Source organism: Halichoerus grypus, chromosome 10, assembly GCF_964656455.1.
Source record: "Halichoerus grypus chromosome 10, mHalGry1.hap1.1, whole genome shotgun sequence".
NCBI lineage: Eukaryota > Metazoa > Chordata > Mammalia > Carnivora > Phocidae > Halichoerus > Halichoerus grypus.
In genome coordinates this window covers 51,634,829-51,874,108 of record NC_135721.1, presented here as the reverse complement: position 1 = coordinate 51,874,108, position 239,280 = coordinate 51,634,829, and the positions used below count along the sequence as shown (strand labels likewise).

General features: G+C 41.5%; 2 protein-coding genes, 1 non-coding gene and 1 pseudogene across 17 annotated transcripts; 2 read left to right on the top strand and 2 right to left on the bottom strand.

Annotated features, from left to right (window-relative positions):
- Positions 1–4,036: 4,036 nt before the first annotated feature.
- Positions 4,037–31,995, bottom strand: NFU1 (NFU1 iron-sulfur cluster scaffold). Of its 4 annotated transcripts, none has more exons than XR_013441749.1 (9): positions 31,733–31,995; positions 28,904–29,004; positions 25,610–25,745; positions 20,641–20,707; positions 16,166–16,280; positions 12,361–12,421; positions 10,691–10,865; positions 5,872–8,442; positions 4,037–4,480 (listed from the first exon to the last, which is right to left on the bottom strand). XR_013441749.1 is itself a non-coding variant. In XM_036088486.2 (8 exons), exons 1-8 carry the CDS (start codon positions 31,792–31,794, stop codon positions 8,398–8,400), a joined length of 762 nt encoding a protein of 253 aa, XP_035944379.1. In that variant the 5' UTR covers positions 31,795–31,995; the 3' UTR covers positions 4,037–8,397. The 4 variants fall into 4 exon arrangements, 2 of the variants coding, with proteins under 2 accessions (XP_035944379.1, XP_077912580.1); XR_013441750.1 differs by having other exon boundaries at positions 5,959–8,442; XM_036088486.2 differs by having other exon boundaries at positions 4,037–8,442.
- LOC118533514 (U6 spliceosomal RNA) lies at positions 14,643–14,749 on the top strand. The gene has a single exon (XR_004916267.1). It is a non-coding gene; the product is annotated as a U6 spliceosomal RNA (small nuclear RNA).
- Positions 31,996–45,349: 13,354 nt separating the features above from the next.
- Positions 45,350–214,296, bottom strand: AAK1 (AP2 associated kinase 1). Of its 11 annotated transcripts, none has more exons than XM_036088216.2 (22): positions 214,090–214,287; positions 213,404–213,804; positions 135,552–135,670; positions 118,076–118,184; positions 116,453–116,595; positions 107,166–107,287; positions 105,733–105,814; positions 105,099–105,231; positions 101,571–101,674; positions 99,549–99,628; positions 95,243–95,397; positions 93,988–94,298; positions 90,433–90,684; positions 85,749–85,981; positions 84,275–84,432; positions 82,088–82,192; positions 75,807–75,902; positions 65,134–65,235; positions 64,023–64,124; positions 62,524–62,634; positions 60,753–60,863; positions 58,125–59,845 (listed from the first exon to the last, which is right to left on the bottom strand). In XM_036088216.2, the coding sequence occupies exons 2-22, from the start codon at positions 213,564–213,566 to the stop codon at positions 59,751–59,753; spliced, it is 2,886 nt and encodes a 961-aa protein (XP_035944109.2). In that variant the 5' UTR covers positions 213,567–213,804; positions 214,090–214,287; the 3' UTR covers positions 58,125–59,750. The 11 variants fall into 11 exon arrangements, with proteins under 11 accessions (XP_077912571.1, XP_077912572.1, XP_077912573.1 ...); XM_036088227.2 differs by having other exon boundaries at positions 85,749–85,978; positions 214,090–214,286; XM_036088244.2 differs by lacking the exon at positions 90,433–90,684 and having other exon boundaries at positions 214,090–214,285.
- Positions 214,297–214,566: 270 nt separating this feature from the next.
- On the top strand, positions 214,567–219,307 carry LOC118533262 (centrin-2 pseudogene; annotated as a pseudogene). Its single transcript, XR_013441747.1, has 3 exons — positions 214,567–214,598; positions 215,283–215,388; positions 218,267–219,307. The product of XR_013441747.1 is annotated as a centrin-2 pseudogene (transcript).
- Positions 219,308–239,280: the final 19,973 nt, after the last annotated feature.

The following is a 239,280-nucleotide window of genomic DNA, read 5'->3' as shown; positions in this document are numbered from 1 at the left end:
ATAAAAACTTGATTGGCATACAGAACATGGCATGGACTTCTGACCCTAGTTATCTGGGCTTACCTCACACGATTGCTGTCTTCCTACCCCACCTTCCAGCCCTTTACACTCCAACAATGCTACACCGTTTCCCTACTGCGCCAACATTCTCAAATATTTTGTACACATTAGTTACTTTTCGTGGAATCCCCACCCCATTGGGGAAAACCTATTTTTTTCTCCGTAGACAGACTTAAGGACATGGATTAAGCTCTCATTCTTTGACCTGCCCCCTTTAAATCAATATACTTCTGACATTGTGTGTGTGTGTGTGTGTGTGTATTTCCCTCCTAGGCTGTTTCTTGAGGCTAGAACAAGCCTTTGCATACCTAACACCTAGTATAAACCCTAGCACAAAATAACGGATCAAAATGTTTTCGTGGCACCTGGCTGGCTCAGTCAGTGAAGCATGCGACTCTTGATCTCAAGGTCATGGGTTTGAGCCCCACATGGGGGGTAGAGAGTACTACTAATTAAAAGAATTTTATTAGTACTACTAATATAAAAGAATAAAATATTTTTTAAAAAGTTTTTGAAGGAGTGAAAAAAGCCATATTATCTTAGTGGAATTGACCTCCTATGACTGGTTATATGATCAAGTGAACGAAGGAAGGGCTTTTCAGATTTTCTTAGAGGGAAAAAATAAATGCCTTTTTATTACTTGCCTCAAAGAGAGGCTAGAAAAATGTTACATTTAACTAATAGAAGTATTTATCACCTAAGAGCCCTTTAATATTTCAGGCCCTTAAGCCCCTAAATGACCCCAGAGCAAAGTTAAAAAAACAGTGAGCTGTTTGTTAATAGACAACACATCTCTTAATTCAAGAGGCAAGAGACTGTGAATGTACATCTTGGCCTCAGAACCCTCATCTAAGAGTTTCTAGTAAGACTGCAGTGATATTGCCAAGGAGTCAAGGTAACAAAGAGAGGAGAAAAGCAAGGGGTTCAATGGTATTTTTGTTTGAGCGTGAGAACTTTGGTGCTACTGCTGACACTTTCTTTATGGCATCATCAGGTTTGCTAGCAGTGCACAAAGGTGTTGTTCAAACATTGGAATCACACTTTGACTCCTTGGTGATTATAGTTAATAATACTGTGGGTTCCATATTTTTTTAGATATACCAACTAGAAGCCCGATGGCCTTCTGCCCAGCAGGATGTATGGCAAGGAGGAGGTTGAGAGAAACTTTGAAAGTCAATATTTTCCCAACCCAATGCAACAAAGAGCCCTTTATAACTATGCTCCAGTCAAGACACTAATATGAAAGAATTCTGTTTGTCTGACCCCCATCTCTATAGAGCTTTGCCTTAGCTGGACCTTTGGGAATAGGGGCTGGAGAATAAAATAAATGATCTGTAAAGGAAAGGGGACATCTGGGTCTAATTCAAACATCTGAAGAAATGGAAAGGATTTTCTCTCCTCATCAAAAGTTCTGAACTAACTAAGCTTTAAAAAAAAAAAAAAGGAATGATGGTAAGGATGGTGTCATCATCTCTTTAAGTCCATTTCTCTGTTCATAGATTTGTCCTGTTAAACCTGATGGCTCTCAGTCTCCTCCATGCCATACAGCCTGATGGGCAGAAGGCCATTAGGGTTTCCAGCTGCCATTTCTAAAAAAAAGGAACTGTAATTAAAATAGCTTTATAAAATTTTTAAATGGGGGGCAGGGGGATGGCACCTGGGTGCCTCAGTCAGTTGAGCCTCAGACTCTTGGTTTCGGCTCAGGTTGTGATCTCATGGGTCGTGGGATCAAGCCCCATGTGGGACTCCCCACTCATGGGGTAGTCTACTTAAAGATTCTCTCCCACTGGGGCGCCTGGGTGGCTCAGTCGTTAAGCATCTGCCTTCGGCTCAGGTCATGATCCCAGAGTTCTGGGATTGAGCCCCGCATCGGGCTCCCTGCTCAGTGGGAAGCCTGCTTCTCCCTCTCCCACTCCCCCTGCTTGTGTTCCCCCTCTCGCTCTGTCTCTCTCTGTCAAATAAATAAAATCTTTAAAAAAAAAAAAAAGATTCTCTCCCACTGCCCCTCGCCCCACTTGGGTGTGCACCGCACACACTCTTTCTGTCTCTCTCAAATAAATGGATAGAATCTTAAAAAAAAAAAAAGATTTTTAAATGTCCTCATGTTTGTGATTTTTGTTATCCCTTACCTGAATTCCAATAACAAATAGCAATAAAATTATTATAATAAAAAATGCCTAGATACAAACTTCCAGTTACAGGTCTGGGGAATGTAATGAACAGGATGGTAACTATAGTTAATAATACTTCATTGTATATTTGAAAGTTGCTAAGAGAGTAGATCTTAAAAAGTTTTTATCATAAGAAAAAAATTGTAACTATGTTTGGTGATGAGTGTAAACAAGACTTATTGTGCTGATTGTTATGCAATATATACATATACCCCATCATTCTGTTGTACACCTGAAACTAATATATGTCCGTTATATTTCAATTAAAAAAAGAAAGGCCTGTGCGTAACAAGAATATGGGGAGCAGGGATACAAATGTCCCAATTTTTAGGGAGTCTTGTGGAGAAATGTACCCCAGTGGGCAGAGAAGATGGTGGTAAGTATCAAAGGAAGAAGAAACAGATGGAGCTACTAAGGCCTATGAGATGGAAGAAATGAACACAAGAATAAAAGGCACCAGTCAGGGCCTCAGCAAGACCCCTTCAGTGAACCCCTCTGGTTCTACCACCATCCCCATTCATCCTATACACCTTCACACCAAAATGACCTTTCAAAAACACAAATCTGATTGTTTCTCCCTGCTTCCAATTCAGTGGGTACCCTTCAGCTGCAGGATTAAGTCCAGACTCCTATGTACACACACACAGTTACCCAGGATTTCATTCCTGCCGGTTCTATCAGCATCATTTCCCACTACTCTACTCAAGCAAGCATCTTATGGTCTAGCTATATTGAACTAGTTCCCTAAGAATGGACTACGATGCTTTTTCATCTTTGCATGTGCTCTTTTTTGAAAGGGAGCATTAAAAAGGTAACCCTATGTTAAATAGGGCATGACTATAGAGAACTAATCACAAAATGGGATTAGAAGGGGACCACAAAGTTCCTTTGTCCAAAATTACCTCCACTCCTTACCTATCACATTGCCTAAACTCTTATCTGTATTTCTATATTTGAGGCAGAGCACCTTGCCTTCCCCCAGGAGGTCTACAGTAAGTCATTATCTTCTATTAACACTTTACAGTGACACTACATATAGAGTTAATTTTCATTTGGATACCAGGTATGAAAAGGTCACTGAGGAAATGAGAGTTTTGATGCGGATGAAGTTGATTCTGAAATCAGAAAGAAGGCAGATCTGGACAGATCACCTTGGTTGATGACACTGGTCAAAAAAGGGACAACATAAGGGCATGTGGAATTGAGTATGATAATGCAGAAAGAAGTGGCCAAGATATGGAAGAAGGAATCAGAAATAAGTCGATGATAAAAGCAAACTCTGCCCTCTATAATGGTTAATTTTATATATCAACTTGGCTGAGCCACAGTGCCCAGATATTTGGTCAAACACTATTCTGGATGTTAGTGTACTTTGGATGAGATTAATATTTAAACCAGTGGACTTTGAGTAAAGCAGATTGCTCTTTATAATGCAGGTGGGCCTCACGCAATCAGTTGAAGACCTGAATAGAACACAAGACTGACCTCCCTGGAGCAAGAAGGAATTAGGCAGCAGTCAGCCTTTGGACTTCAACTGCAACATTGGCTCTTCCCTTGTGTCCAGTCTGACAGTCCACCCTGAAGATTTCAGACTTGCCAGCCTCCATAATTACATGAGCCAATTCCTTGAAATAAATACTTAGAGAGATAAATAGATAGATACAATTCATTTTGTTTCTCTGGAGAACTTTAATACATCTACTTAATGTTGATCTTACTGATTTTCTCAATGTTGAATATATGAATTTGTTTTAAATTTCTAAAGGATAGAGCTTTTAATGACAAAGAATAGAAATCCACTCAAAGTAGCTAAAGAGGGGATTTATTGGCTAATGTCATTGGAAAGGACAGGGGTACAGCTTCAGGCACACCTGTATCCAGGGACACAAACGGTATTGTCAGAACTCCCTTTGATTCTCCCTCCCTGACCTTATGCACAGGGAAATGACCCTCAAACACCTCTCAATCACATCTTTATAGTTTGCAGTCCAAGGGGAGAGAGGCTATTCCTACATCCTCACTTTTCATATTCTAGGCAAGGATTCGGATGGGTCCAATGCAGACTCCTATGCCCCACTCATTCGTGTGGCAGAAGGCAGGACACTGTGATTAGACAATTCGACCAGCACCACATGGAGTCACCAGAGGCACACAGAGCCAACAAGAGAGCCAGCAAGTTCCCCCAGCACCACGTAGACTCCTTTTCCTCAAAGGAAAGGGGAAGGTGTTGCTAAAAAATGAAGGGACACCTGGAAGACACAAACAAAAGATGCCCACTACATCAGATGAACACAGCCTTGACTGCCCCACCAGGAAACCTCAAGCTTAGGAACAAAGGATGCGGACTCCCACTAGAATTAGGATATTCCCCTATATTCCTCTCTGCGGTGCCTCCAACTTTTCCCAGTAGGCAGAACCTGGGGCAGAGTTTTCTAGCTCTGCTAGAAGGAAACTCACTCTACTGCCTAGAAATTGTCCACAAATAGGAAACCATGAGATTAACTGGTCCTATCTACTATTTCTGTTCTGTAGGATGTGATCAGAGCTGGAATGAAAGCAGACCACTCATGGAGCTGCCTAGAGTTGAAAGATCACTAGAAATGTAAGGTGACAGGAAAAAAAAAAACAAAACTATTTCTTAGTTTCTTTCAGGTGATACAAAGGCATTTCTGCATAGCCTACAAGAACCCTGTCAAGATTGCATAGATAACTCTGTTGTGGGGAAATGGAGTATAAAGCTGGGTTTTCCCAAAAAGATAAAAATTCCCACTGGACTGAAGAGCAGCTAGCTTCCTACTGCTGGAAAAAGGGTGGTGGTGGGGGGGGGAAGGACACATATGCGCATACCACTGCTTTGGCTCATTAGAGTCAGGAGCAAATAAAAGATGGAAGACTTTGGCCCACTAGAAAGCAGCACCTATGAAGGCAAGGAAGGCTCTCCCCCATCAGGTAAGAATACTCAGGAGGGGTATGTGGGTCTAATCCCCTTAAGACAAAATATAGGGTCTGCAGCCAGAATGCCAGGGTTCATATTCCTGGCTTTTCCACTGAAGTTGTATGGCAATGGAAAATGTACTTCTCCCTGTGCCTCATGGGGACAGTAACAGTTACCGATCTCATAGGGTTAAATGACTTCATAAATGTAAGGTGCTTATAATAGTGTTTGTCACATAGTGAATGCCAATGAAAGTTTGCTATTTTTAAATATTTTACTCCTTGTCATTCTGGATAGCGCTTTATCCTAATTCTCATTAGCAAAAAATCCTCCAAGTGTTTGGCTGACTCTTGGCCAATAATCTTAGTTTCAAATGTCCCATGTTTATAAAGGGTTTTCCAATAATACTTGCAAGATTTTATACATTTTGGGGGACTAATTTTTGTTTTTACCAAACACAACTTAATGTGAATGATTACTTCCCTTTTTTGTGGACCGTATAGGAGAAAATAAAGTATAATTTAAAAATTCAAAAGTAAAAACTTTTACCTGATTAAACTACACCTTCTAAATTAACTTTTGATCAAAAAAGTGGCTCAATTAATTTAAAAATATATTGTGTTCATTTTAAGATTGGTATTTGGCACCATCTGCCACAAATAAAAAAAGCAGTAAAATTAATGTACCAACTCCTCCATGATTTACCAAGGCTCTTTGTTAGAAGGCAATCAGCTTCAAGTGACAGTACCCGCCAACAGTAGTTGTTCAAAACAAGGAAACCTCTTATCTCACATGATACTCTGAAAATGGGTGGTTCCCGGGCTAGCTCAAAAGTCAATAATGTCCTCAAGGATCCAGGCCTTGTTTCCTTCTTCTTTGCCATTCTCAGTGGACTGGCTTTTCATCATGATTTCAAGTTGACTGTCCTAGCCTTGACATTAAGTTTTCATTCTACAGCATACCAAACAGGAAAGAAAAGAATCGAGGGGAAAAGAGCCCTCTTTACATAGATTAACTCTCTCTCTTAATCAGGGAAGAAAATCTTTTAAAAACACTCCAGTAGACCCTCTCTTCTAGCTCGTTGGCCAGAGCTGGGTCATATGTCCACACCTAAACTAATGACTGGCAAAGAGAAAAGGAGTTAAAATGACTGGTTGAGATTAGTTATAATTAATCCCCTGAGGTGGGATCTACCTTCCCTGGTCACATCACAAATGATAATTGACAGGGCACCTGGGTGGCTCAGTTGGTTAAGTGTCTGCCTTCAGCTCAGGTCATGATCCCAGGGTCCTGGGATTGAGCCCCACATAGGGCTTCCAGATTGGTAGGGAGTCTGATTCTCCCTCTGCCACTCCCCCTGCTTGTGTTCTCTCTCAAAAAAATAAAATCTTTAAAAAAAGAAAAAAAAAGAAATGATATTTGAAAGGGCCTCCACCACTAGATTCTGTAGCACTCTGTTCAGCCCACTGTTTGCTTCTGTACCATTTCCAGGGAAGGACTTTCACTTTACACTCAGGCCATACTTCGCTTCTTGCGGTTCCCAAATACATTTCACAGCTTCCAGATTCTGTTTACACTGCTCTGTATGTCTAGGAAGCTCTTCCCCACCTTTCCTCCTGTTCCTCATGGCTGCTCCCTTTTGCAGAAAATCTTCCCAATACCTTGGCCTCTCAGTTCCACGATTTCCTTTCCTCCAAGAATCTAATTCACTCCCCACTTCAGCCACTTATTTCATGGCCATACCCAAGACTTGTCATTAACTCTATCTCCTCGTCTCAATTTCCTGTAGCTTCTTAAGGGCAGGTTAATGTGTCTAGTCTACAAAGCAATTCCCAGAGTCTGACCTGAATTCATCTATAATAGCTCAGGGAACAAATTCTCCAACCCCACTGTCTGGTTCTATGAACCAAAGGACAAACATATAAACTTTAAATCCCAGCATTCACAAATCCTGGAGTTCTTCCTGTTTCCATCGCTATCTTTTTTTTTTTTTTTAGATTTTATTTATTTGAGAGGGAGAGCAGAGTGAGAGAGAGAGAGAGCATGCACAGAAACAGGGGTGAGGGGTAGAGGGAGAGGGACAAGTAGACTCTACGCTGAGCAGGGAACCCAGTTTGGGGCTCGATCCCAGGACCCTGAGATCATGACCTGAGCTGAAGGCAGACGCTTAACCCACTGAGCCACCCAGGTGCCCCTCCAACCCTATCTTAATATCGATACTTTTGGGAACCAGAATTCCAGAAATACAATGTACCACTGCTATTTCCCTCTTATCATGATATTGTCTGTGAACTACTGTCTCTGAATATTATAGAAAATGAGAGAGAAAATATGTTGGGTATCTGAAAAAGCAGTACCTCTATGGTAGAAAGATAACTGACCAAATTTCTGGCATGGCACGGATTATAAATCTCTGAGTCGGGAGAAGCCAGTGGAAGAAGAACCAAAGCAGTTTCTCATCTTTTTTTTTTTTAGAGATTCTGCTTCAAAAAATAAAGCCTGAGCATACTAAGGCAGCTTTTCCCTCAATTCAGCCTGCTGTGTTTTCTACCAATGGAAATTCTGTCTACATTCTGGAACTTGGTTCTTTTATTAGTTTTCAGCATTATGACTACTTTTTTGGGGGAAGGGGGAGAGAGGGAGAGGGAGAGAGAAAATCTTAAGCAGGCTCCACACCCAGTGCAGAGCCCAAAGTGGGGCTCGTTCTGACAACCCTCAGATGATGAGTTGAGCCGAAATCAAAAGTCAGACACTTAATCTAGTGAGCCACCCAGGCACCCCTAACCAGATACCATTTTTAAGCCAGAAATGGTTTCGTTTTTTTTAACAAGATAAAAATCCAGTAAAGATAGTTTCAAATATTTCACAAAAAGCTAAGCCATTTTAGAGTATTTTTATAAGCATTCTCCTCATTTACTTCTGTATAAAAAAAGTAAATAAATTAAATGAGGGAAAATGAACTGCTTCACACATTATGCAAAGAAGGAACCATGAGAAATAAAGAACAAACATTAAAATATCCCTGGATAAAATCCACGTGTACAGAAGATGATTCAGGATGTTATAAATAACTCATATGAGGTAAAGCAAACATTGCAATGTTTATATATCAGTCTCCAAAAAAGGGGCATATTTTATTAATCCTCAAGTTCCTTAGCAGATTAATAATAAAAGCTTGGTATATATTATCAATAAGTCCAACTGCTGGGCCCAAAGAAAATTCTAATTATTTTAAGGTGAGTTTGCTTCTTTTTCATCTGATTCATCATCCATAACCTAAAACCAAGAAAAAAAAAAGAATTTAAGGATTAAGAAAAAGATTAGAAATTGCTATTTTCCTGATTATACCATTACTTGCTTACCTGAAATACTCTACTCTATAATAATGCATGTCAATCCAGTAAGGCCAAGTCTATCAACAGCCCCCAAAACACAAGTTTGTCTCATAATCTGGTATCATAACAACATAAAAGCAAATTTAATATTGCAAATTAATTAAGCATTGGTCTCTTTTTCTTGTCCCAAAAAAATTTTCCAGTACCAGAGTCTCAGCTGGACACTGACTATAACAATTAATTAATTGGTATTTCCTAGCCACAAGACTAATATGATTAACTCTTTTTTTTTCCAAAAACATTCTATTTACTTAAATATATTCTTAGGAGCTACACCAAACTATTATAAAAATATATATTAGAAAAATGAATCCCTAAAAAAAGTAAAGAAAATATCATACTAGCAACTAATTATTTTGGTCTTACTCAGATAAAAATTCATTTTAAACCTTAGAAAAATGTGAGGACCTTCATTTCTAATAAGTTAAATTATTAGAAAAATACTAATGAATACCTGATTTAAAAATGAAAAGATTAATCTTTTTTTTAATGATTTTTTTATTTGAAAAAGAAAGCATGTGTGTGGAGGGGTGAGGGGGTTGGGGGAGGGGCAGAGGGAGAGAATCTCAAGCAGACTCCCAGCTGAGCATGGAGCCCATGCCAGGCTCGATCTTATGACACCAAGATCAGACTTGAGCCAAAACCAAGAGTCGGACGTGTAACCAACTACACCACCCAGGTGCCCCAAGATTAGTATCTTTTCATGAGTTAATATATTACTCAGAAAATAAAGAATTGTCCTTCGGAGAGGGAAAAAGTTATATAAACTCATGAATTTTTTTTTTCAACATACCTACTACAATTAAACACCAATTCAAGTTTATAACCTGACTACCAATTCATCACCCCACCCTGGACAAGTGAACAAATGTTCCTTTGTCAATCCACCAAAGTGTCAAGTAATGCAATTCTTTAAAGAGGCATATAAGGCATAGAGAAGATTATGAAACAAAAATAAGTTTGTTTCTTTAAATCTGGAAGAATTTGGTTCTGATCTGAGACTATCATGGAAAAATAATTCTCCCATATTTTCTCTTTCGAGTTGAGTAAAAATAGATATTTCCTTCTAAGGAATTGATATTTTTATAATTAATCTCAGCAACATACAATCCAAAGAATTTTGTCAATCAATTCCTATTTTAGGCAGAATATTCCTAAATTTGGAAACATTCTTCCAAATACTTATTTAATACAAAGAATGTACACAACATGTACAACACACAGGGCTAAGTGTTGGAGAGGAACACAAAGACCTGGATATGATGACAAGTCTCTCAAGGAACTTACCCATAAACATAAATCTGAAACAGACACACTGAAAGAGGCTTTGGACCGAAGCAGAGCCTAAGTCCACGGAGAAGACCAATAAGGCTTTCAAAGAGAAGATGCCATGTATTGTACCGAAAGGACAGATTTTAGTACTACCCAGAAATGAGTGGTTCTCAAAGGAGCTGAGGAGATGCCCTCGCCCTAAAGGCACAGAATGATCTGAAGAGTTTTTTCAAATTTCTCATTTCCATACATTCTTTTTTCCTCCTTGATAATCTCCTTCCATAAGGCCAAGCCTCTTGGTTGAGAATTGCTGCAGTGAAGGTCACTATTTACTGCTGAGATGGATCTGTGCTATATTCCTGAGGTACCTTGGGGCAGAAAAAATGCTGCTATCAGGCTAGAACTCCGCTCAGTACTCTGTCTTACTGTACAACAAAGTATGATTTCTCGATGAGTTTCTTGCCTGGATGAGTATGATGCAGTGGAGCTCTTCCACTGAGGACTTCCAACTCTCATCTATGAAATTCATGTTTTGAATCCCCTTTTCATAATTTTTCTACAATCAGAGCAGCAGTATGACCTCTGAGTCTCCATTTCCTTATGTACAAAATGGGAACAACTTACTCAATACTGTGTTGTGAGAAGATTAAAGGAGTAATGTTTGTAAGAAGGCCCGGCAAATAGTAGGTATTCATAACACTAAAGTGGATTCTCAAATAAGGAGTCTTCAAGTCTGATAATAATTGTAACACTGAGATCCAGCCCCTGAAGAATATGTCAGGTCATGAATTTCTTCTTTTTATCCCCAAATACTGAGTTTAATATTGAATCTCAACTGTCATATAATATCGGCATACCTGTTCTACACCCTCTACTTCTGGAATATAAAATTGCAGCATGTTCTGAATTCCATTTTTCAGAGTAATGATTGAACTGGGGCAGCTGGTACAAGAACCTTGGAGTTTCAGCTGTACAATGCCATCTTCAAAGCCTTTATAGATAACGTCTCCTCCATCTTCCTGCACAGTTGGCCTGTGGTCACAGAATATTTGTTATGTATGTAAAAGAACTGAAGTTTCCATCAAAAATATTTAAAACAACTCAGGGCTTAGATTTATATTGGTAAAATTCACAAAGTTAGAGCTACTTATACAATAGAGAACGAGAAATGTAGCTAGTCTCATTTGTAACTTTTTAAAAAATTTCAGATAAAATGCCAAAATTCATTCATACAAATATTTGCTTCACTTATTATATTTAATCTTGCTTATTAATAATCTTTTTAGGGATTTAAGATCTCAAATGTCCTAATAATTACAGCAATTACCTAAGATAATACCCATTTCTTTTGAATGAACAGAGACCGACTAATATGACACATGCTGGCTTTTTTTTTTCCCAGATAAACTTCGCATCGAAATATAACATTAATACAGAAAAATGCACAAATCACGTATGATCAATTAAATGAATTTTTACAAAGTGAACACACATTTGTCCCAGGCCAAGACACAAAGCTAGCACCCCAGAAGTCCCCCTTGTGCCTCCTGGCAACCAAAGGTAACCATTTCCTAATTGCTATTACCATTGATTAGTTCTGCCTGTTTTGTAACTTTATAATTTATAAATATAAATTCCATTTAAAAAACGTATAGCATTTACTCTTTTGTACTTGGCTTATTTTGCTCTTTATGAGATTCTTCCACATCATCACATAGTGTTCCATTAAGTGAAAATGCCAGAATTTATCCCTGTTGTTGTGGATGGACTTTTGGGTTAAAATCAGATTTTGGCTTTTACAAACAGTGCAGCTATGGAGATTCTTGCAGATGTCTTTTGGTATATATATATATGACTATTGGAAATACACCTGAGCATGGAATTGCTGGATCATGAATGTACATATATTCACATTTAGTAGATACAAACAGTTGCCCTCTGCCCAGGTTCTCATACTCTAGCCTCACACCAAAATCAGCAAAATGACCCATGGGAAGGCTTCATGAGCTTCCCTCCTCTATAGGATCTTGTGTGCTTTGGCAGCTCTCTACTGTTTACAAACAAACAAAAAATTCATTGTATTTTATTGTATTTCTGGGAGTTCTCACCAGGACCATTGGTCTGCTACAAGCAAAAGTGGAAGCCTGTGGTTCTCCACTCATTTAAATTTATTCTTTATGGGCAATAGCCTGAAAAAAAGTACTTCTCTTCTCACAATCTACCCAAACACTGTTTAACTCATTTTTTCATTTTAAGAAATTTGGTATTATAACAATATCAAACCTAGACAGTGTCTGTGAAAGATGAACTCCTTCACTATGTTTAGACAGACTGTCTTAAAATTTTGAGTGAATATACAGAATGTACAGGCTTTAAATTCAACTGCCATGGTTACCTATTATGGCTTACATTCACTTCTACTTATTTATTCGAGCTTTTTTTCCTCACAGACAACTAAAAGTATACTGCTATAATGAAAGTTGCCTCTGCAGTATATTTGATTTTGGGCAGAATGATGAGCACATACCGTATTCTAGTATCTAACAATTCCTTAATCATTGCCACAACTTCATCATCTTCTTCAGATCCTAGAAACAATTACAAATAAAATAAATCAACGGTAGAAATTTTATATCCATGCAAATACAAGTATTAAAACAGGATGATTTTAACTTAATGTCTCATTAAAAAAATAATAAAAGCATAGAACATGGAACTTGGTATGGTGATATAAGGGAAATGGAAATGATAGTTGGGAAGATGGAAAGATCATTCGATTCTCTGAAGAAAAACTTTTTTTTTTTTAAAGATTTATTTGAGGGAGGGAGAGAGAAGGTGCGCATGCGCGGGACAGAGGGGCAGAGGAAGAGGGAAAGAGAGTCTCAAGCAGACTCCGCACTGACTGCGGAGCCCAACGTTGGGCTCAATCCCATGACACTGAGATCACAACCTGAGCCGAGGCCAAGAGTCTGTTGCTCAACTAACTGTGCCACTCAGGCACCCCTTGATTCTCTGAAGAAAAATTAAGGAGCACTGGTCAACTCAACACTTGGCAATAAAGGTGAGTAACTGACATAACTTGATCTACTAATGATGTCAGGGTTTGAATTTTTTTGGTTTGTAAACTTTCATCATCCTCGAGGATTGAGAAACGGTAGAGAAAAAGAATTGCCTGGATTCTGATGGAAAGTGTGAGACACAAAGGCACACCTATTTTGTAAGTTAACTTACATTTTTAATTTTTCAATTTAGTGGTTTTCAAAATGACAACCATACTAAATATAGATATAAGCCTTATGGAAATTTTCAAAATGTTAAAAAATCAGCTTTTTCATTTTGTGTCATTTTTGTTTTTCTTTTACTTTATACGGTTATATACTGATCTTCATCAATACCTTTTTTATGGGTTTAAAAATTTTTTTGAGAAATTTACCTTTAGGAAAACTAAAAATACAGATAATTCAAATTATACTATAATACGTACTAGAGTTCTGACAACAATGTAACAATTATCAATATTAAATTATATTAACTTTGAGTCTTTTTTAATAAAAGAAATAAAATATAATAAAATTAAAATCTCTTATGTCAAGACACCTGGGTGGCTCAGTCAGTTGAGCACTGGACTCTTGGTTTCAGCTCAAGTCATGATCTCATGGGTCATGAGATCGAGCCCACATCAGGCTCCACACTCAGCAAGGAGTCTGCCTGAAAGATTCTCTCCCTCTGCCCCTCCCCACACATGTGAGTGTGCATGCTCTCACTCTAAAATAAATAAACAAATCTTTAAAAAAAATTCTCTTATGCCAGCAAACCTAAGTTCCATTCCCCACTATCATTCCATAAACAACCACTATCATAGTTTAGCATATATCTTTCTAGTACATTTGCATTAAATTTACATGTGCAAATTTACAGAGATAACATACACACACTGTTCTATATCTTTTTTCTATTTAATATATCTAAAAGGCCTTTCCATATCAGCATATATAGATATGCCTCAATTTTTAAAATAGGTACACAGTAATTGTATGGATTTTTTTTTTCATTTAGCTAATTTGTCAATTATTTCAGTTGTTTCCAGTTTGTTACTCTTTCTAACAATCTGAAGCATACATGCTTCTGTGTACTTTTGCAACATCTGAGATATTTCTCACATATCTACATATCTATGAGATAAATTCCTAGTGGTGGGGTATTTAGGTCAACAGGCTTGTGTATTTTTTACTCTGGGGAGGTGTAGTCAAGTGGCTCTACAAACATTCTGTCAATTTTATGTATATACCCACCAAGAACAAATATAATTGAGATATTATTTCAAGTTTGCATAAATAGTATATATGTAAAAGTATATAAATAAATGTACCCTTCAATTTTCCTTAATCAGTTGGTATTTTCTTTTATATCTTTTCAAATTGGTATCTCCAAATCTAGTTCATTCTTTTTAACTGCTGATATATTTTAAAAATATTTCAATGAACATGCTTCATGTATTGTTTTGTGTACATTTACAGGACTCATTGAGGGTATATATCTAGAAGTGGAATTGTTCATCTAAAGACTATACAAATTTTTGTGTGTACATGTATATGTACATGTAAACACACATGACAATATCGTTATGATACTAGGGGAAAGAAAAACTTCATCAACAACAAATTGTAATAGTCACAGCTAATACTAAGCTCCATATGCAGTGACTCTTCCAAGTGCTTTATACAAAGTAACTTATTCAAACGGTACAAAAAGCACAAACCACAAAGGAAAGGATGAATATATGTGACTACATGAAAAAGAAAAATGTCTGTGCTTGCTTCAACAGCATAAATACTAAAACTGGAATGAAACAGAGAAGATTAACATGGCCTCTGAGAAAAGTTTACATGCAAATTCGTGAAAATTTAAAAAACTGGAAAAAGAAAAATTTCTAAATGACAAAAATCCTAAACATAGTGAGAAGATAAGGAATGGTTAGGGAGAAGTTCTTTGCAATGAATATACCTAACAAAGGATTAATACCCAGAATATTTTTCAAAAACCTGCTAAAGTCAATACTAAAAAAAAAAAAAAAAAAAAATGTATATATATATATATATATATATATACAGCTCAATTTTTAAACAATGGGTAAAGATTATGAACAGGAAATTTACTGACAAGAAAAATAATGACCAGTAAACATATGAAAACCTTCAGTCTCAGTGCTAATCAAGGAACTGCAATTAAAACAGGGTACCATTTATACTTAACATACTGGTTTTAAAAAAAAAGTAAAAAACACCAAGTGATGATAAAGATATAAGAAAGTTCAAATTCTTATATCCTGCTAATCTGCATGTAAATTAAAACAATTTACAATACAGCAATTCTGTTTTTAGGAATATACCCTAAAGAAATTCTCCACATACCCACAGAGACTTGTACAAGGATGCCCACTGTAGCAATGTTTGTAATAGAAATGAGCACAAACAATTCACTTGACCATAAGGAACAAATTCACTCACTGTAGTTTATTCATGTAACAATACTATCTAGCACTTAAATAAACTAGAATGACATTTTTTTCAAAATGGTTGTATTTCAAAATATTATGCTCAGTGAAAAATGGCAAGTTGCATATAACACACATTATTTAAAGTTTAAAAAACCAATACCATATATTCCCCGCAGAGACTTACATGCGTAGTAAAAGTTTAAAAACAAACCAGGTTTACATACATCTCTGGAAATAGAAAGGGGAAAGCAGTGGATGGAGGTTGTGAGGTCTTGGCTGTATCTTTAATGTTCTATTTAAAAAGGGTCTCGGGGGCTTGGGTGGCTCAGTCCGTTAAAGCGTCTGCCTTCGGCTCTGGTCACGATCCTGGAGTCCTGGGACTGAGTCCCACATCGGGCTCCCTTTAGCAGGGAGTCTGCTTCTCCCTCTGCCCTTCACCCTGCTCGTGATCTCTCTCACTCACTCTCTCTCTCTCAAGTAAATAAAATCTTAAAAAAAAATAAAAATGGGTCTCAGGCAATTACCACAAAAAATTAACATCTGTTAAATCTGAGAGGAGAGCAAATTGGTATACATCATATTATTTTCTGTATGTCTGAAAATTTTTATAATTGAAAAACATCAGTTTTGTATAATATATTCAATTTATGCACAACTTTTCAAAAATGATGAATAAAACTAGTATATGTGAAGTCTTGTTCCCTCTGGAATTGGTTCCAGATCTAAACAATGATAAAAATCTATATTATCATGACCTCCAAAATCAAGACAAATGCGAAGAAAGTAGAAAAGTTTTTTTTTAATTAAAATAAATATTAACTATCCAACACAGTACCTGCTTCTCCTGAAGATGTTTCCTCAGTAACTAAGGGTAAGCCAGAAGCAAAGAAATCCATGATTGTTGCATAAATATCTGGTTTCAGTAAATTCCAGTCTAACTCTTCACTTTCCTGTAAATATTTAAAGGAAAATGCTACATTTCTAATCAAGAGCAAAGACTAATACAAAATAATACTTTGTATCTTTTAAGAATCTTTTCCTATATATATCCTATACTGTGTAACAACAGCACTCACTTATGGAGAAGACCTGTCAATTCCAGTCCTTAACGGATGTGGTTTATAAGGACTTTGGAAGATATAATCTTAGAACATTCCTCATACATTCATCCATTCATTCATCAAACTTATGTTAAATGCACCATGCCTTGTACAGGGGCTACCACAATGATTAAAAGATACTTTTTCATGAGGTGAAGAGAGTTAAAACACTGAGTGAATTCAGTGAAAATGATAAAGAGACTTCCCATTCCTTTAAAGAAAATAGGATAGAGTTGCTTGATCAAATATACAGGATATCCCACAAGATTCCAAAAAATTCACCTCATATATTACTTAAGAGTACTAAAGAAATCCAATGACACAACTGTAGAACCAAAACATGTAACATGTCTATCTATGGTGGTAGTGCTAGAAGACTTGTGGACCTCCAACAAGCTTGGTATCCTTAAGAAAGAATCCATACCTATGTCACCTCTATGTCTGGCCAACTAGTTGATTCCATCAAAAAAAGGCACAATTACTAAATACCTAAATAGTATTAATATCCAAAAAGAGAAAGGGAACATGTTTTCTTTTAGTTTTATATATATATATATATATTTAAAGATTTTACTTATTTGACAGAGAGAGAAAGAGAGCATAAGCAGGGGGAGTGGCAGGCAGAGGCAGAGGGAGAAGCAGGCTCCCCGCAGAGCAGGAGGAGCCCGATGTGGGACTCGATCCCAGGACCCCAGGATCATGACCTGAGCCGGAGGCAGTCGCTTAACCGACTGAGCCATCCAGGGGCCCCTCTTTAAGTTTTTTAAAGGAGAGCTCTTTAGGAGGAAAGACTATTAGATGTAGTCCATTTAGACTCTCAGGAGGCTGTTAGCTAGTGGCTATGCTTAAATACTATTAAAAAATGAGTCTACATAAATAAAAGGGGCTATTTTTGTCATGGATTAAGAACCAATCTAGGGGCGCCTGGGTCGCTCAGTTGGTTGAGCATCTGCCTCTTGATTTCAGCTCAGGTCATGATCTCAGGGTCCTGGGATCGAGCCCCACATCAGGCTCCTTGCTCAGCATGGAGTCCCTGCTTGAGACTCTCTCTCTCTGCTTGCACGCACTCTCTCTAATAAATTAAAATCTTTAAAAAAAAACAAATTTAGACATGGTATACAGAAGACAAGATAAATGGGCACTGCTATGGATACAAGAGCAAAACTAGTGAGTTGCCTTAGTGACTGGGAATGGGAACTGGCTCTGGATAACATTTTAATAACTTATTTGGAAGATGGATCAGAGGGCTACTTCAGATCTTCAGTAAATAGTGGGCTCTACTGAGTAGGGAAATATTGGTAATAAAAAAAGAAAAATATTCTGAAGTTGTCTGAATGAGAAAAAAAGGCAGTACATAAGTTTCAAATACATTTACTCATTTAGAAAAAAATAACATGGGTGCTTGGCTGGCTCAGTCAGTACAGCATCTGACTCTTGATCTTGGGGTTGTGAGTTCAAACCCCACGTTGGGCGTAGAGCTTACTTAAAAAAAATATTGGAATTATCAAAGTTATTTCAAAGAATAGAAAACTATCCTTGGGGTGCCTGGGTGGCTCATTCGTTAAGCATCTGCTTTTGGCTCAGGTCATGATCCCAGGGTCCTGGGATCGAGCCCCACATCAGGCTCCCTGCCCTGCAGGAAGCCTGCTTTTCCCTCTCCTACTCCCCCTGCTTGTGTTCCCTCTCTCACTGTGTCTCTCTCTGTCAAATAAATAAATAAAATCTTAAAAAAAAAAAAAAGGAAAGAAAATTATCCTTACTCTGCAAAAGAAATAAATTATTCACTTTAAATAAATAAATAACAAATTATGCATAAGGAAGTCTCTGAATCATCAATTACAAATCAGAAAAGGAAATAGGCAATAGGTGAAGATATCAGGTAGATGAGATAGTCCATAAGAAAGGTAACTGAAAGGGGCACCTGGGTGGCTCAGTCATTAAACATCTGCCTTCAGCTCAGGTCATGATCCCAGGGTCCTGGGATTGAGCCCCGCATCGGGCTCCCTGCTCTGCAGGAAGCCTGCTTCTCCCTCTCCCACTCCCCCCCTGCTTGTGTTCCCTCTCTCGCTGTGTCTCTGTAAATAAATAAAGTCTTTAAAAAAAAAAAAAGGTAACTGAAAGAAAACAAATCTACTATTCTGCCTATTAAATTTCAATACATGCCCTAATTTAAATTATTACTTATTAGTTATGTCACTTCACTTAAGAAAAAATAGTGGGGCTGGAGAAATTCCAAAAAGAGTAATTAAATTACGAATGAGAAAGGAAATGAAAGATGACTTACCAAAATCAAAGAAAAAAACAACTCTGTGAGATATAATCACATTTTCATCTAAAAAAAATTTTTATATGCCATAGGCTGTATATAAAAGGACTAAAAAAAGAACTTGTTAAAATAAATACATAATTTGCCATTTGTAAAATGAAGACAAGAATACCTAGTTTAAATAATTAAATTAGGTAATATATGTAAAGCACTTCTGCTATGTAAATGCCATACCAGACACGCTGGAAATATTAAACAAGAGCAGATCCTCCCCCCACCCTCAAAAAATATCAAAGAAAGCAAACTGAAGAAAACCAAAGATATATCAGATGTCTCTAAACTGGTAAACATGAGGGATCGGTCAGCATGGGTTTACTCACCACAATCCTTTTGGCAGAAACCCCTTAAAGCCTGAAAATTCAGTCTATGAAATTGTTTCCTTCTATAAAAATTTCTTGAAGTGCACACTATGTGCTAGGCATCGTTCTAGGTGAACCTAGTAAGTCGGGCAATCCCTAGCTTTATGGAGTGTACATTCCAATGTAGGAAAGACACATAATAAAAATAAACCAAAAAAAAAAAAAAAAGTGACTAAGTGATAAGTGCAATGAAGACAATAAACAGGGTAATGAGCTCCTGGAGGGACAGCCACTTCAACCGATATGGGCAAGAAAGGGCTTTGTGAGAATTTAGAGCCAATAACACTTTAAACAACAGGAAAAAAACTTCTACAATTGGTATATCTGCAAGAACAACTATGGCCACCAGGAATGCCACCACAGAGGAAAACTAATTCTCCTCCACACACAGATAGCTACAAGAGCATATTGGACTTTTGTAACAGGTCACTAACCCAGTCCACTTTTATCAGTCCTATCAGTGCATCAAGAACTCAGAGTAATCCTTTCAAATTGCTTAAGAGAATTACATGAAAACTTTGGATTTTTTTTTTTTAAGATTTTATTTATACATTTGAGAAAGAAAGAGTGAGTGAGCGAGCGAGAGAGCACAAGCTGGAGGAGGGGTAGAGGGGGAGGGAGAAGCAGGCTCCCTGCTGAGCACAGAGCCTGACACAGAGCTTGATCCCAGGACCCTGGGATCAGGACCTGAGCCAAAGGCAGCCGCTTAACCAACTGAGCCACCCAGGTGCCCCGAAAACTTTGGATTTTGACATAATATTGAACAAGTGATCAAGTTCAGTGTATACGTATCAATTAACAGACCTAAAAGTATACATAGTTCAAATTTAAACAGTTCATTTCTAGTTAATCTAGTAGACTTAAAAATGAAACCGCCTTTCCTAGCAGATATGAGGTGTTGGAATGGGTAACATAGATCAACTTTCTGACATTTAGAGGTTAACCAAGTGCTGCAGAACGACACAGTCCCCTGCTCTTATCTGTGAAGTTCTGAAGTATTTCAGCAGATGGGCCATGATGAAAGAGCCCCCTTTAAAGGAGATTTATATTCATCTGTTGGTCAAATACATAAGCATATAGTTTGATTATTTGTTTGCTTTTCTTTTTACTCTATCATTTTAAATTAAGAACTAGTAAAAATATCAAAACCACCAATAAAGTCTCAATTATGAAAGAAAAAAAAAGAATTAGTAAAAATAACACTTGGAGCCTAAATTCTAGTTCTGCCCAGGTTGAGTCGTGGCCCTGCTGTAGGGCAGATACATAACCCTGGACACAATCCTGCACTTAAGCCTCTGAAGCTCAAGTTTTTCTCTTCTGAAAAATGAGGGATTTGGACTATAGTTAATTTCAACTTGAAAATTCTATTTAATAACTAACTTGAGAAATGTGAAAAGTAAACTTAGAGATTTTTAATAACAATATGTATAAAATATATCAAAAAAGGAAATTCTAGAAAGGGATGTTGGACTCGGAAAAAAACTAAAAGAACTTCATACATTATTTTACATAATCCTATGTTTACCTTTGTAACAGTGATGAAATCTGGTCCAAAAAAGACACTTTTTACTCCTTCAATTCTAAATAACTGCCTGTGAATAAATAAGAAATAAGAGATAATAAAATGCATTATTACAGAAAAGTTTAAACATATACAAAGGTGGACAGAAAAGTAAAAGAACCTTTACATACCCATCACCAGCATCAACAATTCATGGCCAACAATGATCAACTCATGGCCAATCTTGTTTCTTCCTCTTACCCTACGATCTAGCAATCCCACTCAGGTATTTACCTAAGAGAATTGAAAACATGCTCCACAAAGATGTGTCCATGAATCTTTACAGCAGCTTTATTTATAAAAGCCAAAAAGAATATCTGGAAATGCCCATCAACTAGTGAATAACTGAACAGACCGTGTGTACCCGTACAATGCAGGGCTACTCAACAATAAAAAAAGAATAAACTAACGGTACATGCAAAAACAAGGAGGACTCTCAAAAGCATTATGCTAAATGAAAGAAGCCAAACACAAAAGACTATATGGGGGCATTTATATGAAACCCTAAAAATGTAAAACTGTGGTGGCAGAAAGCTCAATAGTTACCAGGGTGATAGGTGTGTTAACTAACTTTGCTGTGGTAAGCATTTTGTAAAGCATATGTATATCAAATCAGCACACTGTATACCTTAAACTTATATAATGTTTTACATCAGTTATATCTCAACAAAGTTGGAATTCATTGCCATGAAACAAAACAGTTACCGGGGTATGGAGGTGAAGCAAGAAGACTGAATGCAAAGAGAAATGAGGGATTTCTGCAGTAATAAAAATGTTCTGTATTTTTATTTTAGTGGTGGTTACTGTACATATTTATCAAAATATATACAGTATTTGTAGATGTATTTATCATATTTATCATGTATATATTTATCTGTCTATATTTATCAAAACTGTATATATTTATCAAAACTCTGCACTATACACTTAAAATTGGTGAATTTCATTTCATGTACATTATACCTCAACTAATTTTTAAAATCCTCTAAGAGGAGGAGGGGAGGATTATAATTTGAAAAGCCCCTACAAGGGATTTAGAAATGCATCTTCCTTTCCCAATCACTGATACATGTACCATGTACCAGAGCAATTTCCTTTTTCCCTCACCCCTTTTTAGGAATAAAAGCTGACATACTCCAAAAAAGGTTTACCTCTTCTTTGTCTATCATTGCATGAGTGTTATCGGAATTACTATTTTGAAATTATTTAGGAATTTGTCTGAAACGATGTCATCTGGGTCCTCTAATTCAATATTAAATTTACAAGAAGTTACAAGGTACTTGGTTGCATAATATGATCCAATAAACCCAAGCACAGACCTATAAGTAGGTCCCTTGATTGGCTCTGTGCATCTGTACTGTTAGCAAAGCTTTTTTCTTCAAATGAAAGGACCATGCAAAAGAATCAACCTGATCTTTGGGTCATGTCATGGGGACTGCTTTAGGCAAGAGTTCACAGGTTCTGTGCTTTAAGAAGGAAAACGCTGAAAAGGAGTTTCAAACATTATTATACATGCTTTGCCATTTAGGTTACTTTCCTCGGGACAATTTCAACTTCTACAATGTCCAAAATAAAATAGGATATCCAGCATTGAACATATACCCCAAACACAGTCTGACTTATTCAGAATACAAAGACTGTTACCTCTATTGAGCTAGATACTGTGACTCTGTTGAAGTTTGACTGATTTTGAGTACTGCAACATATCCAACATAATGAACTAAGAAGTCAGATTCTTCCATCCCACAGCTGAGCTATTCATTTTAAACATTTAAATAATAAAATAAATTTTAAACATTTAAATAAATTAATATTTATTCCTGTTAGATTTTACCTTACTTGCTTTAAACTATCATGTCGGCCTAATGAAACCTTTAAACATTTCTCTGAATTTTGCCATCTAACATAGAAGCAATTCCTCCCATCTGGAAACTGATAATCTTATCATCATTAATGTGTCGCAGATAAAGTATTGAATAAATATGCCAACTACAGAGATATTACAGATACTACAGAGCCCTTGTGTATGTCACTAGAGACAGATTTACACTCTGCTTAATTTTTTCTGTCTTGTCCAGAAGGATGGTAAGAAATAGGTCAAATGCCTCTCTGAAGTAAGATACACTACTGTTCATTCAATTACTCATTCATTCAACAAATTTTTGAAAACTCACTGAATATTGACACCGTACTAAGCACTAGAGATACAATGATGAGCAAGACAGACAGGTTTCTGTTTTCAGGAAGCTTTACATTCTAGCTTACAGTAAAAACATTCTCTGTTAAAACAACAAAAACAAGATTAGTTTTGCTTGACTGAAGATAATAAATTCTATGAATCCAGGAAATAAGCTACTTTCAAAAGACTAATTTGAAAAGGGCTTTTGCCAACTAAACATCTGACAGAAATAATCTCCAACTCATCTGTAACTGAACAGTCTTTTTTATTTTTATATTCTTTTAAATACAAAATACATAAATTCATTCTTTTTTTTTTTTTTTTTAAGATTTTTTATTTATTTATCTGAGAGAGAGAATGGGAGACAGAGAGCACGAGAGGGGGAGGATCAGAGGGAGAAGCAGACTCCCCACCGAGCAGGGAGTCCGATGCGGGACTCGATCCCGGTACTCCAGGATCATGACCTGAGCCGAAGGCAGTTGCTTAACCAACTGAGCCACCCAGGCGCCCCCATAAATTCATTCTTGATGTAAACATTTCAAACTATTCATATAAGTGAAAATGCCTCTTGACCACCCCTCCCCCAAATCCACTGTTATCGGTTGGGTGTACATTCTTCCAGACCTTTATGTTAGTGTTTTTTTGTTTTATGTTTTTTGTTTTTATATAGATAATCATATTGTACTCAGTGTTCTACAACATACTTTCTTCAATTAACAGTCTTTTATTTTTTTCTAAAAGGGGGAGAGAAAGAGAAGGGGGTGGAGGGACAGAGGGAGAGAGAGGGAGAATCTTTTTTTTTTTTTAAGATTTTATTTATTTATTTGACAGAGAGAGAGACAGCGAGAACAGGAGCACAAGAAGGGGGAGTGGGAGAGGGAGAAGCAGGCCTCCTGCCGAGCAGGGAGCCTGCCGAGGGGCTTGATCCCAGGACCCCGGGACCGTGACCTGAGCTGAAGGCAGACGCTTAACGACTGAGCCACCCAGGCGCCTGGGAGAGAGCATTTTAAGCAGGTTCCACACCCACTGCAGAGCCTGATGCAGGGCTCAATCTCACAACCCTGAGATCATGACCTGAGCGGAAATCAAGAGTCGGACGCTTAACCGACTGAGCCACCCAGGAGCCCCAAAAGTGTGTCGTAGAGGTCAGTCTATGACAGTAAATGAGGGTTATCCTCAACCTTTTTTAATATCTAAGACTATGGACAAAGTTTATTGAACTCTTCCTACTGATGAGTATTTAGGTTGTTTCCAACTTGTTACCACTACCAACAAGGCTTGTATCACCTTGTATATGTATGTGGATGTTCTGTAAGGCAGTGTTTTTCAACTCCACTAGTAGCTTGTAAAATCAATTAGGTATTGACCTGGATTTTTATCTAATATAATAAAACAGAATAGAATAAAGAGAATTAGAAAGGAAATAAGTATGTTTTACACAGGGTCAAAACTGTCCCATTGAATACGTGTGCATGTATCTATCTATCTACCTATGTGTGTGTATGAACTGGGTTGTAATATAAAAGGTTTCTTACTGCAGCCTATAAAAAAAAAGTATGAAAAACAAATGCTCTAAGGCATACTGTGAGAAGTGGCATGTGTAGGTCAAAGGAAATGTGCATTTTTATTAATGAGAAATTTAAAAAGGGGCATTTGGGTGGCTCGGTCAGTTAAGCGGGCAACTCTTGATCTCAGCTTAGGTCTCAATCTCCGGGTCCTGAGTTCAAGCCCCACACTGGGCTCCATGTTAGACGTGGAGCCTACTAAAAAAGAAAAAAAAAAATTAAATTAAAAAATTAAAAAAAACATTCCTGCAATAAGTGTATTATTTCTCGCTCTTCTAAGTGTGACACATAAAACAGCTGTGTGTATAGAAGTAGTTATCTAAGCTTTACTTTCTAAATACCCCTGGCAATCAGCGTCAAGCTTAGGTTACCAAAAATTTAAACTGATGTAGACTGACTCTAATACTTCTTATTATAAATAATTTCTCTAGCTATCATTACAAAGAAATTCATTCCAGGGGCGCCTGGGTGGCTCAGTCATTGGGCGTCTGCCTTCGGCTCCGGTCATGATCCCAGGGTCCTGGGATCAAGCCCTGCATCGGGCTCCCTGCTCAGCGGGAAGCCTGCTTCTCCCTCTCCCACTCCCCCTGCTTGTGTTTCCTCTCTCACTGTGTCTCTCTCTGTCAAATAAATAAAATCTTTAAAAAAAAAAAAAAATTCATTCCAATAATTTTGTTTGTCCTATATCATGACATATATCTAACATGTCTTTAGTGAATTTAAAAATTGTCTCTGACTTGTTTTTTAAAAATCATGCCAAATCTAATAACTATTATTATTTATGGTTCTGAGTGGAGTATTTTAGAAACTGCTCCATTTTGGCACATCGAAAAAAATTCAACTATCCTTAAGAAAAAAATGAACAAGTTTTCACTGTTTTTTATAAATAGTTTTAAAGATTTAGAATGGAAATTTATCCTATTTTCATTTTGATGAATTTTTTTTAAAGTAAAAATATAAAGTCTTCTTTAGTCCTGCCATAGATCTCTCAAATACATTACTTTTCAGGACAAGGGTTTCCTGATATCAACTGTTATTTTTCTTTTATCTCTTACCTGAAAAGAAAGCATTCTTTACATTGAAAACAGTGCAATGCACATAAAAATGCAATCATTAAACGAGGCTGCCTTACCCCCAAAGTCAGTTATTTATGTTTCTTGGTAAAAGCAAATGAGAAATAGTAATATACCTAGCCAGAGGGGAGCGAAATGCTGCAGCTGGTGTGGGAAAATCCATGGTCCTTGTCTCAAGAACTGGTTTTCCTGGAATAAACTTTAAACTGTTGGGATTGGGGGTATCTTGTGTTTGAATAAACATGTGTCTCACTGAAAGAGAAAAAAGAAGAAAGAATGTTATTCCAGAAAAACAGCAGTTAAGCTTATGGACTATGAAGTGCTCATTTTCAAAGAAACAAGATGTAAGAAAAAAGAAAATAAGGCTTTGTTGCTCAAGCTGATGAAATAATTTTTAAAGACAACAAAAAAGGGGCACCTGGGTGGCTCAGTTGGTTCAGCATCTGCCTTTGGCTCAGGTCATGATCCCAGGGTCCTGGGATCAAGTCCTGCATAAGCAGGGAGCCTGCTTCTCTCTCTCCCTCTGCCCCTCCCACCCTGCTCATGCTCTCTCTCTCATGCTCTCTCTCTCTCTCAAATAAAATCTTAAAAAAATAAAATAGTTATACCTCCAACAAATAAATTCCTCTGAAAAATCTATGTTACATGGGAACAAGTTTTCAGATGGAACATTAAAGGAAGGCCTGCCACCAATTTCTGTAAATATAAAGACAACAAGGTTCTTTTAACCTTGGATATGACCAATCATTTCTTGAAGCCTTTCTTAATAATTTATTGGTAATCAAAATCTCCACACACATTAAGCACTCTACCACAGTATTTGAAGAATTAAATCTGGCATTTTTCTACTCAGTCCATTTCTGTAAAACTATATATGCAGAAAGAAAAGGTTTTTTTTTTTTAAATGTTTTATTTATTTATTCATGAGAGTCAGAGAGAGAGAGAGGCAGAGGCAGAGGGAGAAGCAAGCCCCCCGCCCAGCAGGGAGCCCGACGCGGGACTCGATCCCAGGACCCCAGGATCATGACCCGAGCCAAAGGCAGACGCTCAACCATCTGAGCCACCCAGGCGCCCAAGAAAAGGTTTTAGAAATACTTGAAGGTAAAAACTGTAAATGTGGGGTGTCTGGCTGGCTCAGTGGGAAGAGCATGCAACTTTTGATCTCAGGGTCGTGAGTTCGAGCCCCACGTTGGGTGTAGAGATTACTAAAAAAGATAAATAAAAACTTAAAAACTACAAGTACAAAAAAAATTGAAAGCATAATCTCTATATATTGTCTGAAGTAGAAAATATATGACATCACAACATAAACTTTCTCTTTTGACAATGAACAAAGCTATTTCAAAATAGTAATTTGACTAGGTATTAACAAAATCATTTCAATTATAGTCTAAGCTGGGCTTAATTAGGTATTTCAGAAATGACGCCCAGGTCCATCATCCAGAAAGATGCCCCTGAAAGTGTCATAAGGGTTATAACAAAATAGAATGATCTAAAATAATTTTTCCCATTATGCTTGGTACTAATAAGTAATAGATTAATAGGGAGGCAGAAGCTTCCCCCAAAATATACATTAATGGTCCTTAAAGTCAATATCAAAGACTAAGATCAGTGGGTTTCCAATTTGAAAAACCTGATGACCACATGATTCCATACCACAGTATTTAAAAGTCCAATTAAAGTAGCTTAACATGCTAACTCAGTATTTATGCCTAAATTTTTATTCTGTGATTCAAGGCGCCAGGCAAGGTTTTCCTCTTTTTGCCCCGGTATACAGAAGAGGTAAGGTCTTGATCCAACTCATGTGGTTAGCCAGAGTCAGCCAGCTACCAGAATATGGCCACAAAGTGTTCAGTGTAGTGATGGAAATGGGAGAGGGCCCAAGAGCTGAATCCAAACTCTTATATATAGATCCATAAGCACACACAGGCAGACATTTACACACAGACACACAGAGATAGCTCTCAAGGTTCCCTAGCCACAGGACACTGGTCACATTTCAATAATTTTCAAATCCTATCTTCATACCTACTTCCAATATTAATGAAAATAAAAGCGTGTAACATCAACAAAATCGTCAACAAAGCCCGTAACTAATTAATTTGGACCCCCAAAAAAGAAAAACTACATTGAAAGTACTATTTTCTAATGCTTGGACAAAAGCTAGAAATTTACTGATTTTAGGTATATTCTTTTTTTTATTTTTATTTTTATTTTTTTAAGATTTTACTTATTTATTCCAGAGAGAGAGAGCGAGAGCGAGCACGAGCAGGGGAGGGGCAGAGGAAGAGGGAGAAGCAGACTCCCTGCTGAGTAGAGAGCCCAATGGGGGGCTCAATCCCAGGACCCCGGGATCATGACCTGAGGTGAAGGCAGACGCTTAACCAACTGAGCCACCCAGGTGCCCTTTTTAGGTGTATTCTTAATAAAATAAGGAAGGCAGCAGCTTAAAATACTTATGATTTTTTGAAACAAACCTATTTGTAACTTCTTTTTGTAATATTTTCATTTGAGAAATCATTTGAGCAATGTTCCAGAAGATGTGTTATTCAAAATACTGAGATTTCATAGATCTATTGGACGCTATACTCGGGAGAGAGAGAGAGAGAGAGAGCACACACGAGCAAGCACGTGCAAGTGGGGGAGGGGCAGACTCCCCGCTGAGTGAGGTGCCCAATGATGTGGGGCTCATGGGGCTTGATCCCAGGACCCTGGAGATCACGACCTGAGCTGAAACCAAGAGTCAGATGTTCAAACTGAGCCACCCAGGTACCCCTGTGCTGCAGATTCTTGAAATCTAATGCCAATATTTGTAAGCAAATAATTATAGTAAATGTTATGTTATGACACAGAAAAATGCTATGTTCTTTTTATACCCCTGAACAGAAAATATACAAATTCTTGGGACACCTGGGTGGCTCAATCGGTTAAGCATCCGCCTTCGGCTCAGGTCATGATCCTGGGGTCCTGGGACCAAGTCCTGCATCGAGCTCCCTGCTCCGCGGGAAGCCTGCTTCTCCCTCTCCCTCTGCCTGCCACTCTGCCTACTTGTGCTCTCTCTCTCTCTCTCTCTCTGTCAAATAAATAAATAATCTTTAAAAAAAAAAGAAAATACAAATTCTTATCTTTTATGATCCACCAAACTGTATTTAAGCACAGTTTCAATAGCTTCTGAAACATAATTTGTTCTAAAAGGTGAAATTTTGGGGTGCCTGGGTGGCTCAGTTGGTTAAGTGACTGCCTTTGGCTCAGGTCATGATCCTGGAGTCCTGGGATTGAGTCCCACATGGCGGGGGGGGGTCCCTGCTCAGTGGGGAGTCTGCTTCTCCCTCTGACCCTCCCCCCTCTCATGTGCTCTCTAATAAAATCTTTTTTAAAAAATTAAAAAAAAATAAAAGGTGAAATTTTACCTGTGTTATATAAGGTTGCAGGCAGTAGGAAAAGTGGTCTTTGTACGAACTGATGCAGAAGCTGTTTCTTAATGATGTATGGATTCATCATAGGACAGAATCTACATTTAAAAACAAATAAAAATGACATTTCAAGAGATAATCTTTTAAGCTCAGTTTCTACTTCATATATATATATATATGCATATATATGTGTGTGTATACATATATATAATAATGAAAACAACAAAGCTTAATTTCATTCTCCATCCACATTATGTCCATTTCCTTAGGCAAGCAATATCTGCAAACAATTTAAAAACAAGAGCTCAATGGGCGCCTGGGTGGCTTAAGCAACTGCCTTCAGCTCAGGTCATGGTCCCAGGGTCCTGGTACTGAGTCCCACATCAGGCTCCCTGCTCGGCAGGGAGCCTGCTTCTCCCTCTCCCACTACCCCCTGCTTGTATTCCCTCTCTCACCGTGTCTCTTTCTGTCAAATAAATAAATAAAATCTTTAAAAAAAAAAAAAACAAGAGCTCAAGTGGAAATTTATAGCCTTGATAACCGAGTGTACCAGTGTAAGAAACAGAAATACAACTAAATTTGTGATTTACAACCTGGATTCCCAGACTCTTAGCTATGCATGAAGGATGCAAAGAACTACCAACTGTTTCTTTTCTTCTTTTTAAATTTTAAAAAAACTAGGTAATAGAGTCACACAGTTCAAAATTCGAAGGGAACAAAATTAAATACTGTGAAGTCCCTCCTTTTTCTGTCTCTACCACCATGTCTCCCTGGTAAGAGAGAACCAATACTACCTGTTTTTTGTGTGTGTGTGTTTTTTAAGATTTTTTATTTATTTATTTGACAGAGACAGAGACAGCGAGAGAGGGAACACAAGCAGGGGGAGTGGGAGAGGGACAAGCAGGCTTCCTGCTGAGCAGGGAGCCTGACGCAGGGCTCGATCCCAGGATCCTGGGATCATGACCTGAGCTGAAGGCAGACGCTTAACGACTGAGCCACCCAGGCGCCCCAATACTACCTGTTTTGAAAGGTATTTCAATACTTCAAAAAGTCTAATAGAAAGTGTACTATTCCCCCTCCAACCTGCTAAAGAAGCCAACAATCTATATATGCTTTTTGATTGGAAACCTCTTAAGCCAGTGTTTGTAACTTTGGTTATTTCACTGTAATAGAGAAGTACTGATTGGCTATTTTTTTCATGGGCTTTGACAAATTAAAAATGACGGGAGAAGGGAAAAATAAATATTATTAGAAGAGGAAAAAAAACTTCAGTAGTGAAAAATTTTAGAAATCGGATGCAAGTTACTTTAAAATCCAGGTTACTTTTTGTTTGTTTGTTTTTTAAGTAGGCTCCACACCCAGCATGGAGCCCAATGCTGGGCTTGAACTCAGGACCCTGAGATCAAGACCTGAGCTGAGATCAAGAGCCAGATACTTAACCAACTGAGCCACCCAGGCACCCTAAAATCCAGTTTACTTTAAAATATATTGCTACCATTACAATTCTCATTTTGCATAAGTTGCTGAAGAATTTTAAATATATGTATGATCACTTAAAAAAACTTTCTCTGATTACTTTTATCTGCAAACTCACTAAGGAAAAGGAGCATCTTCATTTCTGTGACCCTCAGCAGCTAGGATGGCCTCAGTTCCTCATCTCAAAGAATATTCACAGCTACCTCAAAGATTGGGCCAAAGAGGGACCCAGATACTCCATGTAAAGTGCTTAAATCAGTGCCAAGCACTTGTACCAAATGTTAGCTACCATTATTATGATGTGATAGGTGCCCAATAATGAATTACTGAATGAAGTTTAAGGTTTGGGGTGAAAACGTTTTTATCTATAGCTCACTGCCTAAATCTTGACTACACTGGAATATGGAAATACAATGACCAGTATTCTTGTCCCTTCAGCCCAGGGAAAAAGCAACAGAATGGATGAATACGGTGAGAGATGGGTTTAACGTGACAAAACCGTAAAGGTTAATAGTAAAATTATTCCAGTAAGACATCTATCCAAACATAACAGAGGGGGCCAGGAGGTGACTAACAAAAAAATCCTCCAGCAAACTTAATGCATTTACACTTCAAGGGCATCATTAACACTAAAACTCTTTAATATTCACTAGGTGAAACCTTGTTAGGCCCTGTTGTTCTTTTGTTCCAGAAGCAAAATCAAGGTACTACACCTACTTAAGTCATCATTCCTTTTCACCTAACCAACGTTGTGGACAGATGTCACTGGGAGGTCAAACTCAAAGGCAGGTTGCACAGAAGGGGAAAAAAACAAGAGAAGAGAGTGGGTTTAGGTGATAGGGAGGAAATCTAGGGGTCTGGATTCTCATCAGAGTTCCACCACTTAGAAGCTGTGTGACCTCATACAGGTCACGTCCCCTTTCTGGGCCTACTGGGAAAATGAGGAAATGAGATGAGGTACCCACTCCCATTCCGTAGACATTCTGATTTGTGTTTAAAAAGCAGAGGGAGGGAATGCACGTGATAGAAGGGCTGGAGGGGCCACACGATTTTAAAAACAGCTCCTCCGTGTTGTCTCTGCAGCCTGTCTTTGCGGGCCTCCCCACCGTAGGCACTCAGGCGCCGGGTTTCGGAGCCTGGGACGGGGCGCTGCAGATCCCGCCCGAACTGGGGGCGCAGAGCCGCCTCATGGATAGCCGCCCACCGCAGGACGAAATCCCCAACGGCGGGGACCGGGGGGACCCAGAGGCTCGGTCAGGGGTATTCTCCCCGCCCCAACGGTGCGGGGGTGACGACCGCTCTGCTAAGCCCAGCGGCACCCCCGTGCGGAGCTCCTAGCTCGTCACCTACCGCCTACGCAGCCCCGCGGCAGCAGCCGCAGCTCCCCAGCCCAGCCGGGCCGCCGCTGCCATCTTAGTCCCAGGGCGCCGCAGTGGGGCGGCTCTCCCCCTTCGCCGAGCGGCGGAAGCCCCGCGCAGGCGCAGGCGCTGGCAGGCCGGGAGCAGGACAGGCTCCGCGGAGAGCGTACCCTGCCGGCCGCGGGCGGCGCGGCTATACGGACGAGCCGGAGAAGCTGGGCCACGGCTGCCGACCCCCTTCGCCCACCTACACAGTAAGCCTGCGCCGGGGCGGGGAGAAGTCCCGGAGACGCTTGCGCAGGCGCCCTCGGTAAGGCACGCGGCACTGGGCACGCACGCGGAGCCCGGCGTCACCCTTCCTTCTTGATGGGTGCTGTGCTCACAGGGACGGAGGCCTGCAGGTGGAATGCTGTTTCCCACCCCTAAGCCGGCCACAGGGCCGCTCGGAGGCTCCTGCTCCCCCTCCGGGCCCGGCTCAATGGCGGCCTCAAAAGACTCCCTGGAGCATCCCCTTGGAAGAGTTCTGGCCTTTTCCAGCAAGATGCCTGCCCTTCTACCATGGGGCTGAGGTAGATCTGTCTCATCCTTCTGTTAGGCTGGGCTTAGAGAGCCTGTCATCTTGGACCGAGCCCCACGGAGCACTCACCTACTGCGGTGCTGCCCTTTGCTGTATAAGCATGAGTGTTTGACTAGTTTCCAGCGCAAAGTACAAAAGCCCCTTAACTACTCTCCCAGAACTTTTCTGGAGTATTCCGCTTTCTCTAGGACAACGGTTCTCAAGATGTGGACTGGGGGGCAGCAACAGATGGGAACACATTGGAAAGGCAAATTAGCAGGGCCCGCCTTAAACCTACTGAATCAGTCTCTGAAGATGGGGTCTAGTAATTGGTTTTGGGTGGTTTTTCTTTTTTAAGATTTTATTTATTTGACAGAAAGAGACACAGCGAGAGAGGGAACACAAGCAGGGGGAGTGGGAGAGAGAGAAGCAGGCTTCCCGCAGAGCAGGGGTCCCAGGACCCTGGGCCCATGACCTGAGGCGAAGGCAGACGCTTAACGACTGAGCCACCCAGGCGCCCCTGGTTTTGGTTTTTAAAAAAATTTTTTTTCAAGATTTAATTTATATATTTGAGAGAGCGGGAGCACGAGCAGGATGAGGGGCAGAGAGAGAAACAGACAGCCCGCTGAGCAAGGAGCCCAAACCCAACTGGATCCCAGGACTCTGGGATCATGATCTGAACTGAAGGTAGACGCTTAACTGACGGAGCCACCTAGGCGCCCCTAGTAATAATTTTAATTTAATTTAATTTTAAATTTAATTTAAGGTTTTAATACCACCTCCAGCTAATATTTGAAAACCACTGCTCTAGAAGGTAAGCACAGTACTGGTTTTGGACTAACACACCTGTTGTACAGATTGGAGCCACACCGAGATAACCCTGGTGGTTTCTGCGGCCCAGAGAAGTGTCTAAGGGGGTTGGGGGGTCGCTGCAGACCTGCCGCACGTGTGGGCTTGGACACTGAGCAGGCCATGGTTCCTGAGTGCAGGTTACGTTCTGGAAGCTCTTGCTTCAGAGCCAAATGTCATAAAAAGGGTTTTAATCTTTTATACACTTTTTTAAAAAAATTTATTTATTTGACAGAGAGCGAGCACAAGCAGATGGAGAGGGAGAAGCAGGCTCCCGGCTGAGCAAGGAGCCCAATGTGGGACTCGATCCCGGGACTCTGGGAATCACCACCCGAGCCAAAGGCAGATGCTTAACCAACTGAGCCACCCAGGCGTCCCTCTTTGAAACACCTTTAATCTTTAGTTTTTCACCTCGCATTCCTCAAACCACTGAAACCGCTTCTCGTGTCCCAGATTATTTCCCACTTCAGGGCCTTTGCATAAATTGCTCCCCTTGTGAGGAATGCCTTCCCCCCCACCCGCTCTTTTTTTTCCCTTTCTCCCTCTTTTTTTCTTGAATCGCTTGTATTAATTCCCTTAGGTCTGACTATAAGGTAGAGATATTCTCCCTAAATATCCTACCTTTTGTGACACCTCCTTTCATCCCCACCCAAATAGTCTCCTTCATTATTCTCTTTCAATATACCCTCCCCTTTTCCTTCATAGTGCATTATCTCAAGTAAAATTACAGATTTGGGTATTAATTTTTCTAATGATCCATTCCCTCCCATATCCTAAGACTTACAAGGGGCATGTCTGTTTCTTTACTCTTGTACCCCAGCACCTACTGTAATACCCGGCACATAGTAGGTGCTCAACAAGAATGTAGTCACCTCAACCCTTTTGTCAAATCCGGTACACTCGTTCATTCTGTCTGATGACCGTGCGGACAGCAGAAAGAGAGGGCCTGGCCTCATTCACACCTTAGCTGGTGCTATGCTGAGGCAGGGTAAAGCATCTCATGGAGAAGACTGTGGCCACTGGCACATGAAACTGGGCACAGCAGCCGGGTGGACAACTCAGAAACAGATGTGAAACAGCCTTCATCTTTTCCCCAAATATACTAGAGGGAGGGTGACTCTTTTAGGAAAAGGTAAAACTACTACTTGAGATATCTGGATCTTTCTATTTACGCCCCACTTCTTCCTCTCTGTCTCTACACCACGCATGTACACACACATACACACACACACACACACTCATTCATTCACCATGATAACTGATAGACAACTGATATTTTCCCCAATACCATTTCAATAAGATGTCAGCTCTGTTTTAACTGTTGGCTAAGAAGATTACCAGACCATATGACATGGACCAAAAAATCATTTATTTACTCATTCACCATTTATTCAATAACTATTTTTTAATAATGAAATCTTTCCATTTGCACTGATGTGGATGGAGCTAGGGAGTATTATGCTAAGTGAAATAAGTCAGAGAAAGACAAATACCATATGATTTCACTCATATGTGGAATTTAAGAAACAAAACAAGCTCAGATCAAAAATAAGAGAAATCAGGAAGTAGACGCTTAATTATAGAGAACAAACTGATGGTTACCAGAGGGGAGGTGGGTGAGGGGTTAGGTGTAATAGGTGATGGGGATCAAGGAGTGCACTTGTGATGAGCACTGGGTGAGGTATGGAAGTGCTGAATCACTGTATTGTACACCTGAAACTAATATAACACTATATGTTAACTAGAATTAAAATAAAAACTTTAAAAAATGATTTAAAAATAACTATCTTTTAATTAATTTTCTTTTTTTTTTTTTTTTTTTTTTTTTTTTTTTTTTAAAGATTTTATTTATTTATTTGAGAGAGAGAGAATGAGAGAGAGCACATGAGAGGGGGGAGGGTCAGAGGGAGCAGACTCCCTGCCGAGCAGGGAGCCTGACGCGGGACTCGATCCAGGGACTCCAGGATCATGACCTGAGCCGAAGGCAGTCGCTTAACCAACTGAGCCACCCAGGCGCCCTCTTTTAATTAATTTTCAAAATTCATGTGTAGTTAACACACAGTGTTACGTTAGTTTCAGGTGTACAATGTGATTCAGCAATTCTGTACATTACTCAGCGCTCACCAAGATGAGTGTACTCTTAATCCCCTTCACCTATTTTACCCATCCCCCACCCACCTCCCCTCTGGCAACCACTAGTTTGTTCTCTATAATTAGGAGTCTGTTTTTTTGTCTCTTTTTCCCTTGTTCATTTGTTTTCTTTCAATAACTATTGAGTGCTTTCCTGATAGCATGGTGCCAGGCACTCTGCTTTGTCTTAGGGATTGAGGCAGACAATGCTAGACACCTTCCAGTGTTCACTTTCCCCTTCTTTACTAACCAATGCTGACTTTGCTCAGGTGGCAATGTGTTCAGTCTAAAAATAAGAAATTAGCCTAAAAATAAGAATTATTATTCTCCTAGCCTCTCGCTCATCTACGGCTTGTCATGTGGCACAGTTCCATTCAGTAAGACAAATGTGGAAGACGGCCAGAACTGTCCGGGAAGGTTTTGCTTTCCCGCTCTTGGCGCGGGCCCTTCTTCCTGCTTGCGTGGGGGCGGGAATGCTGGAGTCAAGGCAGCCACGCTTCAGCCATGACATCCCTGAGGCAATGAGCCAACAACCACCAGCAACCACCCTCTTCCAGACTACCTGTGGCACGAGAAAAAAGATCAGCCACGGTCTTGCTGATGCCACGGGTTAATCAGGTTTCCCATTACTCACGAATGATCAAAATCCCTGATACGAGGATCTAAAGATGAACAAAACAATTCGTGCTCTCAGGGAGCTCCTAGAGGAGAGATGTTGTAAGTCAATGAAGGCAGCCCCAGGGGACAGCATGCTCCACAGGGGCTATGTCGAGGGCCCACTGGTGGCAGGTGGGAGAAGTGAATGAGGACTTAGGGGTGAGAGGAGAGCCCGAGGAAGGCTTCACATAAGAGGAAAGTCTTGTGTTGAGTGTTTAAAGAAAAAGAAGCGTTAAGATGTTCCAGCAATGGCTGGAACTGGACCACCAGCACCAACCCTGGTTCTGCTGCTCACTCGGTGGTCTCACTGGATGTGAACTGCATGCCAGCACGCAAATTTATCTTCTTCTTCTTTTTTTTTTTTTTTTAATTTATCTTCTTCTTGATCTTGTGCCCAGTGCCTGGCATTTAAGAGAGGCTCAAAATATACTTGCTGAATTGAAACCTCTCTGAAATCCCATAGAACTGGGCACCTTCTACCATATTTTATTTCACGATTATGCTAATTATTCCGTCATTTACCCCCTCTAGAAAGCGTACAGCACAAGGGTGCCTCCACTGGTAGCTGAGGTATCTCGCATGCCTAGAACAGTGCCTGGCACACAGTAAGTGCTCAATAAATACTTGTTGAAGCAATGAGCCCTAAGTGTTCTCATCTGTAAAAGGTAGACAACAATATCTATCAAGGGTGCCTGGGTGGCTCAGTCGGTTAAGCATCTGACTTCAGCTTGGGTCATGATCTCAGGGTCCTGGGACTGTGTTGGGCCCCTTGCTCAGCAGGGAGCCTGCTTCTCCCTCTTGCTCTGCCCCTCTCCCCTGCTGCACTCTGTCTCTCAAATAAATAAAATCTTTAAAAAAATATATCTATCAAAAAGGGTTGAGTGGATTAGGGAAAAATGCATTTCAAGTGCTTTGCACTGAACTTGTCACGTGGGTAGCTATAATGATGTTTTTGTCTTCTCCTGTAAAACTTGGAGACCCATTCCTGACACATCGACGAGCAGCAACACCTGAGGTCAGCAGCTGAGTCTGTTCTTCTTAGAACTGAGACAGGTTTGAGCATTTCTGTGGCAGTTTGAGCCCCCAGGAAGGGGGCTTGAAACCAAAGTGACCCACAAAATAAGAGGGCTGTTTTGTTAAAACATCCCAGACTGGGTGAGCCCTGAGCCCTGGGTCCTGCCGCTTTAGTAGCAGGCTGCAGCAGCCCCTGTCGGGACAGGAGAGGTGGGAGGATGCGGCACCGTGGGTGCCTTGGCCTTCTGGGGCTGATTCGGCAGCAAGTGGCAGAGCAGTTGAAGCAAATATGTAAATGAGAGCAGAACAGAATCTGTTCCAAGCACATGTGATGCCAGGAATAGCTGGGAAGAGATGCAGGTCACTGGAGTTTCTACAGAGAACGTGTGCACAGACAAACATTGTACTGTGACCCTGTTTTTCCCGAGAGATCGGTTAAGGTCTCAAGAAATGTTAAACAAGTGACAACAGAGATCATGCCTTCTAATTATCTAATTACATACGGCTCTCTCCACACTCTATTTGGTTTGTTGCTTAAGAGAAAAAAAATCTGTTCCTCTTTCTTAAAAATTCTGGAATAAACATTTTAAACACAAATGTCCCCGGGCACCTGGGTTGCACAGTCAGTTAAGCGTCCAGCTCATGGTTTTGGCTCAGGTCATGATCTCAGGAGCGTGAGATCGAGCCCCTTGTAGGGCTCCACGCTGAGTGTGGAGTCTGCTTAAGACTCTGTCTCCCTCTCCCTCTGCCCCTCCCCTCTGTGCTCTCTCTCTCTCGCTCGCTCTCTAAAATAAATAAATCTTTTAAAAATAAAAGCAAAAGGCCCTACTATAGTATTTCCCCAAATCACTCTGCAAGCCTTGGAACTCCTCTGCTATTTTATGCTCAAAGGCTTATACCAACAACCACCAAATCCTTGGCTTCCTTCATCCCACGGCACCAGTCTGCTTTCGCCTCGGAAGTCAGGAAGGAGTCCTTAGGTTTGAGCTCTAAGAGGAGGCCGTGGGCTCACTTGGGTTTGTTGTTTGTGTATGTAGCCATAGGAACATTGCCTCTGGCCCTGCAGGTTGTGGCCCCTACGACCGTAGCGGCCACGGTAACCCAGGCTGCAGTGTGGACCATGACCCCTGAGGTTGTACCATATCATAGCCCTGTGTCACAGGGTACGCTCTGGAATTTTTCCTGTGGTTTTAGTGTTTTGGATAAAGCTTCAAAGGCAGACTTCGGTGATAAGGGCTCCAACATTTTAAAGTGATTAGAGACAACCCTGTAAGCTTCCTAAAAGATGCAGAAAAATGGAGACCACCCCCTCAACCCATCCTGGCTATATAAGACATACCAACTGGAAATCCTGTTTTAAGGCCCCAGGGTGCTTGCTACGAGGACTGTGCTGTCTCACCCTGTGGGGCAGGCTTCCTGAGCTATAGGAACTCTGGGTCTGCCTCCCCAGTTACTGGGGTAAAACATGGGGAGGGAGTCCTTGGAGTGTCCCCAGGAGTTTGGGGGTGAAGCCTAAAGATAGGAGGCCGACCGAAGCATCCCACAATGGTATAGCAAAGAGGGAAGGAATTGGGGACGAGCTTGCACTGGTGGCATGTGGAGGGACAAGGATGCAAGACTTTCCCATGTAACAAGGAGATGCTGCAGAAGCGAGCCAGGCTGAACTGTTCTGGAGGGCTCCTGCTCACCAGGGTCCCCAGGAGGGCAAGGGGCTCCAGCTTGCCAAGTGGGGTATATCACCAGCAGCAGAATGGGAGGAGAGTGGGTTGCAGGAGTGAGTTAGAACAGGGGTCACCAAACTTATCTGTAAAGGGCCAGAGAGTAAATATGTTAGTCTTCCCAACCATATGGTCTCTGTCACAACTACTCTACCCTGCCATGATAGAGCAAAAGCGGCCGTGGGCAGTACACACGTATATGGGGGTACCTGTGTCCCAATACAACCTTACTTATGGACACTACCATGTTCATTTCATATAATTTCATGTCATGAATATTCTGGGTTTTTTTCCAGCATGGAAAAGTGGAAAAACCATTCTTCTCCGTGGCTTGGATTTGTCCCATGGCTCGTTGTTTGTCAACCCCCCGAGCTAGAGGGTGTAACACCCTGAACAGGAACAGTGCAGAAAGCCACAGGCAGCCCCAGCCAAGGAAGAGGACTGCTGTATGCACCCTGATCCCATTGCCCCTCCTCCTGCCCCAACCTGCAGGAGGCTGGTCCCTGAGCCCAACCTAGGGAAAGGAGGGAAGCTCTGAGGCAGATGTGAGATGGAAGTTGTGAAGACTTAGCTGGATTTTTTTAATACTTGAGAGTACTTGGGAAAGTAACCAGAAAGCGATGAGATCTGCAGGAATTTCATCAAGGAGTGAGGCAGGAAGATCACAAGGATCACATTTAAGCCCTTTCCTGAACTCTTACCTTACTGAACTCAGTCTATTTAAAACACTAGCTGCAGAGGCACTTGAGTGGCTCAGTCGGTTAAGCGTCCACCTTTGGCTTGAGTCATGATCCCAGGGTCCCGGGATCAAGTCCCACGTCTGGCTCCCAGAGCCTGTTTCTCCCTCTCCCTCTGCCACTCCCCCTGCTTGTGCTCTTTCTCTCAAATAAATAAGTAAAAATCTTTTACAAAACAGTTTGCAAATATTTTAACAATTCCCTTTATTAGCTACTCCAAACTTAACGCCTTGCGTCCTCATTCTTAGCAGATTTTACTTTGCAGAGAAAAATATGGAGGACTTGGTGGTGGCAGTGGCAGCAATGGGCTTTCTAATGGGTCAGAACCCAGACTCACACACTCACCTCTTCCTGCTGAAGGCATCCACAATACACTGCTGAAGAGCTTGGCTTTGTTTTCTTTTCTTTTGAACTGCCTTATCCACCTGAAAGCAGAGCCTCCCAAAGAATCCATTAGTTATAAATCAGTCCCCTCTCCAGGAATTTAGCAACCAGGAAAGACTGACTCCTAGCACTGGGAAGGAGAATTTGGCTCAGGAATAAGCAATCACCTAAACAGACATTTTCACAAAACTGTCATTATCTATTCCCCATTTATCTTTTCCTAAAAGTCATTTGTTTTCCTACGGTGCCCTTCTCCCCACTCCCTTCTTATTAAGATGGTATATAAACCCAAATTCTAACTGCCTCCTTGAGTCATATTTTTCTGTGAACTCCCGTGTAAGTATGTGAATAAAAATATTTTTCTTTTATTAATCTGTCTTTTTGGCAGTTTAATTTGCAGGCCCCTAGGAAAATAACTGGAGAGTGCAGAGGAAAAGTTTTCCCTCCTTGACACTGCATTAATCTTACCGGAGCAGAAGAGGCATCTTCCTTACCCAAAGCCATTAACTTCATTTGTGTTCTGGATCCACCCCACTCCTTACTCCTCTTGCCATTCCTTAGGGACTTTGCCCAGCTTATTATTTTTTAAGCAAACTTTTTATTCTAAAGTACTATTAGGTTTACAGAAAAGTTGCAAAGACAGTGCACACTGTTTCTATGTATCCCTTAACCAGTGTCCCCTGCTGATAGCATCTTCCATTACCATTATACATGTGCCAAAACTAAGGAACCAATGTTACTATTTATTACAGCTAAGGAGCCAACATTAAGCAAACTCCACAGTTTATTTGGATTTCACTACTTTTTCTCTAATACTTTTTTTCTGCACCAGGATCCTATCCGGATATATTACACTAACTTGTCGTATCTCCTAGCATCTTTTGGCCTGTACCAGTTTCTCAGACTTCCCTTGTTTTTAATGCCTTTAACAGTTTTGAAGAGTGCTGGTCAAGTATTTTGTAGAATGTCCCTCAATTGGGATTTGTATGATGTTATTCTCTTGGTTAGACTGGGATTACTGGGTTTTGGAGAGGAGGACCATGGAGGTAATGTACCCTTCTCATCACATCATATTAAGGGTACATATTATCGAGATATCACTGTTGATGTTAACCTTGATCATCTGGGTGAGGTGGTAGTGGTTAGGTTTTTCCACTGTAAAGTTACTCTTTCCATCTCCCCTTCCCACACACTATTTTTTGGAAGCACAGCCAACTTTCAAAGTATGTGGAATTAAGCTCTACTTTGGAGGCAGGAAACCTACATAAATTCATTGAAATTCTTCTATGTGAGAGATATATCTTGTCTTCCCTATTTATTTTTTCAATCACTTTTATATCAGTATGGGCTGTGGGGTATTTATATTTTGTTATAATCTAATATTATGTTATTTATTTTGTTGATCACATTGTTCCAGCTTTGAACACTGGCAGTTCTTTCAGACTGGTGCCTGTGCCCCTGTGGGTTTTTTTTTCCCCCCAGCACTTCTTTACTCTCTAGCAGTACAAGATACTCCTAGTTCACCTTATGTATTTCCTGCCCTCAGCCATTTCTCCATGAAGGCCTGGTTCCTTTCATTTAGAAACCAAGATCTGGGTCCTGGGTGTGCTTGCTATCCATTTACTTTTCTCTCTCTTATTCCTTCATCTTCATCTGCCCCTGCCCTACAGATCGTTTCTCCTTAGCTGCTAAGGTACAACCATATTCAAGTACTTCCCCCATTCACCCTTCTCCATCCATGTCCCCCACTGGCAAACTCCCTAGCTCTCCTTTCATTTCCATTCAAGCTCATGGCATGGTCAATTTTTTTTTTTAAGATTGAGAGAGAGCACAAGTAGGGGGGGCGGCAGGCAGAGGGAGAAGCAGGTTCCCAGCTGAGCAGGGATCCTGGGATCATGACCTGAGCCAGAGGCAGACGCTTAACCGACTGAGTGTCCCATGGCATGGTCACATTTTATATGAACTTGCAAGTGTTACATGGGAGATTAATAAAGTGTAACCAGTCTCAGGGCTGGCACAAAAGGGTGAATGCAAACGATAGCACCCTGTGGGAGCTGGAGCTTCTAAGTTTGGCTCTCCCTACAAGGAAGACAGAGCTAAGTCACTGCAGGTGAGTCCGTCCACATTTGCAGAAGGCTCTGCTTCCTGCATCTACCTCAGTGGGAGTGATGCTTCCCTGAGAGCAGGCCAAGTCACAGACAAGGAAGATTGCACTCTTGGTTAATGATAACTTGAAACAGAAAAAGCACAGGAACTTCACGTTGTAGAATGAGGTGGGGCATATATTTAAAGATAGATGAACCAGATCTTAGATAAATCTTAGAAAAAGGAGGCAACTTTGATTTTTACTCATGTATATTATACCAGAACTCTTTGGATGCCTGGATCTTCTTTGAACACCATTACCAGCTTGAACTCAGACCTGAACTCAGCCCTTTACCAATTCTCCCTGAATGATGGATGTCAAAACTCATTAAAGCTCAAATATTACTGTTATTTTCTCAAATCTGGAGAGGAAATAAGTAGGCAGGTTCTCTCCCACACTATGGATTATAAGATTCTTAGGTATAATTCATTTCTCCCCAAGACTTTTCTTTGCGTATGTATGTACTTTGTGTACTTTTAAATTTTAATTCCAGTATAATTAATATACAATGTTATATTAGTTTCAGGTGTACAATATAGTGATTCAGTAATTCTATACATTACTCAGTGCTCATCAAGGTAAGTGTACTCTTAATCCCTTTCACCTAGTTCACCCCTCCCCCACCTACATTTCCCCTGGTAACCACCAGTTAATTTTCTATAGTTAAGAGTCTGGGTTTTTTTGTTTGTTGTTTCCAAGACTTTGCTCTTTAATTTGTTATGTTAATGCTGGTCTCTTAAGGGATTTTTTTGTTTGTTTTTTAAAGACTGAATACTGGGGGCGCCTGGGTGGCTGAGTCAGTTGGGTGGCTGAGTCAGTTAGGCGTCTGCCTTCCGCTCAGGTCATGATCTCAGGGTTCTGGAATCGAGCCCCACATAGGGCTCTCTGCCCAGCAGGGAGCCTGCTTCTCCTCTCCCTCTGCCTGCCATTCTGCCTGCTTGTGCTTGCCCTCTCTCTCTCTGTCAAATTAAGTAAGTAAGTAAATAAATAAATAAAATCTTAAAAAAAAAAAAGGACTGAATACTGATGCAGGTCATATTCAGATAACGTATTTTAGGAGCTCACAGTAAAGTTTACAATAGGGAGCTCTGTGGTTTTCTTGGCTCAGTCCATACAGGCCCGCTGTCTTTTATTATTTCATTTATGTCTCCATGTAACATATAGAATGGAAAGTAGGTCTCAGGAAGTAACAATGCTGGCATTGGAAACCAACCAACCAGCCAACCAACCAACCAATCAAACGTTGTTCTTTGAAACTTAAAAACACAAAACTAGGCTTGGTACTGTAAAAGGCACTTACGGAACCCTTCAATCCCAAGAAGATCTGACTTAAGAAATAATACAAAATATAAACCATTTACTTTTATTAGGTCCATTTTAATAAAGTGTGTAAGAGTTTACAACTCAAAACAATTATTCATAAAAACTATCAGATACATAAGATAGATCACACGGAGAGTGCAATAACATAAATCCAATAGTCTGCAAATAGGAGGTATCACAAAAACTGTTAAGATTGACTTTATAAATGTCTTTTTCCCTTCCTTTCCCATGTTCACAGCCCTTGAGATTGTGTGCACATACTGTTTCCTGGGGTCTGATGACCTCAGTATTCCTTACAGCTGGGTCGACTTCCTCAGTCAACTCAAAATGTTTTGTCGGTAGAGTTCACCTCTTCTCCATGGAATGAGCATGGTCCTTGGCCTTTATTTGGTTTCTGTGCCCTAACAAATGACATCAAACACTCTCTCTTTCAAAGGAACATCTTGCAGGCCTTGTGCTGTTCTGGTCACTACTGCCAGTCCACCACCACACGTGAGCCAGGGGTTCAGGCCAAGTTTCATCCTTGTGGATGAGAAGAGCATGCTTACTATGGAAACAGGCTAAGGCAATGGATGATTTTTCCCCACTTTTATCTAAAACAACTCCAGTCCTTTGAGTTGTTGGCAAATGGGACTGAATTCACTCAAGCCAACTACCTACTGTCACCACTTGATATTCTTTGCATGCCTTCCTAAGGAGGTCTTAACACCATGGCAGAAAGCATGAGGACACACACACACACACACACACACACACACACACACACACCCCTCTCCATTCACAATCCTCAAATGGGAGTCTTTGGTAGACTCAGAGAATACAACTGTTTTGCCATTTCAGAGTGAAAAGGCTACATTGTCTTCTCTCCCTCCCAAAGTCTCACTTTATAACTGACATTGTTAAAAACCATTTCTGCAAAACAAAAACAAAAAAACCAAAAACCATTTCTGCAATTCCTTGCCAAAAGGAATCAAACAGATCCCTTCAACACGCATATACAGTTCTATCATAACGCAATGCAGATAACATTGACTTGATTTCAAGAACAAAACATTACCATAAACTCGAAACAGTGTCACCCATATTGAGACTGCTGGGAAGTAGCTCCGACTAAATTTCTTTTTTTTTTTTTAAGATTTTATTTATTTGACAGAGAGAGACACAGTGAGAGAGGGAATACAAGCAGGGGGGAGTGGGAGAGGGAGAAGCAGGCTTCCCGCCGAGCAGGGAGCCTGATGTGGGGCTCGATCCCTGGGATCATGACCCGAGCTGAAGGCAGACGCTTAACGACTGAGCCACCCAGGCGCCCCGCTCGGACTAAATTTCTTACAGAATTACAAGTTCTGGGATTACTGGACTGGAGCCACCAGTGTGCTGGTTAACTGCCATTTTTACAAGCTATTCCAGAGTCCCTTCACATCTAAACCCCTGCATTCTGGGGTACATAGGGCCTGTATTAGATCATGGTGGAGAGATGCTTTTGGGTTGTGTCTCCAGAGTAGGCTGGACTTCTGCCAACCTTCCTTCGTCTGTTCTTCTAGTCCATAAGAAATGGGAAAGGTGGGCCATTTCATTCTTATTTGGAATTATTCCAGTGTGGTGAGATTATCATAGGTTAGGCTGAAACTTAGGAAGAAACTGTTTATGATAACAAAGGCACAGAAAAATTGACATATCATTCAGTCATACCTCTCATCATCCACTTATTAGTATGGCTGTAGCAGGGGAATGTTAAGTGAGGAAATGCAGTCAAATGCTCTACCCCTGAGCTATACCCCCTTGTTAAGTGAGGAAATGAAGTGGGAACAGGAACAAGGAAGGTGACCCAGGAAGACTTGCAGGAGTAGAGAAGAAGCAGGAAAGAGCTGAGTCTGGTAGTGTTTTAGAGATGGGATGTTGGAGACCACACACGAGGCCTGTTTCCTAATAAAGGTCAAGGTACAAATGAGGCAGGGAGGACCAGGAAGTGAGAGAGCAAAGTCGCACCTGGGGAAGCCAGACACTGCCAGTGTGGGTTCTTACATCTAAGCTGAGGCATCTAGTTGTTTTCAGCAACCTAGAGGACTTATCCTGTAGCAAAAGAACACAGAAACAATTCCCAACCAGATACTACTTTTTTTATTTCCAAGCATCTTGAAATCTTTAAGTGAACTTGACAAGTTTGCAAGTGTTCTGATGGTTTAAAAAAACAAAACAAGTAGTTGTTGACAAAGGCATTGAAAAACGAAGAATTTAAATTACATGATTCCATTTAAAATCCTCATGTTTACTCCATCAGGCAGGATTGGAGGATTAGAACCCAGGGGTGACTCTGGGCATTTTACAAAGTGCTTCTACCTCCTTAGAAGCTGCGGTCTTTCCAGTGGCTCTCCTATGTACCTTTTATCAAAATGATCTGAGTTCCAAATTTCTCAGGTAAAACTGCATCTATGCGACCAGCAGCCATTCCAAAGTTGACTGGCATGTGTTCTCCAATTTCAGTTCCAAAGACACAGCAGAGAATAACATTTTTCTTTATTAAAGGCACCCAAGTGACTCCATTTTAAGTTGCACCCTTCCGTCTGGAGAATGAGTTGGATCTCACCCTTCTGCAGTTTCCTATAAAAATTCCTATTTGATAAAATGCATACATATTAAATGACCTATGTTCTGATGATTTTTCTTTATCAGCATGATTGAATTTGTACTGTCAGAGCACTCTGGTGATTACATTTAAGTAAAACTGAAATCTGCTACTTTACGAGTCAGTGAAATGTCCACCAAATGGTTTAAAACACTGATGTGCATGTACTCTAAAACTTACTAAATAAATAATGGGCCAAAAGATGCTGGTATTTTTTCTCGAAAGTTTCAAGAAATGTTGGTTGCCAGATTAAACTCAGACCTAACGTGGGCACGTGAACATGTACACACATCTACACATATGAAATTTTCAACTCAATAATGATTGAGCCCAAAATGAAATTGAATTTATGACCTAGATTCCCTTAGGTCCTGCCCAGCATCTGCTTCTGCATCAAGTTTTGTTCATTCCATCTTCCAATCTAACAAGAACTGGGAGCTAATGGGCCGTATGTGAGCTATGATAAATATATGGTAAATATTCAGGTAAATATTTTCCACCACACATAATATAACTTCATTAATTCAACAGTGCCTGTTAGTCATTTAATACAGATTCTTTAAAAGAGTTCATCAGTGCATGTTGTGGTTCAATGCTTTGTATCTAAATATATTCCGGCTCATTGCGCTCCACTGAAATGAAGTCACAAGTTCTTGCATTCCCTATCAGATGTGTAAAGCAAATAACACATAAAACTAAAAGGTGTAGCATTTTGTTGACTATATATCTTTTCTCTTTAATGTTAACTTGTTGCAGTATAGTTGTTGGAAACATGCATTTGCTACTAATTCAAAGCACCCTGAGCACTCCTAATTCCCTTAACACTAAATTTTCTAGAATTCCAGATTCAGAATGGCCTCCGGGAAGAATATTTTATCTTTAAATGATGCATTTACCCTATATGATCCAAAGATCAGTGCAGAATTTACTAATCATTAGCTAATAATTAATGTAATATAGTCAAAAATTTTCATGCATCACTCAGTAAGAACACAAGTAATTTGCATGTGTTTACGTTCACTTCCTATTCAAAGAATGTATTTAGAGTCTCCACCCATCATAGGTCTCCAGTGAGAATAAAAAAGGGTTACAAGCCCATGCTTGACAAATGATTCAACGGTGTGCTAAAATCACTATGATTTTGATTTTACCTCAAGGGCTAAAATGGCTACTTGATTATGAAGAAGTGATTAAATAACCAAAGGAAAGACATTTTGCAGGGCTATTACGGAGGTAATCCTGAGTATTTGGAAGAGTGAATGAGAATGACCTTCCACTTGAAGAGTTCCTGACTTGGGATGAGAACTCTCCCTGAATATTCCTATCCTCTTAGCTCCTGCCTTGGAGGGTTTTACTTGATAATGGCCAAGGGAAGAGGCTGGGGTGCAAAGTTCCATATGCCTTAGCCCAAACTGTTTATTCAACTGGAAAGATGATTTTGCATCCACTGTTACACACAAAAAAATCAGAAATAATCACGGGGAGAAAAGCAAACTCTTAGAAGGAACATTTCATATTCACCAAAGTGAAAGACTGGCATGGTTGAAACCTCAGTTGTAAAACCATTGCCAATAGCCCTGATCCAGTGCCAGTTATTTATCCTTTAACCTGGACGTCTGAAATAGGTGGAGACCAAACTAGAAAATGTCTTGAAAAGTTGCTGTTCATATTCTATCCCTAAGATTCCTGAATTTCAAATTCAAAGAGTATGACACCTAATCAACTGCAATAGAGTTTGGCATTCAGGCTTGATTCTTGGATGAATTTCCAATTCTTAAATCATTAATCTGGTTTGGTAAGCAACTCTCCCAACTTTTCTAGCTAATGGAGACATCACTGACATCGATTACAAGTCACTGGAAGCCTTCAGGTTGAAACATGGTGCAGCAGCTCTTTCCATTAAATTGAACTTTCTCAGCAGAGATCTTCCCATTGAGACACAAGTTTCACCTTAAGGCACTAATAATAAGGGGAATGGAAACAGCTGGGAATAAGTTAGATCTTTCCAGAAATAGAAGACATTTCAAAAACACAAGTCAGTCACCTATCGGCCTACTTCGACATTTACAGAGGATAGAGAATTAAATTTTCATGGATAGCTGATTCAGCTCTTTACTCTTCTCTCAAACTGATTTACATGTCTCAGATTTATTTTTCCTCAAGAGGCAGTGGAGAAAGGTAGCAAGGAATTGGAAAACACAAACAAGTATGCAAATCTAATTTGTAGCCTAGTCTCATGATTAATTAATGTTAATGTCATGAGGACAGCATGGAGTGCTCAGACCTAAGGTTTTTAAGTACTTTAAAATATTACTAAGACCACATACCCAATGGTTAAAATTGGGACAAGGTGCTCTTTTCTGTTGTTCTGAGGGAAAAAAATCATAATTTTTTAAGACCATGTAAATAGAATTTGTTAATAGCAAATAGCAAATTTTGGAGGAAAATATATACTCCGTGAAACCTCCGTTTCAGCAGGATTCTCCTACACCTTCCAATGGATTCAATCTTGCCACAAGACAGAACTAAGTAAAAACAGGGCTCAACTCAGTTAGGTCAGGAGACAAATGCCAGTAAATGAGTGATTGTGGAGGTAGGCATAGTGAGACAGGATTTACCTAAAGGAAAACCGATCCCTGCATGTGTGCGTGCACACACACACACACACACGCACACATACCTGTGCATAGTGATTTAAAAAGCATGGGCATGGGAAGGCTCAATACTGTTCCACACGAGCACAGATATCTCATCTGTTCGCATTTCTACATAGGAAAGGGTCTGACACAGGTTACACACCCACAAACACTCGTGTGAGAGGCCAGCCTGGCTCGCAAAGACTCCGCAACAGACCCAGAGAATCCTCTGTAGAGCTGCTGGTTTTACAGGAATGATTAGTATCTGCAGGATTACACTTCCTCTTGATTTGCAGGATTTTTATCTTGCATTTCCTTCCATAAATATTCCCTTTGCAAGAGCATTAAATCAAGTCCTGAAGGGACGAATCTTGAGTCCTCAATGGATAAGACTCAGAACAGGAACTGCAGGAAAACAAAAATTGCAGTAACATGGCCCCTTTGGGGTTGGGGTGAAGTATTTCTGGATTTAAACAGTCTTGGGGCAAAAAAAGAGAGCAGAGTTCTGGGCGGAGGTGGAGATGAAAATGTGGGCAAGTCCAGAAATCAATATAAACAAAAGAAATGAGCATAACTTAAAGGGGTTTCAACTAAGTATCACTGCAACTGAGTTTGTTGTCCGCAGAAATTCTGCTCTGATATATGGAACTGAAAGATAGTAATTGGTGTATCTCTTCTGAGACAGGCTCAGCTGGGAGTGATGTGGTAGGTACTGGGCGGGGGGGTGGTGGTGGTAAAGACAAAAGGCCTGAAGGCTCAGGTATCGCTCCTAAGGTTTCTGCTTGCCTGATTTTGAAGGAAAGGGTGCTAGAGCAAACGGATCCGCGGCTGGCAGCTCCGTAGTCCTGGAGGAAAGGGATGTGATGGAAACAGAGCCAGCTATCGACTGTTTGTTGGTCTGTGAAACAATTTTGTAGGCAGCGATGGGCTGGGCTTCTGGACTTGACTCATCTTCTGGGCTATAGTGACGGGAATATTTGGATAAAGACTGGGGGCGGAATGGTTTGCCAGCCACGGGGCCTGAGACAGCTTCTTTCTGGGGCTGAGGTCCTTTGTTTCTGTCATTAGGATGGCCCCCAGATTCCAGGGAGGATCCCCTGGGAGAGATGCTGTCAGGATGGTCTGCTGTTTGTGCAGAATGGGAGGGGGGGTTAGATTGCGGGACGAAAGCAGCCATGGAGTACTGAGCTCGGATGGGGGCATACGCTGCTCTCTCAAGGCCTGGGAGCAGAGGGACCTCATCAGTCTGACTGAGGAGACTGGCCTGCCCAGGCAACTCCTGGGAGGCGCTCTGGGCAACTGATAACTCCTCCATGCTCTTCTTCTTGGTAAAAGGAGCTCTCAAGAACACGTCCGCCTCCTCTGGCTGGGAAGGAGCCACACTGCCCTTGGAGGCAAATGGGGCTTTGGAGAAAATATCCATGTCATCAGCTGGAACCCTTGAGCTCCTGAAGGGGGCTGTGGCAAAAACATCCGGCTCCCCGAGACCGTCCGTGGTTGGTTGTGGGAGGGCTTGGAACTGGTTCTTTCTGCCACCCTGGCCTGCCTTTGCTTGCTCAGTGGAGACCTCTGGCTGAGCGAACGGAATAGCTCCTCCCAGCTTCCCCTGTGGAGGCCTGCAGCTCTCATCCTCTTCTTCAGACTCCATGAGGAGTGGTCGGGACCCACTGCAGTCCAGCATGTCCCCCTCGAGATCAGTCCCTTCCTCTTCACTGCTGTGGAATGAACTGTTGCTTGAAGGGCCATCTCGGGCCAAGTAGTCAGATTCTAAATTGTTCTGCGTTTTCGTGCCGGGTCCTCCCGAGGGGCCTGGATACAGGGGAAGGCCTTTAATACCGGCTGAGTCTGTCAAGTGCTCTACAGTTATTACAGGACAGGGACTGGGCTCTCTCTGGAGACCTAGAAAAGCACAAAACGCAGAGTTAATGCATAGATCGGTTCAACTCTCCTCAGAACATTTAAAATGGTCAACCCGCGGCGGAAACATTGTGGGACCAAATAATAAAGGTTGAAATGGAAAAGGAAAAACAGAAAAATAAAAGTCAGGCAAGGAAACGGCACACAAACTGGAACACAAGCAGTCACTGTCTCACATTTTGGAACATGACAGGCACAGTGTACAGGAAAGGCGATGACGACGTTGGGCACACAGACACTCAGCATAACCACACAGCGCTCCGAGCCGCGGGGCCAGGCACTGCCTCCTGTTCTACCTGGCACTGGCTCGGGTGGGATGGAGACAAGCCCAGCCGCTCATCTCCACATACACCGCGGCACTTCTGGATTATGTAGAAATACTGTCTGGGGACAAATGCAATTCAGTAGCGGACATGTGGCCATCTGCTCCACACTGCCTGTATCTGAGGACAGATTCTCAATCCCAAACCCCCCCGCCGCCCCCCCCAGAAGAGCAGCAGAGCACAGCTGCTTGATAAATGCCAAGATTTACATCATGAGCACTACTCAAAGAGCACAAGAGTGCCCCAAATGCCAATACTGAAGGCGCTTTCTAAGGGGAGGAGACATACTCAAAATCATATTAAAGAAATCTCCTTCAGCTGGAGTCGCTGTGGAATTTTGCTTTCAATCTTCTAAGCTAGCAAAGATCTCCTCCGCTTAAATGAATCTGTCATAAAGTTCTTTAAGCAGAAGGAGTAAAACACATGGGTAATTGCAGAAATATTTGCGAACTCTAATATACTAGTCTACTTCTAGCTAGATAGACGTGCCTCAGGGTGCTCTGGCTTTTAAAATCAAATAGACAATTATCAGAATGCAAGAGAGCTTACCTTCCAAGAAATATTAGCAGGTTAGAAGTATGTCATTGGGCACATGTTAGCAAGAGGGCAGGAAAAAGGCATATGTAACTAAGTAAGAAGAATCCAGAGAAAGGGCGGGTGGGGGTAAAGAGATCATTTCATCATGGGTTTCCCAACCCACTAGGCATTCGGTACAATGCTTTGGTTTCTGTAGATGGCTTGGAACCTCTGTACTGAGGTAATTCCATCAACCCCTCCCCATGTTACCCTCTCCTTCCAGGCAAATCATTAGCTAGTAGAAACTTCTGCTAACAATTATCCCCTGCTAGGGTTTCTGCTTGAATTAAGCACACAGAACACATCAGAAGCGGCATCAAAATCAGTTTATTGGGAAACCAGTCACTTAGAGACATTACATTGTAAAGAGATGTAGAGAGAGATCGGAACATTTTAGAAGATACTGTACAAAAATACTACAGTTCTCGGAATTCTAGAACTTTTTAGCAGTGCTTCTTTTTAAACAGCTCTGATCTTAAATGATCTTAAATACTGTTTTCAGAAACAAAAAAAAGGTGGGTGTCCCCCTCGTTTTCTGAGTTTGAATGCAATCAATGAATTTCCAATTAGGAGTCTTTAAGCGAAATTCTGTACTGGTGCCAAACAGCTTTCTGAGTAGTGTTTGAAGAATATGATTTTGAAGAGCATACATTTTTTCTTTGTGTTGCAGCTTTAGTATGCACACCCACGTGGTGATATGAAAGCGTTAGTCAGCTGATAGGAAGCACACGGAACATCTTCTCTCTTTGCAGTATATGTGAAGAGACATAATCCTAACCTCTCAGGCAAGTATATTGTTATTAGTTCTGTCACTGTGATTCTTAGGTGGTGATTTCTGGGAGGAAATTCAAACGACAGGGGGCAAAGAGGCTTTCCAAAATAAGATTTGCCTAGCAAAGGGGCATGGAAGCTCCCCTCCCCCAAGACTCCTTGAACCACTTTCTAACATAGCATCAGCTAGACAAAGTTTTCGCTTGCCAAAACCAAGGCACAATTTCTCATCTTCCAAAACTACCCCAAAAGCTGGCGTTATCAAGCTGGTTCTGTGGGAGAGCAAAGTATCTTTTAGGGGAAAAATGGTAAATTTAGTCAAGCCAATGACCAATTCTGACATCATACCGATCAATAAGGAAAACCAAACACTAGTTTGACTGGAGTTAGTGTTTTTGGGAAATTTAAATTGAATTCGGTCAGATCTGCTTGTGTGCAGAGAATGCCAACAAGCAGCTCCTTACAGAACCAGGGGCGCTTTGGATGCCTGCAATGTTGGGATTACACTTTGAGAACTATCAAATACCAGGTAGAGGAGACCATATCCAGAGCTGGACGGGATAGAAGAACATGCTTAACCTAACCAAATTACTTTAAAAAGTGGGTTCTTGGTCAACTGGAAGCCTGTCAAATTAGCATATTCTGGGACCTCGATATTACATAATAGGAAAATCATACCTAAAATTTCAAGAACTTTCAAAAACTCACAAGCCCAGTCACAAAAACCCTGTGACATTGAATCTGAAGGGGAAACTTGTTTCCTGTTCTTCAAAACAACGCCAGACATGTTTCTATTTTTCAGCAGGAATCTGCTTTCTAGGGTTGGAAAACTACATTTAAAGGATTTTCCTGAGAAGGCCAAGTCTCTTAACCTCTTCATTCTTTTTCAAGAAGGTGTAGTGTGACTACAGCAGAGAGCAAGCACCCTTTGCAGCTCTCCCAAGCCGGGCATTCTGGAGACCATAGAATGCCGGTGGGTTTGGGGAAACACAGACATCCATACGCCCTCAGCACGAGACACAAAGTCGTCAAGAGAAGGAGAGATTCTAAATAACTGTAAGCAGAAGATGGACATTAAATCTTGTTGGCAGTTAGAGGTCTTTTCTGGAATACGAGTATGTATGTTCTTGTAGGGAAAGCATGTGTTTTCAAGGTGAACAATCCTTGTATAGGAAAATGGCCTTGCACTATTAGGAAAACGTGTTTGAAGCAGTCTGGCTACTAGCAAAGAAGGATCTGGACTAATTTAACCTCATGTCTTGGCCCCATTCCTCTGGCAACCAATAGCATGCACAGCAGACACCCCGTGACCACAGAGCACAATAAAGCCAACCAGTTGTTCGTGAGGAGTGGAGGCCTTCAATCCAGGACCTGGTCTCATAGGCTACGCAAGGGTCTTCCTTCTCATGAAGCCTAACGTAGGGCCTTTTGCTCTGATCCCCTCAAACTGGGTTAGGTCTCTTTTAATTTTGGTTTAGTCCCATTAAATTAAGCAAGAAGGCAAGACATGCTGTTTTTTCTTGCTCTCATGTAGGACTGTGTGCAAGGTTACGCGTGAGCACACTTTTTGAGACTTCTACGAGGGGTAACTCCATTTTAGTCTATTTTGAGGCTCCAAATTTACGGAGATTTCAGTAAGAGTTCATATGCTTGACAGAGTAGGAAAGGAGTCCCCAAAACTCTCTGATGACTTAGCAACTCTCCTAACTACCTATTAACTTTCAAAGCAACCGTAAGGGCTGAATGATTTGGGGTAGGTTTACCTTGGGGATTTTATCTGATGAACATAATGAGGGGGGTCATCAGAGTGCATTCAGAAAAATCAGAATCTGAAGACTTACATTCCAGGCTGGATATTCTTTAGTGCAATACATCACACACCGCGAGCATTTTACTTTCCCCCATACTGTAAACTGAAGTAACAGTTACAAGCAGTATCGAAGACATAATTCTTGCTGAAAACTGAAAATGAAGACTTGGGAGTCCTGAGAAACCTTCCCATACATTTAGCAAATAGAAAGCAAACTACCCCTTCACAAGAAGGTCAGAAATGCAGCACCAGCTGAAATTCACACTCTTGGAGCCAAATCAGGGAATCAAGAGATGTACATCAAATTAATAATTTCCATGACCTTCCCCAGCTTAGATAATAAAATGAAGGGTTTGGTTCTACCCTCTGCTGTGCAGTGGCATTAACACCCGTGCCTGGGGAATAGGGATTTGGTGGGAGCCGATGCAGGCCAGTGATGCTGTGTCTCTCAAACCAATGGAGCAATGAAATGAGAGAGCTTTGTCCCTGGGCATAAAACTGCTGGTGCCAACATCAAATGTTTGATTAAACTGGCCTGGGTATGTTGAAGATGAAATCCGTGCTCCATTTGCAAACCCGAGTCTAGTCTATCAAATGCAGGCTCACAGGGGTTTTCTTCCCCCTGACTGCAAAGGGAAACCTCAAAAGCCATGACTCAGTAACTAGCCCTCAGCACGTGTCTGCACTTTCCTTGTGCGCAGGTACTTACTGTCACTCAACAGTGGGTTTAAGTCCTTTTTGCACAAGTGGGTTTTCAGATCAGGAAAGCGGCAGCTACTGTAAGTTATTTACATCTGTGAACATCAGGCTCCTGTTTGAACAGATAAGTCTTTATTCCCCTGTATGTTTACATAATAAATTGTTTACAGACTTTTTTTTAATACAATACTGGCATAGCAATGTTTAAATTTCATATTTTTACTGTATAAGGTAGCTTCGCGTACCTCTGTTTGCTTTGTCTTCTTGGGGAGGACATGATAAAGACCTGTGGTAAATATACATCCATGAGACAAGGGGCTGTGCAATAGGGTGGAGTTCCACCATTGTATACATAAGGAACAACCACTCTCAGAATACTCACAGGAAAAAGAGTAAAGTCAGGACACTACATCAGAGTGGGAACCAAGAAAGTGTTTTCCGTTCAAGCAACCACCACCATTTGGTAACTTTGCATAAGTTAGCATTACCCAAAGAACCTCCCTCCTCCACCTTAGTGAACGGAAACCCAGGATAAACAAAGTAGTATCTTGTTACAGATTATTTGAAACGGAAGCCATCTGGGATTCATTTTGACTCAAGAAACCCAAGTACATCCAACTTCAGGAACATGTTGTGTGGAAAATGAAAAGACTAACTTTGTGTTGGTAAAATTATAGTCTCTAGAGAGGAATAAAAGATAGCTTTGTATTATCTGGAGTGTTTCCGTAAAGATTTCATTTTAAATATCCCTCTGATAGTTTCTCTGTTCTGCCCGGCAGCCTCTAATTTGCTTAATTTTGTACTTTGGGCAATCCTGTCATTTTTGTCCCTAAACTCTAAGTTAGTGGCTACATGGTCCTGGTAATGTTACAGCCAGAGAAAGTTAAAGACTCCTGGAAATTTAGACAAACATCATCATGGGAGACTTTACTTTGGCCCAAGGTATCTACACTGTGCATTTATTCAGCTAAACTCAGATCCCTCCATACTTCTGGGCTGAGGTCAACCCCAAAGGTCTTCTCCTTCCTCTAAAATTGCTGAAGGCGGACTGTTCCTGACCTGGGGAAAACTGTGTTAGTTCGAATCAAAATGATCAATTACCTGCCAGGAGAGCAGGGGAAAAAAGTATTATAAACAAAACTAAAATTTCATCTTGAGAAAACCAGGTTCTTCTTGAGTTTGTTCCCCTATAATTATTAGCAATCCAAGTTCTATAATTCTAATTGAAGAAGAGCCAAGTCCAATATCAAATGACACCGGACACAGAGACAACTTCTTTCAGAGATTATTTTAAAATCCACATCTTTCCATTTTCTAAACTACCAAAGACAGGTGAAATTATGGAAGTTCCCTTATTCAGAATAAAGGAAATTAAGACTGATTGTTGTCACTTTCCATTATAAGGTCCTCTCTGGGAATTTTCTGTGGATTATTCCTTTTACTGTCTTTAATAGTAACCATGCTTCATGGCAGTGAGGGGGGGTGATTTCCCTTTTTGGAAACAGCGAAATGGGACTCAGAACCAGGAGTCATGGGAAAAGATCAAGAAAGAGAACATACTTCCAGGTACTGAAAGCAATACTAATTAGATAATAATTCAACAGATCTTCTTACATCTTATTACTGTCCTTGATGGTATTTCTAAGGAGGGGGGTAGTTTCATAATTAACTTAAGTGAAGGCAGCATTACTAGAGTTAAGTATTAGCTCCCCAAGTAAAATCAGATGCCTTTGAAGGGAACAACACTCAATAAGTGGCCAAAATTCTGGTATGTATGCTGAAGAACTCATTAATTATGATCGTAGTTAGAAGTGTCCATTTAAACCTTATCTCCTCTGAGGCCTATGTTTTTAAAAATACTGGGACTTAAATTTGGTGATCTAGTTATTTGAATGCCGTGAGGGAAAAAAAAACTGTGATGTGTTCTGGTATAGTTACTACTCTTGCACAGTTGGATTAAAGCAAATCAGAAGCATATGCTTATAGTATCTGCCCATTTTTAAGTGCCAGATCACTGATTATATATTTTAAAAGAATTGAAGTCTTCTGATACTGTTTTGTTAGAATAGGTAGGGCCATTTAAAAAAGAAAAAAATGGTATCTAGATATTTGAAAGAAAAATCTATGTCCAAAACTGTCCAATAATGTAAGCTTCTATTCAGATAACCAAGGAAGAGCCACCCAAGTTAGTAAAGGCCCATTATAATTCTCTAAAATGTAAATACTGCTCCAGTAACAGAAGATAGCTGAAGAACATCAGGATTACACAGATCCTTCATAGTCCTTCCAAAGCATAATAGTATGTACGTAGAACTCTAGAATTCCATAAGCTTAAAGACCATCTAGTCCAAACGCATCATTGTATACATAAGGAACAACCACTCTCAGAAGTGAAGTGCCTGCTGACGGCTACTTGGCTGGTGACTGGCAAAGTTCAGGGAGAGACCCCAGGTGGCTTGTCCTGCCCAGTCCTCTTCTCCCATGGCCCGACCTCAGACCCCACGCCTGTGAGAGAAAGTGGATGGACGAGAGACTGGTCTCTGATCCCGCTTGTGGCTCAGTCTTGAGTTTCCTATGTCTACCAATTATCAGACACTGTAGTGTGTCTAGTGTCATATCAAATCAACCCTTTAAGCTCAGGGATGAAGCTATAAACTAAGGGAGGTCCCATTTACGGAGTCACTCACATGGATTCCTTAACTTAACAGAAACAGAGTTCTCCCCTTTGAGGTCCTATTCCTAAAGAATAAACCCAAGATGATTTCATGTCATTATCTCTCTCAGACTTCCTCCATCCAATCTCTGGCTTCTAGTCTGTTCATTTTCATTAACAGTCCCCATTAAGCTTTATTGAGCCAGATGACTAGAGAATATATCTCAATGTGATTATGGGTAATACATGAAAGGAACAATTTAGAGATACCGAATTTCTAAACTGTACTCTTCACTTTTTCAATTATATTGAGAAACTAGATGTTTCGTTATATTTCTAACATGCATATGTATGAAAAAAAACCAAATTGGAAAACATAGGCATAAAACATTGTTCTTATTTAAAAATAAACATTTCCTTCATTAGTTTATACATTCTTTCTATGTCCAGGAAAAAGAATACAGTTTTGATCTCCAGTAATATTCCTGTCCATAAAGGGGCAAACCAAGTCCCATTTTCACTGCTATCCAATCATGGAGAGCTCTTCAAGGACACCTTTTTTTATCTTCAGCAGGAAGGTTGTGCCTCCCTCAATCTTGGAAATGATCCATTATCCTAATAGAGGGCTTTACTTAGCTCAGCTAGTTTCAGCTGCCACAGGAAGTATTTAAAGTCAGAAGGAAGACTGAAAGATTCAGACTTTTCCTTCGCTGCCTTTCAAAGGCTGCTCTCACATTTCTGGGGTCAAAGCTTGACCTCCAAAGTGCAGTGTTTTGCAGGCTGTTGTTGCTGCTCAACTTTCTTTTTTTTTCCCCTTAAAGTGCAAACGTGAGGAAGAAGAAACAAAAGTACTAGACAGAGAAACAAGCAAATGAGCTTGGAATTTTATTTGTACAAATCTGATCAACTAAGAGTTTCCCCTTCTGATCATGGAAAATGGCACTCAAGGAAGAGAACCACAATGGGTTTCTCTGTGCCCACCGCTTTTCAAAAGGGCAATTTTATAAAATTGCTTTCTATGTAAGGGAAAAAAAATACACTTCAATGAGTAAGGACATATACAGAGGGCGACCATGAGGCATGTTGTCATGTCAGTGCAGGGTCCTTTATTTATTTTATGAACAATATTCTAAGGTTAGTGAGGAACTACACTTTGTTTTTTTAATCTAGGAAGCCAAGGAAAACCAACTGAGCATATTTCATTGGCTGCATCCTTCGATTCAAACATCATAGAGAAAGAAAGGTAAGTAGCCAGAATCAAATTGTGCCTAGCTTGTCAGCACACTTATTTCTGATTATCTGAAAATAAACAACATGCTTATTCTACAAAGACAGAGGACCTGCTGAAAGCGTATAGCAACACACAAGTCTACTCAAAATGATTCCATATGTTACACTGTAGGATTGCTGTGTAGTTAATACAAGGGAAAGAGATCAAAACCCTGTACAGACACCTGATATCAGACTTGAAACGCCAAGTGGAAACAGAACTATTCAGCGTCTTCATTTATACACAATTTACAATATTTGATTCAAAATAAAAATCACAAGAAAAATACATCTGTTTCTGCTACAATTCCTTCCCCTCCCCCATCCACCCCCCAGTGAAAAGTCTTCTAATAAAAGGTATCATATTACCACCATTGTCTTGTTTTGGTCTAATTCTGAGATCCCGGCTTGGGACAGTTAACATGAAAAGGAATGGCAATACTTGGGTTTTATATAATGTACACATTTCATCCAAGGATCTCAAGTACTTGCAGTCACGTCTCCAGATCTGGGAAATCACAGTTCAATGGGGGCCAGAATGCTGGATGAATGCTGGGCAGGTTGCATGGGGTGTAAAATCCCTTGGCTAAATCTATGAATCAAACAAGGTCAAAGCTGGTTGGCTAGAGCTGGGCTCAATTTCTCTTTTCAAACATATCCCATCCGTCCGTCAGTTTTACCCTCTCTTAAGTCACACACCCATCTCTAGGCTACAGCCTAGAGTTAAGACCAACTGAAGAAGCCATGTCCTCATGATAATGCAGCAGCATAAAAAGCAAAAACAGAGAAACACATTCATCAGCATCTGGCCAAAGGAGACAGGGGCTGGGAGGATTGGTTTGGGAGGCCATTCCTAGCAAGAATGAGACAAAGGTGTCAATTCACTAGTTTCAGTTACAGTTAAGCTTTGGGTGGAGTTGATTCCAGCAGAGGTGAAGCTCATGGCATCTAGCGCTTGATTTAAGATAATGCTATTGAAGAAGGGTAATGAGAAAACACAGCAAACTAACAGGGAGGAACTGGCCAAGGAATATCTGGAGGGCCAAAGTGATTTTCTTTCCTTATCATTTTCTACAGGAGAAGGCAAGGGATAGGAGATAAGGGCTAGAGGGCCCCTTATTAGCAGATTTTTAAAAAAATCATTTCTCTTATAACTCCGTAATGAAAACGTATATTACGGCGTGAAGGTTACAGAACTGCATCTGCTACTGGGTCACGGCTACAGGTCTATGAGCTGATCCACCAGCAGTAAAGACCTGGCTAGGTTGGGAAGACTGGACTCAGAGCTCCCACTGCTGTTTCTAGAGTGCCCACCTGGAAGTGGAGAGATAGGAATTCAGTACAAAACACAGAGGGTTAAGGTTTAGATGTGCAGAGCAAGCAAAGGAGAAAAAAACAAAAACCAAACCAAACCCTAGAGAAGCAACAATTTACATTTGCAAACTCTTACGTGTTGATTTTTAAACATACAAGTTAGGTATCCACCACCTCCCACCAAAACTTCAGGCACACCATACTAGAGGCAGAACACCTTGCAAAGAGGATGCTATTTTCAAATGAATATATATTTTGCCTGGGAACCGCTGGCTGGACCCTAACTTCCTGATCACATCGAATCATCTCCCTGACAAAGTAAAAACCAATAGTTTTTGCTTTGGGAAGAAATTAGTTTCTAAGACCACTGCAATAGAAACATGCTTTAAGAAGTATATAGAGGGTCCCATGGCAATTCGGTATCTCATAGCACATTGAAATGATTTTAACCCATCAAAGAGGAAAAAGGATGCTTCACAAATGTCCAAAAGATGCAAATGGTATCAAAGCACCATACTTAATCTCTTGGGGAAGAATATTTATTACAGATGATTCTGATCATGCTAAAAAATGTTCAGAGCTTTTTAAAAAATATATGCCTTCCGGTTTCCACTAAGTTTCCACTTTATTTTTGGCTTGATACTTTGTAAAAATCAGGTTTTAGTCAAAGTATTAAATACTTTTCCTCCCTCTAAATAAACATCACAGTCAAGCTTTAAGATAACTATATCTCCATCTGTACCTGTGTCTCTATCTTATCCTGGTTCAGCCCCAAGGCCTGTCATTATCCCCCGTTTCCTTCATTAAGTGTGGATGCTTTATCCCCTCTTGGAGATTAGGTACACTACTACTTTGTAGTGAGCTGTGATGTCAAGCTCTCCTCTTTTCCCCATCCTCTCTTTCTTACCTTGTGGGTTTTTGGTTATCAATACAGGAATAGGGTCAAATTCATCTTCTGCCACCTTGTCCGAGCCCTCAGGGACATCAAAACCTGAGATGAGATTACTATCTTCTGCAGCTTAATACATAATGCAAGTACACAAGCAGAAACAACAGAGGTAGAGATTAGCAAATGAGAGAACATGTAAGAGGCACAAAGTTCCCAACTATACAATCACTGTTGTTTTTGAAGGTGAAAATGCTTATTTTCATGACTTGAAATAAAAGGAGCAAAACTGGAAAATAGGGAGACAGGAAAAAAAAAAAACGGTTTCGAGCTGGCCATGTTAAGAGTTTCATAAATGATTAGGGAGAAGGGTTAGAGGATGAATTCTCTCTGCCATTTTAAGACCATTAATTGTAGTTATTGTGAGGTATCTCTTCAGCATCAGTAATTCACAAAGGCACAGGAATTAGTCATTTATCTTCCTTATTGAACAAATAGAGGCCTAACAAACAATACTCAAGAAACTCAAAGCCAGGGGCAGGGCGGAGGTAATTAGAAGCTCTTTAAGAAGCAACTGCTATATACACTATATGTTAATTAATTGAATTTAAATTAAAAAAAAAAAAAGCAGCTGCTGCTTTTGTGTACAAAGCAAACAAAATACTTCTGAAAGGACCTGCTGTCCTGTGATTGGGAAAAAAGACTTTCCATCAACTCTGATGCCTCAGGGAATGTTGGGGCCCAAGATCACATGCCCTGAGATTTCAAGCAGAAGTTTGTTAGAATAGTCCCCTCCATTCTGATTAAGATTACCCTACAGGCGAGTGCTAGCTGAGCACCTATTTTGCAAGTGATGCTTCTCTGTAATTACATATTGTTGCTGACACACTCCTGCCAGATGTAATTGGTTAAACACACACTCTATAAAAACATAATCATTTTAATGCCATCAAGGGTAAAAACAAAACTCAGCTATTACCACCGCAAACCATAAACTAATTATTTTTAGACATCTTGGAGAGGCTTCCTTCTTGAATTTCTTTCAGAATAAACTTACACTGTTCGTTTTCTATATATTTGCTCCTTCCAGGAAACCAATGTCACCACCCCAGTACAGAAAGAAGTTTAGTGAATGCCTGCATCCAGTAAGCCAGGCACTGTGCCGGTCACTTTCACAAACAGCTCACTGAAGAGAACTCAATTAATTCAAGCTACTTCTGTCCAGCAGCATTTCAAACAGGTATTAACCCAGGACTACGAAATGAAAGTGGTGGATGAGAAAGAGAAATCCACTAATCAATCATGACTCAAAACTTAAAACTTAGAATTCTAAGTTCAATCTTTGAAGATTGACTTTTGAGGACTTATGCCTGCTTTTTTATTGTAGCAATCACTACCCAAAAACTTTAAATCAGATTTGATGCAACAATTTTAAGGTCTAAGGCCAACAGTATCATATTAATAACAGTCAGTCAGTGGATAGTCAACTCAACCATCTACTTGCGGGGACTGCAAAGGTATAGAGCTCTGCCTTGAATGGAGAACACGGAACATCTGCAGTCCTCGTGACTACTGGGAAGCAGTGGTTCCACCAATCTGTTGTCTAAGCCTCATCAGGCACTTTTCCCGAGAGGGATTAGAACACAGTGGCTTAGAGTACCAACTCGAGTTTTCCATATGAAGGAGGGGGCACAAACACTTCACTGGCAAAGACTTTCCATAAGGAAAATTCTCAGGGGTCATTCAGTTCTCCTTGAAGGACATGGGAGCCCGAGGACAGGAAAGCATTTACCTTTATGGGCTGGAGCAGAGATCGCTATGGGGGCAAACTCTTCCAGAAGGTCAGTAGTAGGGTTAGAAAGCAGGGAGCAATCAATCAGGGAATCTTCCCCGGTGAGAGAATCTGAGTCCAGATTGACAGCATCCCAAGTCGGTGATGGCATTAAATGGCACACACAATATCATGAGATTAGAGCTTAGCCTTGAAGTTACTGCATTTACATGTCATATGTACAAGCCAAGGCGGGAGAAAGAAAACCACAAGTAATATCTTAAGCCCCCCAGCATTTTCATCAATAGAAACATGTATTTCTAGATTCCTCCTAACATGAACATATAAATATGGAATAATTCTTTGCTCAGAGGGTGCTGGGTCAGCAAATCTGTGATCTGGATGCCAATAAAACTTTAGCAACTCAGTTCTCAGCAAATGCCACTTGGGAAAAAGGACTTTGCCACTAAAGAGTTTCATTTAAACTTTCCCTAAAACATTTTGGGGGAAAGGTACAGTAGGATGAGGTATCTAAGTTGACTAGGAAGGGGTTGTCCCTGGCTTATTAGCAGACTATGACACGATAAACAGCATTTTCTAGAACTCAACCAGATCCCCATTCAAAATAAAATGATCTTGCTTCTTACTAGTCTTCTTTAAATTTGAATTGCTCCTCTGAATATATGATTTTACTTTTAGGTAAGGAACAGAAGGAAGACAAAATGCAGAGTTCAAGCATTTTAACATACAAATTGTTCTCTGGGAAAGTTTTAGAAAAGTCAAGTAAGCACAAGGGAAAGGAACCATCTAGCCTTCTATGTTCATTTTCTCCCCCACCTCCTTGAGTTCATTTTCGTAGTTCCTAGACTTCTAATTGTTTTCTGTTCCAAGGTAGGAAATCAGACACTTTTACCAAGGCAACTATGGACTCAATAAAAATGCAGGTTATCAGCTCTGGATTTATGGACAGTTAAGGAATTCTATTAAGAGTGAAGTTTGAAATTAGGGTAAAAACAATGCTGGACCAGGGCAGATTTCAACTCTGCTTACAATTTAACAGCAAACCACCTATATAGGCTAAAAGCACTGTGCTGGGAATAGAATGTCAACATCCAGAGCGTGAGCTCCATGAAGTTACTGACACCACTGGGTGGAAAGACAGCTCAGAAACCTTGGAGGAGTTAAGGTCATCCTTGCAGCTCAGCAGAGTTCTTTAGGGAAGGAGGTGGAGGGAACCTGCCACCAGTGAAAAGAATCTTGAATAACGAAACACCATAACCAGAGAAATCCCAAGTACCACTCTACAAAGAACATGGCTCCAAAAAGTACTCTGCTCTTCAGCATGGAATGGTATCACTAAACATCTAGAAGCTGGGGCTGTACCCATACGAAGTATCCATTCTAGGGGCAACTGACCAGGCTGCAAAAGAAGCCCAGGGTCACCTGCTGCAGGTGGAAGGGTTGACTGTGAGGTCCACCACAATGAATGGTCCCCGCAGCTACAGAGAGACCTGACTGACCTGTGCGGTTCGAGGTCACAGATTCCGTCTGAGATGGAAGGCGCTGGGGCACTGGGGGCTCCAGTCCTGGTATGAGACTCTCAACGGCAACATCGGCTTTTTCTTTTGAAACACAGCATTAAGAAAGGAGAACAAAGGGTAAGGGAAAAGGAGTCAAAAGGTTCTTTAGACAATTCTGTGAAGGCTTTCTTCTACAGGGCTCTAAAATGCTAGTCTAGGGCAAGATGGGCAGCACAAGAAGTTACTTTATTTCTGCTGCTTTGAGTGCCTGGGCTTCACTGATTGAGCATGCATTTGCAAGGTTAACCGCTATGACATGTCTTGGTGAGTCTCAGTTTTTACAGATAAATGTAGAACACGAGCCACCCAGCAGATTTCTTCCATGTCAGAAGACATAGGCTGAAAGGCACTGTAATATCTTACGGTAATTTTGCTTTTCTTAAGGGATAAACCTGGGGGCAGACATCCTCTGTGCCTCGCAAATCCCATTTCAAATCCCACCCCCTGATGTAGCTGGGAGGTCTTCTGCACTGTCTCACATCCTGCAGCTGAAGGCCCATCTCTCTCTAGGCTCATGGCCTTCCTGAGTTCGTGGACTATGTGCCCTGGAGTACAGAGGCCCTGGACATCTTGTACATCTTGCCTGCCTTGCTGTAGGAGCACAGGGCAGTATCAGACTGAGCAGACCAAGCCCCTGCCTGGATTCTACTCATGGGGCTTCACCACTGGACAAGTGTTTCCTGTTATTGATACCCGGCACATACGGGGGCCTTCCAAAGAAGAATCTGCTAAAGGTAAGGTCCCAGCTTGAAACCAACTTCCTTCATGAAGATTTTGTAACGAACAGTGAATTTTCCATTCCTCCTCATTCATAAAAAGTCCCTCTAGAAATCTCAGGCTATCAAGCAAAGCAAAAATAACAGTGTGGTGCCCCTGGAAGGCAGAGAAAACACTTCCTTTGGGGTGATAATAAATATGATTAAAGGAGGCTTTGTGGCATTTTCCACTCCTCAGCAGGGCTATTCACTAGGGATCTGTTAACCAGTTAGTTATCATTCTTGAAACAGACACATATATCATGCAGGACTGAAGAAACAGATGACGACTTTACCAATTATAGCATCGGACGTGCTACCAAAAGGGTCTGTCATAGGCAAGAGGTCAGGGAGCAGGAGAGAAGTGTCAGGAGATTTGAGTCCCTCAATTAGTTTTTCTAGGTTGGGCAGAGAGGTAAGAGAAAGCAAAAATGCAGTGAGATATTAAAACAAGTTGATCATTTACCGTTTTCTATGCAAACACATTTTGGGGTCAAACTTTTGTATCGATTCATCATAAAAACAAATACTATTTGTATCTTTTACCGTTAATTAAAAATAAGCTTTCAAAGTTCAAAATTTAAAAGTGATTATTTCTCTGGTTGAAGTAGTCACTTTGTAAGTCATTCAAGATACTGCCTTAAGTTTGTTTGTTTTAAAATCTGAGGTATAAATATTTAACCAAAAAAAAAAAAAAATACTGATTTGAAGGGATACATGCACCCTGATGTTTACAGCAGCATTATCAACAGCCAAATTATGGAAAGAGCCCAAATGACCACCAACTGATGAATGGATAAAGATGTGGTCTATACATATGTACACAATGGAATATTACTCAGCCATCAAAAAGAATGAAATGTTACTATTTGCAACAACATGGATGGATGTAGAGGGTATTAGGCTAAGTGAAATAAATCAGTCAGAGAAAGACAAACACCCTATGATTTCATTCATGTGGAATTTAAGAAACAAAACAGATGAACATGGGGGGAAAAAAGAGAGAGGCAAACCATAAAACAGACTCTTAACTATAGAGAACTGAGGGTTGCTGGAGGGGAGGAGGAGGGTAGAGGGATGGGCTAAATGGGTGCTGGGCATTAAGGAGGACACCTGTCGTGAGGAGCACTAGGTGTTGTATGTAAGTGATGAATCCCTAAATTCTACACCTGAAACTAATATTAGACTGTCTGTTAACTAACTGGAATTTAAATAAAAACCTGAAAAAAAATCTGAAGTACAATGTACACTGAATAAAAGCCACCAATTTCAAGTGTACACATTGCTGAGTTTTGACAAATGTGCACATTCATGTAAGCACCACTGAAATGATGTAGAACGTTTCCATTACCACCAAAATTACCCTTGTGCCTTATTCTAGTCGGTGCCTTCCTGTTACCCCCAGACCCGGGCAACAACTGATCTGCTTTCTGTCCCTACAGCTTTGCCTTTTCTAGAATTTCCTATAAATGGAACCATTTACATACATACTACAGTATGTAGTCTGTTCCGTCTGATGTCTTTCATTGAGCATAATGCTTTTGAGACCCCTCCCTGTCGTGGCATGTTATCAGGAGCTTGTTCTGTTTTATTGCTGTGTGGTGTTCCACGGTATGAATGTACCACATTTTGTTGAATCATTCACCAGTTGATAGACATTTGGTTGTTTCTAGTTTTTAGCTATTAAAATAAAGCTGCCATAAACATATGCATGTAAGTCTTTATGCATTCATATCCCTTCCTGGGCTTAGTTCTGAAAAAAAATTTTGGACTCGCATTTAGAAATGCTGTGTAACTCAGCAAGTGAATCAAAATATGCCTACATTAACTTCAACCATCACGTATTGTCTGCCAGCTGAGAGCCTGTGACAAGCTGGTACTCTTTCTCATTCTATGGTCAAATCTCACGAAAGGCACTTACACCTGAAGATGGATTACTTTTGATGCCTTCTGGCTAGGAAACAAAAGGATATAAGAAGCCACCAGATTTGTCATACCTGATAACTTAATGTGTGGTAAGTGCACACGTTAAGATTTCTTCATGATTTTTTCAGCCTTGATCCATTGACAACTCTCTATTTATCTTCAACTTATGAAAGGTAGAGAGCATTACTTGAAACAAAATCCTGAATCATAGACTCTTACAGAAAGAAGGGAATTAAGAGCTCAACCTCCTTTTACTTACAAGGAGGTTGAAGCCGCATAAATTCTATAATTTGCCCAGTTTAAGCCTGTTGACATTTTTTTTTCTGTCACAGAAATACATGCCATTAAGATAAAACTGAAATGAAAATGTTTGAGGAAAAGAAGTAACTTAAAGTTCAAGTCTGTGTATAGAACATTTTAATGAATCTGCATTCTTCTAGGCCATCAGGAATCAAGACAAGATGAAATTGGTATTTGTTGAGGGACTGAAACCAAATTTTAGGTGATGTGTAATTTAAAGTGATCTATAACAACACAGTTGAAACAAAACAATGGATTTTAGTGTCTTGGCAAGATAATTTGCTTTGGTACAAGTAACACACTGCAGAAGAAGATTTTTACACATGAAATCAATTTACCGTCTTTGCAGTATACGGCATGTAGATATCTTGGAGTTAAATGACAATCTGCTAACTTTTTCTCATTTACACCTGATACTTACATTGAAGACAGGAAGAAAGAAGAAAAGAAGCTTCTCAGCAGCAGGGGGAAAAAAGCCCAGAGTACTAACCAAATATACAAGTGTAATCACATCAGAATTAATCTTGCATCGTGCATAAAATTTTATTAGCAGAAAAGATGTTAAAAATATGTGACAATTTTTAGCATACCGGCAAAAATAAGATGGCCTTCTCGAAAAGTCTAATTTTTCATTATGCTGAACGCTAGCTTTTGTTTTATTCCCAAAAAGAGCTTCTTTCACGTACAGGAAAGTAATTATTTGCTTCTTCCACTTTTAGCACTCATACATTTGCAATCTTACGAAGCAATGGATAAATAGTAATGACCCCAAATTACTTGCTTATCTTTCATACGGTAGTTTATCTTGGTGCAAAACCTTAAGCTAGCCAAATGCAGAGTCCAAATTCTAGCCTCTCCAGTGACCGGTTGCGACCATGCGGTCGGTCCTTAAACTTCTGCCTTCACCTCCTCAACTGTACAGCGGAGATACCTCCCACCACCTTTTTGTATAGGTCACTCAAGTATCATCTCCTCTACTCCTTTCCCCACCCTCCCTGCCACATTGGGAGCCTCCTGGAGCACTCTGCACTCACTTCTCTTGCAGCCTTTACAACAGGACAAGGTATCTTCTTAATCTCGGTATCCCCAGTTCTCGGTTTCCTCTCATACCCTATGTCACATCTCTGCTTCATTGGGGAGGTGGGGAGGAAGAGGAGATCAACTGGGAAGTCAGGTAACTTTAGCAAGAATCTAATATTTTTATTAGCCATTAGCAAAAAAGATAATGTGAGGGGTAAAAAAAAGTACATGTGTGCATGCGAGTGTTGTGTGGTGAGACAGAACAGGGTGGGGATGGGGTAAGTCGCCAAAGTTAGGGGGCTTATCTTCCGACCGAACCTCAAGTAACAGGCTCTTCACACAGATAATCTGTGTGGTCACTGCTGCTTGAGAATCCTCGACTACTGAAATGTGGGAGGGAGGAGCAGGGATAGGGCAGGAGCAGACAGAGAACTAGGAGTGAGAGCACAGAGCCACGGCATAAGGAGGGCGGACGGCGTGTGCAACACCACCTGCCACTCCCAGCGTTCTCGAGATGACAGAAACTCTCAGCGACTCAGTGCGGGTGCCCAGGTGCCATTGTAACTACAGTCAGCACTGCCATTTGCAGAGTTTAATGCCAAACATTTTCCTTCATTATTCACAAAAAGACGTGGGTTTGGGAATACTGATAAGAGTTGAGAAGAATGGAGACAGAGACTGTGTGACTTGCCCAAAGTCACAGAGGGGACATGGTAGAGCATGGACTTGACTTCACAGTTTCCCCCACATGCTGCCTATAGGGTCTGCCTATGTCCCTCAACACAGGAGAAGAGGTTTTCACACAGACACGGCCCCAGGCACAACGGCCAAATTAGCGAAGACATTTGGACTTCACAGACCTCAGGCCTCACATGCGCCTCAAGGGCTGACCTTGATATCGCTCATGTTAGGGATTCTATCTGCCCTCTTAGAGTTATATAAAGACACTCTGAGACCATGTGTCATGAAGAGGGTGGGCGGCGAACAGCAGTGCAGAGAAGAGGATGGGGAATTTAGGAACACGTGCAGAAAGTGTTCTTTAAGATCCCAAACCTCAACCAAGTTCTCCCTGGGCATTTCACGATTTGTTGATATCTAATGAAGCCACAGACGCCTGAGATTATGGTAGCGAGAATGCGCGGAGTTCCAGGTTTTACCCACATGCCTTGGTATGAGTTCAGAAAAAGCAGAATTCCTTGAATAAAGTGAAATGTGAGAAGGCAGCGTGGTCTAACAGAAAGAAATCACCAGTCGGACGCCCAACTGACTGAGCCACCCTGGCGCCTCTTCAAATAATTTTTTAGAAAAGGAAAGAGAACGTAAACTAGCAGGATCTGAGTGTGTCCGCTTCCTTAGACGTTCGTCAAGCATGAGGTGGTGGGGTTTTCCCTCTTTCCAAGCTGATGGCAGAGGCTGCAGCATCTCATGTTTGATAAAGGGCTCTTCTTGAATTCATCATCATGATGGACTTTTACAAAATATATATTTAATGGTAATTTATATCTCTTCTTTTAGAATTGTCTGCTCCTATTTTCCTCTTGGTGGTATTTTCTTAGCACATCCCCGTTACCATACTCAGTTCTTTCTCAAGTCTCTAGGGTTCCCAAATAAAAATGAGTCTGGTTAAAAGCATGGAAAAGTGCTGAAATCACGGTGAGAGGACTGAGAAGGTGGACCTCCGGAGCAAAGTGGATGCAGAAGGAGTTAGCCTGGGCACTGGAGACAGAGAGTGCATTTAAAGGAGAGGATTGGGGTGCCTGAGTGGCTCAGTCTGTTATGTGTCTGCCTTCGGCTCAGGTCATGATCCTGGAGTCCTGGGATTGAGTGCCTCATCGGGCTTCCTGCTCAGCGGGGAGTCTGCGTCTCCCCAGCCCCTCACCCCACTCTCGTGCTCTCTCTCTCACTCTCGCTGTCTCTCAAATAAATAAAATATTTTTAAAGATTAAAAAATTAAAAATTAAAAAAATAAAGGAGAAGATTGTTAGTACTTTGAAAAATTAAGAGGGGACTTGGAAAAAGGATCTTTTGAGCACCCCTCTCTCTCCTCTCAAGGGTAAGTCAAGTGGCACTGGGGACTAGGGGAAGAGAGGAAGAGGTAGGAATTAATCCACTCCAGAGTCTTCTCTTACATTTCTCTCAAGCCTTAATTACTGAAAAAATATCAACCACAAGGCAAGAAGGTAATAAATCCTTCATAAACCTGTCTAAGGTTAGATAATCAAAACTGCTTCCTGATTTGAGACTGGGATATACTGCAAGTTGTGAGTTTTCTCTCTTCCAAAATATCAAAAGAGAGGATAGGTATCTGCTTTTATAGGCCAAAAAGGTTAAGGGTTTGCTCAAGGATCGTCCCCGCCCTAATCAGGAATAAGACCATGAGGAGTAAAGCAAGCTGAACTAACGAACATGGAAGAGCTTGACGGCAGACCCAACAAAAAAGATCATCTGGCTGCTACAGCTTTGTGGCTTTGGAAATTTACATCTTGTCTGAAGCCTTGTGATGAGAGATGCTGTTTTTAAAATCTAGTCCCTTTAAATAGTTCCTATCTTTGAGAAACTAGACACTAAACTGTCTGTAACATCTGCAAGTTGGAAGCAAAAGTCAACCACCATGCCCCATTCCAACTTCATTTCAGGGAACTGAATCTGCAGAAAGAGAAACTTTCCAGAGCAAAGACACATAGGTGATCAACCTTGCACTTTTTAGTATCACAAAACAGCAGCTGGAAGTGAGGAAGATGCCAAGCAAACAGCTCTAGGAGGAATGCCTATCTTGACAACAAACCACTAAGAAAACACACTTTCTCTTGCCTACTTTTTTTTTTTTTAATATTTTATTTTTTGACAGAGAGAGAGACAGCGAGAGAGGGAACACAAACAGGGGGAGTGGGAGAGGGAGAAGCAGGCTTCCCGCTGACCAGGGAGCCCGATGTGGGGCTCGATCCCAGGACCCTGGGATCATGACCTGAGCCAAAGGCAGACGCTTAACGACTGAGCCACCCAGGCGCCCCTCTCTTGCCTACTTTTTAAGAGATGATGAAGTGCCATAAACCAGGAGGCACAGTTTTTAAAAGCTGTTGATTCTAGGAAGTGGCACTTATGGGGCAACTAATGCATTCTTGCTTAGTCTTGCGGAACACTGATGTTGAGAGGTCAGTATTAAGGAGTTGCTATGGAAATCTTTTCCTCAAACTCTTGTGCTCTGTTCGTGGAAAAGTAAAAAGATGTAGTCGCTATGGAAAATAATATAGTGATTCCTCAAAAAATTAAAAATAGAATCACCATAAGATCTAGCAATTCCATTTCCGGATATAAACCCAAAAGAATCTTGGATCTTGAAGAGATATTTGCACACCCATGTTCATGAAGCATTATTCACAAGAGCCAAAATATGGAAGCAACCCAAGCGGCCAACAACAGATGAATGGATAAACAAAATGCGGTTATATACATACAATGGAATATTACTCAGCCTTAAAAAGGAAGGAAATTCTGACATATGCTTCAACATGGATGAACCTTGAACACATTAAGTGAAATAAGCCAGTCACAACATGACAAATACCGTATGAGTCCACCTATATGAGGTATGTAGAGCAGTCAAAGTCATAGGGACAGAGAGTAGAATGGGGGTCGCCAAGGGCTGCGGGAGGGAGGAAGGAAGGAAGGAGAGTTATCGTTTAACAGGGAGTTTCAGTTTTGCAAGATAAAGAAGTTTTGTGGATGGATGATAATGGTTGCAAAAACCAATGTGAATGTACTAATGCCACTTTAAAAATGGTAAATCTGTGTTATATATATGTTACCGTTTAGAAAAAACCAAGATTAAATCTTTCAGCCAATTCTCAGGGAAAATTCCACGCTCTCTTCTACCACATTTTAAGTTTGGTACTACCTATAGCTTATCTGTTCTCTGACACAAACAGAAGGCAAAATAAATGGATGCACAGGACATGAGCATCCATGAAATACTCTGAGACTCACCAGAGGTAGGCTTCATTTGGCAGCTCTGTGAGCATACAAATGCTCACGGCTGTGATTTATATATATAACAGATTTTCTAAGAAAATTTGTTTTATGATGCTTTGGAAAGTAGAAATGCTCCTTTAAGAAAACCCGAACAAATTCGATTGTTCAGTCCCCTTTGCCCACAGTTTAATAATCATTATATCAAGGAAGTCTACTTCAATGGCTCTCAGTCGTGCAAAGGTCAAAGGTTCTAAAGCAAGTTTAATTTCTGTAAGAGGGAAATATCACTGCCTAAGGCTTTATCATAAGTAGGACTGTCCCACGGGGAATAAGGACCCAGAACCAAAGCTGTTATAACATTTCCTATCTTCATACTAATTTAAAGTTTATAAAGCAATTCCAAACCCACGCTTTCATCTGAACCTCACAAGCCACTCCATAGGGTAGGTTTTAATGGCACCAATTTTGAGGGGAACACAGAGTTTAAGTGATTTGATCAAGATCACCAAGCTACTATGCGGGTCAAACCTAGGTCTTATAAGTTCAAACCCATTTTTGTATTTCGCTAAACCTTAAATTTAGCTCTCCAGTCGCAGGCTTTGTTGCTCTCCAGACAAGGAAACCTTCACTGCTGGGGTCCGAGGGCCACGGAAAGGAGAGTACACAGCAGGACCTGTCACAGCAGCACCGGGGCCTCACCTCCTCCGCCAGGAAATGAGATATTACTTGACATACGCACCAGTCACTATTCTTTGTAGGATCCAAGGAAATTATATGTGAGAACATAAAAGCATAAAATAAAATGTTAAGTCATTAAAAGGCATATAGTTGTCAGGAGACTGAGATTTCCCGACTCACAATCAGGAAGGTGGAGTGTGGAGGTAAGCATGTATGCAAAACTAACTAACTGACCAAAAAGCCTGACTGGTGCCCGTGATGGGCTGGAAGTGGTGACAAACCGGGTACTTTAGGGGGGCAGGAGGTTGGGGGAGACAAACTGGCCACTGTCCCAGAGACAATACTGAGGTCCCAGAGACCCTAAACTCTCAGGCCTTTCTTCACTCAGACATTTCAAGACGGTAAGGAAGCGTGTAGGGTAATCCTATCTATATCCTATCTCCATCCTTGGAGAAAGAGGCCACGGAACCGAATGGGGCTCCAGGCTGAATGTTCCAGCACATACCAGGGTCAGCCACAGCGGCAACACGCCCTGCTCAGGCCAGACTCTGGAGGGCTGCAGCAAGGGCTGGAGCTCAAGGATTTGCTAGGTCTAGCTCCTGCTTCTACTCTGGGGCTTGGCGGCTTCCTGACACGGTGGCCTGTGCCTTCATTTATTCATCCTCAAGGAGTGGACTGGGGGCCAGCTGGCAGAGGCACGGGTGGAAGGCTATGGAGCCAGTAGTCTGGTATTTGGGAGCTGGGGACAGAAATGGAGAGCAATGGGGCCGCCATAAGCCTTGCAGCCTCAGGTTTTACTTTGTTCCTTCATCCAACCTGCAAATATTCGTGGAGTGCCAGCTCTAAGTTTTCTGAGCACTGGCTAAGCAGTGCTAGATCAGACAGCAAGGCCCTCCTTCAGCACACTGACATCCTGGTGGGGAAAGACAGATAATGACCCAATGAAAACAGACAGTGTCATAGTAAGTGCTATGAAGAAAAAAGCCAGGAAGTGTGACTGAGAGACCACAACGGGCCTGAGAAGACAGCATTTAAGCAGAGACCCAAATGCCAGATGACAAGGAGGAAAAGAGATGGAGGTACACAAAGCTTCCCAGGCAGAGTACCAGCCCGTGCAAAGGCCCTGAGGTGAGAACAAGCTTCGCCTGCAGGAGGAAAGACGGAAGAAAAGAATGTTATGAGCTCAGGTTAGAGGGGTAGCCGGAGGGCTACCAGATTAGTTAGGGCCTTTCAGGTCACAGTAAGAAGTCTGGATTTTATGCTCGGTGATACGGAAATTCACTGGAGCACAAAGGAGTGACATGTCTAATTTATGTTTTCAGATGAGTTTGGCCTGACAGATCATAAAACAAGTAAGATACCTCTGAAATTCTCTATTAGAATGTTCCATTTTAATAGATTTCCCATTAAAACCAAGAGGGGCCATGGCTTAATTGGTATTAAAGTGTACACCAGTATCACTTTAGCAGGAATCCCCCGGAGTGAGAGAAATATGGAGGATCAGGAGACAGGAAAAATGACACTAAGGGAGGCAGGATGGCAGCCAGCTACCTCTGCTGCCTCCCAGGCTCATCTTCACAACCCTCCACAACTCATCTCTACAACCGGGAGTTGATATCCTGAGCCACCTGGCCTGTGTGCCTGGCTCCTCATCCCTGATCGGAAGGGCACCCGTGAGAGCTGCAGAGGACAGCTACTCGCCTGTGGAGCCTCACCTTCTGGCCTGTGCCAAGAGGCCACCCTTCCAGCTTCCACAGCTCACGGGCTATCTGGGAAAGTGTAAGGCAAGAACCCTCAGGGGTGTCAGAGGGAGAATGCTTCAATAACCTCTTTTTCCTGTCTGATCCCATGAATGCCACAACAGGGAGGAAAAAGAGGCCAGTAGGCCCCAGCCTGAGTTTCCAGGGTTCTGCTAGAAACTGGCTTGTCTAGGTATTGCCAAGCATACCCGAACGATACAACAGAGAAAAGGGCCTCTACTTGATTCCTTTCTTCCCTTTTCTTTAACTATCCGATGCTGAATCATTCCTCGGTGACCTTAGGTATCTTTGACCTACATCCAGGTCCAGCAAGCTATAAAGTTACACAACACTACCAGATCAAGGCAGGTTTGCTTCCCCTAAGGAGGATCAACAAATTGTCTAAAGAAATAAAAACTCTCATGGCACCCTTGCTGCAGTCTGTCTTACTAAGTAGATGGTACAAACATCACAGTCACTTCCAATCTTGAGTCAATCAAATACCTTTAATATTCTGGGAGAGAGAAGAACCAAGCAGATCCTATTAGTTTAAAACCAAGAACAGGCCGGGGTAAGAATGAGAAAAAAAAAAAAAAACAAGGAACAGGAACAAAATGGTGGCTATATGCTTCTAAAGTGTTGGATCTATTTGCTTTTTCAAAAAGACTGAGAGAGAAGAGAAAGGGTGGCTTCTGTGTCTCACATCATTCTCCCCACTCCACCCCCAAAAAGATGGGGAGGAGAGTAGGGGAGAAATCATTGGCAACCATGAGCTCCAAATAGAAAGCATCCAATTATTGTTTCAAAAGCTATTTCAATCAGAACACACTAACAATTTCTTACTTTTTTTTTTTAGACTGCTCACTTAAAAATCAGGATATAGCAGGCCTAAAGGGATATTCAAACTCATACAGTCCAAAACACTTCACTGATAAAGAGTCAAGCCCAGAAGGTTTCAGATAGTAGAAGTGCCAGGAAGGGAACCTGAGTCTCCTGACTCACATTCCCTTTAGCTTTTATTTATAAAATAAAAGCACATTATAGGAAAACAGGAACGGGAGAGGCAATCACCAGTAATCCAATCATCATACTAACCACTATTAGCATTTTGTTCCTTCTATCACATGCTTATAGGTGCCCCCCCAACATGTTATGATCATATTGGACTAATGTTCCTTCTAATACAAAGGCTGTTCCTGTTATCAAAAAATATATAACAGCACCTATTATTAGGGCTTGGAATTCACATCCTTTTTATGGAGTGTTTAAACAACTCTCATGAGACCCTGGACACAAGAATCAAGCTGCTTAAGCTCAGATCAGTTCTGTTTACCTACCTGGTGCATCAGGTACTTGAAGAGGAATGAAAGGATCAGATACACTTAGAAGTGGGAGGCTAGAATCCACAGTCTGCCCACCCTTCCTTTTTTCAGCTGGAGTTGGTTGGAGGGGAAGAAAGGGTCAAGGAGAGAAAAAAAGAGAAAAGCAGAAAACATCAAGTAAATCTAGATGAATTTACCATCTATTAACCCAACAGCTCAAATTATAGAGTAAATCGAAACTCAGAGGCAGAATAAAGAGGGATGAGTGGCTATAATCCAGTGTAATGGCAAAATACGTATGAGAGATATAATCTGGTCCTTGCAACACACTCAAAGATGCAATTGATGATAAAACTAGTATATTCATACACCTGAGATCCACTTCTTCCTTGTGTGGAAGCCTACAGGGATCTCTTCCAGATTCCTGTAGCAACTATTGTCCGTATCACACACTGTAGCATGTAAACAAACACTGTTCTGTAATCTAACACAGATGTTATGTGCTTCAATGTGCCCTCTACCATCCTGAGGTCACTGTACCACCAAATGTCTATCACAGTGCCAGGCAGACAGACACAGACAGAAACAGAAATAGGCTTCTTGTCTGTTGCAAGGTTAGACAAGCCCTAACTTCTGGACTACATCTAACATTCACTGACATTCATTCTATACTTGGCAAACTTGCAGATGTACAAAAATCTATACACCCTGTGGGACATCAGGGCTTGAAGGGGTCTTAGGATTTTATAGCACAATTTTCTTATTTTACAGAAAAGAAAATGAAGCCCAGAAGTTAAGAGGCTAGCCAGAGGTCTACCAGCAAACCCAAGGTCAGAACCCAGGCTTGCTGGATTCCTACTTAGTATTCTTTACATTGCATTTTAATACTCATTTGTTCTTTAAAATCTCATTTTGCCTTCTATAGATTTAAAACCTTTTTATTTTCAAATGATTATGAAATCATAGGAATTTGCTATACATAGAGTCCTGGGAACCTTCAACCAGCTTCCCTCCATGGTAAGATCTTTTACAACCATAGGACAGTATCACTGACACCGTTACGATACTGTTAACTACACTTTATTCAGTTGTCACATGCACTCGCGCGCGTGTGTGTGTGTGTGCACGCGTGCAGTTCTTCCCAATTAGATCCTATGTATAGGGTAACATAAGCACCTATACATGATGGTGCTTATGTTATGGGAAAATGATAAAGAACTGTTCCATCAAACCAAAGAACCCCTTTGTTGTTCTCCTTTATAGTCATACCCACTCCTTACTCCAGTCCCTACCCCCTGGAATCCACTAATCTGTTCTCAATCTCTATAATTTTGTCATTTTGAGAAGGTTATTAAATGGGTTCTTAACTAAGCTTCTTTAAAGGTAGATGGAGGAAGACAAGGGTAAAATCACTGCTCTTAAAATTTCTATAATATTTTCAAATGAGACACAGTGAAATACATTAGAAGGAAAAGAACAAATCATAAAACTGGGTATATTCATTTTGAAAAAAGTATATATACAGAAATAAAATTATGGACATAAATATTGTAAAATGTCAGCAATGTTTTCCTCTGGGGCCTGGGATTGTGAGTTCTTTTATCTTGTTTCTTTGGGCTTTTAGTCATTTTTCCAAAATTACACAAGTGAATGTGTCTAACTTAACAGAAAAATATTTTAAATAAAGAGGCACAATGTCAAGTTTTAAATGTCTATTCCAACATATGGGCACAGTTCATCATTTTTGCAGCTTTTACCATAAAAGTGTTTAAAATAACCCTTCTGTCATCCTCTCTGACTCACTGCCAAATTTCCTGCTTATTTCCTCCCTTGGTTGATCAGAAGGTTTAAAATAGTGAACAGTCTGAGCTTGATTAGAAAACATCTAAAAATGATGCTATCCTATACTTCATACAAATGAGGACATATTAATTTCTGGGATTTAGATATAATTTTCTTTCATTATAAAAAACGAAAGTGTTGCACACATAAAAGTTTACACCACAAACAAGGAAGAAGGAAAAATACTAAATGTTCGTTTAAAAAAGGCTGGATAAGGGGCGCCTGGGTGGCTCAGTCATTAAGCGTCTGCCTTCGGCTCAGGTCATGATCCCAGGGTCCTGGATCGAGCACCACATCGGGCTCCCTGCTCCGCGGGAAGCCTGCTTCTCCCTCTCCCACTCCCCCGGCTTGTGTTCCCTCTCTTGCTGTGTCTCTCTCTCTGTCAAATAAATAAATAAAATCTTTAAAAAAAAAAAAAAGGCTGGATAAGATGAAAAAAATCTGAAGATGTTTTATAATGTTCGTAAAAGCTAGTGTCACTGATTTACAAAGTTTCTTGAGATGGGGTTATGACTACAGTTTCTGAGCTGGGCTGCTCAGGTACAACTCTCTGGTATGTCATTCTCCAGGGGTCACCTAGGCTGGGGGGGGTGGTAAGGGCAGAGGGAGAAGCGGACTTCCTGCTGAGCAGGGAGCCCAATGCGGGCGATGTGGGGCTCGATCCCAGCACCCTGAGATCATGACCTGAGCGGAAGGCAGATGCTTAACCAACTGAGCCACCCAGGCACCCCTTGAGAGCTGTTTTAAGGACGACCTGAGATAATGCATAAAAAAGCACTTAACCAGTGCAAGTGCTCAGTATATGTTCACTGTTATTACTGTTTTAACTACTCAAATGTATGTTTTTTAAAGCAGGGGCCTTTAAGTGCCTTAAAAAATACAGCCATTTATAGCCTTCAAAGTAAGCATAAAGGGGGAGAAAAGGCTAAAACAAAAATAAAAACTGTTTTAAAAATAGTTCATACAGGGGCGCCTGGATGGTGCAGTCATTTGAGTGCTGGACTCTTGGTTTCCATTTGGGTCGTGGTCTTAGGTTCGTGGGATCGAGCCCTGCATCAGGCTCCGTGCTCAGTGTGGAGTCTGCTTAAGGCTCTCTCTTTCTCCCTCTCCCTCTGCCCCCCTACCAAATAAATAAATAAATCCTTAAAAAAACAGTTCATATAGACAAACAACAAAACATGTGATAAGCAGGAATTACAGGCACTAAAACTGGGAGTGTATGGAAAATGTGTAGGGACCTCTGTTGTTAACATTGGTGAATCCAAGCTCCTATCCTTTGGCAAAAAGCAATTCTTTTCATTCATTCAACAATCTGTACTAAACCAAACACAATACGAAATGTTAGCATTCAACAGCAAAGAAAACTCTCCTGGAGCTTATTCCATGAGCCCCTTTCCAAGAAAACTATATCCTACTCAGTACCATAGCTGGGCATCTGTGTGATGCTCTATCTCAAGGACAACGGTCAATGCTTTATACATTTGGTACATTTAGTCAACATGTGGCCTATTACACTTGAAGCACTTTAAACCAGACCAAAATATCAATAAACTTAAAAAATTACATAGGTAAGACAACAAAGCTAAAAATAAAAAATAACACAAAACCCTTTAACTTTTTAATATTAAAAAGCATGTCCCCCAAATAAGGCCAATGTGTATTCTAAATTAATAACAATAAGATTATCATATGAAGACTTATAGGATATGATTAAAACTTCAGGTTTTTTCTGACAAGGGAAACACACACCTATTAGACAGCACTATCAATAAACAGTGTAATCCTCAAGGGTCAGGGTGGGATGGGCAATTAAAGAGAGAGGCAAAGAGAATATTAAAATATCTGTGGACAAGTCTTCTAAGCAGATTATAATGAGCCTCTCTCCCCACTCTCATGCTGGTTGAAAATCACTGTTATAGTGGGAGAAAAACTCTAAACACTTTCATTACATTTTTAAGAAGAATTTTTAAAAATTTTACTGTGCTCCTTTTAATATTGACAAAGCAAACCTAAGAAGAACAGGGATCTATAATAAAAAAAAAAAAACAAAAGTTAAAGAATTAGAAGACAGGAAAATGGTAGATTTTATACATCTAAGAGTTGTCTTGGAAAGATGCTAAAACAACAAATCTCTAGCTAAAGTGATTTTCATTTCATACAATGAAAATTGATATGTATACAAAGAAAATATTATAAAAGGAAGGTTTAAATGCATTATTCTATTTTATTTAAAAAATTTTATTTTTTTATTTTTTAAAGATTTTACTTATTTATTTGACAGAGAGAGAGAGCACAAGCAGGGGGAGCAGCAGAGGGAAAAGCAGGCTCTCCACAGAGCAGGGAGCCCGACAGGGGGCTCGATGCCAGGACCCTGGGATCATGACCTGGGCCAAAGGCAGATGCTCAACCGACTGAGCCACCCAGGCATCCCTATTTAAAAAATTTTTTAACTGCATTATGATTTTCTAGAAAATTATTACTAAATTTGCCTCATTATGTGGCAGAAAACCTGAGAGAGGAAGTTTTAGAGCCAGGGGGTTGGTGTCCCTGCTCTGCCACTTCCAAGCTATGTGATCCTGGAAAAGAGACTAGTCTGTGCTCAGTTACCTCAACTGTGAGGATGGTGTTGAGGGTCAGATGACATATATTTGTGTAGGACAAAGGACAGACTGGGGAAAATGTTTACAGTACAGGATATACGAAGAGCTCTTACAAATTAATAAGAACAAAATGAACAAAGAACATCAGAAAAAAAAAAAAAAAGGCAAAGGACATAAACAACACAAACCCAGAAAAAAAAGTGGCCAGTAAACACTGTCCTATCTACAGCTTCTGATCTGGGCTGGGTGGAGAAGTGGAGGGAAAATTACTCTCATTCACTGCTGATCAAAATAAAATTTGTATAGCATTCTCAGAGGCTAGCATATTTAGAAATATGCACCAAAAGCCTTAAAAGACAATCTTTTGATTTAACAAATAATCTTCTAGAGGTTATCGTAAAGAAACCATAAAGGATATTATGCAATGACAGCCAAAGTTCCAATAAGAAATAAATTTATGATGTTAGAAAAACTGCTAACACACCTAAAGAAGGTGGGAAGAAAGAATACATAAGGTTAAAATCAGCAATTAATCAATAAAATTAAAAAGATCAATTTTGGAAGCATATCAAATTCCGTATCTACAAGGAATATATATGCTCAAAATCTCATATGGTTGCTGAGGGAATTATAACAGGAAAACACTGAAACCAAATTAATGTTTTAAAAAAAGAGGTTACTTGGTTAGAAACATTAGGACAAATCCATATGAAGCAATTTAATACAGATCTTTTATTTTTTTTTTAAAGATTTTATTTATTTATTTGACAGAGATATAGAGAGAGAGCACAAGTAGGCAGAGAGGCAGGCAGAGAAGGAGGCAGAGGGAGAGGGAGAAGCAGACTCTCCACTGAGCAGGGAGCCCAACGCGGGGCTCGATTCCAGGACCCTGAGATCATGACCTGAGCCGAAGGCAGCCGTTTAACTGACTGAGGCACCCAGGCGCCCCTAATACAGACCTTTTAAAATTTATCTTTTAGGAGAGTCTTTAATGATGTGGGAAATGTGCCAGACTTAGTAAGAGAGAAAATCTGGTTTGAAAATAGGACAATAAAGATGTACATTAGAGTCTTAAGCTGAGGCTAAAAATTATGTACAAAATGTGGTCATGTATTTTCGTGAGGAAGATCTGTAACTTTCATTACATTCACGAAGATAGCTGTGACCCAAAAAGGTTAAATGCCACTAATAGACACCAAAATGGTATCCCTGTGCTACTTCTTAATGGTGAGATTATGGGGATTTTAACTTTCTTCTCTATGCTTTTCTATAAATTACTGACTTTTATGTAATAAATATGTACAATTTTCTAATTTTAAGAAATTTTAGTTGAAGTATAGTTGACTATGTATAATTTTTATTAATAAAGGAGAAAGTTAGTTTTTTACTATTGCTTCTTTAATTTAAAAAAAGGTCTAATTTAAAAAGATATCTTCCTCTCCCTGTAAACACACACACACACACACACACACACACACAGAAACACAGCTCAGTAGAATCTTGGATAGAGGATAGAACATCTAATTTTTAGAATTCTTCAAGTCATTCCAAAGATCTAAGCAATTACAAGCGATTAACGGAGTGATGTTCTTAAATTTAGAAATATTTGCTTAAAGCATGTATGTGAACTAGAGAGAAAAAATCCTGTATATTACTGACACATCATTCTGTCATTTTAATTCAGAATGATTCTGGAGATTTCTTTTTCCCTAGCTTTTATATTGGAAATCTTCTGAATAAAAGAAAATACACAAGATTTGGGGCTTACTGGTGTGCCAGGCTTATCTGTGCAGCAGTTGAAACTGTGGAGGTAACGACTGTGAGCCCTGTGTTTCAGGCACCTGCTATACTAACCGGTTCCGGCGGAAAACGAGGGAGTGGCAAAAGCATCACCTTGAGCTGGTTGAAAGCCTGGGATCAAACTCTCAGCGGAGCCTCCAAGCTTCTCAGGATGTTTCCCTGGAGGGACAAAACACCACTCAGTTCATCCCAGCAGAATCCCATGATGCACACACACATGCAGGCGGTGGAGGGCACCTTCTGAACCGAATTCTAGACTTGACTCCTTTTACCGCCCTACGGCAACATCTCGGACATTCGCAGGTCCTTGTCTAATCATTGCAATAACTGAGACAACAGCTGAGAAAAGGAAGTTGTGAGAATCAAAGACAGCACATCGGTTTTGCAAGATGGAAGGAGTTCCAGAGACTGGGTGCACAACGATGTGTATGTAGTTAACACTACTGAACTCTATACTTGACCATGGTTAAGAAGTTCATGTTTATGTTGTTTACTGACCACAATTTTTAAAAAGATTTTATTTATTTATTTGAGAGAGAGAGAGAGAATGAGCGGGGGGGGGGGGGGGGGAGGGAGAAGCACTCTCCCCCCTGAGCAGGGAGCCCAACACGGGGCTCGATCCCAGGACCCTGGGATTATGACCTGAGTGGGGTTAAGGCAGACACTTAACCCACTAAGCCACCCAGGCGCCCGTATATTTATCACAATTAAAATTTTTTTCAAATAAATAAATAAATAAGCAAACCTCAAGCACATTACTCAGGCATAATGTCTCCAGTCCTTACTTTGAGTCTATTTGTTTTGATATAATTCTACTGAGTTTGCCAATCTGTTTTCCATGTTGGAAACAGTTCAGGAGAGCACATGAGAAGGGGACGTGGGGGAAACGGCAGGAGTGAGAAGTGACCAGGGACAGGCACAATGGCAGCAGTTTAATGTGACAGAAGAGAGACAGGAAATTATGAAAAATAGACACAAGAATTTTAAAACCTGGGAGTCTCTTAATCAAGTGCAAAAATACTAGAGTTTTCAATAGCCCACGAAGGTATTTCTGTTTATTCTAGAACAGTAACTGGCATACATAATAATGAAATAATTTGACAATGAGTTAGCTGTCTGTCAGAGTTAAGTCCTATACCCTATCTTTTGTTTAAAACAATAAGAAAGTAATATAAAAAAAATTTTTAAGACTTAATTTATTTATTTGACAGATAGAGACATAGCAAGAGAGGGAGCACAAGCAGAGGGAGAAGCAGGCTTCCTGCCGAGCAGGGAGCCCGATGTGCGGCTCGATCCCAGAACCCTGGGACCATGACGTGAGCTGAAGGCAGATGTTTAATGACTGAGCCACCCAGGCACCCCAAGTAATACAAATTTTTAAAAGATATCTATAAAATAATAGTTAAAGTTAAAAGAGATTAACAAAAGTTAGAAGAGTAAAGTTAAAAGATATGGTCAAAATTCGTATCATTCACTCATTTCTGATCATTCCTTTACCCTGTGCTCTTGTCTAATGCCGAGGTACTCTTTTTGAAGAATTTTTCCAGGGCATGTTGTTGTTTTCCAAAGTGTGCATGTGTCTCTGTGTGTATGAGTCCCACCTTTCAAAATAAGACTGTGGGTTTGTTTTGTTTTGTTTTGTTTTGTTTTGTTTTAGGTAGGCTCCACACCCAGTGTGGAGTCCAACGCGGGGCTTGAATTCATGATCCTGAGATCAAGACCTGAGTTGAGATCAAGAGTTGGACGTTTAACCGACCGAGCCACTAAGGTGCTCCTAGACTGTGGGTTTTTGAGAGTAGAAACGGTACCTTCTATTTATTTGATCACTTCTCTACAGTCAGTCAACAGTACTACAGAACTCTGACCGTAATCAAAGATTCAAAGTTCACGTGAGGGCACACTCTCTCCTGGGTAAGCAGTTATAACTTTCTGGGACAATAAACACACAAAGGACAAGAAAACCATTACACTCCTCCAAGGAATGACCATGCTTGACAGTATCATCCTGCTCTATGCTACCAAATCTTTGCTAATAGTGTTCCACTCTCCTTACTGCCACTCACAACTGGCCAGGAGTTCCTGTGGATGAAAAGACCGTCAGTGCTCTAGTAAACATTCAAAGCAATTTGCACTCAAACTTCAAATCAAGCCTCTGAGGGAAGGAAAGACCCAACCCTACATTTTCACATGCATACCCCTCTAGAGTTAGGGTTTAAGAATCACAGGACACCAATTGCTCACCTTCCCCCAGCTTGGCAAAGTCCTTGTTCAACAGTTCCTCAGCTGTGAGTTTGGAGAAATTGTCATCATCGAAGGGATTCCACGTAGAACCTTCTGAAGCATTATAAACGTTTTGCTGGGAGGTCCGAGGAGAGCCTGATGGAGTGGTGGTTGCAGACCTAGGTAGGTTCCCACCCCCACGAAATGAAAAAAGTTGAAAAAGGGTCAATCTACTTTCTCTTTGTTTTGAGATCAAATTGTTTTCTGAGTCAAATCATTATTTTCTGCAGTGGTTTTCTAAAAGGGCTTTCCAAGGCAACTGGACAGTTTTCACAGATACTTTTATCACTGTGTGAAATAAATGTCTCCCTTTCCTTCATGATCCACTATCTCCCACTACTTCTTTAATTTCTTGCTTAGAGTTTTGGTCTCATCAGCAAGTCCTTTCAATCCAGAATCCCAAAGCAGCCTCTTCTTAGGCTTGTGACTCCTGTGACGCCACCCACCCTAACCTCTACAATAACTGACCCCAGAGCGGCTGGGACTGATGCCTTTTCAGGCTGCCTCCCAGCGGTCAGGATCTAGCATGCATAGAATGAAGGGCCGCCATGAGTGGTCACCATCACAGTTAAGGAGAAATGAACACGGTTATCACTATCTTGTGTTTCTAGGTATTATTACCTAATTTTCTTCTGAAGTCTCTCTTGATGCCCTTTGCATTTAACTAACGACTTCAAGATTTTTAACTTTAGAGTCCACAGTTCCAAGAAAGCTGAGGGTCCAAAATTGCATTTACCTAGCACTCACTGCAATCTACTTTATTTCAGGCACAGAGCCGATCACTGGATTTACAATGGTTAAGACATGGTCCTTGTCTTGGAGGAATTTGCAGGCTAGGTCAGCTGGATATACAAATAAATAATGATAATATAAAGTGATACATCTCCAAAAAGGTTCAGACAAATTTATGTATGACACCCAAGGAGCCAAAGAAAAGGTAACCGCTGACATGGATCTTGATGACTAAATAAGCATTTCCTAGGTAGACAAGGAGGAGAATGGTAGTTCAGGGAGAGGGCACAGGATGAACAATGTGCTCACAAGGACAGAGAATGACAAATCCACAAATGTGATACAGTGGCCTTTGGTCTGTTAACCAATGAGTTCAGATATTATCCCTCTGGCAATGGGGAGCCAATGAAAGATTTTCATCATGGAGAGGGTTGGTCAGACTAAGATTTTAAGAAATACTCCACAGAACACGGAATGGATAAGAGAATGGAAACAGTAAAGCAAGTATGAAATTTTTCCTTAAGATCAGTATGGTCTAGGTACTACAGGCAACTTCAGTTTCTTAATAGACACAGACACATACGTACCTTCATATATATGTACCCATACACATCTACATACAGATGCAGAGAATTACACAGTAGTGGCCCACAGCAGCCCTGGCCCACAAAAGTGAAAAAGAGAAAGGGGAAGCACCACATACTTGGACTTATTGAGGCTGGCCTCAGCTGCAGCTGCCTGGAGCAGCTGGGTTGATTTGCTGGCAGGGACCCCAAAGACTGCGCTATGGGTTACGTCACTGAGAATCCGTCTGTGCCCAGCACGTTGGGTCTTGGGGGATGATGGAGGAGTGAGAGATCCAAGTTTCTGCCCCTGGACGGCAGGAGGTGGGGTTGTTTGAACCTTTGGCTGTTGTCTTACTGGGGCTTGAATCTGCTAGGAAAAAGAAAAAAAAATGGCAAGTGTTCCCAAAAGAAGGGAAAGGAAAAACAAATAAACAGATAAGCATAATAAAAAATGCCACGTGAGAGCTAACATGGGGCTCAAGTGGCGAATTTAACCAATAACACCCAGAAAGAAAAAACAGTTTTTGACAATCGGAGCTATAACTTTGGGACTGATGGCATGGTATTTATCTGCTGTTTATACATAAATTTCAATCTTCATCAGCAATAATATACAGAGCAACCATACACAATACAGCCCAGTGCATAAGATTGCAGAAGCTATTTCTAACTCCAAAAATCAAGAATGTATCCTACAGGACCACTTTCTGCTTCTGGGGTCACACAGGAACTCATTCAGAACGCCTCCAAAGAGCATGCTTTAAGCAATCTACTACCACAGAAGGCACACCTCCGGCTAAAATACATCTGAGCTGAACAATTTCTGCTAAGAGATCCCTGACTCTGACACAGCTCAGACTACTGGTTGGGAATAAGTTAGGATTCCATTGTAATTCATAAATGGTAGTGCTTTTTGTTTTGTTTTGTTATTAAGGCTCTTTATTTCACTGATAAGATGGGTCCACAAGATTCTATTTCTGTGGCTCCCCTGAGAAAATGTACAGCACTGGGGCAGTGGGATTAACTTGTTCCCACCTTCAGTTTGGAAATGGCACTGAAGAACCAGGTAGAGAATATAAGAAGAAATAAGAAAAAATTTGAAAAGCCCTTGATGATAATTGATCTAATAATAACACAAGGACTCTTGAGATTTGGGCCATTTTCAGAAGGCAGAACAAACTGTCACCACAGAAAAACAAATAGGTAGGAACATCCTTGTGGCCACGTGGTTAGACGTCAAGCATCACACACAATCTACCAAGTGCTACGTCAGGAAGATGAACAAAAAATAGCATTAAGAAGACCACCTAATGCTTTAATTCTGTCAGTTCAGAAACAAAATGATTCAGAATATTAAAGGCCTATCCCTTCCCTCCAGTCCCTCGTTTCAGACTAAGACGTCCCTCCATGCTGCAGCTCAGCTCTCACATTTGGTGCCTTTGAAGGTAAGTCCTGGGAGAGAAAGGAAACCAGAGGGGCCAGCTACTTGCGTCAGGATGCTGACAGCCTGAGATTTTCTGTCCCTGTATTGACGCACACTGGATTTTACTGAGGCAGGTTACGTGCACGTATGAGGACACAACCACTCACCAACCGAACGAATGATACAGTACAAGGCTCCAACATCACTCAGGTTAAGGTCAGAGGGTAAAGAAGCTGAGGCATCTCTGAGGGAGAAGCAGAGTGCCCTGGGAAGACCAGAGCTCCGGCCCCACAACTTCCTTCAGGGGCCCAGGGCTGCACCTGCAACAGCCAACCTAGAGCCAGTACCCACAGAGACCACCATGGCTTTATGGGCAGAACTAGATTAGCTTATTTCTTGGAGTTTAAGACATTCATTGCTTTGAGAAGGGTATGCTTCACTGGTGAGTTCCTTTATTTTGAAGAGTCCAGACTACTTGGAAAACATTTTCTCTTCCTCTCACCTATCCCCAATGCAGCATACTGAAGAACAGATACTTCATGAGGACACCTTACCCTATCACAGCAATCTACTAATACAAAACCACTCCAATCCATTCAGCTATTCCTCACAATGACCATGTCAGGCAGACAGTTTTATTTCCATTTCAAATCTAAGAATATGAGAGTCAAAAGGGACCTTAGAGAGCGCAGATCCCAACTCCCTCGCTTCAGAGGAGCTGAGACCAAGGCCCCCTGAGGCTAAGTGGTCGCTCAAGGTCATAGAGTCAATTGGGACAGAATCCATGTCTCCTGATTACTGCTCAGGACTCTCTTTTCTTCACTATCATGTCTACTCCAAAGATGGGATTAGGAAGGGAAAGTGGGGGACAGACAAACCACAGTGGGAGGAGAATCAAAGTAGACTCAGATGTCTGTCTTGCTAGAGACTGTTTTAAAGAACAATATATACATAATTATAAAAGGAGTATAGTCGGACCAGGAATGTAAGAATATACACAAAAGGGGGAGAAAAACCACCCAGACTTCCATCCCACTATCCTAATACAACTGTTTTTATCTTTTTGGTATCTTATATTTAAATCCCTTTTCAAGTACATACTTCTCCCATAATTTCAACATTATCTCATGAGTGTTTCACATTGTTGTACAAACTCTATAACCATGACTTTTAATGGCTGCACAGTTGGGTTTTTGAACAATTAGGTTACTTTGATTCTTTTGGCTGTTACTAATAAAATTATAATAAACATCTATGGCATACTGCCATTTTCCTCTTGTAAATTACTGCTTTAAGATGGCAATTCCTTACATTCACTCACTTGCTTCTCTAGGTAAGTCCTGACAAGGGTCACCAGAGAAAGGGATGGGTCAAATTTGGGAAGCTCTCTGGCTCCTGGCTGAAGCAAGTTCTGCTCCTGTTCCTTCTCCATCCCCTCAACCAACTATCCTGGAGCAAAATGCCCAAAGTACGTTTTCAGCCAAAGAACATGGAGAAGGTTTATAATTCATTCCCAAGAGAGGGACAGCAAAGGGGAACCTCATAAGAAATGTGGTCAATGGCTGTTGATCATTTCATCTCCCTGAATGAACATTTGTTATTATTATCCTTAAACACAGATCAGGATTCTTTGGTTATTTCCCCAGCTCTGCTGCTATCAGTCTGTGTGTCTTGGGTAATCCCTTTCTAGCCTGGGGCCTAGTTTCCAACAAGGGGACTAAACTAGATAATTACGATCTCAACTACCTACATCATATAATAATTTTTTAGGGTTTTTTTTTAAAGATTTTATTCATTTGAGAGAGAGAGCAAGCAGGGGGGGAGGCAGAGGGAGAAGGAGACTCCCCATCGAGCAGGGAGCAGGGAGCCCGACGGAGGACTCAATCCCAGGACCCTGGGACCAGGACCCGAGCCGAAGGCAGACGCCTAACGACTGAGCCACCCAGTCGCCCCCATATCACAATTTTTTTTTTTAAACTCCATTAATAAGAGGAACTTTCTTTTCTTTTCTTTTTTAAGATTTTATTTATTTATTTGACAGAGAGAGACACAGTGAGAGAGGGAACACAAGCAGGGGGAGTGGGAGAGGGAGAAGCAGGCTTCCCACGGAGCAGGGAGCCCGATGTGGGGCTCGATCCCAGGACCCTGAGATCATGACCTAAGCCGAAGGCAGACGCTTAACAACTGAGCCACCCAGGTGCCCCAAGGAACTTTCTTTTCTTTCTTTTTTTTTAAAGATTTTATTTATTTATTTGACAGAGAGATAGCGAGAGCAGGAACAAGAGGAACTTTTGTTTGTGTTAAAAATACAGAGAGTAGCTGTCTACCACATGCCTGCAGGAAGACTGAGTTGTTTCAGAAACGAAGGTGTAAAGACACAACACACACTTAGCTGAGGCTCAAAGAAGACAATCTATTTACGGCACTGCTTCCTTTTGAAGGGATGGTTTTCTGGTTAAGATGGGCGACAAAACTCTATTAGAAATCAATCCTCAGAAAGATGGTTTCTTACTTTTCCTTCATTTGTTTAGTAGTTGGACTTCCCTGGGAATAAGAGAGTAGCTGTGATACTCTATTGGCCGGATATGTACAAAGCCTTTTTCTATCACTATGATATTTTCTTCACTATCACTCAGAAATATGTGAGTACAGAATTAAGAGCACTTAGTAGAGGCCAGACACAACGTGCGGGAGGCTGGTGAAGCTGTAAAGATCAGTCAGGAGAGGAGTAAGGCGTTCTGACGCTGTAGTCAGCCAGTATCTAGAAGTGGAAACATGCCCAATTTCTGAACTGACAAGACGGCTCAAACAGCACTCAGATGCTCTGGTGCCCGGAGGATCGGGTCACGGTAAATGGTCCCAGCGTGGAGGCCCCTGAAGGCCGCTACATGGTAGACTTAAATGAGGTAATGTTGTCCAAGACCAAGGATAAATAAAAACCCTGTCAGGACTCAGGGTAAAGGTGGGAGCCCACGCAAACCTCCAGAGACTGGAAAGGCCACAATGGTCAACCTGGCCCTTGAAGGGAAAGGGATGCGCTCTAATCCTACCGAGGTCCTTGACTGCTCAACACTGGCACCGACAGAGACAGTGAACAGCTCTTTCTGCCAGTCTAATTTTAAGAGTGATAAATAAGAATGCTCATCTTCACCACTAGCCTAGAATCTTTTTTGTTAAACCTCTACCTTCTAGAGACTACCTCATCCTGACCTCGGGCATAATAAGAAAAAAAATCAAGCACTTTAACCACGGCCCGGGGAAGCAGCCGAATGCAGAGCCCCCGCCCGGGCTGCTGCTGCCCCTCTCCCGCGCTCTGGCCAGCCCCCACTGTGCGCCGTCCCGCGGCCCCCCCCCCCCCCGCCCCTCGCCCTCCCGCGCCCCTCGCTCCACGCCCTCACCGCCGGCTCCTGGGCCGCGGGCGCCGGCGGGGCTGCAGCGGGCGGCGCCTGGGGCTGCTGTCCGGCCGCCGCGGTCTTCTGCTGCAAGGCGGCCTGCTGAGTCAGCAGCTGTTGTTGGTGCACGCTCGCGGCCAGCTGCGGCGGCTGCTGCTGGTAGAAGTTCTGTGTCAGCGGCGGCTGGGAGCTGCCTTGCGACACCACCGGGAACTGGGCGAGGGCCGGCTGCTGGGCGGCTGGGTGTGCTGCCTGAAACTGAGCATGAGAAGCGGCAAAAAGGAGGAGGGGAAGAAAGCCTGTCTCGGAACAGATTTCCACAAAAGACCAAGGTCTCAGGAATAACCAAGCCCAGTCTGAAGCCAAAGGCAAGGGCGGGCAGAAGTCCCGTGGCCTGGCCTCACAATTCCCGAGGGGACCCTCAGGGTATAGACGTAAACCTGACAGCACCTGACACGGCCAGGCTGCCTCCTGGCCCCCAGCCCGGCTTCGGGTGGGTTTCTATGGCAAGCCTGCGGGCTTCCATTCCACTGGGCACCTTGTGGTTCCCCATGCTGGAGTGTAGCAGAAGCTAATAAATGATCTCCCAATCACAGAAGTAATCCCTCTTGTAAAGGGATTTGGCAGCAGCCAAGATTAAAATGCTTTGCTCCATGAACAGGACGAAGCAGTGACACTGAAAATCACCTAAGTGCTAAGCCAGCTATAAAGAGTCCGTTCAGGCCCTTCTGAAAATTATTTCTCTGTAGCTCCATCTTATTAACAGTCCCACCTTTAAACATTCAAAATGTTCTGTATACCACACTTACTGATATTTTATCTTGTATTGGTAACCGATTCTTTCAAGTTCTCAATATTCTCTTATAAACTGCCTACGGATAGGGATACTTTTTATCCATCTGTCTACTCCCCACTGCCAAGGACTATGTGACACACACACACACACACACACACACACACAGGTCAAACAAGGGCCTACTGATGAACAAAAGTCAAGGTCTTGTCTTTGAATATCCCAAACACTGTTACTTAGTTGTAGAGTTAACTGAGAGGACACTGTCGGCCTCCTGGGGCAAAGTTAAAGGGTTAGCAAAGAAGCAGATGTCAATAAATAGCTGCCTATTTAGAACTGCAAAATGCTGGAAATGACCAAATGTTTATCAACAGGGACACTAATTGAATAAGCCATGCTATGTATCCTTAAAAGAGAATACTCTCAAGTTGTAAACAGGAATGAGGGCTCCTTCTATTATTACAGGATGGAGGGGGCAGAATTCTGCAGATTTAACTTTGCAACTCTGTAAATGTTTTATATTTTCATACAACAAAATTAACCCAAAATTTGGCAATAACTATAAATCAAAAGCAAAATGAAACAAATAAACCTGTGTATCAAACTGATAACCAAACTCTCCAGAAAATAATGAGCAAAACATTCTAAGAATGAAAAAGGCAAAGAAATCTTAACCTGTTTCCAGTACTTGTGTTGGCACTATTGTCTTGAAATTATAAAGCAATTAAGTGATTATGTTAATGTTGTTAGGAATCAAGATTTTCAGATTAGAAAAATACAAATATAAAATCCAAGGAGTTAAGCAAAAATCCTATAATTACAATTCTGAATTACGAATATAAATTTAGATTCGTGGTATATATTCTGTTAACAAAAGAAACAAAATATCTTTCGCAAGTATCCACTGAAAAGGCCTAAAAACAAATAACTGTTCCATTAGCAAATGAGTATCTTTAGCACCAAACTGTGGTCTCTAAATACCATTTTTAAAAGGAAATGGAGCTCCTTCAGAGAAATGGCTGTTTCCAGGTCAAGGGCAGAGTAAGCCTAGAGCGGCCTGTTACAATAAATAGCAAGGAGGGATGCCTGGGTGGCTCAGTCAGTTAAGCAGCTGCCTTCAGCCCGGGGTCATGATCCCAGGGTCCTGGGAACGAGTCCCACCTCGGGCTCCTTGCTCAGCAGGGAGCCTGCTTCTCCCTCTCTCTCCCTCTGCTTGTGCTCTCTCTGTCAAATAAATAAAATCTTTAAAAATAAATAAATAAATAAATAGCAAAGAAACCATGCACCACCAAAAGACCCAGGAGCCAGTCTGAAGAGAATTCCACTGGCCAAAGCTGAGGCAATTTAAGCATCAAAATAAAAATTTTAAAAGGCAATGTCTGGAAACATTACAAATACGTTTAAATCCCTGAATTCACGATGATACTAAAACAAAACAAATCAAAAACCTCTGTTCACCTTTAGATGACACTAAGAACAAACCCATTCTGAAAACTGGTAAACACAGGCAAAGAATCAAGCGCTTTTTCTGCCTTTTCTATATAAACAGTACCTCAGGGTCATCAAATAGTTGAGAAAAATTCTTCACAGAAAAATTCCAGCCCCTAAGTGAAGAGGGAATGCTAGAATATCACCATGTTGACATCCCTAATGAGTGAAGGGACTTAGGAAATGATCAGCAGTTGCTGCTAAACTGATCAGGGACACTGAATGAATGGATCAGACAGACAACACCAAACTCACGGACTGATCTTCATATTGATAAAAGATAGGACAACCAGACTTTATACGCCTCCTGAAGTAATACAACCAGAAGAACAAAGAACTATTCCAACTGAATCGAATTTTGACCAAGCCTCAAAAAACTACCAGTTTACACAGGGGATGGAAGAACATATTAAATGACCGCAGGGATGCAATTAGCCAAATCCAGAAGGTGGAAAATTCTACAGGACAAATGACCCAGTTTCTTCAAAAAATTAAATGCCAAAGGGGAAAGAAAGAGGGAGAGGGCACTATGAATAAAAGGGGACTTAAAAGATACGTCTATCATTACAAAATGAGTATGTTCAGAGTAAAAAATGTAGAAAAAATATGAAAAGATAATGGAGGAAGAAAGATTCACAACTAAATATAACATGTGGGCCTTGTTTGGAACCTGATTCGAACAAGCCAACTGAAATTATGAGACATCAGGAAGAGTTAAACATTACTGGATATTTTTTTTTAAGATTTTTTATTTTTTATTTGACAGAGAGAGAGAGAGAGAGCACAAGCAGGGGGAGTGGCAGGCAGAGGGAGAGGGAGAAGCAGACTCCCCACTGAGCAGGGAGCCCGATGCGGGGCTGGATCCCAGGACCCCGGGATCATGACCTGAGCGGAAGGCACACCTTAACTGTCTGAGCCACCCAGGCACCCCTGGATATTTTATAATAAGAAGAAATTATTATTTTTAGTATGGTAATGGTGGAATTGTGTTAGGAAAAAAAAGAGAGAAGAGAAAAAGCATCCCTAAAAATAGCTCCCTTGCTGAGGTTCCTCCATCAGGTGAAGAATTCCCCATGGCCCAGGAAAGGGGTGTGAGTGGCCCAGTGATGCATCCACTGCGCAATGCTTCCCAGTATGCAGCGCTGGGAGAAGCAATGAGGCGATGTGGAGAGTGGCTCCCTGTCTTCCAAGGGCTCCTCGAGGAAGATGCCTGTACCTACTGGGCCTTTCCGCAGCGCCGCCTCAGATACGGCAAGCAAGGGTCAGACTGAACACTTTACCTGCTGGGCCTGGGCCTGCTGCTGCTGCTGCTGGTAAAACGTGCCCGCGGGCTGCTGGGCAGGTGGCGGCTGCTGCTGGGGCGGTTGCTGCGGCGGCGGCGGCGGCGGCTGCTGGAGGAAGAGTTGCGGCTGGTGCTGGGGCGTGGCCTGGGCCGCAGTGGGCAGAGCCTGGACGGCAGTGGGCGGCGTCTGCTGTGGGGTGGGTGGAGCCTGGGGCTGCTTGGGCTGAGACTGGGGTAGAGGCTGGCTGGGTTGGGGCTGGGTTTTTGGCTGGGGAACACTGGCTAAAAGGCCAGGCTGATTGCTGGATCCTGTAATGAGAATAAACTCCATATAAGGGCTCAAAACTCTTCCAGATGAAAATGGCTTGCTTTCTCTTGCCAAGGAAATAAAGAGGGGGTGATAAAAGGACAGATAATCCCAAGAGCCATGTGCTTCTGTCTTTGCATCTTCTTGCTAAACTATGTGCTTCATGTTTTTCAAAACAAGGTTCAGGAACAAGGTTCAGTGCTTGCCTCCTTCAGAAAGCCCCCCCTTATTCAGCATCCCATTTAGTCAATTATTCCTTTAGTCAGCACCCGAGTATCTACATATTCAACTGGCCTTTGATGCTACTGCATTCAAATACAATCTTTGCACTAATGCTTTAGGACATAAGCATTCTTTGATGTTTTACATGTAAGTTACACGACCCCAGTCTAGATGCCTGGCTATAAGTAGATGACCACCAAATTCACCAAAAGCAGCTTCCTGGTAGGGGAAGTGATGACTAAATTCAGTTACTTGATCATTTGGGTCCTCTAAACTAAGTCATCTCATTAGAACCGGAATACCAAAACATGGAGTGGTAACGGATAGTTTCAGAAGACAGAGCATTAAAGAAACAATGCCCCTGTGTCAAAAAGAAGAGAATCTTGTTTCTTTAAAGGCCACGAGAAGAATATGAAATAAAAAGGAAGGCATGGGATGAATGGACCAAGCCACAAAATCAGGGCCAAGACTAGAAAAAATAGACATCAGGCTTCAGTGGTCTTGGACGCCCCCCGGAGAACCCATTGAGAAGGCTTCCCTTTTGCCAGCCACATGCCATATAATTTCAATGGGTGCTCACCTCCTGGTCCTCAGGGCAAACCATTTATTCCTTATGTGTCTCGGGATTCCATTCCTGAAGCAAAAGTAGGCTTCCCGAGACTTCTGTTAATGTCTGGGATAACAAAGAGGGTGTACCAAATTTCAAACCATCTGAGTTACTGACCTGCAGCCTGGGGTGGGGGCTGAACCGTGGCTCTCTTCCGAGGTGTCAGGGCTGGCTGGATAGGAAGGATTCCTGGGTTTGGCTGAGTCTGCCCAGCCTTAGGCCTCTGACGGGGTGCAATTGAAGTCTCTGTTGTGGGAATGGGATCTGTCAGTCTAGAAAAGGAAGGGGGGGAAACACAGATTCACATTAATGTGTGGGAGAGTGGGAAAGGGGTAGACAGAGTACTTGATGGATTGGCTTTCCCCTCCACACTCATCCAAACCTTCCAGATCTGCTTAATCGACATTTGTCAAAGGGTATTCCACAGGATGTTATGTGTTACTAGATGTTATGAAAAAAGGGTTGGTGGGAAAGAAGTTTTAACATACTAATCAAAATATATCGAGCAGATTTCTTTCCAGCGGAACTTTTCACGTGTGAATGTGCATGGAGAACTTTGAAGAGAGCCCAATACAAAAGGCAATGTTTCTCTAGCTTACCTGACCCTGGGACCATTCCACCTAACACTTCCTAGGATTTCCCAGAATATGCTTTGGGTGATGATGGAAAGGAATTTGAAACAGGTGTTTTTCAGATGTAGAGGGAACTCAAACTTGGTCAGAACTAGTTGTCAAGGGGCGCCTGAGTGGCTCAGTCATTAAGTGTCTGCCTTCACCTCAGTTTATGATCCCAAGGTCCTGGGATCGAGCCCTGTGTCGGGCTCCCTGCTCCACAGGAAGCCTTTTTCTCCCTCTCCCACTCCCCCTGCTTGTGTTCCCTCTCTCGCTGTGTCTCTGTCAAACAAATAAATAAAATCTTAAAAAAAAAAAAAAAAAAAAGAACTAGTTGTCAAAATGGTCTCTCTATAATTAAAAAAAAGCATATAAGTGAGTGACTCCAATAAGGCAACTAGAAGAAATAAGTAAATAATTCAAGATAAAGGATTTGGGGAATATGTTATATGTAAAATATATTCCAATTAAAAAATTTAGCTGGATTTCACCCAGAGTAAAAATCACATTGCCCAGCCTCTCTTATAATCAGGTGTGGCTATGTGTCTAAGTTCTGGCCTTACATGGGAAAGCAGACTGTTATACGGCAGTTTCCAGAAGCCTTAAGAAATAGCTAGGGTATGCCACTTGTCTCTCTTCTTTGGCTATTCCTTCATCTGTTACTTGGAACAGGAATGCTACCATTTTGGTCTGTGAGGTCATGGCTACAATCGTAGGGAAGGTAGAGTGAGAAGCTTGAAGAAGCCTGGGTGTGGGGCAGAACTGCCAAACCAATCGCTGACTACTTACCTCCAGACTTTGTTTACTTGAAAGAAAAACGTCTGTCTTATATGAGCCACTGTCATTTTGGACATCACAGCCAAATCTAATCCAAATTAATATAGGAAGGACTGCTGGGTGGTCTACTTGTTCCTTGTGATAGTGTAAAAATCCAGGTGATAACTTCCATTCATTTAGAGCAGTCCAGGCAGCTGGCTGCCATCTAACTCAGAACAGAGTAGTGGTCTTTTGAAAATGCACATTAGGGAGTAAAACTGAAGTTATGGCCAAAATAAACAAGCTTCATGACTATTTCCAAAATATGTCTGGCATGGCCTCCATGAAATGCAAAATAGGAAGCAAAGCAGGCCCCATGTGCCTTCCCCATGACATATCTCCAAGGGATGTCCACTGTGGACCCTGAGGCTTTTCTCTGCAATCCTGCTAGAGGGATGCTTTTGTGTGGGGTAGAGAACTTATAATATAAAAGCTATCATATTTGGAGAGGCTATAACCTGGGGAAGGAAGGTGGGAAGGAAAACAGGACAAATGTTGGAGAAGAAGAGAAAGGTTTAAGAAATACATAGCCAATGGTGAGAAAGTCGAACAGACGTCTATAGAAACCAAATGCTAAGAACCTCCACACTGGATGGATTTCTTTCTCTCTCTCTCTCTCTCTTTTTTTTTAATATTATTTATTTGAGAGAGAGAGACAGAGAGCAGGAGGAGGGGCAGAGAGAGAGAATCTCAAGCAGACTCTGCACTGAGGACGGAGCCCAACACAGGGCTTGATCCCTGACCCTCAGATCATGACCTGAGCCAAAATCAAGAGTTGGATGCTCAACCAACTGAGCCACCCAGGAGCCCTTGGATGGATTTCTCTTAAGGGTAACATCTTAGAGATAAAGGGATTTGGAGTCAAAGAAAACTATATTTGAGCCTGGTTCCTCACTAACTGTGTGATAATAGGTATGTCATTTTACCTCTTCTTGCTTTGGGTCATTTCTGTATGAAATGGAGAAAATAATGCATCATGAAGCAGATGTGAACATCAAATGCATCAATGACTGTGAAACCATTTTCATAAACTGTAGAGTGCTCAAAATGTTAGTTTGTATGGCCGTCAATATGCTGTGAAAAAATACAGACCTTGAAGCCAGGAGGTCTGGCTCTAAGTTGTCGCATCTATGTGCTTGTGGGCAAATCACTTAATGCACAGAATAGAGTATGGATGCTGGAATTTGGGTTTTTTTACTAACCACATATTAATTGATTACCTTGGGCCACTTACAACTCTGAGTCTGTTTCCTCATCTGTAAAATGAGAACAACAACAATGGCTCATAGATTTATTTCAAGAAAAAGAAAGTCATCTTATTTACAGAAAGAACCTCATATGGTATCTGGTATACATGATGCCTCAACGAAGAGTGGTTACTTTAAAAACAGAGTTAGAAAGAAAAACTTACCTCTCAGGATTGGGGAGCAAATATGGTAACGCAAATGAAATCACTGTAAATTATAAACAGGACACCTTAGGCCCAAATCTCTTGGCTGTAAGGTCTGTGTATTCTTGCAGCATTATGGATCCATACAAACCAACAGCGTGGGCACTCTACAGTTTATAGAACAGTTTCACAGTCACCGATGTTCACAACTGCCTTATGATACAGGTATGATTTTCTTCATTTGACACAACACAGCACCACTTGGAACGGTACCAGTTATTGTCATTGTTATAAATGCGGGGGCTTTGTGGGAATGGATCCTTGCTTAGCCTCAGTACCTACTATATTTGGGTCTAGAGCAATATGGGCATAAACCCAAATACTCAGCTAATGAACTCAGCCCCAAAAGCAATTTCCAGAGGTGAGCATGGCAGACTTAGGTAAGAAACGGACTACAAAGTAACACCATGGATATAGTTTGCTAAGTCTGTGAAAAACAAGTCTCCTTTAACTTTTGGAGCCGCATCAGCATTTACATTTATTCCAGAAACATTTAAGAATGTTTAAAAATGTAGAAATTATTTTACCACTCTATTAAAATTCACATAACCCCATCTAGGGTACTTTGTTGATAGCCGGCGGCTAACGTTTCCTCGCCATGGGAACATGGGAGAAAAAGGAGGTATAAACATCTCTTCGACTACCCTCAGAATCTGCCACTTGGAAGCATGGCAGCCATGAGGCTGTGCCCCACAGACCTGCGGCTGGCGAGGGGTGCAAACACCACGTGCCCCAGGGGCTGTGCTCCTGAAATCCACTGCCATGCTCCTTCTGAGGCCATGCTTCCCACAGGCTGCTCCCAGCCTTTTACCCCCGCCACAGGGGGATTAAAGTCGGCCTGTTCCCGGGACACGGGGGCTTCTCTGGTAGCTGACTTCGGCTTGAGGATTCCCTGACACCTTTGGTGAACCTTCTTCCTTCAACTGTGTGGCAGTTTCTAGTCATTTCCACTCACTCTTCCTTCCTCACTCTGGGTTAGACTTACATCACCTTCTGATGGTTCTTCCAGCCTTCCCTGGCTGTCTCCCTATTTTCTCTTACAGTCAAATAAAATCCTAGCTTCTTCAATCCTCTCTTGGCATCTGCTTCGGGGAAGACCCCATGTTCCATGGAATGTGATTAGCTAAGATCCACAAGCTCTTTTGCTGTTCATGGAGTCTGTGCCTTGACTGGCACTCTCCTGAGGTGGTCAGGGTCACAGACAGTGAGAAGGAATGGGAGGTGAAGGACTAGGGTGGTGAACCAGGCTACAGGAAGACCAGGACACCTGTTTAGGACATTCTTTTTAGCAATATTTAAAGTTGTCTGTTGCCTCTTCTCTGAATGCCCCTGCGCTTCTCTCCAAGCAAAAGAAACAGCTGTGGAGCTCTTCATTCTCTTTCAGATGTAGATCGCTGTGTTTCATTATATTCCTCCCTGCACTCCCTGGAAGAGACAGAGCTTGCTCTCCTGCTCTGTGCAGCCTCTGGCCACGGGAACCTAACAACCACCAGGGACTTTCTCCTACCACTACGGCGGGACCTGCGCACACTTGGGCAGTTCTTACCTGGCCTTTGGCTGGGTCTTTTTTGCAGCTGCCTCACTGGCTTTCACTGGCTCAGGAAGCTTTGCAGGAATGGGAGAGTTCTATAGAATTGAAAGGAAACCAAAAAAGGACATTGCAGATTGCTTTGTAAAAGTAATACCAGCATGACTGGGCTGATGGAAATACGTGTTGGGATCTCCCGGTGTGGCTTCCAGGCCCTGATGTCTACTAGAGGGAAGGGAAGTCAACCAAAGGTAGATCCCCCCAGTCTCGGCCCCCCTCAGGAAGGTAGCATATCAGAGAAGAGGACAGAGCAGCCTGCGTCCCATGCGCTCCTCCCCCGAGGCTCCCAACCTTCTGGACCCTTCACTTCCTACCACACAGCTTAGAGGTGGTGTTAAGAATGGAATGGGAGAGATGTCTGTAACCTGTATTACTATTTAAACTATCAGCTAAACCTTACAGAAGTCAGCACTGACTAGCAGCATGCCCAGCCGGGATTCATTCTGTCTTCTATCTTGAACATGGAGAAAACCATAGCCAAAAACCATTTGGTTGCGGCGCCGGGGCCTCTCCAGTGTATGAGGCACCCCTAGACCCATGAGGCCAGTAGAACTCCTCCCACCTGGATTCCACACGGGCCACCTGACACCAGCTCCGGCTCCGGAGGGAGCACTCCCGTCCCCAACCACAAGACAACTGCTTAGCACTGCTGAGTGAGTACCAAACGGCTTGAGACTTGTGAGCCTGACTTTCTAAAAACTAGTTACCAATCTGAATGCTTCCAATTATATTTCAGGTTACTTAACTTTATGAATGGGAAAGTGGGGCAGCAAAAGAAAAACATGGTCATGCTAGGTTCCTGTACAAGATTCCTCATTTTAATCTGGAAAGCTGACAAATGGAATACTAGTAATAGTTTTACTAGTAACAGTAAATATTTAGGCTTTTAGGAGGGACCTCCCATTTCCTTCATGTTTCCAGGTGGGGAGAATTTTTGCTAGGATATCTCTCCTTGCTTCTCTTCCTCTCTCCAAGCATTCCTCTCCCAAGGGAGAAGCGTAACTTACTTGACTGACAGGACTGGGAGAAAAAAGTGAGCTCGCCTGGCTGACCTCTCCTTTAAGGGAGAGCCTGTCTCTACAGAATCGGGTGCTCCCTGCTCAGTCATGTGGATCTAATGTTAGGCAGCCTGACTGGTCAGCTACATTCTCTGATTCAACCTTATTAGTAATACAGCCAATATTCTGAGTTCCATCTGAATGATTCCCAAATCTGATTCCAAATGTAGGAGTGAAAGAGGAGTGTTATTTATCAATACCCTGAAGCTCCAACAGTGACATCAAAGTTCACTATTGGGAAAACTGGAAGACAATTTCAGATTGGAACTTATTTATTATGGCATCCATTAGTAAAATATTCAAGGGAGCTGGATCACACATGAAAAATACACTAAGACTGTAAAAAGGTCTGAAGTTTGAAAACTGTTGAGTGCAGAGCTTAGGATTACTAAATGTAGAAAACATTCCCATGGCCTGATGTGTGTAAGGAGGGTAGCGGAAAAGGAGTGTGAGTTATAGATGGCGGAGAGTAGAAGAGAATCAAGAAAGCTCCGCTGCAATAAAGGAGAAAAGGGACAAGGGGCTTATGTTCCAGTAGGTATGGGGACAAATTCAGAGACCTGCCTCAGGAAGGCAGCCTGCCTTACCACCGCTAGGTAAATACAACAGGCTCATAGCTCTTAGTGAACTGTGGAAGTTAACAAGATAGTAGGTTGGTCAATCTTCACCCAAAGTGCTCAACTCAATCCCTAGGGATTTTTTTTGGGGGGGAGGGGTGTAATTGCCTTAGTTTAATAATTAAATTCTATGGGAAAATTGGATTCTCTTTATAGTAATTGCTTCATAGTTAGCTTTGCTTGAATGCCCCCTACCACGCAAAACAAGAGACATCTATATTCATTAAACAGCTGGTTCACGCCCCAGGAATTTTAAATGACAATTTGATAATGTTTACTTCCCCTAAAAAGCACCTTTCACATACCTGTACATTAGGAATTGGGCATTCTTTCTTGAGTAGTTTAAATGAGAAGTAGGACACCTGGTAAATATCCGGCCTTTTATCAGGGTCTGGTTCCAACATATACCCTAAGACAAACATATGTGAACATATTTAATAATACCCTAATACTTATTACATTAGCTAGGAAACATAATTTCTGTTACCAAATGTGTTTTTTTTTTCATTTTTATTTCTCATAAAATTCAAACAGTGTAATTAGCTCTTTTCCTCCCCGCTCAGAAATGGAAGCTCTAACTTCCCTGAATTTTTTAATATGCACAAGAAAGTAACAAAGTTTCTGAACTGTAACAAAGATATCTGAAGTTCACATTCTGTGGCTTGTACAACAGGGACTCAAGCAATCTCTCATTATTAAAGTTACCACCTTCATATTCTGGTACCTAGGAAGTTACAGGCTTCCGGCTTCCTTATCTTGCTAAACAAATGATTATTCTTGAGACTTATAATCAAAACCTTTTTTTTTTTTTTCACTTTCTTTCTTTTTTTTTTTCTTTATTAATCTCTACCCCCAACATGGGGCTAGAACTCATGACCCTGAGGATCAATAGGCACATATCCACCGACTGAGCCAGCTAAACACCCCTCAAAACTCAAATTTTAAGAACTGACTTATTATTCCTTTGTTGGAGATATTAGCTGGTTTCCATTCTAAAAGAAATTACAAAATGATAAATACATCTCTACTTTCACATAATCTATAGAACACTTATTTATTTCCAGATTCTTTACACTTCTGCCCTTTCCAAAGCTGGAAAAATCCCCAGGAAAAACATCTTTGTGAAGACACACAAACATACACATGCATACATACAAACAACAACGCAAGGCCTTACTGTTTAAGGAACCAAATGAATGGTCTGAACACTAAGTGTAGGAAAGACTGATGAGGCTGCAGTCTTGTGAAGGCCTTGCAGAAGGTTTGGGGCGCCTGAGTGGCTCAGTTGGTTGAGCCTCCGACTCTTGATTTCCCCTCAGGTCATGATTTCAGGGCTGCGAGATCGAGCCCTGCATCAGACTCCTTGCTCAGCAGGGGCTCTGCTTGAGATTCTCTCTTTCTCCCTCTGCTTTCCCACCTCCCCCTCCCTGCCCAGCTCAAATAAATTAATTAACAAAAAAAAAAAGAAGCAGGGTTTGGGTTGGTCCTTGAAGGCAGGAAAGAATTTAGTCAGTCAGGGGAAAGAGGAGAAAAAGATATTCTTGGTGATGGAACAGTCTGGGCAAAAATGCACTTGGGCGAAAGGCAAGGGAAGGCCCTGTTGTGAGGAAATGCAGGTGCCAGAAGGACAGAGCAGAGGTTTCCTTGTCGGAGAACACAGGGAAATAAGGCTGGGTGGGTGAGGTGGAACCAGAGTATGAAGGGTCTTAAATGCCATGCTAAGAAGCTGGGCCCTACTGTGGGACCACGGGCAAACCAGCAAGTTTACTACGGGGACCTGACAGGGTGGCGCTGTGTAAGACCGATCTCACGGTGAGGCGGGGCTGGGCTGGGCTGGGCTGACTGCAGGAGGAGAGGCTGGTGGCCACTCCACCCCTACAGGCACACACCGGCTGAATGTGTATATACTATGGTGACAGTGATGAGAACAAGAGAATGTGATGGAGACAGGAGAGACTCCAAAGAAAGAGCACTGCTTAGAAAATGCCTGACTCTACTTTCTCTTGCGAGCCAGATCCAAAGAAAACCTTAAATTTCCATTATCCCGGCGTGAATGGTGACACCACTAATAGAAACCAAAAAAAGAGGGGAACTGTGTATTGGGAGTAATTGGGCAAGGACAATAAATTTAATTTTAGATCTGTGACTCTAGGGTGACTGTGGGATCTTCAAGTAGTTTGTAAAGAAATAGGTCAGAGTTTGGGAAAGATGTCAGTGTCACAGAAATTCATAAAGAGTTGTTTTTCCTAATATGAATTTGCTGTACAAATGTTAAAAAGAAAATGTATTACCAAAAAATCCTACCACTCTAGCACCAGATCTGGCCATTTCCTATATATCCTCCCAATCTCACTTACATAGCATACAGTAGTCCTCCTTATCCAGGGGGTACACGTTCCAAGACCCCCAGTAGATGCCTGAAGCCGCAGATAGTACTGAATCCAATATATACTGTTTTCTCCTATACATACATACCTATGATAAAGCTCAATTTATAAATTAGGTATGGTATGAGATTAACTAACAATAATAATAAAATGGAGCAATTATAACAATATGCTACAATAAAAGTTATGTGAATGTGGTCTCTCTCTCTCAAAACATCTCATTATACTGTCCTCACCCTTTTTGTGATGATGCGAAAGCATAAAATGCTCATGTGATGAGATGTTGTGAAGGAATGACACAGGCATGGTGACATAACGTTAGGCTACTATCGACCTTCCGACTATACATCAGAAGTAGGATTGTCTGCTTCCCACTGCGGTCAACTGTGGGTAACTAAAACCGCAGAAAGCAAACCCACGGATAAGGAGGGACTACTCTAATGCTTTACCTCTGAAAGCAATCCAGCAACCATTAAAGGCCATACTCCCATTTCTTTTAATACCACCACCCTCCCTTTTTGGTTCATAAACAGAAGAAGTGGATTGATAAAATTGGCCCAGTGGAATCTAAAAGCTATAATGATGTTACCTCGGGTAAGTTACGTATATTTTCTCAGCTTCAGCTTCCTCATTTGTATCATGGGGATAATTATATTTACTATATAAGATTTTAAGAATTAAATAAGATACAAGTAGGCCCTCAACAAATGTCAGATGCTCCACCCATATCTGCTTCTATTTTTTTCAATGCAACCCCAACCAGGACCCAAAAAACTATCCCAGGACTTATAACCCATAATGGTTAAAATTTAGATGCTAAATCCCTTGACCAATGTGAAAAGATGATAAAATATCTCTGTTTCACATTTTGGTACAAGGGCTTGTGCAAAGATTATTGGTTCTACCATCTGGTTAATGAACTGATACATATGCTTGCTAGGATGCTGCAAAAGAGTGGGGAATCTTAAAAAACATTTTAAACCAAGCACTGAGTTTAAATGCTTGTTATCAAAATCCAGTGATTAACCTAAAGAGAGAAAAAACCTTGTTCCACAGAGTTATACAGTCTTAATTATGTATTCACTCCAGCCAACGCATGGCAATCATTTCAATTTGAGTTGCTTCCAGTTTTGCAAAGATGAATTTTTTATCACTTGATAGGAGTCAGCTGGACTCTTTCATACTGCTTGCAACAGAACAGAGCAGTACTGTACTGTTCAAAGCACAGTTAGGATTTCTGCTCAAGTGCAAAAGAGCTTAGATTTCTAGCAAAAAAGGCCTACAACTCTAACTAGACACCGTTATTCATCTTTGAGTGACCAACCATTACCAGTTGACTTATCTTTGCATCCAACCCATCACTCCTGTGATCCAGTCCCTCTGTCCCCCAATTCATTCCTGGAGATTAGAGATAAAAATATGAAACTAGAAACTTGAAATACTTACTAATTAGGCAGTGCATGTCTTGGGAATATCGAGAGTTATCAGGAATTGTGAAGTTTCCATCACAAATTGCCACCTGACTCTCTCCAAATGGCAAGGTGAAGTAGCATAATTTATACAACAAACATCCAAGAGCCTAAAAAAATAAAGCAGATTGCTACGAGTGGTTTATTTACCATAACTGCCAATGGGTCTGAGAGATACTGGCATCATCCACATTTATGAGCAGATATAAAAACTCTGTACTATTAACCTATTAGAAACTTGAATTTAGAACTCAACACCACTATTTAGCTGCTGACATACATTATTTCTACCATCATTACCAAATTGTGCTCCAATAAGGAACAAGCATTTCAGCTATTTTATTCTTAAGAACTCGTAACGCATGTATGAAAACCACCTAAATAATGGGCAGGTCACCTGAATAATTTTCACAGAACTCTAAAGTCATTTCCTTCGACATGCTTCACGAGGCAGTGGCTGGTCACCTGGAGTGAAGAATAACCCTGAGGGTTAGGTAGACAGTGACATGGTACAGTGGCCACTCTCACTGTGGCACTTTCTGCATTAAACTTGGGAATTTACGGTCAAGACTGCTGGTATCTGAGGTGCGGACAGCTTAGTTGACACCTACCCAAATGTCTGCCTTCGTAGTGATGATTTTGCCACTGTACAGGTTGACCATTTCTGGTGCTCGATAGGACAGCGTTGTGTATCTACAATCAAGAGATTTGTTTTTTGTTAAATATGTCAAAGCTATAATTAAAAACCAGGGGTAGCAGAAATACTTTTTAAATACATATATATTAAATTTAAAAAGTCTAGTTCCCTGGGAGCAATCCGCAGAAGAGAGTATGAAATATTAGTGCAGATAAAATGGAAAGCTGTCTTTGGTACACACCCACGGCCCTCTAGAAGCAGTCCTTCCATCTGAGGGCACGTGGAGACCCAGTCACTGAGGCACTTCAATCAACACTAAAAGCAACTTTTCTTGGGTCCTCCAATGATAAAATCTTCTGCAAATCCTTGTTGTCTGATAGTATATTTATACTATATTTTCTGATTTGTTCTTAAAAACAGTAATTCCCTTAAATGTGGCTCAACTCAGATATGTAATACTGGCTGAGACACTGGAGGAGGGCAGAAAGTGGGCCCTGGCTGGGGTGGGAGGTGGCTGGCTGGTCTCTGCTGCTGGAAGAGGGATGAAGCAACAGTTTTCCTCTTATCTCTGGCTCAAGGAAAGATAGTATAAGCTCAGCTTCAAAGTGAGTGTCTTGATGTTACCAAGCATGTGACCTATGCTGCTCGAGCCTCTAAAGCCCAGAGGGCACCATGGTTTAGCTGTCCACCAGCACCGTGGACCAGAAGTCTTTCTGCCCCAGCTTGGCAGCCAGGAGTGATGCAGGAAAGGAGACTGAGGATCAGGATAGAGGTGTGCATACCAGACTGCTGGTTTATTAGTAGTATCAGTGAGTGTTGTTGCCTGTGAAAAATCCAGCACTCTGGACAAGAGGGGAAAAATGGGTCAGGTTCTTACTGGAGCCAGAAATCTAAAGAGGCTTTTTCTCATCGAAGTCAGCGAGTCAGTATCTGTAGAGACTTCATAGCCCTACTTACCATTAATTCCACTAGATTGGTGAGCTCCTTATGAGCAAGAAGGAGTACACAGCAATGTAGGGTTCGGTGAAAAGCACATCCAGCTGACTGATAATGTCACAGATGCCGTGATTACACTTAAAAACATCACAGTCCCTCTACAGTCTGTGCACCATTCAGCTTTTTAAGGGCTATGTGATGTAAGTCAAAATATCTATGTACAGTGATCACTGGACCATTGATAAAATGCTATATGATTCCTTCATTTTACTCTACTGATCAATGCTTGTGGACCCCTTCCACATTCTCCACTTGAAATCAAACAACCCAACTGCCAACATGATGTTCTGTGACAAGAGGCACCATGACTAGCACCATGGTCTTCCCACCCTGACCTTCTCATCCATAAGCTGAAAGTACGGTTGCTGATCTGGTCATGGACAAAACTCCAAGAAAGGAGGAAATGCTTACTTCTTAATCTCATCTTCTACTGCATTGACTCCCTCAGTTTGTGGATTCTGAAATTTGTTGGTGGCGCTTCCAAAGTCACACAGGACGTAGTGGCCTCGGTCATGCAAGAGGATATTTTCAACCTGAAAAACATTCCCCAACCACCCATGCCAAGATATTATTTAGTAATGCATACGAAAATTTCGTTCATAGTTATATAACTATTTTATTGCTGATAATCCCATTAATATGCACAGGAAAGTTATTCCCCTGCAAGTATCCCCAACAGGGGTCATCCCAAGTGAACAAAAAGCAAAGCACAGTAACAGGGTGAAATGAGAGTAGAGGGGGCAAATAGAGGAATTCCACAATGGGAAGCAAGAGTCCCATTTTCCTAGATTTTCAGCTACATTTCTCACCTCTGCAGAAACAGTCCTAATACTTTCAAGCCTCTGTATCTTTTCTCATGTTCTTCTTTCAGTCTAGAATGTTCTCTGTGACCCCCAACTCCTTACCCAACTATCAATATCCCATTCATCTGTCAAACTCCAGTTCAAATGGCACCTCTTCTTTGAAGCCTTCCTCAAGGACCCACCGAGGCAAATGTCACTCCCTCCCACAAGGCCTGTGGGCAAACGTGCAGTTTTCCTATTAAAGTATTATCTTTTTATAGATGAATTCTTTGGACAGTGAGTTAGCAGTTACAGGTAGAAGAGGGCTTACAAATACCAGAACCTACAGAAATCTCTGGTATCAAAGGACTACACCAATGAAAGAATAACTCCAAAACGGTGGGCACTTCTGCACTCAAGATGTAGTGAGTAACTGTTGGTATAGGTGAACTGAGCTGACTGGTGTGTTGGAGGACAGACCTGGCTACACATGGGCAGTAAAACGGCAGCCAGAAAATCTTGTTAGGCCAGTAAGCCTGTAGTCTCCATTGTCTTTTGTCGTCAGCCTTCCAAAGACTGACCATCTTTGGAAAACAAAGGCAAGAGTAGACTACAAGCTCCTTCAACACAAACACCATCTCTTAATCCTATTTGTAGTCTTCTCTACCAGGGCCTAATATAGTGGTTGCTACAGAAAATGTTTGTTGAATGGAATAAGTTAAAAAACAGAAACACACTTAACACTGTGTTTGTGTGTGTGTCCATCTGTCAGAAGCGAGATAGGAGCCACCAAATGCCCGGGCCCTACTACTACTACTGGTTCTAAAAAAAAAAAAAATCTGGTCAGTTGTGAAAGTCCCTTGTTCCTATACTTGTTTCTACACTTGCTTTAGTTCTTCTGAAAATTATATTATATATTACAAAAATGTTTATTGTATAGTCTGTGTCAGCTAAATCTAATACCTAAAGCCTTTGCTGCAAACTGATTCTTTCGTTTATTGTTTCTTACTCCTACTGAGTCTCACACATGGTGTTGTTATCAGGGGTTTTGTTATTGTTGCTGTTAACTCATGTTCCTTGGAATTCTTCTTCCTGTGGGAAGCCTTTGAGGCCTGAGTTTAAAATCTATTTTTCTTCCAGAGAGGATACGCTTTTGCACCTGGGGCACTATTAACCTATAATCACTTTAATCTAGAATTCTGACCTTGGGATTTTTAAGCACATAGGCAGGATGAACTATGGCTATCAACTCAAGTGGATATGTTCTTATTCCCCGGAGACAAGGCTGAGGCAAGCAAATATTTCTACTATCTACAGCTTTCTATAAAGCTCATCAGTTTAACCTATTTACACAAAGTGACACAGTCAAGCTATCCTGAACATATACTCACTTGAGGAATCAAAAATAATTCCAACAAAGCAATACTAATATTTCCAATCTAATTTAGAGGTTATAGACAGATCAGCTACTATTTACTGAGCTTTTACTATTATGAGTATTACTGTCCTCAGCACTTTACATGGATTACCCTCATAATAATATAATAATATCCCTGTTTTACAGATGCAGAGGGTGAGGCTCACAGTGATGAAGCTGGGAAGTAAACCTAGGCAATTTAACTCTAGAGAAAGACAGGTAATTAATTACCTTTCTGCCGGGGCAGGAAGCAAATCAGAAGCAGAGCATTACTCAAGGTCCCCTGCCATAATATCCTCCAACCGTGGTGTGATGAGTATGCCCAGTGTACTGGATACAAGCTTAAGGGCAGGGCTGCCTTAGTCCTTTATGTTCAGAAATGCCCCATAGTAGGAATCTAGTAGATGCGGAACCAGGTGTCTAATTACCAGCCAGGCTGCTTTGCTCAGTGTCTCTTAAGCACTCCCTGCATCACCTGCTTCGTCCTTTTATTCAGTTGCTCCACTTGTCAAATCTTAGCCATTCTACGAGGCCTCGCTCGCGTCATAAATCCTCAGTAAAATCTTCCACGGCCACCTTATAAAATCTGTAGAACTTACCGTCCGTGAGGGGCTGGCCAAGTAAGACCTTCAGACCAAAGCAAGCCGTGCCCTTTCGTCACTTACCCTCTAGTCTACGGCTCCTGCTTTTGAGCGCCGATGGCAGAGCCAAGCCGTTGTGACAGGGACTATATGGCTGACACGCCTAAAATATTTACTGTCTGGTCCTTTGCAGAAAAGTCCGTCAGCCTCTGGTCTATAATTACACTACGCCCGTGCGTGTCCTGCAATAGCCAGTCTGGTATTTCACACGCCACGTACCCCTCGATCCCTTATCCAGTGTCAGTGAGCAGCAACCGTCCTCCCCGGCCTCATGTGAAACCATGTGTCACCTACTGTATGTGCACAGCCCCTTCCCCAATTAGTGTCTATACCTCCGACGCTAGAATGTATAATCTAAAACACTGAAAAGTTAATTCACTTCAAAACACAAACAAGGTAGTTCCAGGGACCAAAATCACTGGGTTGGGGGGAGGAGGCAAACCAAGTAGACAAAGACTGAATAATGATGAGGCACATAAGGGTTTCTGTTTTGTTTTTATCCCCCCCACCTTAAAAACTAGGTTTGTATTTCTGGTCAGTTCCAGAGTGGCAGAACTCAGCAGAGTTGATACTCTATCAGCCTGGTCCCCATCTCAGCTTACCTCCTTCCCATAAAGATAACATTGTACAAAACTGTATTTGCAGGAAAAAAAAAATAGTTAAAAATGAAGGGTGTGTACAAAAGTGGACACAAAGCCAGAACTATCAATGTAGGGGAAAGCCTTATCAATATCAAAGAAATGCTCATGCAGGTAAGAACCAGAAGTCCTGCTCGGGCAGCTCTGTGAGTTTGCTGGGAGAGTCACGAGGTTGTGAAGGTGAACTCGCTTGGCAGGGGCCACCCCAGCAGCTGCCGCACCCTCTGCACCTTCTCAGTCTGACCCGGTGACTTGGGACACCTGTGGAAACCTCCAAGATCAAGCTGGCCACTGCCCTTTGTCACCACCGCCACCACCATCAACAACACACTTGACACGGGGCCTGGCATGCGACAACCACACTGGACTTGGAGGTCACAGGACCTCGGGGACTATTCACATGTCTGACCTCGGAGAAACCTTTAAAGCTCTTCGGTCTTGTTTCTCTTCTGCAAAGTAAAGCTAATAATATTTCTATCACTGCTGTTATGAAGCAAGTAAGAGAATGTATGTGAAAGCAAACTATAAATCTCCCTATATAAACCTAAAAAGTTATGACCACTCATTTAATAGAGAAACACCCACATTCGAACTCCTACTATATGCCAAAGAGGTTCTGGGGATAAGGCTGTGAACAAATCAAGGTTCATCTGCTCACGGAGCTGAGTCCAGTGGAAGAGAATAAGAAAGTAGGTGTAATTGCCAGGTGGTGATAAATGTTATGGGAAAAAACCCAACAAGTTAAACACATGTGAAGTGAAAAGGGACGCTATTGCAAACAGCACAGTTGGAAAGGTCACTGTGATGAGGTGAGCAGAGACCCAAATGGAGGGAGCAGGCGTGGACCACCGGGGGGAGGAGGTGGCTCTCACAGGACAGGCAGCAGGAGGGCACTGAGATGGCAGCAGGCTTGAGGCATCTGAGACAGAGAGGTAGGCCACCACGGCTGGGACAGCACTGTGCTGGGCTGGTGCTGCAAAGGACACTGAAGACACAGGGGCTGGACATACTCTGGACTAGTGCCCTTATGAATGCGGAGACCAGATTGGGTGGCTCCGTCGGCTGGGTGTCTGCCTTCGGCTCAGGTCATGATCTCAGGGTCCTGGGACTGAGCCCCGCATCGGGCTCCCTGCTCAGCGGGAGTCTGCTTCTCCCTCTCCCTCTGCCCCTCTCTCTGCTCAAGCTCTCTGTCTCTCAAAAAAACAAAACAAAACAAAACAAAAAACCAAATGAATCCTTTAAAAAAAAAAAAGGTATCAGCAACTAACAGCACTCACTATGAGCCAGATGCTGCCCCCTGCACTTTTACCTACAGTAGTTCATGAAATTCTTACAAAGCCTTATTGCCCCCACTTAAGAGATGAGAAAAGAGTCCAGTTACCTAATGTGCCTGAGGTCACAAGGCTGGTAGGGCAGGATGTGGGCTCGGGCTGCTTGACCGCTGAGGCTACCCCCTCCCCACGGCACTGATGGGCATTATGCAGTTACTACGGAACGTGGGCAGCTCAGACGGGTGACCGCGAAGGGAGCAGGAAAGAGGACCAGAGCAGCTGACAGATGGCAGACTGGGGAAGGTCCCCTTGGGAGCCACTCAGCAGCAGATGAAAAGAGTGTTTGAGGAAGGTTAGCCAGTGACAGAGGAGAAGGAGGAAAGCGAGAGCAGGTGCAATCGTCCAGGGGGAAGGTGACTAAGGTCAGGGCTAGAGTAGGGCCCAGAGGGATTAAGTGAGACTAGGAAGGTAGAGAACCAACTGGACCTTCATACACCATCTTCTGGAAGCTCCAGAAAATTTGCAGAGTGACTTTGTTTTTGGCAAAGTCCTTTAGGATGTTACCCCTGCTTACAATCCTACAGTCTTCCAGCTCTTTGAGAGTTTAATGCTGCTGACCTTACTTCCCAACCTACTGGCTTAAGAGGGTTATTAAAGTCGTCACTCCCAAACTCCGCTCATAGCTTTAGCTAAAAGGTCTGGAAAGCCACCTCCTACTGACCCTTCATCTTGACATTATTCCAAACAGAGATGGCATTCGGGCATTTCAGTCACAGAATTTATTACTACTAGAAATTCTGAGGATAAGATAAACGAAGGTTTTCAAACTTACAATTCTAAAAACGGGACAAGAATCTTCATCCTATTGTACTTCGTGAAATCAAAATCTCTTTTCTGACAAAAGAGGAGACATTCATGACTTTTTCAATCTGAATGCAGTTATTAAATCTTAACCCTTTCTTCCCCTTTCTTAAGTACCTGAACAAACAGCACAGTGTAAGAGAGCAAAACCAACCAAACAAAAACCAAAATGGGAGTAAAAACCTGTGGCCTTTGCTCTGGTTTGATCACAGAATTAGCTGTGCAGGTCACAGCCTTTCTGGGCAGAGGTTTCCTCACTGTAAAAGGAGACGGCTGGCTCAGGTGACCTTCCCAGCTCTATGACCCCATGATCTGCAATGATCTCTTTCTTTCCTCAGAGAGATAAAAATGAAAACAAAACAAAACAGAGAAGTGATAAAAATGTTAAAATAATGTATTAGAGGAAAGACCTCCAATGAAGAACAGAACTTCTGTCCTGGTTATTTTTAGAACATAAGCTGCTTAAAGACAGGGACTGCTTTCAACTTATTTCCTACACAGAATTTGAAAGAAAGACGGCACATGTGGTGGGCAGGGCAAGAGGGGGCTTCCCTCAGTTCTGCATGTGAACAATGGACCCCCACGCAGGGCGGCACTGGCTCCACAAGGGGATCCACAGCTGGCCTGGCCTGCCACATCTTTCATGTCCTACCGACTTTTATTCACGGTGGTGCCACCTCACCAGATGTAAGTCCCGCTCAGAGAAGCACCTAAAGACCAGCCACCAGCACTCTGTCTGGCCAACAGGGGAATAAAGAACTTCGTGGCCCTGGCTACTGCTGGCACTGTAGTGGCTGGACATGGAGCTCAGAGTGTCTGAGACTACGGGATGGCAAACAGGGAGGTACACAGGGACTTTGCAGTCGGGCCTCAGGAGGCTGGCAGTGTGGCAGGCAAAGGGGACTGCCCGCCACGCACATATGAGCAGAAATCAACAAAAGCTCACTTGCTAACGAAAGCAGCTAGATGGCACAGAGTGGAGGGTATGTGGAGTTTAGGAAAGCTTCCATCAAAACAACCAGGAGTTGACTAAAATCGACAGCGGCGGGACTCTTCTGGAACAATTACAATCAAGGCCTCCTCCCAGGGGCCCCCTATTCACATACAACTATTTCCAAGGTAGAGGAGAAATGGCAACAGTCTCCTGAACCACTACCGGCAAGCCGGCTGCTTGCCTGATGGTCTCCACTATGGATTAAGACACAACTACAGTGGTGCCTGGGTGGCTCAGTCGTTAAACGTCTGCCTTCAGCTCAGGTCATGATCCCAGGGTCCTGGGATTGAGCCCCACATCGGGCTCCCTGCTCCGCGGGAAGCCTGCTTCTCCCTCTCCCACTCCCCCTGCTTGTGTTCCCTCTCTCACTATCTCTCTTTGTCAGATAAATAAATAAAATCTTAAAAAAAAAAAAAAAGACACAACTACAGAGTCCAACACTGTGTTGCCAGCACTGTGCTGACTCTCTGGAGCACCGAGGAGGGTGGAGGGGTACAGGGCTCGGGGGCAAGCTGGGGAACAGAACACTGCAGCCTCTCCTCACTCCTGCTCTGGCCTCTCCTCCGATTCCGCTCTGGCCATGTTCCTCTGCTAAAATATCTCAGGGACTGTTCGGTGCAGTGAAGAAAGCGTCTGGGGCTCCCACTGCCCAAGCCCAAGCTCTGTCCTCCTCCCTGTCCCCGGGCTAGACCTGGAGCTCCGGACTTCAGGCTCCTCACAGCAGCGCTGGGAGCACCACAGGGCACTGATATGCTGGGAATATGCCAATTAGGTAGGTATCATCGACAGGTATACAATGACTCATCACTGAGGCCTCATTTAATCTAGTTAAAATAAAGGAAGATTTTGTTTAAGAACATGGGAATAGCACTCTCTACAAGGATGCTCAGTGGTCATCTCTGCCTCCTCCCCTTGCCCTTACCTCCATGCCCCCTCAGGCACTTAAGCACGCTCTGAAGCCTCCTTGTCCCCTTCTCTAGGAAGCCCTCGGGCTCTGCTCTCTATCTAAAATGCCCTTCATCCTGTCTGTGACCACCCATACATATCCCACCAGCCTGTGAAGTCCCACTACTCCAGAAGATTCCAACCTCCATTACCTGGTCCCACTATCTGACCATACATTAAGCAGCTCGATTCTCTGCTGTTCAGCACTTTGTTCTAGAACTTTCATACTTCACCTGTCACTGTTGCAAGTCTGAACATTTCATTTATATCCTCTCACCAACACTTAAACATCTTGGGGGTAGGAACCATATTATACCTGTACCACCTCCACAGAATTATGTACTTGTACTATGCTAGACTCATAATAATTACTGAAATATATTCTCCCTTTTCTACTCAGAAAAAGGGCTGACTACAGAGGGACACTGGAGAAGCTATTTAAGGCTTTTGAAGGTATGTACTATCTTCCCATCAGCGAACGGCTTCAGTACAGAAATGCCAATATGTATGTACCACTTTACACCGACTGGGATGGCTAAAATGAAAAAGGACAAGAAGGGTTGGTGAGGATGCGGAGAAATTGAAACCCTCATGTATTGTCGGTGGGACGTAATATAGTACAGCCACTCTGGAAAATAGTTTGGCAGTTCCTCCAAAGGTTAACTGTAGTTACCACATGACCCAACAATTCCACCCCTAGATGTACACACAAGAGAACTGAAAACATATACCCACTTCAGACTAGTACCCGGATGTTCATAGTAGTCTTTTCATACTATCCGAAGTAGAAACAATTCAAATGTCCATCAACTAATGACTAGATAAACAAAATGTGGTCTCTCCACACTAGGACTATCATGCCATGAAACGGAATGAGGTACTGCTACATACCGCAACACACATGAGCCCTGATACATTATTAGGTGAAAGAAGTCAGGCACAAGAGGCCACTTACGCTACGAGCCATTTACATGAAATGCACAGACCAGGCAACAGAAAGCAGACTGGCGGTTGCCTGGGGCTGGGGTGAGGTGGGAATGAAGAGTGATTGCTGATGGATACAGGGTTTCCTTTCAGGAGATAAGATGCTTTGGAATTAGACAGTGGAGATGGTTGTAAAGCCTTGTAAATTTGGTGAAAGCCACTGAATTGTATACTTTCAGAGGGTGAATTTTATGGTTATGAATTATATCTCCATTTTTTAAAAAGCTAAAACAAACAAACAAAAACCTCGACACAGAAATACTAGTAGGCTGCTACGATCCTCAAACTTTAGAATATACAAAACCCACGTGGGGTGATGATTAAGCTATGGATTCCTGGGCTTCCCTGACACCGCCACAAAAGTTACGGCTTGACAGATTCAATGTGGAATCCGGTAGCCTACATTTAATCGGCACACCAGGGGATGCGGATCCAAGTTACTAGCCTCGAAGCAGGTTTCTCAAAACACAGTTATTTAAAGAAACTGTAATTTAGAATCAGAAGAGCACATTTGGGTCCTGCTCCTTCCTGGTTATATGACCTTAGTCCAGTCATGTAACCTTTCTACTCCTGAGTTTCCCTAACTATAAATGTAAAGAAGAACATCTTCCTCCAAGAGACAGTATGTAAAGTGTCTAGTAGGATACGTGGCATATAGTTGGTGTGCCATACATGTTGGTGAATCCTAACCAGGTGCCAAGTCCATTCAACGAACATTGTCAAGTGACTATATAATAGGAAAGGCCCAGTACAAGAAGACAGTGATTAACAGAACAAATTTTTAAAATAATCACTTACAGGATTTTGCAAAATATGAAGCAGACGTTAAAAACCAAGCATCGCTGTTTGCAAACCATTTAAATTAGTGTATCATTTTCCATACCCCTGACAAAGTAAATTTGGGACTACATCAGGAAAAGCAAAAACAACACGTATTCAGGCATTTGATGATTATAACGAATTTCTAAAGGCTACTTAAGTAATAAAAGCAATACCTGTACCGTACTTTCTTTTTTTTCTTTGTGTCTTCTCTCGCCAAGCAGAATGTAAGAAATGTCAGATCACCACGCCTGTTCTCTTACATCCCCAAAGCGTCTCCCCCGTTCCCGGGGCACATAGGAAATGCTCTGTAGGAATGTACTTAATGAAACAGTGCGGACTTTACCTTCAGGTCACGGTGGATAATAGGAGTTTTGCACTGATGGAGGCGGGCAACAGCTTCGCAGGTATCACAAAATATCTGAAGCACTTCATTCTCCGTAAAACCTGTTTGCAGGCGCTGGTTCATCAGGTTGACCACCTGGCCTCCTGCAAGGGGGCACAGAACAAGCGAGAGGTTAGCAACATTCAGACTCACTACTTACCCAAGACAATGAACGGCTGTCCAGAGGAGCAACCTGGACAGGGGTCACTGGCTGAGCCACGACTGCAACCCAAGTGTCTTGATTCCCAGACCCAGATTCATCTTCTTACAATCCAGGTCCTTCTCTCATGCATCAAAACCAGTTTACTTTATGAAGTACTCCAGATGTGGGCTGCCTTTGTGACATCTTCTAGATCAGTAGAACTGACAATCTGGTCCTGCTATAGCCGCTTGGTTACACTGTCCCTGTTTGTATGAGACAAGGCCACAGGTTCAACCTGCCACATCTTTTAGTAAGAATCAGACTGCACAATAGACCCCAGGAGCAGGAAGAAGACAGCTTTATAGTCTGTACTTTAGGAATGGCTCGGTCTCTCTGGCTTCACTCACTACTTGCTGCCGAGGATGTAGAAATGCTACACCAATATTTCATCTCCAGGACCAAAAGACTGATGACCTCACTTACACAAAATTATCCAGATCCCCGGATGCTCCCACTGCCTTGTCTCGAAACATTTTACCGTGCAAAAAGGAATGGACAGGAAGAAACAAACTGTCAAGTTCAAATTTGGTAGTATCTTATAAAATCAGCTTAAGAGTTGTTACAGAATAGGCTGAAATTACTGGTTAACATCATATTTTGGGGATTAACAACATATTTAATTTATGGACAGTATCTTTAAAGGCAAGGAAAATGTCAGTGGACGTAAGGGTGATTATAAAACAGGGCACCAAACAGTGAGGCAGTGACCCAAGCTTGTAAGTGGCAGTTGCTTAGGCCAAAAAAGTCAAACCTCCAAACTGGTTGTGTGAAATGCAGTCAGCTCTGAATCAAGTCATGCTACAGTCTGTATTTCCCAAGATAAATGTTGCTTGAAACTCCAAGCTTTCAACTACTTAACTCCACTGTTCACAGCAGCATCGTTTGAATATAGCCTTACTGGAAATTACAGCTCGAAAGCAAGGAGAGGAAAGGTCATTTCCATTAGACGAAAAGGATTATTTTCCCCTATAAGGATGGAGGTGTGGGTGGAGAAGAGAACACATGAGGGAGGGAGTGAGGAGGCTGAACCGTTTCTTCGGTCCATCTGGAGTTGGGTCTTTATTATGTACCTTCATCGCTTGTTTTAAAGCATCACAAATAACACATTCATTCTCACCCTCATCCATTCTCATTCATATACAAGCACCAAACCTTCCTAAAGCTAACAAAAGGGGAGTTTTGTATTATCTACTACTTCAAATTGTTTGCCGTAGTAAGAATAACCAAGAGGTGACAGCAGGCTCTGTATCTTCCTTTGCACATCTTTAAAAATAGAACAACATACATTAGGGCACAATGCACATTAATTGAAATGAGCCCCGTGCCCTTGACAATCAAAGTGCCAGAGCAACGGGAGCTCAAGGTGTGGGTCATATACTTACCCCTGCAGAAGTCCATCAGAATGAGCACTTCCCATACATCACCACTGCTCACGTTGTTGATACTGGAGTCAATGTAACCGACAATGTTCTTGTGCCCCGACAGGTCTCTCTATAAAGAAGAGTTGAGAAATATAGTATGAGATACAGACACCAATAGAGACAGAATGAGCCCACTGGTTCCATTAGCACAGATAATTTAAATGCAGATGACCTTAACCGCAATGAGAGGTAAGACTGAGGGGGGGGGGCCAAGAGCAGGTTTCCAGTGGTCTCTGAGATTCACGGCCAGATCTTCAGTAAACGCTTCTACAATCCTACTAAACCACAGCGCTCTCCTGAACAAGATTCTGGAACCTGATGCACACAGGGTGCCTGCTTGTTCGCTCCATCAGTGCTCCATGTAAGCCAGGAGCAAAGGCGCCCATCTCCAGAAGTACTGCAGAGAGTGTGAGCCAGACAGTATGAAGTATTTAAACGTGTGAATTTTTAATTCAGAAAAATGAAACTGGTGGGGTTTTTCCCTGGTTGTAGATACACAAGTGAATTCAACATGACTTTTAAATTGTTTGTACTGTTTTTCTCCCTTTAGGAAATATGTGAAAAGAACAACTGCTTTACAAAGTTTTGAACGGACTACAGTGGCATCCAGACCTAAACATTTTGCTCATAATTAAGCCTTTCAAGCCAACCAAATGGAATATAAGACGGGTCATGTTTCCAGCTCTCTGGTTGGAACTGCATATGCTCTCTCAGGGCTGCTTATGGAATTCACTTAGTCAACAAATGTACATTGAGCACTTCCTCTGTGTCAGGACCCATTTAGGCCCTAGAAGTTGCCTCACACCTTAGTATAGTTATTTCAACATCCATAGAGACAAATCTTTGTAATGATGATGTTTAAAATCCAATGTCATCAAGAAGTAAGTTGGGGAAAGAAAAAGTGAGCAAGCTGGGTAAAAGGATTTTTGCACAAGGGGCGCCTGGGTGGCTCAGTCGTTAAGCGTCTGCCTTCGGCTCGGGTCATGATCCCAGGGTCCTGGGATCGAGCCCCACATCGGGCTCCCTGCTCAGCGGGAAGCCTGCTTCTCCCTCTCCCACTCCCCCTGCTTGTGTTCCCTCTCTCACTGTCTCTCGCTCTGTCAAATAAACAAATAAAATCTTTAAAAAAAAAAAAAAAAAAAGGATTTTTGCACAAATACAAGATTTTAAAAAAACTCGTTTTAATAAATTGTTTTACTTTTGTTTAAAAAAAGGGGAGGGGAGTGGAAACATAAGTGGTTCTGAGTCACCAGACAAACATGACAGTTCAGGCCATAAAAACAGTAACTACCTCTACACAAACTAGAGATTTGGCTGCTTAGAGTGACATATAAAGTCTCTTTTAATCTGAAATTATATACCAAAACAAGAAGAAATCTCATAGTATCAAAAGAATATACCTGAACCCTGAGCATCAAAGTTAAAATTCATTAGAACTTTCCTGTGAGGGAGGGAGTAAGAATGACTATTGCTTCAGAAAGGTAGACAAAAATAGAAATGTGACCGCTGGAGCTGACAGTGGGAAGTCAATGGAGCCCTATGCAAGAACAGTTTCAGAGAAGGGATGGGATGGGGGGGGTGGGGGGAGGGGAGAAATGGACTTGCAAAGAGTTGAGCACATAGAGCTGGCGACTACAGATGAGTCTTCTGGAACATTTTGTGCTCCAGAGAGGAACAGCATTGCCAGAAGGAATTAATTCTCAGGATGAGAGAGGCCTGAGCATGGGAGAGTGGAAGGAGCCAGGAGCAGAAACCTTCAGCATACAGTAGAGGACGAAGGTTAACTGATGGAACCTAGTCCTGCAGGAAGAGAAGGCGGGGACTGGTGTTAGAAAGAGGAGCAGGAAGGAAATGAGGATGGATATGCATATTGGTTTACAGCTGGAGAAAAGGGAACTTCAGTGAGTTCAGTTCTATTGTTCTGTTTCTGGTAGAGAGCAAGACCATGTTTGCAGTATAAGGGAATGAGAAAGAAGCTTGATGAGAGAAATAAAAGGCTTAGAGCAACTACTTTGGATAACAAACAAAGGAGATGATGAGGCAGAAAAAGCAGTCTCTCGAGTTCTGCACAACAGAACGTGATTTCAGGGTTCATGTCGCAGAGGCCCGTTCTTCCCCCTGCTTTTTACTCTCATCACCAACTCTTCAAAAACTTGATTTCATTTACACAGTCGAGGAAGGAGGAAGAACTGGAGAGGAGTTCTTGAAGCCAAAATAGAGCAGAAGATCATGTTCTCCAAATGTTCACAGGAGGAATGAAAGACTAATGTTTCCACATTAGTAATCTGTCTACATTTAACCGTTTAAAAAAGAATCAGCAATGCTACTTCTGATTTGTCTCACCCCAAGAGGAATAATAAAGAATCAGGATGGGAAAAAAAGCATTTGACAGAGCCAAGAGGAGGTCAAGAGCTATTAGAGGACCCAAACTGGATAATTAACATCTGCAGATGGCATCCTACAACAGTTGCCAAGCTGTTTGCTGATCAGTTCAAGTCCAAATTCCTGTTCATTTTGTCTTTTGCAGAGTTCCTGAGAGACGTCCAAGCAGAAAAGATCTCCTTTGGAGGGAGACCACGGCACTTACTTAACGACCTGATGATGCAGCAACATCTCAGATTTTAGAGTAACACCTCACTACTCTGCAACTGATGGAGAAGATCGATTTGAATGGCTGTGAAACGCAGAAAAGGTCAAGAGAAAAACTTACTGCAAAGTGAGACTGACTCACACTGAGGGTGCACTGCCCAGTTTGCAGCAGCAATAGGCCAGAGGAGGTCCAAGCATTCCCTGGCTTTCATTAAAAGCACAGTCCCAGGCTTGGAGAACAGAAATGGACATAGAGGTATGGGACAGAACCCACACGGTATTGGAGCTCAATTACTCAGGAAAAGGCAGGATATAAAGAGGATGCCTTGATGCCCTTGGCTACAATTACTATTTGGGGTACGCTGAGATAAAAATCTATATGATGAATATAAGCCAAAACCTGATTTTCAGGGGAGTGAGAAATGTTCAGTTAAATTATAGATCAGATCAGTTTATATTACATGATTTAAACAGCGATAAGTCTAAGGAGTGTGTATTGTCATTCTAAACTTTATTTTTATTTTATTTATTTATTTATTTATTTATTTATTTTAAGATTTTATTTATTTATTTGACAGAGAGAGACATAGCGAGAGAGGGAACACAAGCAGAGGGACTGGTAGAGGGAGAAGCAGGCTTCCCACCGAGCAGGGAGCCCGATGTGGGGCTCGATCCCAGGACCCTGGGATCATGACCTGAGCCGAAGGCAGACGCTTAACGACTGAGCCACCCAGGTGCCCCTAAACTTTATTTTTAGATTACAGTACTGACATAAACGTGCTCTTAGAAGACCTGCTTTATTAAGAAGATATTTTCAAAGATTTGTAGTTGCCTTATTAATATTAATATTAATAATATATTTAACTGTTTGTAGTGCTAAAAAACTTTCTTCATAAATAGATGCAAAAGCTGCCATTTGAAAATCATGCCTTCAAACAGATCTTACAGGTTATCACAAATCTCAAGTTTATCTGGGGTCCTAATTAATGATGCTTGTAGCACAAAACAGAATTCTATCCCTATCTTCAAAATTCCTACAGCAGGAGGATTCCTCGTTAAGAGTCTTGAGGCCTTAAGGGAGGACTTAATCCCTAAGTACATCTATAAAAACCTTTATTATATAAGTTCAGGAAAACAAAGAAGATAGCATTCTAAAGAGCATATTAATAACATGTCACTCACCTCCAAATAGTAAAAATGAGTATGGTATATAACTAATTTCCCTATATATTTGCTCAGGTCACCCTTCCTTGGAATGTCAGCATGATACCTGCCAATTTCCAGTATGGATAGCGCTTGCATTTACACAGATTAAGTTTCCAAAGAGATAATTTACCTGCTTTGACCCTCCATTCAAATATTCAATGTTTTCTGCTTTTATGACTCATCACTATTGCTGCTTATTTCTGGGATCACACCAGGGTTCCACAGACCCTTTTAAGCAAATTTCAGCTTCTTTTTAACTTAAAGGTGAAGGAATCCAGTTCTAAGGCCTGAAATTTGTTTACTTCTCCTACTGGATGCTTTGTGAAAGTCTTCTGCCTTACTTTTCTTTGCTCCTTTTCCCCTCAATTACTCTGAATTTCCTTTATAACTCTCTTCACAAGGAGTTATTCACAGGCACAGTAAAACATCAAGTCCAGTACAGCAATGAAAAGAAACACTGTGAGATCTAGGCTGGCCCTGGTGTTCTATGAGGGCCAAGGTATCTAAGCTTCTGCAACGTAAGAAGTCTCAAATACTACTCTCCTCCCCATACTCACACTGACTCTCCCTTTCCTGAGTCTTACTCATTAATTAATCCTGTACTTACTGAACAGATCTTTAAAGTCATCTAAAATCTGATTTAGAACAGTGCTGCTCAAACTTTAGTAGGCATATGAATCACCTGGGGATCCTGTTTAAAAGCAGATCTAATCCAGTAGCTCTAGCAAAGGGCCCAGGATGTTGCTCCTCAGTGGCATTTAAAGTAGCAAAGATCCAGAGCAGCGCTACTCAAAATGTGGCCCACAAATACGAGCTGGTTAGTAAACTGTTACCAGCCCAGAAGGAGATAAGAAGCTTGTTCCAGGACATAAATCAATTAACTAACTAAGCTGACTTGTTTCTTTTCCTAGTTCCTTGATTTACATTCTGGCACAACATCCTCTGAAGAGCACCCATACGTTTACAGCCAATTGATTTCTGACAAGGGTGCCAAAACAATTCAGTGAGGGAAAGATCAGTCTTTTCAAAAAATGATGCTGGGACAACTAGATTATCTTCATGCAAAAGAATAAATTTAGATCCCTACCTCATACCATACACAAAAATTAATTCAAAATGGACCAAAGATATAAAAACCCCCAAAAGAAAATATGCACACAAATCATCATGGTGTTGGATTAGGTAATAGTTCTTAGATATGACACCTGAAGCACAAGCAATCAAAGAAAAAAAAAAAAAAAACGGATAAACTGCACTTCATCAAAATTAAAAAATTTTGCGCTTCAAAGGACACTATTAAGAAAATGAAAGACAGTGCAAAGAATGGAAAAAAAAATATTTGCAAACCATACACCTGATAAGGATCCAGTATCCTGGCTATATAAAGAACCCTTAAAACTCAACAATAAAAAGACAACACGATGTAAAAATTGGCAAAGGATCTGAATGGACATTTCTCCAAAGAGCATTACAAATGGCTGATAAGCACATGAAAAGATGTTCAATGCCATTAATCACTTAGAAAATGCAAATTAAAACCACAATGAGATATCACTCCAAACCACAAGGATGGCTATAATTAAAAATATAAACAATAAAAAGTGTTGCCAAGGATGTGGAGACTGGAACCTTCATACATTGCTGGAAGAATATAAAATAGTGCAACTCCTGTGGAAAACGGTTTGGCATTTTTTCAAAAAACAGAGTTACCACTTGACCCAGCAATTTCATCCTTGTGTATATACCCAAGGGAAATGAAACATCATGTTCACACAAAAACTTGTACACAAATGTCCTAAGCAGCACTATTCATAATGCCCAAAAGTGGAAACAATCCAAATGTCCATCAGGATAAACAAAATGTGATATCTACACACGGAATATTATGCAGCCATGAAAAGGAAAAAAATACTCATACATGCTATCACATGGATAAATGAGGCACTCATCCATGCTACAGGATGGTTTAACCGTAAACATTATGTTAAGTGAAAGAAGTCATAAGAGGCCATGTATTAGATTATTCCATTTATATGAAAAGTCCCGAATATACGCCAGAAAGTGGACTAATGGTTGCCAAAGACTATGGCAAGGGGGTCATGAGGAGTGACTGCTAACAGGGACGGGTCTCCTTTGGAGATGATGAAAAAAAATGTTCTGGAGTTAGATACATGGTGATGGGTAAATAACCCTGTGAATATACTAAAAATTACTGAATTATATTTAAAAGGGTGAATTTTATCTCAATTTACAAAGAAAAGTAATATGATGAGCTAGGGAAAAAATAAACATACAAGGGGGAAAAGAAAAAGAAAACAAGGTCCTTTGAGTAGCACTGATCTAGAGCAGTCAGGCAGCTCAAATTGTAATCCCTGCTAGAGCCTTTTGACAAGTTTTCTTACAATAATGTCACTTCTTTGGACCCTCACCCAACTGCAGACAGCCTGTATGTACTGCTGATGAGTTATTCCTTACATCCAACTGGAAACTTCCACCTCTTGTTCCTAGACTGTCCTCTTCAGAGCAAAAAGAGCAAGTCTTCTTTTCCACTTTCTAAACAATTGAAATATTATTATTTAGACTCTAAATCTTTTCTTCTCTAGGTTAAATATACCTACTTTCATAGACATGTTTTTTAGTTGCATCACCACTTAAATGCTTCACTTTGTCTATATCCCTTTGACAAGAATGGCCCCAGGAAATGAATGGAATACTCCAGATATGGTCTGACTCACGCAGAGTACACCAGCATCATCACCTATTATTAATTTTATTAATGTAGCTAAAAATGGCATTTTTTTGGCAGCTGCATTACACTACACATTCGTATTGAGTTAATTGACCACTAAAATACTTAAGTCTTTTTCCATTTTACACTGCTTTAAATCTCTGCCTTCCCAGAACTATGCTTGTAAAGTTGTTAAAATAAAAATTCAAGTGTATGACCTTGCCTTGTTATTTCATCTCATTAGAATCAGTCTATTGCTCCAATTCATAAGGATCATTTTGGATCCTGATTCTATTACCCAATGTAGTGGTTATATCTTCCAACTTTATATTAGGTAGATAATTGATAAGTGTGTCTTCTCTTTAACCAGGTTATTTGCTAAATGTAAAATAACATAAAAGTAGTGGTGAGCCATACGGCTTTTTTCTTAGAAGGCATCCTCCAAATTAATATCAAACCACTGGTCAGAAACCATTATACACAGTAGTTATTACTACTGGAATCCAGCCTAGACTCTCCAACTTGCTCACAGATCTCTGGTGAGTGTCCTTACCCAAATGACACAATCCATAGACACTGGACCTAGGGCACTCTCCTGAGCTTCCTATCCAGAAACCTTCCCAAAGAGGCCATGATGTTGGTATGACATGGCCTGCTATTACCCAACCTTAAAGTTCTTTGGATCTCTGCTTACTTATCGAACAGACTACAAAACAGCTTAAAATTTTATTTTATTTTTAAAATAAGTAATATACTAACATTCAAAAAGAAAAAAAAAAAGGAAATTATTTTCTACTCCAGTACTCATCACCTATAGGAAACACTCCCTGTTTCTTTCCCTTTCTCCCATTCACCCTCCCTACCTCTCTCCTCTCTCATCCTTTCAGTGTTTTGTTCAGGCAAATCCAAACGGTATGTATTATGTATGTGTACACACACACACACACAACACACCTTTTCTTACACAAAAAATAGCATCAAAGCATCTTTTTAAATAATCTGTTCCAGATTCTTGTCCCCCATCAATCCTGATGTCCTTACTGTGCACAATCTACCTTCCTCTCTTTTAGGAATACGGAAACATTTTCCTGCCTCAAATCTTCTGATATCTCTTCTGTTGAAAGCAAGTCTTCAAACGTCACTGGTGGCAGCTCAGTGTCCTCACTATCAAGCTCACTGCAGATGTAATCCATCTGGGCCAAGAAATGTGAACACAGAACAGCACTTGGCACATCTTGAGCTTGAGTTCTTATCCCTTTAAGTCTGAAGAAAATTCATCTTTTCCTGCCTGTAGGTAAAGAAATCTGAAGTCCAAAACCCAACTTCCCATTGTCCATCAGAAACCAAAATCCCTTTGGTTCCATCAGGGCCCACATCCCAGATGTTATCAAAGGACTCCTACCATACTCTGGTAAATGGTACACAACATATGTCAAAATCAAATGTCTCTAGTGAAACCAGTAACCATTCTTGAGTTTGGGTGGGTGCAACACGCAGATCCTTACTCTGCTGTAAGTGCAGAGAGGACTCTGCTGCTTTGATCACTAACACACAAGCCCTAGCATGTTATAAAACATGTTACCTCCTCTAATTCCTTTCACAATTCTGACACTGTGTGAGAGAGGCAGGGTTGGGGTATGCCCTCTATCTGACAGAAGTCTGAGCCTAGGAGGGTAAAACATCACATAGAGCTTTTGATTAAAATGGTAGGAAAAAATTTTTTAAGTAAGTTGAATACTTGCTTTTATCTCTGCCTCCTTCTAAAGCCTTACTAAATGATGTAAAGAGTTTGTTTTTTAAAAATCACAAACTGAAGACTTCCATTTCCAGGAAAATGGAGTAGATGTGCTTTTGCCTATTCTTCCTTCTAAGAACAACTAAATACTTTGGACACTAGTATAGATTTTAAAAAGCATAATAAGAAGGGTCTGAAATGTGGACAGAAAGCAGCCTGACTAGAAACTTTGGAACCCAATGAATGAAACGGTGGTGAGCTGCCTGAGTTTTCTTTTTGTCCCATATATCCCAGACTAGAAACTGAAGCAACTGGTGAGTTAAAAACACCAATGGGTGTAGACAAAAAAAGCCCCAATAAAAGCCTGCTCTCTCAGGGTGCCTGGGTGGCTCAGTCATTAAGGGTCTGCCTTCGGCTCAGGTCATGGTTCCAGGGTCCTGGGATCGAGCCCCGCATCGGGCTCCCTGCTCGGCGGGAAGCCTGCTTCTCCCTCTCCCACTCCCCCTGCTTGTGTTCCCTCTCTCGCTGTGTCTCTCTCTGTAAATAAATAAATAAAATCTCAAAAAAAAAAAAAAAAAAAAAGCTTGCTCTCTCTAGCCAAACCCAAGAAAAGGGCAGCCTAGCAAGACAGAAATTCATAGACACTAACTACTCTATTCCAGCCAAAAATCACAGAAAAAACTGCAGCCTCTCCCTGCAGACATGCCAGCAAAAGCCAAGTGGGGAGCCCAGACTTCCATCTTCACACACACACTGTATCTATGTATATAACGCATTAATATGTAAAAAAATATATATAACATGAACATATAATACATAACAAATACATATGTAATATACACAGATATAATGTATAACTAATATATATATAACATTAATTAGAATATTTAAAAGTTATACAAAGAAATGGCCAACAAATATAGGAAATGATGCTCAACATCACTAAGCATCAGGAAAATGCAAATCAAAATCACAAGGAGATAACACTTCATGCCTGTTGGGATGCCATTATTCAACACACACACACACACACACACAGAGAGACAATAACAAGTGCTGGCAAGGGTGTGGAGATATTAGAACCCTTGTGCATTGTTGGTAGAAATGTAAATTGGTACAGCCACTGTGAAAAACAGAAAATTAAACACAGAATTACCATATTACCCAGCAATCCCACTTCTTCGTGTATATCCCAAAGAATTAAAAGCAGGATCTTGACGAGATATTTGCATATCCATGTTCACTGCAACATTATTCACAATAACCAAGGGGAAGAAGCAACCTAAACGTCCACTGATGGATAAATGGCTAAAGAAAATGGGGCATATATTTATAATGGAATATGACTCGACCTTAAAAAAGAAAGAAATCTGGTGCACCTGGGTGGCTCAGATGGTTGAGCGTCTGCCTTCAGCTCAGGTCATGATCCCAGGGTCCTGGGATCGAGCCCCACATCGGGCTCCCTGCTTGGCGGGAAGCCTGCTTCTCCCTCTCCCACTCCCCCTGCTTGTGTTCCCTCTCTCACTGTCTCTCTCTCTGTCAAATAAATAAATAAAATCTTTAAAAAAAAGAAAGAAAGAAATCTTGTCATTTCTACAATATGGATGAACCATGAGAATATTATAGTAAGTGAAATAAGCCAGTCATAGAAGGGCAAATATTGTATGATTCCACTTACATGAGGTACATAAAACAGCTACATAAGTTCTGGAGATCTGCTGTATAACACGGTGCCAACAGTTAATAACACTGCACACTTAGAAATGGTTAAGATGGTAAATTTTAAGTTACGTGGTTTTGACCACAATAAAAAAAATATTTTTAAATGTTAGAGTAAAATTAAAATAAAAATTTAAATACTAGCTTAAAAACAAAAAGAAATCTTCAAAATCTGAAATAATAATTGCTTAGTTGATAATCTATGCAATATATTTGAATGAGTTGAAAATTTATACCCACACAAAACCTGCACACAGATGTTTATAGCAGCTTTTATTCATAGTTGCTAAAACTTGGAAGCAACCAAGATGTTCTTCAATAGATGAATGGATAAACTGTGAAACATCCATACAATGGAGTATTATTCTGCTCTACAAAGAAATGAGCCATCAAGCCATGAAAAGACATGGAAGAAACTTAAATGCATTTTAAGTGAAAGAAGCCAATCTGAAAAGGTTACACACTGAATGACTGCAACTACATGATATTCTAAAAAGGGCAAAACTATGGAGACAGCAAAATAAAAATCAGTGGTTATCAGGGGTTGGGATATTTGGTGGGATCACCAGGCAGAGCACAGGCAATGTCTGGGGCAGTGAAACTATTCCATATGATACTATAATGGTAGATACATGTTATACATTTGTCAAAACCCGCAATACAATATCAAACTCAATGTACAATACCAAGAGTAAACCTTAAAATATTTTAACTATGAACTCTAGGGGATAATGATATGTCAATGTGTCAACTCCCACCTCAAGTACCTAGGAAAAGAAGAACAAAATAAACCCCAAGCAAGCAGAAAGAAAGAAATAATAAATAGAAAAACAAAAATCAATGAAATAAAAAATGGAAAAATAGAGAAAATCAATTAAACAAAGCGATCGTTCTTTGAAAACATCAAGTGGCAAACCTCTAGCAATATCAACAAAGAAAAAAAGAAGATACAAATTACCAATATCAGGAATGAATCAGGGGATTTTACCACAGACCTGGCATAAATGAAAGGATAATACAAGAATAACACTAACAACTAACTCTACCTGCATAAATTTGACTTAAATGAAATGGACCAATTCCTCAAAAATACAAACTATTATAACTCACCTAATATAAAGGATAATTTTAATAGCCCTGTAAGTATTAATGAAACTGATTTTGTAAATTAATAACTGCCAAAAAAGAACTCCCCAGGCCCAGATGGTTTCATGGAGAATTCCAACAAATGCTTACTTAAAGAAGAACAAACACCAATTCTACAAAATCTTTTCCAGAAAACAGAAGAGGAGGGAACACTTCCCATCTCCCAACTCATGTTATAAAGCCAGAATTACCCTAATACCAAAACCAGAAAAAGCTTAATAATTAACTCCCAAAACTACAGACCATTAACCCTCACTATAGATGTAAAAATCCAAAATGTTAACAAACAGAATTCAAAAATATGTAAAAATAATTACAGACCATGACCAACTAGGGATTATTGCAGGGATGCAAGTTTGGTTCAATATTTGAAAATCAGTCAATATAACCGACCATATTAAAGCTAAAGAAGAAAAATCACATGAGCATATTAATCAACGCAGAGAAAAAATACCTGACAAACTTCAACACCCATTCATGATAAAAACTCTTAGAAAAATAGGAATAGAGGGAAATTTCATCAAATTTATTTTTTAAATCTATTTTTAAAAACTACAGTTAACCTCATCCTTAATAGGGAAAGTATTCTTTCCTCCTAAGATTGGAAAGAAGGCAAGGATGTCCACTCACCATTCTAACTCAACATAGTATTGCAAATTTTAGCCGATGCAAGAAGGCTAGAAAAGGAAATTATAGGATACAGATCAGAAAGGAAGAAATAAAACTGCCTCTCGTTGCAGGTAACACAATGGTCTATATAGAAAATCCTAAGGAATCTAGAAAAAAATTCCAGAACCAGGGGTGCCTGGGTGGCTCAGTTGGTTGAGCGGCTGCGTTCAGCTTGGGTCATGATCCTGGAGTCCCAGGATCTAGTCCTGCATTGGGATCCCTGCTCAGCAGGGAGCCTGCTTCTCCCTCTGACCCTCCCCCCCTCATGCTCTCTCTCACTCTCATTCTTTCTCTCCCAAAGAAATAAATAAAATCTTCAAAAAAAAATTCCAGAACTAGTAAACAAATTTAGCAAGGCTATAGGATAAAAGATAAACATAGAAAAATCAGTTGGTTGGGGCACCTAGGTGACTCAGTCATTTAAGCGTCCAACTCTTGATTTCAGCTCAGGTCATGAATTCAGGATCGTGGGACTGAGCCCCATGTTGGGCTCTGCGCTCAGCTGAGAGTCTGCTTGAGATTCTCTCTCCCTCTCCCTCTGCCCCACCCCGCACTCCCACTGGCGCTCTCTAAAATAAATGAATGGGGCGCCTGGGTGGCTCAGATGGTTAAGCGTCTGCCTTCGGCTCAGGTCATGATCCCAGGGTCCTGGGATCGAGTCCCGCATCGGGCTCCCTGCTAGGCGGGGAGCCTGCTTCTCCCTCTGCCTCTGCCTCTCTCTCTCTCTCTCTCTCTCTCTCTGACTCTCATGAATAAATAAATAAAAACATTTAAAAAAAAATAAAATAAATGAATGAACGAATGAATGACTGAATAAAAATGAATTGGTTTTTTACATACTAGCAATAAACACATGGACACCAAAATTAAAAATCCAGTACCATTTATAACCATTCAAAACAAAACCAAAAACCTATGTCTAAATCTAAGAACATGTACAAAGTCAACCTAATGTCAATGAAAAACGTCAAAGATACAAATAAATGGAGAGATGCACCATGTTCATTTATTGGAAAACTAAACAGAAAAGATGTCAATTCTCCCCAAATAAATATACAAGTTTAATGGAACTCCTATCAAGATACTTGCAAAACATTCTGTAGATAAAAATTATTCTAAAATTTATGTGAAAAGACAAAAAAAAATGGGAATAAGTAAAACAATTTTAGGGAAAAAAAGTAGGAGGAATCAGTCTGATTTCCAGACTTATTATAAAGCTACAGTAATCAAGGTTGTATGGTATTTGGTAGAGGGAAAGTCATATAGATTAATGGGAACAGAACAGAGGAGGGTCTGGCGATGGACCCTCACAAATATGCCCGACTGATTTCTGACAAACATATTCAACAGAGGAAAGATAGCCTTTTCAACAAAGGGTGCTGGAGCAAATGGATACCCATAGGCAAAAAATGAACCTCAATATAAGTTTCACACCTTACATAAAAATTAACTCAAAATGGATCACAGACTTAAATTTAAAACGTAAAACTATAAAACTTTTAGGAAAAAAAGAAGACAAAATCTTCAGAATCAAGGGGTAGGCAGAGTTCTTAGAAATGACACCAAAAACATGTTCCACAAAAAACACAAAACAAAACCAAACCAAAAAAACCAGATAAACTGGACTTCATCAAAGTTAAAAACAAAACGAAACAAAAACAAACAGAAAGGTCTTAGAAATTAAAAAGCTTGACAAATAAAAAATTCAACAGGGTGGTTGGAATGTAAAGCTGAGGAAATCTGCTGGAATGTAGAGGGGAAAAACACCCAAAGATATGAAAAATCAAGGGGAGAAAACACAAAAAATTAGAAAATCAATTCAGGAGGACCAACATCCAAAATAACAGCAATTTCACACAAAAGGAAGACAGAAAAGGAAATCACCAAATGAGACAAGCTAAAATTCCTCATAATGCAAGGATAGGAGTCTCTAGATTACATGGGAACACCATTTATTAATAAATAATAAATGCACAAAGCAAGGTGTATCATCAAGATATTTCAGAACACTGTAAACAAAGGGGAAACTGATAAATTTCTAGGGAGAAAATAATGGGTCACACCCAAAGGGCTGATATTAGAATGACTTCTGACTTCCTATCTACAACAATGAAAGCTAAAATACGGTATAGCAATGCTTTCAAATATCTGAATGAAATTATTTCTGAGCCAGAATTTTATACACAAGGTTTCACATGTGTGAACATAAAATAAAGACACTTCCAGCCCTGCAAGGTCTCAAAAATTTACCTACCATGCATAAGGAAGCTACCACAGGATAAGCTCCACCAAAATGAGGAAGTAAAACAAAAAACGAGTCAGGAAATCTAACAAAAAAGAGAGGCAAAGGGAATGACTAAGAAATTCCAAGATAAGGCTGTAAATTAGACCTAGAGAGCAGCCAAACCAGATTTCACTGAGTTAGGAGATTGAGATCTCTTCAAGATAAAATGAACAGAACATATAAACACATTTAAAAGTATTTTGAAAGAATGATTTCTACAGCCTAGGGAGAGTTTGGGGTTAAACTGCTGAAAAGTACACAGAAAAGACAGACCAAAAAATGGAAAAAGATTATTAATTCCAGTGAAAACAGAGTTATACAGAAAAGGAATAGTAATCCTAGTCCACCAGAAGATTCTGCAAGAACAGTGTTTTCATACATGTAAAAACTAATACTACTGTAACTAACATACTGCCAGAAACTTCTGCTGTTGCAGCAGAACGGGAAATGAGCATGATTGCAGGTATTTGGGGAGAAGGGCGTGCAGGGGATGAAAGAGAGCTAAGTTTTTACTTTCCATACTATATAATGCCTAAAATGGAGAAAAAAATCAAGAACTAGCAATATCAGCATGATATTTTGAAACACAGCAAATGAATCAACAAAAAGTGGTTGTCTCTGGGACCTTGCAGTGACAGAGGAGGGCCCCTCAGGGACTTGCTTGAAGTTTTTGGGAACAAGCTTCGTTCGCTTATGAGAGTATTTAAGTTCTGAAAAAATATAAACTCAAAACAGAACACAATCTTTCACAGCTAATACATAGCTGGGCCAGAACTTGAACTCATGTAACTGAGTTCCCAATCAGGTGTGTTAATTTGTGAGCTCGTAAGGGGCCTGTGTCTTCCTAGTTCCACACCCGCCTAGCACAGAGCCAGCCCTCAAACAATGTTTCTGAATGAGTGGGAGAAAGTTAAAGAATGGGATTACTTTCATAACGCCAGAAAATGAATGCGAAGGGCATTCCAGGCAGAGGAAACAGCAGAAGCAAAGACAGGAAACGGAGTGTGAGAGCTCGGCAAGGCAGGGACAAGGGGAGGAGGGGGCAAAGAGAAGCGGCCAGAAAATCCAGTGGCTGCTGGTGGGAGATGCAGTGAGGCTGGTTGTCCGGAGCCCTGTGGCGGGGGAGTGGACACACACTGGTGCCTTGTGGACAGATCCAGGTGGCCCTGGGTATTTGAGCCTTGGGGTTTTTTGTCTGTTTTGCAATGATGACAGCAACACTTATTTCTCCCAGCAAATGGTTCCTTCTCAAATGGTTTCTCAGCTTTTTGAAATCTATAGTACCAGGCTCTCTAAAATCCTGAGGTCTTTTTCAGTTAACCCAACTACAGAACAGCTAGTTACTCTAAGTAGCCCCTGCAAGGGCAACTTAGGGGTGGACAGGGCAAGCAAAGCCTCGTGGAATCCCTACAATGCCACCTTCACCCATTTTGGGGGCCTCTTTTTGTTCTTTACAAAAGCATGAAAATCCAGGGCATAAAGGAATCATTACCGCTAGGTGAATATTTGCATCAGATATTACCATTATTCATACATTCACTTCATCCTAAGTCTATAAAGTATAGTTGACACTTGAACAACATGAGTTTGAACTGCATGAATCCAGAGCATACTTTTTTCCTTAAATACAGTACAGTACTGTAAATGTTTTTTCCTTATGGTTTTTTTTTTCTTTTTTTTTTTTTTTTAAGTAGGCTCCACACAGGCCTTGAACTCACAGTCCTGAGATCAAGACCTGAGCTGAGATTAAGAGTTAGACGCTTAACCCACTAAGCCACCCAGGCACCCCTCCTCATGATTTTCTTAATATTTTCTATCCTCTAGCTTCCTTTATTTCAAGAATATGGTATATAATGCATATAACATACAAAATATGCGTTGACTGTTTATGTTATCAGTAAGACTTGCAGTCAATAGCAGGCTACTAGTAGTTAAGTTTTGGGGGCATTGAAAGTAATATGAGAATTTTCAACTGTTCAGAGGTTAACACCCCAACCTCTGTGTTGTTCAAGGATCAACTGTATTTACTTCATGTTAAGCAGTCTGCTGGAATATAAAGTTCCCGATTTCAAAAAATTTACCTTCTGATGGCAAAATTACTTATAAGATAACAAGATAAGCAATATAATTGGCGTAAACAAAAGTATTGTAGAAACACAAAGGAATAAGACTATTTAAGGGGGTGCCTGGGTGGCTCAGTCCGTTAAGCCTCTGACTCTTGATTTCGGCTCAAATCATGATCTCAGGGTCATGACATCGAGCCCTGCACTGGGCTCCACACTGGGTGTGGAGCCTGTTTAAGATTTTCTCTCTCTCCCTCTTCCTCTCTCCCTACCCCCCACTCACACTTGATTGCTCTCTCTCTTAAAAAAAAAAAAAAAAGACTAAGTTTTTTAATGTATAATATCAAACAGAAGTGAAAGTAAGAGACTAACAAACTCCCATATACCCACCACTCTGCTTTGATCGTAACCCTTTGCCAATTTTGTTTCTCTTATAAATCCACTCATTAACTTTAAGACATCATGTTATTTCACCCATAAATATTTCAGCACATATTTCTAACAGATAGGGACTCTTTCTTTAAACACAGTATGAATCTGAATTGTGAAAACAAAGTTTTTAAGATGTGAGGTATAATTAACATATAATAAAATGCACAGATCCTAAGGTGTTCAGTTGAGTTCTAACACTTGTATAGTCCTGTATAAGCACTACCCAAAACAAGATATAGAACGTTTCTATGGCCCAGAAAGTTCCCACATGCCTCCTTCTAGTCAATTTCCCACACTCAGATGACCACTTTCTGATCTGTTACCATAGATCACTTTTGCCTGTTCTTGGACTTTTATAAGTGGAATCATAGCGTATGTATGAGTAAGAGGTTTCTAATCCAAAAAAAAAAGGGGGGGGGGAACCATTTCTGGAGGAAAGAACTACATGTATAACATATAAAGGTGTATTCACAGAATGCTGAGAAGCTCAAGAGGGATGAAAACCAGGATTGGTAGTAGACAAGGCTAGAAGAGGAGGCTCATTGGAGAGCCAGGGTTTCTGAATTAAACTCCATAGTTAGTTCTGCGAATGAAGTTATGAAATAAACTTTTCCCAATGCACAAACATTTCTCTGACCTTAAAAGCTGGTCAGTTCTGTCAATATGCCTCTTCCTCCTCAACCCTCCAGCTAAGGGTGACCAAGACAGGAGAAGCATGCTCTACCCCATCCCTCTTCATTCTCTTCTTGTGTTGAGGCTCCTTTGCCATATCAGGGAAGGAACAAGCCTCCCCAAACCCCCCAAAACCTTTCTTATGAGAGGGAACATTTTAAACAAGCAATCCCAAGTCTGAGGGGCAGCCTTACCATTATCTGGATTTCTCTCTTGCACACCTGGAGATCATGCTCATTGTTGACAAACATGCGTTTCAAGGCACATTTCATTCCATTGCTTGTCCTCACCAGAAACACGATAGCAAATCCACCTGTGAGGGAAACACACATACAAGCTCTTTTGAGTCGTGTTCAAAAAGTTAGTCGGATAACCACGGTGGCTGCAGCTTTGTGCTGTCACTGTTAATGGTACTGATGCCATCATCAGCTAGACCTAAGGGCTGGCCTGGCCTAGAAGGCACTCTTGGATTCAAGGGACTCAGACATTACTATGGGATTGGGTGGCAAGTGTCAGAAAAATTGTTCCTGAACACCTATGTCAGGAAGAAAGAAGAATAGTAACTATCTTGTAAAGAACCTACAAATAAACAGATGAACAAACAGATGAAGAAAAAAGAACTACATTCCAACCACTGTCCTCGGCACTTTGAGCTCTTATTTAATTCTTACTATAATCCTGTGAGGCTGGGTATTATTTTTCCCTTAAAGACGATTACTAGCTAAAGAAAACAGAGGCTCCAAGAGATTAGATTCAACCAAGAACTTTAAAAAAAAATTAAATCCAGCACTTAACCAGAGAGGCTTGGAAATTATTTTAATAATTGTTATAATAATAGTTGTCAAATTCCAGAAGCTTTCTCTTCCTTCTCAACCCTCCTCATGCCCTCCCCCCCAACTAGGATCTAACAATTGACCTTGAGGGGGTACCTGGGTAGCTCAGTCGATAACCATCTGCTCAGGTCATGATCCCAAAGTTCTGGGATCGAGCCCCGCATCGGGTTCCCTGCTCAGCGGGGAGCCTGTTTCTCCCTCTCCCGCTCCCCCTGCTTGTGTTTCCTCTCCCGCTGTGTCTCTCTCTCTGTCAAATAAATGAATGAAATTTAAAAAAAAATTGACCTTGAGGATTCCTCCTGCCATTCCTACCTCATGGGCTACTGAGAAGACACAAAATACAGGTATGGAAGTGCTCCCTCGACGTAGCAGACACCAACAAAGTATAACTCAATTACTGCGCAGATGTTTTAATGTCCACATCAACCTTTCCCCTAAAGACCAAAATTCATTAAAAAGAATTTTATATAACTCTAACAGAAATTCATAAATGCTCTGGATTGGTTACACCTTAGCATTCCACAGATTCTTATAACTCCTTCCTTCCATCTCATTCCCCAAATATTGCAGGAGGTGTTCAGTGCCATCGTTAACAGGGGTTATAGATAAATAAGGTGCAGCAAAGCTGTCAAAGCTGAAGGCTTTGGGATAAGCAGCAGTTAGACTGGGCACTTAGTCCATCTGCCTGCTTGTACACCATCATAATTTAGCTTGAACTATCCTGCGCACTGACCCTGGGTAGCAAAAAAAAAAAAAACAGTTGCGAGGCTATTCTCTGCACACAGGTAATCACTAATTGGATGGAGAGGAACACAGAGGGAAGTAACCAGTATGGGAAGTTGAGCGGAGGTCCTGGTACAGTGCTGGGGCTAGCTGCCACATGCAAAACTGATAGAGGGCAAAAGCAGTGACTCTCTAGATCTTGAGGCAGAAGCCTTGAGTCCTGTTGAATCTCTCTACATCCTCTGAGGCCCAGTGGCACTTGAGCACCTGTCTGTTGATGTCCGTGGCCATTTCCTGGTGTATCCTCACAATGTGTATTCTTTTTCAAGTCTGCTTGTATAGGTTTCTGCAGCTTGTAACCAAAGACAGCTTCAATCATAAAGCACTCTTGCATGTTTTGATACAACACACACATAATTCTGTGTTTACAAAAATGTTAACGGGCTCAAATGTTCCAAGTGTGCATTTTGATAATGTTTACCAGAGACGGCATGTTTGTAGATTTCCTATCACAATGTCCTTCTTCAGGAGTCAGATGAGCACTAAGATTTGCCATAAAGTCTTTAATTTCCACGGTCATCTTGAATCTTTGTATCTCAGTAACATTTTCTATTTTCTTGTAATACTTTACAGTCCACTTACACTGCTCAATTATCAATTTTAATTCTAGAAATTTACCTTAAAAATTTGTTTAGGGGCGCCTGGATGCCTCAGTCATTAAGCGTCTGCCTTCGGCTCAGGTCATGATCCCAGGGTCCTGGGATCGAGTCCCACATCGGGCTCCCTGCTCTGCGGGAAGCCTGCTTCTCCCTCTCCCACTCCCCCTGCTTGTGTTCCTGATCTCGCTATGTGTCTCTCTGTCAAAAAAATAAATAAAATCTTTAAAAAAAAAAAATTTGTTTAAAACCCTACCATGTATTGACAAGTAGAGGTGTTATCACACACACACACAATCTCAATTTTAAGATGCATATTTTTTACATTTGAATTTTTAGGATATCAGAATTTTTCTTATAATAAATATGTACATTGAATGCAGAAGTATTTAATCTTCTTTTCCCCAAAAAGCTATTAAATTCATGATGTGTCTTGTTTTCAATCAGAATGAGAAATGCTAATATAAATTATAAAATAATTATTTTGTAACAGTCCAAGTGAGTATTCATTTTATAGGTATTCACATTTTTTAAAAAGATTTTATTTATTTATTTATTTGAGATAGACAGAGAAAGAGAGCACAAGCAGGGCAGAGGGAGAGGGAGAAGCAGGTTCCCCGCCAAGCAGGGAGCTCGATGCGGGGCTCGATCCCAGGACCCTGAGATCATGACCTGAGCCGAAGGCAGACCTTAACCAACTGAGCCACCCAGGTGCCCCAGGTATTTGAATTTTTTATTTTATTTTATTTTATTTATTTATTTATTTATTTTTAAAGATTTTTATTTGAGAGAGAACACAAGCAGGGGAAGCAGCAGGCAGAGGGAGAGGGAGAAGCAGGCTCCCCACTGAGCAGGGAGCCTGATGCGGGGCTCGATCCCAGCACCCCGGGATCATGACCCAAGCCGAAGGCAGCTGCGTAACTGACTGAGCCACCCAGGCACTCCTGAATTTTTTTTTTTTTTTTAAATCACAGAACTACAGACTTTGTATCAGCAGTGCTCCTGAGAAGCATTAAAGGAGGCGGCTTAGGAATCCCACAGCTAATTATGTAGCACCTGTCACTCTGCTGACTGTCCAAACGATGTTCTTTCCACTTTACCCATCTTAGAGAAAGCCTGCGTAACAGCCCCTTTAGATACTAAGGAGACATCCGACAGTGCTGTAGAGCACGAGCCGGGAAGGGCCACTTCTACAGTTCTGTGATGCATGGAACCACTGAAGGACAGGGCAGTCCTTGCAGAAGCAGGCTGACGATGCAGCAATCTGAGAGAACTGCCACCAGATGGGAGCAGTGTAGTCTTTCTGGCCAGTGTAGCCTTTCTGGCCAGTGTAGCAAGATGACCTTTCCAGCCGAAACTGAAGAAATGTGGCAGGTGCCTACGTCACGATCCAGGCAAGCACAAAGGGTTGAGAAGAGCCAGCCAAGATTCTCAAAGCCTGTGACTATCACAGATCTAAAGGTAAAGCAGCGAACCTGTATGCCTACCACAGAGGGAACCACATGATTTAGCTTCTATGCCCACAAAAGGGCTTCTGTGCAGGTGAGAAGCATGTGAAGTCAGAGTTCCTTGATCATGAGATCAAATTCAAAGGCTGCTAGGATGTGTCAGTTTAAAGATGTTGGCCACTATCAATGTGCAGTTGGCCGACTAGAGATGTAAGTTAGTCGGTTAGGAAGAAGAGGGGAGACAGCACCACTCGAGGTACTGCTCTAGCACAGGCCCGGGGCCACCGTACAGATCAGGGTACGAAGATTCTCGGCCACAGCTAAACAGAGCTCAGGCTGTTACACAAGAAGGCAACTGTAAGACTGTCAGAAGAGATGCTTATTTCAGATTAAGGTGCATCCCAAGACCTTGATTAAATGGAAAAACCTAAAGCTGAGCGGGGACAGTTTGGACAGAGGTAAGAAAAGCTAACATGCAGCACAGCCCATGCCAGTCTGCCCACTGGAATCTGTGCCAGTCCCTCGGCCTACTTGCATTCTTTTTTGAAACGCTAAGATATTCCCTATGATTTCACTGGAATCCATTTTGGGGGGAAATTCATGAATTTATTGAATCACAAAGGGAAAAAGGATTCATTCCATGATGTGAGGTGAGCAAATGAAATAGCCGTGGTAATTTTGACACAGACACATTTTAGACCCTTAAATATGTTGGAATATTCTTTTATTTCCACAAAGAAACATGCTTTCTCCCACTTTCCCTAAAATATATAGCACTTTTTAAAAAAAATTTTTTAAAGATTTTATTTATTTGAGAAGCAGACAAGTGAGAAGCAGAGAGAGAGAGAAGCTGAGAGAGAGAGAAAGAGAGAGCGCACATACCTGAGCAGGGGGAGGGAGAAGCAGACTCCCCACTGAGCACGGAGCCCGACGCAAGGCTCCATCCCAGGACCCTGGGATCACGACCTGAGCTGAAGGCAGACACTTAACCGACTGAGCCACCCAGGCGTCCCAAATATATAGCATTCTTGGGTATATCTCTCCCTTTTTTTTTTATTTTGGCTTTTTAAAAAATTTTTTTAAAAATTCAATTTAACATATACTATATTATTAGTTTCAGGTAGAATTTAATGATTCATCACTTACATATAATAGCCAGTACTCATCACAAGTGCCCTCCTTAATGCCCATCACCCACTTACCCCATCCCCCACCCACCTCCCCTCCAGCAATCCTCCATTTGTTCCCTATAGTTAAGAGTTTCTTATGGTTTGCCTCCCTGTTTTCATCTTATTTTATTTTTCCTTCCCTTCCCCTATGTTCATCTGTTTCTTAAATTCCACACATGAGTAAAATCATATGGTATTTGTCTTTTTCTGACCGACTTCTTTCGCTTAGCATAATACCCTCTAGTTCCATCCACATCATTGCAAATGGCAAGATTTCATTCTTTTTGATGCCTGAGTAATAGTCCAGTGTGTGTGTGTGTGTGTGTGTGTGTGTGTGTGTGTGTGTACACCACCTCTTTTTTATCCATTCATCTGCTGATGGACCTTTGGGCTCTTTCCATAGTTTGGTTATTGTGGACATTGCTGCTATAAACATTAGAGTGCATGTTCTCCTTCAAAACACTATGTTTGTATCCTTTGGATAAATACCTAGTAATGTAACTGCTGGGTCATAGGGTAGCTCCCCCTAATTTTTAAAGATGTGGATGGGTACTTATCACTCACTATGAGATTAGAGATTTTTGTCTCTTTGGTTCCCCTCTGTATCCTCATGCCCTAGAATAGTGCCTAACATACATCAGGCACTCCAAAATTAATTAACTTTCCTCTTATCATCACTACAGAGAATAGAAAAGGCTACAGAAAGTGGGGAGGGGGGAGACCATGGGAAACTAAAGCAATGGCTTCACGTAAAGGAACAGCCACTACACAACTCCTGGTAATCAGTGCCACAAGAATATGGACCCAGATCTGCTAGTTCCTAAAGATAAGCTGGAAACCCAAAACTGTATGTGAAATATCCAGATGTAAACACTGGCAACAATCACATTTTAAATTAACGCTGGACAGGCTGACACTACAAAGCTAAAGGAAACGCATCTGAAAGACTGAGTCTCTGAGCCTACGGTTTCCTCCATCTGATCTAGTCTAACCCCTCATCTTACTGATGGCCAGGGGAGGAAGTCCCACAGCCAGTGGTACACAAAGTGAAAATATATATATAGGCTCCTACACTGGTTATCACAGTTCTTGCCTCCCTTCCCTAAAGAGGAATTTATGGAATTTGCCCCTACCCAGCATTTGTATTTGACTTTATACTTTTTCAAATGCATTTCAAAATCAATTATTTCATTTATATTTTCACAATAACTGAATGAGGTAGATGAACTACCCACTGTCCTCATTTTGATAGGAAAGAAACAGAGAGAGATTAAGCTCCTGTTACAAAAATACACAAAGCTAGTTAGTGGTAGAGAGCAGACTAGATCACTCATCTTTTTAAATGTTTTAAGCCAACTTTATATACAATACAATGCACCCTTTTAAGTGTAGAGTTTGATGAGTTTTCATACCCTTTACTCTCTTTCAGCCATCACCTCCATCAGTCCATCACTGTGAACAGTGCCGTGTGCCTCTTCGTAGGCAACCGCCCCTTCCCATACTATCTTCTGTAACTTCTGATCTGCATTCAGTCCTGTGGATTAGTTTTGCTTGCTCCAGAATAAATGGAATCATACAGTATGTACTATTATGTCTGGGTTCTTCTGTATAATATTTCTGAGATTCATTCTCATTGTTACATGTATCCGTAATTTGGGGTTTTTTTAAACTGCAGATTAATATTGCATGATATAGATATTCTCCACAATTAGCCTATCCATTCACCTGTTAAAGAACATTTGCATTGTTTCTACTTTGGGCTGTTATAAATAAAATGTTCATATAGAAGTCCATTTTTTGTAGACATAAGTATTTATTCTCTTGGGTAAATAACTAGGAATGGAATTGCTGGGACATATGGTAAGTGTATATTCAGCTTTATAAGAAACTACTAAGTACTTCTCCACAATAGTTGTACTATTTTGTACTCCCAACAGCCACACATGAGGATTCTGGTTGTTCTACACCCTCATCAACACTTGGTATTGTTAATCTTTTTCTTTTAGCCATTCTAGTGAGTGTATAGCGATATTTCATTATGATTTTAATTTACATTTCCCTATAGATCCTTCAGCATTTAAACTCCTAGGATTAGCTGCTCTCCAGCACCTTTCTGACGAAAGGCTTTAATAAGCATAGGATCACAGAGTCACGGATGAGTTACTGAGGTCATGTGGACTTCTACCTCTCAAGCAAAGAGGACAGAAGTGCCGAGTTCTCTTCTGTGAGAAGCAGACAAGTGATAATTTATATACAGAGGGAGAATTATATAATCTCTAAAAATTTTCAACTCTGACACCAATAAGCGATCCTGGCCCTCAATATCATTTTCATGGCTGAAGCTTTTTAAGCAAAACCTCCTCAGGAGCCTCATCATGATACTCAACATCAGCAAGGGGGCTTCTGAAAAACTAAATGTAGTACCTCTCCCGGCTTTGTCTTGAAGATTGAATCACACTAGATAGTACCAGGCCCCGGGGACTGCTCTGAATGAATCAAGACCTGACCAGCAACTTCCACTGAGCAAAGAAAAGTGAGGGTTGGGGGTGGTAAGGTGATGGGGAAGAGAAGAAAAACACCAAAGTGACTATCTCCAGAATGGTGTGCACAGAGATGGGAAACAGCTGAGCAGACAATGAGAATGATTAGACCTAGGACGAAGAGACAACAGAAGCCCAGCACGGTGCTGAGACAGGGTTTCTGGATCTGCTGCCAAAGAGGTTTGGTTGGATATTTTAATAATGGGCATAGATTCTAGCCACAAAAATCTGCGACCTGCGTATTTCCTACAGGTAAAGGAAACTTCATTTCCTAACCTAAGTCCCACCTACACTTATAGAAATGGCTTCCACTTGTCTGAGGTGAAAGGAACCAGAGGATACCAAAATGAGAAAAACCTCGTCTGGACCCATATTCTGCTCTTGTCTTTCACTTTTCCACCCTACAAACTCTTTGTTTCCCTTTTAAAATAAGATTTAACCCAATGAATGCTGTTTACTTATTGCCATTTCTCTTCAAATGACACAAGGAAGAGAAAATGAGCATAAAACCACCCTCAGAAGCTTTTCTGAAGAATCGGACAGAGAACCCAGTTAAAGTGGAATTTAGCCAGGAGACAGAACAGTAAGGGCAACACTGGACAAGTTGTTGGATCTCTTTGGCCTCCATTTTCTCAACTGCAGAAATTATGACAAAACTAGTGGTTTTCAAACAGTTCCTCAGAGCCCTAGGACACAGGAGGTATTTCAGTGACCCCAGGAGGAAAAAAGGACTCCACGTAAGGGTAGGACTCTGCACACAGCTTCTTTCTATCTGTTTAATATTAATTCTGAAAAAGACACTGGGAAAAAGGGAGGGGAGGTGACTCTGCTTTAAAGGAGAAGGAAAATAGTACTCAAAAATATTCTATAGTATGTAAAAGTATTTTATAAAGAGAAAAGGATTATACCACTGCAAGTCTTCCAAAGGGCCCTTACGTACACACCTGCTGCGGATATAAATACATGCAGGCAGCTTCTGGGACAGGGGCTGTGCACCTGCACCCAGTGTGCACTAAGACCCTGCAGTCTTCCTTTACAGTCCGACAGGTTGGGCTCCAACCCTGAGTGGAGCAGGCCACGATCTCTGAGAAGCCCTGTCCTCTCATCTGTCAAGGGCGGCTGGTATCTCCCTCACAGTTTAGGGGAGGATTACATGATAAGCAGAGCAGCAAGCACATAAAAGGTATGTGATGGATATAGGGTTCCATCCTTAACCCTCCCCCAATCCTTTGTATTTGTATGATACCTAACTTAGCATAAAGTTCTAAATCTGGAGTATCTTCTTGAAATCAAGAGCATAAAATCCAAACACCAATAGGGACCAGACAGATCGTGCAAAGGAGGGAAACAGTCCAGGCATCACAAAATGTTATAGACAGAGGCCAGTGACACAGACTCGCTGTCAGAAAGACCATGGGGTGGGGACTGCACCAACCAGAAAGTGTGTGCCCCAGCTCATAGACAGCCACTCCTCAAATCCCAGCCCATCACTGCCATGGGGGAATATGGGCTGAGGGTTGCCAAGTTTTTTGATTTCCAAGAGAAGCTGGAGTTTTCTGTGTAATCTCCTGATTTTTGTTGTTTGTTATTTATTTATTTACTTAATTTGGCTCCATGCCCAGCATGGATCCCAATGCAGGGCTTGAACTCACAACCCTGAGATCAAGACCTGGGCTGAGAGCAAGAGTCGGACACTTAACTGACCGAGCCACCCAGGTGCCCCGAATTCTCCTGATTTTTAAATCCAGGCAACAAACTTAAAAAAAAAAAAAAAAAAAACCCACAACTTTTTTTTGTTTTTGTTTTTAAGATTTTATTTATTTGACAGAGAAAGACACAACGAGCGAGGGAACACAAGCAGGGGGAGTGGGAGAGGGAGAAGCAGCCTTCCCGAGGAGCAGGGAGCCCGATGCAGGGATCGATCCCAGGACCCTGAGATCATGACCTGAGCCAAAGGCAGACGCTCAATGACTGAGCCACCCCGGCGCCGCCCCCCAAATCTCTTAAAACCTGTGCAGTTAAGGAAACCTATTTCCAGTTGGGATTGAACTTGAGAACCCTGCTTTGATTTTTGAGAGCCTTGTGAAGTAAGCAATCTCCACTTGGCCATCTGGGAAACTGAGGTACTGAGAAAAGCCTAGATGGCCTAGTCCTGCCACTTAGCGGCAGCACCAGGGCTAGAATACAGGTGTGCCAGTTCCTGGCCCTTGCCTTGTTCCACCTTCTCCTGCCACAATCCCCTCTCTTTAGCAGTAAACCATGCCCACCTCTACTGTCAGGGAAGGTAAGGGAAAAGACACAGTGACAGGCCAGGGGGCCCCTCCAGCTGACCAGGTGGGCGCCTGGGTACACGGTCTGCAGTGTCTGTGAGCTCCCATAGACAGTGACAACCAAGAGCCCTACAAACACCCATCTACTGTATATTCACATCGAGGACGACTTTGCCAAAAGTTTCAGAAGGAACAAAAATTTTCAAAACTCTGTCACAGATGGCAAGGAGCACAACAAAGATTTTAAAGGAGAAAAGGTCAGGCTGCATCATTTGTCAACACTGATTTCAGTGGGGACTTGGAGTTTGTTTTTTTTTTTTTTTTTAACGTCAGTCTCTCTTTATTTGCCTCAAATTAAAAATCACCATGTACCAGCTCCTTCTGGGGAACATGTCTAAAGCAGTCCCTTCCTCAGGCAGAAAGAACACCCAGATGGGGGAAGACTAGAGATATTCAACTTTCTCCGCTCCCCCCCCCCGCCCCCCATCAGGAATCGTGGGCACAACGTCAGAGACTGGCAAACTCTGGCAGCGGTGCTGAAACATCAACCCAACCCAGTAAGTCCACAGCCCAGGCTGAATGAAGGTGGGGCAGATGGCAACTGCCTCTTCCTCTCCAGGACGGGGACAAGTGGAGAGCATCCCCAGCTCAGGGGATTCTCTGTAGGGGTTTGGCAGGAGTCTCTTAAAAGAAAAGAGAGAGACATTTCCAGGGAAGGCACCTGGCTGCCTGGAACAAAAGGTTAGAGTTTAAGAACTCAAGTTGGCGTGCGTGCGCGCGCGCGCGCACACACACACACACACACACACACACACACACACACACACACACCAGAGGTGTGTGGAGAAGTACTGCACACAGAACCAGAACCAGAGCACGCGGGGCCGTGTCTGTCAATAGCGAAGGCCAAGCAAGAGAGAGCCTCTTCCCCGAGCTCCCCGGCCCCACCTTCACTGTCCCATTCCCATGGGGTTAGCTATTGGACAAAGGAGAGAGAAAGGGTAAGAGACATCAGTAGGGCCACGTTCTTTGTTCACTTAAATCCACTGAGCAGCTTCCCTGGATCAGACTGAGCCATTTTCTGTTCTCTCTACTACAGGCAGGGTGATGATCTTTTAAAAACGCAAAGTGAGGGGCGCCTGGGTGGCTCAGTTGGTTAGGCGACTGCCTTCGGCTCAGGTCATGATCCTGGAGTCCCTGGATCGAGTCCCGCATCGGGCTCCCTGCTCGGCAGGGAGCCTGCTTCTCCCTCTGACCCTCCCCCTTCTCATGTGCTCTCTCTCTCATTCTCTCTGTCTCAAATAAATAAATAAAATCTTTAAAAAAAAAAAACAAAATCAAAAAAAATAAAAAAAAATAAATAAATAAAAACGCAAAGTGAGTATCATTCAGCTGTGTGGAGCTCCTCAGTGGCTTGCTGCCCCTCTGTGAACAGAACTCCAAACGCTGGCTATGGCCTGCAAGGCCCTACGTGATGGGACGTGATCTCACTCATACACACTCTGGTCCAGCCCCAATTGCCTTCTTTCTTCCTCAGTGTTACTCAGGCTCCACCCTCCCTAAAGATTTCTGTGCATGCTACTGCCTTTGCCCTATGCACTCTTGGCCTGACCAGCTCCTACTAAGCATCCTTTGGGTTTCAGGCTGTTACTTGGATGCAGCTTCCGTGATTGCCCCTGGCCCCACCCCCTTCTTCTGACTTACGTTAAATCCCTTGTTACACACAGCACCCTCCACTTTTCCTTTGGGCCGTATCAGGAGTATAATTAAATACTGAGGTGGGTAATTCCTGGTTTGATGCCTTCTTCCCCTGAACCCTGTAAACTGCACATGATCAGGGACAGTGCCTGACTCACCGCGGCCTCTGTCACCCAGCGCAGTGCGCACTGCATAAAAGGTACTCAGTGTTGGTTACACAATGTGTCTGCCTGGCACCATAATGGACACCCCCTCCCCCCGAAAAAAACCCCAAACAACAGAAAACACGACACGGTCCCAGGCTTTCAGAAGATTAAACTCTATTTTGGGATAGAAGGGACACATTTTGAGAAAAGGTCCCCTGGGGAAAAGGTAGTCGACCCCTATAGAGAAAAGCCCTGAGTGCTCAGCCTCGCACAACTGAGGGCCTCGTGGGACGAGCGCCCGACTGGACAGTTACGTCAGCACCATGCTCACGGTGCGGCACTATGGAGAGCTGTACAGAAATCTCTGTGCTGCCACACACTCACACTTTCTCTATACGCCATCCCTTCTTTTAAAAATAACACTTGAGCTGGAAATGAAAACCCTCTTCGGTTGAGAAGGAAAGGAAATCAAACACCCCCATGCTCCATCCTGCATCATCCCTCCCCTGAACAAGTGGAGAGCCTCTTGGGCCTGAACTGTCTCACTCTCCCTAAGCCACTGTGCCAGCAATCTTCTGATAAGTGGTGTGCAAACAGAGCGGCTGAGGTCAGCTCCGTCAAACTCCGACTGCAGACATCCAAGCTCTGGCTCTAATCATTTCTACCAAGCCTTGGTGTGTGTTACTGGTCCACACTCTCCAAAGGAGAACTGGGGTTTTGGCAAAGGCAAAAGATGGCTGACATGCTCTCAGCTCCCAACTGTAATTCTAGAGCATTCCACCTTCACTTCGTGCTAAAGCCTTTTTTCTGAGGTTCAGGATTTCTAGATCTATGACCCATCACTGCCATACACCATCCCCTAGGTGTGGTCCCTCCCTCTGGACTTGTGCACCAGCTCACTGTTTCCTTCCCTTCCCAACACCTGCCACCACCAAGTTGATTTCACTGAGTCTTAACAATTCTATCCCTTAAACTTCTCCAGGATCCATCCTCTCTACTCTATCCCTGGTGCTCCTTCACACTCTCCTCTTTTCTTACCAGGAGAACTAAAATAGAGTCCTCAGTTTCTGTGCCTTGAATCTCTTTCTCTTCTAAAACTCATACCTAATAACTCCTCTTAAAAGTGTTCATTAGTTCCCCAGAATAAAGACCAAATTCCTTACACAGCAGTATATAAGAACCTTTATATCTTCCATTTTATTATGAAAAATTTCAAACACACAGTAAAGTTGAGATGATCATACTTCAAATAGCCACACACCCACCACCTAGAGTCTACAATGTTAACATTTTGGTATACTTGTTTTATCACGCATACATCATCCATCTATGCAAATACAAACTCGTCTTATTTTGACCCATTTCTAAGTAAGGTGGAGACCTCAGTGCACTTCATCCTAAATGCTTTAGCATACATATCTTACTTGTGTCCAGAGTTCATGGTTCTTTTTTGGGGGAGGGAAGGAGGGTAGAAATAAAATCTATTTACAATGAAGTATATAAATCTTAAGTTTATTATTGGATGAGTTTTGATAAATACACACACTCAATGTAACCCAGGCCCCTACCAAAATATCAGACCTTTCCATCACTCAGAAAATTCCCTCATACCCCTTTCCAGACAATCCCATCCTTGTATCCTCCCTAGAGACAACCACTGTTTTACTTTTCATCGATTGCTGGGTTTGCGGGCTTTAGAACGTCATATAAATGGAATTGTACAGTGCAGGCTTTTTTTGTGTGTAAGGATCTTTCACTCACCATAATAGCTTCTATTGTTGAGTGTAACAGTATATTACTCTTTTTTTTTATTTTTTAAGATTTTTTATTTATTTGACAGAGAGAAACACAGCGAGAGAGGGAACACAAAACAAGCAGGGGGCAGTGGGAGAGGGAGAAGCAGGCTTCCCGCTGAGCAGGGAGCCCAATGTGGGGCTCGATCCCAGGACCCTGGGATCATGACCTGAGCCGAAGGCAGACACTTAACAACTGAGCCACCCAGGAGCCCCAACTGTATATTACTCTTATTGCTAACTTGTTTATTCTTTCTTTTCCAGAGAGACATTGAGTTATTTCAGATTTGGAGCTATTATAAAGGAAGCTCTATATGCATTCTTGTACAAGTCTTTTGTATCATAAAATAAATATTTCTCTTGGGTAAATAACTAATACCCAAGAGTGTAAGTGCTGGGCCACCAAGTAGGTGTATATTTAATTTTATAAGAAACTGCCGGGGGGGCGCCTGGGTGGCTCAGATGGTTAAGCGTCTGCCTTCGGCTTAGGTCATGATCCCAGGGTCCTGGGATCGAGCCCCACATCGGGCTCCTGGCTCAGCAAGGAGCCTGCTTCTCCCTCTCCCTCTGCCTCTCTCCCTGCTCATGCTCTCTCTCTATCTCTGTGTCTCAAATGAATAAATAAAATCTTAAAAAAAAAAAAAAAGAAAGAAACTGCCGGACCTTTTCCCAAAGTGCTTATATCATTTTATACTCCCACCAACAATGTATGACAGCTCTAGACCCTTTATAATTTAAAGACAGCCCTGCTCCCCACCCCCCCCTCCAGCTCCCAATGCTCCCTCCTCCTCTACCACCAAGCTTTCAGAACTTGAACCTTTCTGCCCCTTTATCCCTGGGAAGGAGGTTCACATGTGCTATTCCCTTTGCCTAGAATATCCTGTCCCAATCTTCTGCTTGATAAAAGTTCACCTCCTCTGTGAGGTCTTCCCTTTTCCTGACAATCACCCCCAGGCTTTCATATTACCACACATTTGGCCATTCCCTTTATTGTCACACTTATCACAATGCGTTGTGATTATCTGTGATATGTTGATCTCTTCAGTAGATAGGCTGAGGCAAAGAGGGATCTGCCTTGGTAGAAATAATGCTTGTTATGTTATATTTTATGACATACTATATGATACTTTACAAAGTGTTTTTTTTTTTTTTACATAAAGCGTACTATTTATACTTTATGATACTTAAATGTCATCATTAAACACCAGTTTAAGGACTCTGAATACTATGAAATCATAGAGACAACATTCTACGTTGTTTTCCAGGTGGGGCACTCTGGGTCACCAAAGAAAATTAAAATGTCAAGAACTTCTTATTCCTCTTGGAATCCTCAGGGCTAGCACAGTGCTTGGTACATGATAGATGATTAACAGATGTCTCATAAATAGCAAATCCAATAATGTTGTTTCTGTGCTTATAATTCTCTGCTAGCTTTCAACCAGCTATAAGATCAAAATCCCCGTCTTAATGGGGTATACAAGGCCCATCATAATCTGCAGCCCACACTGAACTGAGCTGTCTGGACAGCATCCGCTGATGCCTCCATGCTTTCTCCTTATATTCTCTATCTAGAACACCTGTCTTCTGTTTCATTAGTAAACCTGTGGCTCTAAATACAAGTGTAGCTCAAACCAGAACTCCTCTGTGAACTTTCACCTCACAGAATGCCCATCCCCACATTATTTTCTTACCCTGATTATATCCCACCTGCCTGCATACTAGTCTGTCTCACTAGGACTATTCTTTCAGAGGACAGAGATTTTACTTTATTATTATACACTGTGAGAAACACAGTGGTCTAGTTTACCATACTCTTCACCCCATGCTGAAATAAGATTAGATATGTTGTGTCAAGTGACCCCCTTCTCCTAGCTACACTGAACTGGACCAGGAGTGGGCAGCTGGTGCACACTCTCCCTTGAGAGCCTGAGGCAAGAAAATGGCTTCCAGTGATGGAATGAAGAAGTCGTGGGGATAAAAGATACAATACAGGGAATACAGTCAACAGTGCTGTATGGTGACAGATGTTAACTACACTTGTGGTCAGCCCAGCATAAAGTGTAGACTTGGTGAATCACTATGTTGAACTAATGTAACATTGTGTATCAGCTATCCTTCAATTAAAAAAAAAAAAGTTCTGTCAAAAAAAAAAAAAAGGGCAGGAAAATGGAGCAGACACTTGGAAGAAGCTGCAATGCAAGGCTATGTGGCTCCAAGGGGAGAGGTACAGACAAAAGAACCATCTGAAAACTTTCCAACAGTCACAAAATTCAGCTTCACTTCCTACTGTTGGGTTCTGGAAGGTTCCACCGTATTTATCCAATAAATTCCTTTTTACTTAATCTAATTTGAATTAAAGTTCTGTTCCTTGACCCTGATGATCCTAAGGAACCTTGTACCAGTATGATTATAGAATACATGAGCTCTGATACAATCTAGGCTTTAGTAATTTTAACCAATACAGGCTCCTTTAACAAAAAGTGTCCAGAACAGAATGTTAAAAGAGAGTACTAAAAATTGCACTTGAAGAGTGAGAATTTTTCAGTTAAAGACTAGATTTACATTAAAATAGAATCTGCAATCATGCACAAAGATCTATGGCAGAAAATGGTCAAAATCTATTTGGGAAAGGACAGCCATAAGGAATTTGAACAGGGGAACATGGTCTGCATCATAACCTTTGTTGGGCTCACAGATCGGAGTCAAGGAGTGGGGGAATCCTCAGCACCCAGAACACTCATTATCTAGTAAAGCCAGGAAGATCGTTTTTACCCGGGATTATCAGAAATAAATCATAAAGAAGAGGACTTAGCTCTCCAATGAGAGGAAGCAGAGGAAGCAGACAGGGTGGAATCTTTCATACCAAGTGAAAAAAGAGCTCAGGCATGGGCAAACCTAGAGAGGCTGTTAAGTCTCCAAAAGGATCAGGCATATACCAGCACGGACCAATGCACTGAATTATGTGTGGGGAAAACTTCCTCTGCTTTGCTGTACAACCAGGGTCGGGACTAGGACGAGCAGAGTGAGGCACATGCCATAGGCACAAAAAGACAGTCAGTATTACGGATTTTTCCTTTTGAATCAGGCTGCAGTATGGCTGGACACAGCAATATTAAACTGATCCTGTATTTTATTTTTTTTTATTTTTTAGAGAGAGAAAGAGCAGGAGGCCAGGCGGGGAGGGGTGGCGGGCAGACAGAGAGGGAGAAAGAATCGTAAGCAGGCTCCAGACCCAGCACGGAACCTGACATGGGGCTCCATCTCATGACCCTGAGACCATGACCTGAGCTGAAATCAAGAGTTGAGCCTCCCCAAACTGATCCTGTATTTTAAACTCTGATATTTTGTTCATCGTGGCTTTTTACATTCATTTTTATTTTTTAAATATTGCATAAAAATATTATTAAGGTTGATTACTGAGTTGTAGGGTGCCCCTTAAATTCTGCACTTGAGGTAAGCATCTCACTCTAGTCTTGGCTCTATGTGAAACTGCTGTCCACACTGGAGAGAAACCTGCCCAGGCACCGGTGTCCATACTGTCCTTGCACTCTACTCCCTGGCAGTCTTAAATGGTCAAGACACACCGGCGGGGGCGGGGGGCACAGAAACTCAGTGAGTGACTCTAAAGGGAGTGGGGGCTGAGCAACAGGAAGAGACACAGAACAGTGGAGTCCGTTTCTCGCTTTCTGTGGCAACTATAGTGACGCAGTAAAGCTCCAGGGATGGGCTACTCCCAAGCCCTCTCGGACAGAGCAGAGATCAGACTTGACTCAGGCACCAAACAAACATAAAGAAACCAAATTTCACTGAAACTGAGATCAAGTATTAACAGCCCAGATACCAGGGATGCCTTGGGTGGCTCAGTCAGTTAAGCATCTGCCTTCGGCTCAGGTCATGACCCCAGAGTCCTGGAATGGAGTCCCGCATTGGGCTCCTTGCTCTGAGGGGAGCCCGCTTCTCGCTGTGCCTGTGCGTTCTCTCTCTGACAAAAAAACCAGCCCAGATACCAAATGAGTATAAGCTCATCAACTAGATTGATAACAAATGAGTACCAACCCCAACAGAACAGAGAAATATAAGTTAGGGAGAAAAGTGGGTCTTCCAATAACAAGAACCTTCTAGCCCTCAACAAAGGGTTGAAGAAAGAAGCTACGGGGTCAGTGCAGAGCCTATGGAAAAAATATCTGAAGTTTGATTAAGAAAGTGCTCACTCTCTCAAGAGCCTGGACAAGGTACTAGGAAAAAACCAAGATGTCATAGGGTTCTAAGAGGTTTATGCCGAACGAGGAAGGGAAGTAGGTCTGAAGAACAGAGGATCCCACCCAATCTGGAAGAAGAGGAGGACAACTTGACCCAAGTATCCAGTACTATTGTTAAGGCTATAAAGTTGAGGAGAGGGATGTATAGCTATTAAAATATTTAACATTTTTAAAATACTAAAATGTGCACAAGATAGCAAATTAAAAAAACAAGATATAAAGCTCTAACCTTGTTAAGAACACAATTATGTGGAAATGCATATGTGTAGCAAAAAGACTAGAAGAAAATACAACAAAATGCTATGACTAAAACATGCAAAAACTTTCAAAGACTGAATAGTCTATGGATGATGGGATTATAGATGATTGGTTTCTTCCTTATCCTTTTCTCTATTTTCCAAATTTTTTAAAGATTTATTTATCCAGGGATGCCTGGGTGGCTCAGTCGGTTAAGTGCCTGCCTTCAGCTCAGGTCATGATCCCATGGTCCTGGGTTCGGGCCCCGCATCAGGCTCCTTGCTCAGTGGGGAGCCTGCTTCTCCATCTGCCTGCCGCTCGCCCTGCTTGTGCGCGTTCTCTCTCTCTCTCTGACAAATAAATAAAATGTTAAAAAAAAAAAAAAGATTTATTTATTCATTTTGGGGGGGGAGAGAAGGAGAGGGACAGAGAGAATCCTCAAGCAAACTCCCCACTGAGTGCGGGGCCTAACGCACAGCTCCATCCCACGACCCTGGGATCATGACCTAAGCCAAAAATAAGAGTCAGACACTTAACCAACTGAGCCACCCAGGCACTCCTCCAAATTTTTTACAATGACCGCATATTATCTTTCTTAAGTTATAAAACCAAACTCTTTTAGTTGTTTTTAAAGAACAACTTTTTTTTAAAGAAAAACCTGCCCTCCAAACCTGGGGAGGTGTGTTAGGAAGGTAAGTCTTCAAAAAGGGCCAGGAGCACACCAGCACCAACCAATGTACTAAATTACATGTGGAGAAAATTTCCTCTGCTTTTGATGTAAAACCAGGGCTGGGAATAGGGTGTGGGGAATGAGGTATCTGTCTGGACACAAAATTTAAGGCAGTGCCAAAAAACTCAGTAATCAAAGTAAATAAAATATTAACATATTTTGTAAATGAACATCAATGCAAAAAATTCATGAACAAATTTCAATTTTTTTTTCCAAATTTCAACTTTTTAAATAAAGACAGGATCCGTATTTATTTTCCTTTTGCCTCAGGCTCCAAAATGGCTGGGCACAACACTGTTACTGATCCTGTGTTTATTTAAAAGTCTGATATTTTGTTTGTCATAGATACTTTGCATTAATTTATTTCTATGTTTGGGGAGCCTGGGTGACTCAGTTGGTTGAGCATTCAACTCTTGATTTCAGATCAGGTCATGATCTCAGGGTCGTGAGTTCAAGTCCTATGTCAGGCTCCATGCTCAGTAAGGAGTCTGCTTGAGATTCCCTCTCCCTCTCCTTTTGCCCCTCCCCCACCTCAAATAAATAAAACCTTTCAAAAAAATTTGTTTCTGGGGCGCCTGGGTGGCTCAGTCATTAAGCATCCGCCTTCGGCTCAGGTCATGATCCCAGGGTCCTGGGATCAAGCGCCGCATCGGGCTCCCTGCTCAGCGGGGAGTCTGCTTCTCCCTCTCCCACTCCCCCTGCTTGTGTTCCCTCGATGTCTCTCTCTCTGTGTCAAATAAATAAAAATCTTTAAAAAAAAAAAATTTGTTTCTACGCTTACCATAATCCTGACTGGCTAATTTCCTGGAAAATGTCTGCACCCCTCCAGCACAGTCAGGGCAGTGAGGTGGCCCAGTGCCTGTCTGGTCTGATGGCAGTACTAAGCATGAACGAAAGAGTGGTGATGGCCTTGAGAGAGCCCCACGCACTCTCCCAGGCCCCCCTGGACCCAACTCTAGCCCAACCTTTCTCTCCAGTGATTTTCTGGGATCAAAACAGAAAACTCCTTTCTATTCAGAAAATATACAATACACAACGACTGAAACCCCCACTCAACCATAAAAGAAGCATCAGTCCTTAACAGAATCCTACTTAAAAAATGTGTAAGCTAATAATTATGCTTGCATTTAATGGCAGCATAGACACATGATACACACATAAACATCCAGGAAGCAAGGGAGTGACAGTGAACTATAATAATAAGCTCAATTAACCATGCTTATGAGAAGTTCATCAAGGCCTGAGTCCTCATGGTGAAAAGAAGAGGTACATATGTCTAGATAAAAATGGCCTCTAGAGCTCAAGAGATCAAGTCAATGACCACAGAAGCACCATCGATCAGGACAGCAGTATGAATAACGGCTCTAGTAAGAACACAAATATAATGTGAATATAAGGTAAAGAAACATACACACAATATAATGCTACATGGCCTATTCTCCATCAGACCTTCACATCTTCCAGCCATTTTATAGCACATCTGTTTAGGACACATCCAAAAATAGCACTACTGAGATTCAGCTCTGTGCCAAGCACTTTCACATGCATCATCTAATTGCATCCTCATGACAGTCCTGTGAGGCAAGTATTATTATATGCATTTATCCAATGGGGAACCACAGGCTCATTCTGCAAGCAGAGCCCCAATAGTCCAGGCACATGTCCAATGCCCGGAATCTGTGCCTCACACACTCATTTCCTAAAGCCCACCTACCAGACTTCCAAAGGCTCCCTCAGCTTATTCTGCTATGATTTTCTCATCGCCCATTCAGAGACTCAAGTCTCATTTCACTGATAAAGAAAAGCAGGAATTCACTAAACTTTCCATTATCTGACCTCTGGTACCCATGCACTTAAGAGTGGCCCACTGTGCTGTTCTGAATTTACTCCCCAACTATGAGTGAGAAATGGTGCCCTAACACTCCAATCGGGCTCCATTCTAGGTAAACCCGCTCCCTCCCACCCCATCACAAGGAGAGCTGAGTGACAATAACAGGAGCGCGCCAAGTAGCGACTGTGCGCCAGCTTTCAGCACATCATCTTCTACCTTCCAGCACAGTAGAAGAGATCATTGCCCTGAGCTGCCGAGCTGCCCCAGAAGCAGACTGTGGGAGGGATTTCAGCGACAAAGCTTCGGTTACATTCCTTCCTTCCTGGCCCTAACCCCTCTTCTCTTGCCCTTTGTATTCACTCTCCCAGGGGGAGGTGGGTTATCATCTACCAAAGGCCAGGTACTGGCCCTGGATAAGAGTACTCCTTATCCCCACCACAGTTGTTTCCACAGGAGGCATAAGAGACCCAGAGAGAACAGCAGCAGCACATTTGGTTGGGGACTAGCATTTTCGGTCAGGGAGGGAATGAGGATGGTGAAGATACTAATCTTATTCTTAAAGTCTACTGCTTTTCACTAGCCTTGGGTGTCTCTTTCACCTTCATCTTCACTAAGGTACCCTGGGGAATTCAGGCTCCCTCGGGCAATATGGTCTCAGTTGGAGGGAAAGGCCTATGTTGGGCGAGGAACTCCTTGAACTTCTTCCCTCCCACTCCCGGGGCCATAGAGGGGAACATGGTGCCTTACCTCTCAACTTTCAAACAGCAACTAACTGGCAAAGTCAAGGGTTTGGGGTTTAGGATGAAGTAAAAAGCAGTCAGCATTAGACAAAATCAGACCACACACATATTCCAACAGGGCTATGTTAATAAGAGTATGTGGGATTGTGGGAACTATTTTCAGTGAAATTTTGAACAGAAAGATGCCTTTAGACTTATCTCTGAATGCTGAATATTAAGAGATGCTGACTGCTCTGAGCCTTCATTGCAATTAGTGATTCAATCCTAAGGAAACCAAAGACTCCAATGCCGAGCACGTCTACAACCTGGCTCAGATAAGAGTTCAAGTGCAAGGAGATCCTATTCCCAGGTGAACCACTTTCCCAACTCCCACTGATCTATGCAGCACAGACACCCACTTCCATTTCTAAAATTATTCATAGGGTCAAAAGCATGATTTAAAAAAAAAATCTCAACACTGAAAGGGGCCTCAACTCCTCCCTTTTCACCTCCCCAAACTACCAAGAGTTCTACAGTCCCAGAAAGTCCTGAATCCAGCTAGTGTCCTCGACTTTCACACCCCTCCCTCTTCCAAGTTCCCTCCATCAGCCAGCCTGCCTCCATCCCTCCTCCTGTCTCTGGAGCCCATCACTCCCTCTTTAAGAACTTCACTCCAGAAACTGTGCCTCCTCTCCTGTATTTCCAGCAGCTCCTCCCTACTACCCCTTTCCCACGAGTATTTAAACACGCTCTAGGTCTCTCTGATCTTAAAAAGAAAAAAGGAAAAGCGATCTCTTCACCCCTCCTTAAACCACCTAGCTACCACCCCTTTCCTCTCTTTTACAACCAGACCTTTTTAATGGTCTAATACTCCTCTCTCTCTGCACACATTCTACCTCCCAGTCATTCAAAAGCCTCCTGTAATCTGGTCTCTGCCCTCTGCACGGCCCTCTCCGGGGCTCAGTCCAGCACGTTGCTTTTCAGGTGTTGTGTCACGTGTCCGCCACGCGGCACTTTTCACTGGTGACACTCCTGAATCATGTACTCTTTCCACTGGGCTCCCAAAGGAAAGGCCATTACACACTCAGTTTTCCTCCTACATCTCTGTCCACTTCTTAATCTCCTTTAGAATTTCTCATCTTCTCCCTGCTTCTTAAATGCTAGTGTTTCTTCAGGATTCAGTCCTGAGTCATCTCTATTCGCTCTATAAATGCTCCCTGTGCAAGCTCACCCATTAAGCATCCTTTAATTACATTCATAATATTGACAACTCTCTCCAGAGGTCCAGACCCATACATTTTTGACCTACTCAATTAACCTGACAGACATTTCCACCTGTAATTTTCACAAGCACTCCCAAGTCAACATATTTAAAACTGAAATCAAGCCCCATCTGCCTCCCTCATACCTCCCAAGCCTCCTTTCCTGTGTTCCCTGTTACTGTGAATGTGACCACCCCCTACCCCATTTTCTATCTTCGACAACTCCCATTCCCCAATATCCAACTAATTACCAGAGCTTACTGATTTTTCTCCATCTCTCTCAAATCTGCTTATTTCTTCCCACACTCCCTGCCATTACCTTATTTCAGATCATCCTCATTTTTCCCCTAGAATGCTAGAATGTATTAGTGTATCTCAGAAAAGCTGTGGGGTGTCTGCCCAACTCAGTGACTCACCTTCCTCTGGATATTCCCTCTCCTCCAGTCATGTCTGACTAAATAATACCTTCACCTCCACCTTGTCAGAGTTGATGGAACCAGCTGACCCAAGCTTGGATCAATCAGATGCTTTCTTCCACAGAAGTGGATTTTGGTGTAAGTCTGGGCAGGCCACTTAAGCTGTAAGTAAAAGTAGGAGGTGTATAGTAACCAGATTGAGCCACATGAATGAGTGAACAGGGTAGGTCCACATGTAAGAAAAAAAGACCAACACGGAAGCAGAAAAAAGCGGAGATAAAAGAGAGACAGAGACAGAGAAACAGAAACTCCTGAGAGCCTTCTTGTTCCTGATCTCAGCCCCTTCCTGAGGGTCAGTGGCACTCCCGCTCCCAGGTTCCATGACAGACTCCTGCCTACTTTGTCTTTTTATAATTTTCCTTTTTATATGTCAGCTGGTTGAAGTAGGTAACTGTTATGTACCTATAGAAAGTCTTGATTAACACTTCTGGATTAACTCACTCTTACTCATTAGGTCTCAGCTTCCCCATCCGTAAAAGTAGAAGACTGAATTAGATAAACTCTGTGAGGGCAGTAAACATTAACATGCTACAATTTTCAGGTAGAATATGCGTTATTTCTATATTCAGTCTATGTGCAAAATCATGGACAGCCAAATGAAATTTTTTTTTTAAAGATTTTATTTATTTGACAGAGAGAGAGAGAGAGAGAGAGACAGCGAGAGAGGGAACACAAGCAGGGGGAGTGGGAAAGGGAGAAGCAGGCTTCCCGCTGGGCAGGGAGCCCAATGCGGGGCTCGATCCCAGGACCCTGAGATCATGACCCGAGCAGAAATCAAGAGTTGGACATTTAACTAACTGAGCCACCCAGGCGCCCCCAAAAGATGTGGAGTTTAAAAACAAATAGAATATCTATTTTAATGTAAAGAAAGTGTTTTATTCATGCCAATTTTCTTTTTTTTTTTTTAAAGATTTTATTTATTTATTTGACAGAGAGAGACACAGCGAGAGAGGGAACACAAGCAGGGGGAGTGGGAGAGGGAGAAGCAGGCCTCCCGCGGAGCAGGGAGCCCGATGCGGGGCTCGATCCCAGGACCCTGGGATCATGACCTGAGCCAAAGGCAGACGCTTAACGACTGAGCCACCCAGGCGCCCCTCATGCCAATTTTCAATCTATTTACCATAAGTGTACATTTAAAAATTGCTTCCTTTTGGGGCGCCTGGGTGGCTCAGTCGTTAAGCGTCTGCCTTCGGCTCAGGTCATGATTCCAGGGTCCTGGGATCGAGCCCCGCATCGGGCTCCCTGCTCCGCGGGAGGCCTGCTTCTCCCTCTCCCACTCCCCCTGCTTGTGTTCCCTCTCTCGCTGTGTCTCTCTCTGTCAAATAAATAAATAAAATCTTTAAAAAAAATAAAAAAATAAAAAAATAAAAATTGCTTCCTTTTTTAAAGCCCTAAATTAAAACATTTCTCTGCCTTTTAGTAGAGCTCATTTGACACTCTGCAGGTAAGCCAGTCCATTTTCAAATGGCCCAATTCAGAACATATTTAGAGAATGCTTTTCACTATTCATTCTTATATCATTGCTGAAAAAAAGATTCACCTTACAATGCCACATTGAATGCAGTGCACAAAGTGTTCTAAAAAACAAAACCTTTTGTCCTCGCTCTAGATAAATTCTTAAGCCACTTATTAAGTATCCAATATACAAAGTACATGTTACCTCACTGATAAAGTACTTGGTAAATAGCTAAATGCTGATAAAGAGTCTGATTTGATAGGCATGGGTGGGGCCTTGAGATCTATTTTTTTTAAAGCCTCCCAGGCAATATGGGTCATCTACCATTTTGGGGAACCACTGTTCCAGGATCAAGAGGTATTTCAGATCTTTTTGAAATAAAAAGTAAAAACTGCAGTATACTAAGAACACTTAGAATATAATCAGAGTGTCTCTTTATGTTAATAACGCGTGTGTGTGACTAACTTAAATGAAGCCTACCAGTGGTTTAAGGGTAAGAGAAATGTTAAGGAAGTCTGACCATGCTAGCTGTCTTTGTCGAGGAAAGGAAGCTAATGACTGCAAATTCCTATTCTCCTGAAAAGATCTGCCACCGGGGAAAACAAAATATACCATAATCCACATTTTAAATAGCGATTCAAGATCCTACAGAGAAACCTCTTTGCCAGATGTCTGCTCAAGTTCAAGTTTGAACGCTAGGAAAGTCAGGCAAAAGAGAAAGGCCACCCCAAAGTTGTTTCAGAAACGGGGTTCAGGGACACCTAGGTGGCTCAGTTAAGCGTCTTCCTTTGGCTCAGGTCATGATCTCAGGGTCTGGGATCAAGTCCCACACTGGGCTCTCTGCTCAGTGGGGAGCCTGCTTCTGCCTCTGCCTCTGCCTACCACTCCCCCTGCTTGTGCTCGCTCTCTCTCTAACAAATATTAAAAAAAAAAAAAAAAGAAATGGGGTTCAACAAGAAGTGGTGGTCAAAGGGAAGATAAGAGGCAGGCTTAGGTGTAGAAATAAAACTTTCTGCTCCAGAGTCTTAGCAAACTCCTAGAAAACTCCTAGAAAAAGAATGCTGATGTCTAGCACCTTCAAAGTCTTCCCTGTTGCTTCCCTGAGGGCCTGAGGACTCTGCCCTAGTTGACATCAGTGAGAGAGCCCACATCGTGTCCAAAGGCTTGAACACACACCCACCACAGTCATGTGTGACTGTCACTGCCACACGACTGCTGGCAACATTTCAAATAAATCTCCACGTGAGAGATACCAAGGGGCAACAGAAAGAACAGGCTAGGAGTCAGAAGACCCAGTTCTGGTCCAAGTCCCACAGATGACAAGCTATGACCTTGAGCAAGCCACTACCCTTTTCTGGGCCTCCATTTCCTTATCTGTAAAATAAAAGTGTGGCACTGGATTAAAAGGACAGGAAAATGTCTGACATTTGGGGCGAGGTATCTGCCATATTTTGATAATTCTTTAGGGACATGAAACACATCAAATAACCTCCTAAATTCTATGCAGGACTTTGAATTATTATTCTTTAAAAGACAACACTGCTTTCATACTGGAGGGTAGCTGTTGAGAAGTAGAAGAAAATAAATTTTAAAGAGCTCTCTGACAGGTGGGAGTAGGGGTAGGAATTGGCAAAACGATGCACCTTTGGGATGTTCACTGCAATCACTTGCTGATTATCCTGATATAGGCATATTTTTAAAACCTGAAGGCAAAGAGATTTTCTGTTAGGGATTCTCCTAAAGGGACACCTGGATGGCTCAGTCAGTTAAACATCTGCCTTTAGCTCAGGTCATGATCCCAGGGTCCTGGGATCCAGTCCCGCCGAGCAGGGAGCCTGCTTCTCCCTCTGCCCCTCCCCCTGCTTGTGCTCTCTCTCTCACTGACAAATTAAAAAAAAAAAAAAAAAAGATTCTCTAAGAATGTTTAGAAAGTTCAATATTTTCAAAAGAAAAAAAGTTTGATATTTTCCGTGAAAGTCACTCCCTATATGTCTAGTGTTAGGCTTCTGCCTTCGGCTCAGGTCATGATCCCAGGGTCCTGGGATCGAGCCCCGCATTGGGCTCCCTGCTTGGCGGGAAGCCTGCTTCTCCCAGTGTGTCACTATCCTGGGTCTTGGCCTCATGGCTCACAGTCCAAAGCCTCCTTTCCAGCTGAGCACAATACGCACTGCAGGTTCAAAGACACACTCCCTTCACCTGCCACTTTCCTGCTATCTGTATGATTTCTTCATTGATTCTTGGACCTATGTCCCTTCAGAGGCAATTAACTCATCAGGTGCCCTGAGCACGGTGGTTTGCATTTCAGTTCTGTATTGACTCATCCTATTTTTTCAGGATCCTGTATTTAATGTTTTCATCTCTAGTAGAAACCACCCACTGAAAAAACAAAGTGGATATTTCCCTTTTTCTCTTAAACAGAGAAAAATGTCTCAGTTGGTTCTCCAGGTAGACTTGAGGTCTCCGGCCACATACATCCTGACAGTCACCTTCACCTGACTGCCCCTCCTCTAATATGTGGAGCCTCTTCTACAGAATAATTAACCTTCTACCAGTGTTCTTCATGCTAATGGGTAACATCTGCTTAGGAGCCCTCCAAGGCTATTTCTACTCCCTCCCCCCACAACCTACCAACCTCCTTCAAGAAAGGCATTAGTATTTCTAGTGTTGTTTACCTGCCCCCGCCCCCATACACACACACAGCTCCCCTGAACAATCTAGCATCCTCCTTGAAAAACACAATCAGGGAATCCTAAGCAGGCAAGCATGACTCCTAAGCAGATGGCAGGCCTCATAATTAGGTCATTACATAATACCTCTTCTCTAACCAGCTTCTCTACTTCACTCGGAGACCCTGCATTGAGGAGCTTTACACTGTGGTTATTTTAATTATAATTCGCTCTTGAGAACACAGTCGTACCACTTTTTTTTTTTTAGATTTTATTTATTTATTTATTTGACAGAGAGAGACACAGCGAGAGAAGGAACACAAGCAGGGGGAGTGGGAGAGGGAGAAGCAGGCCTCCTGCCGAGCAGGGAGCCCGATGCGGGGCTCAATCCCAGGACCCTGGGATCATGACCTGAGCCGAAGGCAGACGCCTAACGACTGAGCCACCCAGGCACCCCACCACGTTTTGATAAAGGAAAAGAAACAGGGTAAGAGAGTGTGGGAGGGGTAAGAGTCAAATACTGCTTTTAGCTTCAGCTTTGAGTAGTCCAGACTTGTATGGATAACTCTCTGTCTTGATACCTTGGTCTCACAACCTGTCACATAGACTCATGCCAATCCCCAGATGCACTGGTTCCATTACAAGACTCACATATACACATTATAGCACATGATTCAACTTCTACAGGATACTCCGTCACATTTTGGTGTCAAGTCAGGCTCTCAACAACTCATCGCCAAGCTAAAGATTGCACAAGACGGTGTCCATAAGCACATGGCAACTGTTACCCCAGGTCAGCATCGAATCAGGCTTAGTCTTTGATCTCCCAAGACCTCCAACTCTAGGCACTCAGAGATCTCATTTATAGCCCCTCCATCCCCAAGAAATCGGAAGCCTTCCACCCTACTCGCAATGCAGCTTCCCCACGCTGGTTTTGCTTCTCCTGGAGTTAGCCACACTCCAAGAATCACTGCTCCCTTTACCCAGAATCACAACTGCTGTTCTTGGGGTGGCTGCGTTGGCCTACAGGCTTAGCGCCTTGCCTCACGGCAATTCTCAGACCATGACACCTAATGCTACCCTGTCTGGAGTCCTGTCCCAATTACTATATCCCTCCTGGACTGTTAAATCAAAGCCTTGCTCTCTAAAACCTACTGAGGATATCAGAAATCAAACTGAGAGTCATTTATCCAAAAAGCAGGTTTGGACTAGAGCAGAAGTTTTACATATGACGTGGCATGCGGTCTAAGGAACCGAGCATGGCCTCTAGGTCGGAAGGTTCTATGGTTGGATTTCTAGCAACAAAACATTTGTTTACATAACCTTGACAAAGTTACTTCTGTAAGGCTGTTATTACCCATATTTGCAGGCACAGAAACTTTCTCCCCCAAGGCCACTGAGAAGCATTAAAGAAAAAAATGTATGGAAAAGGGCCTCGCACAGTGCTGGGCACACACACTGCCTTCCTCCTTCCCTCCCCAGTGACTGGAAGGAATGGCTCCCTGCCCTCTGCTGTGTTCACTGTCCTGAGAGGTCTGGGAAAAACTCTGAAAAATATGCAGCCCGCAAAAACACTGCAGGATGAGTCAGACGACTGTGAACTAATTAGAAAGCACAGCAAAGAGATCTCGATGACCACCAATAGGGCAGGTTTTGTCCAAGCATCACATTCCTAAAATAATCATTGTGCAGCTTTTCAGGCCTTTTCCAGGTGAGACACTTAAAAATGAACCAAGAACAAAGCAGTCAACTAAAAAGCTGTGGGCCTGTGAACCTACGGCAAAATGGGTGGTTGAATACCAGGCTGGTAATGAGGCAGAAAGGCAGGCAGGAGACTTCTGGAACAGGGAGCCATGGGCTTTGGAGGCCACTCACCACAGTGTTAACGGCAACCACTTAACACAGACCGGAGGGATCTCAAAGAGGACCTGGGAATGATAACATTCAAAAGGCTTTATAACACCAATGAAGTCATGAAACCTCGATTCCAACTGCGGCACTGCACTCACCAACTACGTGGCCTTTAGCTAAAAACTCTTCAAAGGCAGGGAAAGTGTTTTTTTCTTTGCATTTTTTGAATCACCTAAAATAACAAACAGGCAATGCTGGGTAAGTGCTATACTGAATGAAGAAATATCTGGCTTCTGAGCTCTCTGGGCCTCAGTTTCCGCTCACAAGAAGGTTGGAGATATTATCTCCAGGGCCACTGGAGGGCTCACATCCATTTCATTGTTCTCTCTATAGAAACATTTCTCAATCCCAATAGCACATCACAATCACCTTGGAAGTCCCAGCCCCACATCCAGAATCCACTGAGATTCAGAATCCTCAGGGTGGTGGGTTTGTTTTTGGTTTTGGGTGTTTTGTTTTGTTTTGTTTTCTGAAATCTCCGTATGTGATCCTAAAAGACAAAGGTGATCCGTAATAGCTGAGGTTGGAAACTAATGCACCCCGCTTTCAAATGCAGCAATCTTTACGAAATGAGGCAATGGAGACTGAGTCCTTCCTATCACCTGCCTTTCTGCCAAAATCAGAGGTTTTCATTTTCTAAAGCAAGCCTGCATCATTCTAAGGAGCCACGCTTCGGAGTCAGAGCTGGAGGCAAAGCCCAGTGCAAGCACTCCCCGGAACGTCACCTCAGCATATGTATAAAATGAGGAACCACCAGCGACTCCCCTGAGATGTTAATCAAGATTAGAGGAGACAGCATCACAAAGCACCTGGCACATATCTAACCGCAGAAGCAGCCACCAAATGTTCACCCCCATCTCCCCTCACCCCTTCCTTCCTAAGTAATGTCCATTAGGTGGGTGTCGGACACCACCGGACACCTTCAGTAAAACTCTGGGTACAGGAGCTCTGCTGACACAAACTTCGCTCCAATTTCAGTATTTGTCATGAGCATCAGTTTCTCCATTCCTTATATTAAGAGGGAACAGTAAACCCATCTTCTTCTTAACTAATGACTCCCGATATGTTATAATGGTCTGTTGGCAGTAAAAGATAGCTTCAGATGATGCAAGTATCCAGAAATCCCACTGCCTGAATGGTCAAAATGAGGCCTCGTCCTGGACGGCTCGGGCATCCGAGCATCTGTGAAACCAGACCTTGGCGATGAGCTGTGTAATTTTATGACTCCTCAGTTCTGACATTTGTTTCATGCTTGCTACCCCAGCTACAGACTTTTTTTCCCCCCACACAAGCTTTTATGATGCTTCCATTAAACAGGCTAGTGAGTTCTTCCACATTATTTATTTTTATCAAATGGCACACCTGATCTGTAGGTCAAGGTCTACTGTTGTTAGTATTATGCCAGTACATTATGGGGAAGAATATTTTATAAAGAGCTCAATCGGTATCTCCAACAGAATAAATGAAAGAACAGATACCCAAAAAGGCAGCTTCTGATTTTCCGTTGCTTTTTAGAGGTCTTTTAGAAAAGGTGGACTCACTCTTGAGAGACACATAAACAGTATACTCATACAGTATGCATGGTGGGGGGGGGTCAGTGTCACAACCTAATCACAAAGCCATCACCAGTGTCATCTGGGGCTAAGGGTCAGAGTACAGATGAGAAGCCAGCGTTTTCACTGAATGCCTAGGTCGAGGTGGGGGCGGGGGGCGCACAGATGCATCAGGTTGGACAGGAATTAAATAGTTCTTAGACTAGTTAACACTAGGTGGAGACCTGTCAAAGTCAGGAATAAATCAAAGAGAGCCCAGACAATTCGCTGATTGTATGCTGGACAGAGCAGATGATACAACTGCTGGACTCTGAAGCTGGCTAATGGTCAAATGCTGAGGTACAGAGCCTAGACCAAGAAAGAAAATCAGCAGGAAAAGGAAACCTAGGGGATGTGAACAGAAGAGATATACAATATTCCAAATTAAAGAAGGTAAAGGAGTGTTGGGTCTGAGAAGCTAAGTGTCCTTGAAAGGAAAGCACCCTCTAGGCATGACCTGCCTCAGGCATTCATCAGGTACAGATAAGAGAGCACCTGGACTAGGTACTTCAGGCACAGGGAAGTTAGCAGCTCCTAGCTGGTTTCAAGGTAGCTTCCATTTGATCTCGCAGAAGAAAGAAAAGCAATACGATTTTTAAAAAAACCCAAACAGTCCAAGTAGTTCTACTAAAATAATCTATAGAAACTAGCTCTGCCAGGCCACGAGAGAATAAGGCAAAAACCTCTTTATGACTGTTCAATGCACAGGACAACCAACAACGGAGGTCAGACATGCAGACAAGCTGGGAGCTTCATTCTCCATTCTGTGAGCTGAGCTAAAAACAAGGCTCCATCCTCTTCTACCAGCAGAGCCATTCTCTGTGGTTTCCACACTGGTTGAGGCATACTAACTTCCTGGTCACTTCAGGGCACACTGGAGCCTGTTCCTAAAACACTCGGTTTTAGCTGGTATTATCACAAAGCTCTATCAGTAGCAGCAGAAATGCTAAGGATTAAAGCAGAGGACACTGGGGACTTTGGTCAGCAAGTGTGCCTGAGAACAGGAAAGAGCACACCTTCCAAGAAGGCTTTACAGAGAAGCTGTGGTGTGATCACAGTCTGTATACCCAGCCCCAGCCTGCTATTCGCAGTGCCTGTCCTTCCTGGAGGACAGAGCCAGGGCAGGAGTGATTCAGCATAAGCCATCCCCACTAACCTTGTCCACAGCCTACTTAATATAGCAGGCTTAGGTGTCTCAGTACTTTAACTGGCAGCACGAAGATTCTGCACCTTGCAAACATAATGGCAAATCAAAAACAGTTTTTAGGTTTGAACAATTTCGCTAGTTAGGAATCCCAGTACCTAATGGGTACTATCCTTGGCTTAACCAACTCTTAACTGGATAACACTGGACAAGTCTCAACTTCTCTAAAGCTTCGTTTTCATAGTTGTAAATGGGAATAATTATATCTATTCTAACAATCTTAAAGTTAGTAGGAAGATCAAATGAGATAAAGCATAAAAGGGATTTAATATCGCATAAAAATGTAATGTCCCTTCCAATCCCCACTCCTACCCCCCTGAAAAAAAATTTACAGTTTTGTGGGAGAGATAAAACATGAAACAATAAGCAAAAAATGTAAGCCTATGGAAAGACACATGTTAGCTGGAACTGGTAGGGAAAGTTTCTTGAGACAAACGGCATTTTGGATGGATTCTGAAGGGCTGGAAAAGATTTGGAAAGGCAAATCCATTTTGTATGTCCAGATTTTATAGAGCATTTACTTAAACTGTAGTTCAAATATTTATACTTAAGAGGTTAACATTATAAATATCACTGCAATTTTATTACTCTCAATGACTTTGAGAAATAGGTAGATTTAAGGCATAAGGTAGATAAAGAACTCAATTCAAAAGGTCACAGCAGCAAAGCAAAAAATGAAGTCCAGTTCAGCAACTTATGTTACCTGGCTCAACGAGAGCATGAAAATAATTGGAAATCAGTCAAAACCAATAAGGTCTACTGATCATCCACAATGCAACTTGGATTCCACGTGAGAGATTCTGCTATGCGTCACGAGAGTATAGAAGTATCATTCCTACAGCTCACAGTGGACCAGGGCAGGAGAAATAAGACCACGTTTGAGGAAGAAGTCTGTGTAAATGACTTATAAATCACTTTATTCTGGGCAAGGGTTAGAGTTGGTTCTATATTTCAAACCACAACGACCACAGACAGTCTAATGGAGCTTAAATAGGAAAGTTGGGGCAAGATGTCATCAAGGGATCGGCTGATAACTTTCCTAACATTTTATTAATAGCTCCCAGTTACCCTCTCCTGGTTCTGCTATCCTACAGGGGGGTCAGTAAGAGAAGACGGGGAAGTGAGGCAGAGGAACCAAGTGACTTGTGGAATCCACAAACTGAGACAAAAGGAAGACTATTCTTCCAAATTTCCTGTTTCTCTGATATCTAGACTAGAATACAATTCTCAAGAAATGGTCCGTTAGGGCATTCCATCAGCCAATGAACTAATCTCACATCCTGCCAGTGTTTCTTGTTAGGTAGTGCCTAAACCCACTTCAAGGTCTGTCACACCAAGGCCTACTTCTCAAGAGAGGCTATTTTGCCCCCGAAGAGGAGACACTTGGTAATGTCTGGAGACATTTTTGGTTTGTGGGGGGTCCGGGGGTGGGGGGGGTGTGGCAGGACCTATCAGCAACAAGTGGGTAGAGGCCAGGAATGCTGCTAATATCCTACAATGCACAGGACAGGAACCCACAACAAAAAAACTATCCAGCCCTAAATGTCAATGGTGTCAAGATTGAAAAACCCTGCTCTAGGAGATGATCTATCACATATATATCCTAGAATCACAAGGCCATACCTGTTAACTCATAAATGTTGACAATGACTGTGCCAGGTAGGTGGTAACAGAATATACACCTTTAAAAAAAATCCATCATAGAATTTCTACATGCAACATAAATAGGTGCATTAAAATGCTTTAAAAGATTTTACACACTTCTGAACCTGTCATGGGGACAAACTTAGAGAATTTGTTTAATCTCCAAAAGTTTGTATTTAATTGATAATGAGCCTACAGATATTTAACTAACAACTTAGAAACAATCATTCACACTACATCACTAAAGAATGAGCTATTTTGAGTTTTTCAGATCTTCCAAAGAATGCCAACATATTTTGAGTTAATTCTTTTGATGAAATCCTTTTTCAGATTTATTAAACCTATTTTGGAAGTTTAAGTCAATGAAATTCAGCCAGAAGAAAAACTAAAGAGAGAAATACTGAAAATGTTCAGATCAAACTTCCATTATTTACAGATAATGTAATTGTCTCCTTGGAAAACTCAACTACATAAAAAAATAACTAATAAAAGCTAAGTAAGAAAACTAGTTATAAAACCAACACAAAAAAAGTCTATAGCTACGGGGCGCCTGGGTGGCTCAGTCAGTTATAAAAGTCTATAGCTTTCCAAAATTAAGAGACTGACAATCCAAGAACTTGGTGAGAATGTACAGCAACAGAAACTTTCATACATTGCTAGCAATAATGTAAAACTGTATAACTTTATAAAAGACTATTTTTCCAAAGTTAAATGTACACTTACTCTATGAGCCAGCAATCCTGCTCCTAGAGAAATGAAACAAACATCCACACAGAGACCTGCATGAGAATATTAACAACCAAAATTGGAAAAATCCAACTGTCCTTCAAAAGGCAAATGGAGAGACTCCTGGGTGGCTCAGTCGGTTAAGCGTCTGCCTTCGGCTCAGGTCATGATCCCAGGAGTCCCACATCTGGATCCTTGCTCAGCCGGAAGCCTGCTTCTCCCTCTGCCTGCCACTATCTGCTTGTTCCCTCCCTCCTTCTCTCTCTCGACAAATAAAAATTTTTTTTTTTTTTAAAGATTTTATTTATTTATTTGAGAGAGAGAATGAGATAGAGAGAGAGAGCATGAGAAGGGGGAGGGTCAGAAGGAGAAGCAGACTCCCCGCCGAGCAGGGAGCCCGATGTGGGACTCGATCCCGAGACTCCAGGATCATGACCTGAGCTGAAGGCAGTGGCTTAACCAACTGAGCCACCCAGGCGCCCGACAAATAAAAATTTTTAAAAAATTTTTTTAAAAAGGGAAAATGGATAGGAGCACCTGGGTGGCACAGTCGGTTAAGCCCCTGATTCTTGGTTTCAGCTCAGGTAGTGATCTCGGGATCCTGTGATCGAGCCCTGCATTGGGCTCCACACTCAGCATGGAGTCTGCTTGAGATTCTCTCTCCCTCTCCCTCTGCCACTCCTGTTCATGCTCTCCCTGTCTCAAATTCTCAAATAAAAAAATAAATCTTAAAAAAAAAAAGGTGAATGGATAAATTGTCTAGTGTCTATATAATGAAATACTACACAGAAATAAGAAGGTATGAACTACCTTTATACGGATACTGAGTTCATGAATGAACCTCAAAAACAAAATGTATAAAAGTAGCCAGAGAGAAAAAAAGAATATGAGTACATGCTAAACAGCTCAACTAAAATGTAGAAATTGTGAGACTGGATAAAAAATAAAGATCCAACTATATGCTGCCTATTAAGAAACCCACTTTAAACATAAAGATACAGATAAGTTAAAGGATGGAAAAAACATGCTATGCTAACACTAATCAAAAGAAATCTGGAGAGACTATATTAATATCAGACAAAGTAGATTTCAGAGCAAAGCATATTACAGGGTTATTTCATAATCATAAAGAGGTCAATTCATCAACAGAACATACTCTTAAATGTCTACCTAATAACAGAACTTCAAAATACATGAAGCAAAAATTAACAGAACTGCAAGGAGAAATGGAGAAATCTATAATAATAGTCGAAGATTCTAATATCCTTTCCTCAGTAATTACTAGAATAAACAAAATCAACATGGATATAAAAGACTCGAACAACACTACCAACCAACTTGACCTAATAACCAACTTGACCTAATTGACATTTATAGAACACCCATTTAACAACAGAATACATTCTTTTCAAGTGCCCACAAAAGACCAAGACATGCCATATTCTATGGCCATAAAGCAATTCTCAATAAATTTAAAAGGATTTAAATCAAAAGTATGTTCTCTAACATGATCTTAAATGGAACTAAATTAGAAATCAATAACAGAAAGATCTCTGGGGAAATCCACAAATATTTGGAAACTAAATAGAACACTTCTAAATGACCTATGGGTCAGACACAAAATCAAAAGGAAAATTAGAAAGCATTTTGAACTGAATGAAAATTAAAACTAAAATTTCAATAGGTTACTTTTGTTTGGAGCTAAATTATTCTAAATTTCATCTAGGGAAAAAAGATACACTAGAATACTGAAATTGTCAAATGGTGGTTGGGGATGGGGAGAAGCTGGTCCTACCAGACATTAAAATTTTTAAAACATATAATTTAGATATAACATTATAAAATGTGATTGTTGTAACAACAAACAGAAAAATGCAAAAACCTCAAGAACATGTAAGCATTTAACATATATATGGGAATTACCCAATAAAAACTGTAGGTACTAGTCACTGGGGCGGGGGACGGAGGGTGGGGAGAATTCAAGTCAATTCCCTCTATCACTCAAATACCAAAATAAACTGTAGATTGACTAATTAGGGGTCACAAACTCAAATGTCCTTAAGGATCATGTAAGTAAAATAAAATGTTCAAATCTAAATATGTGAGGTATAAGACAATTGGGAGTTGTGAGGACTGGGGCAAATCAGAAGATAATCCCAACTTTTAAAAACAGTATACTAGAGGGAAAAAATAAACAACAAATCCCCACCTCTTCGAGGGGTGAAATCAGGCTATTGAATAAAAATGTTTTCAGTTTCTGATTTAAATGTAAAAACTGAAACTACACCAGTACTAAAAGAAAGTTAAGGTGGGACTATAACTTTGAAGTAGAGAAAGTTTTCTACAAACATAATATGAAAGGAGTAACCAAAATTTTATGGATTTTTCCCTCATTAAAATTTGAAACTTACAGGGTGCGTCGGTAAAGCGTCTGCCTTCAGTTCAGGTCATGTCCCAGGGTCCTGGGATAGAGCCCCAGATCAGTCTCCCTGTTCAGCGGGGAGTCTGCTTCTTCCTCGGCCCCTCCCCCCTGCTCCTGCTTTCTCTCTCTCACTTTCTCTCTAATAAATAAATAAAATCTTAAAAAAAAAAAATTTTTTTTTTTTTAAACTTACATGTGGCAAACAAAACACACCAAAAAAGTTAGAGACAACTGGAAAAAATTTTACCATAAAAAACGTTACACAAAAATCAATACATCTGATTCTGAGACCCACCCATTTGGGTTATGAGAATCAGATTCACTTACACCTCTTCTTCAAATTATGAGACTTTTCTTCTCCTTCATGAGGATTGATTCAGATTTTGTACAGCCCGTGAGTAGGCATTTTAAGACAAAAGTTACCATGCTTGTGCACTGAATATGTTAAGTTCTTCGTGTAAAGAACCAGTAATTTGTTGTTTATAAACCATAATCATCTCATGCATCATATTCCCTAAAATGCATTTTTTTTAATTGACTTCCTCAGCTTTTACTGCCCTGTTAGCATTTTTTTGCATTAAAGATAGAATTACATAAACAATGATTTAGAAGAATTATAACATCAAATATTGGCAGGAATACAATGAAAAGGGCACTTAAATATGGTGACAGACATGCAATTTTTTTCTTTTTAAGATTTTATTTATTTTTTGACAGAGAGAGACAGCAAGAGAGGGAACATAAGCAGGGGGAGTGGGAGAGGGAGAAGCAGGCTTCCCACCAAGCAGGGAGCCCAATGTGGGGCTCGATCCCAGGACCCTGGGATCATGACCTGAGCCGAAGGCAGATGCTTAACGAATGAGCCACCCAGGCGCCCCTGCAATTTGACAATATGCATCAGAAGGCTTTAGAAAGTACACATCCATTAATCCAACAATTCTCCTAGAACTTCATCCTGATGAAATGTGGAGTTATGTAATATTTAAAGATGCTTTATGCAGTGTTAATAACCAAAATTGGAAACCTAAATATTTGACAATGGGAAATTAACTAGATTATGGTATATCCACACCCCTTCAAAAATGAACATCTATACTCATTTATGGGGAAATGTTCACATTATATTGTTGAGCAAAGAAAAGCAGACTTCACAATGTTAATACAGTTAACACTACTGAACTGTAACATTTAAAAACAGTTAAGAGGGTAAATTTTATATTATGTGTTTCTTACCACAATTTTTAAAAGGAAAAAGAGAACAAAAGCAGGCCTCAAGTTGTCACACACATATTTGGCATAAATATCTATCATATATATTTCCTATATAATATAGAAACATATGTTATTATATATATTTCTATTTATACATAGAAAAAAGGCTAGAGAACTAAATACTAATATGCTGAGTAGTTAAATCTATGGATGATAAGATGTGGGCTGTTTTTAATATGTTTTCTTTTACGCTTCAGAATATTTACAATTTGTATGAATTAGTTATGGTAAAAGATTTCCAGATAAGCTATTACTCTCATCCAGATGTTCCCAAATTGTATAATGGATACAATTCTACCTTTTATCATTAACTGGGGAAATCACTACAGATATTAATTACGTGTTCTGTACTCAACACTGGACTGCCCTCAGAAGCTACTGGAGTGTGTAATACTACTTCTCTCACTCATTAAGTAGCCCAGACTACAATGCTTTTAACTCTTCTGTCAGCTTTTACGCTTTTGTCTCTTGCTCAGTGGCTCCTGTCATTTCTCACTACTGCCAGGATGCTGTCTTTCTCTATTTTAATTTACCCCTTTTAATTTAGTAGTAAACCTAAAGTTTAAGAGCTCATTAATAAAAAAGAGAAAGAATAAAAAGACCAAGGGAGGGCATAGAGTCTCTCCTAAGGTACAAATTAGAGGAGGCTTTTGTGAGAGATTTCTGACACCTAAAAAATTTTCTTTGGGAAAGGGAGGTGAGGCAGTGGTGTATTTCTGAAGTCGAATCTGTTTCAGCCCAGCCACTCCATTGTCCTCTACCATGGCATGCATGCCCAGTGACATTCACAAATAAGACATATGCTCCTGGACAGCCAGGGGGCTCTCATAAGGGCTAGTTCAAGTTTGAACATCCTGTGGGCTGTGTGTAACTCCTAAAGGGTAAAAGCTGTACCTCCACACCATCCTTTGGCACTCAAGAAAAGTCAAATCTTGAGGGAGAGTCAGTTATTGAGGGGATAACCTTGAATTTATTCAGACGTCTATATATGAATGTGTTTCAAAATAAATTATTTAAAATACAGTGTTTTATATTTAACAGCATGACAGAGGTGTGTGGTGACACCATGGCAGAGAGCTGTGTTTTCAAGGTCATGGGTATCAGGAATGTGAGTGCTGAATACCATGTCCAATTAATCATATCTTACCTCATTGATGTCTCATGAATAGAAGTCACCAGCTTTACCCAAAAGGACCTGGGTGAGGTCAGAAACCGACAAATGCTGAGAAACTGTGCTCTAAAAAAGGGCGAGGCAACCCGCTGAGTAACTGTGTGTGTTTAAGGAGGGAGAGCAGCTTCCTCATTACCAATATTGACCCAAAGAAACCAACTTTCTTTGTTTCAACATGCAATCTTACCTCTAGTTCAACTGAAAAGCTGGAAGGCACCATAACCGGAGGCCAGAAGCAGAGATGTGGCTATTACGAATGCCTGCCAACTAGCATAGAGACAACTAGCATGTGCCTTCCCGTGTGTTCCTGGTGCTAGAAGGCCACCAAAAGGAAGTACCACCACTCTGCCTCATCACCCTACTTCTCAGCTTCTGGTTGAGACATGTACTAGAAAGGATGGATTCCTATCCTTTGTGTGAAGGCTGCACATTCTTACCCAATGTGCCTTTTCTCACAATATCCTTCCCTACCAATCTTATCATTTGGGGCTCATTTTCCCCAAGAAGCTCTGCCTTGGTTATTTTTTGTTTCACTCACCTCTCTTTTAACTTCTACAGCATCTAACTGTAAGAACTGGCTATTAATTATATACCACCTGGTATTTTTTTACTTTCTTCATCTTATGCTTCATATCACGTGCTGGACTCTAACATACTAAAAACTGGCTCCTGTGACTCACACAATGGCAGCCTTAGCACAGCACAGGACATGTAACTGGGGCTCACAAGACAGTTATCTGATTAGAAAGGCCCGGTACTCAGACACTATGCTCCGTCAGAAGTGATTCAACACATAAGCATTTTGCTCTGGCCTCCAACTGACAGCATCTTAATCAGAAGCAACGATAAGGGGTCAAAGACCAAATAGAGCCATAGGCCAAAGACCCAAAGGGCACTTGTGTCCAAATAAACTGGTTGGATGGATCTTGGGCCCTGGGTGACCAAACCAGGAGCCCAAAGGTTATAGGTTACAGCCAATCACTATTCTCAAGAGTGTGATGAAAGTTAAATTAACATATGTAAAGACAAAATTCAAAGACCAAAGGCAGTGGTTTAAAAAAATGTGGCTGATCTGCCCCCTAAGAGACTGAATGTGTCACTTTCCCCTGGCTTCACTTTACTTCCAAGGGAAGCAAGTCTGTATTCACTTGGAGCACCCTTGCATGTTGCCTCAAAAGATATTGTGCATGCTAAAAATTACTGAGTGAAAGTTTGGTGAGGAACAGGATATTTATAGTCTTAAAAGTATTATACCACAAAATACTTATTAACTACAAAGTAAAAAATAGTACCTCACAGTAGAGAAGCCTGGCACACAGCATTTATCCAGGTGATTAAAGTTAATCACCAGTGACAGGACAAATAGACATCACATGTCTCTTGACAGGATTCACTGAGAGACACAATGACACTCTGGTATTCTAGCCAAAAACACAAAACCTGTATCTAATCATAGGAAACATCAGACTTACCAAATTAAGGGACATCTTACAAAAAGAAACTGATCTGTACTCTAAAAAGATCAAGGTCATGAAAGACAGAGCAAGATTAAGGAGCTGGTCCAAATTAAAAAAGATTTAAGAGACAGGACAACTAAATAAAATGTTTCATCCTGAATTAGTTCCTGGACTGGGGAGAAATGTTTTTCTTTTGCTATAAGGGATATTGGTGGGACAACTGGTAAAATCTGAAATAATTACATAACAGCATTATATCAAAGTTAACCTTCTGATTTTGACAACTGTATAGTGTTGTTGTTGTTGTTGTTTTTTAAGAAAATAAACATTGAAGTACTTACGGGAAAGGGGTCATTATATCTGTAACTGTCAGATGGTTCAGAAAAAAAATATGTCTATAGACAGAATGAAAAGTAAATGTAGCAAAACCTTAGCTTTTGGTGAATATGGGGAAAATGTATATGGGAATTTCTGTACTATTTTTTTTTAAGGTTTTATTTATTTATTTGACAGAGAGAGACACAGGGAGCGAGGGAACACAAGCAGGGGGAGTGGGAGAAGCAGGCTTCCCGCAGGGCTCGCAGGGCAGGGAGCCCGATGTGGGGCTCAATCCCAGGACCCTGGGACCATGACCTGAGCCTAAGACAGATGCTTAACAACTGAGCCACCCAGGCGCCCCAGAATTTCTGTACTATTTTTAAACTGTTTCTATAACTCTGAATTATTTCAAAATCTGAGGAAGAAAGAAGAAAAGGAAGAAAGGAAGGAAGAAGGAAGAAAGGAAGCGAGGGAGGGAGAGAGAGGGGAAGGAAGGAGGGGATAGAGGACAGGAGAGAGGAAGGGAGGGAGGGAAATAGACATTCAGATGGATATGGTATGTTTAAGACCGGGCTTTCTGGGGCGCCTGGGTGGCTCAGTCGTTGAGCCTCTGCCTTAGGTTCAGGTCGAGCCCCGCATCAGGCTCCCTGCTCTGTGGGGAGCCTGTTTCTCCCTCTCCCACTCCCCCTGCTTGTGTTCCCTCCCTCACTGTCTCTCTCTCTGTCAAAAAATAAATTAAAAAATCTCACAAAAAAAAAAAAAGACCGGGCTTTCTGATCACAGAGACCCAGGTTCCAAGACTAGCATTTCTCCTTTGACATAGGCAGCAATGATGAACTGGATGAGCACAGACATTTGGAGCTACGCAGATCTGGGTGCTAATCACTGTGCCTCACACAAACTAAGCTCAAAATAAATGATGATATTTATTATTTCAAATTTAAAAAGAAAATAAAAATACAGAAGGCTTCCACATTTATTTTATGGGAACAAGTAAGTAATTTTACGGGGCAAGAAAGTCTAGCCATATTACCAAAACTCTGGCATTAAATATAGGAAAAAGAAAACTATAGATTACCCATTTATAAATAAAGATGCAGAGGTATTCAATAAAAGGCTAGCAAATGGAATCTGGCAGTATGTTAAAATAACAGACCAAAAATCAAATTCTTTCAGAAAGGATGGATGGATGGATGGATGAATGAATATCAAGAAACCCACTAAAATAATCAGTTATAGGAGTCAAAAAAGAAAAAGGCTTATAAATTCAATAAAAAGAAATTCTCAGTATTTGAACATCTTTTCCAGATTTTTAAGTGTTTATTTTTCCACTGGGAATATCTGTAACTTTTCTGATTATAAAAGTAATTACGATTATTGCAAAATTTTTCAAGTAATGCAAAAGCAAGTAGAGTAGAAAGTTTTCTGACTCGTCCATGATAATGTCTAGTCCTTCCAGTTTGTGAAAGTATATTTATAGGTAGACAGATAGCAAGCCACTGAGCAAGAAAGAGGAGAGAGAAAACCCCATTCTGAGAATAAAAGGTGGACTCTGTCCCTACCAATTGCTCTATTTGAACTAGGGGCTCTCAAAAAGCACACGGCTGATAAAACAGAATCCACCAGGGGATGCGTCTCCCTCTCCACCATCCTCCCCCTTCCTGCCTGACCAGTCACCATCAATCCAGACGGTAGCAGTCCACCTGTGAGTCACATCAGAGAAGCTCTAAACACAGATAGGTCCTCACCACTCAGATCCTAGCCAACCTCAGTTATCAATGTGTTCTGTGTAGAAAGATAGGAGGATGAAAAAAGTTTTTTTTAATTTAAAAAGAGAACATTTAGGTATAACATTTAAAAGTATAGATGGAAAAATTAAAAGAATTAAGGAGCTCTTGTATAGTAGAACCCACTCAAAAATCATCATCTTCATCACCATCTGCTTTGGGGACTACACAGTGTAAAAAGCGTATTATTCCAAGTACACTTGTGTTTCAATTCTCTCGTGTTTCAGAGGCAGGCAGTAGTTTTTCAGAATTCAGACAACACACCTTATCATTCAAGTAATGGACAGAAGAGGAAGTGGGCAGGCAAGCGGAAACCCGATTCACCAATGCTATTCTCTCTCTGTGGCCAGAAAATAAGGCATTTTCCAATAATAAAGGGCCCAGCACCCAACAGGAAGCATGCCCACTCCCAATTCCAAATAACTTGCCCTGCAAAAGGTAAAGAGCCTTCTGGAACCAGGGAAGTTAAAGAGTCTGATCTCATCCCTTCAGAATAACCAGAGCTCAAGGTTACAGTAACTTAACTCCCCAGTATTATTTTGACCAACTTCATAAAAACAAAAGCTGCCACTGATACACTTCAGTGCCCGGCCACTGCACCAGAGAAGCACATATTAAAAATTAATCCAGCTGGCAAAGCACCATTCAATGTCAGGCAGTTCTACATATGAGACACAGCTCTGAGCCGGCCTGGACTGAATGCTGATCTTTAATTGTCAGGAACTTCTACAATTTAGATCATGGCCTCTTTCTTCTCCTAGTGTGTCTAATTCTGGTTGGTCAGCTCTGCTGTGGCTGAGCAACCAAACTTCCATTTGGCCTCGCTACTTTCTCGGTTCTTCCACTCTCCCCACCGTTCATCTCCTTCCCTAGGGCTCACCACCTCCAAATGCAGGTTGCTAACTCATATTCCTCTCTTCATGCCCTTCTGCACTATCTGTGGCAAATTCACATACTAGCAAAGTGCCAGCCATCACCTCTATTCTGGAGTAGACATCGACGGGAGTGGGATTTCACTAGATGGCGAAAAAAGAAAGGGATGATCCAGGCCGAGAGCAGACTTAAAAAACACGCTGAGGGTGGATAATTGAGGAAGTGGCGAGTGGTCCAGTGTGGATGCAGCTTAATGTCCAATACATCTCTACTTCTGGGGTCTGCTTCTCCCAAGTGCCACACACCAACCACACACCAGGCTCTCCAAGTGGGGTTCTTCAGATACCACAAACCTAAACTATTCTGGCCCAAACCTTTCTCCTCCTCTACTCTAAATCTTGGCTAATAGAGCCACCATGGATTCAGTTAAACTCAAAACCTCAGTCATCTCAGACTCTTCCCTCTCTGTCCAAACAGAGTACACCAACAACTGGCATTGATACAATTCCAAAATGGTCGTGAAGCTGGGTCCCCACTCTCAGTTCCTACTACCACTAACTGTAGCTGTATCTTGCACCTGGACGACTGCAGAACCCAGTGTATGCTACCCGAACTCTCCCTCTTCCCTGACTGCTTCCCAGTCACTGTCACTTATGAAGCCTTCCCCACCACCAGCAGTTTGTCTCTCCCTTGCTCTCATAGTGCTTTGTAGCTATCTTTACCAATACAAAACCAGCATGCAGTATAAGCATGATTTAAAACATGTCTGGCTCCACCCCTCAACAAATTCCTCAAGGACAGGCACCATGTTTTCCGGTTTCCCCAGCATCTTACGTAGTACCTCAATACAGCATTTCACAATAAAATATTATTAAATAAATAAAAACTCCAATCAGCCTCCCTGCTCCAGCTTCTCCTTCATCAAGTTTTCCTTCTTATGCACTTTTTTCTAACTTTTTATTTCAAAATAATTACAGATACATAGGAAGGTGGAAAAATAGTACAGAGAGGACGCATGTAGCCTTCATCCAGTTTCCCCCAATGGTAACATCCTTACCTAACTATAGTACAATAACAAACCCAAGAAACTGACGCTGACACAATCTTCAGACCTTATTCAGATTTTACCTCATATGCATGTGTATGTGTAGGTTTGGCTCCATGTAAACTTACCACATGTAGAGACTCATGTAACCACCACCACAATCAAGATACAGAATGGTTCCATCACTACAATGATCCTTGTACTGCCTCTTTACAGTAAACTCATCCTCCTCCCTACCCCACCCTCGGCTCCAACCCTAATTCCTGACAACCATTAATATGTTCTCTAACTCCATAACTGACATTCTTAACAATGGCCCACACCAAACGGACCCTTCTCAGAGCCTTGGGCCAGCAGTACCCACTGCCTACAGAATAAAGTTTGCAGATCTCAGCATGGCCTTCATGATGTGGTCTGGATATACTGTTCCAGCATATTGCTTACCTCCACTCCCATGAACTCACTATTCCAGCAAGAGAAGACAATGCACTCACTCCCTAGGAACATGCTTCACACTTTCCTGCCTTTGTATCTTTGCTTATGTTGTTCCTCTGCTTATGTTGTTCCTCTGCCTATACATTCCCCCCTGGTTTTTCCACTCAGAAAAAGCATCTCTAAAGGCTCAGCTCAAATGTCATATTTATAAAAAGCTCTTCCTGACCTCCAACATCCCAAAGCAATTGACTTTTCCCTCCTCTGTGATCCCTCTGTTATAGCACTCAGAGCACAGAATTGTTGTGTGTCTGTGTCTTCCCCACTTTACCCTGATCCAGCAAACACAGGGGTATGTATTATTCATTTCTGTCTTCACAAGACCCAGTGGTTTGGTTTCAACAGACTTTCACAAATCCTTCCTTTGTGCTATCGGTCACTAGCTGCACTTGGTGCTGGAGATGCAAAAATAAATATGCTTATAAGGGGCTAATAAAAAAAGGGGGGGGCTAATGAGCTGCTACCCCAGTGCCTAGCTCACTGAGGATATACACCAGAAACTTCTGGAATGAGTGAATCCTAAAAATCTGCAGGTCATTTGAAAACACTTTTAAGACACAATGACCTAGGGGCGCCTAGGTGGCTCAGTCGTTAAGTGTCTGCCTTCGGCTCGGGTCATGATCCCGGGGTCCTGGGATCAAGCCCCACATCAGGCTCCCTGCTCAGCGGGAAGCCTGCTTCTCCCTCTCCCACTCCCCATTTGTGTTCCCTCTCTTGCTGTGTCTCTCTCTGTCAAATAAATAAATAAAATCTTTAAGGAAAAAAAAAAGACACAATGACCTAGGGATGCCTGGGTGGCTCAGTTAGTTAAGCGTCTGCCTTCAGCTCAGGTCATGATCCCAGGGTCCTGGAATCGAGTCCCACATCAGACTTCTTGCTCAGCGGGGAGCCTGCTTCTCCCTCTGCCTGCCGCTCCTCCCTGCTTGTGTTCTCTATCTCTCTGGCAAATAAGTAAATAAAATCTTAAAAAAAAGACACAATGACCTAGAGTAGAAATACATCAGCCATGGATCCTGATGCTGCTGAGTGACACAGAAGCCACCAATCACTGATCATTCAATAAATGCTTACTGAGTGACTACTACAGGTCAGGCACTTTTCAAGGTACTGGGGACACAGCAGTCAACAAAACTGATAAAAATACCTGCCCTTGTGGAGTTTTCAAGTACAGGGAGACAGGAAATAAAATACATACATAAATTTAAAAGTAGGTTATAGATTGTGGTATGGAGTGCTTTGGAGAAACACAAAACAAGGTTGACAGGGGGTTATATATGTTGAGAGGAAGGTGGACAGTTCTAAATCAATGGTCAGTGAAGGACTCCCTGAAATGACATTTGAACAAAACCATGAAGGAGATAAGGGAGCATGCCATGGGGCTACTTGGGAGGAAGACTGTCCCAGGCAGAGAGAAAAGCAGGCAGAAGCACATCAAACATATTCAAGAACTAGCAAGAAGGCTCGTGAGTGTTAGGAAATGAGCTCGGAAAGGTGGAGGATTAGCGGGTGGGAGAGGGTGAAGGAGGGGAGATCATGCAGGGCCTTGTATGACACAGCAGGATTTTGCCTTGATTACTGATGACACTTTATTTCACTCTTTATCCTTTTCTACCTGTATGTCTTTCCCATGTTAACAAGCACCCAAAATAGCACTCAGGGGTAAAATAATTTATCAAATACAGATAACTGATTACTCCCAGCTACCAGGATGCAAAACATACTGGACACGGCCATCAAAAGGTGAGAATGCATCATCAAAGCCTTCTAGATTAGACTTATACTAAAATCAACCCATTTCTAAATTCAGTAATTCTTCTTTAAAAAATTGATTTTTCCCAGGGTGCCTGGTGGCTCAGTCGGTTAAGCATCTGACTCTTGATCTCAGCTCAACTCAGGTCTTGATCTCAGGGTCGTGAGTTCAGGCCCTGCATTGGGCTCCATGCTGGGCATGGAGCCTACTTAAAAAAAAAAAAAACAGAAATTTTTTTTTTTTTTTAATTTTTCCCTGAATCATCAGAGTAATACAGGAGAAGCTCCCTCTTCTATGATTCAATCAGGCCAATGATTGAAATCATTAGCAGTGTGCGTATAGCAGAGATTAGCCCATGACCACTCAGTCTGTTGTGAGCAGTCATGTGTTTTACAGGAGGAATCGGCGGGGGGGGGGGGGGGGGGGGGGACGGACACCTGTTAATCTCATCAGGTGGATTAGTTGAGAGAACTTCTATCTTACAGAACATCTGGGCAAGATGGTAACAGGAGGACAGGTGTCTCCTGCCCTGTTTTCTTTAAAATAAAGAAACACAAAAATAGAGAGAAACCTATATCTGTATCTGAGCTAGAAACCAGGAAGAATGCCATCCCACCTGCCCAGAACTTTGAGGAATTTCTGTTAGATATACTCAGGATGGAGCAGGACCAAAGATGGGCTAGCAAGCTTTCTATGGAGAAACAAGTATTCTGGCAATAAATGTAGGCAACGCCAGCAGAACACACGAGGACAAGCGCAGCACACACAGCTGCTACAGCACTGGTCAAGGCCCACACCAAACGGACCCTTCTCAGAGCCTTGGGCCAGCAGTACCCCACCCACCTCTTGCCCAGGCCACCAAGTCTGACAGAGGGAGTGGCACTAAAGGGCTGGACCTGGCATGGGCAGCCCCAACATAAATTCAATAACCTAAAATTTCCCCTTGTTTCTTCACTTGGATATGAAGAAGTCAGACAGACACTCAGTTATCTCTGTAAGAATCCTTCCCTCATGAGATTATGGTGATGGTTGCAAAACTCTGTTTGGAATAAGATTTAAGGAATCAATGTAACTATGATACTCAAGTAAGCTGTTACTTAAAAAGGAATTTCTAAACCAGGAAAGACTGGTCAAAACTCTGAATGCCAATTTAAATAGTAATAGAGGAAAGGAACACCAAATTGAGGGCTACAGAAAATCAAATTAGTAAAGTAAAACTTAAATTCCTCAAGAACTCAGAGAAGAAGTTAAAGAAGATAAAAATGAGGTAGGGATTAATTTTAAAAGTACGTGACAGGGAAAGAGCACAGCATATTAAAGGCCTGGGCTCAACAAAAAACTGTGAAAACTAATAAATTCATTAAAGTTTCAGGATACAACCAACATGCAAAAATCTATTGTAGTTCTATACACTAGTAATGAGCTATCCAAAAAGCATATTAAGAAAACAATCACAGGGGCGCCTGGGTGGCTCAGTCATTGAGCGTCTGCCTTCGGCTCAGGTCAAGGTCCTGGGATCGAGCCCCGCACCGGGCTCCCTGCTCCGCGGGAAGCCTACTTATCCCTCTCCCACTCCTCTCTGCTTGTGTTCCCTCTCTCACTGTATCTCTCTCTGTCAAATAAATAAATAAAATCTTAAAAAAAAAAAGAAAGAAAACAATCCCATTCACAATAGCATCAAAAAGAATAAAATACTCAGGAATAAACTAAACCTCAACAGTCCAGGAGGTTCAAGACTTGTACTCTGAAAACGACAAAGCAATTCTGAAGAAAATTCAAGACACAAATAAATGGAAAGACATTCCATGTATGTGTATTGGAAGACTTAATATTGTCTTCCAATAGACTTTCACAGGGGAAAGTCAATACTACCAAAGCAATCTATAGATTCAATGCAACCCTCATCAAAATCCCAGTAAAACAGAAAGATCCACCCTAAAATTCATAAGAAACCTCAAGAGACTCTGAATAGCCAAAATAATCTTCAAAAAGAACGAAGTTGCAGGACTCACACTTTCTGATTTCAGACTTACTATGAAAGTATGGTCATCAAAACAGTGTGATACTGGCATAAAGACAGATACAGAGATCAATGAAATAGATTAGAAAGCCCAGAAATAAATTTTCACATATATAGTCAAATAATTTTTCGACAAGAGTGTCAAGACAATTCAAGGGGGAAATGACAGACTTTTCAACAAATGGTGTTGGGAAAACTGGGATGCACAAGGGAAAAAAAAAAAGAAAAAAAGAAAAAATGGAGACCCTTACAATGTACATAAAAATTAACTCGAAATGGAACAAAGATCTAAACATAAGAGCTCAAACTATAAAACTCTTAGAAGAAATCATAAAGGAAAAGCTTCATGAAAATGGATTGGGCATTGATATCTTGAATATGACATCAAATGCACAAAAGGAAAAATAAATGGGACTACATCAAAATTAAAGGTTTTTTGTTTTTTTGTTTTTTTGCATCAAATGACACTATCAGCAGAACGAAAAGGCAACCCTCTGAATGGGACACAAATTTGTCTGATTAGGAGTTAATATCCAGAATATATAAAGTACTCCTACAACTCAACAACAACAAAAAAAACAACCCTATTAAAAAATGGACAAGAGACTTGAATAGACATTTCTCCAAAGATCTACAAATGGCTAATTAGGCACATGAGAAGATGCTCAACATCACTCATCTTTTGGGATATGAGAATCAAAACCACAGTGACCTACTACTTCACACCCAGTGGGATGGCCATTAAGAAACAGAAACACCACACACACACACACACACACACACACACACACAGAGAGAGAGAAAATGACAAGTATTAGCAAAGATGTGGAGAAATTGGAAACTTGTGCATTATTCGTGGGAATGTAAATGGTGCAGCTGTTGTGAAAAACAGTATGGTGATTCCTCAAAAAATTAAACACAGAATTGTGTTTAATACCAACCCATTTCTGGGTATTTACCACAAAGAAGTAAAAGCAAGGACTTGAACAGATACTCGTACACCCGTATTCACAGTGGCCTTATTCACGATAGTCAAAAGCAAGGCAAGCCAAGTGTCCATCAACAGATGAATAGATAAACAAAATGTAAATATGTACAATGGAATACCATTCAGCCTTAAAAAGGAAACTCTGACACATGCTACAACATGAATGAAACTTGAAGACATTACGCTAAGTGAAATAAGCCGGACACAAAAGGACAAATACTGCAGGACTCCGGTTCTAAGCAGTCAAACTCCTACAGACAGAAGGGAGAATGGTGGCTACCAGGGGCTAGGGAGGGAAATAGGAAGTTAGTACCTAATGCGTACAGAGTTCAGTTGTGGAGATGGATGGTGGCAATGGTTGTACCACAAAGGGAATGTACTTAATGCCACAGAACTGTACACTTAAAAATGGTTAAAATGATTTTACAGTATGTATTTTTTTACCACAACTGAGAGAGGAAAAAAAAAAAAAGCCTTGGGCTTGGGGTCAGCAGTCCCTTTCAGTCCCTTTACCCACAATAGATTAATTCTATGGCCTTAGGGAAGTTGCTTAACCCCTCTCACATATAAAATGAGGTAATATCAGTACCTACTCCATAGGACTGAGATAATCCCAGTAAAGCAGTCACCACAGAAACACTAAAAGTTAGCTCCGATGATGATGATGATGATGACGACGACGACGACGACGAGGACTAAGATTATGAGGGTGGCACAGCTGACTCCCAGGACTTTGGCCACAAAAGGACTGTAACTTATTTCTGAATCACTACCTAGGGAAGGATGCTTTCATTTTTTTTTTTTTTTAATTTTACTGATCAAGATCCTTTCACCCTTGCCCCCTTCACCATTCAACTCTTCTAGGATTGAACTACATCCTGTATAATTTTTACCCAGCCAAGTCTCAATGTTGCCTCAGGAGACAGGACATTCCTTGGAAAAATTAAGAACTGGCACCTTCATCCTACAGTGGAAGGTATGATCCAGTTTATAAAAAGCAACTCAATGATGTTCTCCAAGCTAGGCAAAGATTTCAGATCCTTTGTGTCCTCCACTCTACTACCTACAATGTCAACTTTATAGATTTGCCAATGTTTTTGTCATCTTGAAGTGTTATTTGGAGAAGTGCTGACTAGGCTTCGGACCTGTAGAAGTATTATTATCCTTAGCGGAGATGTGCATTTAACCATGTATGATGGCCCAAGCTCTAGATGGGGCAGGGGACAGGGGTTGGGGGAGGAGTTGGGGAATCAAATAGAAGTGGGTGATTCAAGGTCTCAGGAGGCCCATCCCCTCCCCAAGTCCAATGGTTCCCTGTAAGAAAAGTACCTTGTCTCCTTCACCCTTATATTGGGATGAATGGTGATCCATGTCCTAATACCAGAAACCTAAATGTGACCTTATTTGGGAAAAAGGGTCTTGGCATGTAATTAAGGATCTCAAAATGAGATCATCCTGGATCATACTGGTAGGCTGTAAATCCAATGACAAGTGTCCTTAGACCAAGACACTCAGAGGAGAGACAGAAAGAGAAGAGAAGGTCATGTGAAGACAGGGGCAGAGACCGGAGTGATGCAACTACAAGCAAAGGAGCCCCAGGAGCCCCAGGAGCCGCAAGAGGCGAGGAAGGGTCCTCCGCTAGAGACTTTAGAGGGAGGGAGCATGGCCCTGTCGACATCCTGATTTCAGGTTCAGGGACTCCAGAACGGTGAGAAGGTAAATTCTCTGTTGTGGTCACTTGTCACAGCAGCTCTAAAAAAATAATATGGCCCCAAGGATGGGAGAAAAAAGCCAAACACTGTGCTGTACTCCTTCCTCATGGGCACTATCAAAAGTCTTCCTTCTGGTGAATCTTCACTTACATAGGCTACCAAGAAAATTTCATGTCCATTGGTACTGTGCTTTCCATGTGGACTTGGACCTCGGCGTAGCCACGTCCCAGGGACTTCACAGAGAAAGAAGCTCCACACGCCGGAACAGGTCAGTACCGCCAGGCACCCAACCCACCTCATCTCACTTGGACTCTGATCCTTACAGGAGACACAGATTGGAGGAGGAAGGTACACACTTTTGCTTTCAAACCAATTCAAAAGCAAATATGACTGTCCCATCTATGTGGCTCAAAAGATAAGACAGACTACAATGGAAGATGTTTTAAGAACCAGCCTAGGGAGTTTCTAAAGGAATCTGAAACACAGGATTTTCCCAGTGGACTATAGGACAGGGGGACAAATGCCACAGCCCCAGTCCTCCCTCCCCCCTCCTCCTCACTGCTGGGCCTTGTATTCTCTTCACTTCTTTTTTTCCCTGTGTCTTTCACACTATGAATATGTCCTTATATGAAAGGAACTACACACACAGTGGAAACCAAAAAATTGTGACAGTCAAGCCTGATGTAGCAGCTACACGTCCTATACTTTCTGCTAAAATCACAAGCTAGTGGTGGGAGTTCAATAATGTCCTGCCTCCTCAGGGCCTATAGCTGTTCTGCTCATCATAATTTAAGCAATGTTTGCCCTCATGAGTAGGGCCTCAAAATATATTGGTCGAATGACCAGTTTGTATCATAAGGTAAAATATCAAAATGGTAAATTTTATGTTACGTATATTTTACCACAATAAAAAAAATTTTTTTAAACCACAATGAGATACTACTTCATACCTACTAGAGTGGCTATTATCAAAAAATAAAATAACAAGTGTTGGAAAGGATGTGGAGTAATTGGAACCCTCATGCCTTACTGGAAGGAATGTAAAATTGTTCAGCTGCTGTGGAAAACAATTTGGAGGTTCCTCAAAAAGCTAAATGTAGAATTACCATATGACCCAGCAATTCCACTCCTGGGTACATACCCAAAATAACTAAAAAAGAATGTTGTTTTTCAAACAAAAACCTGTACAAAAATCTTCATATCTACATATTCACAATAGCCAAACATAGAAAACAACCCAAATATCCATCAGTGGATGAATGGATAAACAAACTGTGATATATCTAATAATTCTGAGGACTATTATAGCAAGGAATATTATTCAGGCATAAAAAGGGATGGAGTACAGATACATACCACAACATGAATGAACCTCAAAATTATTATGCTAAGTGAAAGAAGCCAGTCACAAAAGATAGTCATACACTGTATGATTCCATTTATATGAAATATCCAGGATAGGTAAATCCATAGAGATAGAAAGCCAATTGGTGGATTCCAGTGGCTGGGGAAGGAGGAAATGGGAGTAACTACTTAATGGGAACCAGTTTCCTTTTAGGGTGATGTGAAAATCCTTTGGAACTAGACAGAGGAGGTGGTTGTGCAACCTTGTGAATGTACTAAATGCAAATGAACTGTTCACTTTTAAATGTATATTATATGAATTTCACCTCAATTAAAAAAGAAAAGGTGAAATAAATCCTACTTTGCCATCTAACCATAGAATTCAAAGTAAATAATACATATAAAAACATTTGTTTTAATGACTTAACTAGTCATCAGGGTTTCTTAAGCCGAGCACTACTGACTTTGGGCTAGATGAATAATCCCCTGTCGCGAGGGGCCGTCCTATGCACTGCAGGATCAGCTCAGCAGCAACCCTGGCCTCACCCATTTGATGCCAGTAGCACACACACATACCACTTGCCAAGTTGTGACAACCTAAAATGTCCCCAGACATTGCCAAATGTCCCTTGGCAGGCAAAATAGCCCCCGATTAAGAACCACTGGTCTAAATGGAAAAAGGGCTCTCCCAGCAATTACTAAGAATTTGTTCTTTTTCAATCCCCTGTCGACCTGCCAGTGTGACTCACTGTTTCCTGCCAACCCTACCAGCCACAAATGACCTATCTATGAACTTCTGGCACCTGATTATAATGTCCTTTCTTCTAATCCCAAGTTCCCCCAAACCATTCACAAGTGCCCCAGGTATGCTGCTTTCTGCCTGCCAGGCCAGAATTTACCCAGTACCCCTCACAGGTTCCCAGTGCCCAGCTCCAGGTCCCCATGAGCACCACGGGACAGAAGAGCATCCTGAAGGTACAGGTCAGGGAAAAAGCAAACCTACCAGTTTTACAAGTAGGACAGAACCTTCCTGTGTCTAGGCCCTCATCCCCCAATCTCAGTAGTTAATTAAAGAACAATGAAAGTCCCACCCATCATCCCATCCCCAAACAGGTTGACAGGTGAAATGAGAAGTCAAAAGCCCCTATTCCTAGAAGATAGGATTAAATTTTCAAGAAGTTCAATTATCTCTACCTTTGGGGGACACAATCAATTGAGGCCTACTTGTTTTGACATTAATCTTTCAGAAAACCCCAAAACCTTGAAAGGAGAAATGGATTCTAATTCCATCTGAACCTGTGTAGCCTTGGACAGGTCATTTAGTCCTCTGGGCACAGTTTTCTCCTTTGCAAAATGTGTGAGTCTGGCTGTTTGAATTCTAAGTTTAATGCATTAATTCAATACCTACTAAGTATCTACTTATTAGGTGTATATGAAAGGTAAGTGGAAACCTAACCACACCCTTTAGGAGCCCAAGTTGGGTCAGGGGTAGGTGGAGAACAGCTAAGATGACAAAGAGATAAATGAACACAGTTAAGATGGAACAAAAAGTGAAGAGGTGTGTGCCAAGAGCTTGAGTGTACGAAAGAACAAACACTGAGAACAACTAATCACATGTAAAATGAGTCAACAGGGATTCCCAGGAGCACCCTTGATCTGTGCAGGAGGTGAAGTGAGGAGCTTGAAGTATCAGGGGTATGGAGGAGGCAGCATTGAATGGAGACTTCTCAGCTAACTATTTTGATTCTTGCACAACTGGAAATACGCAGGATACCACGTCTAACTCTCAAATTGAGCATTTTTGCTGACAAAGACCTTTTCTTTTATCTAGAGGCTGGCAAAGACTCAGGGAGAAGTGGTCCTTCATCACTCAGCAACCTCTGAGCTAAAAGACTCCCTGAAGAGTTAATCATTAGTCCAGTGTGACAAAAGAGAACCAAGAGGCACCCAACCTGATCAGCAGGGCCTAAAAGTTAAAGGTGAGCAGAAAGTCCCAGCAATCTATAAAATACAAAAGGTAAATTCAAAACCACATACTGAGGATATCTCTACAATGACCATGACAGGTCTTCTTCTCAAAGCCAAAACCCAAGGGAAAATTTTTTAAAATTTATATAAGTACGCTTAAAAACAAGTAAATATGTAATATATAAAATATAACTGAAAGGAAAGTTTATTCCTTTTAATATTAAGAGGAAACACAAAGCTGTCAAATAAATGCCATAAACAACAACTTAGCTCCCTAACCTGGCTAAAAGATGCGTCATCCAAATTGCTCTGGCCCGCTTCTGCACTGGCCAACACGGCTTGCATCACCAGCCCTCTCCTGCCAGATTTTCCTACACCTCGCCAACCTCAGGGCAGAAGGTCAAAATCTTCCTTGCTCTCTTAAGTCCAGATCATTACTGCTTCCAACTTCCACTCTCATGCAAAAAAAAATCCCTGCTCCTCTGAGCTCGTGCCACCTGGCTCCCATGGCTTCCACCCTGCTTTGCCTTTTACCTCCAACCTCCTACTCATTTCCCCAAATTCACTGAAGACTTTGGTGTCCTGGCTTCCTCTCTGCCATAACTCTTGCCAACATCTTGGATGGTTTCAAAATCTACAAGGATGATTTACTCCTATACTTTAGCCTCTAAATTTCTTCACTACAAAGACCTCTCGTCTTGTCAAACACCTACATCCATGACCACACCTTAGTCCTTGTCAACACAAATCTTAAATGTCAATTGTTCACTTTCTGACACACCTTCCAACCCTTCCAGTCTCTCATGCCTTCACTCTGGCCTGATCTGTTCTTCAAACTCATCCATCCTCCAGGCTCTCTTTCCATTTTCTCCTGTCAACCAACCTGCTCTCTGGATGGTCTTCTCCCCTGAATCTTTTTTTTTTTTTTTTTTTTAAGATTTTTATTTATTTACCTGACAGAGAGAGAGAGAGAGCACAAGCAGGGGGAGCGGCAGGGAGAGGGAGAAGCAGACTCTCGCCGAGCAAGGATCCGGATGCAGGGCTCAATCCCAAGACCCTGGGATCATGACCTGAGCTGAAGGCAGACGCTTAACTGACTGAGCCACCCAAGTGCCCCCTTCTCTCCTGATTCTTGCCCCGTGGTTGACAACGTGGACTGCTCCTTTGATTCCTCTGCACTCCTGGCTTTCCAGCACATCTACCCAACCCAGAATCAATGCTAAATCCACCTATTGGTTCCTAACCCCAATCTCCTGAGTTCTACCAGAGAAAAATCACACAATCTCAAAAAACTGTATCACTATCAATTCACGGTCTTCATCCTGGCCTGGGTCCTTTACTTGTCCTTGAATAACTCCCACCCCTATTCCTCTTAATGACTAGCCTAAATCCTCAGGAGTCACCTCTGCCCCATACTCACCACCACCCTCAGCAGACAAACTTGCCTCCTTGTTCCAGAAAAGTGAGGGCATCTGTCATGACTACCTTCAAATTCCTATCTCCCCCACACAACCCCAGCCTTCCCACTACAAACTGAATTACGTCCACACTGATTCATTTATCTCCTCCTATCTCTGAGGGTGAAATTTCTTCCTCCTTTTCCAAGGACCAGCCTTGATCCCATTCATTCATTCACCATTTTAATCAAAAGTATTTACTAAGCCCATCCTGTGACAGCCTGTGGACCAAACAGACAAGCTCACGAAGCTTACATTCTAATGAAGGGAGACAATCAACAAATAAATAAGTAAATTACAGAGCATATAGACAGACGGAAAAGGAATAAGGAGAGCTGGGGGAAATGGAGGGTTGTAATTTTTAATAGAATAGTCAGAGAAGAACTCTCTGAGAAAGTGAAATTTAAGCAAAACAGATGAGGGAGAGCAAGCTTTGGGGCTACGTAGAGGAAGACTATTACAGGCAAAAGGAACAATGAGTACAAAAACCCTGAGGCAGGGGCGTGAACTTACCCTGCTTTAAGGAGCTATGAGGAGGCCAGGGTAGATAGAGTGCAATAACCAAAGAGGAGAGTAGTAAAATAGGAGAGAAGTGACCGTGGGCCAGAGAAGAGCACTTCCTAGGCCCACATCAGGATTTACAGTTCTACTTTCAGTGAGATGGGCACTAGGATTGTTCTGAGCAGAGGAGTCACATGAAATGATCTGCATTTTAAAGGATCATTCTGGCTACAGTGAGGAGATTATACTGAGGAAGCTCAGGGAGAAGTAGAAACCAATGAAGAAGCAGCTCGTAATCCAGGCCAATGACAACCTGACCCATGGAGACAGCAGCTGAGGAGGTTAGAAGTGGTTGGGTTTGGGGATATATTGTGAATGGCAAAGAGAGTTTTCTGACAAGCTAGATGAGAAGAGGTTTGGGGCCTGAGAATATGGAAGGACCCAACTGGCTCACTGGAGGAAATGTTTTTGACCTGAAGTAACTAAAAGGATAGAGTTGAAATTCAAAAAGATGAAGATGTCATCTCCTCCAGTCTCTTCTAGAACCTCACTTGAATAGGCAACTGCCCTTACTTTTGTTTTAATTTCTCTCTCTCTCCCCCTCTGCCTCCTGGTGCCTTCCTATTATCCTAATCATATACTCAAACATCTCCTGATCTAGCCACCATACAATCTGTCCTTTTCTTTTCTATTCACACTTCTTAAAGAAATAGTGCAACCCTTGCGGCACCCACCATCAACTCACTACTCTTCTGAAACCACTCTTGTGGAGGCCAATGTCATCCCACTGTCCAATCCAGAGGACATTTTCCAGTCTTTATCCTACCTGTCTTTATCCTACCCTAAATCTGGGGCATTTAATCCTCTTCTAGACTCTGATTTCTTACCTCTGTAGGGTCCCATGTGTGTGAGACAGACATTGCAGTCTACTGATTCTCCCCAAACCTCTCTGGATATTCTTTCTCAGTCTCCTTAAAGGGCTTTCCTTACCAAGCTATCGTTTAAATCTTCCTAAACCTCAATTCCATTCTCAGCCCATTGGTCTTCTCACTCTTGACTTTTCAAACTTGAGTACAAGCACCTCCTTATGGACAACTCCAAACAAATCAATTTCATAATATTCAACTTCCCTAGGTTCTCTTTCCTAAAAATGATTTGCCCAAGTTCCCCAAAGCCCTTATCCCACTTTACCAGAAATAAATAAGCAATCAAAATTTGTAAAAGGCACACCTTCACCCAATTCTCACTGTAGTGCATCCCCCAGAGTGAAAAACACCAGAGCTCTACATGTAAGATCCATAGGGCTTCTTATATTTCTCTGACATATATTTCTGTAAAGGATGCAACATGGTGTTAGTAATGTGATGCACTGGAGTGCCTGGGTGGCTCAGTTGGTTGAGTGTCCAACTTCTGATTCGGCTCAGGTCATGATCTCAGGGTTGTGGGATTGAGCCCTATCGGGCTTGGCACTGGGCATGGAGTCTACCTGGGATTCTCTCTCCCTCTGCCTCCCGCAAGAAAGAGAGAAAAGAAGGAAAGAAGGAAGAAAGAGGAAGGAAAGAAGGAAAGAAAAAGGAAGGAAGGGAGGGAGGGAGGGAGGGAGATGTATGAGTCCATGTTGGAATGTTCTGAATTCAGGTATATCATAGAGTAGTAGCAGTAAAGACAATTTTAACAGACCCTAAATTAGATAAGTGGAAACCCCGGCAGAAGTTCAGCTGAGCCCTGGTCAACCTACAGAATCTTGAGAAATTATAAACCATTGTTGTTTTAAGTCCCTGGGGTTGCAGGTAGTTTGTTACACAACAGCAGAAAACCCAGACACAGGGCAAACTGATCATATCAAACCCATCATCTTCCTCATTAAACCTGTGTCTTCCCTCTTTCCACCCTCCCTCTCTTCCTGAATAATATAGCTCAGCTGGTGCCACTTCTATCTCATGCACCTGCGCACTCAAACTAGAAGCCTGGAATCATGCTTGATTCCGTATCTCTCTTTCAACCCCGAAATCCAATCAAGCATCCAAGTCCTGACTATGTGAACCTCCTAAATATTTGTCTGCATTCTTCTCTGTTCCTATTAGTGTTCTGCCACTTAGACCCTCACTGCCTTTAACCTGGATCATGGCAACAGCCTCCCAGAGGCTCTAGACTCAGCTCCTTCCCATCATTCACATATGTAACTAAACTGCAAATCTGATCATGGCATCCCCTCCTAAAACCCTGACTGGCTTCCCTACTGCTCAAAAGATAAACCAGACTCACAGGGTCTCTGTGATCTAGGCCCTGTATTTCTGTATTCTGTATTTCTCCTCAGGCCTTTCCAAGTATGACTCTTCAGACAGAAATCATAAAGGAAAAGACTGACCTATTTGATTGCACAAGAATTAAAAATATCTGCAAAACCCCACTTTAACAGAAAGTAAATGACAAAATAGGGGGAAAAAGTCTGCAATGTGTATATGTGTGTGAAAGGATTAACATCTTAAATATGTGAAGAACTTCTGTAAATTGTTAAGGAAGATGAACACTGTAACAGGAATATGAGCAAAGAAACAAACAAAAAAAGCAACACAGAAAAAATATAAAGGACAGATAAATAGACATACAGACAGATGGAAAGAAACAAAGAGAACATGTCCAACCTCATAAAGAAGATACACTTCCGGGGCACCTGGGTGGCTCAGTCAGTTAAGCATCTGACTCTTCATTTTGGCTCAGGTCATGATCTAATGGTCCTGAGATCAAGCCCTACGTCAGGCTCCTCGCTCAGCAGGGCGTCTGCTTGAGATTCTATCTCCCCCTGCGCCCCTCCCCCCCCACTCCCTCTCTGTCTCTCAAATAAATAAATAAATCTTAAAAGAAAAAAAAGACACACTTCTTATGTAAGCATGTATTGGTTTAATCTTTCTGGAGGCTATTTTTTTTTTTTAAGATTTTATTTATTTATTTGACAGAGAGACAGCGAGAGAGGGAACACAAGCAGGGGGAGTGGGAGAGGGAGAAGCAAGCTCCCCACCAAGCAGGGAGCCCGATGCAGGGCTCGATCCCAGGACCCCAGGATCATGACCTGAGCCGAAGGCAGACACTTAACGACTGAGCCCCTGGCGCACCTGGAGGCTATTTTACAATACATATCAAAAGTTAAAATATTGTAGTGCCTAGGTGGCTCAGTCGATAAGCATCTGCCTTCGGCTCAGGTCATGATCCTGGGGTCCTGGGATCGAGCCCCGCATCGGGCTCCCTGCTCCACGGGAAGCCTGCTTCTCCCTCTCCCACTCCCCCTGCTTGTGTTCCCTCTCTCGCTGTCAAATAAACAAATAAAATCTCAAAAAAAAAAAAGTTAAAATATGCATATCTTTTGATCCAGCCATTTCACATTCAGAAATTTATTCTAAGGAAGTAATAGAACAAGTACCCAAAGGCTTGAAAAATACTCATTGCGGTTATTTCATAATAGCTATAAATAACCTAAGTGTCTAATAGGAGATTGGCTAAATAAATCACGACACATCCATACAATGGACTAAAACTGATGATGCAGACATATAACACAAAAAGATAGTTAGGATATACTGCTAAGTGAAAAAGCAGATTACAGAGGATGATGTGAAGTATATTCTTAGTTTTATAAAAAATACACAAGTCCGGAAGGCACACCAAAACATTAACAATGGTGATCTATAGGATTATGGGTAATATTTTCTTTTTTTTTAAGATTTTTTTTTTTTTCCAGTTAATCTCTACACCCCACGTGGGGCTTGAACTCGCAACCAGAAGATCAAGAGTCATAGGTTCTACCGACTGAGCCAGCCGGGTGCCCCAATATTTTCTTTCTTTGTCTAACTTTATCTTCTGACTATTCTATCTCTATGGATTAATTTGTATAAAAAAATATTTTATGAGGGACACCTGGCTGGCTCAGTCAGGAAGAGCATGTGACTCTTGAGCTTGGAGTCATGAGTTCAAGTCTCACATGGGGAGTAGAGATTACTTAAATTAAAAAAAAACTTAAAAAAATATTTTATGGCTTCATGATTGCTTTCTTCCATTATCAACCACATATCATATACGGAACTAGCATTCATTTCATTATTTCAAGTCTTCCAGCCCCCAACACTAAATACCAGTTGAGAGTCTCCAGCGGGGCCCTTAACTGAGATACAAACATATACAGCATTGAGCAGTGAGTTATAATCCTGGAAACTTCTCCGTGGTTTCAAATAAATGGAAACTGAATGAGATAATATTATAATAGTGCCTACAACACTGCCTTCCATTGAAAGTATTGAGAAGGGCCTTCTGTGTATGAGGAGGGTGGGTGGGAGACAGGACGAGAAGGGATAGAAAGTAGGAAGGAAAATGGAAATAGGTTAGGTCCCTACGGCATTGATACTCAACTTTTCAGACAAATGCTTCTAAGCACATTTAATTAATAAGAACTATCAAATGATAACTCGTTATCTCTTCAGAACTCAACCTTTCTGGAACATGAGGCATAAAAAACTAATTTCTGTGCCAAAAGGAGACAAAGCCCATGCTCACCAGCTCCTGTACTTTAATGACAGGCAAGACCCTCCAACTCTCACTCACAGCCTCTTTACTGTTGCACACGGTTCTAACAGGCTTAATCATCTGGTTTCGAGTCCACTGCAGATTAAAAGCAGCAAATTAGAGAGGCACTAATTCAGGAAGGCACACAGATAGCAGCAAGAAGTGACGAGGGACAGTCTCCGAAGAAAGGAAAACACAATAAAGCACAAACATGAAATTCTACAAGCAGTGCAAGCCAGGAGCAGTTTATTCAGGAGGAAACTGTCTTACCTATATCAAGCAAAGATCCTAACAGATCTAATAACAACGCATTCGAAAAATAAAAGAATGGTGAGGTATTAGACTTGGAAAGTAATGTCACCATCATGTCATCCTCATTTTACAGACAAGGACCCAGATGGACAGAGTTGGGAAGTAAGCTGTCCAGAGCATAGGGCATGGTGGTCACCAGACAGGTTCTGATCAGGCGTACTTTCTACCTACATCACACTACCTCCGTGACATATAATCTAGAAGACAGGAAATACATAATTTGTTTCAGAAAAAGTCCTATCCAAAATAGTACATTTTCAAAACTGATAAAACACTCAGGGGTCAGGAACACCTGTCTTCCCACGATGAGTCATCTCACACAGGCTTTCCAAATGACCAGGCCACTATTCTATTTACCTTGTCAGTCCTTTTCTTCATAAACCTAAGGAATTTCTCCCCATCCTTCCTTACTCTCTGTAACCCCCCAATTCAACTTCTACCCCCACAGCATAGAAAACAAAAGCTAGGAGGTGTGAAAAAAAAAGATAAAAAAAGCCATGAGGCAAGAACTCCCTTAACCTGTCAAACCTCATCAATTTCTTATCTTCTGTACCCATTCTTTCTCCTATGTCCTTCCAGGTCAGTAAATGAAGTGCTCTTTCTCTTGTCCAAAGTCCTCTCCTACACCTGAGTTCAGGTTTCTATCCATGACCTGTCATCAACTCCTCAATCCTATTCCATCAATAATCCCCCCTGTACTCTATTTCCAACCCCTTCCTTTCTACTGGCTACTTCTTCTCTGTTTAATGTACTCAAGACTCTTCCACCATTAAAAATAATAATAAATTCCTCCGTGACTCAGCATCCAACTGACTTCCCATTCACTCGTATCACTGCCTTCTGACTCCATCGATCCACTTAAACTGCTCTAACAAAGCTCATGAATAATCTCCATGTTTCCAAACCCAATAAACACTTTTCCATCCTTATCATGACCTTTCTGATTTCTAACACCCCGAAGTATCTACACTCTTCTCCTTTTAAATCTACTTAGTATTCATTTCCATCACTTCATATCTCCTGGTTCTACATCTATATCTCCAATCATTCTGCCTCCATCTGCTCATTCATTCCTTCAACTGGTTTTCACTGAGCAACTCAGACGTGTCAGGCGCTACACGGGGCACTGGGGATATACAATGAACAAGTCAGTCAAGGCCTCTGTTTCATGAAGGTCATAATCCTATGGAGGGAGATAAACAACAAGCAAGAATTAGCTGATACAGGCTACCTGGCAAAATAAAACATGCTAAGTTCCTTATACTGGATGGTGAAGGAAGGGCTCTCTGAGGTAAGATTTAAGTGAGGTCTGAATGGCAAGAAGTCAGCCATGGAAAGATCAGGAAGAAGAATCTTCCAAGCATTAAAGACCTATTTATGAGACCTGTAACCATAAAACTCCTAGAAGAAAACATGGGCAGTAATTTCTTTGACATCAGTTGCAGCAGTACTTTTTCTAGATACATCTCCTAAGGCAAGGGAAACACAAGCAAAAATAAACTATTGGGACTACACCAAAATAAAAAGCTTTTGTGTTGTTTTGTACAAAACGAAAAGACAACCTACTAAATGAGAGAAGATATTTGCAAATGACATATCTGCTAAAGAGTTAATATCCAAAATATATAAAGATCTTATATAACTTGACACCAAAAAAACCCAAATAATCCAAGTAAAAAATGGGCAGAGGACCTGAATGAACATTTTCCAAAGACAACACACAGATGGCCAAGAGACACATGAAAAGATGCTAAAAAAAAAAAAAAAAAAAGATGCTCAACATCACTAGTCATCAGGAAAATGCAAATCAAAACCACAATGAGATATTACCTCACACCTGTCAGAATGGCTAGAATAAAAAAAATAAGAAATAACAAATGCTGGTGAGGATATAGAAAAAAAGAAACCTTTGTGCACTGTTGGTGGGAATGTAAATTGATGCAGCCACTGTGGAAAACAGAATGGAAGTTCCTCAAAAAATTAAAAAAAGAAATACCCTGGGACGCCTGGGTGGCTCAGTTGGTTAAGTGTCTGCCTTCAGCTCAGGTCATAATCCCAGGGCCCCAGGATTGAGCCCCACATCAGGCTCCTTGCTCAGCGGGGAGCCTGCCTCTCCCTCTGCCTGCTACTACCCCTGCTTGTGCTCTCTCTGACAAATAAATAAATAAAATCTTAAAAAAAAAAAAGAAAGAAAGAAATACTCTATGATCCAGTAATTCCACTACTGGCTATTTACTCAAAGAAAACAAAAATACTAGTTCAAAAAGATATACGCACCCCCGTTTATTGCAACATTATTTACAATAGCCAAGATATGGAAGCAACCCAAGTGTCAATCAATAGATGAATGGATAAAGATGTGGTGTATATATATAAAATGTAATATGACTCCACCATAGCAAAAATGAAATCTTGCCATTTGCAGCAACACAGATGGACCTAGAGGGTATTATGCTAAGTGAAATAAGTCAGAGAAAGACAAATGCTGCATGATCTCACTCATACAGGGACTCTAAAAAACAAAACAAATGAACAAAGAAACAAAAAAACAGACTCTTAAATACAAAGAGCAAGCTGGTAGTTGCCAGACAGGAGATGGGTGGGGGTGAAATAGATAAAGGGGATCAAGAAGTACAAACTTTCAGTTATAAAATAAATAAATCATAAAGATAAGAAGTACAGCATAGGAAATATAGTCAAAAATACTGTAATAACAGTGACAGGTGGCGACTACACTTATTGTGGTAAGCACTGGGTAATGTACAGAGTTGTTGAATCACTATGTTGTACACCTGAAACTAATATAACACTGTAAATTATACTTCAATAAAAAATTACTGATTAATATTAAAATTATTTTAAAAATAGATTTTAATATATTTTTGTATCCAAGTATCTACCCCCATTCCCTCTTTCACTTTCTTTTTTTTTTTTTTTTAAAGATTTTATTTATTTATTTGACAGAGAGAGAGAGACAGTGAGAGAGGGAACACAAGCAGGGGGAGTAGAGAGGGAGAAGCAGGCTTCCCGCTGAGCAGGGAGCCCAATGCGGGGCTCGATCCCAGGACCCTGGGATCATGACCTGAGCCGAAGGCAGACACTTATCGACTGAGCCACCCAGGCGCCCTCCCTCTTTCACTTTCTTTATTTCATTCCTTCCTTTTGCATTTCCTTTGTTCTTTTCTTTTATCCCCTCCGTCCTTCATTTCTTCCTATCTTTAAAAAAAAAAAAAAAAAGAACATTCCAGGCAAAAGAACCAGCCAAGCCTAAGATACCAAAGAGGAAACGATGTTAAATGCTCAAAAGAGATAACAGGGCATCATTGTGGCTAAAGAGCACACAGGATTTTGGTGAAGAGAGATATAAGCCTTTATAAGCCAGGGTTTGCAGGTCAGAGGGAGGAGTTCGGATTTTACTCCAGGTGTGCTATACTCTTCCTCTACCTACCCATAGCCTGCTTCTCTCTTCTTCCACACAGTCTCCCTGTGAGATCTCATTCCATTTCACTTTTCATTAATATCATGTGGTTATAGGACAACACTCACCAAACCTTTCTCTAAAATCCAGGCCAGTCCTATCCTCCAGTGTCCTAAACCATATCCACCCTTGGATTTTCACTGGTGCTTCACACCAAAAAGTCCCAAACTAAAGTCATTCTCTTTCCCTCAGACACTGTTCTTTCTTCATTTGGTTGACACCATTATCAACCCAGTCACTTAAGCCAGAAGCCCAAGCTTCAATCTAGCTTCCTCTCACCTCCAACATCTAATTATGAACACCAATTTTTCAAGTTTAAAGGAGAGATCCGGAAGAAGGTAAATAGAAAAGGAATGGAATCTTTTGCCTCCACTAATAATGACACCTCCCAGTATGGCTCATACGTAAGCCAAGGTTAACAACCCATCTCAGGAATGTTGTATTAGTCGCAGCTACACAAGTCTAACACTTCAACCTAACCAACCCATGCCACTGTCCCTCTCAAACAGTCTCAACAGAAACTACAGAACTTAAAAATCATGTCTTCCAGTTAGAAGATATCTTTGAGACCACCAGTGATCTCCATATTTATATAACGAAAAACACGCTCACAGCAGGGAAGTCATGTGTCCCAGATCACTGAGAGAGACTACACAATCTACTTCCCTTACCTGATATAGTTGTTCGTTCATATGAGCTAAACCTCGAATCAGAACTTGAATATATAGACTTGGACATTATTCTATCATATCACCTTAAAATCACTCCAAAATTGCTGGGTGAGCCACTTAAATGACCCATTTTATACGAACATATTAATAATCTAAAACTATGTTTTTAAAAGAGAAAGAAATACTTCATTTTCTGAGAAAGTCTACATTATCTCCAATTAACTTTTTTCAAGTGAATTCTCATCATTGTTCAGAGAGCCACCAAGATCTGATCTTTCTTTCCTTTTTTTTTTTTTTAAAGATTTTATTTATTTATTTGACAGAGAGATACACAGCGAGAGAAGGAACACAAGCAGGGGGAGTGGGAGAGGTTCGAGAAGCAGGCTTCCCGCTGAGCAGGAAGTCCGACACGGGGCTCGATCCCAGGACCCCGGGATCATGACCTGAGCCGAAGGCAGACGCTTAATGACTGAGCAACCCAGGCACCCCAAGATCTGATCTTTCAACAAGGTCACAGAGCTCACAGAGCAAACCACTGGGCAAGATTTACTGATGATCCCCATTTTCACTGCTTCTCTCTGAACGTAGCAAGAACAGGGAGAAATAAATGCCTATCTATGTTCTAAGAGCTACATACAGTGATCAATTATAGGTACCACCTCTCTAGACTCAATTTATAACTGAGCTACTAGTGCCATATTTATGAATCTTTTAAAAACCATATTCTCGGGTGCCTGGGTGGCTCAGATAGTTAAGCATCTGCCTTCAGCTCAGGTCATGATCCCGGGGTCCTGGGATCGAGTCCCGCATCAGGCTCCCTGCTCAGTGGGGAGCCTGCTTCTCCCTCTGCCTCTGCCTCTCTGTCTCTTATGAATAAATAAATAAAATCTTTTAAAAATAAATAAATAAATAACATATTCTTGGACACATGGGTGGCACAGTCAATTAAACACCCGACTCTTGGTTTCAGCTCAGATCATGATTTTGGGGTCTGGGATTGAGCTCTGCATCAGGCTCTGAACTCAGTGTGGTGTCTGCTTGAGATTCTCTCTCTCCCTCTCCCCCTGCCCCTCCCGCTTGTGCTGTTTCTAAATAAATAAATAAAATATTTAAAAAACAAAACCATATTCTCTTTGATAAACATAAAAGTCTCATGTCCTCCCTTCCCTCAACCTCTTAGGACTACAATATACCTCTTAAGAGGGTATACCACCACTCCCCATTCTCTTTGAGGTCTCTCCTTTCCTAGCTGGACCTGGAGTTAGTCTGTGCTTTTACAAATTATATATTCCTTTCCTATCTGTCCTTTGCTCCCATGCTCACTACCCTAAATATAAGTTCAGAATCACTGTCCTAATTTACCGCAGGCCAAAAACCACCACAAGCTAGAAACTTAATGCATGCCTCACTTAAAGACAAATTCTAGTTACTTCTGAGTTTTTGATCCTTGACCTAATCTTCTCCATCTTCATAATATAGACTGACATAGTTTTAGAGTTCCTTTATATAGTTAAGATACTTATACTTTGTATCTCTACTTTTGAGATTGATAGCATTAGCTATCCATAATTGAATACAATCAATAAAGAGATTTATGTGATTTTTCTGGAAGGTGTTCTACTTTGCTTTGAGTTTATTTTTCAACTTTACCAAAAACTTACAAGATTTGATAGCTCTTATCCTTTTAATAAGGTCCCACACAGATCTACTATAGTATTGGAATAGGAATAGGGAGGTCTGTATATCTCACATTTGTCTGGTCTGTAGTGCCCACCCACTAAATTTGAATTAGTATTGATTTACTGTATTATTTCTCCAATTAATTTATTCTCTAGTACCCACTGTTGCTCAAATGTAAGAGTCCTGAATTGGATACAAAATAAACCTAAGGTTTACACCCTGCCTCCTAAGAATTATCTAACACTAGAAAGTAGATACAAATGAAATAGATAAATAGCAAAACAAAACTCTGAGATTATGGGCCCAAAGAGTCAACAAAAGCAGTAAGAATGACAAGCAACCACAGGACAGGAGAAATGGATGGACTGTACAGAGGTTAGGTGGGATTAAGGTAGGTGGGTAGGGCAGGGGAGGGGATCCCCGGTACAGGGAGCACTATGAGTAAAGCACTGGAAAGAACTATATTCACGGTACAAGGGAGATGAGAGGGCACAGGCCTAAACGAAACAGATAACCTGTGTTAGAGCACAAGAATTTGAAGCTGGATAGGCAGCTGGGATCAGGCGTTCCTCAGGGGCAGAGAGGTCCTTCATATTAATAATCACATGACAGGTTGGGGAAATTTTCCAACACACAGGTGGCTTTCAAGCAGGAAAAAAAAAATCAAACCACAATATTTATCTGAGATTCTCTTCTCCTTATTCCTCATCTCTATCTATCTATCTTTCTATCTTCTGAGTATAGCATTCATTTAAATAGTTTGAGTTCCTTTATATAGTTAAGATATATAGTTAAGATATAATTCATATTTCTATTTTTGAGATTGAAAGGTGTGTGTGTGTGTGTGTGTGTATCTCCAGGACACTAACTTCACCAGGTTATAGACACAGCAAAACAAATGTTGCCTGATAAAAACAAAATTCATGCACTCAAATACTAAGTTACCATTTACAGACTGCTAACTATATGCTAGGCACTATGCTAATCACTTTGCATAATTTCATCTAATCCTTACAACCAACCACAGTATTAGCCATATTTTACAAATGAAGCCAGGATCTTCATTGTCCAACATCACAGGTCCAGGATTCAGGCCAAGGGCTGCCTAGCTCCAATTCCCATGCTTTTAAACCACTGCACATGGGGCTAAACTCGGAAGTCTTCTCCTAAGTAGAACATCACAGTGCTTCCATTATTCCGGGGGATAGGGGAAGAAAGACGGTACCGGATAGCATGTTTTCCTCAGTCATTACTGAGTTACCCCTTCTGGTCAAATCAAGATTATTCCATAGCCAAAAGGTCAGATGGAATTATTTCTCCCAATACTGCCTAATCCCCACCACCAAGATGCCCAGGCTTCTAAAAACAGTAGGGGACAAAGGTCTGAGGAACAGGGCTAGGCAAGGGAAATTAAACAAATCTAACAAACCGGTAGGATAATCAGCACTTCCTGAACCAACAAGATTCACTGACCAGGGAAAATGATGAGTTGGGGGATTTGCAGGAGACTTGCCACCTCTGTAAATGTTGCTCAAGCCCCAATCCTCCAAAAGGGGCCCAACTGACGAGGCCAGAGTCCTCTTCTTTTTTCTTGTTCCCGAAGGGTAATAAAGTCTCCATTTTGTTCTCAAATTCATGCTCTGTACCAGACGGACAATAATCTCTCTCTCATCCTAAAGGTCCCAGTACAATAGCTGTAAGCATCCTCAAAAACAGGCAGCAAACAAAATTACATGGCATTATATTGCTTTCTCCAGGATTCAAGTCCCAGATGAAAGGCATCATTATTTAAGATCATTATAATTACAAATGATAATCTAACATCAATGCTATGCTTGGCCTTCTATGATAATAATATAGGGATGCCATAAACTCTTTCATCCAATTATCTCTCAGCTCTTCAGAAATCAGGACTAACAAAGCTTCAGTTGGCATTGCCATCCACTGTCTGCCAAGGTTAACTCAGAGCCCAAGGAGAAAACTGACCAGTTCAGGCTGATTCGCTCACAGCAGCTCCGAATGAAACTCCAGATTTTCACTCTTTCAACTTTGTTCCAACTTGAGGAATTCGCCCTCTGCCAAGATGGAAGTGTCACTCATAAGAAGGACTCCTCTTCCCCAACAATTGTCCAAAACTCAAAAGAAGAACTGAGATTGTTTAAAGTATACATAATACACTAAAAATAAAGATAGCAGACTAGTAATACTAGATCCTGGAAGGGGAAGGAGGCACAAAATACTGCAGCCAGGATTGCTGAGCGATTCGAAATCACATGCAATGAAAAGGCTTTTTTACTTTGGGTATAAGCACAGAACATATGATTTATTTATATAGGCAATTTTGTTCCTCAAAAGAAACCAAAAATGTTGCAACACTCACTTCAACTTTGCTAAGAATATAACATATGCAAACGTGCAGAACTAGACGTGTTCCCTAAAACAAGGTTACTCGAAGGGGTTTCAGAGAAGACTCCGTTAAGAACAATCCACCTTCACAAAATGTTTCCTAACCATTTCAGTCCTCACTGGTCTTCTTCCCCTCAACACCTCCAGAATTCAGACACTACACCACACACCCTGTTGTAGGGTGCTTTGGTTTCATGTGTATTGCTCACATTATGTCAACAAGGAGGGCAGGAGCCAAATCTTCCATTATTTCTCTGTATGCCACAGCATCGTAGAGCTGAAAATACCGTAGATGCTCAGTAACCCTTGCTACTCCTGGCTGGCAGGGCAAGCTGTCTCTTCTGCACTCTGCATTATCCCTATGCCCTCTCGTTTCATGGTCACAACATCCCTACAGAGGCAGGAAGGACATTTTTTACAAATGAGGAACCAGTGGCTCACATTGGTTAAATGACTTTCCCCAAAGCCACACTGGAAATAGTAGTCAAAGAACTTGAACCCAAGATCCCTAATTGCAAGTGCTAGACTCTTCCTGAAAATTCTTCTTTGTACAAAGAATTATCAACATCTTCTCTCACAACATTCTGATTTTTAATAACCCTTCCCAACTGAACCTCCCTATAAACAATTTCAAGTCAGAAAATGCTTCCACAATACTTTGGGGCTGCTCAGATATGAGCAATGAGAATATAAGGAGAATTGTCTAAAGTTCATACTCCATATTCAGCCAGTGGTAGAGTATAGTTACAACTCCCTCGGCCAGAGCCTACAAAGACTTACCATTCTATCTCCTTTAGTTCACTGGTTTATTTCTGGAAGTAGCCATTTTATAAAGAAAATGACATGAAGATTTTTAACCGTAACAGGTTAAACAGAAAGACTGCTGGCTCATTGATTCTGAGAAAATGAATTTAAAAATTAAGTGATTCGGGGCGCCTGGGTGGCTCAGTCGTTAAGCGTCTGCCGTCAGCTCAGGTCATGATTCCAGGGTCCTGGGATAGAGTCCTGCATCGGGCTCCCTGCTCGGCGGGGAGCCTGCTTCTCCCTCTCCCTCTGCCTGCAGCTCCCCCTGCTCATACTCTCTCTCTCTGTCAAATAAATAAATAAAATCTTTAAAAAAATAAAAAAAAATAAAAAATAAAAAGTGATTCGCCTGAAGTCAGATTAGACCCTTCTGCGCCATCCCTGACTCCTCTCTCCTTCCCCACAATGGTCAACACGTCATGTTGTGCCACCTTGGCACGACTGACATTTTGGGCTGGATAATTCTTTGTTGTGGTGGGGAGGGAGGGCTACTGGGTATGCTGTAGGATGTTTAGCAGTAGCCTTGGCCTATACCCCCCAGATGCCAGTATTACCTCCCACCCTGTAACAATCCAAAATGTCTCCAGACATTACTAAATGTCACCTGGGGGTAACTGCTCCTGGTTGAGAACCACTGCTCTGGACCAGCGGTCTCCAAACAGAGGTACACAAAACAATCCACTGGGGTAGAAAAATATATAGATGAGACTCTCCACTTATATTGATTTCCACCTTAAAAAATAAGATTTTATCTTTATCAATATTTACTAGATGGCCCAACACTAGTGTTCCCATCCAGTCTATGTCAGTCCTGAGTCTCATATGAATCTGATGGAATACTGAGGAAAGAGTGGAAGCTCCATAGCACAGGCTGACATGGACTGCGATGTACTACAGTTCATGTGCTTGGTTAAGTGGATTTACTGATCACATTTGTTTTAAATGAATTAATCCTCATAAAGCAAAAAGGGGCTTAAAAAGATTCCTGCAAAGATACCTTGGATTAAAGATAACATAAGCATACACAAACAACAAAACTATGGCAGTGCCTCATTCCTATTGGGGTGTACTTTTTTTTTTTAATTTTATTTATTTATTCGAGAGAGAGAGAGAGGGCACACAAGCAGGGGGCGCAGCAGAGGGAAAGGGAGAAGCGGGCTCCCCGCTGAACAGAGAGCCCGATAGGCTTGATCCCAGGATCCTGGGATCATGACCTAAGCCGAAGGCAGACACTTAACCACCTGAGCCACCCAGGCACCCCTCCTGGTGTACTTTTCATCAGTCACATTACAATGTAGAAACAATTAAAATCTAATAAGATATGACAAGAAATTCACCAAAACCTATCCAGATGACTTAAAATATAGATTTGCATCTACTATCATAAATGATGAACTTCATTTTAAGTATATATTGTACCTTCAGATATTAGCTAATAATAGGACATGCATATAATGTATAAACAAACAAGCATACATATAATGAAGAGGTTAAATGGTTAAGTGATAGTGCCATTCTATGCAAAAAGTTTAGCCATCATTGCTCGAAACCAACACTGTCTAATGGAACTCTCTGTGATGATGAAATATTTTCTATCTGTGCTGTGCAAAACTGTAGCCAAAACATGTGGCTATTAAGCAACTGAAAAGTGGCTAGTGTGCCTGAAGAATTAAAGCTGAATTTTAATTTCAATAATTTAAATTTAAACAGCCATATGTGGCTATGGCTACTTTACTGGACAGCATAGCCCTGGACCACTAATAGATTATGCTAATATGCTATTATGCTATCTCAAAACATAAAGCTGCCGACAAGCAGTGCACTTTCCTACTTTTTGTCTTTGGCCATATTATTCTCTATGCCTTGAATGTTCTCTCAACCTTGTCCATCTAGTAATAAATTCTTATTTTTGAAGACCTACCTCAAATATCACCTTTCTTTAGCTTTCCCTGACTACTCCTGACCCCACAAAATTAATTGCTGCCTCATGTCTGGTGCCCTACCCCTTTTATAGCCTTCTACTCCAGCACTTGGAGCTACTGGCTCATGTATCTGAAGTTCTAGCACTAAGAGTTCCTCAAGGCAGAGTCTTATTTCTCACTGGCTGATGCCCAGCACATAGTGAGTGCTCGGTACTGGTTACTGGTTACAGCAATGAATGAACCAACAAACTTTGATCTCCCCATTTAGACTGCAGTGCTCCTTCTACCACACCAAAAAAATGGCTCCAGAAAAGCCGACTGAAGGCTACTCTTTGCTACTTCACAGTGCCAGATGCTACTTCAATAGACAATACCATTTCTATTATTATCACTGTTTGGCTCTTTCAAATGCAGATGTCACAGTTACTTCTTAAGCAGGCTCAGAAAGCATTTATCCTTTGAAGGGCACAAAATGAAGGTACGTGGTGGTGTTGGTCCCCTCTCTGAGGGGTCACCTTTCAAATACTGCAATGACTGCTCTGATGCAGTCGTATGTCACATGTACCGGATTAACATTCATCAAGCTTTTCCCGTGTACTCTACATGCAGTTTTAGCTACTGAGGTACAAGTGGACGCCTCCCCTCCTACCCTCCCACTCAGAACCCATGTGAAACTGTTTCTCTTTATCATCTCTCATTAAATGAGTGTGACTTTGTTAGAAAGACCAAAGGAAAGGCTTTGACCATGCAATTGCTTATTCTGGATTTCATTTCTGAATTCTAAATTTGGCTATATTTAGCAAAGCTATAACCGTCATCATGCCCGAAGCCAGGAAGAAGACACCATTCACAAACCACCCCCTGAAAATCTGCAGTTGCCACTAAAAAACCAGACTTCCCAGCAGGCAAAGACATCTGAAGTGGGAGGGATCAAATTGGTGTTTGCGTCAGAGAAGACCTCAGGTGCTTAGAACCAACCTCTCTGCCTGGCACTAATGCTCTCCAGAACCTCGCTGCCTCTTCTTTTCTCTCCAACATACCTTCCGCTCTGGTCACACATATCCTCACTCTCCCCCTCATCTACTCCCGTCTGTACCACTGGTCATCCCACTCCCCCACCTGCTTCTCCTTCAAGCTGCTTGCCTCTCACTGAACCTTCAGGCCTGCTCCCCTGCCCCCAAACACTATCCCTCCCTTCCCCACAATTAGCATAGGGCTGATGCACAGATGGTAGCAGTGCATACTGGAGAGCTATTCAATAGTTACTCCGAAGACCCAGGGCCACTGAAGAAAGCGAGCAGCAAGTGAACAGCCAGGAAACAAACGTAAAACAATTTCCTTCTACCATTCCATGTCCCTCTTTCCTTGCTTCTGGAAGGGAAACTCATACTAACCCAGATGATACCACTAGTCAGTTATCCCTGAACTCATCATACTGTTTCACCACTCCACACTTGCATATACTACTCTCTCTGCTGGGAAGGCCTTGGGTAACCCTCACCTGGACCATCTGCTGGGCAAGTTCCATTCCTGTTCAAACCACACTTCATCTATAAACCCTGGCCCTCAGGCCCCTTCTCTTTATCACCTCAGAACATCTTTTATCATCTACTATATATCAAGGGCCATACCAAGGGCTGGACACTAATCTTAGGTTTATTTGTTGGTCTATGAGCTCCTTAAGAGCCAGGCCCACATCCTATTCATCTTAGTAATTCTGGAATCTAATGCAGTTCCTGCCACAAAGAAGGCCTAATGAACATTCACTAAATGAATACATGTGTGCATCATATCAATACCAACACGATGTAATTATATGCTACACATGTGTGTATACAGACATACGTACATGTATACATATGTTTGTTTTAGGTATTTAAACCTCACTACCTTGTGATGTTGGTAGAAGAAATTGTAAGTTTACTGGTATGGAAACTCACTCAGTAGTTCTCATTAACTCTAGACCTGGATTCCTTCAGTGGAAGTAAGGAAACTGCTCTGATGGAGCACGTGGTCCACCTTATACAGAACTGATGCAGTTCTGGAAAGTGGTCTTGGACACAGCAGGTATTTAACAAACATTTACTGTTTAAAGCTTAGATGTAAGGCCTCATATAGCTAAGGACATATAATAAAAGCACAGCTCTTCAGTCCTTCTCTGAGCATTGCTCCAATTTTCCCATTGAGCTCATTCCAGAAGCTTAAACCAAATCTTCCCTTGACATCACATGCCCATGACCTCAGACATGATTAGGAAGTCATCATGGCATCCTCACTGAGGAAGCTAGAGAAAATATCCAGCCTGGAGACAGCCATATCCCTCTGAACTCATGGTCTAAAACTTCACTTCCCCCAAACAAGCCCCAATGGACTAGCAAGTGAAAGCAGACGAGCAGGGCTGATGCTGATGGGGAGATGGCAGCCCACGTATTCTCCTGTCTTACTCTAGCACCTCTTCCTCGGTGTTCCTGCATTCCTCACTATAAAGCATAGACTGATACCCATTTTAAAGAAACAGGGGTGACAGGTGGGATGTGGTGCTGAAGAGTCTGTGTTTAAAGCCCACCCTCCCAAACTGCCTGGTCACTGCCCTGGCAACTCGATGCACAATCCTCATCATCCTTAGACAACTCTGGCTGGGACTGGTGGTTAGGTCCACACCTGGGGACTCAAAAAGAAGAGGGTGCAGGAAGGAACATGGTCACCCAAAACATCTGTTGACCCTTCAAGGAGCTAGTGAGGCTTCTGCAGAAAAATATCTGATTCTGTCCACCCACAATGGGGAAAAGGATTGCTGCAGATTGCTACAGCCAAACTAACCTTCACATCCCCCCCCAACTCCCCCTTAACTACAAAAAGGATATAATGTTGCTGGCAAATAATGGCTACCATTCATTGAACACCTGAAAAATGTTAAATAATTCACATACATCGGCTCATTTGATATTCATGACCACTCCACAGGATAGGGGTTCTCAATCTTTAGCTTGCATCAGAATCTCTCCAGAAATCTGTTAAAGCCCCACCCTCGTGGTTTATGGGGTGAGGCCTAATTTGCATTTCTAACAAGCTTCCATATGATGCTGATGCTCCTGATCCAGGACTCCACGCTTTAAGAACCACTGCCATAGGGAAACAGATTCCACAGAGATTTGAAATGCCTTATCCAAGGTTTTACAGCTAGTAAAGAACAGATGCAGAATTTGAACCTAGATCTGCCTGACTCTGTAGACACTGCTGGTAACCATGCTACGCTGTATGTGTGAATATTTGCCTCGTCTTACCAAACGCACTGGCAGCTCCTTAAAGGCAGACATCACCCTTTAGACCACCCTATCATCCCTCTCAGAACTTAGTGGCACCTTTTTACTTAGTAGGTGCTACATAAATAATTTGTATACAGGCTCCTATATAGCTATATACTTCTAAGAGCCACAAATTCAAACTCACCTATAGTCAAAGAATATAAAGAGAGCAATATCGCCATATCCAGTTTTACGTGAGACTCTCTCCTGCTGCTCTGAGTCTTGGCCCATGCTGTCTCCACACCTGGATAACTCCTACTCATTCTTTGGTCAGTCACTTCCTGCAGAAAGCAATTCTTGGCTCTCTAAAACTGGGGGCCACTGCACCCTAAGCTTGTCTCCGTGATAGCGCATATCACTCTATTCTAACTGGTTGTTTTCCATTTCTCAACGTAGTCTGTAAACTATAGCATCTAGTTTTATGTCATATCCCCAGGGCCTAGCACAATGCCTGGCACATCATAAATACGCCATAACTGCTTGTTGAATGAATAAATGAATGCAGAGCTGCAAGCCCTAAGTTCCACATAAAAATACTATAATGCATGATGTGCAGTTCTCAGAGATGAATTCCAGGGAAGAGGAGGACAGCCTAGATTACAAAGAACAATTTTGCCTTTTCTCTTTCTCCCATCATTCAGACTCTGAAAACAGGCACGGCTTAGGGTAGCACCAACTACAGTAAGACAATATCCTAGCTGAACAAAATGCTCCTAGGCTATAAGGTCAGCAGAAGCCATTCAAAGAGAAGGAAAGAGCTCTGTGCCCCCTCATGCCTCCTGATTTCTCTCTCACGTACTCCTTCTCCATTTCTCCATCCCACTGCAGTTAAGGGCTTTGGCACAGGGATGAAAGACACAGATCAGACTCAAGGGTGCGGATCTGGCAGCGGGCACAGAAGCATCTCCCATCCTGCACCAAAGCCCACAAGGAAAGATCCAGAGGGACAGTGACTCAGGCCCCGGAATAAGTCCACCTAGAGCAGTGCTGAGAATGGAAAAGAGCAAGAATTTCACAAGGACATTAACTGTCAGATCTTTTTTTGTTAAGTGTTTTTAAAGTAAAGGCTTCCACCCTAACCCCAGAAAAATGGGCCCAAGTTGAACCCAGTACTTCACAAGCTGAAAGCCAAACACAGCTTCTTCATCCTCTCAACCCACCTGCCTGCAACACTCACCGTGACAGGCATCTCCCAGGCCCAGGTTAGGACCTTTGCTTCAACCTTAGCTTGCAAAAACGCTCCTTCCCCAGCTAATAAACTGTCCCCCCCAAAACTACCATGTTGCAGTAACAGAAGCCTCCCCCTTCCTCCATCCCCCCTCTCAGCCGATAACACAACCTACAGCAGGTTGGCCCCATCCAATTAGTTTGAATAGCTTCATGCCAAGGAAATTGCTGCTTTTATTAAAAATAAAAGCACACAAGGCAGGCAATGGGCTGTGAAAAGTATGAATCTGGCGTAATTATGAAGGTCGAGGTTAAGGTTACCAAAAAATACACGCAAAGATTTCCAGAAAGCCTGGGGGATAAAAATATATATTTACATATCTATAGATATACAGATGAACACACATGGAGAGAATTTACACAGATCTAAATAACATCTTCTCCAATAGAGGAAAAACAAAAATCAGATGCTACTCTCAAGTAATTCTTTTGGCTAAAAAATAAAAATAAAAACTAAAACAGGAGGAAGAGGGGCCTAGTAGACTGCTTTCAAAATAACCACATTCATCTCGTGTAATTTCTGTTATCTTGGCTACATCCTGGGGACCTGATTACAGTTGGGTCAGGAAACAAAACTAGTCAAATCCACCAAGAGCCTTGGCTCTTAGAAAAACATATTCCCATTCTCTGAAAATCCTCTCTTCCTCAAATGCCTACTCCTGGGAGTGGGAAAGTTGGGTAGGAGAAACCCCTCTCTCTTCTTACAGCTACTCCATCTCCACCCTTCAGCCCTCACATCACAATTTCAAGTTTAAGGAGGATGACAAGCCCAGCACCCTACATTTGATGTGAAGCTTTACACTTTCACACATGCGTTTTCTCATCTGATCCTTATAATTCAGTGAGGCAGACAAGAATTGGCTTGCCAATTTTTAAAAAAATAATAAAGTAAAAGGCCACTGAGGTAAACAATTTCCAGCAACGTCCTTCCACCCCACAAGCCCTGTCACTTCCAAATCTCAGTTTTAAATTTCTCAAGGACAATGATTCACTGAGCAAGGGAAGGGGGAAGGGAGGGTCAACTGGTCAAAACCCATTCATACACTGAACAACTAGAAACCAGTCTTGCTGCATCAGCATAAGATTTTAATTCACGGCGCACTGAAAGAGTCCCACCATACCTTCCGCCAACACCTCGTCCACAGTGACCTGCTGTCGCCCAATGCCAAAGACCCTTCCGATGTAGCCACTGCCCAGGCCCGAGGTGCTGCCCCCACCTCCGCTGGAGCCGGAGCCCAGGCCAGAGCCGCCCTGCTCTCGCCGGGAGTCGAAAAACTTCTTCATCTTGCGAATAGGAAGCAGTAAAGCAAAATACCGACGGTTTCTGGATTTTTTTTTTTTTTTTTTTTTTTTTAAAGAAAACAAGAGATCCAAGGATTTCTTCTCGGATTTCAGCTCGGAGAGGAGCCACCCGAATCCGGCCGTGGGGGTGGGGGCTGAGGGAGGATGCCTATAGGAATATGCGTGTCAATCGCGCCGCGGTCCCCTCCTCCTCAAGAGAGCGATTCGTGTAAGTTTAAACCTGTGATGACAGAAGAGAGAGGATGAATCAGTAACACACTTACGAATTCAGCCGCTGAGTCCTAGAGAGAGCAAAAGCCATCATCCCGGGGAAACGCTTCATGCATTTTCCTAGCAGAAAAACCCTAGGGCTGAAAACCCGGCAGAGCCCGGGACCCCGGTGCCCGCGGCTCGGAAAAAGGGAGGATTCGGCCGCCTCGGGCAGCGCCGACCGAGCCGGGCACTGCCTCCCCCTCCTCCCGGGTCTCCCCGCCGCCCCGAGAGGCAGCATCCCGGCAGCACCCACTTGAGACAGCTCGGCGGCTGGCGCCCAGCTACCAGCCCTGCAACATTGTCACGGCCGCCGGGCCGGCCTAAGACGCGGAGAAGAGGCGGCGCTGCAGCGAGAGCCGGGGCCGCGTTCGGCGCCCGCCCGCCCGCCAGCTGATCCCCGGAGCGCCCAGCGGAGACTGACCCGCCGCCCCTCCCCCGCGCGCGCTCCCGCCCGGCTCCATCCACCCAACCAGGAAGTGAACCGCCGCCGGAAGTGCCTCTCGGGACGGCGCGGCGACGGGCCGAGGCCCTCCTGTTGCTGCCGCTCAATCGCGACAGACGAGAAGGAGTCGTCGGAGAGAAGGGGACCCGGGATGGGGGTGTCTCAGTGTGGAGAGAGTTTTAGAAAAGAACTTTTATCGCCCGGTCCGCATGGCACTATGGGAAAGGTAGTTCGGCGCAACCCAGCGGTTGGACTACAACTCCCAGGATGCCCCTGAAGGAGCGAGCGAGGTGGCTGCGGTGGCCTCATCGGCCTCGAAGGTGGTTAGTGGGGTGGTGCATTTGTGGGGATTCGGTTATTTAAATACATCCGGTAAAGAAACTGCCAAGGACTAGGAAACTGCTGCATGTACCACCCTCTTGGAGCCATCTTATTTGCGGCTTGACCTCCCTGCACAAGGGATTCTGGGGGTTGTTGTTTCCGAAAGGATCGAGGCTGACACCTGAAGGCGCGGCTTAATCTCTTAGCCCCTAGCCTGTCCTGCGAGGCTTAACGACGTCACCTGTGCAGAAAGTGGAAGACAAGGGGTGATCGGGAGAATTTTGCTGGCAGTTGGTACAAGGCCACACCCGAACGCCAACCCTAAGTAAAACCTGTACCCTTCTCCCCGCAACCTCAAAAGCTGTTTTTGCTCCCAGTTGTTATTGAGAACTGCTCTGCGGTCAGCTCTGAGCTAGGCACTGTGAGAAAACTTAAGACAGTGTTTCGTCTGGGAATCTACAGGCGAGACTCAAACCGAGAAACTTGAGGGGTGTGTGCAGGGCAGATCCTAGGGTACCAGCAGATCCAAATTGTTGGTCTGATCCCATACTTTAGGGTTTGGCTGCCGACAGTGACGCTTAATTCTTCCACCTTTCCTGATGCTATGGGTGGGCCTGACCTTCACAAATCCCCTCACACAAAAACCCAAGGCTGACCTTCTGTTCTTTCTTTTTCACTTCAAGATTTCCTCCTTGATGCTTATTTTACCCTGATATCGCCTGAGTGCCAAAGTCCATTGGGTGGACAACGTGATTTTCATCTGCCAAATGCAGAAGATTTGGAAGGCCGGTTAGTACCCTTCTCCATCCCTATTTCCTGATGGGTGATGCTGAAAGTAGTTCCAAATCCCTGCCCCCACCCCCCGCTGCTCCCCAAAATCCATGATTTTTCTAACCACCTGAATATAGGTTATTTCTCACCTCCACCCGCTCTCCCTAATTCTGCAACAGCGCTGTTGGCTTGTAATTCATCCCAGAACGTTTTCAATAGGCATTTGAGGAGAGGACAGAGAGGTACTCCGGCGGGGAGAGGGCGGGGGGTGTTTCTTACCCTCTCTAATCTGAATGTTGAACTGAGCCGTGACTGAACTGAGCAGTGACTGCTGCTTCTCCTTCCTCTCTTCTTCTCCCTCTCCTCCTCCTCCTCCCCCCCTCCTTTTTTCAAGTAGTGCCTTTGTAGTTAAGCTTCCTGTGTAGAGACAGCATTTTTTTCTTCCAGAGGGAGTCAATGTTGTCACCTCAGTTCACAAATTCATGCAGCCACCTCCAGGGTGGAATGCAGCACCTGCTAAAACATTCCCTCAAAGGAAGCCCACAGAGGCATGTTCTCTGCACTTTCCTTAAAAGGCTAGATTTTGTCTTAAGGAAGTTTGGAATAGACCTTAAAATAGATGGGAAAGCTCATTGGAATTAGATTCATTGACCTCCATCTTTATCTACATCTATTGATCTTGGCTGACTTTTTGAAGAAGTTCTGTTGGGTCCTAGAATCTGTTGCTATCTCAGTTTTTATTTTCCTAGACATTCCTGTTACCAGACTAGGCCAGACTTATGCAAATCCCAACTCTCACTTCCTTGGAACAAAAACTTGTTTTTTTCTGATAGGATTAAGGCAGCTAACAAGCATCCACCTGATGCTTTGAGGAGGTTTTTTTTTTTTTTAAGAGAAGCAAAAGAAAGAAAAAACATTAGAACACTGGGTTTCTTGCTTTCCATTCTTTCAGAGACTAATAACAATTATAAGACAAAATTCCAGTTTTTAATCCTTTACATATAATAAATTATTTGATCCTCATAACAATCCTATGAAATAAGGTAATATAAATTGTACTCATTTTTTAGATGGGGCATCTGAAGCACAGAGATAAATGAGTTGCCCAAAGTCACACAGATAGTGACCGGCGAAGCTAGCGCTCAAACCCAGACATTTTGGCTTTAGAGCCCAGTGTTTAACTAGCTACACTAAACTGCCTACTTAGAAAGAAAAAATATAAACTGATTAAAATACTAGAAAATAGAAACATCTGCAAGTAGCAAGGGACCAGAAGACAGGAAATATCTGCCACTCCATAGCTGTGCCCTAGACCACTTAGATCTCTGGACCTATTTTCTCAGCCATAAAACCAGTGCCCTCTTACAACTCTTAATAATTTTCTTGTTCCTGAGTGCAAAATAATCACAGATCAGCCACCATGATCCCAAAACTCTTACCACACTCACTTTCTGTGTAATTTGCCCTACGCTTTGTTGCATTCCTATTCAACTTTTCATGTATATTGTCACCTCAAGTACTCAAAGTAAGGAACAGTCTTCTACTTATCTCCTTGGGCATTCAATACAAAAGTTTATTTGGTATGTGTCCTTACCAGTATTTAAATAAGCCAAATAATTGACTTCAAATTAAATGTGACATGTAAGAGAGCAATCTGATTAAGGTAGAAAAATTGATTTGAAGTATTCTGGGCTAGGTAAGCTTTTGAACTTAGTCTAGGAGATACTATCGATAAATACCTAATCAAAAAGAAGGGGAGGGCGCCTGGGTGGCTCAGTAAGTTAAGCAGCTGACTCTTGATTTGGGCTCAGGTCATGATCTCAGGGTTGTGAGATCAGGCTCTGCGCTGGGCAAGGAGCCTGCTTAAGATTCTCTCTCTCCCTCTCCCTCTCCCTCTCCCTCTGTTCCTCCCCCCCAAACCCCACCCCCATTTAAAAAAAAAGAGAAAGAGAGTGCGAGAAGGGAAAAGAAAGTGACATTTACTGTGTATTTTCCATATGCCAGTTACTGTATTAAGCACTTAACATAATATCTTGTTTAACCCTCTTGTATGCATCTCTGCAAAGTAAATACTATTATCTATTATATTAAAGTAGATACTATTATACTATTATCCCCAATTTTATAGATGAACAGTGAAGATTTTGTTAGTGGCAGAGGGATGTGCATGGTTTGTTAGGTTAGGAGAAAATGATTTGCCCTGTGATGTGGCTAACTCATGTCCCAGTAAACCCAGTTATGGCAATGTGTGGTGCATCCTTAGAGGAAATCAAAGGGAAGGGGACCAACTTTAATTAACTACCTTAACTAAGGCCCGCACTGTGTTGGATATTTAATCATATCATTCAGTCTTCACAATACACCTATGAGGGACACATTACTCTTAATTTTGTCAATGTGGAAACAGGCTGAGCCAGGTTAATGTATGTTAACTATTGTTGCACAGAGCCTGTAAAGGGCAGAGGCAGAATCAAAACCTGACTGACCTCAAAACCCTCATCATTTTCACTACACCATCTAGCCATTCTATATTGCCAGCTTTTAGTCCAGCGGAATTTATTAGGAATACAGATTATCAGGCCCCACTCAGATCATTAACTATTGGATTACTAAATAATGAATGAATCAAATGCATCGCTTAAGGGGAAGAGCCATATACTTTTTTCTACACTTTTGGTTTAACATTTTAAAAACCTTTTTTAATTTAAATATCTTTCCTGTTCTTCTGAGGTATAATTGACATATTTATCATTGTTGTATTTTCTCCAGCACTAAAAATGGTACACAGGGATACAGTTTTCAGAAATTTATTTTCAGCAACTCCTTAGTTAGTGCTTAAAAAGAGAGAGCAGGGGGCTAAAAGTGAATAAAATATAATCCTTTCGATGTACGTCAGTTGCCGTAACAACGGGCAGCGGAGTCCATCAGCAATGGCCTCTAACTTTAAGAAGGCAAGCATGGCATCATCTGCCCAGCGAAAAAAGGATGAGTCCTAAGCCAGAGCTTACTGAAGAGCAGAAACAGGAAATCCGGGAAACTTCTGATCTCTTTGATGCTGATGGAGCTGGGACCATAGATGTTAAGGAACTTAAGGTGGCAATGAGGGCACTGGGCTTTGAACCCAAGAAAGAAGAGATCAAGAAAATGATAAGCGAAATCAATAAGGAAGGAACAGGAACAATGAACTTCAGTGACTTTTTGACTGTGATGACTCAGAAAATGTCTGAGAAAGATACCAAAGAAGAAATTCTGAAAGCTTTCAAGCTCTTTGATGATGATGAAACTGGGAAGATATCATTCAAAAATCTAAAGCGTGTGGCCAAGGAGTTGGGTGAGAACCTCACTGATAAGGAGCTACAGGAAATGATCGATGAGGCTGATAGAGATGGAGATGGAAAAGTCAATGAGCAGGAGTTCCTGCGCATCATGAAAAAGACCAGCCTTTACTAAAATCAGCCTCTTCTTTTCATATTGTGTGAAACCTGGGTTTTGAGAACATAAACTATTTTCTCCTCCTGACCTCCCTGTATAACTTTAGTAACAATCTTAAATCTCTCTTAGGTATTTGAAAGTGTTCTTTGACATTTAAGTTCTTTTTAAGGTGACCTGGGGATTGCTTCAATTCCCCAGAGCAAAACAAAAGCACATTAGGGTGGTGAAAAGGGTCTTAAAGTTTCACCCACCTGCATTTCTGCCTTGTATCACCTCACTCTTGTCATGCATTTCCACAATGATGCCACCCAGAACGACTTTTTAGACAAGCACATGTTGTATCCATGCCACCAGAAGCAGGGGCATCTCCTTGATGTTTCTAGTTAGAACTGACACCTGAGTGCCGCTTTCTCTTTTATAAAACCCAATGAACTTACATGCATTTGGATGTGTGTTTGTGCTATTTGTTTTGTCTTAAAAATAAAGCCTTTCTTATTTAAAAAAATATATATATATATAATCCTTTCAAGGAATTTAAAATATCCTGTAAAATTAAGTGTATTAAACGACAGGAACTAAAACTGGTAAGAAAGGCACAATCGTAGTAAAAACAGTTAGAACGTATTTAGGTAGAGGCAGGGGCAGCAGTCCCCTTTCACCAACCATCCAGGTGATTCTGATTCATATTCAAGTTTGAGAACCACTGTTTAGCAGAAGGGAAATTATAACAACCATTTTCCTTCTTTAACAAGAACATTTATTGTTTTTGTTTTCTGGTTAGAAAGGTAATTACATAATCACTGAAGAAAGTAGGATAAAGAATAAAAGTCACTCAGAGATAACTGCTATTGACTTTTTTTTTTTGCATTGACTATTTTCAGGAAGCTCAAAATTTCAAGGACCTCTCAGCATATCCAGTCCAACAGCCTGTTGGAGGTCTAAATCCCTTTTCTGTTTTTAGTTGCCCTATAAATCTTTCAGCTACTCCTTCTGCTGTGTTCTGCTACTTACTGTTACTGTAGAACTTTGAATGTACCTCCATTATAGCCCAAATCAGTTCGTACTGTCATCGTTGGTTAACCTGTTTCTCCCTTCAGGATTACATCACACTCATCTTTCTGTCCTTTGCAGTTGACTCACACATACATAATGGGTGCTCAATAAATATTTTGAACAAAAAATTAGTAATTTAATGAAAAAAATATATCAAAATACTGAAACATATGTAATGCTTCTTATCAGGGTCCTAATTAGATTGAGCTCTAATAGTCTAATTAACCACAGAAATATTCTTTTAGAAGAATTCCTTCATCACAAAAGTTTCTAGACCCGAAAGTTTGATGATCAGTAAATCTCGAAGGATTACTAAAATGTACAGGATATTCAGTTCTCTCTAACAATATGAAAGGTACCTGAGACGTTCTAGGTCACTCATTTCCACCTTCTCCTGCAGTTTATTTTAATGTCATTAGTTTAATATCAATTTACCTTGAGTTTTCATTCTCCAGCAACTACCCCATTTTTCTCCACCTCTTTCCAGCAAAGCACATCAGTACAGTTGTCTATCCTTGTCATCTCTACTAGTTCTCCACATTACTATGTCCAACAAACAGCTCTCAGTCCTTTTTTTTTAATTCAATTTATTTAAACAGACCAAAAAAAAAACCCAGTTCACCCATTTCTCCCACCCATCACCCCCTGCCTCTGGCATCCATCAATCTGTTCTCTGTACCTATAAGCTTAATATATTTATTTTTTAGACTCCACATGTGAGAGAGATCATTTGGTATTTGACTTTGTCTGACTTATTTCACTTAGCATGATGCCTTCTAGGTCCATCCATGTTGTTACAAATGGCAAGATCTCATTCTTGTCTATGGCTGAATAATATTCCATCATACACACACACACACACACACACACACACACACACACACAAATCACAATTTCTTTATCCATTCATCCACTGATGGACACTTAGCTTGTTTCCATATATTGGCTATTGTAAATAATGCTGTAATGAACATGGGGTTGCAGATATCTGTTTGAGTTAGTGGTTTTGTTACCTTTAGATAAATACCCAGAGGTAAAATTGCTGGATCATATGGTAGTTTTATTTTTAATTTTTTTGAGGAACCATCATACTGTTTTCCGTAGTGTCTACACCAATTTACATTCCCACCAGCAGTGCCCAGGAGTTCCTTTTTCTCCACACCCTCACCAACATGTGTTATTTCATGTCTTTTTGATACTAGTCATCCTAACAGGTGTGAGGTGATGTCTCATTGTGGTTTTAATTGGCATTACCCTAATGATTAATGATATAGAGCATCTTTTTATGTACCTGTTGATTATCTGTATGTTTTTGTTTGTTTGGAAAAATGTCTGTTCACATCTTCTGCCCATCTTTTAATTGGACTGTTTGAGAGATTTTTTTGCTATTGAGTTGTAGGAGTTCTTTATGTTTCGGGTATGAGCCCAGTATCAGATATATGATTTATAAACATTTTCACCCATGCAGTAGGTTGCCTTTTCATCTTGTTGATGGTTTCCTTTGCTGTGCAGAAGCTTTTTAGTTTGGTGTTTATTTTTGCTCTTGTTGCTTTTGGTGTCAGATTTTAAAAAATAATCTCCACGACCTATGTCAAGGAGCTTACTACCTATGTTTTCTTCTAGTTTTATGGTTTCGGGTTCAAGTCATTAATCCATTTTGAGGTGATTTTTGTGTACAATGTAAGATAGTGATCCAGTTTCATTCTTACACATGTGGCTGTCTAGTTTTTCCAACATCATTTATTGAAGAGACTGTTTTTTTCCCCATTGCATATTCTTGGCTTCTTTGTCTTAAACTAATTGACCATATATGCAGGGGTTTATTTCTGGGCTCTCTGTTCCATTGATATATTTGTTTTAGCTCAGCACCATACTGTTTTAATTAGTATAGCTTTGTAACATAGTTTGAAATTAGGGAGCATGATGCTTTTGTTCTTCTTTCTCAAGATTGCTTTGGCTATTTGGGGTGTTTTATGGTTCCATACAAATTTTGGGATTTTTTTTTTCTATTTATGTGAAATGTACCCTTGGTATTTTAGGGATTGCACTGAGTCTGTAGATTGCTTTGGGTAGTATAGACATTTTCACAATATTAATTCTTCCAATCCATGATCATGGAATGCCTTTCCATTTATTTCTGCTACTTTGATCAATTTCCTTTTAGCATTTTTTCCAGTATATAAATACAGTTGGGTTTTTTTTTTACCATATTAGATCCCATTGCATATTTGGTACATTCTACTATGTTTTTTTATTTAATAGTTTCCCACTTCATTATATATTCTCCAGAAACATTATTTTTTTTTTTTTAAAGATTTTATTTATTTTACAGAGAGAGAGATAGCGAGAGCAGGAACACAAGCAGGGGGAGTGGAAGAGGGAGAAGCAGGCTTCCCGCTGAGCAGGGAGCCCGATGTGGGACTCGATCCCAGGACCCCGGGATCATGACCTGAGCCGAAGGCAGACGCTTAACGACTGAGCCACCCAGGCGCCCCTGGAAACATTATTTTTAATGGATGCTCAATAATCAGTTCTTTACTGTTGAATATTTTATTGTTTTATTTTAAAATTTTACTGTTTTACATATGTAGTACCTATATTTACATTACATTTACATGTATATTATTCACATACATACTTAGTTATGTTTCCTCCAGGAAAGTTATACTGATTTGCTCTCCACTCTTGATTCAGTTAACATATATTTATTAAACACCTACCATGGGTTACACACCAGAAATTTTATTGCAATGAACAAAATAGATACACTCTTTGCCCTCAAGGAGCCTTTGGTCTTAAAAGAAGACATTCAGTCTGAGCGCCTGGGTGCCTCAGTCAGTTAAGCGTCCAACTCTTGAATTCAGCTCAGGTCATGATCTCAGGGTTGTGAGAATGGCTCCCACATGCTTGGTGTGGAGCCTGCTTAAGATTCTCTTACTCTGCCCTTCCCTGCTCATATGTGCTCATTCTCTCTAAAAAACAAACAAAAAACACTGAGTTTGTACAGTTAAAAGAGAAATCTATCCCATTTGATAGGTAGAGATGGTGCTCATTGTTTTAAATTGTCATTGTTCAACTTAGTGACCTTGGGTACTTTTTATTGATGGGGACTCTCTCCTTAGCCAAACTTGAGCCAGGCTCCTCTGAGTCCTCTTTTTGACTAGATCTTGACCCTGGGCTCTGTGCTTGGCCCACTTAGTCCAGTTTTAGCAAGAATCCTGTTGAGTCAGTTTAGCAAAAATCCCCCCCATCCTTGAAATCTGATCACTTTTGATATCTGATCAAATTTCTCATCCCCCTCTCTCCATGTCTTACCACCTTGGCCTACCTTCAGTGAGAATCCTATTGAGTCTATATAGCAAAGAATCCCCCTAGCTTGATGTTTCTCCTCTTGATGTTTCTTCTCTTAGGAATTTTCTATCCACCAACCCCCACCCTTGGCTATAAGTCTCCACCTATCCTGGTTGTATTTGGACTTGAGCTCCATCTCTCTCCCTTACTACAAAACCCTCATTGCAATAGTTCCTCTTTTTTTTTTTTTTTTTGAATAAAATCTTCCTTACTGTCTTTGACAAGTGTCATGAAAATTTTTTCTTTAACATCATGTTCATTACTTCATTCATTAGTTGTTTAGTTATGTACTTGTTACATGCCAAAACTATGCTAGTGTTACAGGATTTCTTTGACTTCGGTGCCCGAGGTTCTTGGTCACGCCGTTTTGAAGAATGAAGAGGTAGACCAGAAGAAGAGTGGTAGGCAGCAAAGCAAAGTTTATTGAGGATAGTAAAGTTTATTGAGTGATAGTACAAAGCTCCCAAAGAGGGAGGGGACCCGAGAAGGTTGCCACAGGGAAGTTTCTAAGTCTAGGGGTTTTTATGGGCTTGTTGGTGGGCTGTTTTAATCTGATCAACCCTCTATGCACCTGTCATCCAATCAGGTTTTTGTCATCTATCACGTGGGAAAAGGTGGAGGGCTCCTTCCAGAGTAGCATAAAAATCCTTTTAAGGGTGGTTCCCTCGTGGGGGCGGGGGGGGGGGGCCCTTTGTCCCTGCCTGCCCTTCTTCCAACTATACTTTATCATCAGGAGCTGGAAACAATGATAAATAAGGTAGATATATTCCTTCCCTTACAGAGTTTATAGTCTCATACTCATTGGATATGTATATTTCTTCATTTTAAAGTTACATCCTTTTCCATTTTTCTGTTGGAGTATTTCTTCTTAAGAGTTGATTTGAAAATGCTCTTTATTCAGTTAAATCAATTTATTTAATATTGAGCTCCTCCAGTGTGCAAGGCACTTTTCTAGGCACAGGGAAGATGATATGGAACAAGATAAACAAGGTTTCTTCTTGTAAGAGAGTTTACACTGGGGTCAGGGTGAGGAGAACACAATAAATAAGCAAACAAGTCAAGGAAAATGTTAGATAGTGATGAATGCCATACAGATCATTAGACTAGGGTGATGTGATAGAGTACCTCTGTGACTACTTTAGATTGGGCATTAATTAAAACCATTGTCACAGAAATGGAAAGCCCTTTTTCGCAATTTGATCTTTGGCTTTTTTTCTTTTTTTCTTTTTTTTTTTTTTGATGACTTATTTTTAAAACTGTTTTTCTAGTTATGATAATACATAACCATTTTGTAAAATTTGGAAATATAGAAAAGCAGAAAGAAGAAAATAAAAATAATTGATCTTATTATTCACAAGTAAACCCCACACAGTTAGAAGGATATCCTTCCTATTGTTTTCAATATGCATATATATTATGATAAACGTGTGTGTAATAGTTTTGGTTTAAAGAGAATATACTGCATTGCAGCCTGTTTTTTCCACTATGTGCAAGGACCTCTAACAGGCACTGAAAATATTTCAAATGATAAAATAATAAGCAAAAATAGACATGAGACTTACATATTTTAAAAATCATAAATTTTTCAGTTTAGCTTGAGTAGAGTAGGCAAGAAGATGGTTAGGATATAAACATTAATCAAGTAATCAAATAAATGTAAAATTTGAAGGTAGAAATTTTATCTCATTAACCACTTTATCCCCAGCACATAAAATAGTTCTGGGGAACCAGTGGTTTATTTTCATTCATTTGTATTTTTCATTCTCTCATGAGTGTAAAAATATTCTGTTATTATATCCATTTCTCTTTCTAATTTTGTATATTTATTTTTTCTCCATTTAATTTGATCAGGCCAACTGTTGTCTATATTTTCAAAGAAACTACTATTAGCTTTTTATTTTATTTTTTTTTAAAGATTTTATTTATTTATTTGACAGAGAGAGACACAGTGAGAGAGGGAACACAAGCAGGGGGAGAGGGAGAAGCAGGCTTCCCGCTGAGCAGGGAGCCCGGCGCGGGGCTCGATCCCAGGACCCTGGGATCATGACCTGAGCTGAAGGCAGACGTTTAACGACTGAGCCACCCAGGCACCCCTACTATTAGCTTTTTAAAAATCAACCGTGGAGATTTTTCTTTTTTTTTTTTTTTTTTTTTTTAGATTTTATTTATTTATTTGACAGAGAGAGACACAGCGAGAGAGGGAACACAAGCAGGGGGAGTGGGAGAGGGAGAAGCAGGCTTCCCGCGGAGCAGGGAGCCTGATGCGGGGCTCGATCCCAGGACCCTGGGATCATGACCTGAGCCGAAGGCAGACGCTTAACGACTGAGCCACCCAGGCGCCCCAACCGTGGAGATTTTTCTAATTCATTATTTTCTGCTTTTATTTGTATTTTGTTTTTCCTTTGCCTTTGCTTTATTTTGTTATTCAGACAAATATTTGGTTTATTTGCTTTTTTCTTATTTCAAAATAAAACCATTTAGGGACGCCTGGGTGGCTCAGTTGGTTAAGCGACTGCCTCCGGCTCAGGTCATGATCCCAGGGTCCTGGGATCGAGTCCCGCATCGGGCTCCCTGCTCAGCCAGAAGCCTGCTTCTCCCTCTCCCACTCCCCCTACTTGTGTTCCCTCTCTCGCTGTGTCTCTCTCTCTCTCTCTGTCAATTAAATAAATAAATAAAATCTTTAAAAAAAAAAAACAAACAAACAAAATAAAACCATTTAAAGCTAAGACTTTCACTCAGTCAATAGAGCTTTCACATGAAACAGAAGTTTTCACTTTTCTCTAATCATTATTTAATATTCTAATTACAATAAATAAATAAATAGGGATGCCTGGGTGGCTCAGTTGGTTAAGCGTCTGCCTTCGGCTCAGGTCATGATCCCAGCGTCCTGGGATCGAGTCCCACGTTGGGCTCCCTGCTCAGCGGGAAGCCTGCTTCTCCCTCTGTCTGCCACTCCCCCTGCTGTGTGCTATGCTCTCTCTCTGACAAATAAATAAAATCTTTAAAATAAATAAATAAATACTCTAATTACATTTTACAGTGTTTAGTCCCTCTTTGTCCCAAGGTTGGTTGGTTATTTATTTATTTATTTATTTATTTATTTGTTTATTTTTAAAGATTTTATTTATTTATTTATTTGACAGAGAAAGACACAGCAAAAGAGGGAACACAAGCAGGGGGAGTGGGGAGAGGGAGAAGCAGGCTTCCCGCTGAGCAGGGAGCCCGACGTGGGACTCGATCCCAGGACTCCAGGATCACGACCCAAGCCGAAGGCAGATGCCTAACGACTGAGCCACCCAGGCACCCCTGTCCCAAGGTTATTCAAAGTCATGTTTACTCTTTTGTCTTATTTTTGTTTTGTTTTTAAGAGCTTAGAATAATATGAATAGTGATTGAGAGTACAGCTCTGGAGTCAAACTATGGGATTTGAATCCCAGCTCTGTCATTTACTAATTGTGTAAGTCAAGGTGCAATCAGAAAAATAGAAACTGCACTATTTCAAACAGAGTATTTAATGCAGGGAATTGGTTACACAGATGTTGGAAGACTAAAAGGAAAAAAGGAGAAGCTGAGGTAACAAAAAATTAGTAACTGCAGGAAAAAGCTTCCACTTTTAGGGCTGTGAGAAAAAAAGGAAGAAGTTGTTTCCAGAACGTGGGAGCTCAGAGGAGAGGCCCTGTAGTGGTGGTGCTCAGATCTTTGAGAGGAAACTGTCAGCTGGTGCTTGAACTTCAGGGGAGAAGAGGATTCCCTACCCCACCCCTGCTGAAATATCTCTGCAGGGGTGAAGCAGGATTCATGCTTGGGAGACCCAAAAAGAAGCTGGGAGCTAGAGCCAATTTGCTGCTGACAGTGGAACCACTGACAGTACTGGAAGACAGGAAGGATAGACCTCTCCTGCTCCCTCCCTACAGTCTTCTGGTGCCTCTTATTAGCAGAAACAGGGAGCTAGCTGTCAAGGAAGTTTGGGAAATGTGATTTGCAGAGTTCCAGCCTCAGGATCACAGCATAGAGACAGTTAAAGAGCCAGTATACTAGCTGTGTGACTTTAGGCAAATTACTTAATCCCCCCCATGCCTCAGTTTCCTCATCTGTAAAATGGGCATAATGATGGTACTTACCATCATTGGGCTATTCTGAGGATTAAATGACATTAATTCAGGTAAAGCATTTAGACTAGAGCCTGTCACTTTATAAATATGTTAGTTGTTACTATTATGAAGTTTTTATTTTGTCTTTCAATAATAATTTTTTACATTTGAATTGCTTTGAAACCACAATTATAAAAATATATTGATTAAATTCTTTGTTTGCCTTATTTTAATGCCTCTAGAGAGTTCTTTTTACCATGATCTTTGAGTTTTTTTGAGTCATCTCTCAAACAGGTGGAATATATCAGTTTTTTTCTACAAAGATATGAGGATGATATGCTTTTTAAGATATCTGTGAATGTGTCTTTGTTGCCTTTACAAGTTAAAGAGAAGATACATTGGTTAACTGTAGAATTCCTGGATGTAATTTTTTCCTTCAAATCTTTAGAAATTTCCCCATTGTCCTCTAATGTTTATTGTTGAGGAAAAGTCTAAAACCTTCCCTATTTTTGTTCCTTTGTAGTAAATTTTACTGTAGGATTCTTTATCCTTAAAATTCAAAACTTACAAGGGTAGGTCTAGGTATTAGTTTCTTTTATTTTTATTTTTATTTTTTTTAAAGATTTTATTTATTTATTTGACAGAGAGAGACGGCGAGAGAGGGAACACAAATGGGGGAGTGGGAGAGGGAGAAGCAGGCTTCCCGCTGAGCAAGGAGCCCAGGACCCTGGGATCATGACCTGAGCTGAAGGCAGATGCTTAACCGACTGAGCCACCCAGGCATCCCTAGGTAATAGTTTCTTTTAATTAACTGTGCCCAGATTCAGGTGTTTTTTCACCTCAGGGAAGTTGTCTTCTCTTATATATTGAAATACAATCTTTGATTATTTGCTTTAACTTTTTTTAAGTTTTCATTTATATCAAAGTTTTATATGACATATTTTAAAGAGTTAAGAGAGTTCCCTCTGGTTCGTTGTGAAGAATAGCAGACTCCTACTTCCCTCCTGTTTCTTCCTTCCAGGAAGTAATTATTTTCACCTTTCATGGTTGATTGTTATGGTCTTTAACTCTTTGTATTTAAATATGCTTTATTGCTACTTTTAGATTTTTTACTTTTGGTCATAATCTATTGATTTCCCACTATGGTAGAAAATAACTTTGCTTCCTTTTTTCTCTAACATCCACCACATTCAATTACCCTTCTCATGTCCATCTTGTAATATAACTATATCATAATTTTGGTTAGATTAGTAGTCAGTGTTTACATTATCATTAGTGAGTAAACATTATTCACACTGGAGCCATGTGGTATGATGATTTCTTTTCTTTTGTCATGGAACATTTTGGTTTTCCTGGAGTTAATAGCTGTCTTCTTTTTTCATTTCCTTAGTTTTCTATATACTTTTTACTAATTCAACTCCAAGCTCTTACCACCTGTCAAGGTGGTCATTCACATTAGGTATTGTATCAATTCCATCTTTCTGTATAAATCTTTCTAGAATCTTCTGACTACTTCAGTTTGGCCTACGTGCCCTCTGGGCCTGATATGCAGCTGACATCCTATGATTTTCCCTCACCATCATCTTGGGAATTCCTTTGGCCCTCCTCCTATGTTGGAACCTCAATAAAATAAGATGTATCCCACATCTTATTTTGATAAGAATTACCCTCTTATTTTGATAAGAATTACCCTCAGTAACTTCTCTAGAATAGTGTACAGAAGGTAAATTTTTGGAAAAATACCATGTCTGACATGTTTTTATTCTACTCTGATACTTGATTATTTGGTTAGTATACAATGCTAGGATAGAAATAATTTTTTGTAGAATTTTTAAGGCATTGATCTATTATCTCCTAGCTTTCAGGGTTATTCTTAGGTAGTATAAAGCCATTCTGATAACTGACTCTTTGTATGTGAATCTTTCTCTCTCTCTTTTTCTCTCTCTCTCTCACTGTTTATAGGATATTCTATTAGTCCCCCGTGTTATTCTAGAAATACATATCCTGCAGTTCTGGAAATTTTTCTTAAATTATCTCACTGATGATTTTTACCTATTTATTTTCTTCTATTTTTTCTTTTGGAATTTTCTATTTTCCATCTCTCTGTTTAAAAAATGTTTTTTGTTTGTTTTATTTTACTTAGTAGAATAGTTTCTCAACTTTATCTTCCAATTCTTCCGTTGAATATTTGAAATATTTATCATATTTTTAATTTCAAGAACACTTTCTTTAAGCATTTCTTTTTATATGATTCTGTTCCTATTTCATGAATATAATATCTCCTTGAGGATTAACGATTTTTTTGTTTGTTTTCCTTACGTGGTCTCTGTTTCCATCAAGCTGCCTTTTTCTATTTATTTAGCTGACTTGGTCTCTTTGTCTCCTATCAAGACTTTCCTTAACATGTGACAATCCTTGGCTGTGTATTCAGATTTAAGACTGGGGATTTGAAAAGATGACTAGAAACCGAGTGCTTAGTTAGGATTTGTTGACTGTAAGCAGCACTGTAGGGTAAACTTCTGAAGTTTGTTTATTTTTTTTTTACTTTATTTTTTTTTAAAGATTTTATTTACTTATTTGAGAGAGAGAGAGTGAGAAAAGGAGAGAGATCACAAGCAGGGGGGAAGGGTGGAGGGAGAAGCAGACTTCCCTCTGAGGGAGCCCAACATGGGGCTCAATCCCAGGACCCTGGGATCCTGACCTTAGCCAAAGGCAGACACTTAACTGACTGAGCCACCTAGGTGCCCTTGAAGTTCGTTTCTTTAGACCTAAGCTGGTCAGATTTCCCCAGAGAAGATGCTTCTAATATACTGCCTGGAGGTGAAGACCAAGTCATCTGTGTTGGAGAACCGGGTTAGGGGAGAGACCAAGGGGAGCTGGCATGCAGTGTGCAATTCCTTAGTCTCGGCATCAATGCTATATTTTGGTTTGCCAGAGGAGAGATCCTCTGTTTTACTCTTTAAAGAGAAAAACCTTTAGTCTTTTGCCAGGACTGGAGAGGGCAGTCACCTGGCCACTTAGACTCAGGGAGGAAATCTGGACATCTTAAATTTTCAACCAGTTCTTCATAAGGTGCCTTTTGCAACCAACTCCTGAGCCTTTTGGAGACTCAGTAGTATACATGAGGTTTATTCTCAGCTTTCTCCCCTGCTGTCTTTGGATGCACCCTTCCCTGGTCTGCTAAATATTTACTACTCTTTTATTCTCCCTCTTCCAAAAGTTTAGTGCTGTTGTCCCCTGTACCTTTTTTCTTGCCTTTGTGGGTTTATGCCCCTTTGGAACAACTATATACATGTCAGATCTTCATTCTCTGTCCTTTGAGTCCGTGATGTCATCTCTCATCATTGTCATGCCTTTCTCATTTCCTCTACTTTGTAAAGTTTGCCCTTCCTACCATTTAGCTTTTTATTGCACCTAATGTAGCTTTAGATTCTGCATTTTAGTTTCCTTACAAACGCCCCTTACCTCATCTACCTTCCTTTGATTCTTCCCTACCTGACTCCCGGTTCCCCCTTTTCATCTTCATTTGTATCTCATCTATCACCTCTTTTGTGTGTGTCCGTCCACTTTTTTGAATTTTTATTGCAAATATAAAGTAGATGCTTTTTAAAGAAATTGCTTTTAGTAAATCTTGTCCAAAAGATAGCCTTCTTCAACATCTTGAGCGCTGAGTTTTGCTTTTTTATGCTGCAGAATCTTTTCATAAGCCTGTTAGAGTTTTTTTTCCCTGTTTAATTATCCTAAATAAGCAGTGTTGTTATGAGTCTTAATATTTTTCTGAGTCACTTAAGGAATGTCAATGGGTTGTTGGGTGAAGCTAATGGACATCTAGCCAGATGCCTTCTTAAATTGGGACTCAGCCTTTTCACTTTAGAAATTTGTTGTGTTGACTGAAATGGGCACATTAAAGAATTGAACTAGGATGTACTTGTTATAAGTTGATGTAAAATGTAAACTGAGGCTCCTGAAATGGTCAGAGAGAGCAGTATGAATGTCCCTGGCCAATCCTTAGTGAGGCATGTATTCTTGAGATCTTTTTGCCATCAGTCCATATCCTCTCAGTTGGATTTTGAAGGTGTATGCTGTATGTCTAGGAAACAACAAGGAAGCTACCCCTCATCCACATAAGTGTTAAATCTAGGACTCTGGGTCTAAATACTTTAGCACTGTTTGCCCGAACAAACACTCATTGAATACCCACAATAAGGATATACTCCTAGAAGTCTTATTCTGACTGCTTAGAATTGTGATACTCAAAGTATGGTCTGTAGACTAGTGCCAGTCCTTCAACTCTTCCTTACGGGTCCACTATGAGATAAGGACATACACTGAGAATAAACATTTATAATATTATAAGTTCCATATAATTTATAGTACAATTGAAACACTTTGGAGATGACAGGGGGATATGATTCTGCACCCTTAAATCTAGTATTCTAGTATTTCCCCCTACCGCTGGTTCTCTGACACCAGCTGGGTATCCTACAATTTTCCTCAATTCTGATACTACCTGCCTGGAGATAGTGTCAGGTCCCGCAGGTTAAGGGCTCAGTCCTCCAAAACCGCCCACCCCCTCAGATGCTAATTGCAAGCCCAGGTTGTTCCCTGGGCTTCTGACTGACTGGTTATAAATCGGAGGTTACAATGACCCCCTCCTTGGGTTCCATTAATATGCTAGATGGGTTCACAGAACTCAGAGAAACATTTTACTTACGAGATCACCAGTTTATTATCAAGGGATATAACCGAGGAACAGCCAGATGGAAGAGATATATAGGGCAAGGTACTTGGGAAGGGGCACGGAGCTTCCATGCTCTCTCCCAGCCGCTCTCATGGCATCTTCACGTGTTTGCCGATATAGAAGCTCTCTGAACCCCCTCCTTTTGGGTTTTTATGGAGGCTTCATTACGTAGGCATGGTTGATGAAATCATTGACCACTGGGAATTATTCAACCTTTAGCCCTGATCCATCCCAGGAGGTAGGGGGAGGAGAATACTGAAAGTCCCAACCCTTCAATCACAGACAGAGAGAGGGAAGGGAGGGATCGAGGGGGAGAGAGAGGGAGAGAGAGAGAGAGAATCTTAAGCAGGTCCATGGCCAGTGTGGAGCCCCCATGGGGGCTCAATCTCAGGACCCCGAGATCATGACCTGAGCCAAAATCAAGAGTGGACACTTAACTAAGTCACTCAGGCAGCTCACAGGTCCATCACTCTTATCACTTAGGAAATTCCAAGGGTTTTAGGAGCTCTGTGACAGAAGCAGGGAGGAAGACCAAATATATATTTCTTATTATAAATCACAATATCACAGGGAACTATGAATAGTTATGCCAGGAAAATAGACATCAACTGTACCTTCCAGGCAAACTGGAACATGGTTACTTCATCCTTAGAATTTACTAGTGGTAGAGCCCTGTGGACATACCTATCAAATTACCTCTTAAGCCTCTCTTTTCCTGAGTGTAATATACCCTAATTCCCGAATCCCAAGCTCCACACACTGATAATATAGCTCCGCAATTACACTTGAACCCCTTGTGCCTACCACTTCCTAAGCCATTCCTGGAAATTGACATAGTTAGATGCTGTGTCTTGACCACTTGGCCTAAGCAGAGACTTTATCCAGTGACTGTCTTTCCCCAGAAGGGTATCTTTGAGGGCCAGGCTCCAGTACTCAGCCATACCTCAATGAGGAGTCTTAAAATATCATTCATGGTCATGACCTTTGAACAAACTATTGAATGCTGCATTGACCTCAATTCAAGTGCCTCTCAGCAAATATTTTCCAAGTAGTTCCTTTTGCCAGTGGACTTGATTTAATAAGAAGGCAGAGATTAGAGCACATTGAAATCTACAGTCTTTTAGTTAGGCCTCTGAGAAATATCATACATTACTTGGGAATTATTACAGTGGTCTTCAAATGTTTTCACTGACATAATCACTAAGTTCATTTTTTTAACCTTGTATTCCTTCATACATTTTTTTAAAACTGATTTTTTTTATTTTTTAAAAGTAATCTCTATATCCAACACGGGGCTCAAACTCACCACCCCGAGATCAAGAGTCACATGCTCTACAGACTGAGCTAGCCAGGTGCCCCTCCTTCATACATTTTAAAGTTGACATATAAAAATTTTCATCATAAGTTTAAATAATTACAAAGGATATTATTTATGGCACCTTAAAAATACTGTCATTTAAAATAAAACTTTTCAGGGGTGCCTGGGTTGCTCAGTCGGTTAAGCGTCTGCCTTCAGCTCAGGTCATGATCCCAGGGTCCCAGGATCGAACCCCGCATTGGGCTCCCTGTTCAGCGGGAAGCCTGCTTCTCCTTTACCCACTCTCCCTGCTTGTGTTCCCTCTCAAAATTTACTTTTAACAATTTATCAACTTTAAGTTAATTGAACCTCTTAAATTCGAGTAAAAGCAGAAAAATGAAAACTACCACTTGCAGAAATTTGTTACCCAGGTACTGAAGCCATCTTCTTCCTCTATTTCTGGGAAGTATATAAAAAAGGTTTTACCAAGATTTACACAGGACTGCTGTTCTTTCCCTTAGAGGTATCTCGTTTAACCCAATATTCTCAAAAAGGGTTAAGAAAATAGAAGTAATGTTAATTTCAAAGCACCCTTGCCAATATAACATTTCTTAATAAACTGCTATTTTTATAAGGTGATTTAAATATATTTTCGTCTGGCACCTGGGTGGCTCAGTCAGTTAAGTGTCTGCCTTCGGCTCAGGTCATGATCCCAGAGTCCCGGGATCAAGCCCCACGTCAGGCTCCCTGCTCAGTGGGGAGTCTGCTTCTCCCTCTCCCTCTGCCCCTCCCCCCTACTCTTGCGCTGTCTCTGTCTCTCTCTCACTTACTCGCTTGCTCTCAAATAAATAAATAAAATCTTTAAAAATAAGTAAATATATATATATATTTTGTCAAAACTGTGGAGATAGATTTTACTCATTTAACTTATGAAAATGTCACATAATCTGATTTATTTAATAAAGTCAGTCCTCTTTGTCAAACCACCAGGTAAATCAAACTTACTTTGTGAGAAAAGTCTAGTTTCTTTCTTCCCCCAACTTTATTTTCAATACAAATACGTGGTTAAATGTTTCAAGAAAGATTATAAAACATTGAGAAGTAAATTACATATATTATCTAACAACATTACTACAAGCAATCATGATTAAAATAATATAGATCTAGGATGCCTAAGTGGCTCAGTCGGTTAAGCATCCAACTCTTGATTTAGGCCCAGGTCATAATCTCGGTGTTGTGAGAATGAGCCCCACATGAGGCTCCGTGCTGGGTGTGGAGCCTGTTTTTCTCTCTCTCCCTCTCTCTCTGTCTCTCCCGCCTTTCTCTCCCTGTCCAAAATAATAATAACAATATAGATCTACTATAACTGGCTTTTACATTTTATGTTATAAAACAAGATGAAAAGAATATGTTATTACTTTGTTACTATTTTGAAATAATGACCTAAAATGTATAGCTAAAGTTATGAGTAAATCATTTATTTTTTTAAAAGTTTTATTTATTTTATGAGAGAGAGAGAGAGAGAGCACAAGCAGGGGGAGAGGCAGAGGGAGAAGCAGGCTCCCCGCTCAGGGAGCCCGATGTGGGGCTCGATACCAGGACCCTGAGATCATGACCTGAGCCAAAGGCAGACGCTTAACCGACTGAGCCACCCAGGCACCCCAGTAAGTCATTTATTAAGCAAGGAGTATGATAAAAGGTACTGCATACTTTTTTAAAATGTGTGGAATGTATGAAATACAAGCATTGGCTTTTTAGAATCAGAATCATGTATAAAAGTCAGAAATAGCCCTGTTGACTCTTAGATATCATGTTCAAACTTTCGTTGTATATTTAATAAAAGAGAAAGGTACAAACTAAAAACTAATTGGCCTGGCAGCTAGCGTATACTTTATTTATTTATTTTATTTTATTTATTTTTTTTTTTAAGACATTGGCATCATTCTTCAACATGACTACAGGATTTTTTTTTTAAGATTTTATTTATTTGACAGAGAGATAGAGCACACAAGCAGGGGTAACAGTAGAGGGAGAGGGAGAGACAGGATCTCTGCTGAGCAGGGAGCCCAGCTCGGGCTCAATCCCAGGACTCTGGGATCATGACCTGAGCCAAAGGCAGATGCTTAACCACTGAGCCACCCTAGCATATACTTTAATTTTCTGTTTTTAATAAGAAATAGAAAATATTAAGCCTTTAATTGGATGAAATAAATATTTCATTTTATTATTTATAAAGTAGATTTTAGTTTATGGAATCACACTGAATTTTTTAAAAATCAAGTAAGTGAAGGGGGGGATATTGGAGGAGGGGGAGACGAACCATGGGAGACTATGGACTCTGAGAAACAAACTGAGGGTTCTAGAAGGGAGGGGGGTGGGGGGATGGGTTAGCCTGGTGATGGGTATTAAAGAGGGCACGTTCTGCATGGAGCACTGGGTGTTATACGCAAACAATGAATCATGGAACACTACATCAAAAAATAAAAATAAAAAATAAAAATAAATAAAAATCAAGTAAGCTTTTTCATCAAAAGTCATATAGTAGTAGTCCCAGAAAACATTCAACTTACATTTAAAAAAGTCAATGTCACAAGCTTGTCCTGCTTATTCAGTATGAAGATGCCTTTCTTTCCAGCTAATGATGTGTCCTAAGGATGAGTATTGAGAGTAGCCTAGGGGCGCCTGGGTGGCTCAGTCGTTAAGCGTCTGCCTTTGCCTCAGGTCATGATCCCAGGGTCCTGGGATCGAGCCCCCCATCAGGCCCTACTCTGCGGGAAGCCAGCTTCCCTCTCCCACTCCCCCTGCTTGTGTTCCCTCTCTCACTGCGTCTCTCTCTGTCAAATAAATAAAATCTTTAAAAAAAAAAAAGAATGGTTTTGGTGACTTGATTAGTAATTAAAAGATGCTTCCCAGAAACCAGTATTTCCCATCATCCTTTTGTTCGGCTGTCTGGAGGGTTTTGCACAGGGAAGTAAATGGTGACAGGTATGTCTTCCTTTTTGTAAAGTGAGTGAGGGCACTTTTGAAAGGGATGGTGGGAGAGGGTCAACACACACCTTTATCACAGGTCAATTTTAGGATATAATTCGTATGAAAATGGAAACATCTTGAGTTAATCCCCCTAACATTATATGCCCATGACCCCCTTAGCTTACAATGTATGCATTCTCCCCCAACTTTCCCACACAGTTAATGTGCTCCCAAGACATTTTTCAAAAAATTTAGCAAGTAATAGGGGTGGTGGTTCTGGAAACATGGAGCATCTCCCATTATAAATACTTAGAATTGCTGGATAAAATATAGGAAAAAATCTTTATATATACAGCTGAGCTTGCAAGAAAGAAGGAGAAATCTGAAGATCACAGAAAGGAAGCAGGGGCTGAAATCTGAGGGAGAAGGTTCTAGCTACCATTGCAATTTCTGGGGGTATGTAGGGGTGGAGGGAGTTGCCATAAGCTAGGGACTTAGATTTTAAGGCATATTCAAGAATATGGTCTTAGACTTGCTCCAGATAGGAACTTGGAACAGAAATCTCTATGAGAAGCTAGAACTCTCAAAGGGTGGCACCCTCACTGAAAAGGTAGTGAAAAAAAAAAAATCTCACCAACATGGGGAGATGACCAGAAAATATATATTTCTTTGCCCATACACTGGGTAAGAAAAAATTTTTCCACTGAAACATTGAAAACCCAGGCCTGCATTGGTTTTGGCTTTGACTTAACACTACCCTTGTAGTCAGGAATCCCTAAATCAAGAAATTAACATAAAAATTGATCCCAGTGAAAAACCCTGAGGCACTTATAGGAACAAATGTAAAACCATTCTGGAAGGATGCTCCTTCACGTCAGGTCACCCAGGCAAAAAACAGTTTTATAATAAAAAAGCATAAAACACAAAAAGAAATAAACCATGAGCTTAGTCAGGAGACACAAAAGGATTAGAGCCCTCAAATCTTGAAATATTAGATGACAATCCAGAAGACAATATAAAATGAATATGCTTATAATATTTAGACATAAGAGATCAAAACCCTGTAAGATTAAGGGAAAGACCTTATGAAGAAACAACAGATGGATGTGGGGAACCACCAAAGAGAAAATTTAGAAATGGAAGACATAATCCTAGAAAATTAAAACAAATGGTTAAACAGCAGATTAGATACAACTGAAGAGAAAGTACTAATTAACTAGAAGCTAAATCTGAGAATCTTACACAGAAGGCAGCAAAAAAAGAAATAAAAAATATGAATGAAAAGTTGAGACATGGAGAAATGGAGCATACTAATTTTTTTTTTGAGATTTTATTTATTTATTTGACAGAGAGAGAGAGCACAAGCAGGGGGAGTGGCAGGGAGAGGGAGAAGCAGGCTCACCGCTGAGCAAGGAGCCCAATGTGGGGCTCAGTCCCAGGACCCTGGGATCATGACCTGAGCTGAAGACAAATGCTTAGCTGACTGAACCACTCAGGCGCCTAAACATACTTATTTTTTATTTATTTATTTTTATTTAAATTCAATTAATTAACATATAGTGTATTGTTAGTTTCAGAGGTAGAGTTCAGTGATTCATCAGTCTTATGTAACACCCAGTGCTCATTACATCCTGTGCCCTCCTTAATGTCCATCACCCAGTTACCCCATCCACCCACCCCCTTGTCCCCCAGCAACCCTGTTTGTTTCCTATGATTAAGAGTCTCTTATGGTTTATCTCCCTCTCTGGTTTCATCTTGTTTTATTTTTCCCTCCCTTCCCTTATGATCCTCTGTTTTGTTTCTTAAATTCCACATATGAGTGAGATCATAGGATAATTGTCTTTCTTTGACTTATTTCGCTTAGCATAGATACCCTCTAGTTCCATCCACATCATTGCAAATGGCAAGATTTCATTTTTTTTGATGGCTGAGTAGTATTGCATTGTATATACCACATCTTCTTTATCTATTCATCTGTCGATGAACATCTGGGCTCTTTCCATAGTTTGGCTATTGCGGATATTGCTACTATAAACATTGGGATGCAGGTGCCCCTTCGGATCACTACATTTGTATCTTTGGGGTAAATCCATAGTAATGCAATTGCTGGGTTGTAGGGTAGCTCTATTTTCAACTTTATGAGGAACCGCCATACTGTTTTCCACAGTGGCTGTACCAGCTTGCATTCCCACCAACAGTGTAGGAGGGTTCCCCTTTCTCAGCATCCTCGCCAACATCTGTCCTTAACTGACTTGTTAATTTTAGCCATTCTGACTAGTGTGAGGTGGTATCTCATTGAGGTTTTTGTTTGTATTTCCCTGATGGCGAGTGACATTGAGCATTTTTTCACGTGTCTGTTGGCCATTTGGATGTCTTCTTTGGAGAAATGCCTGTTCATGTCTTCTGCCCATTTCTTGATTGGATTGTTTGTTCTTTGGCTGTTGAGTTTGATAAGTTCTTTACAAATTTTGGATACTAGCCCTTTATCTGATATGTCATTTGCAAATATCTTCTCCCATTCTGTTGGTTGTCTTTTGGTTTTGTCGACTGTTTCCTTTGCTGTGCAAAAGCTTTTTATCTTGATGAAGTCCCAATAGTTCGTTTTTGCCCTGCTTCCCTTGCCTTTGGCGATGTTTCTAGGAAGAAGTTGCTGCGGCTGAGGTTGAAGAGGCTGCTGCCTGTGTTCTCCTCTAGGATTTTGGTGGGTTCCTGCTCACATTCAGGTCTTTTGTCCATTTTGAGTCTGTTTTTGTGTATGGTGTAAGGAAATGGTCCAGTTTCATTCTTCTGCATGTGGCTGTCCAATTTTGCCAACACCATTTGGTGAAAAGACTGTCTTTTTTTTCTATTGGACATTCTTTCCTGCTTTATCAAAGATTAGTTGACGATAGAGTTAAGGGTCCATTTCTGGGTTCTCTATTCTGTTCCAAGGACAGCCTAATTTTAAAATATGCAGATGGGGGGTGGGGCGCACC

What these genes read in the sequence shown, in the direction of transcription:
- NFU1 (XM_036088486.2), bottom strand. Translation starts at nt 31,794, where the DNA reads ATGGCAGCGGCGGCCCGGCTGGGCTGGGGAGCTGCGGCTGCTGCCGCG. An exon ending in AACATCTTCAGGAGAAGCAG is followed by an intron (nt 12,422 to 16,165) that starts GTACTGTGTTGG and finishes AATTGTTTCTAG; the next exon opens with GATCTGAAGAAGATGATGAA. An exon ending in TTGTTAGATACTAGAATACG is followed by an intron (nt 10,866 to 12,360) that starts GTATGTGCTCAT and finishes CTGTGACCACAG; the next exon opens with GCCAACTGTGCAGGAAGATG.
- AAK1 (XM_078056445.1), bottom strand. Translation starts at nt 213,566, where the DNA reads ATGAAGAAGTTTTTCGACTCCCGGCGAGAGCAGGGCGGCTCTGGCCTG. An exon ending in TCTGATGGACTTCTGCAGGG is followed by an intron (nt 116,596 to 118,075) that starts GTAAGTATATGA and finishes GCCCCCTTGCAG; the next exon opens with GAGGCCAGGTGGTCAACCTG. An exon ending in CTACGAAGGCAGACATTTGG is followed by an intron (nt 105,232 to 105,732) that starts GTAGGTGTCAAC and finishes TTATTTTTTTAG; the next exon opens with GCTCTTGGATGTTTGTTGTA.